Raw genomic sequence first — 251,761 nt, 5'->3', positions numbered from 1 at the left:
AAAAGCCTCTGTCCTTTCTGAAATTGTCAGCATTATAATATAATATATATATATAATATATATAGTGTTTCGTTTTGTTTGTGGTGTACAATAAAGTATATTTCATTAATTTCATAATAGTTCAATATGCGATCTATAAGACCATGGTAAGACTAGCTGTTCTATATGGATCAGAGTGTTGGGATATAAAAGGGATGACTGAAAGATTGCATGTGGCGGAGATGAGAATGCTGAGAGGAATGTGTGGTGTTACGCGAATGGATAGAGTAGGAATGAGTACATAAGAGGAAGTTTGAAAGTGGCACCGGTAACCGAGAAGCTATCTGGAAACCAGCTGTCTTGGTATGGGCATGTTATGCGGAGGAATGAGGATCATGTTGTGAGAAAGGTTTTGAGAATGGATGTGGGTGGATATAGAGGTAGGGGACGACCCAAGAAACGATGGATGGATTGTGTGAAAGACGATATGGTTAAAAAGAATGTTACTTGTGAGATGACGTCTTACAGAGAAGTATGGAAGAAGAAGACATGCTGCGCCGAACCTAAGTAAAATTGGGATAGGAGGATGATGATGATGAGTTCAATATATGTATCGAGTTAACACTTAATGTAATTTTAGAAAATACAAACAAAACCTAACTCGTGATATTTCAAATAAGTGTTCATTCTACGTAACAAAATAACAACACTAACTTCGATTGATTCAATATTTTTAAACGCAAATAAAAAGCAGGAATAAAGGGGAATAAAAACTTTTATTTCAAAATCTTTTCATGAATTTTGTATATTAGTATTCCATCCGCTGCTGCGAATTGAAATGGTGCCTAGCGAAATTCAACGTGATTTTATGTATCAAAGCTATACGAGGTATTTATTTAAGTTTTATGCTATTTCCGAACTAAAAAAATTAATACAATTATATGTTTCTGACACTCAAGAAAGAAACCACTTTGTTTTTTAAATTTCTGAATAATGACTGTCCTTCGATTTTTAAAAAAATCGTTTTCTATAGTTTATTTTTATTACGCATATGAAACTACATACATACTTACTTCCTGCCGATCGAATGCCAGAGATATGACGCATTTTTTTTTTTATATTAAGACAATCGACTTTGTTTATATTAATACAATCGATTTTATATCGATTAAGCAAAGAAATATTAAGTTCTTATTTTATAAATTGAAACTAACAAAATTGGAAAACGTTATGCAACTTTATGTTCTTAGGTAGAGGAACAAAACCTTAACTTATTGCATAAACTGAAACTAGAATGTATCAGGAATAATTGTATCACCTAACTTAAGAAGTAGCAGTGTAGTCGTTGGTTTATATTTTATTCGATTTTATTGAAATCTTCGACCATCAAATACATAAAATGACAATAAAAAATCTTATACATTACAGAATACCGCAGCATTAACGTTTAGCTAGAACTATGACTATTGGACATCTTTATGTCCAGTTGTGGGTGATACGGGTTACGTTCGTAACGGTTACTGCGTAAAAATCAGAAAAAAAAAAGATTAATTTTATTCGCAAGTTTTTCAAATTTTGATATATTCTGCTATTATATTAAATGTTATGGCAGAGCATCATAACGTTTTCATTGTATAGATTCAACGCTTGACTGCCTCTAGCCACTTGACCGAATCGTCATTTATATTACACTACAACTCTAACCAGAATCGTCAATTCGTAGAATATGTTATTTGACCCGTTTTACAAACACAATGTTATTGGATTAAGCAATTCTAAAGTACTTTAATCATCATCAGATGATGTAAAGATTAGTTAAAATATCTTATACTACCTACATATGATGACACTGTTAATAACATATACATAAACAAGTCTAAAAGATAATTTGTCCATAATATAAGGATTTTTTCACCAGGCGAACATCTAACAACTCTGCAATCAGACACATAATTTCTCAGTCATGAAGGCTTTAAATAGTCTAAACTTCGTCTAGAATTATTGATGTTGCAACCTTATTAATATTAATAGCAGCTTAAATGTAGTTCTGCCGTAGCATTCAACCCTATTTTTATTTTAAATAATATTTTGCAAATGACAATGAGTAATACTACAAGTATTTTTTTGAAAATATTGAATATATAATGTAGCTGTTTGCTCTGTTGTATAAAAATTGGATTGGAGCTATCTTTATACTACAAAATTTGATTAGGATTGAATTCTATGAACGATTTTTTTACGTTTTTAACTTAATTTTTTTTTTACGCTATAAATACGAGAGGACGTGTTTAGTATGTAGGTACTTACTAGTATCTTCACACGTCGTCAGCTAACCAGAAGCAAGAGGTATGGATGGTCACGTTTCAAGTCCTCTCGTTGGGAGAATCCTCAGTGACGCGATCCACATCTCCTTGTCGCTTTTATACACCTATATAGTAGAAGTTTTTCCTAGGAATAAATAATATCATAAACTTGACAAGAAATGTTTATATATTTCATTAACTAAGGATAAAATTATTTATACAAATTACTTTCTTTACTTTAACAATATATATAAAAGCTATATATATATATATAATGCAGGTGTATATTAAACGATTTTAACACATATAAATTGAAACCTTGGAATAATATATTATTCCTTGGTCATTCTTATATTTTTAACATAATAAGCAATATTAAGATATCACTGATTTTTTTTGCTTAAAACTAGGGTTATCTATTTATCTCAAATATCGTTTAGCAAATAAAATGACGCCCGGGACATAATTAATACTACTAACTTATTACAAGATTTTAATGTATTTTAAAAACCCCAATTGGATCTCAAATATCGTTTAGCAAATAAAATGACGACAGGGACATAATTAATACTACTAACTTATCACAAGATTTTAATGTATTTTAAAAACCCCAATTGGATGTCAATAAGACAGGATTTTAAAATTTGTATTTGTACTTACATCTGTGATATATGAAATTTAAATTTTGCGAATACATTGAAAACTGAGAAAGTTTTTCTTTTACACTTATTTGATTATTCTGGAGCCTCATAGTCTGTGTGCTGTATAGGATATTTGTAAAGTGTGAGGCGCCATGCTGAATCACTTGTTAGAGCAGCCTCTGATTAAATAATTGGCAATGTTATACTATGGTATCGGTTGGTTTTGAACCGGATCTCTTTTTGTACTTGTCGAATTATCTTTTGACAGTCTTCAGAGTATATGAGCATCAGAATAGAGAATCAACTTGTATTTGTACGGACACCATTGTGTAATAAAGTCTCCTAATTAGATAGCTAGTCCTCTAGATTGGCCACGATGGGAGAAATTCAATTAGAAAACAAACCAAACGTTCCTTTTTAATATTATACTCTTATTACTATGAACTAAAATAATATTTTAATTAATTCAGACATTATTTGTAAAATTGCACTTTCTAAAATTTGCAATATATGTACATACATATATTGAGATCGATTGAGATACAATATGAAATAACTAGGCAAGTTGTGACAAAAACAATATTTTTAATATTACACGCATTCTAATAAGCATTATTGATGTGTAAGGAAGTTGCTAGTTTTCAATAAATATGTATGTACAATGAGGTTTTATCACCAAACCACCAAAAAGTATCAAACGTACCGCAGTTGCATACTGTTTTACTTTTCTATGCTCTCAACTCAACTTCATGATTGTTTATAACTTTGAAATTATTGTTCCGTACAGTTTCATTACATAGTATAAAACAAAGTCGCTTACCGCTCTCTGTCGTTATGTATGCTTAGATCTTTAAAATTACACAATGGATTTTAATGCGTTTTTTTTAATAGATAGATTAATTCAAGAGGAAGGTTTATATATATAATACGTGCACAATATACTTAGTAGAGAAACACTGATAATTATAGAGATTTCTTAAGTGATATACAAAATAGATCAAAATAATTTACTACGGTATTGTATACCTTACAAAAGGTCTTCAAAAAAGTCCGCGAAGTCTAATGACTGAAAAACTGTGAACGTTGTAAGACATTCTGTAGTATATTTAATATCAGCATTGCACCCGTTCGAAGCAGGGGCGGGTCGCTAGTATAAGATAAACGTGCGACTTTGAATTGACGTATTGGGCATGATTGTTTGTCGAATGCTATAACCAATTGTAAAAGTATTGTCTCGGTTTCACGCGTTGCTCGAAAGACCTTACTAAAATAAGGCATTTAACAAAACACAATGTTATATGTGTCTATGGGTGGTGGTAACCACTTACCACCTGATGGCCTATTCCGACACACAGATGCCGACTTCGCAAAGTCGACACATCCTTAGTGGGGCACGGCATTCGTTTCCATAATAATTTTTTAATCTGCCTATTTATATATTTAAATATCATTAAAAAAAACTTTTGTTTATTGAAGTAGGTCCATAAAAGGACCTACTTAAATAAAGAATATTAATATGATATTGATATAGTTTTATAAGCTCTGAACTTTTGAAAATTATATTTCGCTTCAAATTCATTAATTTTTTAATTTATGTTATTGAATGCTACTCCTATGTATGTCCTTATAATAAATAATAAGTTTAGTGTACGAAAATAAAAATCTACGTTTATATATGACTATAAATAAAAATAACATTTCATAAAATCGAATTGTCTTTTCTCATGGAGAAGTTACTGAGAATAATCCGACACAGCAGTATGTCGGACTGTTCTGTACTGTTCTGTTACGGAATTAAAATTTTATTCTTATGTTATTTTAATTAACTTCAAGACATAAATACGAATAAAGATAATTAAGCTGACTTAACTATCTTTATTCAAGCTAGTTTTAATCTAAGCTTTATGAATATTGTGTACAAATTATTCAATAATTAAATTAACTTTATTTACTTAATTATAATTAATATATTATAATTATTTATCTTTAACAGTTATCATAAAATTTAATCTGTTTGCCCTAAACGAATTCGAAGCAAGAAAAGAACTGGTAAATATTCGGATAAACGACATATGAAATAAAGGCCGGATAGGGCTCGGCTAATATACTTTTGAAGGCTTCTCAGACTTTCTTATCGGCGAAAGCGTATTGTTATCTCTTTTCCTCAAGCCTTTTGGCGAAATAAAACGATATTCCGCAGACACATTTCCAGATACATTCATATGTTTCGTTAACTATTTTCACTTTCCTTTTACGATTTCGCTTGTATTCAAAATTAAAATAAAAACATAAACATAAAGCCTACTTTATTTAAGGATTAACTTTAGATGGTCCAGTGATCAGAAGACGTGATTCTTAACCGATGATTTTGAGTTTATACCTCGGACAAGAACCAATGAACTCATCTGCTTAATTTGTATTTATAATTCATCTCGTGCTCGGCGGTGAAGAAAAATATTATGAGGAAACGTGCAAGGCGGATGATTCTGCCACATGTATCCAATTCCGCATTGGCACAGCATAGTGATTGGTGAATAAGCTAAAAAACTTTTTTTTCAAAAGGAGATATATGTCCAAACGTGGGAAATTAACTTAATTTACTTTACTTTTACTTGGATCACGTCTAATAACTCATGGTACATAAATTCATCGATTATACGCACATGTAATAATAATAATATGCAGTGACATTTATATAATCTGTATCTAAATCAACGAATAACTCTAACTTTAACATCTATATAATTAAATACATAATCATATGCCACATTTATTAATACTGTTTTAAACATTTGTTCAAATTATTTGTGGGCTTTTATAAAAGAATCGAATACCTTGACCCGGGAAAGATGAGTTGACTTTGAGTCGGAAGCTGGGTTTTACAAGTCTTCTTATTTGTTTATACAATCTTTGACACTTTTACGGTCAGTATTATTGATTTTGCTGTAGATAATATTGTTGTTAATTTATTGTGACGCTAACAACAGTAACAGCCTGTAAATTTCCCACTGCTGGGCTAAGCGCTTCCCTCCCTTTGAGGGGAAAGAGCTTATTCCACCACGCTGCTCCAATGCGGGTTGGTAGGTACACAAGTGGCGGTATTGACACATGCAGGTTTCCTCGAGATGTTTTCCTTCACCACCAGATGAATTATAAAAATAAATTAAACACGTGAAAGTTCAATTGTGCTTGTCTGGGTTTAAGTTCGTAATCATCGATTAAGATGAATGCGTTTTAACTACTGGGCCGTCTCGGCTATTTTAAGATTTCAAAAAACCCGGAAAACTCATTCTTGAAGAAATTTCTGGTATACTATAGGGGTATCATACCTTGGGGTTCAAGCTTGCTTTACACCAATTTTCAGTGGTTTGGCCGTGAAGAAACAAACACACAGACAGGCAGACAGACAGAGTTACTTTCGAATTTATAATATTAGTATAGATCAATGGCTATCCGTAACGGGTCCGTTGAGTACGACCTAACTGTTTTTGGATCTCTTAATCGCTTTTTCAATATGAAAATAATAATAATATAATAATAATAACGATGGACAAAAAAAGGCACTTGTTCTAAGACCAAAAGTTTTAAATGTGAAAAAATAAAATGATGGACATTTAATTTTTGATAAAGTATTTTTATTGATAAATATCTCATGTGTGTGAAAAATGTGTATTTATTCAACACTACATAATATCATTATGTATTGTCTAATGAAAACTGTTCTATCATTTCAGAAGTTGAATTCGCAGAACGTTTTTAATGCTATAAAGTCCGGTGTTATATCGGTATTATATCATACAAAAGGAAACAATTTAGTATCTAAAAACATATGTATAAGGAAAATAAAAAAAAATAACCTAATCAAATAAAAAATATATTAAAATTATGTTATCAAATACCCATTATAATTTTTCACTGTGAAAATATAAATTTATAAAGTCATAAATTAAGAGTGATTGATATAGTCCGAACGCATTTGTAAATTATTTACAGTAGAAATTTTTAATTGCAGTTGTACTAAATATAAATGATTATATATGTATAATGTATATTAATTATTATAGATTCAATTAATAAATTCTATTGTTTGGATTCAGAAGAAGTTTTTTTTTTCAAAACTGAGATTAAGTATGTATTTGATGTCATTGTAAAAATAAATGCAAAAATAAGTACGGTCACTGAGTTTCGCAGTACGTGTCGTAACCATTCCAGCGCTTCTCAAATGACACAACAAATCTTATAAAGGAACTATTCCCGACTACGATATTTCGTTTTACGTCCAATTTCCATACGCGGTGAGCGTGAAGGATTAAATGGGGCAAAAGATTGCGTCGACTCGGCCGCCGAAAAGATTTTTAAAGTCTCGTAAACTACGTCTTCTTAGGCCTCGATTTAAAATCTTGATACCTTTTCTTTATCGCCACTATAAAGGATACGTTGAAACAGTATTTGAAACGAATTGCAAGCATACATAAATGTAGATAGATATAGTTTTTTACGAGTATATTTAAAAGGAATTTATATTCTAAGTAGTATGTACTGCAGCATAGGTTGAATAATATATTTCTTTTTCTTATTTTACTATCAAATTTTATACATATTATGCAGCAAATCTAAGTAATATCTTCATTTGCCATTGAATACTAATAAATAAGCAAAATAAGGTCCTTTTTTCCTCCTTGTAACAAAAACCTCCTCGCTAAGTCGGAATAAAACGATTTATCTCCTTGATTTCTCAAGAAAGACGATAATATATTCCTCCCGAAATCAGCGGTGCCCTTAGGATGTGGACAAATGCCCGTCGTCTAGCGTGCTGACACTTTTGCCGGGTTACAAAGCGAATAATGACCTAGTGAGTCTTTCAACTATTTTGTGTCCATTTGGGTCAATTGGACATTTCGAGCTTTATACGTGTTTCTTGTGAACATTTAAAAGCTTTTTTGTTCTTTACTTTTCTGTTCTTATTGTTAAGTAGATAGAGAAAATGACTAAAATTACGAACCTTCTATGTTTTTTTTTAAACGTGACAGTGACGGGATGACACTGAGTTTAGTCTCCGATAAAATTGAATAAGTTTATATGAATATATTAAATGTAGTAATAATTAAGTTAATCGATACAAGACATATAGTTCCGTATTTAAGTAATATAGGTAGAAGCTATAATAATTTATAAGCATAAACATGAAAGATAATGCCAAACGATATCTATTTCAATCAGCTATGTATATGTAATAACTTCATTTAAGCGATATTATTATACAATGACAATATTAAAAATGTCATTTGACTTGTTATATATTTTATTTTTGTAAAGAGAGCAAAAAATACTTTTTTAAATGAAGTTTATTCTCAAAAGACAAAATAAATGTGCACCCTGGCTCACTGAGGGCGCACTGAAATGACCCGATTATATTTGTGATGTTCCTTTAAATCCACGCTCACGTTTATTTTAATGGAGGCTTACGACAAAAGTTTGGGTAGCATTGATATAATAACATGGTTGATGTGATGTAGCTTAAACAAGACGTACTTAAGTTAAAGTTGAAATGTAACCTACACAAATCATATTATTGAATCAATTTGTAATAATAATTAACATTTAAAAATAATGACAACAGAAATTGAGCTTCAAATAATCTAACGTGACTTCCCGCGACTGTATATGACTACAAAACCCGATGTTACAAGCAAAAACGCTAACAAACCAAACCATCACGTCCTGAACTAAGGTATAATCTCATAGAACCCTCAGAATGAATTCATCCGAATTCCAAGATGGCTCAAATTTTACAACGGACGCTTTAATTACACAATCAAGAATTAAATAATATTTTTTAACCTTTTTTGGAGACGGTCAAAAGAATGAAGTAACGGGGGTCCATTTTAGGGTCAAATTATGTTTTAAACAACTATTTTTCAGCTAAATCCTTATTTGAACTACTACAGGTTTCTTCAATATAATTATCAACAATAATTTCCGCGGATTTTATGTATAGTTTGCAATGACCGATCAAAATTTGGAAGATTCGCATCACTATAGGACGGCAATGCGGACAATTCGGGACGTAGACAAATGTGACCAGCTACTCGCCGTGACACGTTCATTGAGCTTTCATTCGGGCAATTTTCGAGTAAATCCTGGCCAATCAAATGCGCCGCTGCCTGTTTGCGTTCACTACATTAAATACTCTTTTTCTACCAGACCTTGAACTTTAACTTCTATTTACAAATTTAAAAAAGCGTTTTAGTTTTATATCGTATCTAATTTATTGCATTAAGCTGCATCTCCACCAGTATAAAATTAGCTGGAACTGTGTGATGTCAACATACGTTGGAGACAATAATGTAGTGTAACTTAAAGTTGGCAACAAAAATATCCCAAAGAAGTGTAATTGATGATGACTTTTTAAAAAATTGTATACAGTTGTAAACACATTGATTTAGAACTGGTTTTGTCTGCCCACAAAATTAAAAATAAATTACAAATAAAATCTTAATCAGTAATTTAGGGAATTGCAAATGAGTTAAAATTAGTTCTGTAGTTTGAAACTTTAAATACGAACATTTTCGAGTGGACGTTAGATATAAGGACATGTACACAAAAACAAGACAAATACGTTATAACAATAAGACAACTTACGAGAAAAGATCACAAAATATTGAATTCTTCTGTGCCATAATTCCAACACATTTATGTATGTATATATTTTAAAAACCTTAAAAGTTCTTTAGGAGAGGTATTATTAAAGGGAATAAAATGTATGTAAACCTATGTATTTATTTTAAGGACTATTTTTATTGCTATATTTTTTATTGCAAAACTTTACAAATTCTTCACTGGTGATATAAAATCAGACATTACAACATTCGACATAAGTGAGCCTCACAAATTCTTTAAACTTTAAATGGAGAGATCCGAACCGGAGTAGACGGGTATAACTCAGCACGCGTAACGTCAAATATTTCCAGAAAATCACGAATTCGATATTAGTGAGTGCGATAGCAGACGTTATTTTTCGCGCAAGACACGATGCTTTATCAAACATTGGGAGACTTGAACATGATTATAAGTGTACGTGCCCTGAATGCCTTCCAAGAGCGAGATTACTGGCACATCAAAGAAACGCGTACAAATTTTCCAACAATAATAAAAAGTACTCTCGTTATCGTATAAATTTCATTCTTATATGTGTAAATTCAATCTTTGTTCGAATCTTTTAAGAGGCTTTGATTGTTTGTGAAGTTTTTTTTTTCTTTAGCATGTATCATATCGAAATTAATATATATTTCTTTGGCGAGTTTTTTAACTTGTTGATAAAATTTATATCGAATCGTATAACAATAACATTTTTTTGATTCAGGAAGATAAAAAACGATTTTGTTGATATAGAAAATTAGCCTCGGCTAAGTACTCACAGATTATCTAAACGACTTAAAACTGTGCAAAAATGTGTCTAGTTAAATACGTTCGGTTCCGTCAATCAATTGTGAATAGTGTCCAACATAGTCACACAGTTCTGAGTTTTGGGTTTGTTTTCCACTCTAACTTTTATTATATAACCCACAACGTATAGAACGCTACGCACAATTAATTTGATTTAACAAAATCTATAGAGATTGTCTATAGAGAATGGCGTGCCGAAAGTATATATACTTATTTATAACGTGATGACGTATATTTAACCTAAGTATGATTTCATTAGTAGCTACTGTACATACTATATTTAGTAGTATTAATTTATAACATTGAATTATATTTCCTTCCATTTTCATTTCTTAAGTTTGGTAGATATTATGAGAGGAGTGCAACTCAAATATTGCCGAAAAATAAATTTCATAAAACGCCCTCGGCATTATTTCCTGCTTACACGCGTCTGCGTGTCACCAAATTTTTATGTTTGCGTGTGTAGTGGTTTCTTGTTCCACTAACCCTGTTTGATCTTATGTGTATTATAGCTCGACGCTCAGCTCCTATTCCCATGTAATAAAGTATAACAAGATATAAACACCATTATTGCATATTATCACGAAATATTACAGGTGTGGAATGTTTGGTCGTATCATTTTGACGTGTGTCGATATTTCAATACCAAAAATAATTTTATTATGATTTACTTTTTTTGGAAGTAACTCTTGCCTGTTTTATTTGAAACTATTTTAGTCACCGACTTTAATATTAGCAATTATATAAGCACTAAATGAGTTTTTACTCCAACGTGTAATAGTTTTAATTTAAGACTTTTATTTTTATTTTTATTTATATTATATTAAATTTATTTTATTTAATTTATATTTATTATGTAGCATTTACATTTGTATATATTTTAATAAGATATTTACCTAGTGATCTAGTTCCAAGTATGACATTAATTCACCAGCACCAGGTGACAGTTGTTCAACCGTGACATCGCGATAACATTTTTAAAGGCCACGTTGCCCGTTTTGTTTCTACTCACTCGATATTATGTGGGGTGAATATTTGAATTTGTGTTATATTACTTACATATTTATTTTGAATTGTTATCCAATATTTCGTTAATGTTCAAAAGATATTTATACCAAAAAGTAGACAGAATTTTACTTTTATTATAATCATAATATTGGAGTCGCCTGCGTGTATTTTTGCTTGTAACCATATCCATCTATGCTTATAGAACAGCTACTGCATGTAATTCGATAATGAAAGATTATTTATTATAGTAATCATTAACAACAATACTGTTGAATTCTATTATTTTTACGTGATACGATCAAACCGGAATCGTAATCAAAGTCCTTCATTGGTCCTTCATTTTTCCTTTATAATTTTTTCCGTGATGTAATTCTGTTGTGATAAAATGTAGCAATCCATTTTACAAATTAAATAAACAAGGCATTTTTTTTTGTGCAAGGTCATATAGATTATATCATCGTTAATTTTACATGACATATACGATTGCAAAGACTAAAGTTTTATTGCAGCCACTTTTATTACAATTTCGAAACGGAATGATTAAAAGTGCTTTTGAAATAGAGATTAATTTTAATTTTCTTTATGTTAACTATGTGGCTCTTTCAACCATTGGGCCGAGCACCCGTTATTACCCAATGAGATCCACATATTTATCTTAACTGAAAACAGCGGGTTGAAATAATGCTAAACAGCACTTAAATTGGGCTGAACTACTTAATTTACCTAAATAAACTTCTGTTTATAAATGACTTCACTTGCTTGGCAATTAAGCAAATCGTCGTGAAGAAATCGGCTTGTATCGCATGCAATTCTGACATGCATTTACCGATTTAATAACGAGCAACCTGGTTGAATGAAGATCCAAAACCTTTACTTTTCAGGAGAAAAGTCCTATAAGTAACTTATGTAGCAGAGGACCTTTATTAACTTAAACTGTATGTACTGTACTCATACTGTCGAAAGAAAGTCGTCACTATTTTTTTTTGTTTATAATTAAGAATATATGCTATTCAATAAAATCAACTATTTTTAAACAATACCTATATGAATCCATCCATCCATAATTATAAAAAAACGATACCAAATGTTGGCTAACATTTCCTGGATGTCTGTTAAGTATCTACTCTCACAAATAGAAGAGCTTATTCCACGAAGCATGAGTCACTAGTCGTAATATTTGGTAGATCATATAAGCCTTTTCATAGTTAAAGAATAGAACAATGTAGCCTTTGTTAGTTCAAATTTTGCGTATTCAATTTAGTATTTAAATAAACAAATGTTTTCGGTAATTCTATAAGTACACTGTGTCTGCTTAGTGCTTACACGAAATTAGTTATAAATAACAAAAACTAACAGATAAAGAAAAATCCATAGACACGATGTTATAGACCATCTTTGTTTTTCAATACCAATATTTTTCCTCACGCGTCATTAAATAACTCTTAAGGCACCATTTTACTCCAGGAAAGAGCAGTAAAATGCCTCGACGCCCTCTGGAAAATTACACCATTCGATTAACTGATAGTCATTATTCTAAAATCAATAGTGTTTCCTGCACGAAATGGGAAACCTTATAGAAAATTGATTCGTAAAAATAAACTCTAAATTTTCTTACACACGCACTCATGTTGCATATCTCAAGTGCTGCGAAGGGGACAGTGAAAATTATTTTCCGTCGATAAATGTGATCACATAATTTTACATCGAAAACTGTATGTTTTCATTCAAGGTAACGTTGTAAATTAGGTGTCGGTATTCAAAGTGTAATCCAGTACCAAACCTATTTTAGAATGTTACCTTCAAATGAAAACATACACGTTTCTTTCGTACATTTTCTTTGCTTATCTATGTAATAAAAATATACAAAAGTAATGACTTGGCATTGCAGTAGCTATGCCATATAATTGCCATAATTTCAGTAGCTTTAGAAGAAAATATTCTCTATTAAAATATCAAATACCATTTAATTAGACAAGATATCAATACAAAAACTTTGTTTCAATTGGTTATTTAAAATAATCATAGCATAATTTACTGATAAAGATGTATATAATAATTGCAGTTATAAAATAAAAAAAAAATAACATGAGATTTATTCATGTCAGGTTGATTTTATGAAGTTGTTTTATAATGTATTCGTTGGTTCGATACGTTGCTTATAGAATAAACGAAGTAGTTGCTTATAGTAAGTTTTTTTTCAGCACGGAATCTCAAAAGCATGAAAAGAATAACAGCCATCAAACAACCGTAAAGATTGAGGACATTAGTGTTGAGAAAAATATTGGAGTCCAGGTTTTATGGAATTTTTGCCAATCAAATGCATTATCGTTTTTCGCACATGTGCCAATGATACTTACTCACTCTAGGTATAATAACGGGCATTTCACCGTAGTCGCATAAAAATGGTTTAGCAGTGCTAAGATGGACTCCACTACCACTTCAGGTGGAGTGATATGCGAGTGATATGTGAGTCATATGCCCACCCGTAATGTATAAAAAAATATGTCTTTATGCCTAGACAAATAGTATTCAAGTTTAAGATTAGAAGCTGTGGATACATTTCTCTCGTGTAAGCTCAAATGGCATTTTTTTTGGCGAAAAATATGGCTCCATCTAATAAAACGTCATTTTGATTGACATTGATTTTTGTATTCGTTAATTATCTCGTGAATAACCTTTACCATTTATCAAAATTAATTGACCGATTGTGAGCCTTTCGTGATTAATTTGAGTAACCATTATTTTTTTCCGATGACCTTGGAATTTTTAACCCTCTGAAGGTAGTATCAAAATATTGACCAATTAATAATAATCACCGACCCTTTCGTACTAGTTTTTATGAGGAATCATCATCTGAGCCGCTAGCTTCTTACTAGGCAAGTTCTCTCATTCTCTCATCAAAAAGTTTAAGCACAGTACTATAGGTTTTTCACAAAGTCATTTTAGTAACTCTTTAAATTTAAGTTGCTAATGGCTAATTACTTGACAAAAAAAACAATATATTTTTATAGGCCCAACCCGGAAGTTCAACTAACTAAGCTAACTTAACCAACAAGATAATTATTTTTGATTTTTCATGTACGTATAAGCATTTACCTACTTATTTTTACAAGAAGAATACGTAAAAGAAATGTGTCATAGTCTTAATAAAGTTAAAATTTTATAAGTCCTTAATATAATGATTTTCTAAAATACAATTTCTGTAGAACAACTACCTATCGATATTATTAAGTAACAGCGCGTCGTGTCACTCGACGGAGGGATTTTTGCATAATAACAGTTTTATATTAAAAAATGTTCTCGGATAAAATTTAAAATTTCATTAAATTCTAAGCTACTTTCTTTTAAGCAGAAAGCAAAAAAAAATACATTTAATGGTTCACTTATAGCAAATTTAACCAGCATTTTTTAACTTTTTATTCGAATTAAATTATAAAAACACATATACACTATTAAATATTAGTATAACATTTGAGTATTAATTTATATAATGTGATTAAAATAAGTTTAGAATTTGAATTAGTTTATAATGAATTGCAACATTGACGAAAACGACGTTTTATAATACACGAGAATTGTTGAAACTCGGACATTTTTATTGAAATATACCGTCCATCAGACATCTATATTTTTACATTACATTAACAGCCTGTAAATTTCCCACTGCTGGGCAAAGGCCTCCTCTCCCTTTGAGGAGAAGGTTTGGAGCCTGTTCCACCACGCTGCTCCAATGCACCCGCATTGGAGCAGCTCCAATGCGGGTTGGTGGAATACACATGTGGCAGAATTTCGTTGAAATTAGACACATGCAGGTTTCCTACGATGTTTTCCTTCACCGCCGAGCACGAGATGAATTATAAATACAAATTAAGCACATGAAAATTCAGTGGTGCTTGCCTGGGTTTGAACCCGAAATCATAGGTTGCAATAAGATGCACGCGTTCTAACCACTGGGTCATCTCGGCTCTTTATAATGAATAATTAATAATGTCATCAATATTTCACTATATTTATAATCAAAAGGTAATATAAAAAGGAATAAAATTGATTTTTTTTTATTAATAATTTAATTTAAATGATCGATAGCCGATGTTGTAGTGGTGGTGTAGAGGTAGAAATAGAAAGAAATACTTCTTTATGGAGTTACATTTATATTAGAATTATATATTTAATAAATTAATTTTGTTATTGTATGTAATATTTTGTAATCGAATTCAGAACGTCATTCGTATAGAATTAAAAATTAATACAAAATGTTTTCCCGCGTAAAATGAGAAATACAAAATTACGATCACAGATATAATGTAAATAGGAGATTTTTGACAATTTTCATTTTATCTTAACCCCAGGATTGTTAAATTGAAAAAAAAAGAAAAAAAATGTCAGTGTGGGCCACGTCTTCCAAGAAGACGACAAGCTCGAAGTCCAGCGAAGATCTGCTGATGTTCAGTAAAAATATAAAATTGCGCCAAAATTTATAAAAATAAAATGTAAAAAAAGGCACGGGCAACTGTAAGCCCGTGGAAGTTGTAAATTAAATTTAGGTTTATAAAATTAAACAAATAATAAAAAATATTCTGTGTACTGGAGTATTTGTTTATTGTAAGTTTATAATCAAAATCTTTACAACGACAATATTTTACTCAAACTATAATACATAGACTAATTCAGACATAGGGATTTTTATATAGAATTTAAAACGTGAGCTAACCATATCCTTGCTCACCTAATAAGAAACAAATGACGACCGCTTAAAATAATATTACTTTCTTAATCTTTGTATCCTAAATTTTATTCCGAAATGGGCTATTGTTTCTGATGTGTGCTTTAAAAGAACCACGATTAACAGGGGGGAGACATAAATTACTTTGTTATATACTTGTGGCAAAGTTCAGAAATGGAAATAATTTTCATAATAATCAACCGCCTCCAGCGTAAGGGACCCTCTGTGTGAAGATATTGCTGCTCACTCTTTGAAATAAAATGTTACCCCAATAATTTTGCCTGTTTAATGTACATAGGAAATTTAATCAAAAGAATAAATTAGAATGAAATTGGAACTGAAACGGGACCCTGTTGTAGAATATAGTCAACGCATCTCAAGCCATGGTATCGCACAGTATCACCGTTGTATGACTCAGATAAATGTATGCTCCCATTAATACCAGTATCAATTATTAAACCCTCAATAACCAGTATGTCTTCAACCCGGCAAGCGAACAATAATTTTTGTGGGGTTAATTTATGTTAATAATTGGTCCCGTAATCGACGAAGAAAGCAAACATTGTGAGGAAACCTACACGTGTCGGATGATACCTATTGTGCTGAGTGTGTAACCTCCAAGATCCAAAGCTTGTCCTGAAACGGAGAACAGGCCTTAGCTCAGCAATGTGACATTTACTGTTTTTTAATGGTTTTTACTTTACTTTTATAGTACGTATTTATAAATGATTCCGCAATAAATTTTTATTATGATAATTTATAGGATAACTTTCATTCTGGAGAACGGAAGAGTTCCCAAAGGAGAGTCAAAATGCAAGAACTAAATCGCAGGCATAGCTCGGGTTTAATAAATTAAAATTATAAATTCTCTTGAATAAAAACTAGGACTTTATTACGGTGCATCGCATCGTGTCACACGACGGACTATGTTCTGCATAATTAGATATTTTTTACTAGCTGTTACCCGCGGCGTTGCACGCGTATAATATGAATATATTTACAAATTAACTTTAAATATTACCTTAATGTAAGACCATTTTGTATACCAAATTGGTGTGTTCTGTTCAGCCCTTAGGGTAGAATATCCAAAAACGCTTAAATACGTATCTACTCATTTTTAATCAGTAGCCCATAAATAAAATTTCATGCTTCTAACTTCAAAATGACGGACTTCCAGACTAACCTATATACAGAATGTCAACACCTATTTCTCCCCTTAGGCGTAAAATATCCAAAAACGCTTAAATACATATACACAAAATTTTGACCGGTATCCCAAAAATAAAATTTCATGCTTCTAACTTCAAAATGAGGGACTTCCAGACTAACCTGTTTACGAAATGTCAACCCCTATTTCCCTCCTTAGTCGTAAAATATCCAGAAACGTTTAAATACGTATCAACTCACTTTTAATCAGTAGCCCATAAATAAAATTTCATGCTTCTAACTTCAAAATGACGGACTTCCAGACTAACCTGTTTACGAAATGTCAACCCCTATTTCTCCCCTTAGGCGTAAAATATCCAAAAACGCTTAAATACGTATTTACTCATTTTAATCGGTAGTCCAAAATAAAATTTGTAGCTTCTAACTTCAAAAATGACAGACTTCCAGACTAACCTGTATACGAAATGTCAACCTCTATTTCTCCCCTTAGGCGTAAAATATCAAGAAACGCTTAAATATGTATCTACTCATTTTTAATCAGTAGCCCAAAAATAAAATTTCATGATTCTAACTTCAAAATGACGGACTTCCAGACTAACCTGTTTCCAAAAGTCAACCCCTATTTTTTTCCTTCAGACGTAAAATATCAAGAAACACTTAAATACGTATCTACTCATTTTCAATCAGTATCCCAAAAAAAAGTTTCATATTTTTAGCTTAAAAAATGACGACTACCATAAAAACTTTCAACCCTTATTTAACCCCCTTAGTGGTAGATTATCTAGAAACGCTTAAATACGTATCTACTTATTTTTGATCAGTAGCCCAAAACTAAAGTTTCATGTTTCTATCTTAAAAAATGACGGACTTCTATACAAACTTTCAACCCTTATTTCACCCCCGTAGGAGTAGAATTTCTAGAATTCGCTCCTTAGTGGGTGTCATGATATGTTAGTTTATAAGTGTACAGGCTAAAGTATAACTTTTAGTTCTAAAAATGATACTTTCAACAACTTACAACCTTTCATCCCCCTTTTCAACCCTTTACAGCACTTTTTCCAAATAAAAAGTAGCCTATGTCCTTTCTCAGGCTCTAGACTATCTGTGTACTAAATTTCATTTAAATCGGTCCAGTAGTTTTGGCGTTAAAGCGAGACAGACAGACAGAGTTACTTTCGCATTTATAATATATAATATATTAGTATTAGTATATTATTATATATATATTAGTATTAGTATTAGTATGGAAGTATGGATAGTATGGATTGAAAAGTATTTGCGAATACTTATTAAGAAAAGCACTTTATTGGCAGTTTTATAAATTAATTAAAATGTTATAGACATTTCATTTATTTATTAATATTTATATATTTTAAAAATGATGTAATCCAAATCAACTTAAGACGTTGTCTGCTATATTATAAGCTAAAACTTTGTTCGAAATGGTCTCTGTCTTCTGACATTAGTTGTATGCATATTGTTTTAGATTTTAACTTAATATAACTAACAAATTTGTAGCTTAAGGTTTAAAATTATTTTAAAGTAATAAATGCAAAAGCGGTATTTATTAAAATAATTAGCCAATAAAAACTATTTACAATATACAAAAACAGTTTTATAAAATTCATATACAATTAATTACAGTTCATTGTAATATAAATTAAACCACAATTGTCTTATAAATATGAACATTTTGAGCCTTATGTAATTATTATTTTAAAAAGACCTTATGAAATAATATTATCAGAGTAACGTAGACCAGCGTGATGATATATCCAGCCATAATGGGGTCCCACATCTGTATAAACTACGTAGAGTTTTGGGTCACAGAATGTTTGACCAGTCAATAAGCCGCACTTAGATAATACCCCACGAAGAAACCAACTGATTTTGTGATCGGGCTGCATAGTGGGAACAACGAGCCCACCCCCACTGTCTCCGTTTCGAGGATTAATACCTGAAATCATTTAGTATGCTATTAAATAGATACAATTAAATTTGTTGATAGGGCTTTGTGCAAGCCTGTCTTCGTAGGTACCAACCGCTCATTACATATTCTACCGGTAACAGCTGTGATTTGTATTGTTGTGTTCTGATTTATGGATGAATAAGCCAGTGTAACCACAGAGCACAAGAAATAACATCTCGGTTTCCAAGATTGTTGGCGCAGAAGGGTGGTAATTATTTCATTCAGTACCAATGTCTGTGGGTGGTGGTGACGAGTTACCATCAGTCTTGCCAGTCCAACATCCCATTAGATACCAAAGAAGCTACGTTGTGAAATAAACTCCAAATCTTCTCCTGAAGAGGCAAGAAGGCCTTCGAATGGAACAACTGGTTTATACTTTTTTTATAAGATGAAGATAATTTATACGATCATCTATAGTTGAAACTTATGCGACATTTTTGAGGAGTTACAATCAACATATATTTTTAATAATTATTTAGATAGTCATATAGAATATGTAACAGAACATTGAGAATTTTAAAATTTCACTTCTCATAAAGGATATCCACAAAAAGGGTGCGTGTGTACGATATACATATGTATATGTATATCGTAAGTGATTATAAAACCATTACTTCTCTGCATTCAAAATGAAACACCAAAAAGTAATAATGATATTTATCTGACACGGCGACCATTTTCAACGGAGAACAGCCAAATGTGCATGAATTATTATAGTCCTTACGTGTTCCCACAAACACAGGTACGCCTCTATTCCGTAAAGATATAACAATAAACTTTTATTAAAGGTTATAATAAATATAATAATCGTAATTCAAAAATAAACATATATATGGTAATCTTCGAACTGAATTTATGATTTATTTAATAATGTTATAAACTCACCAGTGTTCGGTCCAAAGCCCGCGCAAATTGTAAATTCATTAAGCAATTTCGAATACAATTTAGGCATATATGCAATGCACGTTGTGTCGTTCTGTATTAACGTGTCCGTCGATCTAAGTGTGTCTGACAGCACGTTCTGTTCCGTTGTCCCAAATCCAGTCACCTGTGTATAATATTATTTGATATATATATTATTATATAAATTACAATATTAAATAAACAACATAAAAAATATTACAATCTCGACATTATTGTAAATAATTGTGAAGGTTTTGATATAACTTTTAATAAGAAGCTATGATGTTTTAATTATAATTTTATAAAGATTATCTAAATATATACTTTAACTTGTTTTTATTATTTGTTTCCGCCCACGCGTATAGAAAATTTCATGAGGATCAGTTGAGTATTTAGGGCGTTTAAGCGTAACAAACAGACAAAATACTTTCACGTTTATATTAGTTAGTATCTTTATAATTAATAGTATTAGATAGTAGTAGTAAGTAAGTGTGAAAACTAATTAAAGCCTGTGGTTAAAACGTCCAAAGTCCTTTAGTCCTATAATATAAATTGGGTCGAGACTTTCCACGAGATAGTTTAATTAATTTACCCATTCAAAACTTTTTATTAATTTTAGTACAGAATAATATTAACTCTTATTATAAAAATAAAGATTATTTAGCAATTTTCATAAAATGTAACTTGTATAGTTCTCATTGTATAGACTATTTATATTAATGTTTACCACAGCTGGCTTGCCAAAAAGCGCAGTTTTGTCGTACACTGGCCCCCAAATACAAATAGGTTGGACGTATTCAGTATAGCGCAGTTTATTTACAACTACAATAGCGAGATCTGAAGTAGCGTGCTCTGTACTGTAGCCCGGATGCAGAATTACTCTCTCAGCCTGGAATAAAACAGTATAAAAGATGGATTAATACAAATGTATGCTAACAATGAAACGAGTTATGTGTTAGGTACTGCGGTGTCGTTGTAAATTAAATTTTATGTTATTACCAGGATTGTAATAAACTATTTATTTTAACATCGGAATTAAACATTAAAAATTAATGATTTGAGATAAGAATGGAATGGAATACAATATAATATTTTTTTATGTAAATTTATATAATGTTATTAAAAAAGTATCTCTAAAAAACACTAAATCGTTTTAAAAATAATCGATTTAAAATAAATGTTTGCATGTAATATTAGTTTGGTATCTCAGAAACTTACTTTCAATGTTTGTCTACCAGTCTCATTCATATTTTTGAGGTTTGCAACACCGGCTTCAATGACAATTCTCTCAGTTTCTATTAAATTCCCTTCTAAGAACATACAATGTCCAGCTAAAATTAAATTTACAATCAACTAACGTAATTACAAAAAATACACATTTAAGACAATAACGAAACTAAGTACATATAAATTTATTTATTGCTTTAATAATAACATATACATTACAATCATTTATCGTAACATTTAACGCTCAACCGACCGTGCACCGTAAGTATCAAATGCCTATTACGAGTTACTAAGGCTTTTATTTTATTTTCGGTAGGCAGACTGCAAACAGGCCAGATGACGGCAAGTCGTAACCACCGTTCAATTATATTGACTCAGTAAGAAATCATTACTATCTGTCACTGAGATGTTATTTCCCTTGTGCCTATAATTATAACTGATTGTTCAATCTTGAAACCAAATCACAATAATACTAAGTATTGCTGTTTGGTGACACAATGTGTAATACTCATCAATTATACCAAGCAAAGTGGTCTTGCACGAAACCTTAACATCCCGTAAATCACAAAGGCTACATTTCATTTATTCATTTAATATAATTTATTTGAGACAGAAATGTATAATATATCGTCGTCCTCAAAATACACTTTTAAATTAAAAATCTTTTCAAAGGATTGTATAAAGGAAACGAGAAATTCAATCGATCAAGGAAATAATTGAATAGCGAAGGAAAACGTCCCCACCGGTTAGAATGGCAGTCCTGGTTATAACGTTTCCTCCACACTGGTAATTCGCTAGATTCGTATTTGGTTTTCTTATCAATATCGCCACATGCCATGGCCAGTCCCCAGACTTAGAATCGGTTCGTATAGAAGTCAATTCTCCGTGTTCTAAGGCTCTCCTACCGCAGTAGTGTCGGTAATCTCTGTCGTTTGCCTTTGTCACATTTAAAGAATTAATCGTTTGAGTGGCCTAAAACACAATTAATCTTTATTTATTTTTATTTTATGTATTGATGTTCAAATAGTTACAGATAAAACAAATATATACATTAAATTAATAATAATATTAGTATAGTTTTGAGCATAAAGCGTAATAACCAAATGCTGTAAATACAGGACGATGATAGAATTTATGTATTAATAAGAGATCCTTTTATTCGAAACCTCTTACTGAAACAATGATAATATTAATTGAATTACTTTAATCTTCATTTAATAATTAAGTTTAAATTAAATAAATATCTCACTTACCTTAACATAATCGTTACAAAGCACCATTTCATTAAGTCTAAAGGTCGACACAACAGGTATTTCGGGGGTAGTACTTCCATTAATTGATGTAAATATGTAATATTTCTTTGGAACATCACCTTTTGGTTTGAATATGAAGTCGTGTGACTTATTTTTAATAATAACAGTTGAATTATGCGAAATCTAAAAAACATTGTATTCGATTATAAAATAGTTTCGTTGTAAAATCATACGGACAATCATTTTATATCTCGTTAAATTAATAAAGCAACGACTTCAGAGAATAAAAGAGAGTTACTCATACATTATACGACTATTGTACTACTAATTATTGTTAGTGTTTGTAGTAATCATTACGATCATATTGCAATTATAATTCCAATAAAAAAATAGCTAAACAACTATTTCCCGTTTGATAGTATAGCAGTCCACTAGCAAAACTTCAACAAAAAAAACATATTCAAAATGAGTTTAACCTTAAACGGTATATTTAAGAAATAGTATAAAATATTATATAAAAATTCAAATTTGGTTACCCCGTGGAGCGACATCTGCTTCTCAAAGGTGATTTCAATCTCCACATTCACTAACTTATGGTATAATTCTAAGTCTATTTCACCGCGCCACAATAAATCCGTTATTTTGTCGAAATGTATCACACCAAGTTCGCACGGTCGGTATCTTGTTAAAACTGGTCCCGTGAGCGCCATAGAATGCACTTGCAAAACGCATAGAGATAGAACTAAATAAAGCGTTTCCATTTCGTTTGATCTATTTTCAAATAGACGAAAAATCGATCACTAAAATGCTTATGATTATACACTAAACACTATCTGCTAGCGAGTTATACGCGAGTAGTTTTATCAGGAATTGACCTTATACAGAGTGTTCTTTTAATATTACAAAATATTTTAAATATCAGTGCAACTATGAACTAGTTCAGATTGGATTTGATATGATGAGCGAACAACTGCTCCTTATAAGTGAAAGTTTTCCTTGACTCATTGGGGTCACACCTTTTTCAATGGAATTTATACATGTATTGTCAAAGTAAATATTATTATATTATTTAATTGGGTTATCGTTGCATCAATTAGTCATAACAACGTATAATTCAGTTAAACAGATGTGATCTGATTACCCACTTGCCTAAAGGAGTGTTGTGTAATTCTCTTTTGTACACCTGCGTCAAACACAATGAATCGATTATTATATATTATTCTTATATACTAAGCATAAGAAAAAAAAAATATTCAAATAGTATTTAATGCGTCTTCTACTTATATTTTTACATTGACGTATTAAAACTAACAATATTTTAAGCCAATATTTAAATATTGAATACAGACAGACAAAAGTTATAGAAATGAACTCAACGGTCCTCTTTATATCATTTAGTCCTATCCTGTTACGTTTATAAATATCTCCCTCCCTTATATACACAGAATTTACAGTTTTACTATATGTATAGATAATATATTATATTATTATTGACATAATATCTGTTACATGTAACACCCTCGGGACCCCTACCCACTCGGTGTCGTCTGGCGCGTTTAACGCAGTACTATTATATTCTTTCAAAACATCTGAAAGAACATAATAGAACTGCCTATTATAGAAATTATTAAAACGTAGAGAACCGGTAACTTTTAACGCTCCTTATAATTTAAACTCATATTTTTTTGATAAAAACCTATAAATATCAACCTTTATAATAAGAACTTAACGAGTATATAAAATTTGGTACTACACTGATTATAATTTAAACATTATATGTGGTTCTGTTGACCCCAATCTACAAGCCTATGTCATGGAAAAACACTTTTTTTGTAAAATGTTTGTAAATATATATACACCTTAAACTTTCGCGATGCACGAATAATAAGACTCGTGATCACTACAGGCGAAAATCAGTTGAACCGTCTCACAAAAGCTTTGATCGCAGTATAATTCCGAATCCATATATACAATCTTATAACGTACAACCTGCTCAAGTATCTCTGTCTGTCTGTTAGACTTTCTCGGCTAAACCTCTGAACCAATGCTGATGAAATTTGGTACAAAAGAAATTTGAACACCAAGGATGGACACAGGCTAATTTTTCTTATCCTTAAATGGGGTAAAGTTATAGATCAGGGGTTGTATGCAAATTCTTTAAAGATTTTCATTACAAACTGAATTCCTCGGTCGATTTCGCGAGTTCAGCTAGTCTTGAATAATATATGAAATTGATTATGGATTCGTGAAATAATGGCGTTTTCTATGTCAATGAAATTGCTATCGGAACTTTGGAAGTATGGATAGAAGTAGTTAAGTTAAATTATAACGTTGTATAAATAAACATATATATTAATCGAGAACTGCACTATTGAATAATGTAGCATACTTAATAAATAGTAATATGTAAATCTTTGTTTATCTTTATTGTAATAGACTATAATCTACTAAATCGCCTAAGATTTTATGGGTATGTGATTATTAAGTAATTATATTTAAAATATTTCTGCTCATAATTTTTCTGAAAACATCATAATCTTTATAAATGATGCATGTTTGTCTTCCATGCATATCTTCATGCGACTGTAATTAAAATTTTGAGAGATATTTTGCATACGCCCAAAAAACAAGATTTTTCTTTTTGTATTTTCACCTTAAATATAAACCTTCTATGTACCTACATTCTGTGCGTAGTTTGTAATACTAAGTAAAAACTAACAACGGAAAATAAATAAAATATATAATCATAAAACAACAACATTCTGTGTTTAGACTTAAAACGCCTAGTGAGTGACCTTATTGGCAACCTTTAATCTTATCTATACAGAAAAAATTGTTTTTATTATGACCATTATTGTAGGTATTTGAACGACTCGAGAACGACAAAATCAAAACAATTTATCAACGGAAAACATTTAATATTCTTCATATATTTATTAAGTCTCAGAAAAATAAAACATTATTTTTATTTGAACAAAAGTACACACATTGTATTTCCATTGAACAAAATACGTGGCCGCTATGTCAAAGCATACCATCCATGCCAATTAAGGGGGAAATATTAGAATAACATTTTTAAGAATTCCAAGTGTGTTTAACATTTTGCTTTGTCTTTCATAACGCTTCACAAACTATGTTGGTAAAAACAACGGTATTTTATTATGAATTAGCATTATCATTCAAATTCCATATATGTAGGTACGTAATATGCGAAAATAATAAACATATAAAAGCCGTATCTATTTACAAAAAAATATTTTTGTTTGATATTAATTTCGAGACAATTTACAAATAATTACGGGCAAAATGTGATGTATGATCAAACAAAAGAGTGTTATTGAATTTATCGTATAATTTTATTAATAATTCTGTTGTGATAATATCTTAAATTCGCTTATATTATTTTAATCATAAATACATTAAAATTTTAATAATAAATTAATAATAATAGCTATTATTATTATTTGTTATTGGATTTATTGCATAATTATATAAATACCAAAACTTAATGATTTAATAAAGAAACAAAAAGACAATAGAAACAATTAACCATGTAAATAAATAGATCATTCCACCCGGAAAATGGGGAGAACTAAGACAAAGTAAATACCTACTTAATGGAATATTACTACTATAAATATTTATGTTATAATAATTTTCGAATACGTATATACCTATTAACAGAAAAACCTATATTACCAGCCCTAATTCCTTTATTGTTTACGAATAATACTTAAATTATAGATAATTTGAATAAAACAACTCTTAAGTTTAAGTTGGTTCTGTTTATTTCGCATCAAAACAATACGCAAAGTGAAGTGAAGTGAAAAAAGTACCATTTTCTTATGATCAAAGCCTTATTCTTTCTTTCCTTGAAAACAAACGATCCTGTTCTTTCTTATATGACAAAGACGAAACTTTCCCAAGTCGACGTCTGGAAATATTTCTCTTGTATAACTTTAATCTCAACTCAGCTTCCGACTTCGAGCATAGTTCTAATCTTCTCTGTAATTATAGCATTCGATCAACATAATTGTTATAAATTATTTTAATACTACGTATAGTTTAAATGAACAAAAAAAAAATTCATTTTTAAGCTTATACTAACTGTGATGACGCATATAATGTTTGTTTAATTTAAATAACAACACATTTATGGAGTTTATGGCTTCGGTGTGAGTACCATTGACGGCGTGAGGTTTATTTATATAATTTTATATAATTATGTATCGTAAACACAAAACATAAGAGAACGACTTGGCTCTATATTTAATACCACTGACTGAATGAAATGAAATAAATAAAAAATTCGGTTCGGAAAAACCGTCGGCTAAAGCTGGTGCCACAGAGTGGTTGTTCTTCTCACGTCAAGGTAATTTTTTTCCAAACCGATGGTAGTATAATTTGACAATTTTCGACCACACACGTAGTTCTCGCCATCGTGTTGAAATCCTCTTATGATTCGTTTTCACTCTGTTGCCTCGTTGGATTAAATGATATCTTGTTCCCCAAGGAGAGCTCCGTCGAGCCGCGAGCAAAGCACAGCACAGGAGTAAAGAAACGATGCCGTAATGTACCCATTACGATTTTAGTGGGTGGATTATATTAAGACCCTTGTCTCGGACTAACCGAAATGAAATAAAAAAAAATCAATTCAATTTATATGCATCCATCACGTAATCATTACATACATCAAAGTACACGTATAAAACAAAATCGCTTACCGCTGTCTGCCTGTCCCTGTGTATGCTTAGGTCTTTAAAATTACACAACCGATTTTGAAGCAGTTTCTTTTAATAGATATAGTGATTCGAGAGGAAGGTTTTATTTTAGAGGTTTCTAATGTGATGTCATATATAAACACATTATTTTGCGCTTACATTGCAAACGCTGGCTGAGCCCTACAAGAAAGATGAAAATAATGTACTACAGTATTGGACACCTTAAAAAGGTCTTCAAAAAATACCGCGATGGTATATGTCTATCTCTTAGGGATAACCGACAAAATCATGTTTCTTTTACGAGAAATGATGGCTTATTATCTAAGCGATTTTAAACACATAATACAGCTTTAATCTTTATCCAACCTTAAATACATTGTGAAATTAATATAGATTAATATGGCCCTATACAGCGTGCAATTTAAAATATTACAGATTTAAAACGCAGGGACATATCGGTTTGTATTGTCTAATGACAAAAAACTTTGTATATAATTAAATTCTGTAGTATATTTAGTATCAGTATTGCTGGTCGGTAGATTATTATAAATAAATATGCCAGTTCGTATCCCACGGCGTTGTCACTTTTATCTTTTTACATAAAGAAAAATGACAAAAGTGTCTATCGGAATGACAATATGTTTGGATTCGTCTTCTTATTTACTAATAAAATGTTTTCTAAAAATAAAACAAATATTATTAAATAAAATCAATGAATAAAATGGAAGCGAACGATAGGTATCGTTTTCTCGAATGATATAATGATACGATTGGATCGTGGAACCCTCACAGCGTGTCTGATATAAACATTTTTACTTTTACTGGATAAGTCGAGTAAGTATTTTATTTCAGTATCCTTTATTAAATTCAAGTTATTTTTAAATGCTGCTTGGTACTGAAACCTGTTAAACATACCTTAGAATTCTTCTGTTATACTAAAGTTAACGGCAATTAAAATTCTGCAAAGGAAAAACAGAGAAGATTAAATTTTCGTAACGTTTCGTATGCCATCCTTTCCGAGCTGAACAACGGTCTAACTTCGATTTACTTATACAAATTAATTTATATCAGATTTTATATATCATGATTAAACAAATGCAACATGCGACAATTACAAATTTATAAATATATAATTATGTATGATAAACACTGTACATACATATGTGCACGACTTGGCTCAATTCTCTGTAAATGGCTGCTGAACTAACAAGCGTAGATTCAATTCCCACTTGTGACAAATATTTGTATAGGTCATGGGGGTTTTTTGTTTATTTGCTGGATTGTAGACTTTCGTAGTCTGGGTGGTTAGGTTTGTACTGAATATATTTTCGAACGCCAGACATGGGGTGTCCCAGTAGGGGTCTTGAAGTGTTAGGAGTCGTAATGACAAAAAAAAATACATTTTATGTTTTAAGTTTTATAGTCTTCATACACCAGCACTTCAATTACGATCATAGATGTTTTGAAATTAGCTCTAATAATGATAAAATAATTTGCTGTACATAAAATTTACCTAAGCTTATTGCATATTCAAATAACCTTTTTTATTTTTTAACCTCAAATTTTTAATGTTCTTAATTTTGTTAGAATTTTGTCAAAGAATAGACTTTAAATTTACAAACAGAAAGAATACCATAAAAAATAGTATCGAAATGATAACGTCCTTTATTTTAAAGTCAGTTTAAAAGCTATTCCATAATACATATATTTAAAACAATCATCTACTTTAGAGTGAATTTATTGACACTAGAACTATTGTCTTTGGATTTAATTAACTTTATCTCTTTTTAGAGAGGCTTATTCTGATTACCTAACGCTAACATATATTTTTTTTATATATTTCCTTACTACAAAGAGTTAGTAATTACGAGACGTTACATAACAGCTTGACACCTGTGCTTATTTGCTTCTCTTGATTATTTGTTTGCATAGAGAGTAGATAAATACAGAATCTGGGACATTTCTAGTTAATTTATGGGAGAGATTACTCCAATTAAGTCGGGGCGCTGAGAATGTCCTTAATAGATGTTTTATGTCTTACACACTTCAACAGATGGCAAACAAGCGCGATACGTTTAACGAGTTTTAATTGGTATTATTACTGACACTTTATCCGAAGCAACTATGACCTGTCATTCATTTCAATAAAGTTTTTTTTACATTTAACATCTCTCCTTACTTTCAGCTAAATATGATATGACCGATGTAATTTATTTTTGAAAAATACAAATGTTTGCATCGTGTTAATTTTGTGAATACAATTGTTATTCCTGTTCATTCAATTAATATAGCATAATTATTTGTTAACAGATTATATAACATTATTATTAATATTAATTAATAATATAATTATATACACATCTATTATTAATTATTATATTTAAATTAATTAATGTAAAAAAATGAATATAAATTATACATAAATGAAGCAATATTGTATAAAAATATAGAAACTGTAAGTTGAAATCAATAATATTAATACTTACCTGAAATGAAATATTATATTTTAATAAAAGGAAGTACAAGAAATTAAGTAAGTTATTATTCTGCGTCAGTATTTGAGTACCAATAGTTGCAGAAAAATCCTAAGTAACAACCGACTTGTATTTAATTTATTTAGTATTAGGAAAGCAATGTGAGATCCCAAACAATAGACACGTTTAAGCTCAACTAAAGGAAATAAATTATATGATTACTATGGAATCATTTTAAGCATGTCTTTGATAAAGGTTTTTTTTTTTTTAGAAATAATAAGTATGTTATCTGCTGAGTTGTTAAGATTATTCTGGATTATTACTATTATAGCTTGCCTTATTCGGATTTATAATCAAAATCGAATGTGATACATTTTAGATAAATTTAAAGGTTGGTGGTCGTAATACTAATAGCTTCGATTATACTATGGTATAATCTAATTCTATGTGAAAAAAATAAACCTTACATAATTTCGAAAGACATTTAATGAATTGATTGTGTTTACATACCACCATTAACCTATACAGATCTTCCATTCTATCCATACAAATATTTTTTAAATAAAAATCAATAATATTTATGATATAACTTTTCTTCATTCTACATATTATCTATAAATAATCGTAGCCTATAGAAAATCCACTATCCCATGTGTCAATATTCTAAGAAATACTCATTGAGTTTGATCTGAATAGCTATTTTTATCTATTACAGACTGGTAAAAAAATAATACCGATTTCAAATTACTTCTAACCAAGGAAGCGGTTCGCTACATATGGGTGGTCGGATAACTGAGAGTAACAATATTTTTTTAAGCAGTTAAAATTACTCAAAATTGAATCTTTAAGCCGAGGACATATTTTGACTTATGTTTAACAATAAAATTACGATTCAAATCATTTTTTTAAACATATTTATTCTCATTTGAGATACTTATATAAACTAATAAATAAATAATGGTTATCTCATGATATACTTATATAAACTAATAAATAAATAATGGTTATAATATATATATGTACACACTATATACCTACTTAATATTTTATTGCTAGGCGGATTCTTAATCTTCTTTAAATTAATAATAAATCCTAGTCCAGTAGATACCTTTAAGGGGACAACGCTCAAGGTTCTGAATTAAAATCCTGACACCGACAAATAAAAATTTAATAAGATTTTTCTGTCTAGAAATTTTTAGTAGTAGCTTGAAGTTTGGATGTTCTCAGTGTATTTAACTCCGTGCCTCGGAAAGCACGTAAGGCCGTTTTTCTTAGACCTGAATCTTCTCAAGTCCTGTCAACAGCTGCCGTCCTATCATATTCATAAAGAAAAGAGTGCACTTATGTTTGAACGTACTCTTACATAAGTTATTGCGTTCCAATTTCACAAATCACGACGCTTCGAGCGTGAGTAAATCACTAATTATATATAATGCCATATCACGGTACATCTGCAGTAATAGATACTAGTATGGTATCTAATTCGCAATCGCATTATCAATTCATTTAGTATACTAAGTATAATGACATTTTAATTAGCAAAATGATTCATTTTGGATTAATTTCACAAAATATTCCATTATCGCAAAGGACGCTGCCGGGTATCCAATTGCAATCTGCCTAATGAACAGACATGGAGATAAATCACTAACGCCATAATTACAAAGGCAAAAGTAGATGTATAAACAAAGGGTGGCTTCGTGTGGCCATTTGTTATTTATTGTCAATTTGTGTTCGACTCTGCGACCGTTCGTTAGCGGCACGGTAATAAACTTATTAAAAATGCCTTCGCTCACACCGTTATGCAACGCAAGCTATCGTTGGAGTGAGAAAGAATTTCATGTTTAATATCTACGTTCTAATTTCAAATTAATTTTAATGTTATTATTTTAATCGAAGTGCACCTTTTAATATTTCGATAAATTCACTAAGAATTCAAGCTATTGTACCACTAAACATGCCAGGTTTTATTCAAGCTAAGTACAAACATACACACAAACAAATATTTTCATTGTATATGTTATTTTTGGTGTATGAAACGTTAAATTTTTGTTTACATGCATTATCAGTATTCAAAAATATTTATTTTTGTGTAAAACATACTAAATGAAAGGGCGACGGTGTAATTTTATTAAAAGCCTTCGTTCATTTAGTTGGAATACTTTCACGACTAGCAATTAAACGTTTAACTATAAGACTAACTATAAAGTTAAATTTCTTGGTTATTCTTCTTATATATATATAATAAGCTATATAATATGTATATTTATTTAAATGTATTTCTATTTTCACAGCAATATTTTTTTGAAAACTTATTATGATTTTAAAATCAAAATATAATATCAAATTCTAAACAAGGTTTTACTTATCCATGAAACAAAGCGATTAATGATTAAAATTATTTTTTTTAATTTGTTGGGTGAAAATCCTGCTCACATGGTTGCGATAACTGGTTGGTTTTAAAATTCAGTTGCACGATTTGAACCAACGCCCATAACATCTAGATTAAAAGAAACTTTAAAAAAAAAAAAAACATTCTCGTCGTTTCAACCAAAACATGTTTTTGTAACTGTACCTACATTATTTTACTAAAAAAATTTAATTCTTTATAAATTGGTGAATTTTTTTTATTGTCTGTAAATAAAAGTAATAATGGAAGAAACGTACCTCTCAAATGGTTTTTACTATTCCGATAACTCTATCCGTAAACATTGTCGTTGTTAAAGCGTACAATTCTATTTACAAATGCTTCCTACGGCGCGTTTTCAAGAGATTAAACTTAAGATGGGTAATATTTTTCAGTCGCTGAAGTTGGAAAGTTTCCTTTGTTGTGTACGGAGTAAGCAAAGGGTGCCGTTTATCTAACGAGAGGCAGTTGAAGAAGTTTGTTAATGTCAATGTCTACGTATGTACTGGGGAGTTTTGAATTGTACTTTATGTATATGTTTAAAATTGAAATTATATTTTTAAACTATCAATTTATATAAGTAGAATGATAGTCCCGCTTTTTATACATCATTTAACTTCATATGTTATGTGTGAGTCAAAACTAGCGACATTTTTTAGTTTCACGAAACGGATTCAGCTGGTATTTGCACTTTTGATTAAACAATCTTGTATGCTAAAATTTCTTTTATTTTTACGTTCATTATTAATTTAATTTAAAATAAACTTAAGAAGAAGTCTAATTTACTGACTCATTATTATATTACTCACAATTATATCGAATAAGATTTTTTAAATAATTCTACTATATTTTAATTGTAATTTTTCATATAAATCCTTTTAAGTGTGGTCAAATCTGGCACATTAATCAGGCGTATCGGACGATTCCGCAATACCGAGTAGATTCGTGATTTATTGGCTCGAAGTCGGAAAGGCACCGTCTACCACCTGTCTGGTTCTGTGACTTGTAGCTATTGACTAAATAGAATGGAAACTAAAATCAAGCTGTTTGATGTTCTTCCAGTGAACGTTTGCATTTACAATCTTGTTTAAATATAAAGTTGCGACGCATAAATTTAATAAAATTATTAATGTGCTTTGTAAATAAGTGTAAGTATAATTCTGTTCTTAATGTTTGCGAGTGAATAAAGCGCGTTGCAGTATTTCTACTTCGATAAAACTAAATGAAAAAAATAAATACAGTTTTTGTAAGATTCATCAGCAAGCCATTACGTTTCGTTCGCTATGCAGCAGAATGGAAGTAAAACAATAATGCAATGTCTTAAAGCATTGGGCTGTAACTATCTCTCCCTGTAATAAAGGAAATGTATTTTTAAGTCGTCGCCGTCGCGTCTTCGCCCGAGTTCGCTCAATTAAGTGCGAATCTGATGACGCACTACAAAAACTAATTAATAAGTTAAGTGTTTATAAGAATAGAACGTTTTCATAGGAAAACCTTATCCATTTCAACTTTTCTCATTTATTTAATGAGGACGACTGCGACTAAAATCAATTACTTTTATTGATATAATTTCAAAATGGGATATCGTTGACACGGCAGTTTCGATTCCTAGAATATATAATTTTTGTAGGGTGTATCAGTATTGTTTATTCAGTGGAAAGTGTTACAAGTTTTATTCAAAATTAATACATTTTCATCGCAAAAATAACACGATCAAAATAATTTACGCAGATACTTGAAAATTGACTCGCCTGATGGACACCTTGGGTATGTTTTTTCTACTGAAAAATAGCAAATAAAATTAGTGGTAGAGAAATTAGTGGAAGGGCTTTACACAATAATTACATTGTCATTTCTTAGATTATTTTCTTGTTTTGCCTGGAATCGCAAGGCTGATTTAAAATATTTAACAAATTTAATAAATCTTACATCACATAAAAAATATTAAATATTACGTAGACTCACATACGTCTAGCTAGCGAGAATGTTAATTAAGTTGGAGGCAAATACAGACTGTGAAAGAGCAAATAGATTTAATTAATAGAGCACGGCCGTGTCTTAGAATCAACGGGATCTTGTCATTCGCAAACAGAGAAATGCTCTAGGGCTATTTAACAGGAAGCCCATAATGCGAACGGCCAAATGTCTTCTTACTTTGAAAGCTGTTGCGTATTTTAAAGTATACGACTGCTATAATGAAACCTAATAAAAATTCTAATAACAATTTTGTTTTATTTAAAAACATCACATTGTAAATATTAATTTCATGAACTTCTACTACTATTAATAACTATTTTATAAATATATAATATTAAAAGGAATAATTTATATCGTAATCGTATTTTACAACATCATTTTATTGTACTGACTAGCTCCTTGACAACATAGCCTGATACTTTATGTCTAGATATAAGATAGCAGATCCCAAGGTCCTGAATTCAAACCCAAGGTCGAAATGTTAAAATTTTCTGTTTTTTTGTCGAAAAATTCTCAGTAGCCGCTCGGAGTCTGGAAGTTCAAAATGACACCACGTGCCCCGGAAAACCTCTGGTCCCGTGCCTGTAACTCTTTAATCGACAATAATAATATTATGTTTCTAAATATAATTCAAAATATATACTAACTTTTAACGCCTATCTCGATAAAATAAACACAAATAAATATTTAAAAGTAAAAATATCTTAACTTCATAAACGAAATGACTACAGATAGTTTAAAAGGTCTCCTAAAGTATCCTTTTCATCTACAAGTAAAATAAAAGAAAACTATTCAATTTATTCCATCTTCAGCGACATCTATCACTAAATACGGGAACGTGAAAAGAAATAGCTTTTAATGTGAAAGGATTCTAAGCGAAGGATGTCCTTTGGCCTTGCGAAAATACACCCAATGCAATTACCGTTTCCCAGTGCCAAGGGCATTTCACGAGTCATTTTCACACTTCACTCACCTGCTATGAATAGGCAAATTAATTGGTAGCAACAAGGCGACTTTATTCGTTCATTCATAGCATTGTGCGTATTGTACTTACAGATCCCGCGGTGACTCTGACATCTATTGTTGGCAGATCATTGTGAAAAGCAGAGCCTCCGGCACAAACACTAGACTAGACACCGAGAATAGACATGGGCACTCAATATAATATACAATGTTCATTTCTATTTTAACTTATACATTTTAATTACGAATGTTTGTATGTTGAATTTTGTTACTTAGACACGATCGAACATATGGACGGATTCTTTGCGATGAAACCTGTCACGTACGTTTCGTGCAGCCTGGTGTATAAATTGAAAAGTGGGACGTTTGATGGATGATACTTTTCTATAAAATAATATAATTGTACACTTAGATTCCTTCGTTAGTTTAAATATTAACTAAATATGCTTAATTTTATGCACCAAATCCTTCACAAACCTAAGAAACAAACCAATATTTTACTAATTTTTTTAGTGAAACTTCTACATGAAATGAAAACAAACACCATGATAAAAAAATGCCGAATTAAATTACATATTACTATGAAAAATAAAAAAAAGAGTTTTAGTTTAGTAGAGACTTTGTTTTACAATATATCATAGTTTAGGAGTTTTTCTTTACAAATTTAACGATAAATAGCTTTTGCTAAAGTTTTAACGTTAGTTATGACTTACACAGAAATATAACCATTATTAATGTTGTACAATGAAAAATTGTACTAAACTAGTTGCTACAGGGTTTACTGTAACCGTTTACTTTCTAACTTTATGAAGTACTCAGAACCTATTACTTTTTAACAACTTCAAATGACCAAGAAAGTGTTTCCTAGGAAGCGGAGTCGTAATGATAATCCTTCGAACTGTTACTGACAAAGTTTCACTTCTTTTTAGAGATTAAAAAGTTACTTTATTAATAGATAAAGTTGATAAAAGTTACTGAATTTATGTATCATTTAAGAAAAACATAACGATATTCAAATCATTTATTCTAGGTTGTTTTATAATTTAAACCAGCTCATTATTGTGTTGCTAATTTCTAAAATGACTACTGCAACATCAACGATCGAATTATGAAGCTGTAATTGTTCATACCAACGTCGAACCAACAAGTGTCTGTCGGTTTAATTCTAATAAGCTTTCGAGCCTGAATTTCCAACTCAAGTTGGTATTTTAGAATACATTCAAAATAACGCTACTTTCATATTTAAAGATTAACATTGAATTTGGTTAAATGCACCATTAACGCCCAAATGTAACGTATATTTATGACTCTTACGTTAATAATTATCACTAGGCCGATTCTGAAAATAATATATCCTCCCACAATATATACATAATTCCATAACTCCTCTACCTCGACTCAGTATCAATATATCTTGTTCTATATCAATTAACATCATTATTATTTATACTAATACAACTCACTCATCAGATATTCTATCGCCAAACAGGAATACTTAAATCAAATCAAATCCAATCCAATGTATTTTCTTCAAGTAAGCTTCACGTTTTTGAATTGTCAATATTTAAACACTACCACGGAAAGCAGCCTCCAGCGAGAAGAAACGGCAAGAAACTCGCATAGATACTGTTTAAATAAACCACACCCAACCACAATTAGTGTTCAATCAGTCCCGTGATGGACTTTTTTGTGTTTCAGTTTGAAGGGTAAGTGAGCCAGTGTAAATGCAGACACAAGGAATTTAAAATCTCCGCTCCCAAGTTTGCGCATTGGTGTTATTTAAAGAATGGTCAATATTTCTTACAGCGCCAATATCTGTGGGCGGTGGTGACCACTTACCATCAGATGGCCCATTTGCCAGCCATAATCACTAGTTCATAAATATTTCTTTATTATAAATCTCATGCGCCGGATTCTTCTATATAAAGTTTGTTTCGGAATGCAGTATTCGCGAACAAATTATAATATATTATTTAAATGTCTTTGTTCAGTTAGGTATATTAAGCGGTTTTAATGCTGAATGGAGGAGTAATTCTCGTAATAGTCTTTAGGTAGAGTTAATTATTATTATGGAACATTAAAACAACATATAAGAAGAATGAAAGCATATGGATCGGTGATCAAGTATTATTGCCGTCGGCCGATTATTGGCCAGCAATAAATTTTCTTTTTATTCAGGCAAAAAAGTTCCCCTAAAGGAAATTTTGAAATGGATGCGGAAATCGTCTGTCTTTATACATGTCCACTGTCCATTTGCAGGTTGATTTGTTATTTCTCGTTATTGTTATTGGACTTTTATGTTTTTTTGCATAAAACGCACGAAAAGAGCTTATTCGCAAATAGAATCCTGGATTTATTTAAAAAGTTTTTCAAATAAAAGGTATTTACTCTTTCTTCGAAGATATACCCAGTGCTACAAAAGCGCTACAATTATTCTAGCTCCTAAAAGCAATACTTAGTTGGATATTTTTTAATTTCGGCTTTTAGGGTGAGATATTAAATTGTAGCCTGTAAGTGCCACACTGCTGGACGAAAGTCTTCTTTCTTTTTATAAGAGAAGTGGTTATGGTCTTTGTTACACCACACTGCTCTAATACAAGTTAGTGGATATACGTGTGGTAGGTATCATCTACTATCCAGTTGCACCTTATAAACTCTAGGGGACGCCATATTGAATGTATCCTTTAACCAGCGGACGATTGAAACGCTTCTAATGATATTGAAACTATAACAATACATTAATTACATTCATTTTTTACATTATAATAGACAGTTTATAAGATATATGAGAACAGATGTACATACAAACATAGCTGGTCGACACTATGTTATTCCGTACAGAGTCCATAGTCTTTTCAAAATACAATTAAGTTGATGATGATTCTAGTTTATTTATAGCAGTCGAACCTTTATAATATCAGTAATATCATTAATGAGACCAGTGGAAATTGCTTATACCCATTCAACGAATAGAAAAGTTCGGATTATCTTCAAATAGCTGATCAAATTTTCTTTATAATTTCTCCCTCTTGAAATAAAAAAAAACTTAATCAAAATCGGCTTAACCGCTTAGGAGCTACAATGCCCCAGACATACGAAAAATTCGTAACACCCCACACGTACTCTTTTTTTAATTTAAATAATGCAATACGAACCTTTTTTGCTTTTAACAAAACCATAAGTTCAAAATAATAAAAAAAGTTTACGACACATTGTATCAAAACACCAGACATTCTTATTTTACAGTTTCTTTTTATTCAGATCTTACACATATCCATTACAACCGATGACAAAATGCATTACCTCCACGAAATCAAACCGGAAAATATTCCTGTCGATGGCAATAAAAACACTTGGCTATATGCAACCGAAATGCAGCGATTCGAAAAATATTGGAATCCGTCCAATAAGTTCGAGTAATGAAAACAAGTTTACAGTAGAGGTATCTAAGAAGTTGGTCGTTTTCGTACGAAATCTCAGTACGTTTTACGATCGAGACAATGGATGGTTGCTGGTGTTCGTGTTGGCAGAGGGCCGGGGCGGCGATGCGTATAACTCATTTTACGCTTCATGTCATCAACCCGATCAGGATCCGTATTCTGAATCAATCGACTCGAAACTTAAGTCGACGGTCGCACTCGTGCGGTGAGTATTGATGAGACTTGGAGGGTATAATAATTGTTGTGCTTATTGCAAGAAATTAATTTATAATTTAATTATATTAATCTGCCAGAAGCAACCGAATTGTATTAAAATATGTGTGGTTAAATTCAGGTGAGCGAAATTTTATTTGATTAATGAATGAATGAATTAAACAAATTTATATACATATTAAACCACCATTTAAAATGAAATATTTCATACATTCAAATATTGCTATTTATGATATGACGAAATTGAAATTTGGTTGGTCGAAAAATTAAAAAACCACAAATAATCTTTGCCGAAAATGCAATAGGAAGTTTCAAGGGAGATAATTTATTGCACACACGTAAAGCTTTCGGAACTTTCGGAAAAAGTTAAACAACGTTAAACTTTTCGAAGTCATAAGTGCGGAAAATATTGTTGGAGACTCGTTTTGAAACATTGATAACAAGGGAAATTATCCGGTCTGTTCTAGTACATTTTTTTGTTCATTTTATGATTTTAACCTTTTAATAATATGATATTCATTTTAAATGAAACATAAAAAAATGTACATTAGAAATTTTCCTGCTTGGATATTATCCAATCAGTTACGAGTACATCGTTAGTTTAGTTACTTTTGGAGTTTTAGTGGAGATGTTTGTTTTTTCTTAAAAAAATATTTTATTATTCACTTTTATAGTTAAATAAGTGTTAGTACTCTTATATTAAATATTGGTACGCCCTTCTAAACACGAAACATAGTTTTTCTTGCTAAGTAGATTTTTATCGTGTAACTTACTTAAGACTACCCTCATAGATATAGTGTAATTTACACAGCGTAACGATTTAGTTTTTGAGAAACAACCTTGGAAGACTTCGAATGTATATATTTATTTTTTATTTTATTTATTTATTTTTTATTTTTTATGGCGTTGGTTGGCGGACGAGCATATGGGCCACCTGATGGTAAGTGGTCACCACCGCCCATAGACAAAGGCACTGTAAGAAATATTAACCATTCCTTACATCACCTATGCGACACCAACCTTGGGAACTAAGATGTTATGTCCCTTGTGCCTGTGATTACACTGGCTCACTCACCCTTCTAACCGGAACACAATAATACAGTGTACTGTTATTTGGCGGTAGAATATCTGATGAGTGGGTGGTACCTACCCAGACGGGCTTGCACAAAGCCCTACCACCAAGTAAATATAATATATCCTTTATCGAAACCGATTGTAACCGACCAAAAATTAAAAAAAAAATAATAATTTATTCACAATCGGCAAAACTATCGTAGGTCATACAAAAATACAAGCAATTTTTACAAGTCAGCTAAAAACCGTGCTGTAATTTATTGAGATGTATTAGAATTAGTGAGAAAAGATTTTTTTAAAGTTGGGACGTATTTATAAAATTGAATCGCACAAATAATTTCGATTCGTTACTTCGTTGCTGTATGAAATACGGAATCTTAGATATGGCAAGAGGCACTAAAAACAAGAAAAACACTAACTTGGGCGAGTAATTTATTCACTTTGATATAAAAACTAGTGTAAAGTAATTTGTAAGTTTGCCTATTAAAGTTACTTAGTGCACTTTTATTTTCGTGATAGTGTGATAATAACTTTTACATTGTAATTAGAATGTTTCAAGCTAATAAAATACAACGTAGACTTGATCTGAATTGGACGTTTAATATTAAAGATTGATTTGGGAAAATTTGTTTTTAAATATTAATTAGTATATTTTGTAAATCACAATGAAAATGAATGCAACGATTTTTAAATAAATATAAATATAAATATTCGACAACATCACATACATTACTCTGATCCCAATGTAAGTAGCTAAAGCACTTGTGTTATGGAAATCAGAAGTAACGACGGTACCACAAACACCCAGACCCAAGACAACATAGGAAATTAATGAACTTTTTCTATATCGACTCGACCGGGAATCGAACCTGGGACCTCGGAGTGGCGATCCCATGAAAACCGGTGTACACACTACTCGACCACGGGGGTCGTCGAAATTTTTGGTTGATATGATACTATTTGATGTCCTAGGCTTATCTGAACGATATATCTCATTGGGTATCATGTGATAACACCAAGTTTTATGCTTCTTTCTCCACTTGAGTTTTACTAAAATAGAAGATTTTCATTTATTTTATTCCCTAAAATTTCCCATAATATTAAAAAAAAAAAAATTCATTGTCCAAAGTAACTTTTTCTTCCAGTAAAATAAAGGCGTAAATCACAACATAAAAATATTGTATTCATCTAATAAAGAGGTCTTAGAGATCAGAGAATATGTGAAATGTGTGAATATGGGTTAAGAGGTCCAAGATGGCGCGGGACAAAAAAAGAAAGGGACAGGACGTACAAAGGCGAACCTTATTAAGGATAAAGCAGGAATGATGAATGGTTTTGGGTTCATATTCAGATGAATATATTATAAGCTCCTGAAAAAAAGAAACCATTTCGAAGACCGATAAAGACAGTATTAAATATGACGAAGTCATAGAAATGTACATTATTGCTATAAGTATAAAATTAAATATTAATTCATTTGCATTTAATTATTATCACTATTTCTATAGAAAAATGATATCATATATATATATTTGTAAATAAATTAAGTAAATATTTTCACTTATAACATAATAATATACTTTAACGAAATATTAATTTTTAAATTTTCAATTTAAACTGAAAGTACCTACTTTTCTAATGTATTTCTTATTGTGCATAGTTTCAGCTCGAAAAATTTAAAATAAAAATAAATTGAAAATATATCAAAATAAATAGCTCCGCAATTTTTAGCACATTTTTATTATAATGAAACGAAATCAACAAAAATAACCATTTTAATATCCGTTGAAAACTTTTAACAAAAGGCTTCTTTGGCGAGAAAATGTAAAGAAAACCAATGTATGCGGGCGGCGATGGAAAGTGACGCTGGGATCTGATACGATTCATTAGTATAATGAGGTGTTAATGTTTAATGGCGTTTTGATTGACCCATGCAAGTATCACATAGCCTTGAGCGCACCTTTGACAAGGCCTTTGACTCGCGTAAGCCATCAGCTTATGACACTTTCGTATATACAAGCTCAAGCAACATCTAAAAAGTGTTCGGTTGTGTATTTAGAACCATGTAAATATTTAAATTAATTTAATTTTCACTTTTTTATGTCATTTATTGCTTACTATCGTTCGCGTGTGAGGGAGTCGGAGAGGAGCAGGTCTTAGGTACATTTTTCGGGGATAAAAGAAAAGTATCTGCTATTCCAGACTATGATCTACCTCTGTGCAAAATTTCATTAAAATCTGTTTAGTTGTTGATTGAGTAACACATCCATCCATCCAAACTTTTGTATTTATAATATTAGTTACACGAGTCAAAATTAAATTCAGATCAACATTTTTTTATAATCAATCAAGCATATTCTAATATCTCGTATTGTTAAAATTAAGGAATGCCTTAATTTATCTAAAATATTTTAAGGTTGTTGTAAGAAATATATTATGTAATCAATAATAAAAATGATAAATATATTTCTGTTCATGTTTCTTACAAAGTTTTGGTATATAAATTGTCTACGGTTCTCTTATAAAAGGCTCCGCTCGATTTATTTCTTTTATTTCCAACAAATTAAACAACGTAGTATATACACTAGTAATATTTATATAAATGTATCAACAAATTTAACAATTTAGCTTGAATTTAAATTTAAAATAAAAAGATTTTCTTTTCAAAATATTAAAATTTTAGCTATAAATAAAATTTCTTACAGCGCTATTTTTGTATGATATAAGGCCGGTATCAAGAAATTTTAACTATTCCTTATAACAATATCCTTAGCCAACCAATCTTAAAAACCACGACAATGTGTCCTTGGGCCGGTAGTTACACTGGCTCACTCACCCTTCAAGCCGAAACACAATAATATTAAGTATTGTTGTTTGTCAGTGGAATATCTAACAAGTGGGTGATACCCAGACGGTCTTAGTCAAAGCCCTACCAAGTAATATAAACATTTATAATCGATGAATAATCCTAAAAGATCAATTGAATATAAAAAAAATCACAAATCCATTTAGAGTTTCATTTCGTTTCTCATTTTATAGTTGAGCGTTTACAAAAGGAAAAATCCATTATTCCAGCTGTCTGAACAAAGGCAATTAAGTATGGTAGCTGCGGCTGTAACATATCCAATACACATTCATACACACACGAATACGGAGAAAATACTAACAATTAAATACACTTATCAGTGTAAGAATCTTACAGTTACACTGTCCATAAAGAAATGAGAATACGACCCATTACTTTAGCTGTAAAGCTTTATATACTCTCGTATTACGTTTTGTTTTACTAAGATTTTATTTCTGAGGACAATTAATAAACATTTAAATAAAACGAATCGTCTTAAGCTCAATTGAATTACTTCGAAAAGAACACACCATTATGCTGAATTGGGCAAATGTTTCTGGTATTTGTATTGACTTTCACTAAGCTCAGCTGCAGATATATACTTATAAAATTAATATCTCCTTTCAAATATTTTTTTTTATATTAATCGCCAAATACTATCGTTCTTTAAACGACAATTTTCATTTAATATGCGACCACGTTTTCTTTAAGTACAGTTTGCATAATTATTTATCAATTCAATTTACATTATGTTTATCTGATCAAATTAATTATATTATTTAATCGTTGTAATCATGTGCCCTTATGAGTTAAGTTAAATTGAATTGTTCATTAAATTTCTATAACGCTTTTGATTGTAAATGACGGGATAATATTGAAATTCATTACATAAATTCCATTCGTAGACATAAATACAATTTGCTGCTAGATGATAACGTTGACGTAGAAATATATTGGATATTAATAAATATTTTCGAGTCAACTATATATCGGAATATATCGGAACGGCCTTATTCTCATAGGATTAAGAATATTTCAATAAATTAGCTTTTGAATTTTGCTCCAAATACCGATATAGACAGCTAAAAATTATTCAGTACGAAACCCCTCCGAGGGGGCTGAAAGGGTTTAAACCTCAAGGGAGGTGTCGAATCATTCAAACGAACTTACTAACACGCTCCCCAGAGTTTTATGCACTTGTTAATAGTAGGCACAAGCTACAACTTTTGGCGTATTGATAGACATACTATTAATATAACATTTCAAAATTTATTTACTTGAATGTTTATTTATATATTACTTGAATATTAATAAAAATAAAAGTATAACTATTCATTTACTTTATTTATTACGTTCGATTAGTTGATTTATGTATTAAAAACTATTTATAATTTTAAACTTCTTCGATGTATATAAACACGCAAAGAAAAATAATTTAGTACCTTTTTCTCCTCCTTTTTTTTAAATTCTTTACTTATTTATTATTAGTGTGGATGCTATTTTGTTATCAATTAAAAATCTAGAAGAAGCAAATTTATTGTTACTTATAATTAGAAATGTTCGAAACAGACAAAATTCATATAGGTTGTTCTTCCTCAAATTATAAAAATGAATTAATTTATTTTGTTCGAAAATCGAACTGTGCGAACACCTAGTTTTATATAACACAGAATGATCGTGAAAACAATGAACTGTTTCAATATAATTCATATAATAACGAAGTCCAGAATCATGAATAAATTCATAATAACTCTGATATTCATGCATATAATCTACATCTGACCCTTCTTCAGAATTTCAACGCTAATCTCTTTTAAATTAAAACAATATATTATCCGTTATACCTCGTGAATATTACAAAACTGCAATTTCCGTATCAACGCGTTGTAAATACGTAATGCATCCCATTCTGTGTTTACATTAACTTCAGGTGAGGATGTGTATGAAAATACTCGTACGATGAAGAAACAATTGTCAGTTGGAAATGAGAAGATCGCGTGTCCCGTATGTACTCGTATATTTTCGTAGGTAAAATTTTATTCATACATGAATTAATACTACTTTGAGCGTGTATCGCTTAGCGGCTCTAATCGGCTGTAGATATGTACATAGACCATTGAGCTATTATTATTTACTTTTCATGTATATGCTTACAAGTTTATTTGTTTATATGCGTTTATTTACAGATTAGTAGAATTCGGGTTAAGTGTTTATTGATTGTCGTAATATTCTAATTACCTTATATAATATTAATACGTGTACTTTAAGGAGGGATCAAACATACATCGATCGAAGGTAGGTAAGTACTATATATATATATGGTGTTCATTGTCAATAACAGTTATTCCCATCAGAGACTAGCCAACTAAGCAGGAAATATTATAGGGCCCAAGTTTGTGCGCATGTGAACTCTGTAGGGACCGACGGCTTTACGGCCGTTCCGAGGAACGGAAGTGTTAACAATATCGACGTCCAAACTTCAAGTTGCTACTAAGAAGTCTTGACAGAAAAATCCATAAACTTGTTTTTGAATACCTTGTTTACTATTGCTCTAAAATATTGTAGAATAAGGTAATAGACAAGCAGAGGTACCGTTTATACGTTGTTATAATTATAATTAAATTTTGCATCAACCTTGTCTATCTTTGTTATCTCATGAAATATATGAGTTATCTAAATATAACACCGTTTTTTTCTAATAAGTTTGGCGGACGGAACAATGTGTCACTTGATGGTATGTAGTCACTACCATAGACATTGACGCTGTAAATAATAACCATTCCTTACATCACACCAATGCGCTAACCCTGGGAGCTAAAATGTTATGTCCATTGTATCTGTAATTACACTTGCTCACCCTTCAAACCGAAATACAAAATTACTAATATAATTATATCTGTTCGGCGGTAGATTATCTGATGAGTTGGTAGTACCCAGATATGCTTACACAATGCCCCACCATCAACTACCTATGAAAACTTACGAATACTTTATAACTTTACTAAAAAAAAGTTAGTATACTTAATGCATAATTTAATACTAGATAGGTACTTTATTAAAGCTAAAGTAAACATTTTATAACCCTCAATCGGAAGATCGGTTTTCCATTCAGATGTATAGAACTCGATATCGGTAGAAACATAATTCTCCTCTCTGAAATATTTATATCATGGTCTGTAGTGGTGCTAGGGAGCTACGTCGTAAACCCTTCTGAAATAATACGATACGATATAACCAAATATAGGCATACATATTAATATAAGTTACATGATTCGTTATAAAAAATACATAAACACGATATTTTGTTATAAAATACTATCATTAAAGGGATAAATATTACAAGCTTTATTAATATTTGCGTTTTCATTCAGTAAACTTATGTAAAGAATACAAAAACATTTATTATTATTTAATTTGTAAGTTTATTTTAAAATAATCGTATGTCCCATAGTAGTCGTCGCGTAGGAATAAACGAATAGCGGTTATACCGAAATCTACGATGTTAAGACCAGCTCTCGAGTTATGGAAATAGCTTTGGCAAGCGTTGAACACCAATTGTTATAGCTCCAACCGTATATTAAAGCTATTGCTTAATAATATGCTTTAGTTAATTGCCCATTCGACTTTCTTTATGTCTACTCCAAATTGACAAAAACCCTCTATTGAAGCAATTTTTAATACCACGAAACGATTTAATGGTATTCGATTTATTTTTATTTATTATCTATAGATATAACAATAAAATATACGGCTCAAAATTATGTATATACAGGCGTTGGAATATTAAACGTGCTTAAAACAACAACTGTGGAAATAGAACTGCACGAGAATATTCTAGAAACCACAGAGCACCTCCCTCTACGTGACAACAAGAGACTTTGCGGTCTTCAAAAGGATTTGTGCTTAGCTGTCTGAAAACAAGAAAATGAATATGCTGGTTTATTAGCATAGAATTGGAGCATTATTTTAGTTGATAATTTTTAAAAGTATGAATCATTTGACAAAGGGGAATTAAATTCATGACCATTCTCAGACAATTTACAGTTTTCTTTAATAGCTATGATATAACTTTCATTAAATTATACACACGAAAGACTGTTTATAAAGTGTAATTCAAAAATAGTTTTGAAACAGTATATATATACCAATACATTGATACATTGTTAAATTAACAACATGTATGAATTATTATATTCAAATTTATCGCAATGAAAACTAATTGACATTTAAAAAAGTAAAACGTCCTTTGTTACATAAGCAAAACATTTTGATTATTCTCATATTTATTTTATTACAATATATTTTATTGTATGGATATCATTTCAATAGTAATTCATTTATATTTCGTTATTGCTCATAGTTCTTTCAACTTTACAAATAATATTTTAAAAATAAGTCAAATACACTGTTAGAATTTTTTTACACCTCTGATATAAAAGCAACAAAATAGGAATGACTTGGCTTGTTTGAGTGAAATTATCATATTGACAAATAACCTCAAATTGTATAATATTTTCTAACCTTTGTAACATAACGGCCTATAGTATTTTATATTTAAAATATATCTGATAAACATAATATGTTCCTATTTTCTGTTGCTAATTATTCACAACAAATATAGATTGTCTATCTATATAAATAGAGATCTCTATTTAAACATGGTCAATATTTTTGATTTGTTATTATTTTAAAAAAGCAATGTTAAAAAAAAGTAAATATACTTCTTTTAAATAAGCTCCAAAGTAATTAATACTATTTAAATTTAAATCTAAGGCGAGGACAAAACAATTCACGAGATGAGTCTTAGTGTTTTTTTTTTAATTCTATTAATTTTTTAAATGACATTTTTTTTAAAATATTCAACGCATATTTAACTATACATTCTTCATATTTTTAATAATGATCTTTTAATTATAAACGATTTTCGGCTCTACATAGGGTTACCATTGAAAATCAGCGTTGGGTTTTTGTAACCCAACTTAGAAGCTAAAAGCACACCTATTTAAGACAGACATTAAGACAGACTACCATTGCTTACCAAATCTCTTTTTGTATATTTTCTTTTCTTTTTTGGTGTATTTTTTTTTTTTTGTAAATTAAGTAGTATAATCTTTTTTTTGTTGTTTATACTTTTTATGATTGTGCCGTGTCCTAAATTAACATTTCTTTCTTATTTTACAAAATATAAAAATAAAGATATACTTTATTCAAGCAGACACCTACAAGAACATTTAAATTGTCATTTTACAATGATTCATAGTGCTTGGCTGAACCAAAGTTTCGCAGTAAGTAACGGAGCGCTTCTGTTAAAGGAAGCCTTAAAACTAATGCCTACTTGAAGGTATCTTTTCCGTCTGTGAACGTCAAAAAATCAATACTTTGTTTAACAGTGTATTTGCATAAATTTCGCGTTCCATATTGCAGATAAAACGCAGTTTGTCAACCTTAGCAGCGTTTACCCTGCTTATATAATGAAGCATGTCATAACATTTTTATAGTAAGAGACGAACCATGAAGTAGGTTTAGTATAATAACATTACCTCAAAGCCCCTGAAGTATCGTAGCTCTTATTCTGTTGCGATTAAGCATATTTGAAGCTTAATATACCCTTGAATTATACGCAATTATTGTATTTAATATCTTCGCTTTTTATTGATATCAAAGTTTTGTGCGTGTCTTATCTGGAAAATCGATATTTTTTAACAATACCACGGTTTACGATGCTTTTTATGTTTTATTTATATCAGACAATTAAATACCTTATTATAAAAAAAATTAAAAAGCTGAATAGTGACTGTAGGTAGTATATTTGATCGACGGTTATGCCAGAAATCATCCGCCATATTCTATTTCTAGTGACGTCATATCGTGAATGTTACGATAAATGGTCATGTTGATCCTAAGTTGTCATAAATAACTAACAATTTAAGCAAACTGCGTAATCCGTACTTCGTAGTCCGGAAAAATAGAGTTATATAAATGAATGAAGACCTTATGCATCCTACTTAGCATACTCGACATTTTTCTCATCATCAGCCTCGTTGTATGTAATTATAGTTTACAATATTCTGAAGTAAATCCCCCACTATGTAGAGGATCGGGAGCGAACAGTATACTAAATTACTATAATGGATCCATTTGGCAAGCCGCTAAGTAGGCCGCTGAGTTAATGTATGAAAACCGATCGAAAGCTTCGTGAAACTTTGTCGAGGATCAAGAGTATCGAGAAATAAACGTCAACTATCCTTTAGATAATGTTCGACCAAAAAATTACATATAAAATAATTACATAAAAACATTACTTACATTATTGATTGATAGATTAAAGAACATCGACAAATAAATAAGTATATATTATTGTTTATTATTAGAAAATACAAAACAATTAAGACTCTGTGAAAAAAGCAATACGAATTATAAAACCTTGTATTTATCATCTGAAATACGTTAAAATGAAACCAGTGTCCTGGTGGTGTGAACGTCAGTTTCCGAAAATAATTAAAAGAGGTATGAATGAAAAGCTTTAATAATCAAAAAAAAAATAAACGAACACAAATTGTTCTGGCTGGTAACGAATAGGAACTAACAAAGTCTATGCCTGTTGCTCGACCTGAATAATTTCTTTAACACGATACAAGAGTTCAAAGCGAACAGCGGTGTATACAATTTTTGTACAGGTAAAGGAATTGTTCCCCCTATTCATTATAAAAAGTCTTTACAGTGATACTTTGTTATTTATCTTTCCATTGGTCGGCCTGTCTGTCGCGTTGTAAATTTTAAACATTTTCAGTATTTTGAGACTCATTTATTGTAACGAAATTTTTTCTCGTATAATATATCAGTATTGACGTCATTATTAATACCTTGATATATTTAACAAGTTTGTTTATTTTGGCATATACATAGTTGATACAAAACTATCTAACACTTGAACTTTGAACTGTGTGGGCCTTTCTGATGGTTTCCATTGGGTAAAAAAGTGACCTTAGGTTAATAAAACAACAATTTATTTATTAAACAAAATTATTTTTCCATACTAGCAATACCGAATGACGATGAGACTTACTTATTGATATTTATTAACTCAAATTCTTGAGAAATTGCATTCGCTTTTGTTGTTTTACCGTAACGTGCCAAGCGCTCTATTTGTTTTCTTTTTTATAATCTGAGTTTATTAATTTTAGTTTTAAAAGTAGAAAAAAGCAATAAAATTTATCTACAGCACCGCACATGTTCCATACTCTCGTATGCCCTAGGGCCCTTGAATGTGTTAAAGCGGAAGGGGCCCGCCCTTACAATAGATTTATAACATAAAAAACATTCCAATTGCGAAAAATAATTACATTTAATACAGTATATATTAGGTAGATATAGTATATTACGAGTGTCCAAAATGCCTCCCTATGTATCCATATTTTTATTAAACACCCGACTGAAAATTATTTGGAAAATAAGCCTTCACTTCTTTACCTCAGGACTTCTAGGTTTCTTGTTCTGATCCGGCAAAAGAGAGTAGAGGTCGGTGGCGAAGAACGGTACAAGAGAACGCCTTGGAGTATGCCGTCATTTCAATATATAGATATCATACGTTAAAAATATATACCTGTAATAAAAATATAGCAATATCGCAGTTTACAATAATTGCTATTATATAATTCATATAAGGTTTATTATACACGTCTTTGTATCGCGTGTTCGCGGCATCAATGATTCCACATATCTATTATATAAGACAATAACTGTAACACAATTCCAATATAATCAACTCAACTAATCCACTTTCCTGAATGACTATTGGCGGCTGATAGCACCTATCACATGCTATTTGGTAAATTACTATGAACGTATGAAATATTTTTACTCGTACAACTTTGTTTTTGGTGATTAAATTACCGTGTGCTTATATCTACTAATATGTGTATAATAATAATTTATGAGTGTATAATACACGATTTTAGCTTGGTATAATTGTATACCTACTATTACTACTATTTATTAATATCATCAAAATAAATTATACAGAATATTTCGAGGTAATTTTATGCGTGAACCTTTGTGTTTTGAACTTTACTTAAATGTTAATGATGTTATTACCCATGTCAAGATATACACATGAATAAAATCAACAGTAAAATTCCCAGTGCAGCCAACCAGAAAATATTAATTTAAATTCGTTATACCTTATGTCGTTCCAACTATTTGTCACTACATCCGAAAGATGTTTTTTCTTTTAATAAAAAATAAAATGATTGCATAGTACTTTGAGGATAATTTGAATTATTTTGCATAAACGCGCTGAGATACACTGAGCGACATGGGACCAATATTAAACAAACAGCTGTTTTGCGTCTCCGTCGATAGTTGAAAAATAAAATGAATTTCTTCAGACAAAAGAAGGTGCCATTTGGTTTTCGAAATTAAAACAATGTAGATCGCCTTCTCAACTCATGAATATTTCAAGATTCAATTTTTTTCAAGATTAATTGAAGATATTTCAAGATTTTTTTTAAGCGGTTTCATTAATTCCGTCACCATTTAATACCTTAATAACACAGGAAGTATGGCAGAATAGAACGTTTGGCAAGCCACCAATTCACCAGGAAAAGTATCCCCAAAGACAATTGTCATCAGTTCTTTTTTTTATGGCATTGGTTGGCGGACGCGCTTATGGGCCACCTGATAGTAAGCGGTCACCACCGCCCATAGACAAAGGCGCTGTAAGAAATATTAACCATTCCTTACATCACCTATGCGCCACCAACCTTGGGAACTAAGATGTTATGTCCCTTGTGCCTGTGATTACTTTTCTCCTACCTAGACATAAAAGTCTTCTAAATACTTGTCCTTGCAGAGTTACACAACCTACTGCGTTGAGCCAATAAATGAAATATGCAGGGCCGTATTATGCATTAGGTCGGGTAGGAAGTTAGAAAAGTGTAAAGAGGCCTCGAGAAATGCATTCCCTAGGGTGGCCCCCACATAGTTCATCCAGCCCGGAAATAAGGAGAAGAATGAGGATGATGATTATAAATAATAATATATTTATTAATGATATTTAAAATATAGCACATATTGTTACGTTACTCTAACTTAGCATTAATTTTAAAAATATTCTGACTTCAGTTAGCTACGTTATTAAAATTGCTAATAAAAATTAAAAAACCGTCTCGACCATTGGCAGAGTATGGTACAAATATCTTTACATAATACATAATCTTTTTTGTACCTCACGTTATCAATGCACTGCAGTCTGTGACGTTACATCGCTTGTCATTGTAATTACATTAGCTCACTAAACATTCAAAATGGAAGTGGAACTGAAAGTAGCATCAATTCATGTTTGGTACCAATCCAAGCGCAGTGATGAAAAATTTGCCTTTTGTTCCAGTAAAATTTTCCAATTTTATCACGAACTAGCTACCGGACCCGACGTCACCCGATTAAAATAAGGGTTTACCCAAATATACTTTTTAATCACCTATAAATATGTATTATAATTCTATCAGTGTCGGTTTGCATTAACTGCTTCTACTGAAGGCATCGCGTCTATTTATATTTCTAATACTATTAGTATATATGACAATATTGATTTGTACGGGTATTCCCAATAAAAATGTGTTTTTTAATAAGGCGGTTTTTTGTTACCTTTAATTGTTCTAAAGTAGTATTCTTTTTCGGAATTGATTGTAGTGACATCTATAAGGGATAAATAATTAAATATAGAAAACAATTTAGAGATCTTCAAATTGAACATATAAAGTTGTTTGTTTGATTTTGTCAGCGTTCGCTTGGAATGCGCCCGGACCGTCAATTTTAGTTCGACTACGTTGTCATACTAAGGAATCTCTCAAATACATGCAATATATAAATTTACTTTGTAACTTTTTTCGTTATAAATTCATATCTCCTATCATAATTTGAAAATTCCAAACCATTTGGATTAATATTCCACCGTAAATTTCCCACATAACAAACAAAACTTGTTACGAATGTTATAAACCGATTATGCTGGTGTGCACCCATTTCAGTCTCGATGACTTGACAACTGCGCTGGAAATATTATAGAGCACAAAATTCTTAATTCTCAATTCAATGGAATGTTTGGTTCGATGAAAGTAAGTTTTCGCGTTCATTAACAACTTAATTTTACGCGTTTTCCGAAATACGAGTGTGAAAACATTGTAAACTAATATTAAGAGCGCGAGAAATTTCTACTGCTTCAACTGGGAAAAGCTGTTGGCGATATGCGCTCCTTTTCCCACTGCCATAAGCATCGCTGGATTAGAGAGGTTGAGCTCTTCATAGCTGTTAGAGGCCCTCATAAACTGATTATCCGTCGGGACAACACGTAAGGACGCGCAAGAGATCCCGTGTCGCACCGCGCAGAGACGAAGTGACTCAAATCCTACTAAAAGCCTTGGAAATCGCAGTCTAATAAGTTAGCCACAAGCCCAACGAGGCAGTTAGATTACCTCTAACTCCTTCGCTCTTAAACTGATGCTATCGTCCTGACTGAATTATCAAAGGAAGTCTCAGTGCGATGGAACTTATTATAGTGCACTCTTATAATCCGATATCGGACGGATAGTCCGATTAGCAGAAAGAGTTCAAAAGCTTAACCACCTTACTATACTTTAAGAGGCAAGGGAGTAGAATCACTGCCATTTTCCAGACTTCAAAATGCTATTGAATATATTTCAACAGCAAAACCCTCAACAAAAACTGAATCTGCGTTAGTATTATATATTCACAAGACCAACAAGACATTACTATATAATATAAACAGGATAAATATATAAGATAAGCTGGAGAGCCGAGATGACCCAGTGGTTAGAACGCGTGCATCTTAACCGATGATTTCGGGGTTGTGTTTATAATTCATCTCGTGTTCGGCGGTGAAGGAAACCATCGTGAGGAAACCTGCATGTGTCTAATTTCAATGAAATTCTGCCACATGTGTATTCCACCAAATCGCATTGGAGCAGCGTGGTGGAATACTCCAAACCTTCTCCTCAACGGGAGAGGAGGCCTTAGCCCAGCAGTGGGAAATTTACAGGCTGTTAATGTAATGTAAAAATGTTAATAAGCAGGATAACGTAAAATATTTTCGTGTAATAGTCGTCATTATTACCCAAGTGATTGTAAGCTACAGAAGCTTAACATCCGAATAGTGCATGGCCTTGCATTAACAAGCGTGTAACAAGCGTTCCGTCTGTCCAACTGCCACCTTCAGAAGTAATATGCGACGATCAATTGAATGATTGAACCTAAACTTTGTCCTATGTAACACTCTAATGAACTGTCTATTTATACTCTTGTATGATTTAATTTGATTTTCAAATGTAAGCATATAAATATTGCGTAAACGAATAAGTGATACCAGCATAAAAAATTAGTATTATTTTATACGTAATTATCATGTTCAAATAGCTTTATTTTTACAATGAAAATGAAAATCAACAGAATCAAGAACAATTAGTGAAAAATCATGCATGTACAATTACGTTATAAACCCGATTTTTGTTTCGATAATTTGCCGTTTAATTTTATCGTAACAAAATAATCCGCCTGGGAGGCGCTGAACAGTAAGCTGAGGCTATTTATTTATTCAATGAATCGTAAACGCCGTCGGAGTGGGAACACTGACGTCTGCATTGTGATGCGTTCAATTAGCAAACGTTAAGAGTCGGATAATTGGTTACCGTGGCGTTTTTTGTGACGATTCAATTGTTTTCCAATTAACACTTTCCTTAATGAATGTCCTCTCGAATTGTATTCTGATTTGAGTGTTGCAATAGAATTTTATATACGTGGTCATTCTTTGTACTGTGTGTCGTATCTGAATATTACTGGTATTCAACATACCAATATAATTTTGCAATGATTCAAAACAAGTTATACATTATTAGAGAACGATATTCCATAAAAAAAAAAACACTATCTTACTGTAGTTCACTACAGGCAGTGAAAAACTTTTAAACTATTTAAGTTAGTTGGTGTTTTTTTAACAATAATAACAAAAAAAAATAACATAATATTATTCAATAATAATGCAATGTTAATAAATTAACGCAAGACTTCAAAATACGTCATTCAACTGGAACAATTGTTACAAAAATTTAACAATGTGTATATCTCACCCTCGAATCATAAATGTTATTTCAAGTGTTGAATAGGATTTTTCTAAGAAAATGGGAAAATTATATTCCTTTTGAAGTCACTGTTCCTCCGCTGCACCCCGCATCGTGCTAATTCTATCCCTCCGTCCTTTGAACCGCTCAAGTCAATCGAAAAGTCGATCCCTTGGTTAAACATCACAAATGAAAAGCGTCTATTGGGGAATGTTTTAAGTAATTGAAGAAACTGAAAGTGTTTTCGTGATTCGTAAATGAACAAAGAACAAAATTCGAGTTTTATCGCTGTTATTACATTTATTTAATTTCGCCTCATCCGTCGCCGAATAAATTAATTGATTGTTTCTCTCGTTTTTGTTTTATTTTCATTACTTCCAATTTGTTTTTACTTTGATAATAATTTGGCTGAAATTGAATAATGGATATTCAAATTGGTTTCAATTTATATCTTAACGCACTTAATCTCGTTATTTGTACAATATAATAACAACCTTATTATTGAAAACTGATATGATTTATTAACATAATACGATATTTTCTTAAAAAAATACTTGATAAAAAATAAATACTGCTTATTTATTACTTATAGTTGCAATATTATAAATGGAATATATTACCGAACGAAAACGAAAACATATTACAATCATCATAATTAAACGTATGTCCATTATTTTCAACTTCCAAATATGCGTTTTGAAATACATGTATTTGTCAATGTAAATTGTCATAATCATTGAAAAACGTGAACAATCAAGAAATAAATCTCTATATGAAGGCAAAGGCAAAAAGTTCGTTAACGTTTTATCTTGTGTGTTTTTTTAAATAATATATTCTTAACATGCAATTTAATATAAAGGTTCGACTACTGAGCGAACGCTAGTTATTATTATGGAACATCAAATTGCTATAATGATAATCTTCAGTGCCAACTATTACATTGACAATTGAAATAAAATAAACGTGTCTCCTTATATTTAAAATGCACTGAACTTTTCGTAACAACAAAGAAGCGCATACCAATCTCCCCAAGCAGGGTTGAATATTGACAAGTCAGTTGGAATAATATCTTTTGTTAACATCAAGATAAGAATATTATTTTTTCACTTCAGTTGTTCGGAAGATTGGTAGTACATCTGCTTTCGAAGTTAACTTCTTTGGTATCATTATTCCATCCATATGATAATTTATATTTCAATATTAATACAATATTCGTATCAAATTTAAATATAAATTTATTAATAAAAATATATTCTCCATTGGAATGATCATAGGTTTTTTTTTATTTATAATAGGTAGGTGGACTAACAATGAACCACCTTATGGTTAGTATAACCACATTGGCGCTGTAAGAAATATTAACCATTACTGAAATCGATGAAAAGCCACCGACTTTGGGAACTAAGAAATTATGCTAAGAAATTATATCCCTTATGATATAAACTCTTCAATTCGAACCACAACAACACTAATTGACGCGGTACCTACCACTGAGTGAAAAGTAATTTCAAACATATTTAAGTAAAATTATGACAGCGATGGCTGTAGAATTTGTACTTAATCGGAAACAAAGAGCGAAAAGATGTTAATTTCTAAAAGTAAACAGGAAATAATGAACATTACGCTGGAATAAAAACACTTTGAGTAATATAACCTTAATCATATAATATTATAACAGTAAGATGCTATAAGCGTAACTCCAGAATACCGCAAAGTCAATTTCCGTAAAATTATATTCATCCTTAAGCCACTTCTGTATATAGCTACCAACATAATAACAGTAAAACGCTGACGAGATGGCAGAGAATCTAAACCGACGAACTTATCTTAAACAGAACAATCAGATAGACAAAATTGAACCTTATAATCTACATACTGAAGGATTTATAATGGAATTTTTGGATTATACTAACGATATTTATTACTTTGACGCAACTGACATGTTACATTTGCGCGGATAAACTTTTTACAACTTTGAAAATTGTCAGAAAGTCGATAAAGCCTATACGCACTGTGAAGGCGAGTTTGTAGAGTAATCAAAATTTCAAAGTTTTGATGCGTTTCTGTTATGGTTGCGACGAACTATTCGCCGTTTTATTATTAACTTACTTAAAAACTTCGAAAATGTTGATAAACGACGACTTGTACATTCAGTAGTATATTTTGGAAGATACCATCTTTATTTGTAAGGTTTATTTGTAAGTCAGTCATACCTAATTTGTGGCTGTCATCTAGTTGTAGACTGTATTTCATATATCTTATATTATTATCGTTTTGCATTTTATATTTATATAATTATCATAAACATATTATAGAAATATGAGGAAATAGTTCTAGAGAACAATTACTCAAAATAATTTATAATTAGATAACAATCGTATCTATGATATCTGTGATAGATATGATTGTTATTGGTTGGTTATCTTGATGTGATTGATATCTTGCGTTACCAGACTATATTATTATAAAATTGCAAGACAGTGACAAGTGATCACGTGATACAATGTATTGATTCTTTGGCGGTATAATGTTGGCGATAAGGGTTGGGGTAATTCTCTGTGTAATTTCACACACAAACTACTTACATAACATTCAACGGTGTAAGGCTAACACTTTTAACCTTGCTTTTGTGGAGGTGACCTCTTATCGTAGCCAATTTAATACACCACCAAGTTAAATGTTTATTTATTAATAATATAAATTTGTATTATTAAGTACATACTAATCATTAACTAACATTCGTTTCTACAGTCTCACAAGGAAAAGTATGGAAGTAGTAGGTCAAAAACTTTACCTAGCGATATTCTCTCAGGACTTAAAGCAAACTATAAGTCGATATTATTAATACTTATAGGGCTTTTGTGGCTCCATCTGAGTTACCATTTACACAATTTATTTAATTTATTTCAATTGTTTTTCATTACGTGCACAAGAGTGATTTAGAGTACGCAGATAACTTATCATATTAATCACAGATAACATATTTTCTCGTCTGTATTTTACTATGATTGATGATAACAACAGCCCTGGCTGGTTCCTGACCGACCTGAAAGAAAATATATGTCACATATGTGCGATACCTAAAAACATCTGGTATTTTCACTGTGGGAAGTCACTCTACTCTAATTAAAAAAAAAAGTAATGTCATTTAATAAAAAGTAAAGTAATTTAATTCAAATTCACCGTCATCATCATCGTTTTCCTCTGCAAGAAAAGTAAAGTAAATTCCATAAATGTCCCACGTATAACCAAAGACTGCTCTTCTCATAAGAAAAAAAATCACATACATATTTTCGCCACAGTTCTTCAGATAGCGGATGACACAAATCTCAGAACTTTTCCGACACAGATAAGTATTATCACGATGTCCTTGAAGCTTCTTAACACGAATTCAACTCTTAAAAACATCGCTTGCTTAGACTTGGACCTAATTTCGAGCTTCCGATTCCGATATCCGAATCAGAGATTCTGAATGTATGTATATTTTTTTAAATACACATAATTCTGTTGTGTAAACGGTAGATTTTGAAAGACTGGGAAAACATACAAGACAATAGCTATATAGAGGACTATAAAGTTTAGTAAGCCGCGTTGTCTTACCGTCTTTAGGGACTATGTACAGAATGCGGAAACGAACGGACAGTGCTTGGGGACTTCTAAATAAAACGTTAGCAGCATATAGACGCTATGGGACAAAACTAATGGCCGTACGAACTATACATTTTTCGTTAGAAACAAAGTTTAAAGCTTCGTAATTTAACGATGCGTTCGAAGTATTGCTAGAAATCACACATACCTCTCTGACTAGATTTATATCTTACTACGGCTCATTAAAATATATATATTCAACAAAGTTAACAAACAATAATGAATATTATTATTCAGAATTACCTTCCTTTACTGAATTATTTATTTGCTGTGTCGTACCTATTTAAAAAAAAACTGGCCAAGTGCGAGTAGAACTCAAACTTATAAAATTAACTATTTACAAAAACGGGGAAAAAATCATGTCTGTTCTATTGGAGCCACCTTAAATGTTTATTTTATTCTGTTTTTTAGTATTTGTTGTTATAACAGCAACAGAAATACATCATCACGGTTCATGAGATACAGCCTGGTGACAGACGGACAGACAGCGGAGTCTCAGTAATAGGGTCCGTTTTACCTTTTGGATAAGAAACCCTAAATTTATTTTTTGGACTTGAGGTGACATTTTTATGATGTCATAATTTCTTCTGACATCAGAGAACTTCAAATACGTTGCTAGACTGTAGTTTTCACAGCAAGGCTGAACTTGATATGGTAGAAAGAAGCTGAACACCAAGAAATAATAATAATCTTTATTTTAATAATAAAGGTGACGACTAATATTTATAAAAATAACCTCATAAAAAGGTTAAACCCATAAGAAATCGTCGGTAAAAACAGCTTAAATAAAAATGAAAATAATATAAAGAAAATCGTATAATGTTTTCCAAATATTATTACGGATGATAAAAAAACATTTACATTGAGCGTATATTTCAAGATCGACAGACGAGAAAACACAAAAGAGTCATTTACTTGCGATACGCATTGTGAAGCATACTAATGTCGCTGTAAGGGTTACCCTGCAACAAGTTTAAGCCCTCCTGGGACAACTAAGTTACGTCTAATTTGCGCTGGTCTCTTCCCAAAAACCTATTTAATTTGAACAAAAGAGCCCCTTCAAATTCCACTGCTCATTTAAACAAGGATAGTTGGTCACGCGTTCAAAACCAAGAAACGTTAATTCTGGAATCGACTTGGAATGTAAGGAAAATCTACATTTGTAATTAATGAGCTATAAACTTCTGTTCAAATGAAATATGTTCTCTTTATGTAAATTAAGTAGCTTGGGTAGTATTTGTTTATGATATACCTGTAGAAATTATATTCAAGTACTGTTTCTTACCTATTGTAAATATAATCAATATTGCACGTCGATAGAAAATTCACGTATGATATTTTTTGATATGTCTATGTCTCGTAGTTCCTGAGATTAGCACCGAAACAATTTTAATATCAAGACTGTCACATTTGGTTTTAATTCATGATGTTTTCGAAATAGCATGTAAGAAAGATCTTTATATACTTACTCCTTGTCTTAGAAAACGAAATATAGAACCTCACGTAAGAAGCTAATGCAGGAATAAAAGTTGGGAACTTTATTGCTGGTGTGTCTTATCTAGTAAACTATCAGGTTGTTATCTTTTATACTCGTGCGGTCAAGTCCCGAGTAATTGCTCGCTGACCCAAGGAACTTATAAATTACAAATTACATGAGTAATAATGGACGCAATGAACTGTTTTTCTATATTCTATTTTAGTTATTAATCGTAAATTAATAAGTTATGAGTATAGATTTTTTAAGCTAATTTGATTTGTTATTTAATTTTACAATAAATTAAAATAAGCAAAGTATTTTATAATAATATAATATATATTGCTAAAGAAATTACTTAATAAAAATTTTTCATTTTACTTTTAAGGCTGACGACCACATGAATTTTCTTGGTATGTCTAACTATATGCACTAACGCTAGGAAATATGAACCACTTCTTACACATGAAATGGCTATGATTAGCGTCAGAAGAACTGGCTGGTGGGTACCACCCACTTTATTCAACAAGTTATTTAACCCGACTGGCACCCAAAAATCTATGAAAACATGCTTTAAGTTTCAAAACATAAAACCTTTACAAATATCAAACTGATTATATTAAGTTAGGTGATATAGTCTATAGACAAACCAAAGGATAAATAAATCGGATATTTTTGTTAAATAAAGGTATATTATTATTACGTGGAAAAACAAGAACTCAAATAACAAAATGAAATTATAATAAATGTTGGAGCTTATGTTTGATGATCAACGCTGAATAAACAAATAAACCGAACAATATGAAACATTGTAGAGCTTGCTGTAATCTATATATCAAGGGGTCCGTCGATGATGAAATATTATTCTAGAGAGATTACTTAAACAATGTGACTTATTTTACGAATGTCAAATCAAAGGTTGAAGGAAAAAAAACTAGCGTTTATCTAAACTTTTAAGTATAGCCGTATTTCTACACAAATCATATTATTTTATTTTTTTTATTTGTTTTGGATTGCTAATATGAGAAACTATAACAATTAGAATGAAACAGATCTAAGGGCTATCATATATTATATGCTACCACCATTTGCAAAAAGAACATTAACCTTCAGAAATGAAATAATATGCAACAAAAATATAATGAACAAAAAAAAATTAAGAATTATATTATATAGTACTAATATATAATATGGCTGTATTATAACAAAGGCTTATTACAATTCAGTTGACATAATAAAAAAAACAATACAATTAATGCCACTCTAGGGTGTAACATTAAATGTACTTTTTTATTGTTTTTCCGGTTTTCATACTAAATTTGAATATCCTTTTTGCGCAACATCTTATTCATATAGCTTATATCTTTTAATTTAATTCATAGGTATCTTATAAGCCAAGTATTTTTCGCATAACAATAGCGAATAGCAGTCTCTTACTAAGTTTTTCTTGTTAAAGAAGATCAGACGGCAAAATACCCGATGGATGGCACTGGTTGGCTGGGAACGGGGAAGGGTCCTATTGTGAGACGCTACATATGCGATGACACATTGACCTCGTTTCATGTCAGAAAACAATGTTAGGCGCGGAAAGGAAAGTGAACGAGCAGCGCAAATATTCGTCTTTAATTCCAATTTAAATCTTTGTGCCGTTGCAGCTGAAACACTTTACGAGTGCAAAAAAATCTAAAACATATAACACCCCGTCTTATTGCCTGCAATGGTGACAGGACGGCTGTTACATTTTCTGTCCAGAGATTCGGAATTGCGATTCTACGGCGAAATGCTGCTGGCATTCCATGCGGTCATGATTTTTACAGTAACTATTTTTAATTTTGATTTGGGTATAAGTCCGCAATGTACTTTACATAAATATCATTTATGTAAAGTACATGCTTAAACGGTATGTTTTTTACATTTTTCCTTTGGATATCAGGTTTCAGAAAATCGATAGTCATTTTTATCAGTACCAGTCACGTGACCATTTATATTGTTAATTTAATCTATGTTATAAAGATTTAAGCATTTTTTTAATCGTATTCTGATTTTTTGCTTTCTAAATAATATAGTAACGTAGCTTACACTCTCAGTTGCTTCTATATAAATATAGTTCAAATTATTTGACAAACGTTAATATTTAAATATATTTTCGGAAAACAAAATTGCGTCTTAACTTTCTTATTTGGACCAGGACTTTCGAAATAAAACATTTTTAATTTTTTTTGATTAAACGTATCTCCTACGGTTGAGTTACGATCGTTTCTTTGGTTTACGATTATAGTTTTAGAACATACTATTATATTGTAGGTACCCATATAGTTGTATATAGACTAGTACTTTAGTACCAATATTCAAATGTTTTCCTCTGAGACATTTACTGATCGTTTGATGGTTTGAACTGTGCTCACTCGCCTCAATGATATTTAATGCTAAATATGTTTCCTAATTATGATAATGAAATGAATTGAAGATCACAGTATCTTTTTTCTATTTAATTGAAGGTTATGTGAAGTTGATTTTCATACAAATACATTTTGACACAGGATATATCAATTAAATTGTATCTTGACATTTTCACACCAAGTCAATGGCATTCTTAAATAAGGTACATATACTTTGATTTTGTCAATATGTATATATATATTCATAAATGAAAATATAATTAAACATGTTGTCGTTAAATATTCACACATACACGCCTTACGCATTTACATACATTTACCAGTTGTTTTGTTTGTGTGTGTTGATCACGCGCGACGGTGTGGCAAGGAATAATGGGCCTATTCAATTTAGCCGCGTAATAACTTCCAAATTATTTTGTCCTCAAATTGTTTCGTCGGCGAAATCAATTAAAATAACAATGACACAAAATTTATAATGTATGCGAAATTAGTATTAAAAGACTTTTTTTCAACATTTATAATATTGCTTTTGAAATTATTTTTCTTTTATTTATGAAATATTTTATAATCACTTAGCTTATATAACTGAGACAGAAAAGGCAAATGGAGCACGCAGAACATTATAGTGTAGTAAGAAAAGCGATTACCTACATTTTCGTTATGCGAAACGACGTTTTTTTTAATACGCAAATTAATAAAGAAATATACTTGAATTCGCTTTTGATTCTGTATTCGCTTTTTTTGCTTCACTTTAATGCTCCGAGCACTCCATTCGGATTTTGTTTTATAATCCTGAGGCTTATAATATTTCCTTATAATATCAGAAGTTTCTTTAGAAGCCCCATAGCGAATGTAAGTTCCACTATGTAAAGGAATTAATTAAGTTACTCTGTCTTATACGTACTTTGAAACGAAAATAAGAACAGAACTTGATACAGTTAACAAAAAAAATTACTGCTTATGATGTTATGAATATATTTTTTCTTTGTATAATTTATATACCTAAATGTATAAAAACAGATTTCCCATGAAAACGCACGCGGCTCCCATCGCATTTTAGCGAGGGAGCGTGGGTTTTATATATAAAAAGTCCTTTCTTGGAACTCAAGCTTGCTTCATACCAAAATTCATCAAATTCGGTTCAGTGGCTTAGCCATAAAAGCATAACAGATTGACAGACTGACAGAAAAAGTTACTTTCACATTGATAAAATATTCGTATAGATTATGTCACAGTTTACTTTCCTCTTGTTAAATATTGTTCGGAATCGCTAACAAAATGCAAAGTCTCGTATTCGTACGGGTGAAATTAAACGTGTAGACATTTAGATTATTATTAGATATGCATGTACATTGTACATACATATAATGTTATCTAGGTTCTGCTAGAAATTTGGACACATTCGCTTGAAGTATCTGGACCAAGGATTTTCTCTCTCAATTTTTTCTGTACAAAACAATTATTATGAATATTTAAAACATAGCAAAGGTACGCGATGTTATTTTATATTTCCAGGCGATACGATAAATGTAATATTCATATATTCAAAGTTTATACTTGTCACGGTAACCATAAAATGGCCATTATTTCGTTCGATGATCCAATAAATTACTCTATATATTTGTTTAGTCTGACCAATGTAACATAACCCTTTTGTTTTATAGGATAACATGCGGATTATATGTTTCTATTTATGATATAGAACATCGTTTATTTTATAAAATCATAAAAACATTATTATTATTTGTTGAGCGGCTAGTGCATCGTAAATAGTCTGACACTCCAAAATCAAAATCAAAATATACTTTTTTTTTTTTTTGTAGGCTTTTACAAGCACTTTTGAATCGTCATTTAACAAACTATTTAAAGCAAAGCTAACACCGGTTCGGAATGTAGATTCTACCGAAAAGAACCGGCAAGAAACTCAGTAGTTACTCTTTTTCTACATCTACGAATACAGTCATGTTAGTAAATAAGGAGTGGTGTTTACACGCGTCAGGTAAGTTAAGGAATATGTGACTATGACTATGAGCAAGGATGAGAAGTTATACAGCATACATTAAGAAAAAAATATTATAAGAAATTTCTTTCATTTGTTCCGAATGCATACCATACCGGACTAATCACTAGATTGAGTTGAAACTTTGGCGCTCAGGTAGTTTCAGAAAGTGCTTACAAAACAATCACTAAAGAGACTAGGAAGCGCGACCGGCATCAGATACATGAACATAAAAGATGGGGATAGCGTGACTTAAGATGTTTCGTATTGTAAGCTGTAAGCCTATAAATTATTTTATATAAAATATTTATAAATAATCATTTAAGATTGTATAGCTTTTAGGTATTGAGTTATATTCAATCACAGAATTATATAAATGTGATGAATACTTTTTGGTTTGACATTTTTATAATAAAAGTAGAGGAAGAATATTTTTGAATTTGACATGGGAATTGTTAATCTGGGTTGAAAAGCGGAAGATAATGGATGATTGTAACAAAAACTGGAAAAATAAATATTGTAAACTATATTAAATATTGTTAATTATTTGACGTTCCTATTTACTTGAACCTGGGTCTTCAATACATATTTGGCGACAAATATATTATGAGAATTTATTAGAATTTATTAGTCAAAGTGTCTGCTTGCTTTTCGGGGCTCCGTTCTCACATGGCCGCCGAACTGTAATATAGCTGAGACAGCCCTGTAAATCTTAACCAAATGTCGAGAGTTCAAATCCGACCTTATTTAATGCCTACCTTGTATTTATAATTCATCCCACGCCCGGTGATGAAGAAAAAAATCTTAAGGAAGCCTACACGTGTCGTATGAAAATCTGCCACGTGTGTACACCGTAATGGAACATAGTGATGGAACAACCCAATGCTTTTCCTTCGGATGAGAGGATACTATTTAATTACACACAGTATAATTATTTATTTAAAGTATTCCTTATTCGAAATACTAGAAAAAATGTTTACCAATTAAATATAAACGATAAATCGTGAACAAGATTAATTAAGTTGCTAAAGCCTAGACAAAGCGCAGCTTGGCTACAGCCTACTAAGACATAAAAGACAATTTCAACGAACGATAGCCGTAAGGCGGGTACGTGGCGGTCTTTTGTTGCTACACAAATAAGCCTTGTTGTGTTCGAGGGGTCCCCTCATTACGGCTCGCTTCATTACTTGCTTGCGAACGTGTCAATCTCACAGTAGACGCTCGTGTCGTCTCCATCGACATCATCGTCTCTAGAGACATTAGATCGTAAATTTTGATGATAGAAGGTCCCTGTGCAACATCGTTTCGGGACCGACCGCTCATCCACATATTCCAGCGTTAAACCTTAGATAATGTATTGTCTCGTGTGTGAGTTTATGTAATTCCAGGTGAATGACGGGACATAAACGATGTAATATTGACGGAATATTGGGCGGGAAATTTAATAATATTACATAATTAATTTTCGATGTTTTTTTTTTTATTTTATGCACACTCGGTGACTTGACTTGGAAATTGATATATATGTATAACCTTTGTGTTAACGGATTTGGCTTGTTGATATTTCTATAATTTAATTATATATATTTTTAGTTGTTTTATTAATGAATTACAATTTTGTCGCACATAATTATGTATCGTAATGGAATACTACGTTTTTTGTTGAGTTCCTACTCCTTTCGACTATTAAATATAAATTTTATGCTCAATCTTCATAGTATTTTTTTACGATTACGAGTATAAATGCTATATATAAACAAATTAAATCTTAAATTTGGGAGTTATTTAAAACTTTAATTACAACTTACAAAGTCGTCGATCAGAATAACACACAAATGAATTCATACGGATCACCAGAAATACCTACACGATATTACATAAACATACTTGTCGTGCGCGAAAATTGAACCCGTGTCACAACCGCAATAATAATCAGTCGTTTACGAGTTTTCCAGCCACCTTAAGAAACGATATATTGTGAACTGCCAGTAAAAATGTTGCCGTCACGGGTCACTCTGTTTCCATTGATAAGTTAAATAAAATTTTATGCACTCACATTCAGCTCAGCCAATCTACAGCCATAAGAATTAGGCTTACTAAACAATTATGATTCAAATTACATACATAATAAAGGAGTAAACTCGTTATTAATTAGTAATATTGAAATCATGTGTGTGAATCGCTTATTCAATTACAGAGATTATTGTTCCTTACACATAAACAATCATTAGATTAATTAACCTTCGCTATTACGAAGCAAATGTCAATTTACCTTTGGACTAATAAACAAAGATAACAATTTTGTATAAAGGTTATCAAAAAATTAATTAATTTAAGACTTTGTTTTTACAGCTGATTAAGAGAAGCTTTCTGTAATTCATAAAATAATGATGAAACAAAGCTTTAGCCCTTGTGGCCCCCGTGAGCAACCAGTACTCTGGCGTCCTCTAGTAGGAGCGGGGTCATAATGGAATACTTACATATTTTCGAACGGAAATTCGGCTGCAAATAGTGCAATTTTAAATGATGTCTGGAAGCAAAAAGTGTTTTTTAGGTAAGAAGGGGCTTGAGATGATCTAATTAAATTCCTAAGGGCTGAATTGTATTTTTCGTTATACTTGTGTGAAAAATGTAACTTATTCCAAACGGGAGTGGGCGGTAAAGTGAACATATCGAGTATGACAAAAAAGTTATTGTGTAGAGTTGGTAAAGACGCGGCTTGTGGTGGCGGTCCTTGCTTTGCTACCGCACGCCGGTACCGCGAGCCGCGCAAACCCCGCACTATCGGTAAAGCCACCTATGTGATGAAAGATAATATCAATGTTATTATCATTTTTTTATGGCATTGGTTGGCGGACGACAAAGACAGAAAGGTGCTGTAAGAAATATTAACCATTCCTTACATCACCTATGCGCCTCCAACCTTGGGAACTAAGATGTCATGTCCCTTGTGCCCGTGATTACACTGGGTCACCCTCGCTTATTCAAGCACGAATAATAAAGTCTTTTAGAGAATAATTAGTTCATTTTACAGGTGTAGTAATGTATATGTTACTCGTCGGAACATATAACAAATGTGTCGCTAAGACTTGAGCTTGAGAATAATCAAAATAAGTTGATTGTACTACATCGCAATTATCTATCGGTTTACGAAAAAATTATAAGGAGCATGGCTGTAGCCCGGGGACTTGTTACAGTAGTGTAGTACTATACATATTTTATCGATAATGTCGTCGGTTCGTGTTTAATTTGTAAACTGCGGCAGCGCTTTATTCTGACTTATGAGTTTGTAACTTTATTTGATGGAATGTATCCAGAATACCTCAAGGCTTTATTAAATCCCAATATTAAAACCACGGTCGCTGAGAAGTCTGGTTAGAACTTGTATAGATACCAATCTTTAAGCATTCGGAGTAACAGATATGGTCAGCGCCGGCCCTTGATCAGGGTTATCGAGATTATCTTTCTGGTCCCTTTGGTCGATGCTTTTACTTGACATAAATTACATTTCGGTTAATGATAAATCTATAGGTAATTATTATCTAATATGGAAAATCAAACAATGCGCCTTAACACCTGATTCGACACCCGCACTTTTCAAAAGGCACCATCAACATTCGGTGGAAATTGTTTCTCACGTTTTCACCTTTCGGTCTTCTAGATCCAGCGCTGAATATGGTCTTGATTCTAAATCCGCTCCCGTTATTACAGCATGTTTAGCAATTTTATAAGCCTTGTCTCCTTTAGTCCAATATGAAATTCAAATCCACTGTTACCATAAAATCCACATTACTGAACTTTCTTTAGAAAATAATAAATGTAATCTTACATAGAAGTATGTTATGGTATTTTTCATGTGCCCATTACCTAAGTTGAAGTCCACTTTTAATGTAAAAAAAAAAAACACAACATTACTTTGTGTGTTTGTACTTATTTAACGCATAGAGTAATGGATCTTTTTAGATCGTGCAATAAGATTATTTCCATCACATTTGTTGTAATGGAAGTACGACTCAAAACTGCGTAGAAAATGAACTTCTATTTCTATCATAATTAAATAATATTATATATAGCGCCTTAGGTATATGTTCTATAAATCTTCATAGGTGGTAATATTTTCTACATTAAATCAATATAGTTTGCTTTGTGTCGTTTTCATCAGTATTTAGAATTGGTTCAAAAACTCAAAGCGTTATATTGAGTTCTTTTTTTCATTTTTTATCCTCCACACATATTTTTCAGTCCGTGTCTTTAGTGTACCTTACTATTATCGATTGAGTAGTTATATGTGCCTGCCTATTTTTAAATAGAGGCTGCAATCTTACAATAGATTTTTTCAATTAAGCAGTTTTAGTTCCGAAAAGGTCATAATTGTTGTTTACTTGTATACAATTAGAAAATATTTTAATTTATTATTATATCGGTGAGTTATATTGTGTTAGCTATATAGTCTTGAGTATAATATGTGTAATATATCGTAAATTCTCGAAAAGAGAATTTATGAGAATGTAAACTTTTTATTAATTCACGATACTAATCTAATAAGACTAATCATTAGTTTAAGGAACTGTAATTTTGTCAATTTTATCTCAGAAATATCCCCAAAAATGCCTCTGCAATTGTGACTATGTATGAACGAATGTTCGAGAATATTTCTTTTGCGTCGTTACGATATCACAGATCATTTGCATTTTTCAAATGACAACCAATGATGATAATGATATAAAATACGACTGACGTAAGACGGTATTCTTTATTACCATACCTATATATATTTTATCAACATATTGTGCTGAGGGCAGGGTTAAGGTTTTTAAAAGGCTTAAAAATAGTATTAAACACTGTCAATGTATGACAAATAGAAAGATTTGAGGGCAAACCCTGATTGTATATTCAGATACCACTATAGAAGCAATTGATGAGGTACTTATGTAAATAGTTTAATTTAAACACAATGTTTTTATTATTGTGCAGTAAACTTTTCTGGAACTAAAATTAAAATTATATTTTAATGTATAGTTTAAATATTTAGGTACTAATTTATTTATATGATATACCTAACTGCATATACGACGGCGACTGCGATAGATCAGCGGCACGCTCGTCATCGGTAGGACCTTCTGGTACAGGGCTTATGGCGTAGGTCTCAGGCAATTAACACGATGATACAGTATGACAATTCTTGTATTTTATGTAGGTAATCAGCAATCACAAATTATTATATCAGTATATATCAGAGTTGCTTGAACCAACGGTCCCGTCTGGAAGATCCGAACTGTATCGCTCTTTATAATAAAATTTAACTAAAGAATTAAACATGTAACAGTTATCCCGTCTAACGATTCCGATCACGTGACTCATTACGTCACGGCGTTCACACCTCACAGATACAAAAAACTGAATTACTAATTATTCGTAGTCAACGACATAATATATTATTACAAATAGAAAATGAAATGATATTTTTAAAAAAATATTGTAATGGCGGCCAATAGACATTTTTCTTCTATGACAGGCCATCGCTAGATATTCGGACAACTAAGCGGACGCACGAGTACCGCCAACCGTCGTCCTTATATATCCGGTCGCAGTGTTGCTATTTGTGATTTTAATTTTCTTTTAATAATATATTTGAGTTATATTGCAATGAACCTTAAATAAAGAAAAATAACGATCTGTATAATATTACGTCTGTGTGTACATTGAGACATGTCTGAAGGGTGACTACAAATCTTTCAAAGGATAGCGGTTTCTGCGGTCGCGCGACATGCGGGTATTATCCGATCTCTTTGAATATTAACTATTTCGCTCAACACAATGCTTCTGTTTGTTCATTGTAATAAGTATTAATTAAAGTTTAATAATCATTTTCGCTAATTCACAAACGAATTCGACATAAGCCTTTCAGTACAAATACGAATGGGAGCTTAATATATATTCATTTTCGTACTTAGTATATTATTTTAATAATATAAGTATAGTAAAAGCATTGATTTTCAGAACTTAATTTGGTAGGTAAGTTTGTATTTAAATATAATCACTAATCTCCCACTGACTGTAGGGCTTTGTGCGAACTCGTCTGGGTATCTACCACCCCCTTATTAATCATTAATAATTGCACTAGTTGGTGGCGCATTGACAACGTAAGGAATAATTAATATTTCTACGGATGGCGGTAACTACTTATGATTAGATGACGCATTTGGTAACCAAAAACTATTGAGAATTTATATTATGAATAAAAATTTTCTACAAATAAATTTTATATATTTTGGCTACCTTATTATTACTAGAATAATATTGTTAGGTATCGTTGTATAATAGGTAAGTACAATTCTAATATATTCTACCGTCGTCGCGTAGATTACTTAGGTTAAGTAACGAAAACACATTTAATTTTAATATAACCGTAACGACATTATAGTTATTTTTCGAGTCAATCTATATACAAAAGTATGTATAATGTTTAATTACTTTAGAACAGAAACAAAATTCAAAGTTTATATACAAATTACCTCTCTGTAAGTACCCACCTGTTAAGCATCACCTTTCTTAAATATATAATATAATTATATTATATTATTTGCACAACCATTATAAATGTAATATTTATTAAAGCGCCATCTATATAAATGACTACAAACCTCGTAGCTTAAAGTCACTCAATTGTCGTAAAAGTCGTTATACGGTTAATTAAAAGAGGGCAGCACATAGTTTAACTTTTATTCTACTAAAAAGTTTGAAACTAATCTGGTAGATGGCGCTTTTAAAAGTTTATTATAATAATGATTTTATTATTTTGTGCTACTTTGTAGAATTAACATTAATTTTTTTAGTTTCAGTCGAAAAAAAAACCTTCTGAAAATCAATTGTTTACTGAGTATGTTTAATTTTTGTGTATATCTTAAGTAAAACTTCAAATTCGACTATAATAAAGTTAATCTGATTAACTGGCGCTCTTAGAATTAATCAGAATAATTATGATATTAGGCTGTTTTATAGGAATAAGTTACACTTTTTTATTTAATTCCTTTTTTTAAATCGAAGGTTTGTATATATTTAAATAATAGGAAGATCCTTAATCATTTTGTAGGTACCTAAAATATTTCGATTAATATTTAATCATATTTTTCTATAGTTAAATAGTATTTGTAGTGTATTTATTATATATATATAAAAGAAAACAAAATTGTAACATTATCATGATGGAATTTATTTTTCTCTATGTCAATGATAGATTACAGTTTCTAAAAGTAACCGCATACTGTTAAAATACATTAAATATAATATTGTATCATTTGCAACAGATAGATTTAACGAAAAATATATTTACCATGGCTGATTTTATTGTACCTATTAGCTACAAACTTAATTCATCAGAATATCAGGCTCAATATGAGCTATCACAATTCTCGACCGTCGGTCCATCCTACTGATAATTGACAAGGTCAAGGCGAATTTAAAACTCAACATTTCATCATCAATAACTTTTATTCATTCATTTTTAACTTTATATCACAGTAGGAAAAGACCGGGCGAAAACCTGAAAATTACACTACCAAAGCGTGCAAGTAACGTAACAGTAAAACTAGGTCGTTTGTAATTCTCAGTGGAGAAATCATTTTCAAATACCGGATACATGGAATCGATGTCTGTTACAATTTTAACGTTACGTTACATAGATTAATTTGAACAATATTTCAGTCTCGCTCGCAACTCAAATGCTTGATATAAAATACTGTATCCAACAATGAGGTTTTACAATCACTTTCACAAGTTATCAAGTTAACATACGCGTGTATGGATAGAATATATTTCATGACACTATTTGATCGATATTCAACTATAGAAACGACCACGTCTATAATAAGTTAATGACCTACGAAATGCCCTAATTAATTAAAATTACATTCAAGGCATCTGCTTCTTTTATCATAATTATTGGATTTTCGTCACTAGTATGCGCGACCGCATCTTCCTAATTTCATTCGTAACTTTAAATTAAAAATTAAACTAATTCATTTGACTATCACTCATAATTCAACATTCAAATATCAAAATAACAGAACAACACTCAAACTTCAATGTTCTAATACTTATTAATACATCTAGGCTTAAAATCACAATGAAGTGTTGAATGAAATAGGGTTATCATTGGTCTTTAGAAAAAATTGGTCGAATAGATATGTTCAAAGATATAGCGGGCTAAAGCCCATGATAAGATGCTTTCAACTTATGTTCGAGTACAGATATGGTTTGAAGTTACTAAGATATGAATTGATAAATTACAACCATAGAACGTTTGGTTGAAGTCTATTTTATAGCAGCATTGAAGGTCCCGCTTCTTCGCCTTTGTTTCCGATGGGAAGTAATTAGTACACGTATATTTGCTTGAGTTGAGGTTTTAGCTCAGGCGGGATCGTGTACACTTCCTGTTCGGGCTTCTTTTTCACGAGTCGCTTCCAACGACCGCCGATGTTCTTGCGTAAACTGCGAAAACTCGCCCGCTCGTTACCAATAGGCTGCATCAAGTTGTCCTGCAAATAAAAATAATAACAAATTAGGTTTCGGTATCAGCAGATACAAATAAACAGTTTCAAACGCGTATTATTTCCTCAAAGTACGTAACTTTCGTGTCCATTTAATACCGTTTATGTATGATGTGTTGACCCAAAACAAACATTTCTTTCCGTTAGCGACCCCGGTGCACGAGTGCATTTGCACTAACTTAAACCATTGTGTAACTGGAAGTCTGTTTAAGTTATTTTAAGCCCGTTGCTATCCAAACGTTTAAAGAAGGTCGTCCCGTCGAACGTTAAATATTATTATTATCAAGTAGGTACGCGGAAATTTGTAACTGTCGCTTTACAGAACGTTCCAGCCAGGCTATTCAAACCGCGGTTTTGATATTAGGATATAAATATGTTTATTTAGATGTTCTAATCAGAAAAAAAACTTCTCTATCGTGATCGGTCCTAGTTGTGTTCTATCAAATTTATTTTAAAAGTTTTGTCATCCACTCTGACTTGAATAAAAAAAATTGCAAATTGAACGTTAATGTTATACGCATAAGGCAAGCCTTGAATTCAAAGTCACGTTAGCATTTAACGCTTCCTGGTATATTTACAATATGGGTGGTCATGCTATACCGTTCAATGTTTGCTAATAAATCTCAATGTACAACCTAGCTTTATAACAAGTACTTGGGACAACAATTAGACCGTGATATTAAGGTTAAAGCATTTACGAGACTGCAATTTTAAGAGCACAGCTCTTTGCATTAGCCTCCTTTGTTCGTTTAAGAAAGAAGGTCGAACGGTTACAACATGTTCGCCTTGCACAGCTTTCTACTCGGTAAGCGTGTCCCGACATTTAAATTTATTTTGCACTCAGATCGTCATGCAACGACCAACTCTCTCTTACTTGGTGGGGACGCAGGTTGGACCAGTCACGTTTTCTTTACATTGTACCTAACTTTTCGAAACTCCAGTATTATGATACTTAAGAACTAGAAAGTTGATAATTCTTACGCATTTTATACCGCAGTGGGATTTAGGTCAAGAATAACAAACAGATGTGATTTGTACGCTCTATTCTAATTAAACTTTAACGAGTTTAGTGTCTTGAAAGATAAATGTTACTCAATCAAGAAGTAGTAAGTTGTTTTTGTTTTTAACATTACTAACCTGATCATGAGGATAGACGTAAGGCGGAGGCAGCGGTGGTGGGAACTGCCACAAGGGCTGCTGACGAAAGGCAAGAGGCTCAGGCGGTGGTTGCGGCGCGGTTTGGAGCACAGCTTCGGCTGGGTGCACCGAAGCCGAGTGCTCCTCACGCTTACGCAGCTTGCTGTGGACGATACGTATCGCCATCATAGTTCCATTATTCCCAACCATGGTAACGAAAGGTCCTTCGACACAAGTACAAGTAAACACACTGGGTTGGATCACAGGTAACAAGTTCCAGTCGGGCAGTCACAACATATTCAATTCACAATTTCACTCACAGCCGTATTGCGGTCTAATCGACGCGTGTAACTAATAACTAATTTAAATAAATTATCACAATTATTTTGTAAGTAGAGCTATTGCACATATCACTGCTCGTAGGAACGCGCGGTAGACCGCGTTATGCGAGCTTCTGCTGCTCGGTGACTAGAATGTTATCGTGAAGATTGGCCGGCAGGTGCCTAGCAAAGCGCTCGCTCGTGCCAAACGACCTCTACGGAGTACTCCATGCGTCTGAGTTGAAGTGGAGGGGCGCGTATGGCTTTTATATATTCGCATCTGACGCGGCGCCAGGGCGGAAGGGAGAGGGAGGGGGCAGAGTTTTGACGATGTGGCCGTTTTCCGTGAAAAACTACGAAGTACGAACAGTTGCGATACCATCGCTCGCTCTCATATTATCGTCATGGTAATGACGCATCCAATGGCCTAACCGTTGGTTTGTCCCGCTTGCTCAAGCCACAAGATTAATTTATCCGTAATTTAATGATATAGCGCTCAAAACCCAAATGGCTTCGTGACGACGGCTGTGAGTTGAAATTGGAATATTTTGAACCTTAATAATTAGGAAACATGTTATGAGCTTACATCATTTATATAATCATTAAACATACATAAGAATAACCCAGAATATTTTGTCAATTCCATTCAGACCGAAGTCATGGCAACGCAAGTAAAGCACAATGAACACGCCCTCGTTATGTTGCTTCAGTTATTGCAATAGATAAGAGTAGGCCTGTATTGATTTCATCGATAGCAACAAATCTGAGGGATACGACATTTCACCATCAACTGGGTTCAAAGTCCATAAAATACAAATGCACAGTCGCGTATACATTTAACGCACAGCTGGGTCTATGGATAAAGTAAACGCAATAACTACAAACGTTGCATCTCACTCTAACAAATATGTATTTACGTTAATAAAAGAGGAGGTCTGTATATATATTACTTCAACTTAAAAAGGCAAAGTAGGGCTACAGGGCAAGGGAGATCGGGGAAGGTGCATTGCCCTTAGTCCGTTCCCAACACAAGTAAGCCTTCGGGCTTTGACTCGAATGTGGGATAAAAAACACAGGTAGTAAGCCATTAATAGCTGTTACCCTTGAGATGCGTCTAGAGGATATCGTCAGTCAGTAGCGTTGCCATTGATTCAAGAATATGTGACATTTTAATTAGAATACTAAAAGTAAAGTTAATATTTTGCGTTTAATCTTGTGAGTAATGTGAGAAAAATATAGTGAATGGATTAAATGTACCTAGTAGCGCTTAGAGAATAATAACAATCTAACGGAATAATACACTTCAGATAAGATTTGTATCGCGTTTTAAATGTATGTCTGATTTTTAAATGAAATCAATTTGACATTTAAGATCGAGGTGAATAATATATATAATTAAAATTACTATCTAGTTTTTTAATTTGTAATCACACCTTGAAACATACACGGAAATATTTTTTTTATACTCAAATTGTAAATATTAGTAACAGTTAAGTTTATTTTGGTTATTTCAATGTTTTACGTTTAGAAAGTAGTTACTTGTGTATAAAATACTACGGATTGTTTAGCGTTAAGGATATATCATTGGAACCATTGACGTCAATTCATGATGGGAGTTAATAGGTGTACATTTTTAATATGATCTAGAGAGTTTGAAGAGCTTGTTAAACAGAATAATGTATCCGATGATTGCGATCAATGGACATTTAATAGAACAATAATTTTCTCGACGTATCCATACAATTTAATGTATTATTATGCCGTTTGTTAAACAAACAAGTCTATGCCTTATGGCTGTAGTGACGGTTCAAATAAATACACCATGACTATGTTACTATCGGAATTTCGCTCGCGAAGGATTCGTTTAAAAATAACAGTTTTGTCTCGGATTGCCTCTTGCCGACTGTCGACCTCGTCGTCTTACTTAAATGATCATTGTGTAGATTTTATGTATTATACAATACCCTTGTATTATTGTATGTGATATTACTATTCTTCGTGGTCAAAGTTTTGAATCGAACTTTAATAATATTCGAGTATTTTTTTTTTTTAAATAAACAAAGATGTGACCGTTACAACGGTTTTCCTACCTACTAAAGTGTCTTGTATCGAAACCTCAATTAGAGGTTAAATATATAATTAAATTTAATCACTGTCAAAATTATTGTAACAAATATCATACAAAAGTGAATTTTGTGATTGAAATAAAACGTTATAAATTAAACTTGGCAAATCTTTTATCTCTTGGCTTCCGTCGTTTCTCAGACGTTGCAAGTCGTCTCTGCGAGGTTTGTTTACAGACAACCTCTCTTGTATTTACGAACGTATAGCTCAGCAGTTATATAAACGTTGGAAGAAAGTCATCAACTCCTCATACATGTACAACACATAAGTAAGTATAATTTATATATATATATCTGATATGCTTGTTCGAGCTACACAAGCATTACAGAAATAAATTCTAAAGATGCGAAACACCATTAGCGATGTACAAGTAGAATTATTTGAGATGACGTTGTTAGTATACTATATATTTTATAAAGCACAACGGAGTTTTTATTGTAATTATCTGCTAGGATTTTTAATCTGTTTCATGTGATCCAACGAATTCCCGGTGGACTCCTTTGTTAAAGCTTATTGATGCGTTTGAATTCTCGATGTGGCCGTGAGGTCGAAATCAGAGTAAGGCAGAAATGGCAGGTGCGCGGACCGTACGTCTTGCTCTTACTTTATAATAAAATTGTTATTCATTAATACTGTTGTTATATTTATAACTCGATGTTTCTTTAAAATTTCATACTGTAAATCCTCATACTCAAGTAGGTACTAAGCTCTAGAAATTAATACTACGCTTGTCAAGATTTTTAAAATCTAGACAAATTTCAGATTCTCTTAAATTATTGATAGAAATAAACGATATGCTGTAGTGAGGGTTGTATATCCAGTAATACCTTTATTATTTACCATCATCCACCACCATCATCGTTATACAATTAATAAACGTAATAATAAGTACTTAGTTAAGAATTTGTTTTGGTAACTCATTTCAAATAAATGTTCAAAATCACGTGTTCTATTTTCACGTTATATCATACTTTACTGACAGGAAATTGTAAGTTACTTTCCTATAAATATAATACATTTCGTGAAAGTTAAAGTAAACAATAACATAAAAATACAACAACACGAATTTGTAAGCATTTTTACAATTTGTCTAGGTTTATTATGTATGATATCATATAATCTAGTTTCTGTTCCGTGGCTATTATTGAAACACGTTTAAATATATTATAGCTAATGTATTATAAGGCAACAATATTTTTTATTCATCACGCATTACGTTAATTAATTATATCTTAAGTATATTCTCTACATTCAAGGTTGAATAAGACATTAAAAGATAATCGTGTACTTACTGTTGAAAAACCCTAATTCAAATATTCTTACTCCGAAATCTTGTAGCATTTCAAATGACGTTTTTCCACAATCATGATAGTAATTTAAAGTATATTTCTTCTTGATGAAGGTAACTAATGAAGATACGTTTCTATTCTTATTTTTCTAAGTTTAGAAGGCATTGTACGAATGGTCACGACCTTGGTCTTTCTTACGGTCAACGATCAGTTCCTGCTGTACTCATAAATAGGTATAAACTTTTTTGTTCGTATTTGATTGATTCATGCTACGGTATTGTTAGGTTTTAACAGAATCGCATGTTGTATAAAATAACCAGTCACGTTTGAGGTAGCAGCAGTCTTGGCATTATATTAAAATAAACTGTCTAAATTACTTTAAATTATTTGTTATTAGTTCAATGCGAACATTCACAAGCTGTATGTATGCTGCGAAGAATTTACCTTGACCAGATAGGTGTCAACCTTGATGGCAGTTAGTATGACAGAAAACGAGTTTCTCTGCATATACTGACTTATTCATTACAGATGAAATACCCAATTCAATTTAACATTTACGTATTACTGGATCAAAATCATCATATATTTAATGCAAAGAAATAAACCATAAGATAATAGTAATCTGTAAATTGAATTACCCGCGTTCAAAAGGGTTGTGTTTGTTTCTCCCGCAAAGGCAGATTATGGTCTTGTCGACAGACAGAACGATCAGAGAGTTGTGCTCCAGCACCACACCGACTTCGCAGTTTTCCTCTTTACACTTCATCGCCTCGAAGGCGATCGGAGCGAAGAGCATCGAATGGCAGGCACAGAGCACAGGCACTTGACACAGCTCAGTTGGGCGGAAAGGCGCCAACGTTTGGCGCTCGTCACGTTTTGGCGCAGACTGCCGGCCAGCCGACAGTTTTCCTACTGCCCGCGCCGATTCTACGGTGACTATTTGTCAGGCGTCGGCACCAGCACCACGCCTCGCTCACCGCACCGGTGGGTGGCGACTGAAGCACGCACCTCTCCCGTTACCTTATTGCTATGTTATGGGGGCTCGACCTCGCACCGCGAAAGCCCTCCGATAACATTTAGCATAGTCATATTTAAACCACTTAATTCAACTTGACAAGTTTGTAATGCTGGCACGTATCGCGTTACTGATTATATTATTAGAATGTCTTTAAAACCTGTCCCAACACATTTACCTTTTCTTAATTACGATTACTTAAAAGCAAAACAAATTAAAGTATGTTTTTTACTAATTAAGTCGAATTTTGTTGTGGTATCGTTAAAGCAGAACTTTCTTATCAGTTTATAAGAAAAAAAAAATTACTAAGCTATTGTCATCGTCTTCACTGTCTATTTTACATTCAACCATAAAACGATCTACTTTCGATTTGAATAAATCCAAACAATAATTGAAGGGCTTTCTTTTAAATGTTACCATTATCATTTAACAAAAGGAACATAATTATTATAATCATAAATCAATAGCAACACTTTAACAAAACGTGTTTCTTGAAACTAGTTAAATCAGAAATGTTTTATTATTTGGAAATTTTGCAAAACAATATAAAATTCAAGTTCGTAATATATTATTGTCTTTCAACTTTGAGATAACATAAACCCAATAAGTACCCATTTTGAAAAAAAATTAAACGATATATGTTTGGACATTTTTTATCGGCGCCTATCATCATTTCTTACTATGCATAATTTGTAATACGAGAATAATAGTTTTTACATTTGGACAAATCACATTGTTGGATTAATTCCAATTTTCTTACATTCTAGCCACATAAGCAATTATAATATAATATATAGTTCCGTCACAGCGTAAATTATTTCCTTCATAAAGAAACAATGACGAACAACGTCATTTAAAAATTCCATAGTAATCTTTGCCATTAGTAGAACACATTTAAATATATATACATATACGTAAACCGTCAGCTGACAAAGGGTTAGTAACAGGGGTCGATTGCCCCTCATTTAATTATAAAGTGGCACAAGTATGGCGTACTGTTTCATTTTTTTCTTTCAAATAATTAAATTAAATAGCAAGTACGTATCATAAAACATTTACTCTACAAAAACATCTAATTTTTAATTAGTAGAAAAACTGAGTTAAGGCGTATAATCGACATTTGCTTCAAATTCTTTTTATCTAGGTACGTTGGTACTTAGTTTACATAACAGAGGACATTGAATAAGACAAAGAGTATATACCTATCAATGACTACGAAGAGGGCAAAGTTTGTAAGTACTGAGTTACAGCCTACTCAGTTACTGATATAATTATTAAAAAACAAGCTGATTTACAATTTAAATAAAGAATCCTTTGAAAATAATGATCGTAAAACAATTACATGCGAATATATAGAACGTTAAATGTAATTTAAAAAAAAAATTAAACAATCCGTGGCAGAAATTGTGCAGAAACTAACGGAACTCTGTTTAGACATCATTTTAAACATCCGTTTTTCCAAAATGTTCTTATTTGAAATGAAAAGTTTCCAGCCCTCCAGGTGATATATGAAAGTGTATCACCATGTCAAAGTCAAAAGCATTATATTCGTAATCCGTCACGAGATAGATACAATTTTAACGTTACCTATCGTAAACCAGTTTGTACACTGCCACCGAAATGAAATAAGCTATTTTAATTTATCCGCACTATTCCAGAATACCGTTGGGCGGTGATTTGCGATTTAAAACAGCTAACAAAAACGTTAAGAGATAAAATTCACAGCTATTACCGCTAAACTACGATGGCCAGGCGGGTAAAAATTGGCTCTTATCCAAATATACCCGGTAGACCTTGGTGGCGCATTGTTGTATAATATGCTTTAATTACTCGTAATCTAGTAGCGTCGAGTAAACTATGCACAATTTTTTAATGGATATATAATAGCCATGAGAACGCTACGTCCTTGATGACAATAAAAACTATTGCGTACCTACTTAAATTAACATCCTAATTCTGCCCTAATGATTATTTAATTATAAATAACACTTAACAAACGACCTGGAATTTATGATACTTTATCAAGAATAAAGCACGTATTTTTATACAATTGCAACTGCTGTGTTTACAATTTCAAGAAATCTTCGCACCTGTTCACCTTCCTCATGTCGTCTCCATTCTACTTGGGATTAAAATCGATTTAAAATGTCTAACTCGCACGTCCCTATTGCGTTTCTCAAATGGGAAAGAAAATACAAATTGTATTTAATATAAGAGGTTTATTATCGTATCAGGTTGTTAGTACCTAAAAAAAACAATTCAATTTTATGATCCAATTCCTACATCTTACGATATGCAATATCCATGTGATTCAAATCAGATTTTATTTATCGACGAATACACTCTACTTATTCATTTAAAACTGTACATTAAAAATGGTACGAAACTTGAAAAATGCCCAGTGTAAAGTAATATTTAAATAATATTCATTCGTTCTCATTATTAGTTATTTTGTATTATGCGTAAAATAAATCGGCTTAAATTTGATAACACTTATGCACGGCTTCACCAAACCAGTGTGCTAATTAAAGTACCTACTGGACGCCATCTTTGGCCAACTTGGTTGTTTAACACGCATTTATTTAAAAGTTGATAATTATTACCTTTTCTATAACAAGTTTATTGAAAGTACAAATACACACTAAATAAATATAAAAAATAAGATATGTATTACTAAAAATGTTTATAGATTTTCGTAGTTTTGATTTAGATTCATAGATAAAAATGTTTACGCAATTAAAAAGACTACTTACATTTTTTTTAACACTCGTCGAAAAGAACGCTTTATAATTGTGATTAGCATCTTCACTTTATAACACTTATTTGTAATCATCAAAGAAGATTAAAGTGAAAACTGGTCAGTTAATAAATCGCGAAATAATATTGTGGCGATTACGTCAATTAAAACAAATGAGGTGGACGAGCGACGATTCTTTAATAATCAAAAGTAATCGCTGCGAAATGACGATAAATTATTTAATCTACCTTCAACAAAAATAATATAATCAAAACATTCAACTATCGCTTAGTCTACTTAATAAAAATTTAGAAAGCTGACTGACATAAAACGCTTCGCATAAACCGCTGAGTCTAAAGGGATGAAATTTTGCCGACGAATTCCTCGTGGAATGCGGATGAGCACTAAGAGAGGAATTTTTAAAACTCATCACCTAAAAGGGTGAAATTAAGGCGAGAGTTTGTTAAAGAGTTCGTAATTTTTGAAATTTATAAATATAGATATCGGTATTTAAGGTTCCGCTTATCAGTAAAAGACCACCGTTATGGGATATAACGTTGATCTTTTACTCATTTGGTAGACGGATAGTATTGTTATAATATTCTTATATCTTTCTCTTCATGTAAATATTTTTCCTTATCCTCACCTTTACAAATTGAATACGTCGCAATTGTCGAAGATATTCCGAACTTCGTTTTCGTCCAAATTATTCTGTCTGTCAATTTGTCGAAGGACAATGTCAAAGCGATTGATGGCTTTATATAAACGATTGTCGACGTCATTTTCCAATCTTCATTTATTAATTGGTCACGTGATAAATCGAATACATAATATCATTTCCATTCATATAGGTCTTGTCTCTAAACGAAATCAATTGCTATGAGATTTCCTCTAAACCCACGGCTATACGATAAACAATTGCCAGTATTGTTACGAAATTATCTCTTTTATCGTCATATCTGTTGTTTTATCAATCGGGAACTTGCTCTGTTCGTTTAAAATAAATAATTCATTAGTTTTTGTTTTGTTTCGTTGAAAATTTTTATCAATAACATTTGCTATCATGTTATTTAAAAAAAAATTAAAAATTATTAAGAATAGAATCTAAGCACAGAATACTTTTTGAACATATACCTATTATAAAAACGAACAATAATCCCAGATAAAAAACAGAAACAGAAGATAAGCTTAGTATAGAAAGGACTTAAGCAATAATCGTTTACAAATCCTTGGATACAAGCATCTGACTCGGCCGCTCTATTGCCTTGAGCTCATGATTAGTAGAATTGTCTGAAATGCGAGGCGGTTTCTGCCACAGCAATTACATCATCGAACAGATGTTAGGTAATTGTTAAACGGACACGTAACATTTGACACGGAACTATTTAATCTGAAGTTACACGAGGTTACCGCATTTACACGATGTCCTGAAGTTAATCCGAGGAGTAGACGAAATGTCACATTAAATTATTCAATACGATATGTTTATGACGCAGACTGACCAGACAAGTGTGAAATTACACTAGCGACTGAGAATGCAACAAGTCTTGGTAAAATGCCAAAAGTATCAAAATTATCATTTCAATATTATATGTAGTTATGATGCTAAAGAAAAAACATTCATATAATAAAATATTTATTATTTTTTTTATAACTCAAACTATCGTCCGTGACTAAGGACTTAAATGTTCTGTAATTAACCTTTGATAATTATGCACGGTTGATTGAACATTTGTTGAGATCGGTATAGGTATTTATTTTAAAAATCCAGACAATAGTTAGCAGACATGTCCATATAGATAATGTAGTACTTACAATAAAGATACACCAAAGGAAAACGGATACGGAAAACATGTTTCCCCACACAGATACAAATTAACAAAAAAAAAACGCATTGATATTTAAGATTTAATTTTACATGAAAAATAATATATGTTAGACTTTTTAAATAGCAACCACTAATACAATCTTTTTGAAGTTGGATGAAGAGTCTAGTACTTTAGCGCTTGGTTTATGGTAAAATGCTATCCACCTACTTACCCAAAGGGTAGTTAATACTTACATAAATATAAAGAAATTTATATTTATATATTATATGGTAATAGTGTACTATGTATTCTATTTGTATCACGTATTCTATTTGTGGTTACGACCTCGAGAAAATTGTTCCAAATATGATTGCCAAATGTTATAAAGTCATAACGGTTGATGAATATGGAATCTCACTTTGCTTTTACTCTGATTGAATCTAATGCAAATGCTTTTTGGTTTATTGATTCATGATATTCATCTTAGCTCTAGAAGACAACATTCTAGTTATCTATTTCCAATTTTCTGATCAATATATCCAACAATTATATATTAAACGTTATTACGAGTAAATATTACAATACTCGTTGAATGTTTCAACGTGTAAGAACTCATAAAACTAAAGTGATGCTTGGTGTTAAATTTTTATAACATTTTTACGACGACGATTTATATTCTTCAAATCGATATTATGTCCGATTACCACATTTATTTTTATCGATATTATAATAATATATATTTCTTGCAACTATGTTAAAACTACTTCAATTGGATTTTTGATTTGCCAACGTTATATGAGGACTAAATATTCTGGGTTTCTCATGACTGCTTGCGACTGAACTTTTCTTTCACAAAAAATATGATGATTTAAAGAGAAATATATTTTTTGTACTCACTTGATTGTGAGAGCCAGCAGCACAATTATGAGCCCAACGAGGGCCATGGCAATCACTACACCTCCGATCATGTAATTCGCATCATTCGGGGCATCTGAAACAAAAGAATTGCAGTCTTATTAATTTAGATATAGGGCAGAAAACTCAATAAACTTAAACAATAAATAAGGATGTTTGTGGTAAAGGAATATGAAATAAATAATAAACAACAAATACTGTGGTTTATATCAGATGTACCTATCTGATATAATGTTACCGCAAAAAAAAACTGGTTTAAGAATGATTATTACCGTGATTCAGATCGCATCACCGATAAAATTTAAACCTACAACAATATAATGTATGTATTTATAATTATCATTATATATATTTTATCAATGCACTGATTTTAACACGTACATACATGTTCTAGAGATGCTTGTACTGAACGTTATTTTAAATAATACTTATTACGTAAAACATACACTTAATTAAGTCAAAACATTTCAATTTATTCTAACATCATTGTGCAATAAATTATGGAAATATTTACTTCCTTTTGTTTTTGTAAACGAAAAATGTAAGTTTTTCTCAGACGTGGCTTTATTTTTCACGTTTTCTATGTATTATTGTACAATGTACTCAAACCGCTTCATACCAGTTTTTATTAACCGTACCACTTTGCACCAATTGTACCGCTTTGTATCCTCAGGCCGCGGACGAATCGATAATGAGGGAAAACACTAGAATTACAAAGATCGATGCCGTGCGGGACACGATACAATAACAACTGCAATTTGTTACACATTAAGCAATATCTTTGTTCTTTGAATCTCTGCTTGCACTAATGATATACCACAGATTATATTTATTGTATTACCTACCATAAAGGCTAACATTAACGGTAGTTTAACTTTGTAAAGGAAAATATTTTTTTATAATTGTATCAACTTCAAAGTACTTGGGAGCAAAAAGTTTCCTTGTGATTAAAAATAATCCTCCTTATCAAAATTCTAATTTGAATTTCCAAATTATTATTTTTTATTTGTTCTCGAATTAAATATTTTATATGAATGGTGATAAGGCTGAAAGTTATTCGAATAAAAAACGAATATTAATCAAGGCTAACAGACGAACTTGTACATACATAAAGGATTACAGGTCTAAGAACTTACAGGTCATTGATCTTTGGCATTATTGTCAATGTTTTTTTTTATTTTTATACAGGAAAAGGAAAATACTTAAATTCTTAGAAGGCTGTAATGTAAAAATAAGGCCAAAGTACATAAAATACGACACAGCCGTTGTTTTTGTCATCACATATTGAGTCCATTTTATTTATTAATATTTTTCTGATAAATTCAAAATTATTATAATTATTAAAATATGAACTTCTGTATTACCAGTCTTAAGGTGCAAGTAATGTTCTGGGGATAATCCGAAAAAATATTTTTAGGAGAACTTCTGGGGCGCTTCACCGGTGCTCCCAGACTTGACCATTAACGAAGTCAACCTAATTTCTAACATTCAAACAAAATCTCCTCAAACAGACTTATTACCGTCTTATTTCCTTATTCCTTCAAAATAATGCTGTTCAAAGTACCAACAGTTATCAACAATGTTAGATAATTGGTAAGGAAATTAAAAAGTTACTAAAGTTAAAACAATAATTTCAAAGAGTTTGTATTATAAAAACTAATTACTCCTACTTACAAAATGATAAAAGTTTATTATGACACCTTCAGATAATAGCGTTTTATTTCTTAGAGCGTTGTGGTTTCCTCAATATATTACAGTTATAATAAAATAGCTTATGTAATAAAACGAGTCGTATTTGAAGGTTTATACAGAAGACATCCGTAATTATTAAGATTTATTTTTACCCTAATGAAGACAGTGCCTAAATCAAAAGATTTGATTTGTTAATATAATTAATCATTTAAAGTCAAAATTATGATTAAGATTCTTCTTTCAGGCGGACTGGCCACGGCAGTTAATAAGGGAGACTGCGTTGAAGATTTTATAATGCTCGAAATAAGTGTGTGCTTTTAAGCCTACCTCACTGTCACAGAGCGATGGGACAGCAAACCCGACAATCTATTTTTACGGGATTTCAACCCAGGAACTTGTGATCAGTAGTTTTATGAACCAGACATAAGACCAACGAGACAGTTATCAAGTTTGTTAATCCAAATAATTTTTATTTAAATTGGTCGTTATAAGCGCGTGCATTAAAATCGACCTCGACGCTTTTTAGTATGTATAATATATAGAAAAATAATATTCTAAGTATGTGATTTTAACTCATGTTGATATAAAATTTTAGCTAAGTTGTTAGTAAATAGAAAAAAAATAACGGTATTTTATAATAAACGAGAATACCTTGTCCCAGAAAGTATGTATTGACTTAACCGAGACGGAAATTGTAATTATTTTTAGAATACTTGAGTAAATGAAACAAATTAAATCACTCCACTCAATAAGTATAGAAGTTGACCTTGATATCTAGTTCTATTTACTTTTTAAAGTGATACAAAAAATATTGAAATAAAAGAGCAATGTGAGCTTACAAAGCGAGTCTTCCCAAGAGTATATTTATAGTTTCACAAATAAAATAATAAATTATAGATAATAGATAATAACATATTTAATATTAAATAGGCCTTAATGATCAGATAAGATCAAGGATTAGACATAAACAAATTATAATCAGATACTTTTATTAAACAGAATAGGTATGTAATTGATTACGTAATTGGAAATTCCAATAAAATCAATTCAAGATAAATGGTAATAAATAAAAACAGTAAATATTATAAAAATATATAATATATTACTCAATAATAATATATAATAACATATAAAATTTAGAATATATTTGAAAACATTTACTTAACAAAAAAAATTGTCACACTAATATGATTGTTATCGGTTAATTATGTGTGTTACAATTTTGAATTTAGTTTTAGTTATATCAATTAAATAAAACATGACTCAGTTAACGTGTATAATGACCACGGTACTGCGAAGTCAGGTGTGCCAGTGCATCGTCCTCGCGATCAGGGGTTAATGCTCCTATCCTATCATCTAGGGATACTTACCCAGATATATTTTTACAATTTTAAAACAATTTAATCAATGTAAAGATGTTAAAAATGATAAGTAAGTTAAATTAACATTGTTTTTAAGCATAACATATTGAACAAGAAAAGTGTACAGACTAAGTTAGTCTATTCCTGAATATTTTGTATCGCTTTGTTGTGATTGGAGGCACATACACATTAGACAGCTTAGAATCTACTTTTGACAGCTCACTGACATTGTAAGGAATGACTTATATTTCTTAAGCTGGCTTCCCACGGCATGTGATTTCACGGGCCGCGGTGCGTTAGCTCGCGCTGTAGCACCGTGGGAAGCGTGTCGCCCGTGCTAGCAAACTCATTAGTAACGGCCCTTAGGATCCATCTGAATTCGGTAACATAAAAAGTGATATGAGAAACAGATGCGGGGAAAGATATCTTCAGAGCATGTGTCCATGAAGGAAAGCGACCAATACTTATCATGTTGCATATTTACTCGCCTGACTTCAACTATGGAATTGTGATATTCTGTAAATGAGCTATTGTATAAATCTACAGTCCTGTGAAAATCAGACCGAGAAAATATTCAATGACGATCCACTAGTTGTGGATCATGAAGATGGTATTCTTCATCGTTTTTGTGCGTACTTGCCAGATTTATTACGCGTGTTGGTTAAGAAGCGTTTTTTTCTGCAGGATCGTATTGGATGGAAACCTATGCCATCCGTTGCCTTTGAAATAGTTTTAGAAAAGTATTTATATATAATTGGTAATCAATTATTAGTATGCTCTTTTTATAAAAATATTCAATCTAATCGAAATAATCTCACCTATCACGTGTTTCTACCATTAAATAATATTCGAGACGTTCATTTTTTTTTTAAATTCATATTTGACTATTTACATGATTGTTTGAATGTTGAATATATACACATACATACATACACATCGGTGAATGTGACATATCTATCTATATTTTAATACGTGAAGCAAAAACTTTTTACCTTTTTTATTTTAAACATTAGACACACTACCATTTGTTAGACACATACTTTTTTTTTATCTGCGTCACCGACCTTTACAGCGTCACCGAACGTTGGGGTGAGTGCTAAGTTTGCCTTAAGGTGAACCCTTTTGGGCTCGAGAGTGACGTTCGTCCTGAGGGTGTCTCCTATGAGATCGCACCTCGGCTCAGAACGCAGTCGGTGGGGGGTTAGACACATACAAATATATGTTATATTTATATTAATATGAAACATTTATAGTGTACGTTCGTACTGCCACTGACAACACATATCATGTCAAAGTAAAAAAAACGATGTCGCTCTTTTTGACATTTTTTTTTTTTAATGTAATAGTGCCAAGGTATCGCCGAGATAAGCCTTATATATTATACTATAGTTCGAATGTGACTTATATTTTTAATAGCAACGCATAACGGTCTAATTTCAACTAATTCACTTCCCCTATCTTTTAATGTAGGCATGTGTTTTATATGTATATTGTAAGTGTGCTAATTAATTAAACGAATTTATTTGAATTTTTTTTTTATTTCTCTCACAACAGAACATAGATTAAGAAGAATAATGTTGATACTTATCGGCTGTTTATTTATGAAATCGTAATACAGAATTCGTTACACTTTACATTCGTTTAATTATTAATCGTATACGTAGCTTTATTGATTTCCGTAACTGAACACGTAAAACCTTATACATTAAAATGACCGCGAATGGCACCTTGATACATAATATGCTTTTGTCAGCAATATTCAAGTAAATATTTTTACACTAGTGTTAATCCTTAGAAATGATTAAGTTATATAGCCCGTCTTATACTACATGGTAAAAATAATTAATTACAAAAACCCGACGTAATTGCCGAACAACGATCCTTTTCTATTCAAAACTTTGATGTCAATAAACTTGTTCACCTATAATATCCTCTAATACGAAAAAATGGAATTATACAATGAATTTTACAAAAAAGTTTATCTATGTAATATGTTTATAAAAAAAAGATGGGGAGTTTGTATGTTTAAAGGTATTATTTCAGAACCAAGGTATACCTTACCTTATTGTTCGATTCCGAATAAGTCTAAATTATTCTTGTCGTCACCACCTCCCATAGAAATTAATACTTTAAGTAATATTTACCATTTCCTACGTCGTCTTACCTTGGAAACCAAGATGTTATGTACATGGGAACACAAAGTAATTACTCCAGTTTAGCGGTAAAATACGTGAGGTGTAGGTACCTATTGGGTACCTATCTAAACGGGCTCGCATAAAGCTCTACCGCCAAGGAAATATATCATTATATATTCGTTTCTATTTAAAGTTGGTACGTGTCATATGTAATTATTTTATTGTTACAGTTGTTTAGCTGATGCAATATTATTACTTCGAATTGCGTAGCCATATATAATTGTATTATTGATTTTTATCAAGCATACACACACATAAACGAGTTCCTCATAAGGTTTTTTTATTGTTAATTTAATCATTTAATTTCACGTGTGTGTTTTTAACACGGTATTGTGTAATAGTGGTTTGTGCAATATATTAATTTATCGTTGAAATTAAAATAAAAGTATAGTATATCTTGCATTGATTAGTATACCTACATTATTACAGGTATCGTGTGTCACAGCTTTATAATTGGCGCCGTCTAGCCTTTAAATATGCTAGATTAACGTTTTTATCATTCCACGTGTAACCTTTTTCCACAAAAGGCTCAATAGTCTCTACGCGACTACCGACAATGCGGATTCTGCATAAAAGAACTCTAAAAGTAAATAAAGCGTTTTATTTAAGTGAAGAAGTTAAACGTAAATAAATTGAACTGCCATTACCTGACATCACACTATAAAGAGACAAGGGAATTATTAGAATTTAATAAATTATTACAACAATCTGTCTTATTTCAGGAAGTATAGTTGGTTATGATCGTATATTATGATAAATTAGTTTAGAATTAATTACGAATTTAATTTAAAAGATTAAAAAATCTAGATATAGAAATACATAATATGTTTCCGCTCAATACCGAATACGTGTTAGGTGATCATTGAAAAATCACTTATTATTTTCTACAGATTTATTGTTTTATAAAAAAAAAAGTCACATTAACATCTTACAAGGAGTATTAATACAATAATGTCAAATAAAACAATATCAGAGTATGTCACACGGTGGCTATCTCTCTTTAGAGCCGCGCGTGACATTTTTTAGTGCTTTCATACAATTAAGCGGCGAAATCCGGTTCGAAGCACGTTTATATCACGAAACTCGACGGCTCTGTATTGGATGCTATTGCGTCAATGTTACAGATTCCTCATAATCACAAAACAGTCGAGAAATTTCAACAACATCTTGTATTTGTAACGGTAATTAACCGTGATTTAAATATTTCCATAGATATCAACTATTCTTCATCTGAACCAGTTTCCTTCTTATGTCACTGAATTAATATATTTCTCCTAATACAGAATTTTATAATTAAATTGCAGTCTCATTTGTTGTCAAAGGTATGGCATGAAGTATTTACTTTTAATTTACAAACTTTTAATAATATAAGTCATAATAAAATAATTACTATTTTAGTTCAATCCTATTATTCATTTCTGGTTTCATTCCGGTCCCTGCTATTATTGATCGTGTAGACTAGCCTAAAATGTATTAATAATACAGAAAACAGACGTAAGTATATAATTATTTTATCATCACGTATTGTAGTAGATACGTAAATTATATAAACGCTAATCGTACCTATTCAATCGTAACGTCATTTTTACATACAATTTTAATGGTGGTGATACTTCTTAAAAAAACATTTAAAAATACGAAATAGAGTAGGCACCTAAATGCACACTGTACAGTTTTAATATGAAATATATTTTTAGATAAAAATATATGTTCAATGGAATCTCACATCGCTAAGGAATCTATAAAACTAATATTTGTGTGTACAACGTGTTATAGCTTAGAACTAAATGTTAGCAAACAGTAGAAGAAGCATATCAGACACACTTCAGTTAAAATACGTACGTTTAACAAATATTGTATCACTCATTCAATATTTGTTAAACGTACAGTAGTCATCGATACAAAAATAAATTACGTACGGTTAAATAAAACCGTTACTGTAATCGATTTGAACGGTAGTGAAAGTGACTTACTTTCAATCGAAAATTCGTATCAAAACGGTGTACAATTTATGTTCTGTGAATGATAATATGAATCAAAATCTTAACTAATATTATTTAATATCGATTTGTGAAATAGTGAATAGCTGATATTTTCTTTTTAATAAAAAAAAGTTTGTCAATAATTGTATGTAACTTATGCTAGTTAGTATATTCATTAAAATATTGATTGAAAACAATATAATAAAACCGACACTTTATACTATTTCAATTTGTGTTAAATCAACAATTATACAGGTTTTCATGAAGTAGACAAAAATATAACGTGTCAACGTGATCGTTTACGTTTCATATTCCTATTTATAAAAGATCAATCGTCAAAGTCGGCCATATTAAATTTCGCTTACAGACTACAGCTAATAAAAAGTACTTTTTGGTTTCATCAGTGAAGATAGAGGTTTGCAAAATAATTTAACAAAATATTAAAATGAGAATGTAAGTATTTAATTACTGACAATTCAACGAGCCTTTCTTAAATCATTGATTTTATTGTTCATTTATTTTGGGAATAAAACGAATCAGATCTAAACAAAAGTACTTAGTATTGTTTTGTTCCGGTTTGAAGGGTGAGTGAGCCAGTGTAACAAAATATTTATAATCTACTATTTGAAAGAGAATCTTCGTGTGTGTTCGGGGCACACGACGAAAGCATGATTATAATTATAACTTTTTTTTTCTGTCGAATATCTTTGCTATATTTACATAAACGTAGAAAATAAATCGCGAATTTAAATCAATTCTTTAAAAGAATTAAATGGATTCTATTTTTAAATTCACTTCGTAAATAAACACACGAATATTTTCTATATGAAACATCATAAACATAGTTGTCGTGTCCTGTTGTGGACTCGTTTTATGAATTACTTAACTTTTAAAGCAGTTGATCGTTTTATTTCCATGTGTTAAAGATGTTAACTATATTTAATAAATTATTTCATAATAAGCCACGGTTTCTTCGGTGATAATATCAATCTATATAGGAATTTAAAAACAAAACAAATTATGTACCATCTTTTTTTTTTAGTTCGCTAAACATTGAATATAAACTATTTAAATATCGCCCTGTGATACTCAACTTGTACTTTAACGCATATTTCAACACTTTAGTATCGGCGAGAAATTTATATCGACAGCTGTAATTTATTGAGACCAGGGGTCAGACAGGCCGGATATAACTTATTATATATTGTAAACTGTTATACATATTGTTTCCTTAATTAGTCATATTAGTCATTTGAACATATAGGACTTATAATTGAAATATTACCAATTTTAAATCGACATGAACAACACAATACCCACACGGACTATTTTTGTGGGATCTACATATGCTCATTTTTGTTTCAACATTCAAAAATTCGTTCCATCTTAATGCGACTAAATTTGCTTTTAATTGGTATTTAAATGTATTCTTATAGTGACCCCTTGTGAATCTTACATAAAATGTGTCCGTCATTGTTTTTTTTTTTTTTATTTATTTGAAACACTACTGGCATATTCAGAAAAACAATGCAATCAAAAGTACACGGACTGATAAAGCGTGATGCACCATTACGGATATTTACAACACTATGGGTAAAATAATCAAAAATATGTAGTTACGCTGATAAAATAAGTATATTTTTCTCATTAAATAATCATATATAACAACGAAGTATATATGATACACGGCATACATACAAAAGCTAGTGGCCAAGCTGACAACATAAGAGACCGTCATGCCGTTTGCCGTCACGACACACAAGTCCGTCCTGCCCAGGGCGCGCCAATAGTTCTTTCAAATCGAAAACCATTCTCGCACATAACTGATGTCAACATCGATACGATTATTTAATGAATTAAATAAAGAACGACTTTCACTATTATCCTATGACACATGATTTCTTTTGACGGAAGAGTGGTCCCATTAAAAAGAGAAAGCAACGATAATTACTGAGAATCAGGCTGGAATAAGACATGTCAAAGTTGCTTGGGAAATATTAAGTTAGTTTATTTATTCTGTTATCAGTTCTTACCCGATGTACATATGTATTAACGTATTATATGCATTTCCTTTATGAACTTATTTCAAATTTTAATTTAGTAAAATGCGCGGTTGAATGGCCTTATTCGAGACTTTCCTCGTGAAGATTGACAAGAAGATACCTACCCAGAACTTTATATCACATTATTGGTCATAAAAATTCAAAGATAACTGCGTTGAACCAGCGGCTGACTAAAACAAATGGTGACAATTTCTCTAGCGTAACCATGTTGGAAAGAAATCCACTGCTGTATCACGAAAATACAAACCTGTATTAATAATTAGGATAACTCATGAATATTAAATTAGTTATGTAATTAATTCGATGTGAAATTTCTTTTATATTAAACAGAGTTATGAAAATTCGAATATACAATTTGAAAAAGTTAATTCATGGCAGTAGCGCCAATATTGCAGAAACAAAAATATCAATAACTAAAACAATTTAGTAGTAGTGATTACCATCAAACCTAAACAATGTTTAACTGAAATCGGTAATCGTTTTCAGAAACCCAGAACTTATATTGACCTGAGTCGGCCTTTGAACCCATTGTATTTTGATCTGCAACTTTATAAAATAACCACTACACCAAGGCAGCAGCGAAATAATTATATTCTACAGGAAGAGCCATCTAAACCAGAATAAACACTGAACTACTATAACTGATTCCAAAAAAAAATATTTGTTTAATCTTACCCAATTTGAAGATGGGGCTTCGACCTTAAATAATCTTTGTATTACCAACCTAAATTGATGATCTAGATTTAAAGAGAAACAAACAAATATCTAGCACATTCTAAATCAAAAGACATGCATTACCACAATTTTATTCAGGTTAAAATTTCCTTCAGATTTCTCTTACTAAATGTACGAATGTAGTGTCGTACAGATCTATATCTTCGTTTATATTCTATATGAAGACCGAAGTAAAATAAGGGAGAGGAACGAACGGCAAGGAACGCTTACCCTTTATGATTAAAATAGATCGTACATTAAACTTGATGACTATACCGTATATTTAAATAGGTACTATTGAAGAGTACACTCTAAGATTCCGAACTGATGCATCAGCGCTTACTGATTAGTTAATATTCTGATACTAAAGAATAAGTTGAGTTATTTATTCGACTATAACTCTTATATTATACGGAAATTATTAAGTAAGTATCATAAGTTAGAAAATCTGATATAATTTTTTTTTTTTAATTTTGGACAACATCACATACATTACTTTGATGCCAATGTAAGTAGCTAAAGCACTTGTGTTATGGAAAATCAGAAGTAACGACGGTACCACATCCATCCAGACCCAAGACAATATAGAAAATTAATGAACTTTTTCTACATCGACTCGGCCGAGAATCGAACCCGGGACCTCGGAGTGGCGTACCCATGAAAACCTGTGTACACCCTACTCAACTACGGAGGTCATCAAAATATTTTTATGTGGTCACGTATTATATGAGTACGAAATTATTTTAATTTAAAAAGAAATACTTATTATATATGATGTTATAACAGTTTTTCCGTTTATACTTTACGAAGTATTCATACCCAATGTTATTGTTTTCTTTCGATTACATAATATAATTGTAAAATAGTTGACTGTTACGTCATAAATATTATTATGTAAAAATACAGCGTAATCGCTTGGCATTAGGATTATCAATATAGTAATTAATGAACCCTCTATATACAGTAATAAGCATGATAAATTTCTTTTGATCGTAACCTGAAGTGTGTTGTATAATAAAGTGTTGATAATAATTACGTTACTTTTATCATTTAAATTAATTGCATGCAACGCGTTCAAGTAATTATATATTTTGCTAAGTCATATATTGTAACTTTTTTATTGTATATATTAAATTAAATATTAAGTATATTATATAATAATATAATATGCCAATGTGGTAAAGATAGCTATAAATTTTTTATTGTATGTTAATAACGTAATACTTTACCGATCTGAGGCTGAATCAAAGATGGCTGATTCGTAGTGAAAAATTAAATATGTGCTTGGATGAGAATATCTGTCTAAGACTAAAAGACTAGAATGAGCGCAACGTAGATCAATTTTCATACAACTACTTATTCATATAATGTAAACGAATACTTGTGAGTAATTAAAATTACAAATGAATATAGCATGATTTATTTATTTTACTCTAACTAGTAATGATAAACAAATCCATAATGGTTACGTTTTTGGCGGAAATAAGTACGTTTATATATTCAGAAACTCAGAACCAACAGTAAGCCTACTCCATCGATATGGGTTCACTAATCAAAAGTGTGACCGACCTTTATTTATTTATTTTGAACTTTAGATTGCGAGATGTTCATCCTTTACTAAACATAACTTTCAAGTACGAGTGATAATTTTTTAACAATTTTAATACGACTTGACAGCAATTTGAACAGAAATACTTTTTTTAATGAAACATAATGATTGCATGTCTCAAACAATCAAGTAGTAGGCTGTCAGTCCATTGAATAGTTAAAATAAAAATTATACCGGAGCGCTTTGAATAGAAGTCAACGGTCAAGGCTTGCATTTAAAACTAATTCCAGTCTGACCTTAAGCTAGGATACAAATAATATTGATTTGGATTCCAATACAATATTAATCACATTTATAGTTTCAAATGTTATTTGATTGACATATCGGCTAGCTGTTCAGTCAAAGTTCGATCAGTAAATGAATGCATCATAAATATTCTATATAATCTTTTCTACATAATTGGTGTATAATTTTTCCACGCTTTACCACAAACTTAAACATTTCCGGTTAAAATCGACGAACACCTTTACCTTCTCAGAATTCAGAGGTTCTTCTGCAAGGTTTCAAACATTCCTTTCCCATTTTTAACTATCAGTAAGCAAGTATATACAAGCAATAGCAAGTATTCACCCCAAAAATGAATAAAGATTTTATTTGTCGTTTGACTTTTGGTGTTTCGTATAATAATAAGACCATAATATCATATTTTAAGAAAGTTTTAGTCGAAATATAAATCCTTGCCACTCGAATATACGCTATAATATATTAACTAAATTATAAAAGTTACCAATAGAGCTATTCTGTAACAAGGAACTCGAATCTCACCGCAGAATGCGAGTTCGGAATGGCAGAATGTGATATGTGACAGTGTCTATAATAGTTATAAAATTTATATGGCACACGTATCAAAATTTCACGAGTGAGATACGAAGTGAATTCTTACAGTTACGCACTACAGGACTTTACGTCTTCTAACGTCTCATTGTAAGCATTGTGATATTTACGTTTCGATTTAGAATTAAGAGTACAAAACGGAATGTGACGGGTTGGTTGAATATAATATGATCAAATGGTATTGAATATATGTTGGTTGGTCTGTTTAAAGAGCAAGGAGGTACGTATGATCTAAATATACATACTGTATAAATATATTTATATGATGAAAAACACGTAACTAAGTGCACTGAACTAAATCACTATCTCTATTCAGGTCACATCCATGAAGTCTTCATAGCGTTAGTTTCCGAGTAAAAACTCTGACTATCTTGTGTAATATTATGTGCGAAGTCTCACTTACGTTTATGAATCATAAAGTACGACGAGCCCATACCTATCTAAAATATTTACATCATTATATTCAACATCTGGCGGAAAGAAGTCTGCTTGTGTATTTATAAAGTGTCCATGTTGTATCCGTTTCCTCTAAACTTAATTTGTGTTACCTGTATACGTGTGTTTGTTGTTTAAACATAACCATTATGTACACGTTTTTATTACGTATAGGCTTAAATATTAGCCACATAGAGATCGCTTATTAGTGTTTGTACAGTATTCGAAGGTTGTCTGAAAAAAATACTTCATATTCGACGATCAAATCTTCTAAATATATTTTTTTTGATACTCACACGATTTATCTAAATCAAACACAATTAATATTCAAGCAAATATTTCATAGGAACTACTTAACAGCATACATTATTACGTACGAGCAATATAAAAAAAAATACACAATTACTACACATACGAGTCAGTACATATTTTATTAATTAATTTTTAATTACAAAAATAAAATGATAAAATATATGTATATTTATTATTATCTTGACATTTAATAGCAGCTTGTATATATTCCGTTATGAGGTTGTATCTGGTTCTCCAATATACTTGATTTCCGTTACCGTCAAGGGCTCGCCTGGCGCCGTCCTGACGCGTTCGAACGGTAATGAGGACAACTACAGCGGATGTGAAAACTACACCATGCGTGAAACTAGTGTATCGAAAAATCGACCAAACATCACTAATGTATTCATACACCCTAAACATGACATATTTAAAATGCAGTTTTTATATTTTATATACTTTATATCGGTGAACATATCACGTACCCAGTCACCGGGTGGAGTTTGTCATGACAGATCCTACATTAATATTTTAATATAATTCTTTGTATCCGTAATGATATTCTTTTCCATTAAATTGTGATGATATACTTGGATAGTTTTTTCTAAAGCTTGTAATCTCGAATATATATTTTTTTAATTATTACATAGTTTTTATTTATGTTTATGGAAATATCGAGAATATCAATAAACTTTTTTTATAAACAACGTTTTATTTATGAACACTAAGTATGTTTAGACGTTAGCGGAAATCATTAAGATGTTGTTGCATTAAATCAACATTCGTTAATTTTTAATGTTTATATACAAAAAAAAACTATCTATCTAAGAAAACATAGTAATATCCATATCCACCATTGTCTGAATAGATGTATTTATTCAATTTGTTTAATGAATGTTCCCATTTTCATCTCATATTGTGTTTATTAGATTTGTTTAAATAATGAAGAGCTGATTTATTTTATGAGACCGTATGCTATATATATACATCGTAAATTTTTATATTATTATTTTAATTAATATTTAACTATACATTGTATTCCTTGCCACATATTATACAATCGGTCATCTGTCCAAAGGTTGTCTGGATGGGGTCGCTGCTTTAGCGTAAAGGCCACATATTGCAGCTAATACAATTTAGAACATTTAGAATAATTTATTGTGTACCTTTGTCACGTTTTTAACATGTTAAAGTGCAATATAAATACATATATAACTGAATTTTTAGTAACAAAATAATAAATTTTATGAATTAAAGGTTTAATATTATTATTGTATATATTTCTATCATAGGTAATATCGATGCCGATATTTTAACTTGAAATAATTAAATGTAAAGAATCTGATGTCATTTTTTGTGGTATTATTGATTGCTTGTGTACTATGAGTCATATAGTATAGTATTTTACCCAGGAAATGAGATGTTCCTAAAGCAGATTTCTTAAGTTTTAGGGACACAGACAGGACAAGTACACTAAACACACAATAGCTAAGTAATTGTTATGACATGTTACGGCTTCTAGATACGTAATAAATTAATAATAATAAACTTACGGAATAAATTATATTGTGTTAAATTTTTTTGGTTAATTCAATATTGACATATTAAACGTTTGACGGCTTCTCCGAATTTGTTATCATAAAACCATATTAGTTAAACCAGTGAATTAATTTATTTATAATAATATCAATAACAAATTAAAATATTTATAATAATATGTTATTTTCAATAGAAAAACCGTAAATAATTAATATGTTTTATATGTTAGATTGTATTTAAAGAAAATGTGGGTGTCTAGTAAACATTTTTTTTTTTCGATAGCGAGCAAACGGAACAAAATATTTACTCTACAATTCTCAAAACATTGCATTTTTACAAGGAAAATAACAATTACACGAGGGAATTTTTCATGCGTAAACTGTAATTAAAGCATCGTTTACCAATTTAGTAAAACAAAGGCAATGTTCAAATCCATCGGGTTCAATAGGCAAGTCATTGTTGTAACTATACCTATAGACCGCTTATTCAAGTCTGATAAATAAACAAAAAAATACATTTTAGGACTCTGTATAAATCGTTACCAAGTAACCGACGCGACATTTATATTTCATGCATAGTAACACGGACTTATGTCATTTTATTACACGTGTAGTTGTTTGTTGTTGTAGTTTAACTGACAACGTGTTCCTGGGCATTTTGCAATATGACCTTGTGAGTCGAATGAACTTTTCGATCTAATTAATGATTGGAAGAAAGAGTTAGGTAAATTTATATAACTTTAATTAGTTAATATGACTTTAATATGGAATATTTTTGTTTGAAATTTTTATTCATATAAAAAAGGTATGTACAAAAAATAATGCAATTACATTGACGAAACAATCATAATTATTTTAGTGATGAATCACGATTCGAATCATATGTTTTTGTGTCTGATTCGAGACGTCTACGGAAAACCCGAATTAAAGTTGTATTAGACGTCACACGATTGAGATTTTATACGTAAAAAATAACAAATTCAACATTGGTAAGATTTTTGTTTTGGATTGTGTGTCAAATAAAACAATCTCATTACCTCAATTTTATACTTAAAAATGCCTTCATAGTTTTCCTATATGATTCTTATTCGTCTTATAATTAATAAAAATATTTTTATTACACGTATGTATATATTAAGTATTTTTGTATTTTATAATAGAGAAAATTGCAAAGAATGGCTTGTAACAGACCATGCCAAGAGAATCAGTGCATGACTTATCCTTCCAGAGACGAATACAGCAAGGCGTGATTACGATACACGCTTACGACAAAGTTAAGTCTAGATTTCTCAATACATACACGTTGTTAGTAAATAAACTCTTTTAGGAAACATAAACCAGTATGTAAGCACGTTGCTAATACACTACACGTAAAATATGGTAACAGTATATTGTATCGATAAATATTTGTAGTTTAACTTATTTATGGAAGATTTTTTTTTAAAACAAACACTGTTTTTTTATCGAAATATACATATTACATTTGTCGTAATACGGACAAAAACATATTTATGTTTTGATAACATTTTTCAATCATCAATTTCTAGGGGAATTACCTATACGTATAAATCCTACGTCTAAATATATTTAAAATAAATCAACTGTATCTACCAATGTAATAAGGAACTAGTGAGAATTAAATGGCTTTAATTGCGCTATTCGGTGGAATATAGCGCTAAAAAGCTTTACTGTAATATTTATAACTAAAATCGTTAATAATTATAGCGCTGTTTCAATGCTGGAGTTACTAAATCAAGTATGCCAAGGTAGGGCCGCGTCACTCAATCATACTGTGGCCCACATAAATAGATAACTCATTTATTATAAGCCTTATTACAACGTGTTAAGGACTAAGGTAACTGGTTGCATATTCGCTCATCATTGGGTAGAGAGCGGTTCAAATCAAATATGAATAATACGAAACTCATGTTCTAACTTTGTTTGAATCTATTATCTGCCGTTAAAACAGGTCTTGTCGAATCGTAAGTAATGCTATTTTGTAAACCCAATAAAATTTTCCCAAGTTTAAGAAATAAGGAAATGTTAAATTTTATTATCGTTATATGTTAAGTTCATTGACGTATTTATATAGAACCTGTTAGTTTATTATTATTGTTTATTTATGTAGCAACTTTTATGGTTCATAGTGATGGTAGAATATATGAGTGGTACTTACTCAGAGGGGCTTGAACAAAGCCATAGTAAATATAGCTAATTTTGTACATTACAAAATCACAGAACCATTACAGTTGATATATTGTCGACACAAACTATTTAAAAGGGTCAAGTTAAATACTCTTTAAAGGTGTCAAGTTCATTTTACCATTACGGCATTAAAGTGGCACTGAAACGCATAATATAACTTAAATATTCATAAATAACACAAACATGTCGGAACAAAGTACACTTTTGAGAATATCAAGGGTTAATTTTAATTAATCTCTGGTTTAATTCTCATAGAGTTTCATCTGGAAAAAATAAGTTATATAATGTCAAACAACTTTTCATCTTTCGATATATTAAGATAACCTATTTACCGTTAAAAATTGTCCCGACGTAGTACGTGCAATGTAATATTTTACTCATATAAAATATTCTCCCTCTTTTATGACAACATTTAAAATTTCTACAGTACATATATCCAACTCTGCCGTATCTTATTTAACATTATGATTAATTTTCAAGTCAAAACATAATTGAATTGAGATTTTTTTTTTATATGATTATAGGTAGACTGACGAGCAAATGGGCCACCTAATGGTAAATGGCCACGACTGCCTATAGAAATATTAACCATTCCTTACGCCGCCAATGCGCCAAAAACCTTGGGAAAAAAGATGTTACGTCCCTTGTGCCTGTAGTTACACTGCCTCAGTCACCCTTTAAACTAGAGCACAATAATACTGAGTACTACTTTTTGGTGGTAGAATACGCTACGAAGACGGGCTTGCACAAAAGCCTACCAGCAAGAGAATAAAAAATGACATTCTATATACATATTTTTAAAAACTCAGTGTATGTGCTTTAGCATAGTTTTTAAGTAAATTATATTTTTTTAACTGAGGTCGTAAACATCGTGACCAATGTGTTAATATTGCTGCAATTTCATTTATCACCACGACCACTAAAAGTCATGAAGTTATAGCATTTCATATGAATGTACAACGTATATAGGTTAAATGTTTGTCTAGAAATTGAATATTTGCCGAAGTATAGTTTAGGTTATACTACATTCGAAGTACTATAATGAACCACTATCTACGTAGTATTACTAATATTCCTACATTAAATGATAATAGTTATCTTTACAGCGAAGAGTCTACTGCGTAAAAAAACTTAATAAAACGGAGACCGATTAGCGCCAGATTCTATCGATTATTTCGTATTTATCGAGAAATTTACACATATAGGCATAATTAAAAAGAATATTCAAGGAAAATATTCCTTGGATTAGCGGAATAAAACCTAATATCCTACACCACTAACAGGAATGGATATTTCTGTCTATAATATAATATTTTAGTATAAAGGTATCATAATTATGAATTTATCTCGCTGAACGATTACCATATAATTTATCTCCGCAAGATATTTCTCCGCCTTGGTCCCTAGACAGCGAGCAGAAGTTAATTAAGTATATCTGAAAAAATCCTAATGGCGACCCTGCTCAGGTTTAACATTAAAAATTAAATAAAATTTTAGTTTTTTTACTTACTTATATTTTGTTTTTTTTTTTAGAAAGCAGCTCTGTCGACTATGATGAAATTAATTATTGTCTACATGATAATCAAGCTATATTTTTCTATCTTATTTTTAGGACTTTATGCAACAAGGAAAAGAGAATAGAGTTTCATTCGTTCGTTAGGTCCATAAAGCGAAAGTAGATAATTTATTTCAAGCTAATGTACTGGCGCTAACTGAGTGAAACAATTGAAAGATTTCACGAAAAGATAAACGATACTCAAGAAATATCCTTCAGTTTTCAAGTGCAAAGATTGTATTTGAGAATTCTCATAAAGATTCTATTTATAAACTATTATAACTATTGATATCGTTTTAATGAAGTACTACTTAGTAGATCATTTATAATTAGTGATTGTGTCGATTAACTGCATTTATTGCTACAGATATCAAAAAATCCCCTACAATTTTCAAATATAGGGAAATACATCGTTTTGGATCTATCGTTGTAGCGAGCTGATATTATATAGAAATTCACTAATCTGTAGCGTGTTATAAACACTTTTAGCAACAAGCAATAGATATATTGTAACTGAAGATGTTTAAGAAATTCATTCAGAATAAATCAGAAACGTATGAGATCTTTTATCATTCAGTTGGAAACAAAAAGTGTGACTGAAAAACGTCACAGCCTGTGAATAATTACTAAGAAAACACTATAACTTGCACGCAGCTGTAGTGTGATCGTTCACCCGACACGTGACAGTAGCCATAGAGCAAACAGCAGATACGCCATCGTAGAACCAGACCATGCCAACGTCCCATGAGGTTGACCTTAATTATGAAATGAAATGTGAACTTAGGTCCGATGGTATCATGTCTCGGAGATTATCTATAAGTGGCCTCCACGTGCCTCGTTTATGATATAATTGTTGGTATCCGGTTTCATATAATAAAAAAATACAGTAACTTTCTAGCTGTAAGTAATTTTAAAAAAGGAATATAACCAAATAGTTGATAATTAAAAAAAATGTAATTTAAAAAGTATAAACATGCGTTTTCCTTGGTTTGATGGTTTGTCCTTCTGTTACACTGCAACCGCCGCGTTAGAAGGTTAGTTGTTTTTATAAAATTGAAACTACTTTACTTGAATAATAAATAGACGAAGTCATCTTAATAATTCAATCATCAATTAGCATTTAAATTGTTTTAAAATTGTATCTCTGTTTATGTAGATAAACTGCTATTTGAACATGACACAATTTATTCGTTTTTTTTCCTCTTTTCTCGAGAACATTATGTTGACCAATATCTTAAATAGTTACTACTGTTATATAAAACAAATTTATCTACCTATTTGACGAAAAATAATAAAATTTTAACCATAAACGAACTTCCCATTTGACGGGTAAATGTTAGCAAAATTTTTTTTTTTTTCAAGAATACTTTTATATTTCTTCAAAACTTAAAATCAAGCGGCTCGTTAGCGGCTGATTTCTTTGTACATGTAGCAACTCTTTAAGGACTTATCTGGACTGAACCCGTCACCCGGCATTATACGATTATTATAATACTATAACGACTGATTTCGAAACGTTACTGTGATGCTATTAATGTGCTTCGGGTTTCTATAGACCGGTTTCAACAAATTTTGCAACGTTTTAAATTAAAATATAATGAATCATTCGTATCCATGTTTTGTCTCTTTCTCGCTTGTTAATCACTCTGTATGTCTGAAGGTGGCATTTAATTTAGTTATATTGTTCTCGTTTCACCATTAAAGTTACGGTTCAAATCGTTTTACCTACTCTTATACTTGGACTACCTGTTATATGACTCATAGCTAGTTACTGTAAAATTTAAATGACTTGATAATACATAATATATTATTACTATATGTTTTGTTTAATTTGGATCTTCTCATTCGGAAGGAATAATTGAAATCAATCCGATATTATATGCAAATCGAAATTTTGACTATTGGTATAATTTCAAAGTCTCCAGAGTAAAACTGTGTGTTTTTTAAGGGTTATCACATGTAACATTGTTTTTTTTATTTTTCACTCATGAGTTTATATGCGTGTTTGCGTACGTTTACGTACTTACAGAAAATATTTTCATCGACATGATAATTTTTTTTCTTTTGTTCTGCGTAGCTTGAGTGTAAAACATTACCTACTTTATATATACACACATATATATTTAAACAATCGGTAAATATTTTAAAACTAATAAAGTAGCGTGGATAGATCAAATAACACCGTTTAAGAAAATTAGCTTACGTTGTTAGAAGAAAACGAGGTTATTATCCCGAAGGTTGAAAGATTTTTAACTTCCTTACAATGATAAAATTAATTAGCGAGATAATAGATATTTATATAACTTCAAACTATACTTTATCTGTTCTCAGTTGATGTGCGCGTGATTACTAATTAAACGTGATATCCCGTGACACTCGGTTCTCAAGTAACTCTAATCAATACAAAAAACTGTATCTTAAATGCCAGCGTTAGTGATAAAAAAGATTTAAGTAAATTTATCAATACAAATCTGTTTTTTTTTATCGGACAAAATATTCCAATGTTATGGGTAATTTCCATGATTATATAAGCACGAAATAAAAACAGTTATACTCTATTTTTACACAAGTTAACATTTGATAAAAATGTTAGGGCGTTTAATAGTTATGACTCATTGATTGAATACAGGTAACTGACGGGTACTTTTGCTAGTTTCCAAGAAACACGTTACGTGTTTGTAAACAGTCAATAAGTTACGCAACCATTTCTTATTTAATCTTGTCACTACTTGGTAAGAGACATAAACAGCCTCTTAAGATCTATATTGTATATTGTACATAATGATTTATTCAACTTAATCCAACTCACATCGCTCAAGTGATATATATACGAAAATTATTTAGTATTATGGAAGAGTTCGTTCAATAATCATTTTTAGTACCGTCGTAGTATTATTAGCTCCGTCCCTCTGAATTTTTTTGTATTAGACTTTGTTTTAGTTTCAATAATTTCGTACCAACCATTCATCGAATAAAGGAATAGGTACCTACTTTAAATAATTATATCCTTGATTATATGATGTGATGATTATATTGTATCCTCAAATGTATAGGTAAATGATTTTATTATAAAGATAAAATGAAATCTAACGAAAGTTTTTATAGTAAAAAAAAAAGTATACAATATATATATACAAATATAAAAAACTGTTTTTTTATAGAAATTCTAACTGAAAGACACACCTTCCTGCTATTTACAAATATAAACTTATCAGTCGATACATTGTTAATTGCTATAATAAAAAGATAAAACAATATTCACCTAATAACCTTGTTTGATTCTCAATATGGGTCACTTTAACGACCTGAATTAAGTTGAAGAAAATTATCACGATGGAAATTTATATAATGTGTTTATTTGAAGTTGATTAATATACAAAAGTTCGACTGTTGACGGTAATATTCCACTACGTTCCCGTACCCGTGTTCTTGTCGTAACAATCCGCAGAAGCCATAAGAGTTTCAACATTTTAATTTTTAAATGACAGCACTTTTTTATATCTAATAATAACATTTCCGTTATGTAATGTATGTAAATGAATAGTATTTTATTATATGTGAAGTCGTAGCTACAGAATATATAACTACTATTACTTTTTAATCTAAATAATATGCTCTAAAAATATGTTAATACACTTAGTATTTAAAAAAAAAAAAGTTGGATTTATAATGAAATAAATTGACTCTATATCTCTGTAATAACTCGGTTTATTTAAAAAACTAAAATGTTACAACATTTTATACAGTTTCAAATTATTAATAATTGCTTGTAGTATGGACCACTATTTTAGGATTTAATAATCATTTCATAAAAACGGATAGGAATGAACGGAAAAATGAAGATAAGTAACAATGTAGTAAGATGTAAAAAAATCCATTGTTATCCTTTTTGATACATATTCTATTAAATAAATAATAGTCATGATAAATGCTTAAATTTTCTATTGATGGGTGTACATAAATTGGACAAGCCGTTTTATATAATTTTAAATGTACCTTAGATATATTATTTATGCTAGTAATTTCAACGATTCATTAAGTTTATTTAAAATAATATCCTATACGGTATTACCCAATGCATTTTCCCTCTAAAACCATAAATTAATTACAAGGAATATGAGTACGGATATTATGTGATAATGTAAATTTATTAGTTTTTAAATATTTCATATATGATTTGAACAATATTTTATTTTTATATAAGCAAAAAAATACTTCGGCCTATACGTTGAAAAAATCTTCATACGACATGTTTTTGAACAATCTATAAACTATAAAAAATTAATCATTAAAAAGAAAACGTATTCAAAATATTTTTATCTTGTTTTTGTTTGTGCATATTTAACATTCGTAATGCGTATAAAGCGCACTGATAAGGTTCAATTGTTTTTTTGCCATAATACTTATTATTGATTATTTTTACGTCACACTTTTATTTACTGATAACCTTTTAATAATTTGTTGAAAATATTAATCAATGCAAGTTTAACTTGATACCTATTACGGACATTATTTTGCATACGTTAAGTTTATAAGACCTAAAATCTTCCTCAATCATCGGACTATCTACAATAATCATTTAGGCTATTTTTTTATTTACCATAATTATTATAAGTACATAGACATTCACTCTAATAGTTATATCATCACATCACTATGTAGATAGACTTGTTTGCAATAATGCTTTTTTTTCTATAGTTAAGTCGAGATGGGTCAGTGGTTAAATCACGTGAATATTAACTGATGATTGCCGGTTGAAACCCATGCAAGCAAACACTCAAGTTAGTACTTACCGACATTCTTTTAAAGTTCATAAATTTGAATCCGCTATATAAATTCAACAGAATGACCACATGAACGAATTGATCTCAATATAAAATGTTATTTCGTATTATTATTTATACAATCTATTGTATAATATCGGCCAGGCGATCGAGACGTTGACGTACAAAAAAAGTCAAGGGCAACAGTCGGGTCCCGAGTCTTGACCCCGTAACAAACCTCGCTGTTGCTACCCGTTCTGAGCGTTTATTTATCTATTTTATTTCTTTTAATTCTAGAATATATTTATCATATTAAAAAAATTCATGCAAATTTTATTAGCAATTTGGTACTCTGTATAATTGATCTCGTATCGTTTATATTTGTCTACAGGATATAGTCATTGATTGACATAATAAACCCATCAAAATATATATTATAATTATGACGTCAATATGTTTTTCAATATATAATCTGTTTAAAATACTAGCTATGAAATTGCAAAAAACTTTTCATCGAATTAAAATAAATTATTAAAAAATCCTTAGTAGTTTAATTATATTATAATTATATTACTATACATACCATATAGTTAGCTATGATAAGTTAAGCTTTCACTAACAGTAAGCTTGTTACACTAGTTTGTAAGCTTGTCTCTGTGGGTATTACGCACTCTACAGCTGCCAAACAGAAACACTTTCAGTTGTATGTATAATTCAATACACTCAGTGAGCCAGACATTATGGACGTCTTTGAACATAACATCTTTGATTCCAACGTAAGCAACGTATAAATATTACAAGCAATATTTCTTAAAGTGAGTTAATTGAGGAATTAATCTATAAAATCTAAATTAAAATATAAAGTATTCGAGTAAGATTTTACAAACACTTTTGAAACGTCATTTTACAGAACTAATAAAAGCTTCCACCGGTTCGGAATGTAGATTGTACCGATAAATATTAGATGGCCCATTTGCCTTCTGTTATAAATAGCAATCTTTAAATATTACTTTACAAGCTTAAATTTATAGGCGTATATTACACAATACAGCACTTCCCTACTAACCCTTCCCCTCTCCTGACCATCACATCTGATTCATGCTTGTCGTTTAAGTATTGTGTCGGTTATTTGGACAGGGACCTTGTTAAGCAACAAAAGCGAATACGAAATCGTAATAGAATACAGATTTGCGGTAGTACGAAACGAAACGTATTTTTCTTAATACGACAAGAATTTATTAATTAAAGTGACAGTACTTTTGTTGCTGCAGTATAATGTTCCTCGAGTTCCATCCGTCTTTTGTTTTATAATTATAATAGCTGCCTTATTACTTATTTATTAACATTTCTTAATTTGGGTAAGGTTCAGTGTTACCTTTAATTTCGTCATATAATCGGTAAAAAGCCTATATGCCTATAAGGAAGTGATATAGCCTATGAGATAATATAGAAAGTTCTATAACAAAACAACTATTTGTATTTAATAAAATAAAAATAAGTTCAAGGTCAAAGAATACATACACTTACTTAAAAGAGGTAGAGATTTTTTATTTTGTATTTGTAAATAATTTAGACAAGCGATCACCTTCGTTATGTTTTCAGTATCTGAGAAATAACGTGTTGTTTACTATTTGGCTCTGATGTGATAGAATACGGTTGAACCGAAGCCAAATGCATATTTTGCAAAACGGTGTAATAATAACCCAGACATCGCTATACATTCCCACCAATGCGACTTACTTTGTGTCGCAGTCTGGCTTTTAGTCACATGACAAAAACATGTACATGATGAAAGGAAATGCCTTTCCTGGCACTGAATACAGACTAAAATAATATTCCTAAAAACGTAAAAATAAATTCAAATAACATGAAATCTATATAAACAACAACGCATTTTTTTATAATTTTTATTTTACTCCGTTACATATGTACGTCGTACGCATGTAGTCGACGGTTCAATCATATCGTACGCAGTAAATCGTTCAGAGCACACCCTCGAGAGTACCATTTATCATTATAAGTTGTAATTCATGTCATACATTATTTTTATTGCGCAATATTACTGCAGTGGGAAACACATCTATATTCAAACAGAATTGACGTCAGACGACGGAACTCTCAACCTAAAAAGAAATGGGGCACTATGTCAATTTCTTCAAACTACTTTAAATGTCAATAAAATATAATTTTTCTTTTTCAATGCAGACCATCGAAACCCAAAAAGGAAAATTAAACTTTATTTTAAGCGTGAAATATTGTTCATATGATAATTCTAAACAGTTCAACTACTAATAAACTCATAATCAACTAATAAAATAATTGTATAAATAAATTAGGTGAACTTATTAAATGAAAAGTGAGCTAAATGTGATTTAAAATTAGAGACTAAAATTCGATTTTTGTAAAGCAAAACTAATTCTTTGGTGACCCCATTTGAGAGAATTATTATTAAAGATATGTAACTGGATACGGCAGACGTGTTCCCAAACTAAAGTTCTCAGAAGAAATGAATGAGAACGAACGAACAGAAAGCGCATAATTTATTTTTATTTTTTTATTTAACGTCGTGTCGCAACGAATCTGTGTGGTCTTCAAAATTAAGTGCGATTTTTGTTGAAATCTTAAGTACCGATAAAGATATATAAATAAATTGATAAGCATTTTTTCAGTGTTCATAAGTGTTAATGTGCATATTATGAACTTGAGTTTGTTTTATAGATAAAATTTACCCTACGACAATGAATTTGCGATAAAATTTGGCCCAACTACGTTTTCGTAAAATATTAGAAATATTATTTTATTTTCATTTTAAATATATTATGAGCTAAAGAAATCAACTAGGTACTTCACTCCAGTTAGATAGCCTCACGACACAGAAGATTGTATCTACGTAACGTTAAAAGATAATTGAAAAAACTGTCAGTATAATACGTTTTACGCATGTAACAGTGCCATAGCAACATGCTACATTTAATAAATTCGCTTTATTTTATCAGAACCTACTGAATAAAGTGTGGCAGCACCGAAATTCCCATTATCATGAGCTATTTAAATACATCGTTACAGACACAACATAAATTATACTCAGCTTTATCATTATAACACTAAATGCAAAAGTAGTAAATACTCCTTTGAAAAGTATTGAAATAATTTTTGGCACTTTGTAATTCTATATTGATATGTCTGTAGACGACTATGCGTAAATATAATAACCGTAAATATTAGGTAACAGCCTCGTTGTATAGAAGATATTTCGGATCGTATAAGTTGTGGTTACAGAAGTTTTCTTTGTTACTAGTCGACCTCGTGCTATCAAATGAACGAGTAACGCCTAGAAATATTTTATCATGTATCCAACTGGTGCTTTCTTTTTATAAGTATTTTAATATTGATCTGACTGTATTCATTCTCAACTACAGGTCATACGTAATTTTACACTATTGAATTAAACTTTTATCACACTAATAAATACATGTATCTATGCAAATAAATAAATACATACACCTATAAAAAATCAAACAAGACTAGATTTTAAATGAACTAAAGTTTACCAACGTCTTTGGAATTTCGTTCATTTGGAATAGGTTAAAGTTTCGGCAAAATAGAGTATGTAAATCGTATATAATAAAAGTTCCAAACCGTTATGAGCGAATGAGAAAACTGATGTCACACGAGCAGGTAATTGATCAAACGAGTTCAAAGAAAACATTTCCTAGAGTACTTTCTACACCCGTAGAATGTCGTATTTATCTTTATTTTAGGTGGATAATGTGATCATTATTTTTGTAATATTTACATATAAAACCTTCAATTTAAAAAGGCAATGGAAACAAATGGTTACCGCTTAAATTAAGAATGAGCTATTTTATACAAGACTACGAGGTATAATTTAAAAATCGTCTTTATATGTATTTCAGACTCGCGTGTTTCAGGGCTGGAGAAGTCTGAGCATGTTCAACTAAATAAAGAGCTGTCAGAATAGGAAGCATGTTGCTTTATACAAACAAAAATGGAAATAAAAATAGTCGGTTACGTCCTTTGAAATGTTTACGTTTCATTTTCTTTGTAAGGTAAACCTTAGCCTTATCTAATTTATAATAAAATCGTCTAAAGATTATTGTAATGTTTCTTTACGAATTGGATAAATTTTGGTCGCCAAGACGTAACGATATTGTCTTGAAACGTTTAAACAGCCGGTTTAAAATAAATGGAAGGCCATACGGAGCGACTAAAACAATCATCGCAATATTAAAGTGCGGTATATCAATCTTTTTTGACGTCAATTATACTTTTACGTCAAATATCAAACAGACAAGAGAAAATGTACAATATTGCAATTTAGTTAAATTTAAACAAAAGACGTCATTAATTGTTCAAATTAATAACAATTCCACATCACAAGACTAGTCACGAATGTTTTTATAACTAGTAAAACTTTCACGGTGACAACGATTATGAAGTTTATTATTAAGGAAAGTCGTGACTACTGACATACTGTGAGTCTCTTTGCGTCATAAGCGAAAATAGTCTTTGTGATGAGAGGAATACATTCTATAAGCCCATGAAATGAATAGACGAGAGCACATTTACACGTGATGATCATTACAATAGTAATATAAACATGAATAGAAATCCTTGCTGTAAGACTTGAAGAATTAATTATTTCCATAGTGCCAAGAAAGGCTAACCTCGTTAACTACAAATAATACGAAACTTATGAACAAGAACATGAAACGTATTTTTTATAATATATCTGATGCTGATTGGTTACCCCATAGACAATGGCGCTGTAAGAAATATTAACCATTTCTTGCATCGCTAATTCGCCATCAACCTTGGAAACTAAGATGTTGTGTCCCTTGTGTCTGTAGTTACACTGGCTCATTCAACCCTACAAACCGGTAAACAACAATACACCCATTATTACGGTATACAGTATACAGTACTACGGTAGAATATCTGTTGAGTGGATGGTACGTACTCAGACGGGCTTGCACAAAACCCTACCACCAAGTGACACGTCGTTGTCACGTCAAAAGTCTAAATTTGAACCAGGTGAAACTGCGAGGCGCAGTTTCTTATATATAATAATGTTTTATACTCAAGCTTGTGACGAGCGCTGCATATTCTGTTATAATTATTTTTGGTTTAATAGGCATTAAAATGTCTCTATTTAGTCTGTTTTTAGTATAGGTAAATATGATATTATACCGAATCAAATTAACGATATATATAAGACCTATAAAAACAACATATCGTTGAAAATAATGTAGAAAAACATCATAAAAAGTGAAAATACCTCACTTGGATTTCCTCTGAAAAGTTGTACCTGCTTGTCCGAATTGTAAAGCATTAACGGTAATTTTTATTTGCAGGTAACCTTTAAAACTAATTTGGTATTAATTTTGATAAGGATTTATTCTGTGTCAAATATCTTGACCTATAGTCACCGGGATTGGGTGAACGTCAGTAGGTAAGTGAGCGTTAAGGCAAGCTGGATTATTATATAACAAAGAAACTAGAGAACTGATTTCAATGTAAAATACGTGATTTTGCATAAACTTCATGTTTACGGTTGTCACGATATTAACAAAGAAAATAAACCCTTTGAAAGGCTAACATTGATGACAGCTTGTAAACACGGTTTATATATAGAGTATTTGTATGTAATTTTTTTTTGATTTTCATGGGTACCCACGCGGTACCCAAATGGGAGTCAAGAGACTAAAGTATAAATCGATTTTTTCGTATTTAAATATACATATACATTAAAACGTGCGCGTAATTTTAGCTCCTCTTTTTTTATGTTGCCTCATAAGACGGTGCTATGGAGAGACCTATCACCTTTAGAGATAACTTTAGAATAAACAATCAGATGATTTAATAAGTATTCTCAGGTCATGTCAATCTAGGCTATTGGGCATCCCAGAGTTAGGAAAATGACGGTGTTACACTTTTGCAAGTGCTCTTCTTCGTGTGGTCCTGCCCTAATGACTCTCTGTTCGCGTCCGATCTTAGATTGTCATCCCAATGGAATAATGAGTGTTTAGAATAGTAAGCACACCTGTGTTTGTATAAACACCTGCACACTATCATTTCTCTTGCGCTGGCTCATCGTTAGGATTGTCTGTCGTAATCGAAACTAAACTAAGGGATTATTAATGAATAATTATTTTATTTTTGCCTAAATATTAATGATATTGCAAAATAAAACACCAAAAATAATTCCGCTTTCCCATACATTCATTTTTAGTATTACGATATGGCAAGTGTTTGAGTTGAGTCTACTTTCACTTCATAGAAGTTATTTTCTAATAGCTCGTGATTTAACTAAACATTTCCGGAAGTATCCATTATTTTCCAATAAATCCTGTAAATACATTATTTATTTCATAATGATATTAAATGAATAATATATTTTTTTAAATCATTTTTAAATTGTCTACCTTAGTCAAGAAATTGTAAGAGCTTTATACTAATTTTATTGATTAAAATATTTTTTTAGAATCAATTTATTTATAGTTTATACAAATTTATAGATTTTTAGTATCGTTGATTTGCTTGGGTAAAATATTTGAAATGAATGGCTTGAAAAAGAGTTCCGAAATACAATATATACTTCTTTAAAAAGCGTGTAATTTTAATTCGACGATTTTCATGTAGGGAACTTTTGGAAATAATTAATTAATGTATACGTTTTAAATCGCGAGATATTTTATGTCGGTTTGGTTGACGGTTATCTCCATTTCGAACCGGTACTGGCGGTACCCTGTACGATGGTTCAACTAATTCGTGTAAATGAAGATGAAATTCTCATCTCACACCTTTGCATCGCCAACGCCTGCTCGAGTATATATAAAACATATAAGTTGATTTAAAACTCTAAATTTAAATTGCTTTATTTAACTTTTAGAATTAACTTGCTCTTAACATACATTACTTTAATATCAACTACTTGAAACGTGGAGACACCATTGGATATTTAAGTCTCAAACAGCACTTGAATTAGTATCAAAATAGAAAGTGTCTCTCATTTATAATCTACTTAACATATGACGTCAATGTGACATGTTACAATTTAAACATTTTTTTTCTCGTTTCTTCCATACAATTATAATAAGGATAGGCATATCACTCAGAGCTTTTATTCAGAACTGTTTTCAAAATGAAAAATGAATTAAATATCACCGATCGTATTTTATTTTTACGTATCGCATCAGACTGTCTGGCAACATGACTGCCGTCTGAGATATAATTCTATATAATCGTATAAAACCGTCTTCATATTTTTATAACTATTGACCGCGATCAAAGAAATTTCCAGATTATTAATAAGGTGACGTTGTTTTAACGTATTTATTTAAAGACATTTATAAATGACGGAACTCGTATTTTTATTACGGCTAAATAAATATCTACATTTATGTTTGGATGATTTTATTATTTCAATTTAAGACTGACTTGCGAAATAATCTCTTTTTTATACTATCTTGTATTTTGGTACAACTCAAATCCACTATGCAAAGTAAATTTTAATTCTCTGCCTCGCAGACAGCAATACATAGATGTAACAATATTAAATTGAACTCTAAAGAATTGGCGTCTTTAATCAATGAGTGAGCGAACGCAATTTAAAACTATCTTTTTATAGAATCAAGTCGCTATTGTTATTTAAAGAATCGAATCAAGCCAAATTTATGTCTATAATATTATTTGCTTTATAAATAGTAAAAGATCAACGCAAATACTATGGCTCATAATATAAATATTTGTTTATATGATGTAAGGTTTTAATTTCATAGATTATGGATGTACGTATGTAAATAAATGTATTTGTTATATATCGTGTATGCTAGGCAATCAAGTTAACAGAGTTCGTAATTTAATTAATTTATTAATTTGTATTGTTTTGTTTAAAACTCATTAGTCTCAACTATTGATTACGGATCCAAACCCGGGCGAATTCCACAGTATTTTCAAGTCCTTATGTTTTAATCTCGTACCCAGTAGGGGGAATTTAATTTAATACTTTCCTTATATTTTTCTATTAGTTTATTATTTTATATGCACTCATACAGGCAGTATTTATTATCATTAAACAGAAACCGCTAGCTACGTTCCTGATAACTGTATCTTGGATATATGTTTGTCGTTGTACTTTTCCTATGTACGTACTACGAGAAGGTTGTTTTAAGCTTCTTAACATAAGCTACAAGTGCAACTTTCTCCTTTGAAATTAAGTAATATTTATAAATAACGGTTTTAGAATCGAATGCCATTTATAGCGAAGCTTACTGGTCTATCGCAATACTTGGCAGTAATGTAGTTAACGGACAGACGTGAACTCTAGCAGATCAGGTTTGCGGAAGCCGGTTGAGGATTAGAAAATACGTTGTTGATATTGTTGTGAAATCATAAAAGTAAATACTTATAACACTTAAACTTAAATGATAAATTGTCTCCATTTAGTAATTAATTATTCATTTAGTTGGGGGCCAATGTGAACATATGGTGAAAACGGTCTTCGCTTTTTACCAACTGCTTTCTTTAAGCCAATCCTCTCAGAGACTACTAATATAGGTAACAACAAAAACCTCAGTGTAAGTTAACGCGTTCGTATGTTTGATCGACAGAAGCGTAGCATACTTAAGTCCTTTTTTACCCCCTGAAATTTTTGGGACTCACCAGTCTCTTAAGGCGCCTAGTGCGCCGTCGAATACTGGAATACCCACATAAATAACTAGAGAGGGTACCGCACCCTCTGCATCTTTTCGGGGGCGTCTCTGGATCGCTTCTTATTCTTATTAATCAGTGTTTTTGTTCTCTTACAAGTACATAAATTCGATACTATACGATTTGTCTCCAAACTATTTATACACTTCCGCGGCATTTCGTAGATTAGATTTAGATATTGGCAGTGAGCTTTATATTGTCATCTAGAATATTCTAACGCTTGCATTTGAAATATTTATACATAACTAAAATCATTCAGTATGTGTCATATATTGGAAGTATTGTAAATGTGTTAAGCCAAATTTCATGTCTAGGTATATAGTCTGTTTCTTATACTCCTAAATATTGGAATTATAATGGGATATAAACACCTACTGCTAAAACTAATAATGGAAAATATACATATATATATATATAAATATTGGACACAAAAAGAAATTGAAACATTGATATTATTTAATTAAAAGCTCTATATAAAATATTAAAGATGTCGCTGAAAAAATAACTTTATAAATAAAATGAACTATACAAACAAAGAGGTAATTTTTTTGTGAAATTCTTGGACACTTAAGTAAGTCCTAATGTACGTAAGTTTTCCATTTAAGAGTATTTTTGATAATAAGTCAAGTGGGTTTGTTCACCTGCGTGTTTGTATGTTTCCGTTGGGTTCAATGACTTACAATAAAACGGTCTTCTCGTTTATACGGTCGCAGCGACTGACGCATTTGGGGCGTCTGGGACACGTCTAAATTTGTTTCCTATCTTATTATTCATTGCACATTTAATTTGTGCTAAATGATAATGCATATAAGTGTTGATTGTATTAAGTATAATGGATAAAAACGCTGAACGACGAATACATAAGCGACAAGGGCATCTATAGTTTACTGCTCAAGTAAGCTGCTTTAGTGTTAACATACGAACGGAAATCCATAAAAATTTTTGGTACTAAGTCTATTTATGTAAATAATAAATACTGACATAACATTGTCATGATTTGGTATTCTAGATAGAGTGAATGAATTTGTATTTATTTTTGGTTGATGTTTATTGGTTAATTAACATAGTTAATGTTGCCTGAATTCGATTTTCGTTTACTGTTATAGTTATTTTATATCGCGATCGTGTTCTTAGAAAGGCACAGTACGAATCTTTTCTGATTAAACATTATATACCTACGTGAGCTCATTTCATTGTCGTGGCCACTTAATTCGTTTTGACCTTGACAATTAAATATATTTCACATTGATAAAAAGTGCCCATACAACATTTGGACCTAGGTATTACCGTATCGATATTGAATTATATCCCATCTGCGATTTACAGCGTCGTACTGGCCGTCGTATCGATTACGATGTCTCCCACGATTAGTATGTTTAAAATATTAACTCGTATTAATAAATAACCTTGTAACAGTTTAATTATTTTTTAAAATGTTTGATAATGTTTTTATAAGACAGTTATGAGGTCGAACAAATGGGCCACCTTATGGTAAGTGGTCCCCACTATCTATAGACGTGTCTATTGGCGTTGTTAGAAACATTAATTGTTATTTATTTACGCCAACGTGGCGCCAACCTTCGACACTAAGATGTTATGTCCCTTGTGCCTGTATTTACAATGGGTCCCTCATCCTTCAAACCGGAACGCAAATATAATTGCTGGAAGGTAGATACGTAACCACCGGTGGTACCGGCTTGCACAAAGTCCTGTCACCTAGTAATGTCACATTTGCAAATAATTCTAATTCCGAATATATTACGTGTTACATAACCAAAAATATATCAAATATTCTATCATTGATTTCTTTTTTTATAAAGGTTTTAATTAATTAATTTAATTAACGATGCCGCATATAACCCAGCGTGCCGTTACACAATCAGTCGTAATATTTCATATAAACGGTTAGGCGCAGCCCAAATGTCAGTATTGACGTCATATGGGCGGCTCCGGCACTATATATAATCCTTTACTACGAGCAAGGGCTAAGTGACTGATGATGCGTTACAATAGCTAATGCATACATAAAGGCCGACCTTACGGCTAATCGAGTTTTCATACCTAGGTTTATATAGTCATTCTAATATATGTAGAGAGTATTATTATTTTGTATACATTATAAATCTTATTCATATAACAATATATGATTATGAGTACAATTTGTTTGTAAATATGTTTAATTTTAAAGGCTATTTTGCGTTGTTATAAGTTTAAAAGTTACTCAATCAATGTCCTAGTGTTATATAAATGATGCTTCTGGAATAACTTTGTTATGATGGTAATTATCTAAATGGTTAATGTCTGTAAATAAGTTTGCTGGAAATATAATTGATTTCTAGTTCCAAACTCGATTTACGCAACACTTCAAAGACTAACTAAAACGTATATACGATATCGTACCTGACCTTAATTAGAGTAGTGATCCACATAATGTCGCACTACGATTATAATATGCACTTCTATGCGTTCTAAAAGAAATCAGATGGAAATAACCATTGGCAGAGTTTAGACTCATTTGACGTCACTCAATCCTTAACTGCAGAGGGGCCCTTCGATGCACGTGCGACCTATTTACAAATGTATTAACTCTAAATTCGAATACTGATTGATGCCAGTAGTTTCGGTACGATTTAATTTAGATATATACAAATATATGACATAATTTGGACTATTGATTTATACATAAGAAAGATATAATGCTGATAATTCACTTATTAATTTGTGTTGATATGTTCAATATTATGCGCCTTTTGTTTATTATGATTTACAATATTCTTATTGGCCATATTTTTAATGATTATATCGGTGATTTTAGGAATAACATGTTTAGATCCAGTAATTAACATTTATAAAACTCTAGACACGAACAAAATGAGTATTCTTGATTTTGGTTATAAGCCCACATTTAAAGGCAAGTAATAGGCCTTTGATCTGCTCGGTTTATTTGTATATAAATATATTTTTCTTTGTTAATTATATTTAATAACCATAATAAAAAATATTTGAGTTTTTCTTGTTCTCTTATTTTGTCATTTTAGTATTTATTTTGTCAATTTTGATCTGATTTTACGTGTCGTAAATATTATTACGCAGATTATTGTAAGAGATGAAGTGTCGAATCAAATGTATGTTACCAAAAAATCACACCTTTGGCAATGAGCTTTTACAATTAAATATATGGGACGATAAAATCTACCTTCAAAACGTGTGCGTATTTTGGAATCAAGCCACGGTTTTCCGCAATGTACGTTCGAATGATCGTTTGTTTTTGATTGCAGTATATTAACAAATAATGTTTATTTCAAAAACTTAACTAAAATACCGTGGAATAAGGTCTAAGTTCGAATACAGCAAATTTTGTGATCCAAGATCATAGTTGTGTTTAATGATTTTGGAGGATAACGCTCGTATCTGTCTTCGCAAATCAAGCGCAACGTTTCAAAGAAACTGCGTCTGCGTAGTGTCTATTCCGTCAGTGTAAGAATATTGCGCATTTCAATTAGTCATTGTTGAGATTTACCTTCGTGGTATGTTTTAATTGAAGCAGATGTGTACAAATTCTTCAGTAATTCCACGAATCACAGGGCAGTTATATTTCATTTCTGTTTATAACTGTCCAAACAAATCCATCTATTACTGAAAAAAAAAATTTGCGTAATTGTGTTGTAATTTTCTATAAGACTGGGAAACATTTAGAGGGAAAGGAAAATAACTTTATCGATAAAGTGCTAATCGAAGCTGTTATCGTTATAAACAAATGACCGATCAAATAGCAAAAAATATTTCATAATTTATTTTTAATATAAAAAAATGTTTTTGATGTTTATATCAAGTTTAATATTTCTTAAAAAATATTTATGAATTTTTATGTCAACGTCTCTTGTTAAACCTACTTATCTCGTGTGGACATAGTTATTAGTGACTTTTATTTTTTGCTACTAATTGTATAATTATGACGGTTATTTTCCTTGTGAAAAGAATAGAGTATAGTCATTATAAATATAATTACAAGACGGCTAACAGAAACTACACGGTTTCGATAAATTTTAAAAATTATATATAATACATGATTTTTCATAAATAAAAACCAATAGCGAATTTCCTTTTCGTAAATATCGGATAAGTTTTAAGTAGAGTGAAATTTGAAAATAATGAAAAATAATTTCCACTAATGCGAAGTCATTTTGTTAATATTTTTATTCTAATTACTTATTTTGCAATTCAATAGAATCTATAACTTGTTCTATACGTGTATCGTAAAGCAATTGATAAAAGCAAGGCAAGAAATCTAAGCAAACATCATGTCATTGGTATTGACAATCAACAGTTTAAACATTGTTTAATCTGCTTTATTAATTAAAGTATATTTATATTTTATAATAATAACAAAAGCTCGATTAGCGTAACATTATAATTTTGTTTTGCTTGTAGTAATAATATTCATAAAATGACGTAGGATACGACATATTGGATTGCGTCAGAACACAAACACCGACTAACAAAATAAAAACGTAGTAGCTACGGTATCGAAGTAAGGTGACCAGTGACGTATTATGACGTCAGAGCCTCGTATTGATCGCCCTAAAAATATCCCTTCACGGTCAACCCCTGCCGTTAATATATTGCAGCTAGAACTTTCAATAGTTAATTATGCCTCCAAAAACTTGGTATTATTATGCAAATAACCCAAATTATAATTATATTATATGTAATTATATTACTGATTACTCTACGTTATTCTATAGTCTATAGTAAAATATTAATATAGAGTATATCATATAGTTTGGCAAGAAATACGTTAGAAAGCTTATCCTTGTTGTTTTTTTTTTTTCTCACAAGTATTACACATTTTATTTTGACGTGAGGCCCAATTTCGACTACTGTTTCATTTTATCAGTAAAATGTAATTATATGAAGTCGAAGTCAAATTAACATTAAATGTGATGGTAAGGTGCTTTGTATTTTCAAACATATTCGTTACTTTGTAAGAAGGTATAACAAAGGTTTTTTGACCATTAATTAGTTTTTTTTAATTACATTATCTTTTATAAAAAAAATATATAATATTAGACAACATCACATACATTACGCTGATCCCAATGTAAGTAGCTAAAGCACTTGTGTTATGGAAAATCAGAAGTAACGACGGTACCACAAACACCCAGACCCGAGACAACATAGAAAACTAATGAACTTTTTCTACATCGACTCGGCCGGGAATCGAACCCGCGACCTCGGAGTGGCGTACCCATGAAAACCGGTTTATACACTACTCGACCACGGAGGTCGTCAAAGTATATATAGTAAGGTACTTACGAAACGTATACGTATCTATATATTTTTTAAGGGAACCCATATAAAAATACCTTTCTAATAATCACATCCTACATCTAGAAAACTATATATTTATAATACTTTAATCTGATCATTGAAGATAAATAAATATTTTTGTTTTGAGTAACTTAATTAATTTTCTATTAATTTATGGCTTTCTTATTGGAAAACGCAGACGAGAACCACCCGAGGATGAGCGACCAGATTCGTTTTCAACCTCAATATTATAACTCCTATACAAAACGAAATTAAAAAGACGTCAATAAAATGTCGTATTATATTGTAGCACATGCACCTAACTCGACTCTTTCGTGACTCTTAACCCAATGAAATAAAACCTACTTTCCCTTGATACAATTTCTAAAGAATGTCACAATTGCGTATCAACTCATGTCAGTCTATGACATTGGCGGTAGAAAAACATCCCACGCTTGTTACGTATTTAGCGTCACCGTATATACTATTACAACTGGTTTCATAACTACCCAATTCTAACCGACCTACTGACCATGGCTTAAAATAAAATATATTAGAAAATCACAAATTCGTGTTTTTGTACTAAAAATTCGCAATTAAAACCAATCGTAAATAAAAAAAGTTAAAATTATCACTGAATTATTCTAAAATCTAGATCATAGTCATCTATTGATACATCTACTATACGTCACGTTAGCCACATATGTATAGATATTGTTATTAAAATACTTATACATATTTGAAAAACTTCAAGTGCTTGCGTAATTCATCTCCTTCACAAAATATTAGTTACAAATTACTTTACAATTGTGTGTCTTTTCATTGAGGTGATATTTAGCATGCAAATAGTATTCAATTGTTTCTGAACGAACTCGCTAATCAATACCTCATTTTCACGGAAAATCCGTCAATAATGCGATTTGTTCCTCTTCACTTATTATTATATTATAGCTTTACATTCACGAGTTTTTTTTAAATGTACAAACCAAAAACACACATACAGTATTGTGGTATGGAAGACCGAAGTCACCTGACAAAAGTGCTTTAAATTACTAGGCTTTGGTGGTATATTGTTGCAAATTATGTACTATATCTGCAAAATAATAAACATTTATTTATTTATATATTCATACCGATTTAAATCTCAAATATGCTAATATAAATATATCACTTTGATGTTTGTTGTAATAAATTACCTACACGAAACAAATTATTTGTGATTAATGAAGTATGAAATGTGTCTAACGGAAAACGATATATTATTAGTAATTAACTTATTTTTAATCTATAAAAACAGAAACGAGATTGAAATGCATCCATTAAAATTAGGTTTATGGCGCGAACTAATGTAAATATACAATGTTTAGCAATTCTGTAATAAATAACTTTCCAATTTATTTTTATATAATCGATTTTCTGATTTTCTTAACTTTTCTTGTGTGTTTTATAGTTAGACTATTTGATTATTTATGTTAGTAATTATACAAAAACTAATACTGCGATTTTTATTTACACTACAAAATAACGTAATTCGACGTCATTATTTTAATAGTTGCGCAAATCTACAAACATCACTATTCATTGCGAGTTTTCTTCCTGTACAGCTAAGATGTCCTTGATTGACATATACGTTAACTGAATATACAATATGTGCGTATTTTATTATATTTTTTCTCTTATTTTTTATCTACCTGTAACTATAACCAGATTGTGTTTTTTTCAAACGTTGCCGTGAGATCAGTATGTTTTCGTTCAACGTTCACTGTGCCTCTGTTTATTCGGAAAACTGAAATGTTTTACGGAATAACGTGTACTAACCGCACTCTCTTTTCACACATGGCTTTTAAACTAAATACGTTTATTTTTAATATTATTCTTGCTGGAATATATTCCAGGTATCGGTTAATTGTAATTGGTAAATAAAACACTCTTCGTTTCGAAGTAAAATTATAGAATAAGCGAATCGACGATTAAAATTGCATGTGTTAGTTTCTTTGAATTTATGATTCAATTTTATATTCCATTGGAATAATAAGCACAACGTAAAATGTTATTCATATGTCAATTCCAAATACAAATATTTCTTGAAAAAATCATTAAACATTATAAATGTCTGCTACTGTTAAAGTTTTTTGCGAATTAAATTAAATTCTTTCTAAAAATAATAATCTGGTTGTGAAATAGATATTTTTTGTAGTAGTTCGAAATAACTTTTATCATCACGAATACCAGAGAGATAGTTATCACAGCTTCACGTAATTAATAGCTCAATAAATACCATAAAACTAACATTCGCAAAAGCACGTCTGTACGTACGCGGTGCTCATGCGTAGACCATCCGTTCTTTTTTCGTCTTGTACAAATAATCAAGACGATTTTAATTGTTAAATCGTGCCTGTCCGTGTGTTCTAAATATTTCTTGAATTAAAGCTTTTGTTTAAAGAAAAAACAGCTGATTGCATTCGTGAAAAGGCTAATGAGCTTATTAAGGATTATTTATAATTAAGTAGGTATAAAAAGAAAAAAGAAGCCGAGATGGCCCAGTGGTTAGAACGCGTACATCTTAACCGATTATTTCGGGTTCAAACCCAGGCAAGCACTAATGAATTTTCATGTTCTTAATTTGTGTTTATAATTCATCTCGTGCTCACCAACCCGCATTGGAGTAGCATGGTGGAATATGCTCCAAACCTTCCCCTCAAAGGGAGAGGAGGCCTTAGCCCAGCAGTGGGAAATTTACAGGCTGTTAATGTAAGTATAAACGTACACTAAGTTAACTGCTGTTTATTTTTTACACATACGATCGTACAGCTCGTCATCTTTTAATCTGCTGATAAAATAAATTAATATCATAGTTGTTCTTTGAAATGAAAATCATTAAGTATACTTATATCAAAACGATGGCAATATTTGCTAAAAAACGTATTTAAAGAACAAGTTTGTTGATTTGAAGAACTTTGATATATTATATAAATATTTATATATATAAACGAGATAAGATAATTAAATATTCATAATTCAATATAAAATAGTGACGAATACAACAGTCCCATTGAATGTACTTTATTGACTCAGTTGAAGATTCTGATGAATCAAAATAAACTATAAATTATAAAAATAATTCATCTCTTTCTGTCATCATTGACTTGACATTAGAATGAAGAAAAAACAATATTGTGAATTAATCAACATCTAAACAACACCGATTGGTAAATCCGTAAATCATAAATAAGACATATGTGCTGGTTTTTCTGAAATAAACAAATACTTGTTTGTTTATATAACGAGAAAAACTGTTACACAGAAAACAAAGGCAATTAATTTTTTTTTTTAACAAGTGATCAGTTTAATTAGTTGTGGCATCCAAACAGGAAAACAAATTGCGTCGTAGCAAAAACGAAAATAACCTGTAAACAAAACGTTGTACAGGAGAGCTGCAGTAGTGGAAACCAGTCTAGGTTTTAATTCGGTAAACATAAAGTTTAAAATACGGAAACAATTTATAATACTAACGTTTGATGTACGTAAATCATTCGCAGAATTAATTGCGACCATCAATTTATCGCAGGAACTATTAAATTAAGGACGTTTAACGCATGAATTTTATACCATTGTTTCATTTTTTTTTTCTAGTTCTTTCTCTAACGATGCTTTATAGTAAACAATGTAGACATACATATATATTATATAACAAAAACAATGGAAATAGGTACGTAATAATAAATATAAAAACTGAAACAAAACATTTTTTTTAAAGGTTTAATACTTATATCTCTATTTGCCCGTTAGTTTTCCCTCGGAAATTAAATTACAATTTCTTGTGTTAACTACACATACATTTTTTCTCCTGTATAACGTTTATTCGAATAACAACTCGTTTTATCTTCTATCTCTTTTATTCTTTATTGACCACAAACAATACTTTTGTAGGATGTAGATACAAAAGACGGATTTAACGCCTATTAGGCATACTCTGTTAGTCAACCTTTAGATCGAACAGATATTAACATTGACGTCATATGTTATAAAAACGTTTAGAAATACATATATATAATATTTCAGGTTTGAAATATACCTACACAGTATAATTAAAGCAAAAAGCAGTATATTATGGTACAGGCTATTTGAAAGTATATGTATATATTTATTTACTTTCTAAAACTGCTATAGAAAACGGCATGAACTTATATAGTTTTTAAACGATATTGTAGATCGACGTGAATTTAGTTTGAAGAATTTTTTTCATTGTAATGACAGTACATTTAACATTGGACAGAAAATCGATGTCGATTAAATATTCATAAAGAAAAATGAACTTGACTAGAAATCGACTTTTCATTGCAGTTTTGCTTGGAAACAATTTAAATTCAAGACGTAATTTATTCTTAAAAACCTTTATTCTCTATCACACGAAGTTACGATTCGAAATTGAATTTTTTACGTCTTTTTATATGAAGTTTATCATCGAATTTTCATTTCAAAAATTTAATATAAATCTAATACTAATTTAATAATGTGTAGATATAATATTACTTTAACTAAAACTCCTGACCGAAGTTCGACCATGTTGTGGCTAATCACAGCGCAGGATATATTTTAAGTGCACAAGCGCGTGCACAAACACGTATGCACTCTCTGCTGCCACTCTCATAATCGGATGGGATCACAATAGCACCACTAAAAGTTTTATGTAACATTGCTAACTCCGTAATGGAACTGCAACTGAGAATTTCTTGTCATAATACAAATACTTTACTTGGGCTTTGTGCAAGCCCGTCTGGGTAGGTACCACCCACTCATCAGATATTCTACCGCCAAACAGCAGTACTCAGTATTGTTGTGTTCCGTTTTGAAGGGTGAGTGAGCCAGTGTAACAAGGGACGTAGCATCTTATTTTCTAGGGTTGGTGGCGCATTGGTGATGTAAGGAATGGTTAATACTTCTTACAGCACCTTTGTCTATGGGCGTTGGTGACCACTTACCATCAAGTGGCACATTTGCTCGTTCGCCTATCGATATCACAAAAAAAAAATAGATTTTTTTCCGCCCTGGGATGTGCACCCGGCAATTATACATATAGCTTAATATGCATTTTTTAAGCTGACAATTTGACTATCGAGGCAATACTTTTAAATATAAATATTTTTTGAATAACATCAAACAACGTTTATTTTACTAATAACATCAGACAACGTTTATACAATAATTCAAGTTAAGTTTGCTTGACAACAAAGGAGTTGTAGTATTGAATATTATAAATAAATCATTTGATATTTATTAAAAACAGTGATACCGATTTTAACTTATCATATATACGTATATATAAAAGCTACCAAACTTCCCGAACATACCGCTACATATTTGAAATGATTTAGTCTAAGCGATGTTATTATTGGTCGATCCTAGCTTTTCGGAGTATTGTCGCAACTTTACCTGAAACGAGCGTTTAGATGAAGTCAATAGAAATATAAGTAACAACGTAATCTTTTTTAGCACAAAGGTGTAAATAACACGTATTTATGATTTATCACGTTTGTTGACTAAACACGTAGAAATAACAAGTCATTCGGCTTCATGTCTGTACCTCTGTATTCAAAGGATTCGTTCGAGTTGAACGAACGTAATATATGAACCCTTTGTTTACACTACAATAATATAATTATTTCTCTTTGTATCCAGGATATTTTATACAGGACTTATTGGAACCGAGCCAAGAACTTACGTTTAATTCGATAGTTGGCATTGTTATCTTTATTTATAAATATATAAACAAGTACCCCTAGAAGAAGTAATGAGTGGTGGCTCAGAGCTAGAACATTTATTTTCGTTTAGGAATAATAAGTTGTTTTTCTTTTTTTAATTACGTTTGTCTTTCAATGTTATTTCAGGTACAACATCTTGAATAATTGAGATTTCTCTTTTTATTATTATCAATTTAAATTTATTCTTAACCGAAACAAAGACCAGTCCAGACCAGCATCCAACAATCACAAGCACGTGTCCAATAAAATTTCTTGCGCCAAAAATATTTAAAAAAGATACGGACATAGATTATCACATAATTCTGGTCTGGTCTTAAATTAAAGTAAGCAAAAAGTATTTTTAATTAATGTAATACGACAAAAAATAGTTGATGGATAAAGTATTTCATTGCATTGTTTTCTGAGGTATTGGTACGTAGCGGGCATAGATAATTTAACTAATTAGAACGTAAAAAAAAAGAAAAGAAGCATTACATTAAATGATTATGTATATAAATCTTTGTAAATCATATATACGATAAATGATGTTAAAATGTTAAACATTCTATTTTCCTTTTGTTCTAGCAAATTCAATAGCTTTTGTGCGATATCGGAACAAAAACTAGTGTAAAAATCTTCAGCATCAAAAATTTTTCATTGATATGGGAAAAAGTCCTTCATACAAACTACAACTACAAGTATATAAGTTTATAAAATCTTGGCTATAGAATACAAAGTAAATTTAAGATACTTAAATAACCAGAAGCACTCATAATGCCAAATAAAATAATAATATTCATTTTATTGCACCAAATTAGCTAGATGGCGATCAAAAGACAGTTAAACTAATTTCTGGTTCAATGCCAAGTGCAACACGAATATGAACTAACGGTTTATTCTTATCATATACGAATAGATTCGAAGTTTCGAGAGCGAAGTATATAATATTTATATATAATAAATACTGTAATACATATCTATCATTCAATAGGATATATATGTTTATTGGAAAATGCACAATATTTAAAACAGAAAATAAAGCAATAATAAGACTAGTTGAAAAGTGTAAAAAATCTTGAATAGGTTGTGTCGAAAAGGGATTCCTCATTTCCTGTTTCATGTTATAACATGGTGCTTGATCTCGAATAAGTGTATGTCCGAGTGATACGTGTTATTATTTGGCACATGCCAATTAAATGCCTGAAAATTAGAAGTGAGCAAAGGGAGTATGTGTAGCTAATATAAGCTAACATGTACAGCCATGGTACTGGATGCATGTTCACTTAGCAGCAAGAATTACTGACAAGTTCAGTGTGGCAGACGATAACTCCACTGCGATTAGCTAGACGTAGAATTCTTCTAGTACAAAAGGTTCTTTTTCTGATGGTTACGTGTAACATTTATAAACGTATCTGTATTTGTCTTACCAATAATTCAACATTATCTAATAACAAAGTTTTGTCTACTGGCATACTAAGAAGTATTTGTTTATCTTTAGTCCGAAGCAAATTAATTCACAGACAATGGAAATATTAAGCATTAATTATTCCTTACGTTACAAACTACAACGTCTGAGTTTTTATGTACCTCGTAACACTGGCAGACACACGCTTAGCACCGGAAGAGAACTGTACAAAGGTTTCTTTGTAATTTGATGTTTAAATAAAAACATATTAAGCGATATACAAAAAAAATAGTGGTATTTAACGAAAACTTTTGTATGAATATATACGTACCGCGGATGTGTATTTTTGTTTGTTACTTGAAGGACTATCATTCCGAGGTCACCGTCACCAATTACCCTTACGAACCTTAATTGAAACGCATGCTAGTAATAATAAGCTGTGTCATGCAATAATGCTAATCATAAAGTAACGTAACAGACAGACGATGTTATTTAATGTTTTTGCGTATCGATAAACTTAGGAGTCGTTTGTATTCATAGGCCAACTATTTTTAATTTGCAAAACTTGCTACCGCGTTCTTTAATATCAAGGATTCGTTTGCACTTCATAGAAACCATTAATTTTGAAAGTATGCTTATTTTTCCTTATACCTATTTTGATAAAAATAGTTAATAACTGCAAGTGACTTCAAATGTTTTAATTATAAACGAATAAAATTTATGCTTTTATGAATAAATTATTATTAATAAATGAGATTATTAATACACTATAATTATTACACCAAATAAAGACATAATTATACGCACAAAATATTTGCCTTCTAGTAGTGTAACATTCTAATTTTACTTTAAGCCGAAGAACTTCTTAGCCTTATATAAGTCATCTTCCTTCTTTTAATTTAGCTCTTAATAATATTTAGGTACTAATAATCGTAATAATAACACTTTAATGAGAAACAAATTCATAACAGGTACACTATTAAAATATGTAAAATATTTTAATGAAATGTTTTTGAGTGAAGCTGTCTAAATTTCAGTAATTAGATTTGATACAACACTAACACATAAATATATTGTTAAATATCAGCTCAAGTTAAAAAGAGATTATCATGTAATAATCCTGCAAGTATTTTAAATGGTTTTTATGTCAACATGAGGTGCATTTTTATTTCACGTCTTATATTTAAGATGTAAATATTTTCGTTTAACAGCGGCGATTTTAGTGAAATTATATCATAATTGCGCATTTAGCGATTTTTTTTTCGGATGGTTTAATTTCAACGTTAATTGAAGAAGATCCCAGAATTGTGGTTCAATAAATATTTCACATTAAGTAATATTTATTTTATAAATACGAAACAGGAAATTTAATTCGAATGAGGAATGATTGGCACGTTTAAAAATACGATCGCGGAAGATGTTTTTGTGTCCATTATATTTCTGTTCAATGACATTGATTATTTATTACATTCGAAACATAATGCCTAACAATTGTCTAAATAACGAAATTAATTCTCATACATAAAAAAAAAATTAGATATTTATTTAGCATTAAATAATTTTGAAAACGTCCATTTATTTATTATGTAATATATCGTAGTTACTCCTACAAAAGTCGCTATGTATGTAAGTATGTAACGATTAAAATGGCATACATAAAATAAAAAAAAAAAACACATAGCGACTTTTGCAGGCGGAACGACGATATTTTTTTTTATTCAAGTACCCAAATTATTTCTAAAAGTAACAATAGGCAATAAAAAAACGACATCAGACTATTCGATATAAAATTGAATTCGAAATGAGTTCAAACTCGTTACAAAACAATTTTCAAACTGTACTATATTCGATTGATTGGCAGGTTATCTAACGGCTTCATGTTATGCAAACAACCGCTAAAATAGTCCATCAAAATCATCACGTCTCGTACCAATTTCATTACTCTCAAATAAATTGCGACGAAAAGCGGCCAAAGACCGTTGCTCCCATAAGAGTTCGTTGTTTTATTTAAAAAGTATAAATTTACTGATGCTAAATGATAGCATTTATCGGAATTGCGACCATATCACCCATGCAAAAAAAAATCTTATCTTTAATATCTGTTTATCGTTCCGCTTGTGGCCATATCAATTCTATTCTCAGTAAAATATAATGTACAGGATTTTTTTAAGATTACGCGGTAAGGGTTAGTAGGTCAGGTTTTTGGTGTGAGGTATAAAAAAGTTAAGTCGTTCAAGCTTGTTTCATATAAATTTTCGTCAAGTATTTTAGCTGTAAAAGCGTAACAAACAGACGGACAGAGTCACTTTTGCATTTATAATATTAGTTTGTATCAGTATACCTATTAGTTTCGAGTATTGACTACAGACGATTTATTTGCTCGCGTGAAAATTAACGAATATTAATTCCACCTTTAAATCTTATGTTAATAATAAGCCTGTGTCTGTTAGTAATGTTTTTATTATAAGGAAGTTTTATAATAATTAGATAATGTTTTTTTTTTAAATTTATTTTGACTTCTATTTCTGCCAAGAGGACACAGATTATTTTGCCAATGTCACGTGCGAAATGTATTAATTATGTAGAAATTTATAGAAATGTCAGTGTCATAGAAAACCAGACAAAATCAAGAATTCAAAATATATACTAATTTTCAAGTAGGCATTTTGAAACAATTTTGAACAGTATAGTGAATTTTACAAGACTATACTTAATGTAACTTTACATAAAGATTTCATAAATTAGTTTCTACTAAATAGTTAAAAAAAAAAAAAAAATTGTACGCAAAGTATTGCGCTACTCTATACCTATTGTTTATTTTTTAAAAGGCTCAGTTGTAACGTTTGGCCGGTGAATGTTTTTATTCGTTTATCAGACAATCCTTCAAAAAAACGATAACAAGTATTTGTTTATATGCGATCACAACAACGTAGTAAAATATTACATACAGTCATACACAATAATAGTTGCTTATTATCGAAATTATCAAAACATCCGATACGTAATAAATTTAAAGAGCGTATTTGATTTATCTTTTATCTATCTATATTATGAGTAATGTAACGGAATGATTATAAGTAGTTGTGTTATAATAAAGATATGCTTATCTTTTAATGGGAACAAATTATCATCTTGAATAATATCTAAAATTAACATATAACTCACCTAAGTAAAGTGGGATACGTCATATAGTGATTTCATATTCAAAAGAAAATACATTATCAATACTGTATTCATTATCATTAGGAGTTAAATGCAATGTAGCGACTTGCTGTTCGAAGTTCGATGGTACGTCTTGGTGGTAGGAACAACCACTACCAAGACGCACCATCCACTAGTCTCATATTCTACCGCCAAATGAACGAATAGATTATAATCTTACGCTTCTAAATCTTAGTTGTAACTAAAATTGAATTTTTTGTTAGAACAATTAAAGTATTTGAATTAATTTAAATTCAACTGATTATTACAAATTATATATTAAAATGTAAATATAACCATAAACGTAATAATAATAACGCAATAATCTCAGAAACTACTTTCTGCGTGATTTTCATAAAAAAACTGTTTTTAACCGACTTCAAAAAGGAGGAGGTTATCAATTCGTCTGTATTTTTTTTTTATCAATGTGCAGACTAATTCACTACGGAAGCGGTACCGCTATCCATCGCAAAGTATGTATACGCATAATATACACTTATTAAATTAACCGTCACCATAAACAGTGATTCACTATAAATAATTATGAAATGAAATGATTTCCACTTACCAACATGTGATAGTCCGGTGAGATCAGATTCTGTAATAAAAAAAAAATGCGTGAAAATAATGGTCATGAATGCGTGCCCACAATTAAATAGAACAGCATTAATAATGAAGAATGGTATTTTTTTTTTTATTTTAATAAATTTTATGGAATGTGAAAAACATTACAATGCCAGTTACATATTAAAATATTAAAAATTATATTCCTAATGGTAACTTAATAGTACATTCATTTCGTATTTATTTATATATTTTAAATTATAAATACTGTATTTATTGTACAATACTATATGTAATGTGTAAATTAATTTTAATTTACAAAAGAGAACTTCACAAAACTATTAAAATTAAGTAATTCCATATTAATTTAGATGAATATGAATATTTACAAAGTCATAAATTACTCGTCGTTAACTGTACAAAATAATATGAAGCACTCTACTCACTCTAGCTCGGAAAAAGTAACAAAACACCTATTTACAAAAAAAAGTATCAATCAAAATATTATAGGTATATACGTACGTAATGTAGTAACGAGTAATATTTACACCATTTCTGAGAAAGTAAGAATTATAGTTGTAACGATTCAATGAATTTAACATCACATATGTAATAATAATAATTATATTTTATGACGAAACCCACAACAAAATGTATGATATAAAATAAAAAACAATTCATTACATAAAAGAAAGCATTGTCTTTGACGTTCGAATTTCAAATTATGGCGGAACATTCGTACGATATCCTAAAAATGAACGTTTTTTTTTTCTATGCATTAAAGTCAAACATTTCTACAGTCAAACCGGATGTGATTCAAATGTAATTAATCGTTAAAGGAAATATCAATGTCGATAGGAAATGAAGAATACATGGTATTTATATACGACATTGTCTTCAGATCTTCCGGAATTCTTGTCTGTATTGTATAAATTTAACGTCAACCCGTCCTCGGGTTAATGACCGTAAAATTTAAAAACGAATTATTTACAAAACTTCTTATATGGTAAATAGTCTTGATAGTTTTGAGGAAAAATTAAATAATCTGTGTAAGTTTATCAATAACAATATCATAATGTTAACCGATAATTGTCTTAAATTAATGTTATCGGGGAGAACACAGATTCAGGAAGACATATTATAACACTAAAAAGTAAATAAATTATTATTTATATTTACGAATGAATTTACTATTGTCAATTCAATTATTTTGACCCCTAACATACTAACAAGTGATATGTACAGATAGTAGGGTAACCTGGCTGCCTGTGGTTGTCCAACAGGACTAAGACCTCGTCTCGTTTTCGAGGCAAAGGTTATTTTTTTAGTTTAGGCCTAGTTTTGATACCTCGCATATTTTATCCGTTTGTAATAAATACATATATTTTATTTTAAAATTATTTGTCATTGAAAAAAAACTAGAGCAGGTAATTGATATATTTTGTAATAAATTAGATAATAATAGTTGTACAATTCAATTCAATGTAATTTTCACATTCAATATTAGTGTTTTTATTCTGTTTGTGTAAATTAGAAAAAACGCAAGACAAATTAAAAAAAAATAAAATGAGTTTCGTATAAGACAGGACATTTTATTTCAATAAATTGATACAAAAACAATATCGTGGACACTAATTATCTTTCTCAAATCGTAAAAAAGCTTACTATACGCTACAATGGTAACCACAAATGACGTAAAGAGTCGTGTCAACAAAAGATATGATTGCAAAACATCACCCCATATTGTTATTAAAAACATTGCGTTTTATGTACCCAAAAACATCTGACACGTACTGCGATAACTAACATTAATAGATTTAAATGAGTCGTTCTTGTTCCTTATATAGATTCATGGATCCATCCGTATTACCATTTTAACATTGATAAGTATATAACTGACGTCAAAGACCAAATATATGTGGTTAATGAAACACCTACGAAAATATACAGGAGAATTTTCGTGAGTATTTATTTATTTATGTATGAATATATCATACGAATATTATAAAGAGAGTAGTATTATGTTTATAATACAAAATCTAAAATAAGTTATTATTATATATATGTCGATAACATACATTTAATAATAACTACTTTCTTAAGTTTCAAAATAAGAAAAATTAACGCTTGATTTATATTTAGAAAAAAAAATAACCATATAACTGAATTTAAAACGTAGGTGGATTGAGGTGTATTTCTAATGTCGCTTACAAAAGTAAATACTCGCTACAAATATAATTTACCAACAAGCACAATTTACTGAAATGGATTACAAAGGTTTTTGTCGTTTAAAAATATAATTAGGAACTTCCTTTTTTGTTACCTTTTTGCCATCTCCGTTTATGTGATGTTATTTTTTTTTTTGCTCATGGTAAAATCGAACATCCGTCGCTAAACAGATTTATTCCATAATATTGTAACTTTAGCGTAAAGTAACACGTTCTTAATGACCTTATAATTAATCTAACGCAATCCATCACGAAATTTCCCGTCCCCAATGCCGTTTAGATAACACATCGGAAGGAGGTTTATATTTCTTATCGTATTTATATTTACTTAAGTGTCAAGGGTCTTGCAAATCTGCCGCTGAAAATAGCGCGACAGTTATTATCATGCCCCCTGTGGATTGTAAAATGTAAAAACAAATATATTTTGCTAAATAATAAGATATATTCATGAACAGAATACTATGTTGTTATTAGCAATATAAAATAATGACGATACTCTGGACATAATAACAAATTAATTACGAGTTGATTTATTTTCATATTTTATGTAAAATTAAAAATATAACTTTTTTATATGAGCTATTATTGTAAATTAATTTAGTCTTTATTGTTAATCGATCTTTCAATATTTTTAAATTATTCCACAAATCCTAATTTCATTCAATGTACGAATATAAAATTTTCGCCGGACTGAAAAGTAGGAGACATGTAAATCAATGTAAAATATTTTAAATCTGAGAAAATTAATTTCGCACCGAACGGTATAAATAAAAAATAAGCATTATAAAAATATTATCTTACGTTTAATTAATACCTAGTTACTTTAGTAACTATTCCATCGGTACCAGTGGGTCAAAATAAATAAAAAAAAAATAAATAAAATAAAAAAAAAAAAAAAAAATTAAAATAGTCCTTTAATCCGTCATTCTATGTTGCTCAATTTGTTTGCTTGTTGTTGAACAACTTGACATCATAAAATCTTGTCATCGATTTATTATTAGTAGAATTATATAAGATTATCGAAAGGTTAATTCCATTGGCCACGAAGTAGTTTATTTAATAGACGGAACATTGGACTTTACAATAACAATAATAATAATGGGAAATTGAGTATTGTTTCTAAAACATTGTCTACACGTGTTTCAATATTCAGTTACCTACGTAAGACTAGGCACACGTTTTGTACGATTAAATTAATAATTTCTAGTGAACGAGGTTTTAATGATATTATATTGATGCCTCAGAATAACCATTCGAATTATTTTTGTAAATTGCATGATACAATTAGTAAATGTATCAATGATCATTCTATTGAGGATAAGATTAATTTAGTTATATTTTTTTTAATTACAAAAGACGGCACGACGAATATTAAATGACTTGCACAATTTATTATTTTCAAAGTTAAGACTTAGGTGTTATTACAATCCTTTTAAAAACTCGCCCGAATTTTATTTCTGTTGAGCTATTGTTTTATTACACACGAATTCTAAGGATTCTTAGAATTTATACGACTTTATATTTGTTTGTTGTTGGTCCAGTGGCTTGATATAAGATCACATATTCAGATGTTTTGAGTTCAAACCGCAGGCCAGGCCGATAAAAGGTTATTAAGTTTTTCTGTCGAAATATTCTTGAGCTATTCTAACAGCCCGAAGTCCAAAGTAGTTGGATCTGCCTCAAGTTTGGCCGCTGTGACCAAAATCGGTCAAGATCACCCCATCATCAGCAATATCAATGAGTAGGTATACGTAGCTTGTAAAAAGTTGTGAGTACGTTACTTACATTATACGTAATAATTACCAAAACATGATTTTCCTAATTGAATCGTACTTGAATCAATCTGTTTGCAGAAAATTCCGCTGACCGATTTGTAATGTGTTGCAACGTTTCTATGGGTTTTCAGACATACATTAACCTGGTATTACAAAACATTGAACAATACGTACGCTGGCTATATGTACATTGTACGTATAGCTTTATCTGAGTGAGTTGTGTTTACTAGAGCGATAAACCAGAAACCCTCCAAGAGTAATGTATCAATTTTCGTATAATGATCGATGAAAATAAATTAAATACAAATGTCATCGCTTACGGAACTACGTCAATATGTCCATTAATAAATATTCTCATCTACTAATGTTTACGAGTAAAAATAAATAAGAAATAGCGATCATAAAATAAGATTAATGTCAACTGAGATGGTGTCATAGTACGATACGAAACTGACGTCGTTATTTTGTTAGCATTAATTAATTTTCCATTAATTTATCATTATATTTATCAAATGAGTTTTACTCGTCAGTCATGAGGTTTTAATGAAATTATACATAGTGATAAAGTTAACAATTAAGTACTTACCTACCAACTACTTTATGTAGGTAATCTGGACTACATTCTTACTTAGGTAGTGTCCAATATGATATGAATGGTAACGGAAATGTTACGGTACCTCGGTACCTAGGTGCTTATTATATTGTGTACTCACGTATAGTACTTATTGGGACTGTTACCAAAAATAGGAAAAAGGACTTAGCGGTTCATTATTTGTCATATTATAATATGAATATATATGTTACTAGTTGTTAGCTGCGGCTTCTCTCGCGTTTCATTGGTTGGTCTTCAGGTGAAAGTCATAAAAATATAAACAATGTCTATTTCCTTGGAATTCAGGTCGGTGAAATTTGGTTCAGTGAATTTTAGTATAGAAGTATATATATATGTTTAAAGAAGTGTATAGAGGCTTATACACTGCATACAAAAAAGATTTTCGTTCAAAATTTATTTATTGGGGGCAATTGAGTTGGCATTGTTTATAAAATTTTACATCATCATAATAGAATTGTTTTCCAGTAATTTTCACAAACCTCCTTAAAGGGGTTTTGTCAAGTATACGGCCCTCATATATTCAGTATACGTATATTAGGAGCTTAGAGATTTGTCTGTCTTTTTTAGAGATATATACAAATCCTCTACTTGAAACTTGAACCGATTTCGATTACATTTTTCGTATGCATTTTGAGTTAGCACTGCGATCGAAAAGTAAATACATTTATTATTTAAAACCCGGACGAATTCGAGACAGGCAGTTGGTACTATATATATGTATATATATAAATAACCAAATTTGGTTGTATGTGTAAATAAAATAAAGCATCAAAGCCATAACGTATTGAATTGCAATTATTTCGATATTCAGAGTCAAATGTAGCAAACCCCCTGTTGAGCTATCAAATTGCTTAAATGTTTTTACTTGTATATTTTTTATAATAATTTAATGTATTTCAATTATTTTATCAAATCCTTCAAAAATATTATTTAAGCATGATGGGTAATGCCATCTATTGAGAGAATCAATACAACTGTAAATAGTTGATACTTTGTAAAACGCCATCTATAGTAAGTTATCTGAATAAGTATTAACACAGCGACATCTAGTGAATTTCTATAGTACTTCATAGTAAGACGGTATTTGTACGAAGTACGTACTTTTTAGACAAGATGTCGTTAGTAGTCTTTCAATATTGGATTGCTTACGACATCTAGTTAAATTTTTTGTAACTAGCTCACGGCGCAATATATTAAAAATTTAATAACAGATGTCACTGTCATTCCAAACCCGATCCTCGTAGAAACAAAGATAAATTATTACGTACTTGAAATAAAAAACTAATAATAAACAAACGAAGCAGGTTAAATGATACATACCAGTATCGTTGAGTAAGCCATGAATATCTGTCGTCGACCTGTCGGCCGACATTGCTGTAACAAACAAGAAAATAGCATTGTAAAACATTGTTTTTTATTTACCTATTCATAATTTTTTATTATATTCATAATTTTAGGAAGTCTTAAACCTTACAATAAGTTATCACTTGCAAAAAGAAGCTTCTTAACAAAATAAACCTAATAAATGAATAATATAAAATATAGTTCGGTTGCTTATATTGTTTATGGGGTCGACGCATTGAGCTTAGAAAAAAGCAAGAAAAACGTTTTGATATAGTTTTTTGGACACTTTCTGATGCCAAGCGTTCGACTCGCGTTAAATTTTGAATGTTTTTTTCTGGTTCTACCACCATAAGGATTGGATTATTGAGGCAATGTTTCTGGCAATTCAATGTTTTCAGCGGATTTCAGCTGTTCTGGCGGAAATAACAAAGCTTAAATGAACATTACACTTTTTTTTTCATAATTTCTGAATTGATTATACTTTTGAGGAACAATGCCGTGTTTTGGCGGGTAAGCTAACAATTTTTACAGTCTTATTACGAACGAAGTCGTTATCTCTATCTGTCATTCAAATTGCAATGTAAAGTAGTCTTACTTTACTTACAAAGATGTCGTCTTAGTAATTATAGCCAAGTAAAAAATGTATTTCAATGAAAAATTTGTACTATAAAACCATTTATGCAGTAAGTACCTTACCTATTCTTAATTTTACAAATATTATTTAAAATTCTTAAAGACCACCAGAATTTATTTAAGCTTAATGTAAAAAATTGTGTTGTTTTTACCATATTGCTTACATATTGCTTACATATAACATAAATGACGAGACATTTAATTATCTCTGCAAATAACGAATAAAAGAATATATATGAAGAACAATTTTAACCAACATGAAAATAAAAACAGCAATATATTTCCACCTTTGATTTAGTATTTATATTTCGATTCATGGTCGTTTAACTTGATTGCGACCCAAGGCGTTAAACCGCTAAGCCATTTCGTTTTCGTAGGTATGTTGGTAACATAGAGCTAGTCTAAACACTAGTCACTGACGTCACTAATAAAAGTAAAAGCTAAAACATGTCCACCTGTCCGTAGACTTTTTAATAATTATTTGAAATTTGTTAATTTTTTTTAATAGAGTATTTTTACATTTTAGCATATCGTCACGAGTTATATGTAAAACGAAAGACTGCTTGGTACCTTTGAAAAAGTATAATATTGGTAGGTAGACGGGCAAATGTTCCACTTGATGGTAAGTGGTGACCACGGCCCATAGACAGAGGCGCTGTAAGAAATTTTATGCGATTTTCCTTATGCGCCAACGACATTGGGATCTAAGATGTTACCTATATCTCTTTTGCCTGTAGTTACACTGGTTCACCCACAGTTCAAACCGGATTACAATAATATTAAGTATTGCTGGTTTGGAGGTAGAATACATGACGAGTGGCTTGACAAAAGCCCTACCACCAAGTAATTAGCAGGTGCATAGGAGGTGTACATTTTCAAAACGTTCAATATTGTAATTATATCGGACTTGTTTGCTTGTTTTTTTAAATCAACCAAAATATTTCTCACAGAGAAGATATCACCGGCTTAAATAATATTTTTTTGAATAATTTTTTTTTCAAATTAATAAAATGTGTAGCACCGAAATCGAGTTCAATATTTCAGCTCAATCAGTTGCTAGAAATCGGCTTTGAATTCAGTTTTGTTTCAATATTATATACATATATAATGATGTCCTATTACTGATCATAGTGAAACAAACAGAATGGATATGATGCAAGTGAAGAATATGTCTCATATCTTAGACGATTATGAGTAAATTATACAATTTCTAGATTCAATTACGCGTGAGTATCTGTTTATCCGTTATATAATCAATTCCGTCATAACCGCGGTCTGCGGACAGCGAAGGCCGGAGCAAACTAAGCGTGACCGCTAGTGACAGGGCTGTTCTGACAATTTGATGTGTGCTGTGTTCTGAGTCTACGAGACTATGAATTTACTACTGCTAATCTTTTGCACGAAGTTTCCAGTTCAAAAATATCTTATAATTCTTAATTAGAACAATCTACATAACAGGTACATACTTAAAGTTTCATAAAACTTAGTCAGTTCTGTATATAAAAAACAATAAATTCTTTTTTTTCTGGGTTCGAATCTGGCCATAAATTTTGTTTTTTTTTTTAATGGAAGACATTAAAAAATTCTCAGCAGCAGTCTGTTAGGAAGTTATTAATTCGTCTCGAAAGGCACGTTGACTCAGTGCCTGATCTCTTGCCGGTCGTGACAGATTAGCTTCCCCTCGGACGGATGTGAGTGAGGGAAGAGAGGGTTTGAAGCACTCGTGTTTATGTTCACATTTATCTTTTATACTTATAAAATAACATGACCTGACTGACTGATTCATCATCGCCGAGCGTAAACTATTAATTATATATTAGGGCCATGAGATTTCGTGAGTGATCGTTTTATTGGGTAAACACTCACTCACATACTCATTTCATTAAAGTTAATCTGTTAATATATTCAACTGCCACACGAGCAAAGCCGCGAGCTACGAGATCTTATATTCTGTGTTTCTGTGTTTAGCCGCTGTGGCCATGTCGATCGTGATACTATTGTTATAAAAAATAATTTTAACTTGAATTTACTCAATTGTAAATTGAAAAATATAGTTTTTATTTTCAACGGTCGTATAATCATGTAAATTTTGTGCTACTTACAATTAATAGAAGCTTAGATACGTCTATAATAAATTACTTTTAGTGCACTTAAATCTAGGTATAACATTTTAATTTTCGATAATCTGAATCTAGATTCGTCGGCAATGGTCGCCTTAGTATTTCGTATCACTCGACTAGTTTTAGTACGCCTAGTTAGTATTTCGTAATGGACTCAGAGTGCAATTATGCTGGAGTCTGACTGTTCGAAACTATCAAACGTAATTACTATAAATTAATCCAGCGACCAAAGGTATTTAGCGTAGACATATATACATAATTTGTCAAAGAAAAGACAGCTATTCTTCTCTTTTGTTTGTCAAACGACGTATTTTTTTTTTGGGTAGATTTTGATGACTATTGATATCAATAAAAAAATTGTGCGAAACGAGCAAAATTTACTTAACAAAATAGACTCTCCTTATAATATCAATAACGATTGAGTCGAACCATTAGGAGAATACAAAAAAAAGTATATTAATATGCCACTTTTCGGCCCATCAACTCATATTAATAAAGTGATTCAAATTAAAACCAGATAAAATATTCCATTTAGTTTCTTAAAAAGCAATTTTTATTTTTTATTCATATGAATCTTATTTAAGGATAATTTAATTTTTGCGTAACTCTAATCTAAATACAAAATTATATATATAATCAACCAGGTTTTTTGATTATCGTCCATAATATCGTCGTGACTGAATGTTACGACAGACATTATCGATTACTTGCACATAAGGTTTGTCAGGTGAAAGACCAGATGAAAGATTACGTCCAGCATCATCGTCACGGCGATCTTTTAACCCCACAGGTTAAAAACGGGAACTTATACTAGGAACATATATTATAGTCCTTCTGCTTCTGATTACATAATTTTATTAGACATTTCCGTAAATAAAATAATTATATTGTTGAAAAGTACGATAGACAGCTATGATTGCAGTAAATTGGTCTTTTGTGGTATTTCTTTTTTATACCAGGTAGTCACTAATTGACCACTTTGACCGTTTGATGGTAAGCGCTGACGGTTGTTCAGCCACATTGCTATTGTGAGTATAAATAAATTGTTCTCTAATCAATAGGACTCCTTTAACGTCGTTATATATTAATGTACTTCTTAATTTCCTGGCTTACTTTACACTTGCATAGCCGAGAATAAAAAAAATATAGCATTTCTTATATCGAACACGTGTATTTTTCACGTTTTAGTAGTTGTCACCCGGGGCGACGCGTCGCTCGAGTTTTAGAAGTTAAACGTCACGTCAGGTTATAGGCATAAAAGGTAACCTATGTCCTTCCTTCATCGAATACGGATCAGTGACTTTGGCCGTGAAACACCAATAGACAGACAGACAGAATTACTTTCGCATTTATGATATTAGAACACATGTCATACAAACTGTTGTAAAAAACTTTGAGCTGTATTTAATGAAATAAAACTTATTCCGTTTGATTTCTTCGAATTACGCGAAATATTTATTCAATTCAATTTGCAAAGATTAAGATCATACCTCGTTTAAAAAGATTCCTTAAAGAGTTACTGACCTCATAATTGTATTTATAAAATATTTAATTCAATAATGTTAGAAAACAAAATAACATAAGGAATTGGCATGCATTGCTTGGCATGCATTGCGTAAATATTATATGAACGCAATGTATGCCATATGTATTTAAATGCTTCTTGTTAGTAATGTTCTATGTAGTCATTGCATATGTGATTAAGTTTTTTAAAAATAAATCCTTGATACACACATACGGCTTATTTACACAATATGATTAAATGACTTTAATAACTGGTACAAGTTTTAGCTTCTACGATAAGTAAGCTCCTCGAACTCCTCATTGTCTCCGTTTTTATATTAACTTTCATATTATAAAAATGTAATCTTTTATATTTTTGTTTGTAGTTTTCCAGATGAAGATTTTCCAGGTGGTTACATTCTGCATGGTAAATGCTTCGCGAATGTTAACAGACTGGCTTCGAAGACTGCAGTACTACATTGGAACAATGATAAGTGAACTCGATTTCCTTACACGCCTCATGGAAGTTCTGGAGGTGCTATCGTATATAGAGCTGCTACTACTGTGCAGAACTTCTCTAAGCTGTCATCTATACTACATAATGTAAGTCTAGAGCTAACCATTTCTCCCGATGTAATAATTAAGTATTCTTTGATATCATATTGAATCCTATTTTCCTATATTTGTGAGGTTTACGACGTATGGGCATATTCGGAGTACATGTGTAATATTGTAAGTTGTTCAGTTGCAATATTGTATTGAAACTTAATACTTAACTAAGTATTGGCACTCGCATAAATTTTAGAATCATAATAGAAATTAAAACATCATACCTACGCGTACTGAGCAAATTTGATGTCAGATAAACACAGATTATATCGAACACTTTACTGTTGACATAATTTAAACCATTAAAATCTCATGTTATTCATTAATTAAAATACTAAAATATAAAACTTGTCTTTTATTGTTTCCGCTACAGTAGCAAAATTCTTTTATTTAATCCATTGTTGTGGGTAATTTATCATTCATACAAAGGAAAACGGTTATTTATATTACGAATAAAGATGTTCGCACGTTAAGAGGAAGCAATTAAATAACGTCGTTTCTTGCTTTACACAAATCTGAAATATATTATCTTAATTTTTGTAAATAAATATTTACTTTATATATATATTTTTTTAATAATATTTTGCATCTAATACTTACATAATATCTAAGAATTATCAAGTTGAGGATATGTCAGTAATCAACAAACATTAAGTTTTCTTTGAAGTACATAATTATCATGATAATTTTAACGTACGTTAAGGGAAAAACCCGATAGTCGTAACATATATAAAATAATACAAATACCTTCGCATACGAATCAAGTTTGCAGTTTGTACCTTAAACTATAAAACGAAGCAAAAATATATTTAACTAAAAAAATATCAACGGTACATTTTGTCATATAATGATTATAATATATACATATTATATACTTATTTATAAAACATTAACCACAATACGACCGCAATGATCATTTATTACAAGTCATATAAATATATCATTTTTTATGACATTTATCAGACAAAAGTAAATCAGTATTTACATTTATATACAAGTAGATTCGTTATACTTAGGTATAGACAAGAAGGTTTAATTATGAAATATTAATTGTCGCCTTCGCGGATTCAGATGTTAAGCATAACAAGTAGCGTATGTTCTTCTTTGGAGTCAAGCTTGCTTCGTACCAAATGTATCAAATTCGAGTCAGTGTTATTTTTTCTGAAAAAAGGTCGTATGTAATTTATAAAATAATGAACCTATCTTGATTACATTGTATTTAACTAAACTTTCAACTAAAATGAAATTGTTTTTTTTTTACCTATTAATGTGAGTTATTTTATTTGCGATATGAAGAGTCAATGAGCGACAATCGTGCAGTTATTATAAACGTCAAGTAATATTACCGGAAAAAAAACATTTTTCATCGGTTATATCAAGATCAAAGAGACCATGGTTTTAGTATGTTATGGTGAGGCGGATATTACCTTGTATAAATGCGTGAAATAAATAATAAACCAATTTTTCCATAGATTTATATAACAAAATCACAACATTTTCATAAAATCACTCTTAAAACGTCATATGACAATATGTTTTTAAATGTAAACCTACAACCGGTTCGGGATGTAGATTCTATAAAGAAGACCCAGGAAGAAACATAGTAGTTATCCTTTTCCAATCATTTATATTATTAATTGTTTTTGTAGTTATGTTAATAAATATAATGAAATTATGATTGTAATTTATTGTGCATGAAAATCAACGAATACTATTTCTACACTTTTATGATCTATTATCGACCCGCCCTGGCTTCTCACGGGTGCAATGCTGATGCTAAATATACTACAGAATGTCTTACAACGTACACAGTTTTTCAGTCATTAGACAATACAAACCTCGTTTGCAATGTAAGCTAAAAAAAGGGTTTATTTATGACATCACTTCAGAAACCTCTAAAATTATTAGTGTTTCTCTACTATATTGTGCATGTATTATACATACAAACCTTCCTCTTAAATCAATCTATTATAAAAAATCTCATCAAAATCCGTTGTGAAATTTTAAAGATCTAAGCATACATAGGGACAGACAGCGGTAAGCTACTTTGTTTTATACTATGTAATGATTTAGTCTTTTGTCGGGTAATACGCCTTATTAATTAATGACTAGCTGAACCTGTGTCTTAACTCGCGTGGAACTTATAAAACTTTACTTATAGCACAAACCGTCATGCCTCAGTTTCTCCTTTTTTTTTGACTTTGATCATAGTTAGTAGAGGTTTCGCTACCAACAATTACCTCCTTGATATAATATTCTATATTCCAAAGTTTAGATGGATTGCCGTCCGTTGGCTCAACGGATCTGAATGATCTGGCATAGAGATAGATTAGGTCGCTTTTTATCCGAAGCCGCGGGCGGAAGCAAGTAGTCAATACACTTTAGATCTGTTTTTTCCCCCCTTTAATCATATTCTAAACTAAGAATCGTCTCGTTTTTCCTGTCCACTTCTAGTCTGGAAAGTTATAGAATCGAAGGCGTTATTTATTCGCGATTGAAATAACTTGTGTAACAGATAATCATTACCGTCATCACGATTAACCTTGAACTTGATGGCATAAAAAATCTCCGCCAACATTTCCATGTGGTCATTGTTTGCCGACACAATACACGATGCGTTATAGTCGTAGTGTGGCTTCGGCACCATTATCTTGTCACGCATTGTTGAATTGAACGACTGTTTTATATTTGACTTTTCCAGTTTTTTGTACCAAAGAATGAAGGTTCATAGTAGTATTTTAAAAAGACTTCAGCGCCTTGACTTTATATCATTTGTTTAATATTCAATTGTAACTATTACGCTTCCGTGTACTTTTGATAACATTCTAATTATACAAATCCATTCAATGACTTATTATATAAATAAATCAGTATGCCGTATCGCACTAAAAGATTCTATTTTTGCATTAAAATATACATTGTTTATATTATTTGTTATTTATTAAACTGACTCCCACATCCAACAGTATAACATTAGCATTCTTTGACACCATTTCTGCGCATGCGCCGTGTGTCAAACAAAAAATGTATTCGCCTCGGCACCATTTTACAAACTATAAACTTTAATAATAACATGTATGCGTATTATTTAGCGCAAATAAGTGCAATGTTTTTTTTTTATTTATTTACTTGAATTAAGTATATTTTTATTATATAAGTAGATACACGTAGATTAATTTTATAAGAGATTAGTTGACGTCCTCGGTTTCGCTAGCGTTTTAGGGGTTGGTTGTCATGTGTCAGGTAAAAAAGTTAGCCTATGTCCTTCCTTGGAGTTCAAGTTTGCTTCACACCAAATTTCATCAAATCCGGTTAATTGGTTTGGCAGTGAAAGAGCGACAGACAGACAGAGTTACTATCACATTTATAATATTAGTGTAGATAAGTCTGATAATTTTCAATAAACTTATCACACTAAAAAACAACGAGGAAGGAATTCGGATAAAATATAAATCGGAAGTACTTCAAAACAAACAATTCAAAGGTCAATTAAGACAATTTGTATTCATACCGGTGTCACGGGCCGTGTTGCCAAATAGAGATATATCACTGGCAATAACGCCCTGTGAGGTCAGTACCATTGTATTCCATGTTTACGTATTCAATCACGCATTGAGTTGTTATTTAACAACTTAATGACATTTAATGCACACTTAATAAATATCGAATTAAAAGGGAGATATAAGTCTTTCGCAACGATAGAGAAGGACAAGGATGTTCAAATATTAGAATGTTTAAATACATAGATGTATTTTTAAACAATAATATGCTTTCGAAATGTGTTAATTATATATTTATATCTCTATTTAAAACTAATAAGTATAAATATTACTCATTGCTACCAGATTATAATTAAAAGCCCTTTTCCTAAAATAATTTTCTATCATTAATATTATAAAAGATAGTCTAATAATAGTTCAGAGTAATTAGTTTGTAGAATAAATTAGATAATTTTGTATGTATCTTAATCTATGAATCTGTATTCGTTTAATTATCTTGAGCAATAACATTACAGAATAGGATTTGAGTTGTATTGCGGTATGGTACATGAGGTCTGTTTAGGAATAGACGAATAGATCAGTACGATATATTTGTCTATTCCTAAACTGACTTCGGCTTTATCATTGGCATTATATTTACATATATAGGGCATACTCTTTTTTTTTAATTTTGCGGTAAATTTGCGATTATCGCCTAATAAGTTTACGTTACTTCAATGGACATCAGTCCCTAAACTGGGAAAAGTTTAAGACGTTCTTAATTAAGTATTATTACCTTAAAGAGTTAAAATAATTAAATTACTGTGATAAGGATGCTTCAAAGAGAAGGTTATTTGTAGGAAAAAGAAGAGCCCTCACAGGTCTCGTCGTGATAGTAAAGGTCACTGACGACATTAATTTAAACGGAAATCAGTTCAGGATATTGAGTGAAACCCTTTCTTAGCACGCTAATAGTTTATTATAATGATCCTATTCGAAAAATATGACCTGTTGTAGTGTTGTATGTGATATTTTTACAGATATAATTTATTCTGCGGATTAATTTAGTAGTGAGGGGCGTAAGTGAGTAGATCTTTTTTGCAAATTACAAAAAAGAGCTAGACCAGATGGTCTATGTATAATATTGAAGCTTGAGATTACCGTCGGGATGTTTTTAATAAAGTGGTTATACTTACAGTTGGTTGCACAATATGTTTACAACAATATAGATCTTTTTGAAAGAAACGGTGACAATCATTGTATAGACTCGAGGAGGAAAGGTAAACTAAAAACTCTTAGATAAAAAAGCGTGGACTCAGTATTTATCTACTGACATACTTTGTAATTAAAATGGTGGAAAAGAGTAACTACTAAGTTTCTTGCCGATTCGTCTCGGTAGAATCTACTTTTCGAACCGGTAGTAGATTTAAATATAATTCAAAACTGTAACATGACGATTCAGAAGTGGTTAAGAATATTTTGATTATGATTTTAATATAAGTGGTCAGTGACACGCACTTTGTGCTCGCTCCGTGCGAATCCTCCGTAAACCTACCAAATACAAATCAGTATTATAATAATATAAAAATTCTAAAAATGGTGTTTATTAAAATTTGGGTTATGTTTTTCTATTAAGTTTCTTTTTTGTGTAGCAATTTCATAGTAAACCATAACATTATTTGAATATTTAAATAAATACAGAAGTAATGTGAATTGTTCAAATTTATATAAAATTACTATATATTTTTTATTGTTATGAACAAAAATATAATATTCTTATAAACAAATAGCCTTTCATTATGAATGCATAAATATTTCCTGAATTTTGAGGAACAAGACAATTACAGTTTACATTAATTTCACTTTATTAACAAATCCTTTTTTAATAACCTTCACGTTTTCCTTTTATATATCAATGAAAATGTATTTCACAAGATACGCATCTCGACTTCATAGTTTGAAGTTAAAATTAAGGTTGACCTCAAATTACATATTTTATTTAAACAAATCAGAATCGTTTTAAGCGATCTCACAGTTTGTGCCAACACATCTATTTTCCAGTCCGTTTTTATACGACTGCTCAAGAAGCGTAACGTTTTCAGGGTATGGATGTGAGTTACTTTAACTTTTAAATGCCTGAACAGATCTGGCGGATGTATGGATTATCGTTAGAATCCTTACAACTTCCTGAGTGACACTACACTGACTATAAATTGATTCGTTCATTTGTTAATTTCGATAATCGTGTTGTACTCGAATAACTGCATGAAAATCAACGAATTAATATTCGTTAATTCATGCGTTAATTCAAATATCCTTGTCCAAATTGTAAAGTGTGAATCGCAGTTTTAAAATACAGAAATCCTCTAATATTCATTAAAGTGTAATTTATCTTAATCAGATTTAGTGTCTGTGCGGTATAGAAATTGAACGAAAGCTTTTTTCTCATTTTTTAAAATAATTTCATGCATATTTTTTTCTTGAATTTTCTATAAAAAGTAAAGGAAATTGGCGGGAATTCTGCAGGCGATTCTATACTCGATTCGTTAGTTAGGTCGTTTTTTTTCGTGAATCGAATAATTAATTTGTATTCATAGGTTTTACATCGATACTAATATTATAAATGTGAAAGTAACTCTGTCTGTTACCTCTTCACCCTTGAACCGATTTAAATAACATTTATTATGTAGATAGTTTGAGTACTGGAGAATGACATAGGTACGCTATATTTTTTTAATTAACCCCTCGAGGGAGTTAAATTGTGGGAGACGGTTTACGTGCTATAGGTAAAGTTTTATAAATTTCGCGAGGGTAAAGCCGCAGCTTCAGCTGGTACTAAATGTTTTTATATGAAACAAATATTATAAATTCATGGGCGACACACTGGTTTATCCAGATTAAAAAAAAAATCAATACGAGGAATATATTATATAAAACAGTTGGAAGAATTATTTTATAAGCTATAAATTAAGATAACTCATCAACAACACGCAAGATCAGCTAAACTAATAACATAATGATAGCTTCCAAACTTTTATTACGTACTCACGACTAAGAGACCTATATACGATGGCTGTCTTATGTATTATAAAAATACTATCTACTCGCCCCGTCTTCACACGAGTTAGAAATAAAGGAAATGAGAAATGTGTTTCCCAAGAGAATGACAATTGTTAGTTAGCATTAATAATTAATATGACATAAATGTAAAATATGAATAATATCGAAATTGTTTTTTTATTGTGAAATGTTGATCAAAGCTTTTGCTGCCAATGCTGTGTGTTCTTATTTCGTAAGAGAAAAATCAGAATGGGATTATAGTTAGGTATGTAGGTTCAATTTGTATTGTTATAGCCAGTTATCTATCCAAATCGGTGATAAAGTATTATTTTAAATATAGTGTAAAAGATAATTTTAATCTATATTTAATACCCACTTAACCATATGCACCTGAATAAGGATTCATAATGAATTGGAGAATATGGCTTCGCAAATAACTTATAGTTTTTTTTTCTGTAATAAAATTATTTATCATGAGTTAACCTTAAAAGATAGACCTATAATATCGCGCATCAAAATCCGTTGATTGGTTTAGAAGTTAGCAAAAATACAGACAGTGACAGAAGCGACTTTTTATACTAATCATTGATACAGTTGTAGATAATAGATTGATTTAAAAATATATGTAAATTCAAGTTATTTTAAACATATGTTTTAAAAAGGAAAGAATTGCTGACAGAGATTGACATTCCCAGTAGCAGTGGAAACGATATAGTGGTAGAACAGGTTTTGTTTTTAATTAAAGACGAATGTGACTGAAAGAATATTACCGACAATGTTTATAATTGCTTATAAAATTTCTTTTTTTTTACATGTCACAGATTAAAAATAAATAAATGTGTTTTTTGTTTAACTGGGCTTTTGTTTGATTTCTATCTATATCCATATTTTATTCTGCAGTTTTCACTCTACATGATAAGCAGTAGCTTTGGTGCTTAAGTTGATGATGGAGTACCGTGATTGCAAATAGATCTTTCGAGAACATCCATTGCTGAACACAGTAAAATACACATAGTAGCATGTGCAATGTTTAGAGGCCATTCTTTATATATATAACTCATTGTTTTACTTGTGTATCGTGAATGTCACTGAACGTTTGCTTCAAGACTGTAAACATTTTGATGTTTTTATTTGTGTGTGTTGAGTAAAATAAGAACCTTGGATAGATAGGAAGTGGACCCAGTAGATGGCATCCAAAATATATATTTTTAAGTGTAGTAAAATTCTCATTCCGTACGAAGTCCTATCTGCCGTAGCAAGATATTATAGCTGATACTTTGCAAATGCAAATTGAAGCCATTTTCGTAATTAAAAAAAAACTAAGTTCAACTAGAAATAAATAAATCGAGGTATCTGCATCTTGCGTGTATATGCAAATGACATGCAACATCTTATCAACACGAGACAGATATACTCTGCATGTAACCAGTTCTGTAGCAATGGCAATAATTACAATATTTTCTCAATAAAGTAGGCATACTTCGAGTATGAATATCGAATTACCTTTTCATTTAAGCGTCTCTAACATAATCAAAGTATATCCTCAAGGTTTAACACCTAGTAAGCCAGTACGATGGTAGTATTATTAAATATATTTTCTCTGTAATATAATTTTAATATAGTCTTCGTTACGAAAGAAAAAAATCCATAAAAAAAATCTAATCAAATAGATTATATAAATATTATATTAAATATTGTAGTATATTTATATACATATAGCGTACTTGTATATTTAATTATTTATAGTAACTTGGTAGCAATCAAAAAAACGAAATTAAGTTAATAAATTATTAAAAAATTTAGTAAGGCCTTAAGTATGTTACTAAAAAGTATTAAAGTAAAAAGCTACAAAAATATCTCCTGTCTTGAAAAAAATGGAATGTGTAACGTGTATTCAAATACAGAATATCAGCATGTTTATATCTCAATGTAAATACGGAATCCGCATGACCACCTAAACCGAGAATATTTAGCAATTATTTACCTACGTACTTTATGAATTTTCCTGTTCGTCAATGCAAGGTGGATACCTAATTTTTTATATTAATAAAAAAAACATTACCCACTTAACGGCCCCCTCTGAACGAATCTGTGTCGGGGCTGAGAAATTCACACAACAAATATATAAGGACGAGCACGTAGACCACAACCGATCCTTACTAACATTGTATTATATAAATACTACTTTTAAGAAGGCTGTCGTAGGTTTTAGGTATAAAAAAGTAGCCTATGTCCGTCCTTGTGGTTCAACCATGCTTCTTATCAAATGTCATCTATTCAAGTCAACGATATAGCCGTGATAGCGTAATAGACAAACAGAAAGAGTTACTTTTTTATGGTATCGGTAGGCGTACGAGCAAATGGGTCACCTGACGGTAAGTGGTCACCACTAAGAGATATTAACCGTTCCTCACATCAACCTTGTGAACTAAGATGTTATGTCCCTGGTGCCTGTACTTACACTGGCTCACTCACCGTTCAAACCGGAACACAACAATACTGCTGTTTGGCAGTAGAATAACTGATGAGTGAGTGGTACTTACCCACAATAATATCAGTATAGATACTGATATATTTTTTATAAAGTAAACATGGTAAAGCGCGTTAACAAACTATAACGCAAACGCTCAAGCAAGTTACTGCCTAGCGCTAAATACGCAAACTATTTTTTACAAATAAGGTACAGATCGTTGAAATGGCGCATTTATCTAGGTTATCAGTATCTAGGCCCCGTAAATCTAAATAAGACGATAACAAGTACATATTCTAAATCGTAAAATATATTTTAAGGCCATATACTTATATACTAACCTTTTTGTATGTTCAGAGAAATAACTAAATTATTCGTACTTTGCTTGAGTTAAAGGACAAAAATAAGTCTCCTGTTTAAAATAAAAAATGTCCTGGTACGAAAATTGTTGGTACGACTCAACATTATTAAATAATAGTACATACGTATTCAAATAAAACTTTACCTTTTAAACATGTAAACTGTTTTTATTAAATTTTTTTTTTGTAAATTGAAAAATAAAATTTTTAAAAGTTGTAGTTACACTAAAATCATATTAGATACAGAGGACGTTAAATCATGAGGTTACGCATTTTTATATGTTAAGAGTGCTTACGACAGAAAATACATATTATGTTGTATATTACAATACTGACATTAGAAAAATATATAAACCTTGATTCAATGTTGACTAAAGATTTCCTAATAATAATACTAATATTAGTTGTGTATGTATATAAGAGCCGTAGCTACGCGTTGGTTCGCTATTTCATAACAAAATTTAAATTACCATAAAAAAACTTAATAGCAAGATGATTATAAGATCAAAATAAAATAGATCTTCAAACACAAATTTATTTCTCCGGTCAGTAAGGTCTTTTAAGGAGCAATGTATTATATAGAACAGGTTCCCGGAAGCACACAAACCTCTGTTGCTAAATTAAAAAATATTAAAAGATATATCTGTCTGCAAAAGTATATAATTACATAATTAAGTTAAATTATTATTTTTGTTAATTAAGTTGTTAGGTATTAAATATTATAAAATATTAAAAAAAAAAACTGATTTTCTTGCGCCGGTAATTTTGTGATTTTTTTTCTGTTCCGAATTGCTTGTAGTTTTTACTTTAAAATAAAAAATACAATCATTTTTTAATTTAATAATATTTATTAGAAATAAATGGTAATATACATATGTTATATAAGGATAAGCTTAGAACGCCAAGTTTTCGACTGCGCAAAGTCAATAAATCATTATTGGGGCAAGGTATCCGTTTCTATAAAAAAAATCCGCAGACATTTTTAACTTTGCCGTTTCATAGATTCAAGTCATTTGTAAAAAATACATTTAAATTGGTAAAGTAGGCATATTATTCGATACAAGATTATATTCATGATAAAAAAGCGTGGAGTTAATGCTTGTTGGCTTCCAGGCAGGAGACATAACATACATATATAATTGTATTTAAGTAACCTGACTGTATTTTTAGATGTTGAAAAAGAGTAACTACTGAGTTTCTTGACGGTTCTTCTCTCTAGAATCTACATTCCGAACCGGTGGTAGCTTCACTTTAAATAGTTTGTTAAATGACGATCCAAAAGTGCTTTTAAACGCCTAAGTAGGCGTTTACAAACACTTTTAAAAGTATACTTTATTCAAGTGAATAAAGTATATTTTGATTTGATTTGATTTGATTTATTACTGAACCATAATGTAATTGTTTACGTCATTCAGTTAATGTTGTGCTAAAATTTTAAACTTTGTATAGTTGCTTATCATCATCGCTTACATAGTTTTTAATATAAGACTATTTTAGACTCTTCTCTTTTTATGCTATCCGGTTAGGCATATGACTCCAAGCCACCTGATGGTAAATGGTAGTGAAGTCCAAACGCGAAGATGGCCATTACAGTCAGGAGAATGAACTGCACAAGTCGCCCTCGACATGGTGGCGAGATTAGCATTAGCAGCCTGTAAATTTCCCACTGCTGGGCTAAGGCCTCCTTTCCCATTGAAGAGAAGGTTTGAAGTATATTCCACCACGCTGCTCAAACGCGGGTTGGTGGAATACACATGTGTTTAAATTAGACACATGCAGGTTTCCTCACGATGTTTTCCTTCACCGCCGAGCACGAGATGAATTATAAACACAAATTAAGCACATGAAAATTCAGCGGTGCTTGCCTGGGTTTGAACCCGATATCATCGGTTAAGAGGTACGCGTTCTAACCACTGGGCCACCTCGGCTCTACGGCAAGATTAATTATTAGAAATTGAAAAGCTTAAAACCAACAAATGAATTTGCTTTTTTTCTGATAAATGGCAATCATAAATTATCATAGCTAATAATGTTTAAAGCCGTGTATATCTCGAACCTGAGCTATAAAATTATTATCTGTATAATAATTTTAAAAATACGAAGATTAAAAAGAACAGATTACAATACGAAACGTATTCATTTTATTTGGCAACGTCTGATTTTTTGTTGCTTGTCCAATTTAACTAGTTTGCTGCATACCTGAAGTCATGCTGTCGATTCTAGAGCTATGAGCTTTAACTCTACATATAAGAAAGAGATGTCGACATTTTGTAGTCCTGTTTAATTAGCTTAGGTTATATATAGCTAGCAACAGAGTCAGTATCAATGTAAATTTTTCATACATTTTGTTGACATAGAATTATAAGATTGTCTACTATTTTTAACTCGTGTGTGCCGTCAGAGCTTTAATTTTTAAGCGTATACATTAAGGCTATATTGCATACGTCAGCCACACGGGTGTATGATTACGTAGAAGCAATTGGTCAAAACATTTCCGAGGAGGGTTGGCAACTGTAAAAATCTGCACAATTATAAAATGCTTTACTCCGCACACCGCACGGCCATATAAATAAATTAATAATGACAACCCAATTATGATTTTTATGATTATTGTAAAGGTAGTGTTGATATTTTAACACTTAAAAAAGTATTTGCTTCATAAAAATCTATATATTCAAATTAAAACATTTTATTTATACCTATAGTTATAAAATGTTATTTCCTTATTATTAATAAATATTATTTTATTTTTAACCGACGCTTTGAATGAAAAATACTTTTCTGATGCTAAAAAGATTCGCGCATTTATATTGTTACAACTGGTTCCATTCTTGACCGTGATAATCGTTTATTTGAAAGATAATATATTCACTTTAAACTTTAAAGCATAAAAACCTTAATCGGTACCCAAATGATATATTAGAAAATTAATTATTTATTATTGGCAATGTTATACACTTAGAAAAAAATATATATAAGTACACAATTAAAAGGTATCTAAAATATTTATCGTCTTCAAACATTTCAATTAAATTAGTAATGTAAATAAAATCATAACAGACTCAAAAATCTATAAAATAACTGATCACAATTACAAAACGAAATTGTGTAAGTTAACAGTTAACTGTTTTATTTAATATGCGGATACGTTAGATCCAATTCTTTTTTTTTCTTGTGCTTTATATTGCAAGTCACCTCTTAATAATTCAAGGTGGTAAGTAGAGTAGCATCTGTGATGATGTTCATATCTCTTCTCCTGTAATTTCTTTGAATCGTGACTTGAAACCTACTATTACGTGTATCAATTTAATTGACATGACAATATACACTTTGGACGGTAAATTAACAGATAATTATAGGTAGCTGGCTTTACATAATAAAGATTATATTATTGCATACACAAAATATAAAAACTCCTTATTTATAAAAACTTAAGACGTCATAGATACTTATAATAACGTCATGTTATCTACATGACATACGAAATAACTACGTTAACATACTATTTAAAATGAGTAAAAAAAAATTATTAATTTTTAATATTTTTAATTTAACGTTTTGGCCAACTATGTTCGATTAGTATTTTTGGTGTGTAACATCTTTCCTTTCGTTTTCCTATAATCCGTGATTTCCTACAAAGTGACGGAAGTGTGTAACAGGGAGCCAGGGAAACGCGCGCTATTTGATTCGACCAATGAACGCACGCGGTACTATATAATCTTAACATGGTATCAAAACATTCTTCGAAATAATATTAAAGTTACTTATTACTAAGGTGACATTTCTGATGTAACCCACTGTACGATTACTATAAGACTGGTTTTGTTCCTATTTTATAACAAAGCAATAACTAGTTATTAAATAATCAGAGACAGATATTTATTCTTCGTATTATAGTTGATATTTATTTTATGTTCATACTTTTTAATCCTTCAACGAGCAATTGAATGGCAATGGCCTTGTATAAGTGGCTTGGATTGTCAGTGCGTTGTTGATAAGGTAACAAAGATACCGGCGATTGATAAGAAAACAATAGTCGGAAAATTATTTAGTAAGTTATTTCTACAAGTGCTGGGTATTTGAAATCAACGAAGGGTTTTTGCTTTTAATATCAAATATGTAAGCATTTATTTACGTCATAACGGTTACCCGGTGGTAGGGCTTAGTTCAATTCCGTCTGGGTAGGGACCACCCATTCATTAGATATTCTACCAAAAAGTAATATTCATTAATTTAGTGTTTTGGTTTGAATGGTAAGTGAGTCAGTTTAACACAGGCCCAAGGGACTTAAGATCTTAGTTCCCAAAGATGGTGGCACATTGTAAGGATTGTTTAATATTCCTTATGAGCCAATGTCTACGGTCGATTGCGACCACGTACCATCAACTGGCCAATTTGCCAGCCTAACTATAGTACAAAAAAATAACGGGTAAATGTTCATTGGAAATGTTGCTATGTAATCGCGTAGATTTGAAAATCTAATATCAATAATTTGTGATTTCACTGCTTTACTGTTTAAATATTCCATCTGAGATCTAACAATAACATATTACTTAAATATGTTTAGTTATATGCACACATGTTGTGTTTATCTGGGGCTTAATAAGAATATATTACTCTCCAATCTGCAGAAGAAAAGCATGTCATATATATTGTATGTTTTATTCAAGTTTAACTGTGATTATACTTTTTATTTCGGCAGATCAGATTATCTCGAAAGAGTTATAATTTTCATGGACATAAGCTGACACTCGTTACAAAAATATACGAAACTTTTAACAATACAGCGTTGACATTTTCTAAAGCCAATACGTATGTCTATATTATATAAATAGACAAAAACAAAGCATTTCAATAGCATTTTCTTTTGTGTTTGTGATTTTTTGTCGCATTTTCGACCAATGGGTGAACTCTTGACAATATTATTATACATTTTCAATTGGATGATTTTCAATTGATTATTCAGAGTCATATTGTCAAGTCATCGTTGGGCTTTTGCACTAAATATTATTTTGGATTCATTATATTTAATGGGATGTTCGATGAGTAAATTATTTTCGTTTCTTCCTTAATATGACCAGCGTATTTGGGTGACCCAATGAAGACCTCATGAAGTTTATTTGCTTGGGTTTATTTAATTGAGTCATAATGTACAAATCATCATCATCAAATATGAACCAGACTACTAATATATTTATGTACGTTTCAAAAAATATAATAGTCAGTTGATAACAACACGCAAACAAACATGCCATTTAAATAAAACGTGCAAGTATTAAACACAATAGTTTATTCAATGTCAACGGCAGATTCTTAAGAAAGCATAAAATAGATTTTCACCGGCGTCATAGCGGGGTTTGAATAATTGAAGGGTTGTTCCCTCCAGACGGAGGGGAAATGTCAATAGAAAATGAAATAGCTACGTCCGCGTATGTGCTTTATGTAAATTCGTATAAAAATATTTCACTCATATCATACATACATTGTTGTTTTTTGTTAAATTATATTTTTCATGACATCACTATCATTATTAACAGATTACAAAACAAGAATTTGAAAGTCACTTAAAGCCAATCCTATCTTTAATTTAGAGTTTGTGTATTATAGAAATTTATACGTACATCCAAGTGGGTGTGTGTGCATATAAGTGTGTATTTATGTATATATGTATTATGTACGTTTGTAAATGTTCTTTTTATCTGTTACATCTAAAATTCGATACGATTTCATAATCGAATGAAGTTAAAACTGAATAAAAATGTTTTGATAATAGAATATTATAATTGGGAAGTTAGAGTTGGTCTGAGTAGATCTATAGAGTATAGATAACCTAATGACATATGGTACATTCCTATTGTTATCTTAAGAAGTTTTATTGATATCATATTAAACATGCTACCAGAAGCATAACGCCTTAACTTTTAAGATATTTAAGTGCACTTATGTATTTATATTTCTACACAACATTGGAGCTAGGCTTAAAGTAATAATAGATAATAATAATAATGACAATACCAAAAAGCAACCTGTAAGTTATTACACTTTCTTATAAAGGATTTAGATTCAATTGTCTGATGTAGAAATTACGCAATAAATTATTCAACAATGTATTCTTACATTTGAAAACATGTATTAAATTTAAAAAATATATTTTGTATTGCAGCATTTAGTAGAATTGAACGAGACGTGGAAATAAAATAATTCGACGAAGTTTGAAATGCAATCCTTACATGATATTAGGTATATAAATTATGTAGGTACTTTAAATTTGTCATTCTATCTTTAAGTATGTATATACTATATATTATAAGATCTGGTACCGACCTTAAATTTATATATTATTCCTATTTTAAATTTTGTTTCGATGACTCTTATTATTACAAGCTTATAACACGAACAACATCAGAAAGTAGTGGTATTGGCGTTAAAAATACAACCCATAAATAGTTTTAAAATAATCATGAATAATTAATTCTTTAGATTAAGGTTAAATATAGCTAAGGAACTTGTTCGTGTGATTTTATGAAATTAACCAAAAGTCAAAAGAATTAAACTTATAGATACATATAAAAAACAACGACAAATATACCTTTCCTTTCAATTGTTTTTGTTTTATTTTATTTGTCAGAAATGCAATGAAATGAACCGATTGAATTAAATTTGTCTTTCAACCAATTTAATTCAATCTCAGAGATCAATAATAATTTCCTTCCACTATTTAAATGAATAATTAACATTTGCAGTTGGTTGACTTTAAAGTATTTTATGACAATAAGTTATTGTTTATTTGTTAAAATATTGTTTTATGCGCTTTGCGGCAGATATCACTAGTATTAATTTTATCATACATCGCATTTATTTGCAATTATAAACGTTGAATCTGAAACCGAGATAAAGCTATCAATCATTACCTACGGAATAAACTACTTAAATGATATAATAAAGATTTATAAAGTATACAACGGAACACGTTTTAAATTGCTTTTGCTCATGAAATACGCCATTCGTTGAATTTCAACGGTCAAAAGTTTCAATGACGTGACCTTTGTCCTTCGTGTGCTTTTTGGCAAATTGGCTATTTGTTAGAGTAATGGTAGCTCCACCTAAATCCCTAAATGTAAATAATATTTCTAATCTGACCTCTAAAGCTTTTTATGGAATTATACATATTTTAGTAATCTGATCTACTCGCATATTTATAAAACAAGTGAGTGTCAAACTCGTTCACTAAGGGTTCTTTGGATTGTTTTATATAATGTTATAATTAAATTATTCTATAAGGATTCACATATGTGCCGTGTAGGCTTAGTTCCATCGTTCCAAGTAGTCTTTCTTCTTTTGAGTAGGGAACCCTAAAAGCATACTATAACCTTGAAGACTGTACTTAAGTGGTATCATATTAATACTAAAAATATAAGTATTACATTATTACTTACTTTACGAATGAGGTATATTTTAAACTATTAAGATAGGAACCATTCTTAGAATTTTATTATAATTGTTATTACTTTTAACATTACAAAATGTAAAATGTAGGTATTTAGTAAGTACGCGAATTATTATATTCTGTTTTTATTGATGTATATTACAAACTTGTATATGATTGTAACATTAAGTACCGCCGCATACATCTCAACCGCCCACACCACGCTAAGTATTTTAAGTAAAAAAAACTGAATTTACTTTTCTTTTTAAAGATTCGATTTAAAGTCAGTAAAGGTAAACTCGTATTAAACGATTATTGTCGCTTATAAATATCTGAAATATAAGAGAAATAGCGCTGCCGGCCTCAAAGGATATCCCAACACTTAAAACCTGATGAAAATAAAGAAAATGATTTAATATAAAAATAATTTATACCCTGTTACACTCAGGAAAAATGTCACTTGCAATTTATTTTTTGAATTGGATCGTTAGTTCTGGCATAGTTTAAAAGTAAACTCTATCGAGTTTCTTCTGAATGATTTGTCAATTTAAGCCAGCTTGACAACAACTGGTCTCCCTCGAAATAGCTGATCCCTCATTAGTTCCGGAAATAACCCATTATATACAAGCACACAAAATTTTACCTCTTTGTAATATTAGTATACTTAGATTAATTAAATTACATAGATTGTATATTTTCATGTTAAGAACTAATAATGAAAATTCTATATTTATTGTTTCATTTTGAATTTAATTTAATGTTCTGGTCATACAGGACTTCAGAACGATGGTATGGTACTTCTACTTTACACATTGACACTTTGTGTAATTATAATACCTGCTTACTCCGTGATGTGCCGCTAACGATGTGATCTAAAATTTTTATCCCTTGTGGTTGTAATTACGCAGACAACCACAAGGGATAGAAATTACTTTAATTATCTTAAAACTTGAAGAATATTTTAAGTTGTGAACACAATATAAATAATTTAAAATAAAAAAAAAAATACATATTTTGGCGAGAAAATTATTCTTGAAAGGTGAAAATCGTTTTAATTTCATCATTAATACGCGAAAAGATTTTATATATTTTATTACCAATTTTGTTCCCGTATCAAATAATGCTATTTGATGTACGAAAATCTTCGAAATTACTCTATTTTTAGTAGTTTTCTACGTCGCCTGGCTATGATGAAAAACAATTATGTTTGATTCAGAATCTTCAATTATGGAATGCTGTAGCGTGTTATCGTACACATTGTTATGATCAAACGTCGTTAAAGTAGAGATATCTCTTTAATGCCTCAGATAATAATATAACGTGTTTACAGACACGATGCTATCGTGCTTGTGGCTTTAAACTATTTGTTTAGTTGTTGTGTAGTTCTTCCCTATATTTTGTAGTGTATATTCTAGTTGCTTTGTTCACTTTATATTGTAGTGCAATTATGTATATACGTCATTTTACCTCTAGAATAATATTAGGGTTCTAATTATATTAAATATAAATGGCCGTGGCGCAACTAGCCTTATACAAGCTCAATCTACATATGTCGAGATTATACTTGATCATTATTAGTAAAAAAAAAATAGTAAAATTTACGTGGCGGTAGAACTGTGTGCAAGGATACTGGATACCACCCACTCATCAAATATTCTGCCGCCAAATAGCAATGGATACTTAGTATTGAAGAGCCGAGATGGCCCAGTGGTGTTAGAACGCGTGCATCTTATTTTGCCACATGTGTATTCCACCAACCCGCATTGGAGCAGCGTGGAGGAATATGCTCCAAAACTTCTCCTCAAAGGGAGAGAAGGCCTTAACCCAGCAGTGGGAAATTTACAGGCTATTAATGTAATGTAATGTAACTTAGTATTGTCGTGAACCAGTTTGAAGGTTCTTGTGAGCCATTGTAAGTATAGGCGCAAGGGACATAAAATCTTCAACATCATCCCAAGGTTGGTTGCCCATCTGCCCAAAAGCGTGAAATTCAAGTCTGTTAAATCAATAGCGTAAATTTTTTTTTTATGTTAGAGGTGGCAAACGAGCAGGAGGCTCACCTGATGGAAAGTGACTACCACCGCCCATGGACATCTGCAACACCGGGGGGCTTGCAGGTGCGTTGCCGGCCTTTCAGGAAAGAGTACGCTCTTTTCTTGAAGGTTCCCAAGTCGTATCGGTTCGGAAAAACCGCCGGCGAAAGCTGGTTCCACAGAGTGGTTGTGCGAGGCAGAAAATGTCTTAAAAATCGCGCTGTTGTGGATTTTCGGACATCTAGGTGGTGTGGGTGATATTTTGAATTTTGGCGAGATGTCCGAAGGTGAAATTCAGTAGCCGGAATTAATCCGAACAATTCATCGGAACATTTCCTGTGATAAATTCTGTAGAAGATGCAGAGCGATCCAACATCTCTACGCAAAGCCAAAGGATCAAGCAGATCGGAAAGGGCTTGATCGTCGATAATTCGAGCCGCTCTACATTGGATACGGTCGAATGGAAGGAGCTGGTACTGGGGAGCACCCGCCCAGAGGTGAGAGCAGTATTCCATGTGTGGCCGAATTTGTGCCTTGTAGAGTCTTAAACGATGGGCCGACGTGAAATACTGTCTTGCCTTGCTGAGCACACCGAGCTTTTTTGATGCCAATTTGGCGTTGCCTTCCAATTGACCGCGGAACTGAACGAAGCTCGAAATATGGACGCCAAGTATTCCTATACTAGCTGTGGCGGCTAATGGAATGTTTTCAAATAGTGGAGATACGACAAATGGTGTTTTTTTAGCAGTTCACGCGCAAACTTGCGTCTTTTTGGGGTTGAAATGGACTAGGCTTAGCCGGCCCCAGTTCTAGACTTTGTTTAACGAAGACTCGATTTCAGACACAAGTTTGTTCCGGTTTTCTTCGACGTTTTCCCGAGAAATATTAGCACGGCCGGTGTATGAGGTGTCTACGGTGCTATCCTCTAGATAGCAGTGAATGTTACTGATTTGCAACAAGTCATTGATATGCAGAAGAAACAGAGTGGGTGATAGAACGCTGCTCTGTGGAACACTAGCATTATGGACGGATAACATCGGGTCCACTCGACTTATGAATATCCAAGGAAAGAAGTGCTTTACGAACTGCACTTTGCCGGAATGTGACCTCCGGCATCGTGGTGTCACACCGCGGGATTGTTGGTGGTGACTTTCCTCGGTCATCTAGAGTCGAGTTCGCCGCGAAGAAAGAGCCTAAAAGATCAGCTTTCTCCTTCGCGGTATGGGCCAATGACTCACCGTCTCTGTGCAAAGATGGAAAAGAGGGCTGACAGAAATTCCCTAAGACAGCCTTAGCGAGAGACCAGAACGCACGTGTTCCTGAAGGGAGGCGCACCGGTCTCTCGCCAATTCTGCCAATGTAATCCGTCTTCGCCTTAGCAATCACGTTTTTGAAGGACCTAGAGGCAGAGTTATATTCCTTTCTGAATGCGCTGGTATTTACATCACGAGACGCCGATGCGTTAGCCCAGTCTTGGCAAGTGAAAGGTTGGCGGCGCATTGCTGATGTAAGGAATGGTTATTTTTCTTACAGCGCCAATGTCTATAGACAGTGGTAACCACTTACTATCAGTTGGCTCGAAAGTGAAGTACTCATGTTATTGACACTTATGTTTTATTTTATATTCGTAAGCTTTGGCATAATTATTCGAAAAGCGAAATAGCTCTATTATTATTATAAAATAACTCTTAAGCCTTGTCACAACTCTTTTTTATAAAATATAACAGTAAATATATTTCTTTAGATAACGATTCTGATATATACTTGTCATCAATTTGGTGGCCCAAATGTGGCGGTGATAATTCCCAACGGACAATAGTGTATTTCGAAGGTATTCCAACTTTATCGTCTGGTTTTGATGAGACGGTAATGGGAGAGGAGGCAGGACTGACAGACACATTTTACACAACTCGATTGAAAAATGGCATGGTAAGGCTCTTTAATCGCCAGAAAATAAAAATCTCAATCCACCCATTTTTAATTTATAATTGTTTTCAATGCAATATTCTCAGGGTCATCATCTTTAACGAGTCATAAACGTATTAAGGCATGATACTTTTTCAAAGATAACATTAAAAATTTGAACGTATTTATAAATAACGTTAAGTAATTATAAGAGATATTCAGTTTTAAAATATACTGTTTAAATACAAAGAATATATAATCATTTTCAGCCTGCAAGCTTGTGCAAATTGATAAGAAGTGCCAATTCACTTTTAAATAAAGACACATTTTTATCGTTATAAAGATCGTTTTTATAGAAATTAGTTTTTATATTAGTCCTCATTTAACGATTTTTACGTGATGGTAGGGCTTTGTGCAAGCTTGTCTGGGTAGGTACCACCCACTCATCAGATAATCTATCGCCAAACAGCAGTACTCAGTATTATTGTATTCCGGGTTCAAGGGCGAGTGAGTCAGTGTACAAGGGATATAACATCTTAGTTCCCAAGGTTGTTGGTACACTGGCGATGCAAGGAATGGGCAATATTTCTTACAGTGCCATTTGCTATGGGCGGTGGTGACCACTAACTACCAGGCCGACAACTTAAATGATAAAAAAAAATTCAAGATTTTAATATCGAAATGAAACAGCTGAAACAACAGTTTAAATACAATGTCATTGCTAATACACTTGAGATTATTTGTTTTACGAATATTGTAAGGTTATAGTGATACGAGTATATTATAGGTACAAAGTTTATATTTATTTAAACAGGAAATTCTTTTTGAGTATTTGTATAATAGACTTTTTTTAAAAGTGAGATATTTACAATTCAATTTTAATGGAGAAATAATTAAATTTAAAATTCAATTATATTTTATGTAGTAAATAGAAATTTTGAAAAAAAAACCTTCATAAAATAACCTTTAATTACTCGTTTTCTCAATAGTCCAATACATCAAATATTGTTTCAAATATTGTCTTTATTTGAACTTAAATACAGGGCTAGTTTAAGATTAAATCTTTTATACACATATATAGCCGAATTACAATTGTAGCCGAGGGAAAAGCTAGTATTCGTAATCGTAATGATGGCCTGCTGCTTGATAAATGCCTCGTTACAAAGAAGACATATTTATTCTTAGTTTTTTTGAGTAACGGGCGGGTCAATGTCCTTAATTTTTTCACATGAAAATATCATTACTCTAATTGTAACGAGTCACACGTAAACATGTTTTTGTTGAATATTTCGAAATGAGAAACTGACAAAAGAAAAATGTGCAAAAAATACTGCAAAATGTTTTTAGGAACTGTTTAGAAGAAAAATTACAAAGTGTTTTTTATAGTTCAATTTATTTTTAATATTAATAAACATAACAATGTGTGTTGACTTAAAAAAACATCGAATACATAGTGTATGTAAACACTAGTTTCTGCGTGCGACTTCATCCGTGTGAGTAGTTGTAGCGTACCAACCACCCCAGGTGTAGCTGCTTGGTACATTTTTCCGGGATAAAAAGTAACATATGTACTTTTCCAGATTATAGTCTGTGGCAAATTTCATTCAGATCCGTTGAGCCGCAAACGTATATAGATAAAAATAGTAAGATCATTAAAATAGTAATATTATTGTAATTTGCCGCTATATTTAAAATCACACAATTATTATAATTGTTGAAAATGTTAAAAACATATAATGGCGCAAAAAATATATATTATTTTTCTTAACCACACAAACCATTGCAAGGCTTACTTCGGAAAGTCTTGAAGTCAGCTAAAATTAACTCAAACCTGTACACACCTTTTTTTAGAATTCTCTATGTACTTTAATCTTTATTTCAATTCGATTAAAAAGTATTAGGGTTGATTCCGCGAGGAATTAAATATGCAACATACTCGTACGTTTAATTTTTTGGTCCGAGTTATATTTCATTGTCTTAAATACGAAATACATAAATACTAGCTGTTATCAAGGTTAACAGCATGTTATAAAAGTATTAATAAGCTGAGTTGCAAAGAGGATCCAAGCTATTTTTAACATATAATAATTTTATAAACCATTATACCAGTAATACTTGATAAATTTAAACGTTTTTATTGTTTATCACTGGGCCATCTCAGCTCGAGATGGCCCAGTGGTTAGAACGCGTGCGTCTTAACCGATGATTTCGGGTTCAAGCCCAGGCAAGCACCACTGAATTTTCATGTGCTTAATTTGTGTTTACAATTTATCTCGTGCTCGGCGGTGAAGGAAAACATCGTGAGGAAACCTGCATGTCTCTAATTTCAACGTAATTCTGCTACATGTGTATTCCACCAACCCGCATTGGAGCCGCGTGGTGGAATATGCTCCAAAACCATCTCCTCAAAGGGAGAGGAGGCCTTAGCCCAGCAGTGGGAAATTTACAGGCTGTTAATGTAAAAATGTAATGTAATTTATCAAGCATTACTAAGTATATTTGAATTTTTTTTATCTCATATGTGTGTTTAAAAATTAATATAACAAAAAGTATGTATGTGTGCAATTCACATACGGTAGAAGAGAAACTTAATAATTAAATTATTTTTATTTTCGTTTGTCGACGCATTTTCGTTTCACCGAATTTGAAATATAAACTTAAAAAAATTAACTTAAAAAAATATCTCACGGACATTTAACCGAATAGTTGATAACGATAAATTCGTTTCGTGATTAATAACGCAGTAGTAACGGCGCTCGCCACATGCTAGAAAGGTCAATGTTAACAGCTTTTGAACTAAGTATGTAACTACGTATTAAGTCAATACACTCTACTAGAGAGCATGCAGAATTTTTAGTATTAATACTATAATAAACCACTAAAGAGAGAATTGATTTGTATCTTTGATCATAATTAAATGCATATACAATTTCAGGGGTGTTTTCTGTAGAAAATCACATAGGATACCTAAACCTCTTATGCAGACAATGCGGCGGGCAGGAACTAGTTATTAAATAAATAATTTATAGTTTTTGTATCGAATGACAGAGGTTAAAACAATTATATATAAGATAAACTAAACTTAAATTGATACTGCCTGGTAACAAAATCATACACACACAATAATTTAAAACATACAACCTGAAGATAAGATACATCAAACTTACGTTAATTAATTATAAATGAAGTAACAATATTCTTAATTCATTTAAATATAATGTATCAGAAATGTCTTTAATAGATTAGCTTCTAAATATCGAGAAGTGTTCGAACGAGTTCAGACGAAGTAAATAAAGTAGATACGATGTAGCTTGTTTTAATATTATACAAGCCTTTTAATCTTTTCATGTTCAGATTATTTAATTTATTTATAAGACAAAAAAGGTATGTGTCTATCTGTTAGTGATAACCCACAATAACATTTTTTTGTCTTTTATTTTTTACCCCAAAAATTTGGCTAATTTTCGAAGCGATTTTAAGAAATATAGCATAAATCCTTATCCAATGAAACACCTTAAACACATTGTTATATATTTTCGAAGATATTACAGATTTAAAAATTGCGGAAAGTAGCGTTTGCGGTGATACCGGCCGGCCGGGGCGGCGAGAGCGTGCTATAGGCGCGTCGGAGGCCGCGGTTCTCCCTGTAGCAGTTTGAATTTAGCAGCGATCGGACGCGGTTATTGTCGGAGCTCTCTAGCGAGGGAAATAACAATCCATACTTCCATCACAGTCTAAAAAACCATACAGTCGTCCAACGAAGACGTTTAGACAGGGCAATCGTGCGGGGTGTGAGGGGCGAGAGGCGGGAATGCCGAGCCCGAACTGCAAACAAAACAATGTTAGTAGTTCGGGACACATCATTCAGGGCTATCGCGTGTCTGTTTTTTTATTTTTTCACTTTGTATCAAAAATGTAGGGTGTATTCCGTAATATACATGCTGATTTATATTACTATATTATATCAGTATATTGGCCAGTGATAATTACGTCATAAACCAGACGCCATATTGTACCGGTGAGATGATATAAATGATATCGATTTTTTGACATTACCACTGGCCAGTATACTGATGTAAGTAAAGAATTCAAAATTGTTTTCATTGTTATATTAAGTTATAATATTGTTTTAATTATAATATTGCTGACGATGTTGATTTGCAATAAAAAATAATTTTATAAATATTGTTTACTTGTAACAACCCTGGCATCCTAACGGCGTCTAGAAGTTGTCGGCATTTTCCACGAGATCAAAGGCGTCGTTCTACTATATTATTTTTTATATTGTGCTTCCATACTAATATTATAAATGCGAAAGTAACTCAGTCTGTCTCTCTCGCTTTCACGCCAACACTACTGGACCGATTTAAATGAATTTTTTGACATTTCGTATACAAGTTAACCTGGAAGCCTGTCATTTTGAAGTTAGAAGCATGAAATTTTATTTTTGGGGTACTGATTAAAAATGATTTGAATTGAATTTAAGCGTTTTAGGATATTTTACGCCTAAGGAGAGAAATTGGGTTGACATTTCGTATATAGGATAGCTTGGAAGTCCGTCATTTTTGAAGTTAGAAGCATGAAATTTTATTTTTGGGATACCGATTAAAAATGAGCTGATTCGCATTTAAGCGTTTCTGGATATTCTACCCTGAGGGCTGAAATACACACCAATGTGGTATACAAAGAGGTATTCCATTAACGTAACATTTTAAGTTAATTTGTAAATATATTCATATTCTAAGCGGGCAAAGCCGCGGGTAACAGCTAGTAATTAATAAACTAAATAATAATAACTTTTTCGAGCATGTTTACTATGCTTTTATTGCTTCAGACTTTAATATATTATCTTTAATATATGTTTAAATACTTGTTATGTAAATTTTACATTTTTAATATTCAATCTAAGTGAATTAATAAATCTACAAACCGCCTGTTTTTGTTTATTAAAGAAATAATGTTTTGTTTTTCCGAACTATTCCACTTCAATCGCTATATCTAGAGACAACAATAACTAATCGTTTCATGTCAAATACGACAGATGTGAGTTCTATCTATCATGTATTGAACATTGATTGAACCATTTAGCTATAATGTATAATATAAGTACTGTTAATTGCTTTGTATGTTTCAAAATCCGTTTGTTCCTATTCCTTATAATGCATTGATCGATTTAACGCAGCCGCGATGTTTCGTTTCAATTTAAAATTCATGGTTTTACTTATTTATTGCTTACGTAGTAAATTCGGTTTCAGTTGACTATAATAAGAATCTTATATCGTGATTCTTGCAACAGGCAAGTTAAACAATGATTATTCCATGTAATTGAGCGCATAAACAACTCAACAACCACTTGGAGGCTTGGTATTATATAACTAAAATAAAAATATTTCCAATAAGGGTTCGTGTTGGGCAGACAACCAGTTCGGAGCGTCACGGTAGCATGCGCAAGCTTCATGACGTCCCCTGAAAAGAAGAAGTGGATACCGCTGGTTTTATATATTGCCATACTTCATGTGGGGGAAACTTGTAAAATAGCCCACAATTCTGCCTAATCCTTTATATGCAGTTTTTATATTACGTCATCCCCAATAAATGGAATAAAGGCAAGCGATGAAAAAAATCATGTAATATTTTCTTATGAGAGAAATTAAAAATGCATAGCTCTCAATATTAAGAACTCTACAAATAATATGTAAATTATATCCTCTTAACAAAATCAGATGTCAGTTACGCTTTGAGTTAAAACTTTTACATGATGTTTCGGTAATTACCAAAGCGGACTAAAAATGTTTGCATGATTTTTGAATAATAAAAAATATTATGGAAATTTTGTATGGCTAATAAATATTACATGACTGAAAACATTTAAAAAAAAAATCAAATCATTACTTTGAAAGAAAATTACTTCTAGGTATGAAAAATTTTAAAGCGGACAAAATCATTTATGACGGCTTAGAAAAATTGTATATTTTATCTGTATACATTTCAAGACCCTCTCCCTTAAAACTATCAGACGTTTAAGCTTCATGGTTAATATGACACCCCACGTAGGGCCTTTATAAGTGTATATCAGCAGTAGGTACTCAAATTATTATTATTTGTCCTAGTCGATTCTAATTCATGCTACCGTGTACCTTCATCTACTTGTAAAATGAATTTGACATAAATAAAAAAATTGTATTAGTTATTTTTATATTTATAATTATAAGTATTCTATATTGTATTTGAAATTAATAAAAATAAATACTTTATTCTTCCATTGTGACTTTTTTGTAAAAAAATTTTTGTATGGATTTCAAAACGAAATGCAACTAAGCATATAAAAAATCATCATCATACTTCCTAATTATTCAACTTAACAATTTACTTTTTAATTCAGAGGCGACTTGCCAAAACGCATGATATTAAATTAATATTTTAAAAACGTTTTACTTTCATTGTTTAGTGATGACGTCAAAGCCAACAATGTCAAGAGACCATTTCTGTTAACCGAATACAATGTCTGGATGCTCGTCCAAATTTCGTAGTTCAATAATAAAGTTTACAAGTGAATAGGTCGTATACGCATTCCATCCGGTATAATCAAAGATGGTCCGGTGGCTAGAACACGTGAATCTTGAACGAAAATTGTTGATTCAAGTAAAATACTGAGATACAAAAAAAAAACATTGGAAAGAACAAAAGAATCTGTCTAATCGCATTTCAAGAAGCTCATGGAAGACGCTCTAAGCCCTGTCCTCAGAAGGCCTCAGTCCAGCAGTAGGAAATTTTACAGGCTTATGTTTTGTTGTAAGACATGTATATCTTACAAAGTTGCATAACATTATCTTATATTCATTAAAAACGTATTAAATAGATCTCACACAAGATTTAAAAAAAACCGAACATTATTCTGAGTAGGAATTTTTTATAATGATTTCTTATAGAAAAGATTTTTTATAATGATTTCTCTAGAAATAACTTTTTATTAAGTTATTTCTATATCAAATTAGCATTAAATTTTAATTAAACAGCAGTCCCAGATTAAAATATTATCTAATTATGTTCGAAAATTAAGAGAAACAATTAAACAAGATACGTAAATAAACCGAGCCGAGATGGCCCAATGGTTAGAACGCGCGCACTTTAACGTATTATTGCGGGTTCAAACTTTCGTGCTCGGCGGTGAAGGAAAACATCTCGAGGAAACCTGCATGTTTCTAAATAAAATTCTGCCTTAAAAATAAATATATACCCCCAACCCGCACTGAAACAGCGTGGCGGAATTCGTTCTAAGCCTTCTCAAAGGGAGAGGAAGCTTTAACCTAACAGTGGGGCGTTAATAGGCTGTTAATTTACGTTACTATGAAATAAAATATCTATAAATGTCGTTAAAAGTACGATATATAGAAACTGACTAAAAAGTTTCCACATAAAAAAGTTCCTATACTGGATTTTTTGATTCATTTTCTTTTTATTCTCATGGTTATAACGAATCAATGTAATTACGAATAGCGTTAATTTACTGTTACAAATGTTTCAATTTCGCTTCTATTAGCTTTTAACACAGAATTTTGCTATCACTTAAATAATAACAGCGATTATCTCATACAACATACAGTATTGCTAAACTGTTTTATATTGAAGTCCTTTAAGAATTTAATCTGAATAAATATGTTCGCGACATTTTACTAAATAACATACAAAATACATAATATACCAATTACATCTTTAACACGTATTTACTGATTTCTCAACCGACATTTTTAATTACTACCTTATCATTACATATGAATCACTGAAAAACAACTACGTTACAGCAAACATTGTTATCTATGTAAACACTGTGAATGATTTTAAGAGTGGTTTTTGATGTATTGCTTCGAACCAAGGTTGAGGTGTTCGTTGTATTAACAAAACAATTTGAATCTGGACTTTAAAAATGATAATACCGATCATATGGAGTATTCGCAATAATTTCGTATGTAACATAATCCTTAATGCATAATTTGCTCATTGGAATACAATAATACCCCTATGTGCACACAGTATTACTTTTTTGTATATTAATTACTAAATTTTTTGATAAGATAGTTTTGCGTTTTAAGAGAATCATTAGAAGATACTTTTGCGTCGTAAGTTTCTAAAAACGTTTATTTATGAAATTCATCGTTAGTTTGTTATTTCATTCAACTCCCTTATATGTTATTAACGTATAAAATAATGAGAAGCATACGAGATATATTTTTAATTCCATCATTTTAGCAAGGAACTGTACTGAAATGTACGTATATGAAAAAAGTTATTTAGAATTCATAAATTTTACTGTGTATAACATATTAATCATACTAAGTCATGTTTTTAAATATGGTGTTTCATATGTTAGAAAGATAAACGAGTAAACAATTGAAAGGGAACGATGTGTATACATTGTTGTACCGTTTTCAAATTGACGTAAACAAATTCGATTCAATTTCAAAATTTCGTTTGCATGATTTTGAATTTTATAAAAATGATGATAAATCATATTTAATAACAACAAACTCAGCTGGGCATTGGCCTTCTAATTAGTTCCATGCGACCGGATGTTTAGCCGCTTCATGAGCAAATCACATCACAATGAAAAACATATTTGACTTTACAACTGTTAGCGCAGGTTTTAATGGAGGACGACGAAATATTGCTACCCAGATTTTAGTCAAAATTTTAGTGATCTATTTATAGTTTATTTATTATACAGAACATTTTAACAAAGTATTAATTTGATAGGGGTTCATATTATGTACCAAAATTCCACTTCCATATCGTAGATTTTTAAAATAAATGCTATATAACCTACGCTATACTTTATATAAATATTAAATTAGTAGAACAACATTTTTGACAACAAATAAATAGAATATTGTGTAATAGATTTTTTTGTACAATGAAAGCCTTGTTATACGAACTGGCTAGCGAAATACGTTAGTTCGATCGTTATAAATTATATTATCATCGCTAAGTAGGAGGAAAGAAACGAATGTTATGTGTGAAAGATAATGCCTAGATTATGTTTAGTTGATCTTCAAACGTGGCCCTATAATGACACAAATATCACGTTCGGAAACGTAGTTTCAATTCTAAATAATTTTATTATAACTATGATTAAATATAACAATGCATACAAATAGTTATATGTAAAAATTTAATAATATTTTATAAAAAAAAAATTGTTTAAAATCTTAAGCATATTAGAAAAACATAACAGGTCTTAAATGCCTAGTGTCCTCTTCAGAAAATTATTTATTATACATTCTGTACGCGAGTTGCCTAAAACATTTGCAAATCGGTCGCATGACACAATAATAAATATTGTTAAATGTCGAGACTGATTATAATAAATGTACATTGTATGTCTGAAAATAATTTATCTATATAGCATACTAAATATAAAACTAAAAAAAATATATTGTAATGTATTATATAACTACTCCACAGCGCCAAATAATGGATTCAGATTTTGTGATTTCCTTTTAAAGTAGTTTCAAACTACACTAATAAATATTGTGAATATAATAAAGTAACTAAAAAGTTCCAACATAAAAAGGTTTCTGTTCTGGATTTTCTGTTTCATTTGGACTTTGATCCATACAGAGACAATTTAGCGCCACCTATCAGATCTTAACATAGCTATGAATCATCATCCCAACATATAAATCTTTTGTGTGAATATGACTTCAATCGGTGTCGGAAGTTACACGATTTATAACAAATGCACGAGCGCTACTTTATTTCTATAGATATTTTGTATATGATTGTTGTGCTGTTTGTTATATAATCTATCTTTACCATTAAAAAACAAATTGACGTTTTTGCACTGCGATACAATACACTGCGGACTCAACTACTATTATCTGTATTTGGCTTAAATTGAGTTTTTTAATCTTTGGCAAAAATAAATAATGTTTAATAATTATAATTAAAAAAATTATTAAAGCATATTTAAAGACTATTGTAGAAAACATCATAATCGTCTGAATATAAATTTATAATAACACTTGTTAAGCATTTCAGCTTACTAAATTATTGAATCGAATATATGTTTACAATAGATATGTAAAAAACATTGAATGTAATCTGTCATGTACTAGAGACGTATGACCTTTACACCTGCCGCGTGATTCATAACTGCTGGTTCAAGTTCAACAAATAAATGGTTCGTTCAATAGAAACCTTCCTGTTTATCCTCCCAGGCATGGGCCGTAACTGGCGTGACAAATAAACACACGATTATATTGCTTGTTAACGATGATATTAAAGGTAGAAATCGAACAAAACGGACCACAATCACGATATGGGACCTTGTCGTGTGCTTCTCATGCTAGTCACGTATCGAATTATAACAATCATCGAATTATTTTTTACTACACACATAAAATAACTGATTCATGAGAAAACAATATTTTTAGAATAATTCTGTAACTATAAAAGTAAATATAAATATCTTTTAAATTTGATAAATGACGCACAGAAATTTGATTGGTTGACAATTTTAATGCAATATAACATAAAAATAAACATGAATTTTATAAAACTATTAAGTGTTAAATTACTGATAAAACAGTTTGATTGAGGAAGTAATTGCTTGGTTAGCTTAGTCGAGACAAAGTCTAGGAAGGAAAGCCGAAATTATTTTAACAAGACCGAAATAACGCGGAAGACAGTACATAAGCGATAACACTAAGTGGAAATTTCCTTAGTGTCAGTTCTGAGATTACAAACAGTTTGTAATCCATCACGACTGGTTGACTTGAGTAAATTCGCAAACGTTAATATCACAAATAGGGTGTGTGTACACTATAAACTCAAGATATGAAAAAAGTAATAAACGGGCGAAGAGCACAAATACAGCCTACTTAGTTGATTTGAATTGAGACATGAATGTATTTGCGATGACGTATTTGTAAATGACCGATATTTAGATTAAGTCCGATCCCTCGTTGATGTAAAATATTTTTTAGAGGTGGTTTGTTACTTTCTTAATTTTTTTGACAAACATACAAACTTTTGGTTTCGTTGATTTTAGTCATTCGAATAAAACAATAGGGTGATATTCAAATAATTGGTAAAAATATACATTTAATTACAACTTTGTGTACATATGAGCAAAGTCAATAGGAAATTTATTTAATTTAGACTTTAGAGTCGACACAATGATGCTAACGAACACTCGAATTTAAATAATTTAAAAATATTTACAATTTTTGACAAACCGGTCGAGAAAAAAAAAGTAAATAAATATTCAGTCGATCTAATACAAGAAATTGACGAGGTTGTTAAGGTACAATATACATAAAAAAGGCGGATATATAAATGAAAACCGCCTTCGTTTTAAATCGACTGAAAAGCTGTAAGACTGGTTTCGTGATTGCAAATATTATTAAAAAAAAAAAGTACGTTTTTTGTGTAATGCACTAAGTAAACTTCTGAAATATATATTAATATAATGATAAAAACCTTCGATACAAAGAATAAAAAAAACACTTGATATTCGTGTGACATATCACATATATAAAGTAGCAGTTTCTTAAATCATTTTAATGATAAAATAGATTGCAAGCCTTTATTCTAATTTAAGCAATCGATCAATCGGCGTGCAAAAAATACGCACAAGCAAATTATTTCCGTATGAAGCAATGATTAATAAATTTTATTCGTCTTCATATATTAACGTCGACCAATTCAATTAAATTTAAATAATCACTTTAATAAGAATGACGTTTAAATATGTTATAAAATTTAATATAAAAATTTAATATTACACTATATGGTAAAAACTTCACGAGTATTTATAATTCTAAATCGTGTAACGGAAGTCAAAGTTCAATATTTCTAATGAACCTTTATTCTTAATATTCTTAAATAAGTTATTCGCAATCTTTAAGGTTTTTGGTGAAATGGGATAGGCTATGACGCATAAAGTCAAGGCTGTGCGTTAAATGGGACTGCGGGTAGTGCCATCACTTAACCTATTGTTTTTAGGACGTGAAAATAGAACAAGGTGATAACAACTATTTTTCTATCTTAATAAACTACCCAATGATGAAAATATAATTTCGGTTGCAGCTTTACATAACCCAAATAAAAGTTAGTAGACCTAATACAATTAACAAATTCCTAAATTGTAAAATATCACCGAGATGACACAGTTGTTCGAACGCGTGCATCGTAACCGATGATTTCGGGTTCAAACCCAGGCAAGCACCACTGAATTTTCATGTGCTTAATTTGTGCTTATAATTCATCTCGTGCTCGGCGGTGAAGGAAAATAGTGAGGAAACCTGCATGTGTCTAATTTCAACGAAATTCTGCCACATGTGTATTCCACCAAACCGCATTGGAGTAGCGTGGTGGAATATGCTCCAAATCTTCTTCCCAAAGGGAAAGGAGGCCTTAGCCCAGCAGTGGGAAATTTACAGGCTGTTAATGTAATGTAATGTAAAATATCACCGTATAAATAATGAAAGTAGAAAGAGGGAAGCGTTTTAATCGATTTATTTTACGATTCGCATATCATTATCCGATAAAAAATACACGTAAATAAAATTTAATATATTAAAAATCGTAAACTCGGATATAAATCGCAAAAATTGGGATTGCATTTGATACAATATACCATGTTTCAGGTCAAACTCTTCTCAAATCGCTCAACCGCTTCCACTGTGACGAGTGATAACGTACTCTCCGTATTATTTAATCCGGCATTATCTTCTCTCGGTTGTATTGACAAGGTCACTGCGTCGCTCTCGATTGCGATCGTAAACATTTAATTCGTACAAGGCTAGAGAAGTCAAGCGCTGTTTATAGCTAAAGCCTCTTTCATCTGTAACGAATTAGCTAAATCTAAGATAGTCATTGTAGTTTTACAATTAAGGTAGAAATATGTTGAATATGTGAAAAATTGCGTTATCGCATAGTTCAATACACACGTTAACTAATTCTTATTGATTAGGTAAATGCCGTTTACTTTACGATTATAAATACCTACGTACGTGTATATGCTATTAAAAATAATTTGTTTACGTAAGGAATATTTTTTTAAAGAATACGTAATACACAAAAAAAAAAAAATCTACATATTGCGTTGGTGAACGAGAGGTTTCTTAGTAGACATTTGTTTTTTATTATCTAATTAATAATTTTACTTAAATAAAGACTAATAAACAGTGGATTTAAAAATGTTTTTGCAATCTTTGCCTTTCTAAGTAGTAGACTCATTTTAATTCATTTTTAGAAATATTTATTTGAAAACAATGTGTGCAATGTTTACGATATTAATAAAAAATAAATAATGAATATGTTGAACGAATGAATTTTGCCTATGAATGGTATTCAAGGTCTAAAATTACAGTAATGCACGAGAGAAAGAAGCATGTATTCACAGAATGTGAAGGTAGGCAACGACCTCCCTCCCAATGGCATAATTAGTGCAAGTTGATACACGAGTTGATACATGCGACAATACTTTTGTTGGACCAGTGTTTAAAGCTCTCTAGCTTTAACTGGGTATCTCTCATCATATTTTCTACCGCCATACATCAATACTTAGTAATTGTTATGAAGCGTAAGTGAACGTTCACATGGGACATAACATCTTAGGTCCTTGGTTGGTGACACATTGGTTATATGATAAATTATTAATCTTTCATAAAGTACAGTCTATGGGCAATGTTGATCATCTTTGAAATTTGATTAAATTTGATATGAAGCAAGCCCGAATCGAATGGAAGGATACAATGCATGGGGTTTTCATACCTCAAATCTACGACCGCCCTCTATAACAAACGAGCGCAGCCGCAGGCGAAAACCGGTATGTCATAAAAAAACGCGAAAATTGTGCTTCGCGGGCATAATCATAAAATACATTATTTAATAAATTTTGTATTTGTGCGTATTTCATTAAAGGTTTTAATATTCAGTTAAAAATAATTTAAGATATTTGTTATTATATTCGACTCAATTATAAGGACTTGATAGCGAACACAAGACAATAAAACACGGAGTATAAACATGTTCTATCACGTACGCACTCATATGAAGATGCAATTGACTACTTTCCTTTGTACTTGGTGTTGAGAGCCTCTTTATAAAACAATCTTTTTTTTTATATGTATTTGGTTCACTGTTCAAATAAAATAAAATTTATTTACTAGGATGGGGATAGTGGAATGTTTTATAGCAATGGATCTTATCTAAAGGATGTAACAATAAATGTCTCTTATTGACTATTTTTATATCAGATAAATACGCAAAATATTGTATTGAAAATAACGCTATTCACGCATCGTTCATACGAGTGAGTTGATTTTTTTTTAAACTGCTTAATTTCAAAAAAAATATTTTAAAATGTATGTATCTAAAATGTATATCTAAAATTAGCAACAGTGAAGTAAAATAGGCCCTAAACTTTTCTCACGAGAAAACAGATTAATTCTTAATTTTTAAAATTTTATTATTTTTTATAATTACATATATTTAACAGCAAATATTTAATAAATTTCATTGATTATATCAAATATATATTTAATAAAAACTGCCAAGAAATGCATTCGTATTCTAACGGTAGCTTCATAATACTATCATCAGAGCTTGAATGGATTCGTTATTTCAGTTATGTTCAACCTCGCAATACTTGATGGTAACAAGGATGCGTGGCGCTTGTAATCATGGGCACGTTCATAACCAATACATTATTGAAGTGAAAAAGATTTTATAAAGGAAATGACCAACTAAGATAAGTCTCACTATTTAGTTGGTTGACGTTTATGATTATTGCTCCCAATAGATCATGGAAGTGAAAGAACAGAGCATACATCTGTCTTTGTCTGTTTCGTTAGTTCATTTCAGGGGTACGTCGTAAACGTTTTTAAAGTCACAGTCGGTTTTAATAAACATTATTCAAAATATAATCTTTAGAGAAACAGACCATTAAGATATTGAACGTGTGACTTATTTTCCGCATACCTGTCTTCGTTACCAAGTAATTAACAAAGTATGATGACTGAACTATATCTATTATTAGGCTACAACCTGACGATTTGTTTAAATATGCTAGTTGTACATACAATATTATTCTATTACAGTAAATGCTTGCGACAATCCTATAATGAGTTTCATTATAATTTAAATGAGGACTAATCCGAATCACACAATTTCTATATGGATTGTTAATTCTACTATCTTAAGATCTATTGTACGATTTTCTTTGCAAAGTTTCCTTGCAATAGCTAAGAAATGAGTACGATAAAAGACTTAAAATAAATGTTTCATTCATTTTATGCTGTAATTTAAATGATCTTAAGATATCACGATTTTTACGAGTGCTTTAATTAATAGCCTTAAATAATAGGTTTGAATTTAGAACGCAAATTGAAAAAGTTATTTTTTTTTAATTATGATTTTAATAAAAGGTCATTTCGTAGAGGATCAATAAACTAATTTTATTATATAATTACTTTCGTTAAGTCATATCGTCGAATGTATGAGAACAGTATCCTGAAACATGTCGAGTATTCATCAATAAATAATATAAGAGTAATCGAATAAACAAAAATTTATAGCTTATTTATATGTGACAGAAATTTACCGCCAGACAAGTGCCTCCAACTCTCTTTAGAAATGCTTTCTAGTAAGCTATCCGCAACCACTAATGGTTTTGGCATCGATATCGATAACAGTGCTTAACACAGAAAAAATTCTTAGTAGCTCTTACGATACTTACGGGTGGAATAGTTCTATTCAACTCTGTTTACATCACGACTAAAACGGGAGTAGTTATGAACTTACCGGTGTCAACAGGAATAACATCTGTTGTCAGCTGAACGGCAACTGACGCCTCATACGTGTCGACCTCCAGTTTTCTTTACCACTAATTGAACTATCACAGAACTCACAGGCGCACTGTCATCACAACCACTTTGTTTACAATTCGTTGTTCGCTTTTTTTTTTATTTACACTTTTTTAATCGGCAACGATCCCAACAGTTTTTACGTCGGAACTTAATTTTCCTCTTCCGACAATTTAGCTGCTGTTAAGAATATTCGTACGTCAGAGATTGAATACTAGCTGCTAGATTGAAAACTAGCTATTTATATCCTAAAAAAATTGATAATAAACACATTAACTTTAAAATATATTTCTTAATTAAACTTTTTTGTATTTCTTATTTTATTTCACGGGTCGGTTCTTACTGCAACGATATGACACTCAAATTATTAAGTTTTGAAAATTTGTAATTAAAATATTAAATAAAACCGGAAGATTTGTCTTATATTAAATTGTTATATATTAAAAAAAAAAGTAATAAATTTAAACGTCAAGGAGTGTTGATTAGTTTAGTTACAGTGAGTGATCGATTTTAATCGCTATCATTTACTTTTGCAACCGCGTGATTTGATGTCACATGATTGCTCTTAATACCGCACAACTTTTTACCATGTCAAACGACAAATTAACTTAATTAGAAATATTTTTTGATTGATTCATTGAAATGAATTCGAACGAATGACACGTCGATTATGGAACAGTTTAAAAATTAATATTTCTGTGCTAATTAGATATTTATTGTATAGAATCGATTCTGAGAATGTGGCATATAATCTACGAATGCCTTTGAATATTTATACCTCGTAAAAACGTTATGACTTAACGGCTTATTATTTTCAAGTTCACATCATCAATAACTAATGCAGCGAGCCGCGAACGCACCGACAGCACGTGACCGGCAGAAAATCATTGTCGTCCTCTCCTTGATGTGATAGAAAATGTATAAAATGGACTTCTACTCGAGTTGTATGAATCATGGAATATTATCCTTAATAAGCGGAGCAAGGATAAGTCCGTTTTGCTTCAAGCCGACATTAGTTTCACATACTTAAACCAGCTCGAATATACTGTATGCGACGGACTAATTGAATCGTAATTTTGTCGCGTTTTACACTATTTATGTCTTACTCGCCACTTCACTAGCATATCCATAATAATGATCTTAGAAAAATATTTTAAAGTAACGTGGTTTCCGCATTTATTAAAATTTCTATGAATATTTATGAAGTCGAACAAGCTACAGCCACCGGCACGGAAATCTCAAATACGAAAAACTGAAACGCACGACATATGGCTACGTTTTTCGCGGGAACGAGCGAGGCAATGTCAAGAGCATCCGATACTGAGAGCGCGATAAGGGCTTTGTTTTATCACTTTCTTCGCTATTGCATAGATTTTACGTCTCATTCTAGAGCGATGTAAAAAGTTAAGCAAACGATAAGACACAAAACGTATACGATTGCCGATAAATTAGTACCTGAGTACGACCGCGCGTGCGGTTTGCGCGGTGTTCGTCACACGAATGCCGCCTTGCGTCTCGACCATTGTTTACAACACTAATTACATTTTCGTTTCGATCAAGTTTACCGGTCTAAGGCTGTGACGGAAAATCTGGCTGGTGTCCAATAAACGTCACATGTCATAGGGGGACTACTGAGAAGCGATATTGGCATCGAACTGAACGATTCTATATAATTATGTTATTAACATAACATTTTGATTTTGGGGGTCAAATTATTCTGGTTATGGCTTAACTACCTTTTTTACTCATTTGTTCAATTAAAACGTTAATGAATTCGTATAAAAAAATAAAACGTTGAGCCAAGTAAGCACAACGAAAAGCACTTTAATCAAACCGAAAGGTCGCGGTTACAGATCAGGGCGTGTATTATTGAAGTTTTGCACGAGAAAAATATTTTGTGTTTTATATTCATCTCGTGTTCATTGATTAAGGAAAAAATGACATACGTTCATTCGTCACAGCCTAGTATTGCTTTTTCCTTAACGAGTAAAGAGGTTTTTGTCTAGGTTATTACTTATTTTACTTGAAAAAAAAAAACATATATTTTGTGAACGTGATCAAATACAACGTTAAGTAAGAAAAATTATATTTACATTAAAAAGTAATCTGAATACAATAGAATAAGTTGTTTTAGACAGAATTAACGAAGTAAAATGACTGAGAGGTACTATATGGCAGAACGGTGTAATAAAGACACAACATTTATTTAATTGACTCCAATTACGTAAGTTTTTAAAGATATTTGTTGAATTGCTTTCTGTTTACAGTTTTAGTTTATTTCAGGTGTGATTTTACGTGGTATATCGTTTAGAGTTTGAAGGAATATCCTGCGAGATATTCAAACTTTTGCTAAAATAAAATCGTATCTATATTTTTTTATCATATATATTTTTTATTACAAATTTATTTCCTTGATAATCTTAATATCTATCTTATATTATTAAAAAAAAAAAACAAGGCTACATAAATTTAAATGCTACGTAGAATGCGAAGCATGAACTATTTGATTATTTACTTGTCATCAATTTATTTTAAATAACCTGAGTCGTGATACGTTAATCTTAAAATTTTATTGAATGTTTGAAGTTTAAATAAAACTAAACCTTATTAACAGGTTTGCACGTCTTTAAGATCTAACCACTGAACAAATATAGGAACTATAACACTAACTTGCTCACTTTACTCTGTCATGTATAAAAACAATTCATTGTCACATGACATTAACTTCACTTAGTCTTTAAAAGAAGTTGGTCCCCTGTTACTCCACTCCCGTAGTGTGTAATCAATTATTTTTTCCACGATACACAAAAACAGTAGACACTTTGACTGTATAAAAATATAGTACAATACTTTTAATAAGATTTTTTAAGAGGATGTTGAAAATAAAATCTTCAGTGGCGTCTTCTTTTCCAAATTGATGTAGTTTTGTTTGAGTATCAACCAATAAATTAAATTCAGCATTGTATTTAGAAAATATTATCAGTATGACATCCAACGTATATTCATTACATTTTATACAAATTACAATAACCTTTAATAGCGATTAAGAAAATTCTTATAATATTATTATTATTAAATAATATAACATGAAAAATAAGTAAATTATTTTGCTGATTGATTTTATATTTTATTATACTTCGTGTTTAATGTAAATAAGTCTAGATCAACACTAACTAGTATTAGTTAAGTGTATATTTGGAAGTATTGCTTCTGACTAATGGTGAACAACTGAGTCACAGACATCAATGCTCGTTCGCTTTTAATAGGACGAGAGTAATTTAGTCGACGGACGTAAAGAGAAATGCAGACGTTACATTATTTATAAATCATGCAAAGGGCTGAGTCACTAACGTGATTTTGTTTAATTATAAAAAAGACACTACTCCAACACTAAATTGCAACTTCAAATTATGACGGATATATTTATATTCCTATCTTTTATCAGCAAAGTTTCGAAAATAGTGCAAATGTTAAAAGTTACTTATGAGTATATAAAATTATTTGTATTACAAATTTAGAATTAAATAAGTGATACTTAAAAATAGCTTCAAAATATATTATTGATTTTTAATAGCTATTGAAGGTTTCCGAGTTCGAGCTCCAATGTAAGATGTGCTCATAAGTCTAAATTATGTTAATATCTTAAGAATTACATATATTTCATTGCAAAGTTTTCAATCAATACGACTGTAATAAGTTAGTTGGTTGGAATACAGCTACACTTGTAGCAATTTTTTCTTTAATAGAGCAATATTATATGTTTATTTACTGAATAGTGATAATAGAAATAAAACGAATAGATGTTATTAACTCCTTGCTAATAAACATTGTATTGACGTCATATAGTAGGTAGCTGGAATGCTTTGTCTTCTTCGTTCAAATGTTAACTTACTGATTACAAAAAGAGAAAAACCAATGCGTATATTTTCACCCGACTATCGATGCTTATTAGTAAGGACTAACAATAGAAGTGAATGATGAATAGATAAGTTATAAGACTTTAGTTAAAATTAGGGTGAAGTAAATATAAATAGTACGTTCTAATGTCTAGAATTGTCTCATAGTAACGAAGCGGAAATACCAGGTGTTCGAAATCAATATGCATTAGGTTTTTCAAGCAAAATTCATTCGTGATTTTAATGTTTGCACGATATACATTACGACTTTTCCTTAAAATTTATGTCAATAAAATTAATATTCCTCACGAGTAATGAAACTTCGAAATGTTTGTTATGAATATTTATATTCATGTAAAATATAGTACGTTTATATACACGAGATAAAATAATTATTAAAAACTCATTAAATCCGTTGTATCCTTGGTAAATATTACAGAATAAAATAAATCTATTTTTATACAAGATATAATGAAAAAAATATTTAGATGGCTTACTAGATAAAACTCTGAAGGTCTCTAACAAAAAAAGCTAAGAAAAACATTGTAAGGACGGTGACGGAAATAGTTTTATGACCTCCTTAAAAAGAAGAAGTCACAGTACGACATTATTTTTATACCTTATTTATATTATTTAAAAGGGCCTGCATGTTTTTCTTGGATTGGCAATCTTCTTTTTATCGGATTGCAAATTGTTGATAAAAAGCTTGCATTGAACTCTATAACGACGACTTCTTTATTGACTCAGAGTTTATCTTTGTTGAGTAATTGTCTTAGTAATAGTAGTGAGCACCCATTTGTGCTTTCTTCAAGAAAGTCCCTCTCGTCTTCACCTTATGTTATTATACTAATTAATTAATAAAATATTACTTTTCTTTGCTGAACGTTTGGAAGTTTTCCATTATTGTGTTGTAATACTGTGATATTTACTTCTAAATTATTATGAATCCTAGCAGTTTGATTTTTCCTACAAATTCACATTACTTATTTACTTTCTAAAACATTCAAATATGTTTGAGCTTAAGTATGATTTTCTTGGAACAAAAGGGTTATCAATTCTAAACTGGATCATGCATTTTTATAACAAACATAATTCATTCTTTTTTCAAAGAGATTCAGCTATTCATTAATAAAAATGAACTAGCTATTTATAATAAAAGTCTACTATTTGCCTGTAGGGGTAAATTATGAAGTTTTTTAATTTTTAATTAAAAAGAAAATTTATCCATCGACAATTTGTATAACGCCTTAATAATAATCATATCTATAATAATAAAATTAGGTAGAATCTATGTCTCACGACACAATAGAAAGTTCTTGGTATTGGCATTTACAAGAAATGCATCGGTATTTTCATTCTTTATTCAATAAATTATATTTTGATATAAATTTAACTCAAACATTTTTTATAGTGAATTCATAATTGAGTAGAAAAATGATATAGATTGATTTAAATGACGTCATCAATTTCAGTGCCGTAGTAATACGAATTGGGACTAATTACATATTCCCACAAAATGTGAAAATGACACCGAACACTGGTAGTTTAGTACTGATTCATTTACTATTAATAGTTTATTTAACTAACAAGTTTTAATTCATCATAATAATAAACCAGAATATTGTCTTTTAACAGCAATAATTTTGGCTTTTTTAAATATTATTAAATAAATATTTATTCTACATAAAGCATACTTCAAGCACGTGATGACATACATAGGATTGACTTTGATGGATGTACTCTGAGGTCGTACACCTGAATATACTTGATTGTCTCCAAATGCCAACGCTTTTATAATCAAATAAATGTGAAGTAATTATTATGTAACACCTGACATTTGCAATAATGAATAATTCGTTATTATGTTTTATGTAACTAACAAAGTTTTGATCTACGATGTTAAGATAACTCATCGCATATTACTTTTAAGATACTCTTGACAACATATTTTAATCTGTCCAAAGGCTACCTACAAGAGGCTTCCTAAAACAGACTATCATTTGTCAAATTAATGTAGTAGCTTGTAATTGCTGACTGCTAGATTATGGCCTCCGCATCTTTTGCCGAGGCGAGAAGGTAGGTAAACATTCTCACAAATGAATCAGAATCTTACATGCTGGTTTCTACGCGATATTTTCATTTACTACGGAGCATGAGCTAATTTTTTAAAAATACTCGGTGGCAGGGCTTTATGCGAGCCGTCTGGGTAGGTACCACCCACTCATCCCATCCCACTGTGTCGGAACACAACAATACTTAGCCTTAGGGATATTTTGTGATTTATCTAAGGCTTTTGATTGTGTGCAATACGAAACTTTGGTCAGGAAGCTACGTCATTATGGAATTAGGGATACTGCACTCAGTCTTCTGATTTCGTATCTGAGCAATCGGATTCAGAGGGTTGATGTAAATGGAAAGTTCCTCAAGCCGAAGCTTGAAGGGTGAGTGAGCCAGTGTAACTACAGTCACAAGAGACATAACATCTTAGTTCCCGAGGTTGATGGCGCGTTGGTGATGTAAGGAATGGTTAATATTTCTTACAGAGCCATTGTATATGGACGGTGGTGACCACTTACCACCGATGACCCATTTTCTAGTCCGCCTACCGATATCATAAAAAAAATACAAATTGAACCCGTGATAACACAGAATTTCTTATCCGAACTTTCCAGACCCACTGGGTTTTATCCACTGGGCCAACTGGGTTTTACAGTGGCCTTTTTACAATTCATTATTTTGTATTACTTTGCAATCAATTGTAAGTATAATCGTTTATTTAGTGAATTGAAGTGGTATATATGTAACTTCAAGAGTTACGTAGAAGATTATGTGAAGCATGAGTAAATGTAATATAGATAGATTTCGATTCGAATGCCTCGGTGGTTTAGGTAAACCGGATTCTGCAGCTGTATACTATCCTTTATGTAATGTTACGGACCCTGAGGTCCTGATTACAAATCCCAGATCGTGCTAAGAAATTCTTATCATCGTTGATTTCAAGGGTTGCTCAAGTGTATCATCATTAACCAATAGATCTAGCAATACAAAACAAAGAAATGATAAGATCTGCATTCAATATATTAAGACATTTGAGGAAAATGTTTAAATAACTTGTAAGTTCATTATTAGGCATTATGAATAACAATGAAGATAAACACGCTAAGTACGTGTTTATCTTATTTTATTATATGTATAGTACGTCAGGAAATAATATGAGTGAGTCCCCTTTAAGAAAAAGAACAAAATATTCATAACAAGCGTTGTACTGGCAAAAATATGTTTAAATTATACTAAATTAGACATACAATTTTAGTAATTTTAACTTGATGCTAGCGTTTTGTTCAAGCCCATCTAGGAAAGTATTACCCAATCATCAGATATTTTGTTCCAGGTTGAAGTGAGCCAGTGTAACTAAAAACGCAAGGAATCTTAGCTATCAAAGTTGGTGGCGCATAAGCTAATAAAGAAAGGTTAATATTTCTTACAGCGTAATGTCAATTGCAATTATGGTTCACCACTAACATCAAGTGGCGCATTTGATCGTACGCTTCTCTATATTATATTTAAAAAAAACTTAAAGTGTAATCAGGAATCGTGTTTATATTTTTTTCCGAAACGTCAGGACTGATATATATTTCGCAAAACTGCGACTTGACTAATAAAAACTGTGAACTCCGAGAAAATTGTGACGATTCGAAATCGACAAATTTGTATACTTAAATTTCATTTGAATTGTAAGCATAATATTAAACCTATGTTCATTTTTATTATATATTTTATATTCTGGTTTTAACCGCACTAAGTTTCCTACAGTCATTCGGTTTTTTTATCAAAGCGCAAGGCAGTATACAAACCAAATAAAATATATACGAATTATAGAACTACATTATTCATTGCGGAGCCAAGATGACAGTATACAGAAATCGGGAGATATAATCGAAAGTCAACAATTCAAATCCTTACGCTCGGTCCCGTTTTATACTCGGTGATGATGGAAAATTTCGTGGGAAGTCCTACATGACTCAAATGAAATTTGGTCAAATGTGTGTGCAAGCTGCCTTGTGGAAGGAGCTGCAAGACTTCTCTTTTAAAATAGAAGCAGTACTTATAGTATTTAATTTTTCTTAAAGGATAAATATACTTCGTAATCAGATTAAAGTTAAATGATACGCAAAATACATTAAACAATTGTGATTACTTATTCAAGAGAATTTATTCTTAGTATGTCCATTGCGTTTGTTTATTTTCGAGAAACGTAAGTCGAATATTTTTACATAAATTAAATAATAATATCTACGAGGGCCGCATATTCAGTAATTTGGACAAACATCAATAAACCCATTCCTAAAAATACTGAATATAAACAAAAGATTAAAAAGACTTAGTTTTTTTTGTATCATCTTTTACTGTTACAAGTAGTTGAAATACAAATTAACAAATAAAGAGGAAATATTAGGGTCTGTAGTGTTGTAAAGATGTAATTTTTTTTATTGAAAAAGTAGCAATCATAATGTACGACTGCAATTATTATTATACGTTTATGTTATATAAGAAAATGACGACTATAAGAATATAAGATTTACTCTGTAATAAATTCGATATATATTTTCTATGTAATATGGGCAAATGGACCACCTGACGGTAAGTGGTCACCATCGCTCATAGACATTGACGCTGTAACAAATAATAACCATTCCTTACATCGCCAATGCACCACCAATCTTGGGAACTAAAATGTTTTGTTTCTTGTGCCTGTAGTTACACTGGCTTACTCAAACTTCAAGCCGGAACACAATAATAGCAGGTATTGCTGTTTGGCAGTAAAATATCTGATGAGTGAGTGGAACCTACCCAGGCATGCTAGCACAAAACTCTAACACCAAGTAGACAAGATTGATATTACACTATTAAACAAGCAATTCAGAAGTAGTTGACAAAATAAAACTAATCAATATCAAGCCACTTTAGTTCAAAGACATGAAATCCTAAGTAGTAAATCACGATTTTTCCTTAACGCATGACGTAAATTGCTCAGGTTGAGATTGAGTATTTACGAACAATTCAAGTCACGCTTTACATTGTGTGATAATAAATGGATAATAAAGATTAGTTGCCAGTAAACAAAATTGAAAATAGTTTGGCTCTTTTGAACGAGATTTACATAAATGTATATGAAAAAAATATACTTAAACGGATTGAACTTAATACACTAATTTTTGTATTGTCAAATGCTGTCTCATAGGACTAGTGTCGTGCAAACAGACGTTAGGACTTTGGTTGGAGTTATACTCCCATGTCTCAAATATCACGCAAAGTCGTTGTTCCGGTTCGTCATCGCTCTCTAGTCGTGTCAGATTTCCGCCACATTAGGCCAGAGCCGGATTAAGGGGGTATCCGAGGCTAGCCCTAGGGCCTCCACAAGAGATACTTATCCTACTTTATAAATTATAATAATTTGTACAAAATTGCTTGTGACTTTAATTACACATTAATTAATTTAAAAAATATTATTTAAATAAATTTAAAAAATAGTCCCATAATTTTGGAATAACAATACATTTGTTTATTATTAATACCTCAGACGCCAGATATTAAATTCAATCTTTTTTTTAATGTGATAAATGACGAACAACAATCCCAACTTTCATATCTTATTTTACACTCTCAGTTTATTTATTTTAAACGTAATCATACCACTTTTTATTCCATGTTCAATATTATTTAAATTTGGAAAATCTTTTGTCACTACAAGTCTGCGTTTCTTATGGTATTCCTTTACTAATTTTCATCCTTTTAGAATGGTTTAAGCAGTGTTTTGTATGTACGTTAGTAAAATATATTACATTTCTATCGAATCCGATTGAATTTTGTAATAAGTAGAGATGAAAAACGGAAAAAGTAAAAAGTTATAAATCAAGGCAATCCAAAGCCACTCCTATTCGCAAGTGAAGTACATCATCCATCAAACCAACACAACAATATTATATCTAAGCGATTAATCAGTAGGCAACTACTTACATAAAATAAATTCATGGCTATTTCATATGCTGTATGTACCTGAAAAGAATATTACAAGGTTAATTTATATTATCGGTAACAGTTAGATATTAAAACAATATAACATAAAGTACAATTTCACAGAAATAATTTTATTGTTATCTCTATTTCAAAGCCTTAATCTTACAATAAATAATTATTTTATTATAGATGAACAAATTACCTATTCTTTTTATTTGTTAATTGTAATTCATTGCATTTATTTATAGATAAATATGGATAAGTTGGAATTGACGGCCGGTCGGTATAGAACGAGTCAACAAGTAAAGCCCATAAGATGTTAACCTCTCCTTCTAATTATAAGTCAAAAAGCTTTCATGAACATGTTTTGTAACTTTGATACAGTATGTGTACAAAAATATATTTTTGAAATCACTCATACCTATATTTATTTTGTTCAACAATTTAATGGGAATGTTAAGTTTTTTATTTGTTACAGTAGCAGCCCTTAATTAGAAGGGGTCAATGTCGAGGTCTTCTCCGGTTATTATTATTCGGTTAGTCGGATTGATAGGATAAAATTCCCTTTGTTTATTCACGAGTTGAGTTATGAAGGCAGATTAAGGCAGTGAAAGTCCAGTGTTGCCTGACTGACTGACTGATTTGAAGTGATCTTCGATTAAAATACGCGTATTCTCCCTACTGAGGCAATATAAATATTGCGGTGCATAAGCGAATGAGCAAGTAATATTTCGGTAAAAATATTTACACAATATATTAACACTATTTGCATACAAAATCGTGATTCACATTACTTTTTATGTGTGAATATAATGTACATTAGCAATCACCTGCTAGGTACCTTAATTAGGTATATAAAACTTACGTCGTAAAACCGATGTATATATGTATATATCACATAAGCACATACAAAGTATGCGATGTGAAAATTTTATATTTAAATACTAAAAATATATTTGAAATATTTTTCACTAAAAAGTGAAGCATTTTCTGTCTGTAATTTTTCCACTGTGCGTGGTTTGGTTACATGTATATTTATTAAGCGGATATTTCTCTTGAAATGCTCACAAGTAGCAGGACAGTAATAAAAGTAAAATATATTTATATTTACAATTTGCTTTTAAATATATTTTTCACAGGTACATTTAATACGTAATAGATTATCAGTGTCCTTGTCACTGCATAATATACAATATTGTTGGCAATAAATGAATCGCAGTAAATAGCCTTTAATTATTTGATTTTACTGTTTCCATACATAAATATACCTAATAGTCTTAAATATGTTTTATTAGTATTCATTATTTATGCAGCGCTGTGCAGTAAATAAAACATAAAAAAAACACTGAAGCCGTGTACATATCTTGTCTCCTTGTGCTCCTTTTTTCAAGATGTAAACTAGAAGGATTACTTAACTTAACTTTTCGATTTTCTTATATTAGTCATAGTAATTCTGTTTATTTGTAGTACCCCGGAACAGCGACCCGGTGTATAAGGTTACTTCTTACGCCCATTTATTTCTATAACGTTTTAAATGATAATTTGTTTACATAAATATTGTTCAAAGAGCATTAGTTGTAGCAAAAGTCAAAGTCAAAATCATAATTATGTAAATTATGTAAATAAGAATTTGAATAGTGTAACTAATAGTTATTGTTAGTTTAACTCATTTATTAAAATTAAATTTTAGTTACAAATATTGCTTTTTGAATTATTATTGTTATATGCTTAGTTTTAGGAAACACATTGAACGGGTCTTTGAATTTGTATAACTTATCATAATTATAGTTTACCAATTAACATCCATACTTTGTGTTTCCCTGTTCCATGATTTGCTTGAACATGGTGAGTGAGTCAGTGTAACAGCAACACAGTATACAACATGGTTAGTGGCCCATAACCGGTGTACTATCTCCTACGTACGAAAAAAAAATCGATCGAGCTGTATATTTTGATATATCTAGACATATTCCAGAAGTAAGTCGGTCCAGGTACGACACGCCTGTTGATCCCGACCATGATCTTGGCGTAGTTCACACCGAGACGGACACGCCGCGAACACTCGCTTTTTTACATTTCGGCAAGTTATTGTACAATAAGTACCAGTTTGTAATTTATTTAAAATGATTTCCTCACTCTTCTGAAAAACAGAACCACCTTATTTTGCTTCAATTTTCCAGAGCATACGAATTAAAGGACCGGAGTCCCACTTGCCTTTAACGACTTTGTTATGATTACATCATCACTAGGTGGTTGGTTGCTTTAAGCTGCCTTAGAGTCGCCTTAATCGCCTTGATCAACGGGAACTCTTAGGAGTAATAGAGAACACTCTTTACTAACATTGATTTTAACTAGTTACTTTAATCTAAAATAATAAAACTACTCATTAATTAGCTCTATTTCCCTCGGTTACTAGTATCAATCTGAGATAGCAAGATTAGTACTAGGAAATGAGGGAATTATTATTATTAGAGATGATACAATGCAATTTTTTTGTAAATGACATTGCAATAAAGTTTTGTGAATATATTCTATAAAACGTTATCTTAATACCTAAAAATACATAATGCTTAAAACTGTTTTCTTATTTTAAAGTATACATATAAATAATATTCGATTAGTTAGTAGTAAGTTATACTTTTATCTTCATTAGAGTACAAATGTAATATAGTTAATTACTTGAATTTCGTTAACTTGGTTGCGCAACCTCATTAACCGTTAACTAGTACATGAACACTCAACTGTGGTCACAGTTCAATTGTTACAAGACTATACACGTTTTTTAATTCACGTACATAACAGCAATTATGATAATATTCCCGTGACACTATTAAAACGTTGAATATACAATTATATGAAAAATAGGAGAAAATAACATTGACATTTATCCCATATTGAATATTTATGTCAGTTTTTTTTTAATTACACGGTATTTAATTAATTACACAGGTTACATAAAATATCGTGAAAGGAATCATAATTTGTAATCTATGTTTTAATATTAAATGAAATATAAATACATTCTAAATTAAATAAATTCTGGCAAAATTAAGACAAGTCATATTTTTGTAGAATTACTATCAATAATATGAAAACAATCGTGTTTGACCTTGTTGACTTGCATTAAGCGATTTAAAAGTTAGACAGGGCACCTTTCATATACATAAGTATACGAGTTCACACAATGTTCCGTGTACGCGCAAACGTCTTAACGAGATTGACCTAGGATAACTGTTCGGAAGTGGTCGATTGTATGTCATTTTCCTCTTGACTCGTAGAAGGCACGAAACAGTGATGTTAATCAACTAGACGAGTCTCACCTCATAAAAACAAATAAAAAACGAAAACATTTTGTATTACTCACGATTGTTTTGTTTACATAAATATGATTTCTGATGATTCGGAATAAATTATTATTTTACAGATGGTGACGATAATATTTAAATTTTATTATTATGTAAAAATGAAATAGTTTTTTGTAGAAATCAATTTGATTTAAGACTACGATGTGTCTTAAGAACACATGCGTAAGAAATATTACTGATAATAACCCGCATATATGTATGTCAAGTGTAGCTCTTAATTAAACTAACAAACGGAACAACCTTGCAACGTTACCGGATATGTATCTTTTCTTCTTATTAACATAACTAGTTTATATAAACTATCAATTCGATTAGCAATTTAATGGAATGCAGAACAGGTGTGATTTGACAAGTTCTTTATTTAAAACAAAATTGCATCCACAATTAAGGGGTATATTCTATTTGTTCTAATTTAAAAACTAAGTATCTATTGAAAAATAAATAATCGGTAATAAAAGTTAAAACTTGTTCTTCCGTCCGAATTGGTCTGAGTGATCATGTGACACTTCTAACTACTTTATTCCTTGAACCTTTCGAACGTTCGAGGCAGTGCGTCGTCGGCCGCGCCCAAGGCAAGTACAACGAACGAATATAAAGTCGTTCAGTGCTTACAGAAAAACAAATGTTAAAGGTTATAATATAACAATGTAAAATGGAAATGAACTAATCTTTAATCAGGTTTTAATTATAAGAGGCACTTTATAATATATCAAATTCATATTTTTTCAAGTATTTTCCATGAACATTTTCTCGTCTATAAAAATCTTTACAATGACTAATTTGTTCTTTACTATGATTCCCGAAAAAATATTATAATCGTGATTATTTTAATAGCATTTCGTTAAGATCCTAATAGTGTAACTAACTTTACATCTTACTCGCTGAATATCCAATCAAGGCCATACAAGATGGAAATTGAACACTACATTGCGTAGGTGAATCGTCTATCCGTCGCGAATACTTTTTGCTGAACTTGCATAGTCCACTTTAATTCATATTTATTTAATTAGATCAATGTTCAATAGCGTCGCTAATAAGTCTATAAGGACGATATAGATTTTATTCCCTGTTTAGTACTAGTATTTTTTTTAAATAATACACGTGAACAATTTCTAGCATTCCAAATAAAAAAAAAATACCATAAATACATTTTATGTATTAGTCGGTGTCACTCGAGGTGTTGTAAGAATTGTACAATACCCTTATATATACACTTCCAAATCAATTGAGGCATTTAAAAGTTACGACCGACTGAAGAAACTCTTGTATAGTCTATTCTAACCAAAACAGGACAAAAGCCAAATAAACGACATTTGACATCTAATTGACACGATGTCATTAGTTGAGAGCTTGAATAATCTAAGATTTTCATTATCGATTCGCAAAAATAATTGCGTTTTGAGCGTCGACGAAACTGTTCTCGGAATTTTGGAAGTAAAATTAAAGTAGTTCAGTTGAATAGCGTGGTATTATTAATAAAGATATATTAGTCAAGAACGATCAGTGCACAATATAGCCGAGCTATTACCAAATCGTGTGGCGTAAATCTAAGTTTTTTTTTATCTTAAATTACTATACATAAATTCATATGTAAATCTTGATCACACTCCTCTCCAGGCAGTACTGTAATAATTAACATAATAAGATACACAAGTTTCTGTATGCTTTTAAAAGTGGTGTAAAATGTGTACGGAAAAGTACAAATGGGTTTTGTAAAATTTTATTCCAAGACGAGCAAATATTTTTTATTACTAAAAAAATAATACTTTGAAAGTTAAAAAAGATACTTCGTTTTTGCCGACTTCGTCAAAGGATGTCCTGAATTGGGGTACGAATCGAAATGGCCTTTGTATTAGCATCCGCAGATTTCTCTAATACATAGTGTCCGGTTACCGCGACTTATCGTCAGTGAATTTGTGATTGTAAGTATTAAATATAATCAAATGTACTTAATTTGAATTCGGAATAAATTAATAATTAAATCTCACATGTGAAAACTTTTTGTTACATAATATTCTTTATAATACGTCACATTCGACAGTTTTAACACATAAAAAAAAAATTACTGCCTTTCTTCTGTCTAATTAAAATGCTATACGAGAAAATGTCTTTAAAATAAAGTAATTATTTACACATATTTAATTTGCACTTATAAACATCACGTAACTCAGCGTTTTATACGCATTTGTACACGATCTTTTTTTAACTTTCTTTTATCGCAACTGTACTAATAAAGATAATTAAGACTGTAGTAATACCAGTGTAGTTGCCTTTTACATTTAAAATTTTTAATACCAATGAATATTTAACTATGAATTACTTACAGTAGAACATACTTAAATGTATGTACATATATATAATTAATATCTCCTTGCCGAGATCGCCCAGCGGTTACAACATTTGAAATTTAACCAAAAATTTCATATTTGAACCCAGACGAGCATCCACTGAATTTTCATGTATCAAATTCGTATCTTTAATTCATCTCGTGCTCAAGGAAAACATCTAAACCTGCTTGTGTAAAATTAGTCTAGCGCATGACAATATCACATAACACTGTCGAACCGTTGACTAGTCCTTGAGTTTTATTTACGAATTTATTATATTATTCATTTGAACATATTTTAATCATACAATATAATCCATCAATCCATTGTTCGCAGCATTTGTTATTCAACTATGCAGGTATCTCGAAGTATAATCATAAAGGGTGCAATCAACACAAAACATATATTACGGAATCACCGTTAATCTGATTATCATTCGGTATACGCGCGTAGGCATAACATAGTGTCTATCTACTGCGTTGACATCGAAACAACAGCTTGAGTATACGATGGTATCACAACTCGATTACGTCTCGACTATACAAAATTAAATCTCGAATAAACATATTAAATTGTGGATATTTCGCTATAAAGATTTACAACTTATGGTACATAACACATAGTGTACGTGATGTTGTATTTACATTAACAGCCTGTAAATTTCCCACTGCTGGGCTAAGGCCTCCTCTCCCTTTGAGGATAAGGTTTGGAGCATATTCCACCACGCTGCTCCAATGCGGGTTGGTGGAATACACATGTGGCAGAATTTCCTTGAAATTAGACACATGCAGGTTTCCTCACGATGTTTTCCTTCACCGCCGAGCACGAGATTAATTATAAACACAAATTAAGAACATGAAAATTCAGTGGTGCTTGCCTGAGTTTGAACCCGAAATCATCAGTTAAGATGCGCGCGTTCTAACCAGTGGACCATCTCGGCTTATGAGGTGTAATATTACCTAAAAATTTGTTTTTATTTTCTTGTGAATCCGATAGAGATCCGAAGATCGAGTTATTGAAGTACTTTTATTGACATCTGTTCCCGATATCGATAAGTTTGAATGTAGTATAACTCGGGAACTTTTCCGATTCAATTCATTGACATGATTATTTTCAGAATTTCTTGTCTTTTATGATAATAATATTAATTTATAACAAGTAAAAAAGGATCCTAAATAGGCTTAAATAATTGGTCAACTTGGTCACGATATGGTCAATATAGTAGAAGACAACTATCATTCGTAGTATTAGCATTGGAAATGAGAGAGCGTGCTTCGTTTACATTGAGCAATAGGGTAGGTCAGACATGAGTGTTGGTTTAATAGGGAATAAGTATTCACACAATGCAACAAATATGCCGTAACTTTATTTAAGTTTATTTAAGTATCAAATGAATGACATTTCCAAAATGCAATGGTATATTTAAAATCTTCGAAAGTTTTCATCTTCGTCGTATGAAGGACTACGCACTCAAGATATAAACATCGTTATTATGAAAAAGATGATCTCTTTTCTCTAACCAGTTTAATAAGAGTAGCAATCAGACGCTTCATAAATTATCTTACACATTTGACGAGCGGTACAGGCTACAGTAAATACGATGGCGAGGCGAGCGTGTAATTTACGAGATCCAATCTCCACATTCGCCATTACGTATTTCGAAATTCAGACTTTTTAAGAACTAAAGAAATATATTTTATAAACTATAGCCGATTACATACTAGTATATTTATTTATTCAAAATATTTATATATTATTAAAATCAATCGAAAAAAATGCAAGTATAACAATATAAATGTGAATTTAAAGTCTGTAAAGACTTGATTTATTCATTCATATATGGTATTGAATTAACAAAAATTGTTGTAATAAAAGATATTATACAACTTGATGCTAGGATGTCAAAATGATATTATAATCGTGTTGCTATTTTATTATTTCAGGCGCTTTCTCGTTTTATATATTTTTTAAAATGTCAATCTTTGCCTTTAAATAAATCATAAAATTAAAAAGATAACTTGCATTTACTATGTTTCAATTACATATTAAATAGATTACGAACGATATGAAAGTCTTATTTTTTTATTTAGAATCGAACTAGCAAATAATAATTTCGCAGAATTCAAATAGAGAACATTGGAGATATTCCAAATTTGAATACATAAACACATATGTCGGTCAGTGGTCAGCCAGTTTCAACTAACGACCCAGTGCGTCCAAGTAAGAACATGTGGATTATGAGGACTCGGCAAATTTCACTGCGACATGACCAACATACGCTCGTTGGATGAAACAAGTTCGCAACGTTAAAACCTAAGACAAAATAATTCGCAAGACTCTGAGACAGAGAAAGTGATTACATAAGCCTTGATGACTGCGACAAGATTCAATAAGTGACTATTGAACTTAATTTAAAAATATCTTACAAGTAACAAAATTTATACATACATAATTCGTTAATTATTATGTTGATATCAATAAAATTATTAAACAGTTGTGCCAAATAAATAAAATTAATGTTTCTGTTTTACTGTATTTAAATTGTATTGAACTTGTCTTCAATTATTTTGTGTATAATTATGTGTTTATCAGCGATATATTTTTAATTTTTTAAATTGGTAATAATTTCTACAATTTACTATGCATGATCTATGAACAATATTAGTTTTGATATTATCTTCTTTTCTAGAACGTTGGACGTTTACCTCGCAATGGCGACCTTTAAATATGATGCACGTTCAAATAAAATGCAATAATAAATATATAACATAATAATTGCTTTGTTTGGCGGAAACATTTTCAGCTTCGATAACTCAAGGTTGAAATAGCTGTTTACAGGGTCGAGGGTGTGATTCTGACCCGAATTTATAACATTAAATTTGACTAGAAACTGACTAGAAATATTTTTATGTTTTAATTTTATTTTCATTTTAATAGGCAGACAACAAAATCGCCTTATAATGGGGTAGGGCACCCGCTTATCTCCTTCTAAAGATAACTAAAGCTAAGTTGTTGTGTCCCTTGTTGTAATCACACTGACTTACTAGTCCTGAATCGTAAATCAGCATCAAAATCTTAACTGTAACTATAATGTAGAGGTAGAATAACTTTACTTATTTTAACCTACCCAGACTAGGTTGGAAATACACACCCCTACCATTAATGAAATGTTCTGTATTATTAATAACATTTTCCTTTATTTTGTCTATTACATATATCAATTTCATTTTGTTTTTAATTTAACTGGAAACAACAATACCACGCACATACATAATTACGTTATTGACTTTTATATGTCCTTGGATAGAGTCAAAATTGTTATAATAAAATAACACGAAGAATAACTATAGATATGAATTTAATAAACATATACATAATTAAAACAATTCTACATTCCATTATAATTTTAGACTTATTTTTTAAAAATTGTATTCAATGATTTGTATCGAATAACATTAGACTTAACGTTCGTTTTTTATTTGAATGTTTTGAATAGAGATACATAGTAGGAACATATTGACTGCATAAAGTAACCTAACACGATATTATTGACTATTGTAGTAGCAAAAAATCCTAAAATAATATCATGTAGTATGGTAAAAAGGTCTTCGAAAACAGCATGTTAAAAAAAGTATTTACGCTTATGTATGTGCATTATTTTTTATTATTTAATATATTTGATTCAAGATTGATATATAATAACCATAAGTATATGTACAAATTTAAATGAAAATCAATTTTGCTATATTATATCGACATATGTATGTAATTAATGTAATCGGTTAAAAGACGGAAGGAGTCGTTATTGTTGCACAAAAACCGTAATTTTGGCATCACTGATATAATTTGCGAAAACGAGTTAGCCAATATAAAGGAAACCTGTTTAATATTGGATGTGGAAGTAGTTCCAAGTCGTTAGTGTTGCCATGATTTTGAAGTTTGTTTGTTTGTAACCATATTTGGTTTGAATTGAATTACGCAATCGAAAGGTTAATTGAAATAATTAATGTTTAATCTTTAGTTATTTTTATTTACTTGATTGTAAGATTTTGTGCAAGCCGGTCTACTTAGTAGGTCCGATAGTCATATATTTTAGCGCCAAGCGGTGATGCTTAGGATTGATCTATTTGGATTGAAGGATTAATGGATCAGTGTTACAACATGCACAAGGGTCATCACATCTCACTTCCCAAGGTTGGTGGTGCATAGGCGATGTAAGGAAATCCTTTAAATTTCTTCCGGCGCCAATGTTACCTACTATAAAAAATATTTATTTAAAGTACAGAAATAGCTAAGAAAAATATTTATTCCTTTTTTTATTGTTAATTACAGGGTTAATTCTGGGCGAAACAATTGAGCTTTCGTGTACATAACTGTTTTCGTGTACAAATCTGTGTCACTTGTTTTTATAAAAATTCTTCCCTAATAGAACTTAAAGCTTAGAAAAGAAAAGAGCTCTGTCGTTCAGTAGGATATTCAATACTGACTTAAAAAGCAATAAAATTATTGGATTTTGATCAGTACTTAAGGAGATTTAAGAATTATAGAGCCATGGAGGTAAGATAAAAAAGCATTGGGCAGACTTAGCTGGAAACCAACTGAAGTTCCGCGTTACATAGTTATAACTTAATAAAATTAATAATATATTAAATATTATAACAATAATTTAAAAAAAATATGATTCATCTTTGTTATTGTACTTAAGTAAATTTCAGTTGGATAGACATAGGGGATAAAAGCTCTTGAAATTAATTACTTAAAATGTGTTCTTCCATACGTACAGAACGAATCTTATATATTTATATATTTCATATAAATTTTAATTTAGTCATTATTAAAAATAAAATTATTTTATGTTGAGAAAATATTTTTATGCAAATTTATTGTGCAAATATAACTGATGTTAGTTATGTTTGAGCGACGCCCCTGCTCAAGTTCTTAAAAGGTTAAGAAGGTTTAATTGTACAAGAGTACATTATTACGTAAGAAAAGAATAAATAAATATTATTATTACTAATAAAATATATCTCGATACAAAAAAAAAATTCGTTGACGTTAGTAGATTGTTGGAAATGTTTACGTAACCACAACCACAAAAAAGCAATACAACGTGGAATGTCAATTGTTTATTTTGTATGTAAATGATTAAATTAATGTCTTAATTTCAGTTAACAAGGGCAAAAGAACAAAAGCTCATGGTCCCTTCATACGATTGCGTAAAGTAATAAGGTACCGTGATTTGAGAACTTGTTTGTCCTTAGTGTATTTTGAAAATGATTACTTCAAATTCAATTAGCTTTTTTATTTACCAATAAATAGCAGTTTTGACGATAAAAAGAGAATTACATAATTTGCATTGATGTATAATATGAGTGTTTATTATTTTATTATTGGTTAGCTACTGATCTATATAAAATTATTGTACTGTTTAAAAAAAACATTTCGAATGTATTCTTTTGTGAGTGTGCATTAAAGGTTTTATTTTCCAGAAGTTTTATCAATGTGATTAGTTATTTACCAAACCATTATTAAACAATAGTGTATAGAAATTGAGCATTATGCTTGTTTTCTAAAATCAAGCTGATATGAAATTCAGTAGTTTCAGTATTTTCCCAAATTAATGACATTATTAGGTATTTTCATTAAATACAGTCAAATTCACTAGTACTAATTGTAATGTTTTCAAATATCGGTAAAATTTATATGGATACCGTGCAAAATTGATTGATTAATAAATTCACGATATAATAGCATGAAAATAACCTAAAACTCTGGTGGATAACATATTCATAGTCGACAGTATTCGAGCAATTTCTATTCATATTAAATGTGTTATTTATTTTTAGTGTGTTTCAAACAACATTATTCACTTTTAACCTATTGTTCATAACACTTATAGTGTAACACTTTAAGAAGCATGTTCAACATTTTTTGGAAACAACTCCGTTTTCAACATTACCGCAATACCGCAATACAATTGCGGTAGTGACCACTTACCATCAGGTAGCCGTCCGTCCACCGATATGATAAAAAAATAATAATAATAGAATCTCACAAATGCCCAAAAGATAGAAACAAATTTACCCATTTTTACTAAAGGTCCAGAATACATTAGTGGAAACTTGTTAAACGTTAATACATATAAGTAAGTACCTACCTTTAAAACATAAGAAATCTAACTAATTTATGTATTTGATACCTTTTTAATAATTAACTTTTTAAACGTGTCTGAAGTTATCTTATCGTAGTTTATCTTAGTTAGTTAATTCAATTATTAATTATTATGTCATCAACGGAATTATTTGGACAAAGCGGTCAGAGGTTAGTTTGTTTATAATTGACATATCATACGTTTCACAATAAAGAGATTGTCAAAATGCGTAGAAGTCCGGTTGGTTGTTTGGGTCGATTTACAATATTTTTATATTAATTGAAATGTTTTAAACAAGTTAACTAATAACACACATAACATCGTTTCTTTTATCAAATCTATTTTGAAATCGGCACAGTGAACACATACATTACTTTTACTAATATTTTTAAAAAGAAGCTAAAATCTTCTTGAAGTGAGAGGTTAGGTGTGTCTGTCTACGTAGTTTGCGTGTTACGTGTATTTTATATTTTAATAAATTGTTAAATTTCGGTACAATGTCGAATCTCAAAATGGATTTAATTTTACTCACTTTAAGACAAACACTGCGTGATACCGCGCACAAGACTAATCCCTGGCCCGGCTTATCAGATACTATTACATTTTTTTTATTTTGTGTGAGAGTCCCTTGTTAAGTAAGTGCCAATTAAATCTGCTCGAGTAACCTTGTGGTATTACAGCATAACTTTTTTTGAAAACAAACCAACTGATCTTGTTCAGCTTGCATTGAGTGTTTGGATACAGTGACTCGAACCTCTCCGTTCGTGTTGCATATCTTAACGACACTATTAGCCACATGTGTTTCTCTATCGTTCCTACATTGTTTTTAGCAAATCTTTATGTAAGAATTACAAAGAATAAACCAAATAAGATATAACTAACGTCAACATAATATAAATGAAAATGTTTACAAACCAAACATATTAATATAACTTTGTCGATTAATACGTCAAAACAGTCACGTATTTTAAAATCGTAAAGCGACAAAAATGTCATTAAACAGTCAAGTTTAGATATTTTGAATTGGAACAATGAACGTTTCGTCGCGTTTGCTGTTATCAGTATATACGAAACGTACCTAGAACCATTCCAAATGAATATTAAATTAGGTGTTTTAAATTCCATTTATACTATGTTTATTGATTAGGAGAGAAATTAATATACGTATTAATATAATAAAATACGTAATACTATAAATCTCGTCGCGGTCTCAGACGATTTAATGTATTTTTTCTCAAATTGTAACGTGAGAAGGGTAATTGGTGATAAAATTAAAATTGTAAATCAACTGGGTGGTCTTGGATCTGTCCATTCAAAATTCGACTGTTCAGATTTTGTGGTGTGGATGTCGATTGTCTATTTTTTGTCGCACAGCAGGTTGCGTTTTTTTTTTTTTAATTTAAAGTTTATAGTTATACTTTGCACGCGTTAGGTTTGCATGTACTAGGATTTAAGCCCATCGCTTTTTATTAAATAATTAGATGTAATAGTTTTATAGGTTTTATAATACACTCAGTATGTAACAAAACAATCTTTACGAAAACTTACTGAAATGTGCTAGCTCTCGCTTCTTTTCTTTATGTACAAAACTGGTTAGCTACTATGACTTTTCTTTTATATGTCTGTGATATATGTCCTTGTATTCCAACATAGTTATTACCATATAAATGGACGGAAACCTTAAATATGACGATACGACTATGAGCTTGATAGAAGTCTCTGCCCTCTTCAATAGTGTGTACAGTCAATTTGATAATACACAATTTACACAGATTTCAATTGCTAATAAAATTGTGTTGTGTGGAATAGATTATTTTATAAATCTTAATAATACGATGACATATGTATTTTTAATAGTATAGCTTTTATTGGTGTAAGTCTGTGACTGTCAAAGTCATGTAGAAGATATACGAGTAGATGAAGGAGATCGATCAGTGAGTTGGAATAAATAGATTATTAACATAAATAAATAAAAAAATGGAATTTTTATAAATAACACATTAAAGAGATAATAAAAATAACTACGCTAGCAACCGACTACTACGTGCACATACAATATAAGACTATACAATTATCTCGGTGTACTAACGATTAGTTATAATAAAATATGAGTAATATTTGTTTTAGTAGAGCAATAAATAAATCAAATATAAAATGTTTTGTAAACATTAATCGTATATAATTGCACACAAAAAATGAAACTGTTTGTTAATATTTATAAAACTCGATAAAATTATTGATTATTTATAGTATAACGAGAAAATTAACTTCACTTCAATAGTCTATATTTAAAACGGTTGGAACTGCGATGCGCAGCAACTTCTATAATAATATTTTATTGTACAACTTACTACTGTTAGTGTATTATTTATTGGTTAAGTATTTATTTCAGTTAGACGTTTAAAAAAAATTCTCACCGTTGTTTAATATAGATATTCCAATGGTTTCTAAGGAATAATTGAAAGGCTGCAATGAAAAACATTACACAGGAAGTAATGGGACAGCCGTATTAAGATAAAAATATATAATGATGACATACAATCAACTCATTCAAATGTATAATGGTCGACTTAAATTGTCTAAACTACATTGTTTGCAGTTACTACTTTCAAGCACATCAGCTTGCCTTGACCCAAAATAACCACTAACTTGATATGAGCACCTTGAACTAAAGATTTATAAATAATAAACTTATCAAACATGGTCCCTGTAAACAAATTGATTATTGCTATTGCATTTTTTATTTATACATTATATTAATTTAATAAATAATATGTAAATAATATTGGCTTAATGTGAAAGTCCAAAAAAATTTTGGTATATCAAAGCCAAATCAAATATCGGTAACACAGATAAAAAAATCCTATTTTTTTTTTAAATTCTTATCTGTATTATGCAATTAATTCGAATTTCAAACTCGAAATAGAATAAAAAATATCTTCATACAAGTCGGTTTTAAAAGTAGATAATTTCAGACGTAAAGAAATTAATGTTATACAGCTTACCCGCTTAATAGTTATAAATACTAAAACCGATACTGTATCGGTTTTTTTTTTCAGGTAACACTAGAGTCGGTTAGGTTAGCTGGCTTTTAAAAAGAATGAACCGCTCTTGATATCATAATTACATCGCTAAGAACGGGATCTAAGCTACTATAGCCCTTAGCGAGAGATTACACTTTATTACAACCAGAACACCGTAATATAAAGTATTACAGTTCATCGGTAAAATGAATCGACTCCCTTGTCATTCTAGTGACTTGATATACGACCGTAGATCTTAAGGTCCTGGATTCAAACCCACAGGTTTTTCTGTCAGTAAATTCTCAGTAGCAGCCCGGAGACTGGCAGTTGTAACTCCCGTGTCTCGAAATGCACGTAAGACGTTTCTGCGTTTGAACTCATTCCGGTCGTATGTGTGGGTGAGTACACCTGTGTTTGCGCTCACACGTGTGCACTATGATATGCTCTGCGTTGTTAGCTAGTCTCCCTTGAGATTATCCGCCATGCACGAAATCGATTTCATTAACTAGGCTTAATGAGTGGGTTATACCCACCCAGGCGGGCTTACACAAAACGTAATGCCAATGTATAAAAACCACATGCCATTTAAATGTCTTCGCTCATATCCCTTGTTACTGTCAATAAACACTCAACTAATTTGCCTGCCATTAATATTCGTAATACAACATATCATAAAAGTGAAATATATAAATGAAGGTTTTAAATATCCGTATAACTTAACACCGGATTATAGAATGTTTCTTAGAATTGCTTTAACGTATTTAAAATTACAATTTTTTTTTATTAAATTAAATGATTGTTTTGAACTTCAATACACATTTTACATACGATAAAATAATTCTAGAAGTTTCTGTGTGAATGTGACTGTGTGCTAAGGCATAACAAACAAGTTTAACGAAAGAGTTAGTTTAAAATCATATGTAAATATGCTTATTGTTTTGCCATGCCATGATGATTTCGTAAATTGTTAATATGAACGCAAACAACTGCGGCCCGTTACTAACGAGATTTATTAAAAATATGTATTTATTCACTTTCAACTTCTTGACATTTAGCATATTTAGGAAACGTTCTCTTGGTATTTTTTATGTAATATTTGTACACGCCGATCTATTCACTCACGAAGGTCCTTCGCGTTAAATATAATTATTTTTTAATAAAATAAACTTAAGAAATATAATTTAATTTGTATATTTTGCTGTGATTACTCTTAGTCGTCTCAGGCGCACTAAGATATCTTCTAATCACGAGCGCCACTCACTACATTGCTTGCATATTATAATTCGAGGTGGAGGGGCGCGCCTTCATGAATGAATAGATAAAAAATATGTTGTAACCACGATAAGATTTAATGTCGCTAAATATTGCATAATTATTCTTTAAAAATTAGGCAATATTTTGCTATGTAACCTTGATTCATGATTTTTTTTATTAATAGTCATGGGTTTAATAGTATGATACATAATGTAGTTATGATTTAACCTGAACTTGTAAGCACAGCCAATATATACGGAACGTTAAGACATTTGACTTCTTTTTTTGTATACTTTGTTTTTTTTTTTTATAACATGGGCGGAAAGATAAACGGGCCAAATAAACTGATGGTGAGTGTTCATCATCGATAGTCAATGACGCTGTAAAAAACATTAAGCATTCACAACGCCAAAGCGCCACCAACCTTGGGAACTAAGATGTTGTGTCCCTTGTGTCTGTAGTTACTATGGTTCGCTCACCCTTCAGACCGGAACACAACAATACTGACTGCTGTTTGGATGTAGAATATCTTGTGAGTCGGTGGTACCTACCCAGACGGTTGTTATAGTTTTAATACCTTTGTATTTCTATCATATACTATTACTATAAAATTATATTTATTTTATATTAATAATGTAGATGTAGATAAACATTAATTACTAATACCTATAAATGGGTTTTTATAATACAACCACGAAAGATGATTAAACAAGGGATTGATCAATTAAGGTTCTCGCCTTAAATCCTATTTTTACCAAGGTATAAAATAAAAAAATTAAAATTATAAAACAAAATGACAGCTAAGGCCCGCGTGATGTAGAGTCATCTTTACCCGAGTCACTTTCAATAGGGCCTCTACTTATAATTTGGTTGTTTAATAGTCGGTTCATATTGTGTGAAATATTTATTGATTTTTAAAAAAATATCTTATTAACTTCTTTGGAGTTAATAAACACTAAAAAACTAACGATGAACTAGTTAGAACTTAGAACATTTTATATATTGCAATCAAAAAAGTATCGTAACGAAAACTTAATAAAGCAATTTTATTTAGATTAATTAAATAAGGTATTTATAGAAATCGTTTTTTTTTTTTTTAAATAAATAGAATCGGCGTTTTTGCATTAATTTAGAACAGCACTTTTTTAACGATTTCAGTAGATAAGGTTTTTATTACGATACACATTAAGTACTTGATACAGTAGGTGCCGTAACACAAGTAAACTTGAAAAAAAGAAAAGGTTTTTAAATAACCTTGTATGAAACCGAACGCGTCTGTGCTCGCTTCTGAGTACGAGTAGTTCTTTAAATAGCTACATTTAATACTTATATTTGTTGATCTTTTTATCCAAATGTGCACTAATCTGATACATGAAAAAGAATGCATTATATTTAAGCATTTAAAATGTCAAAATTATTCTTGACCTTAAAATTCTGGTGTCGTTCTCAAGATTAGATCTTACTTAAATAATAATTATAACTTGCGAATTTAAATTAGGTAACTTTATATTTTAAATGATATACTTAATATATTATATTAATTAATCATTCGATATTTAAATGTATTTCACACAAAAAACTTAGATATTATTTGCATCAGAATGTGATGACCTAAAATTGAATTTTATAGAATAAAAATATTGAATTAAAAATTAGTGGGCCTTATGTACGAATCGATTACTTAAACGGATGTTATCTTAATATTAACCTAGCTTGTAGACACGAATAACTAATTCATTCATCGTAAGCTAAAGATTATGATCAGTTTCCTACTCTAATAAAATTAAACACGGGATAACTGAATTCAACACCTGATAAATTGCAACAAAGGAAATATTTAATGTATTGAATTGACGTAACTAGTATCATGTGACTTAGTTACGTCAACTGCACTTTTAGTTTTAGTACGCAAAGCCAAGATATAAACTATACGTAATCATTGCGACTTTAATCACATTCATTTCATTACTGATTAGTGACTTAGAATCAGATTGAGTCATTATTACCTTGTCCCGAAAAGCAAAGATATAAAAACATAAAAAAATATTGTAAAGAAAAATAAATAGTAATTATTATATATATCGTACTGCGTTGTTAATATTAGAACAACTGTTTGAACGCTTGTGTGTGAAAGGTTATTATACAATTAGTGAGTTTATGACTGATACCTTACACCTTGAGACTGAAACGATCGCCTCCTAGCTATTTCTATTCATATTCAATTTATGTATTTAATAAATTTGACAAAAAAGGAGACCCGCTGAGTTCCTTTGACCGGTTCTTCTCAGGTCAGGGTATTTTCTTTTTCGAACCGGTGGTAGTGTTTAATTTAACTATAAGTAAGTGTAATGCTTCCATAGAGTTTAAAAAATATAAATATATTTTTGTAAATATACGTTAGAATATTTAAAAAATAATCTTACATAATATGACAAAAACACGTAACCACTCGGCTTTTGTTCATTCAGATATGCACTCCAAATCACAGCTTCTACTGGAAAATTTGCCTTTGAGAACTTCGTGACCGTCAGTCGAAGTGGAAGTGTATTATTTCATATTGCTATCTTAATTATTAAATTAATATGAAATAGAGACGGTAAGACGTCATAAAGAATACACCTTTATTCGAAATTAAACTAAAATCCGACTTTAAAACCTGTGACCTTCATCGTGGGTATAAATCAGTACCATAACAACGCTCTGATTACCCAGAAAAGTAATTGTTACGTAAACCCTGTCTGATATAACTTGTACGTGAGACTGACCTACCGACTTGCGCTTTCTAATATACTTTCACAGCTATTGTGAACATCGCCGGTGTCTTGACGTAACTGCCGAATGGGTTCCAAGTTGATTCTGATTTTGCATATCCAAAAATCTTAAATTCGTTTCATATCATAAATTATGAGTCGATTTGTAACAGACACGGTCCACTGACCGAATTCACTAGGAAAGTGTTATCAGACTTATAAAATGTTATTTATGTTTTTTTTTTTTAATATTTTAAACAAACACTATTCGGTCATTTATAACCACGGTCACGGATATTAATATATATATTTTTAATGTTATATAATTTTTATATTATAATTTCACTTTCATGAAATGACTTTTTAAAAAAGTATAGTTTTTTTAGATAGAGCATTTTCCTCTATTTATTTTTTTGTAGTTTTGTTTAACCGTTTTACACTCAATCAAAAACTAGGAAAACTTCCTTTTTTGTTCTCTTTTTCAATATTCCACAAACTTAATCTTTGTATCACGTTAGCAAAAACATAAATTGAACTCTGTAATCGACAAGCTTGAATGACTTTAACCAAAACATTATTTAACAGATATGTTATTACTCAACGATTAATAATGATTGCGCGAAAATTTTAAGTACTATGCGAGTAAAGTTAGCGAATGAAATAAATATTTTAAATACCAAAACATTGAGCAAAATAAATTGATATTAAAAGCATGCATTTAACGGAAATAGAATGTATTATTTTATTCTTTTTTTTAAATCAAATCACGACCTCTAATATAAATTATGTAATCAATAATAATTGTTAATCAATTGTTCTTTTGTTTTAACAATTTGGAATTCAATAAGTACAATATTTTACGTATCGGTTTAATATTGCAGTGATATAATTATATAAACCAGGAACTCATACCAGTCCTGTGAAATCAAACCAGTATTTTGCTCTATAACTTGCATCTGTTTCCTTTCCATTTCCCGATATTATTAGCTCATGTTATGGCGTATAGATTATTTATTAAATATTAATATAATTTTTAATCCATAATTGTGTAGTTATAAGAACTAAGAACGAAACTCGTTTGTCGTGTTCATCGGAAGTACGAGAAACACCGCTATAGTTTATTTGAGCGGAATGATGTCACTGTCTGATCAATGTTTACGTTTTTTGCTGTCAAACTTTTCTTGCTTAGTTGTTTGACTAATTTTAGATGACAGAAAAGACATGAAACTTAACCAAGTCGACGATGTGAGTTATTTTGTTGTTACTTTAATTTACCATATAATTTAATATGTATTTGTTCCTATTACATTATAATGACAAGTTACTATTCGTTAGAACGATAAGTTTGGTATAAGTAATACGCAGTAAAATTACATAAAAAAAATATTTTATATCTTCATTGATCAAGAACAAAAGAAAATAAATGTGTTGAGCTACATTACATAAATCTAATTAATAATGTAATATTTTATAATAAATATCTTGTTCATGAGAGGTACCCGGGGATTAACCGGTAAATATACGTTTGAAATTCACTAAATTAATTTAAATATAACCTTGGTCTATTCCCTGCAGGCTTAATACGATGCTGCGTTGCCAATAAACTGACAGGGATAATAAATAATATATGTGAAGTGGTAAGAGCCGAGATGGCCTAGTAATTAAAATACGTAAATCTCAATTGAATATTTCGCAATAAAGGCTGACCAAGTATCACTGATCACTGACTTTTCATATGATTAATTTGTGTTTGTAATTCATCTCGTGTTCGGTGAAGGATAACCTAATGAAAATCTTCCACGTATGTTTATCAACCCGCAATGGAGTTCAGAGTGCAGGCATGTTTGAGTTCCAAACATTCTCAAAATCATAATAGGTCTTGGGTCAGCGCTGTTGTTACTTTAGTTTACTGTGGTAAGTAACAAATACCTACTACTTAATATTAATAATCTTTCATATAAAAATAAATGTTTTCTTTTTATAAGTGATTTATGCTTTCGTATTTGCATTACGTTTATACATAGGTTTTTGACATAATATTTTCAACAAACAAACGGTGACAAATGTTTAAAAAAAAAGAAAAAGCCAATAAAACGCCACTGGCTATCAGTCAATAATAAAATGAAATATAGATGTAGGAAGTTTAATCTGATTTCTGATACCAAAAAATTAGAGAGAAATCATTACGAGAGTCAGATTTTTAGAGACCAAGTAGTTATTATTGCATAACGCAAACGAAATAAGAATGTAAATCAACAAATATAATTTAAATAGTTATTATTAACAGAAATACATTTTACGTCTTCTTTGAAAAGATTTGTGAAAATGTATCGCCTGTCCATTTTTGTATTATTGCGTTGTTACACATACGTCTCTACACATAGTTATATACAATAACAGTTAACATTCTACTACCAAATAAGCTGTAATTGGTCAGAATATAATCTTTATAAATACATACGTTCACTTAGGTAATTTATCGAGGAATGCTCGACAGGTTTCGGGAAAACAATTCTCCTTCAACAGGTTTAAATCAAGTCGCCGACTCGATAAGATCTGTCGTCATTTTATTTTAATAATAGTAATTATATTTACATAACGTTAGCTATATAATAATGATTACGATTAAAAGTAAACTGAGAGAATCTTAAATATGTAAACGCTGTATACCATTTACGCGGGTAATGATTACAATGAGGAAGACTAGGGCGACGGCTTTGTCTATTAACAGTTTTCCCACGTCAACTCTATAAACATAACGCTCTTATAAGGAAGCTATATACAAACATTGTGCAGTAAATGATACTACGGGACGGGACTTGTGTTAACTTATTTCTATTACCTTTGAATGTGTATTCATCTTTATCCTGTATGGTTTTTTTTTGCTTTTACGTCCGTAGGCGCGTTATGAAACAGTGATGAGAGTGAATATTTATGATGCGCGCGCACCAGGTTATATGAGAACTGCATGATGAAGTTGCTCACTAAACCGCCAAATTAAATGTCAAGTTGTTCGAAATAGAAAACTTCACATCTTATCTCATTTTACAATTTGTTTATTTTATTTAAATTTGTCGATGCGTGTTATAGTAATCGTGAAAAAAGATGAAATTATATTTATAATTCTTCTATTATTATTAGTAAGAAAATTATAATTATTTTATTGTTAATAATTATTTGCATGCGATTAAACACTATTTTTAATTACTCCCAAGAAGTAGAACTTCTCACGCGCATACATAAATACACGTACCTATCTTATTTAAAAAAGGACTGCATTAAAGCAAGTTAATTACATGGATGGAAAGTATTTATAGATTTTGGCGATGATAGAATATAGTTACTTACTTACTAATATAGTTTACTTGGTGGTAGGGCTTTGTGCAAGCCCGTCTGGTTAGGTACCATCCACCCATCAGAGATTCCATCGCCAAATAACAGTACTCTGTATTGTTGTGTTTCAGCTAGAAGGGTGAGTGAGCCAGTGTAAGCACAGGCACAAAGGACATAACATCTTAGTTCCCAAGGTTGGTGGCGCATAGGTGATGTAAGAAATGGTTAATATTTCTTACAGCGCCTTTGACTATGGGTGGTGGTGACCGCTTACCATCAGGTGGCTCATATGCTACCAACAAATGCCATAAAAAAAGAAAAAGATATACTGACACCTGACAATGTATTGTCGACCTCGGTTAAGATGTATGCCTCTTGTGCCTGTAAAACACTCGCTCAATCACCTATTCAAAGGTTGGTAGCAGCAGAATATTAAATAATAAAGCGGGTGACTTTATTGAACATTATAGAAATATACCTTATTTATAATTAATTAAATCATGTCATTTCACGTGACTGATTATGTATTAATAAACTAAGTACAACAATATTAAATCGTATAAGGATAATCAGATGTATGTCAATGCCTTCTAAGAAATCAAGTGCCTAAGTATTTTTATTTATCGCGAAAAACTCAACGCAGATTAAAATGATAAACGTTCTAACGTGACTAAGTTATTGTATCATCAATGTTTTTATAAAGTTCAATGACCTCTTGCTAACCTAATTTATGCCAAATTACATAATCAAAAGCCTCACGATCAGGTGGGTTAAATCCTTTTCATTATATGGAGGATTTTATGCTATAAATCATGACATGGTACATTTCATGGGACTAGCATTCTTGAGCGCTTAGTTTTTACGTGTCTGATGACTAGAAATCAACTGAATCCTTACTTTTCTCATGGGAACATAACAACGCACAACATTGTTGCTTGGTGGCTTTGCTAAACAATCGAATGCAGTGCGACCAGCAATAAAATTGTTTTACAAGGAACTGACGTAACGTTGAAGATGCTAGGATTGGCAAACTCACGATAAATCTTAATACAATAATTCAGTGTAACGGTACCGTGTTTGTGTAAGAAATGTATAAGGTGAAACAAATTTACTTACTACTCTCGTGTTGAAGAATATTTTGTACGCGTATAGAGCAAGTTTATATCAACATTAACAAAAAAATGCCAATCGGTCTGATATTTTCTTACGGGTCTCTCGACACATAAGGGATATGAAATAAATTCAGAATGTTATTATTTTGTAATTAAGTAATTCATTGTGTTATAAGTTTCTCTTTACATAATATATTGAAATTCAGATTTATAATTGCACTTCTAAGTCTTTGCATAGTCATATTAAATGCACCGGAGGCAGATGTTAAAGAGCCTGTTGCATTGGGCAATATAATCATTGATGAGATTTATCTGCACAAAGCCCTACTTGGCTACATCCATATTTTTACGACTTTCATGAATATAATATACTAGCTTACGTCCCGACTTCGTACATGAAAAAAATATGCTAAGTTACTCCCTTGCCACATGAAGAAAATTTCCAAAAATATTTTCTTAGTGAGCGTCTGCGACTATGAAACTAGTGACTATGTTAAATTTCAATCGGACTTTTATTTTCGGAGATCTCATGACGAGTCCGTAAGTGGTATTTCATTTATGTATACACATATATAAATACGTAATAGCAGTATCGTTCATTATAATTTTTTATTATATAATTTTTCCGTGAGTTACTCATTTGCGTAAGTACCGCTTAGCACGTTCATACATTTCAAATAAAATTATATTAATAAATTTTAACATAGAAGAGACGATGACACTATGCAATAAATTAATTTAGAATAGCATTGACTACGTATTTATTGACTTGCAAATACTCACACGTGCAACAGACCAATAACCAACAATATTACGAGTCAAGTTATCATAAAAACAAACAATGATTGTTTTTTATGTCTTAAAATATTAAAGGTAATTTTTTCCACTATACTTGTAAATCAAGGATAACCGTTAAATGGTAACTTAGTTTAGATTTAGTGGCGTGAACCTTCTAATTATATTACATTAAATTATTAAAATAAAACAAAAAACTTTTACAACATATTGCTGATAAAAAGCAAATAAATACCAACTCGCAGTAAACCAAAAATGCCTAATCATTTGCTACTAAAAACAAATTTCATTTTGGTTCTTACAATACCAACAATATGTCTAACAAAATCTTCATATTTCGTAACAAACTATTGTACATACTTTTGTGAACTTATATAATATGCATAATAATTTATTAACGTAAATAATGTACGCCTGTAATGTGCCCTTACGATGAAATCTATGACAGGAATCTTCGAACGTACCTCTGTGCTAAAGCCGCTACCTTTACTATTGAGCGTACCTTTACAGATCATTTGTTTTGCTACTCTTTCAAAGCCTTTCAAACCGTTTTATGCAATATAACAATTACTTGAAAATAATCCCTTGTTAAAAATATAAGCTTGTCTATAAAAATATCAGAATTCTATAATATTTTTATTCAAACCGTTTTATGCAATATAACAATTACTTGAAAATAATCCCTTGTTAAAAATATAATCTTGTCTATAAAAATATCAGAGATCTATAATATTTTAGGTCCGTAAGGTCTACACAATATAATTACATGGACTACCTACAAGTCTCAATAACAACCGCTCAGACTTATACATAGATTCCATTTATTTAGAACGCCACTTACTTTTATCGACTTCTGTCGAGTCAAGGCTCCTTAGATCATTGGCATTAATGAGTCGTAATCTCACACGTAGATGCTATTTACAAAACAATGACGATTTTAGAATTAGATGATCCTTATCCTATTATTACTATTCAAACTGGAACATACTATGTGTTCTCTTCTGTATAGTTGGCAAACTACTAAAAGGTCCACCACAGTAGTCAATGGACCTGCGACATTTGAAGAGTTGCATCATATTGGGAAAGCATCTGTCATCACCGGCCATGAAGGAACCGGTATTTGGAAACTCTCATATTATAGCACTCTAGGAAAATTTTGAAGGAAAATCATTCCACAACCAACACGGCCGTGGAAAGAACTATCTTGACGGTCTTCCATTCGTAGAATGCCAAGAACACACACAGGAAGCCGAATTCTCTCCGAAGGCTTAAATAATGTAAATATTTTGTTTAGTATTGGGTAGTCGATAAGTCTTATTTGCCCGGTGCTGGGCGGAGTCAATGGGGCAGAGATCAGAGCACGGCTCTATATGGGGCTCTATATATTATATTGTAATTCGTACGAGTATGCTTGACTTAACTTAGACATTTGACTTAACCTTTGTAGAGCGAAAGCCAGTATGAAGCGCCATCTCGCATATTTACAATTACAATATCTACACCTACAATAAAAATAGATAAAATAGATAAAGTTTGTTTACCCTTATGTATTTACAGCGTTAGTAGTCAATCATCCATACTATCCATACTAATATTATAAATGCGAAAGTAACTCTGTCTGTCTGTCTGTCTCGCTTTCACGTCAAAACTACTGGACCGATTTAAATGAAATTTGGTACACAAATAGTCTAGAGCCTGAGAAAGAGCATAGGCTACTTTTTATTTGGAAAAGTGCTGTCAGAGGTTGAAAAGGGGGATGAAAGGTTGTAAGTTGTTGAAAGTATTCTTATTTTTAGGACTAGAAGTATAAAACTGATATTTTAGTCTGTTACTTATAAACTGACATATCATGACACCCACTAAGGAGCGAATTTTGGAAATTCTACCCCTAAAGGGGTGAAATAGGAGTTGAACGTTTGTATGGAAGTCCGTAATTTTTTTAAGTTAGAAACATGAAACTTTGTTTTTGGGATAATGATTAAAAAGGAGTAGATACTTATTTAAGTGCTTCTGCATATTCTACCCCTACGGGGGTGAGATAAGGGTAAAAATTTGTATAGAAGTCCGTCATTTTTTAAGATAGAAACATGAAACTTTATTTTTGGGATACTGATAAAAAATAAGTAGATATATATTTAAGCCTTATTAGATATTCTATCACTAAGAGGGTGAAATAAGGGTTGAAAGTTTTTATGGAAGTCGTCATTTTTTAAGCTAAAAATATGAAACTCTATATTTGGGATACTGATTAAAAATGAGTAGATAGGTATATAAGCGTTTCTGGATATTTTACGGGGTTGACATTTCGTATACAGGTTAGTCTAGAAGTCCGACATTTTGAAGTTAGAAGCATGAATTATTTTTTTATGGCTACCGATTAAAAATGAGTTGATACGTATTTTTAACGTTTCTGTATATTTTACGCCTAAGGAGGGAAATAGTGGTGACATTTCGTATATAGGATAGTCTGGAAGACCGTCATTTTTGAAGTTAGAAGTAGGAATCTTTATTTTTGGGCTACTGATTAAAAATGAGTAGATACGTATTTAATCGTTTCTTGATATTGTACGCCTAAAGAGAAATAGTAGAAGTTGACATTTTGTATACAGTTTAGTCAGGAAGTCCGACATTTTGAAGTTAGAAGCATGAAATTTTATTTTTGGGGTACCGATTAAAAATGAGTTGATTTGCATTTAAGCGTTTCTGGATATTCTACCCTAAGGGCTGAAATACACTCCAATGTGGTATACAAAGAGGTCTTAAATTTACGTAATATTTTAAGTTAATTTGTAAATATATTCATATTCTACGCGAGCGAAGCCGCGGGTAACAGCTAGTATAGTCATATTTTTTAAATACTTTAATAGCTGACTTATTAACTGCGTATTATATTATTATGTTATGTTACAAGATATTATTAACATAATATTGTTTATTTTATTCGAGTTCCTTTACATTGATATGTATTGAGTTCTAGCACTTAACGTATTTTTTATTGATAACCCTTAAATGTCCTTCAGCGCGACTCTCTTGTTAAGGAAAACTAATTGGAACTTAATCCAATGTGCTGTTCCGCTGCATGTAAGCGATAATACAAATCACTGAACTTCTAATGCGGGTTTCCTGTTAGTTTTTTTATTCACAATTTAAAAATCTAATTAACTGTCCCATGTATTAAATAAGTATGATCTCTTGTTTATGAATTTTGTCAGCTATACGAAATCACTGTTTGATATTGAAAAACATTCAATTACTGCAATTTATTTATTACGAGAACTACTCTTGGATATTGTTTAATATGGTGACTTGTTTGGTTGATATTTCCATTGACTTCATAATAAAAACTATCATAATAGATATCTTATATAAATAAGAGATATCGTTTCATATTTACCAGTAAAGTAATGTCTTTAAATATATAAAACCGAAAATTAGTTTGATATAAAACTCTTAATTAGGCAAGTTATAAATTTATTAGTTTATAATATAATTCGGTTCTAGATGGTTGGTTGGCATCGTGAGAACCAAAGATACACGATGGCGTTTTTGTGAAATATCAAAATTTCTATCTATCAATCCGCTTACATTCAACAATCCATATGGTGGCGGGATAACTTTTTTCAGCAAAACTTTCCCGAAGACGATAAGGCATCAGGTCCAAATCCTGCAGTTAATTCGTTTCGTGCAGTTAATAATACTAAACCGACCCGAGTAAACGGAATGAAGTCAAAGCAAAGCAAAAAAGATGATGTAGTTATAAGAAAGATAAAGATAGTTTGTCTGAGAGCAGAAATCTTAATAATTATCATACCCGTTTGTATGAGATTCTCATTATTGATGACGTAGATCTCGAGGAAGGTTTATGTTTTTGTCTTTAATTAAATACAGACAATTATATAACGATGTCGCAGTATTCATAATTGCAAAGCATTGTTGTTATAATAATTATAATTAATTCAAGCCTCTTAGTCAAATAAAATCATTCAAATATTTATAATTTATTTAGAAATATTAAATTTTTTTAAAACCTTTTACGACATTGATTATTATTTTTAAATGTTCATTATAAAAATAAAAATACGACTTGGAGTCCGTAGATTGTTTCGGCGCTATTATCAATTCAGAATATTTATCATCAAACATATTCAAAGCCTTAAATAACTACGCAAAACTGTGTGAGTTTCATATTAACACTATAAACATAAAGCTATAACTAAAATGTATTCGTGTATTGTACCAAATAAATTTACATACAAATGCCTTCAGTCGCGTTTCGTTTTCACATAAAATGTCTTTTCTGTATAAAGAAATAAATTTAAAACTTACAATAATCAACATACATAGCCGACCGGCTGATCGAGGTCACGTTGGCGAATATAAACTATAAATAAATTTATTATCCTTCCACTCGCATAGTTTGACTGCAAAGAACACTTAATTTTTTTATAAGTCAAATAATTAGCTGAACAATAGTCCACAAATTCAACTCCATAGAACGATCAAATTTTTTGAAAAATTTTAAACAGATTTTCGAATTATGACGTTGGTTTGTCGTTTCACACGGAAACAAAATAGACAATAATTAAAGAGCGGATTACTATTGATTTTGATGATGTGCAAGTGATCAGTTATATGTATGTCACAGAAAAACAATTTTTATAGGTACATATTTTAGTATCGTAATTTTTTTTTCAATCATTGAACTATTATAGCAAAGTACAAAATATAGCATAATTAATACAATAACTTAAGAAATACATATGTGTATAAATATATATAAAAATGGCATTGGTTTTGTTTACTGACTGTTTGGATGACTGGCGATTGGACCACCTTTTTGTAAGTGTCACCATCGCCGATATATATTTACACCGTGATAAATATTAGAATCTATAGTCAATACGAGTATACGCTTACCCTTTATTTGCAATGGTAAGGTGGTACCTATTTCATTAGAAAAGTTTATACGTAGAATTATGTTATAAGAACTATCTCGAAGTTCATTTGCAGAGCTCTATCGTGATATGTGACATTGACTGTTATCATTATTATACACGAATCGAAAAAGCGTATCGCCGTAAGTCGGTTTTGAATATTTTACGAATCATAAGTTTTTCAGATGCGAAGGATATGTTTTTTTTCAACTGGATATATTTTGTAGATTCTCTGTAAATAGTGCTATTATTAAAGATTCGACATGAGCTATAACAAAAAGCATATACTCATTCAATTGATGTCTTAATTACTATTATTAACTTTGCTATAGTAAAGTACAGACAATATTCTTTATTTTCAAGTAAAAAGTATACGAATCATAGGAATGTGCATTATTTTGCATAAACATTTATCAATTTATTATTGTTTCACTATAAATGTATTTAAATAAACATAATATTTTACAATTTTGATAATTACGTATTATTTAATATTTAAATTTTAAACACATATAACGCACATGAAATCTCATGGCATCAGTTGAATATCAAGTAATATTAAATATTACAATCCTTTATAATTACAATTATGATCAACTTGATTGACTAAAGTAATTTATTTTTTATCGAAAAGGTGAATTGAAGCCGATTATGCTGTCATAATATCTTTCACAGATGTGAGTTTAATAACTAATTTTGTAGTTCTGTAAATTATTTTAGCTCAAAGATTACTGTCAATATAACCTCGACATATAAAATATATAATTAAAAGTAGATGACGTCAATTTGTGTGCTCGTTTCGACAACTAGTTAATTTCAAAGTCAAAACAAATCGACAATAAATATTAAACGATAAAGTTACTTCTTATCTCCACTTACATCACAATAATTGAACTGAAAATTTAATTTTATGACATAATTAATTCGTATTAAAATATTTGACATTATCTTTTTTATGACATTTGCATATTATATTTGAGACGTTTAAAAAAAATAAAAACCGTAGGAGAAATTGTGATTAAGTAAGTAGCTTAACAATTCTTGGTAATGAAAATATATAATAGGCTATTTGACAATGCGAAAAATAGTGTCAACTATTGTAATCAGTATATATTATAGTTTAAAAATGGTTATTTATTAACGAAAGTTGAGAATAATAATTAATTTAAAAAATCCATAAATAAAAACGCATTTTTTTAAACGTTTGTCACGTGACACAAAATGCTCCTGATTGGTCGGGCTTGGGATGACGTAACTTGCTTATTAACCTCGTTTGCCTACTGTATGCGGGATGGCCCAGTGGTTAGAACGCGGGCATCTTAACCGATGATTTCGGGTTCAAACCCAGGCAGGCACCACTGAATTTTCATGTGCTTAATTTGTGTTTATAATTCATCTCGTGCTCGGCGGTGAAGGAAAACATCGTGAGGAAACCTGCATGTGTCTAATTTCAACGAAATTCTGCCACTTGTGTATTCCGCCAACCCGCATTGGAGCAGCGTGGTGGAATATGCTCCAAACCTTCTCCTCAAAGGGAGAGGAGGCCTTTAGTCCAGCAGTGGGAAATTTACAGGCTGCTAATGCTAAAAAAATGTGGATTATATGTGCCACAGATTACAATACAGGCAAGTGACGTCACCGACCCCATTGCAGCGCCATATTGTCAAAGTAGCGTTTTCGCGCGCTATTTAAATATGGAATTTTTAATTTGATATTTTTCAGCAAATATGTATTAGAATTAAAAAAAAACAACTTTTACTGAGTTCCTCAACCTCTACTAAATGATATAAAATGGTTTTTAAAACCAGTCAAATAGCCTTTTCAATTATATGTAACGCATTAGTTCGCACTAAGGTCAGTCATAGGTAAGAAGAAACAGTTTACTTTAATATAATACACGAAACAAGACCACGCTTATAAGTTGTACAAAGAACTTGAAGTTGCCGAGTGTTAAATATTACTTCGGTGAGCGGATTTATAGTAAGTATAAAAATTCTGACGCAAATGTCATTTAAAACTCGTTTATTTTAATTATAAAACTTTTATTTAATTTATCGTCTAATTATATATGTAAAAAATTCAACATAAATTTTATGCAAGTATTTGATACATTTTTACAATCATTATTTAAAATTAAGCGAATAAACGAGTTTAAACGCTCAGTCTTATACAACAAGTGCCATTTGCACCAAACTGGGCCTTCGATTGACTTACGAAATTGTGCATAAATAAACGTATACCTAAATTCGCGACATTACCCAATCATTCGCGTCTTGTTCTGTGACTTGTGGATTATATAACGAACATCCAAATTCCTTGCATTTCTTTTATTATTTGTGGGTGGTACCTACCCATTATACTCAGCCTCCAAGCAGCAATAGATAGTACTCTTGTATTACGGTTTGAACGGTGAGTGAGTCAACTGAGGTGTAATTGCAGGTAAAAGAGACATAACATCTCAGTTCTCAGGGTTGGTGGCGCACTGGCGATGTAAGGTAACAAAATTACGGCACCAATATCTATGGCCAATGGTGATCACTTACCATCAGATAGGCCACTCTTTCGTCCTACCTATTCTATAAAATATAAAAGAGATAAACAAAAAAAAGTTTTCATTGTCATTATCATAGTTCGATTCATTCATGTACCATTGGCGCTTTGTATATTTAAAAAACTCTGTCTCTAGTTAGTCTAGTTAGTGTACGTCTGATAGTCATATTCTCTCTTGTCCTACGGCATAATTTTTAGCTCGCTGATATAATAATATTAATACATAACACTCTTACACACTAGGAACTGAACTGTTTATCATCTTGTAATATCTAAAATTATGAAAGAATTATTATTAAATTGTCATCATATTACATTACCAAAAATATATAAAAATAATTAAAATATATTAAATAATTAAGGAAAATAATTGTATTATAGGGCTTTGACTTATAGCTCAGAGAAAACTATAAAAGAAAGCACTAAGTTTTTAAATTCCTATGTGAAGCGGAAAGTTCCTTTATACTATGATACGGAATGTAGACGTTAAATACGCTAGCAAAAGTACCCACGACCTCTGCTTACTATAATGAATCATTATAATGTCAACAATGAATGTTTTTCTTTTAGTGTATATATTATTCAAAAGCCATTTTATCACAAGATAAGAATAGTTACGAGCAGGTGTTGATGATAAATATTTAAAGAACATGCATGTGAAATGGTCACAATATTCATGAATAAATCCGAGCCAATAAAATTACCATATCGGGTCTGTGAACCATACATACCGAGGTCCTTAAAATTAACAAGCAACTAATTTCTTATTTTAAAGTCAATCGAAATATGTTTCCATGACCTACAATAGATATCACTTGTTATAAAATTCATACACAGCGATGTCTGATTATATTATTTTTTGTCGTATCGAACATAATATCAACATTCTATAGCTGAGAAAATTAGTTAACGATAGGTCGTTGATCTTTTATCTGTACATAGAATAATAAAAATAAGAGAGGTGTCCGTATATGAAATATTATTGTCACTTGAATTTTGAGATAGCTACATATATTTACTTTTATAAAACAACTAGAAGTAACGTCGTAGAACAATTTGATGGTGCTCTAATCGTAATAAGCATGTTTCCGTTAAAAAACTCTGTTGTATAATAAAATCACGCATCTGGAAACTATTAAAAATTTAATACTACAAATTTCTTGCATATTATTACTTACTTTTGACTTTTAAACAAATCAAATGCCACGTTTCGACCTAGCTTCAAACGTATTTTTTTTTTGAAAATCCATCCATTCATCTTTATAATAGGCTCAGCAAAACGGTAATAGAATTTCACAATCAATTAATATTTTAATATTAATTTAATACAAAATAATACGAATAAAGTACATTTAAAGCAGTCATTTATCTAATTTATTAGTATTCATGAATTTATGAATGCGAAATATTTAAATAAACACATTAGCTAAAGTTGCGATACACTATTAAGTATTCTGATGAAACACCTAAACGGAACGTAGCCCACGTCATGTCGACGTCTTTTTTCAACTTTTGAATATACCTATATAAAATTTTATCTCAAAATATGACCGTAACTTTTAATTTGAAAAATCTTTTTATTATACATTTTCATTCTGTTCAATTTTGTTGAGTAAAATCATTAGCTAATTAGGAATTTTAGAAAGAATAGTAACTAATATTTATTCGTATAATCTATAAAAATTACTCATATTGGTTTGATTACAGAGTCATACACTAAAATCTTTATAATACCTTAGGTTTATGAATTGTATTAGAAACATTTTTTGTGCTTAATAATCTCATTTCACGACGGTGTATCAACGGAATACAAACCTTGCAATTTATTTAAACAATGAAATTGACTTCGTGCTAAGCGGTGAAAGAAAATATAACTAAGAAAATTGCACGTTCAAAGGAAATCATAGTGATCGAAGTGGTATGGAATAAGGTAGGAATTGTTTATTTTATAAGTAACAACTCATAATTTAATTTATTATGAAGTATACTGTACAATACATTTTGTTTTTTAATTATGTCTGCGGCTTATTTCATGTTATTTTTTGACTCCGTCAACTGACGCATCGTTGAAACTGTTATAGCTTGAATCATTGCAAGCTTTTCACTCCATCTAACAACAAACTGTATTTTTAAAAGTCATATATAAATCGTTAAGCAAATGTTAGCTTTTCACGTTAAAGAACTACAGTTGTCCGACAATAAATAAAATAGGAAAACGGTAAACCAGGTTCAACGGTATTTTAAACATTTAGCTATAAATTAACATCCTCCGGTGAATACCAAATCGCTTGAAATGTAACAGAATGAACATTATTGCATCTAGTGGTACAATGTTTTGTCACACTGCAGTTATTCAATTTAAACTAAATTCTAAGAAAAAAAAAATGTTCCCAATACTTATGTTGAAATGCTTACAATTGTAATTTTATGAAAAATGTAATCGATGCATTCAAAATCAATGACCTGATTGGTCATAATTGGTTTTAATTGTAAACATATAGCAGCTTTTTAAGCTAATTAGTGTATGTAAGTCAAAATAAAAAAGTTATTGTACAAATTATGACCGCGTGGAGTGGTGGCAAGAATGCTAGCAGCATTTTCCCGTTGAATCGGAATTGCTGTTCTCTGGGCAAAAAATTAACCAACTGTCCCGCCAGTAATGGATGATCCCGGGATTTGTAACATTTATACAATATTCCATGTCGTATATCCCGCAAGAGACGAGATGTTATGTTTATGTTTTAGAAATCTTTTTTTCACAATTACTCAACATGTGTTTCAATTGCAAATTATAATCATTTGAAAGAAATAAAATATATAAGATCAATTGAATATATACATTTCTTTAAGAATCTTGAGCATATCGTTTTCGCTGATTTCAGTCACGTTTTCCATCCTCAATGGCCAGTAACGAACTACGCAACGGATTCAATATTTATATTCGATATTAATTTTCAAAGGCCGCATTAATACAGTGATTGATCCATTCGTTTTGAAGTCTATTAATCCTAAACCATCATATATAACTAGATGGGTTTTTATATATGAGGTTTAGAATATCTAATATCAAACGAATTTCTGTTAACCCAAGACCGCTCAGAGCCATATTTAGTAGCCATATTTATATCACTGTTTAAGACACTTGAGAGTTAAGTTTAGAATTATTGGGGCATTGGATGGGTAAAATGCCCCAAAATTCTAAATTTGCTAGAAATAATACAACGTAGCATAAATAAATTTTCTAGCTTACCAACGTCAGAAGTGGATTATTGTTTCTTAAATTAAAACGAGATAACCATAAATATATCCCTATTCAATAAGAAAATTAATCACGTATTGCACATGAGTTTACAAAACCTTAATGTAATTTAAAACTTTAGCGGTAAGTTTTAATTTACTTTAAAAGTTAAATATAGAAGACACAAGAATTTAAAGAGTTAATAATAGTTTAATATGTATGGCATATATAACACGAGTGGAATTTAAACGAATACCTAATCCGAGATCTGTAAGTTAGGATACTCTGCGCTCCACCTACGCTGATTGTTAACAATGACTAGATAAATTCATAGACAGGGTCAAGTGCGCGTGAACTGTAATGTAATTTGACGCTTACAATTGAATAGTTCACTTGTTCAAATCTTTTGTATAATACTTCCTTGCAAATAATACACGATTATATAATAAAGATGTTGCTAAATTTGCCTAAATAATAATAATAATAATGTCTTAGATATGTAACTTAATTAAATATTATAAATATGATAAAAAGCATGATGCCACGTTTATTTTTAAATTGGGCTATTAAAAAAATTAAATTAAATTAATGTCACTAAAGTATTGATAAATAAGGCATATTAGTCAATACAAGATTATATTAATAATAAATGAGCGTGGATTTTTTTTTTTTTTTACTTTTATTTACAACATCCACGGGCTCACAGTTGCCCGTGCCTTTTTTTACATTTTACTTTTATACATTTTGGCGTTTTATATTTTACCAAACATCAGCAGATCTTCGCTGGACTTCAAGCTTGTCGTCTTCGTGGCCCACACTGACTTTTTTTTCATTTTAAAATAATATATACCTAATCTATAATGAATAATATATATTAATATTAAATAAGAGTGGACTTACTATTGGTTGATTTCCAGATGTTCCAGAACTATATAACTTAATTGTGCTTTATTGACATACATTGTAATTAAAATAATGGAAAAGAGCTACTACTGGTATTCTTACTCCTTTTCTCGCTTATATTTTAAGAACCAGATGTTGCTTTACCTTTAATTCAACACTGACACGACGATGTATAAAGATTATTCATCAGATGACGACCACTGTGGTTGAGTAGTGTGTACACCGGTTTTCATGGGTACGCTACTCCGAGGTCCCGGGTTCGATTTCCGGCCGAGTCGATGTAGAAAAAGTTCATTAGTTTTCTGTTTGTCTTGGGTATGGGTGTTTGTGGTACCGTCGTTACTTCTGATTTTCCATAACACAAGTGCTTTATTATTCTTTAGAGTTTTATTTATTTTTGTTATTGTTATTTGAGAGCCGAGATGGCCCAGTGGTTAGAACGCGTGCATCTTAACCGATGATTTCGGGTTCAAACCCAGGCAGGCACCACTGAATTTTCATGTGCTTAATTTGTGTTTATAATTCATCTCGTGCTCGGCGGTGAAGGAAAACATCGTGAGGAAACCTGCATGTGTCTAATTTCAACGAAATTCTGCCACATGTGTATTCTACCAACCCGCATTGGAGCAGCGTGGTGGAATATGCTCCATACCTTCTCCTCAACGGGAGAGGAGGCCTTAGCCCAGCAGTGGGAAATTTACAGGCTGATTATGTTATGTTTATGTTATTGTTATTTAATTTACAGACTCGTGTAATTTAATTGATGAGAATGATTTTCCTCTTTGGAATCTAAATTACGAACGGCGATAACTTTAATGTAATGTTATATTATAAAATAAAGATTGATTTGATTTTTTATACTACAATCCTGTATTGATTGACTATTGATATAAGTTCTTTATAACGAATGTGTTTTTATAAATATCTCTTTGTGTACAAATACAAATGTTTTAATAAAACGATATACATCACCATTGCTGACAAAAAATATATATTAATTTATGTTTTAGCGCTTGAGCGAATTTGTTTTATAGGATTTGTGTTGACTTATCACGATGACTAGCATTTAATGTAACTATAACTTACATTCATTAAACAATCAATTTCAACTACCTATACGCTATAAATTTACATACTTTATTCGTTACTAGCTGTGCCCTGCGGTTTCAACCGCGTTAATTTGTATTATGCATGTATTACTGAGATAACGTGTACAATTTATTTTTTATTTTATTTTAGGGAAACAAACAATGACATGACACTTATGATATAAATATACAATATTACATACATCAGCTAAGTTTCCATTGATACTAATTACACAGTGATTAAAATTAAAAAAAAAAAAGACTAACATACATAAAATCAAGTGGGTAATATTATACAATTAATGAGATCAATAAACATATACTAAGGGAAATCTTAAACAATTATGAATAAAGTTAAACAAACGAAATAAAATTAATACATATTCAAATTCATGATATATGGAGTCGTTGAGACATTTATTACATACAAGCCTAGCAATATATATATATATATTTAACAGCAAATGAGCTCAATGATATTTTTTTTACTTCGGACTAGTCGTTCCTAAGATAAATGTCTATAGCGATAGAGATTATTATGAATGTTCGTGAATAAAACATGATTATAACTCGTTTGACTATAGTCAAGATACAGTTAGTTAAATAATTAAGTTTTAAAGTTACTTGCATATGTAAAATATTTGCTCTATTAAGCAAGCCGTATCGAACAGTTTATTGTTAAAAAATGTTAAAACGAATTGATCCACTCACCTAACAGGTTAAAAACTGAGGCATGGCGCAAAACTAATTTATTGAACCGCAACAAAAGGCGTATAAACCGCAGAATGATTTGACAGGCATTAAAGTAATCGTGTCAAAGTAATTATCAATTTTTTTGCTTATTAATTGAATCCATCTTTAACATCTTCCTAATAGTGTAATCTATGCAGCTTATACGATCATACCTATACTAGTAATTAGGCAAATATAAGCTCAATGTAAACCTTTAATTGAACATCGAAATAGATGCATGTATATGCAGACTATATTTTTATTTACTTTACAAAGCAATTCTTATACGTACATAGGATAAGTCGAAAATCTAAGTTTATTTCTTCATCCCACAACATACAAACATTTTGACAAGGTTGACAAGACCAAATATCTGAACACAACGATACTAAGAGATCATAGCCTCGAATCACTGTGATGAACTAGAGCTAACCTTTTCGGTAGTGATAGAAGTAATTTGTGTTCTCTCTGAACACGCAGAGCGCGGTGCAGATACATAGATACACATCTATTAACAAAACAAATTAGAATATTTTTGACACACAACGCGTAACAGCAAATTTTAACCAATTAATATTAACCGTGCGAGGCTTGGACGGGTAGCTAGTACTTAAAATAACTAATAGAACTTTCAAATTATTTGCACTTCCAACTCGGATCTCACGAACTCACTCGTATAAGATTAATGTTACTGAGAATAGCTAATTAACTTTTTTTTTAAATTGTACATTGTGAATTTTTTTCTCATAACCGGATTTCACTACTAACATACAATATATATACAAGAGTTAAGAAATTATTATTTCACCAGTAGCATGTGCTGTATGATAGTGGGTAATGGAACACATAAATCTTCAATAGGGTCGCAAGTTCAAATCCGGCCTGTAAGTTTGCTACGAAGTAATGTTGTTTCAACAATATAGACTCTATGTGTAATAAAAATATTTATGATTAGAAATTATAAAAAAAAAACGTAAACAAATAAATAATTATAAAAAAACACTATGAACTCTATTGGCTTCAAATAAAATTGTTATACAATACATTTTATTTTAAGATTGCCGACGATTACATCTCTCAACAATTTACATTTAACATTGGCAAACACGAACTAACTCTTAATAGAATAATAATATCGTACAATTTTCAATGGCAGCTTGGAAACAATTCGAATTATTTAAGTATGCGTTCCTTCACAATATCCGTAATTGAACATTAAAACTTTAGCCGTAAATGTACCTACTTATACTTTTTCTATATTAATAATGAGGAAATAAACGATTGTAAAAGGTGTATCATTAAAACAGGTTGCTTGGAGTTAATTATCGACAAGGTAATTTAAATTAAAACATAGAGTTTCATTATTTATCATGTCTTTTTTTATATATATATATTTAAACGGTAATTGCGAATTATGATTTCTAAGTAAATACATATTTACAGAAATAATTACTGTTACTAAAAACTAATTCTTTTGAGATATCTACTCGGTCTTAAAAAAAACTGTTGGCCATATCTAATATCGATTTAAAAAAAACGTAAAACTTTATAAATAATAAAGTTTTAAAAGCATAAAAATAAAGTTTTATAAAACTATACAAAGTAAATGAAAGTTTAAATAAATAATTAAAGTGAATTGTTATATTAAAATAATGTGATGTAATTTTTAAAAGTAAATATTATTCAATTAAATAATAGTAACCTTATAACTAGCCTTTCTCCTGCTTGTTATAGATCAACTTAGATAACAGGAAAAACCTAATTCTGAGCACCCAATTCTGAACGAGACCTCAGAAATTTATTGCCAATGTGAGTCCTTTTTCTTCGGCTAAGCCTGGAGTAAAACACGTTAAATAATCAGTAGCAAACACATAACCGAGGTTTCCATTTTCCCTACGACTGCAATACAGTGTAATCATCAAAACAAAGTTCTATCAAAGTGATTATATATCTTATTTTTTTCTGATTTTGTAAAAAAGTAACAAAAGAATACCAACTCAAACTCAACGTCGCAAGAAAGTATTCGATTGTTCTTTCTCATTTATATAACTTTCAATTTAATCTGAGTATAATCTAGTTAATGAAGCTATTTATATACTCAGCTAATTAAAAAGTACATTTTATTAAAGAATTTTATTATTATAATACCGTAGATATTAACATATGCTATAAAATAAGTATTCAGGTAAATTAATAGAATATTAATGATAAAATCATGTATCCATTCATTGCTCAACGTTCTACTGTTATTATTAAAAACCTTTATGATATTCGATGCAACAAAATAAAAGAATAATTCTCGCACGATTTTATTCAGTCACCGTGAACTTAACATAATCATATTTCTGAACGTATAATCATTGAATCTTGTATTGAATAAACTGTCTATATCGACCAGTTCTCGTCCGACGGTCAAAATTCGGCGTTAATTATCATTATTATTATTGAAAATTTGGTAAAACTTATAAAGGGTTCAAAAAAAATATTTTACTACTCTATCGGCTTATTTTTTACTGACAACATTCAAGCGCGTCAATAGCTAACAAATAAAGAAGAAGGATGAAAAGAGGAAAAAGAACTGAAGTGTTTTGTTTTATTTACATCTTTGAATAAATTTAGAAAAAAACAGTGGCCAACGGTTGATCACTAAGTAGGCGCATACTAGCAAAGTAGTATGATGTTTGACGTATCAAACGTAACTGTTATTTATACCAATATACCAATAAGGTTGATTCCTTTGTAGTACGATATAATAATTATAGCACGGCTTGAAATTTTTTTTTGTATTTATTTGACTGGGTGACTTTATTTTGTGGAACTATCAAATCAACTAAGTTTAAATTAGATATGCGTTAAGCATCTAAAAAAGTTAGTGAAAATAGTGGGGTAAATGGTGAGAAAAGTACTAAAAAACTCGAATTTCTAACTCAATGAGAACTATAAGGCTTACAAATTAAAATAAAATGTCATCCAATAACAGTGATTAGCTACTAAATAGATCAAAGAATAAATAGGATAGAAGAAATAATTGTGTTAGATCAAACAAACATTTTCCAAATAATTAACTTTATATTATATTACATAAAAATATGTAAAGAAAAATTAAGCAATGTGCAAAGGCGCATTAGGAGTTCATATTATTGTTAAAACATTTTTAGTTTTAAGATATATAATGATATAAATTTAAACTTAATTTATAATATGACACATCAATTAATTATTTAACCATATTGTACTAATTTTAAACAAGATATTACTTATTTATTTGCGCATACTTTCCAGTATTATATTTAATGTTAACATCTGTTTGAATCACTAATTAAATAATGACATTAATATCACTCTATGCTGACTGACACTGAAATAAGTAAACATTTAACACGTCACTTATAGATCTTATGCTGTGTATTGATGAATTTAGAATTTATTTATTGGAATACTGTAAACATTTTTTCCTATTAGAATGATGTTCCTATATGTCTTGTCAAATCAAACCAAACGAGCCTAAGCTCGTGACGGATACTACTTGTCATTGAGCACTTCCACTATCCAACTTCTAGTCTCTTACAGGTCAGATCACCTCGATAGTATAAGTTATCATTTGAACTAAATACACGTGCAGAGCTTAAATTCTGGCCACAATTGGATTTAATTAAATTCGGCCTTCTAGATCTTCTTATTACCTGGGTGCCTTCAAACGAGGCGTGAAGAGGCATCTTGCGGGCCTCATGGCGAGGACCAACAGTGCAGTTCATTCTCGTCGTCATCATAAGTACTGACTTTGTTAAATATGTATACTAGTGAATGAGTGCTTAATTTTTACTTAGCTTCATTTTTTAAAGTGTTTGAAAATGAACAGAACGAAGGTACAAAATATGAACTTACAAAATGCCTTCCTAATTGTTCGTTTATTGTTCACATAAATTTCACAATTCGGAGTCGATGCGAAAATATTTATCAAAAACTAATAAATTAGGAAAACAATATTACGTGGTTCGTTTTAATATTAATATTAGGTACTAAAGTCATAAGGTTTTATTTCCTTTAATGTATTAGTATGATCAAAACGCGGAGCAAATACGGATTCATTAATTGTATATGGAATAACGGCAGCAGAACTTTAATACAGGTTCCTTTTATTTTAAATAAAAAAAAAAGACAATGATTTCTCAAGATGGAAAAGGACAGAACAAAATCAACATTCTCTAGTTCAATAAAAAATTAGCCGAATGAAACTCTGTCTCTGTCTAATACGATAATAACCTTTCAAGTTGGAAAAGGACAAAGCCAATAAACAAAGCTACAAACAACATTATCTCATAGTAGAAAATTAGCTAAATCCTGTTACATCTCCGTTGACAGCTGATTAGTTCAGTCTGTGTAAATAGGGTAAGCCACGCATTAGTTGCATATTACTTCATTTAAGTTTATTGACTTTAATGGGACGATAGTAGGGTGACGTCACAGTTAGACATTATCAGTTTTAAATAAACAAACATTAATTATATTTTATAACACACATGCATGAAGAATTCGATTCTGGTGAAGTATATTTTACTACTACAATTTTTTGTGTCCGTTATTATTATTGTATCCGACAAGATCCCGTTACGCGTGTGGTTTCGTCATTATAGACACATTAAATATTAAACTAATTTCAATTTCATTTCGGTCTTAATGTAGTGTACTTAAAATAATTAGAATTTCAAGTTTACATAAGAAAAAAAAATGTTATTAGCAATACTTGTCTGTTGCCTTTCAATGATCAGAGAGCTATATTCATTAAATATTAATTGGTCTGTTCGTCATTATATTTGTTTTACAGCTTAGTACAGACAATACATTCGATTCGATCATGATCCGTACATATAAATAATAACATCAATCTGAGTATACATTGAGCGAGTTTCAAACAATAATATAAAAACTCATTGGTTAATAAAATGTAAAATGAAAAAAAAAAAAATCCTTGTATCATTAGAGAGACCAAATGACATTGGATCGTTACGTCTAATTACACGCAGAGCAATGTAAAAATTTAAATACAAAAGATAATATTCTATGTCCAAATGTCTTGTTTACTCAATTGGCTAAAAATCGGCGCGTATGTGGAAACTCACGCAAGTTTGATTCTTGGCAATAAAATATTATAAAGTTGCTTGCGATAAAGTACTGACAATTAATTTTACTGTTGCAAAATCTGTGGCTGAGTTACGATAAACAAATTCAGCAGTTACTTTCGTATAATTTAAATAATAAAGGAGCACCGTATTTGTCACCGTATTTGATAGTTAATAACTGCTATTTAAATATTTCACGGCTAAGCTTTGAAAAGATATGTTATAAAAATATTTGAAAGTCATACGATCAACAGGCACTAAAAAGAGAAAATAAACTAAAAAATTTGCTTAAGCAAATATAACATGCGTTTCGTATTACCGGGCCGGTTCTTTGGAACAACATCGATCTTGATAGAGAAACCGATAGGTGTCTGCTGGTATCTTTCGAGATAACCACTTCGAATATCTGTCTGTCAACAATAAATTTTTTCTATTTTTGAAATAAGATTAGCTTATTACTTTATTATTAAAATGATATTATCATTAGCCTTATTTTTAAATAATTACCATTTCTTCAAACGCATTATTTTCCTAATCAAATATTGGAAAAAGGACACACAAATGGACATTTATACTTTTCGAAGTGATATAAATATTTAAAGTAGAATGTAAAAAAATACGTGCTTCGTTTTGTTATCAATAGCACTCACTGTTCGATTTTAAACAAACAGTCATTGTTTTATGCCACCATTGTTTATCAAGGATGGTCGTAGAAACCTGTATAATTTAAGTATTTAATGATTACGTTCACGCATTATCTTACCTGATTCCTGCGCATTTTGCAGATGATGTATGTGGTGTAGATGGGCATAATAATGGTGGTGGTGCAGGATGCATTCCAAATCGGTGCAATTCAACATTGTGACGGGGCGCCGGCCGCGCCGGCAGCCGTCTGTTCACTCACGCTCGCTGCACACTTTCACAAAACTATTCCACTGCCACTTTAATACGTATCGTTGTCACATCACGTTATCTCCTTGGACACCAATACCGGACTGACGCACATGGATCAAGTCTGTTAAAGACAGTGCCGTTCAGTCTGTCACTGCGACGATTGTCGCCCACAACACTATAGACGCATCGTTTTTTCTTTTAATATTATTTACGTTAAATAGTGAGAGATCACATCACTTAAGAACTCCGTATGACGTTTGGAGGACAGAAAGTATCGATAAGACGATATAAGTGCGCGAGTTCCGTCGGCTGCAGAGAGCGAAGCGTGCGCGCAACACTTGTGGCGCGCGACTGTACACTGAATGCGGCATGCGAACGGCTACCACCACTCCCGGTCTCCCGACCTCGACCGCGGTCCACACTTGATGGAAGCCTGGCTTCCATATCACGCCACCTAAACCCCGAGCACAGGTATAACAACGTTCAACGTCCGACATTCATTATTATCATCTTAACATGGCACTGGGTTTCGTTTTACGAACGCGGTCTAATCAGCATGACCTACAATCTTATAACAATAAAGTCAGTTGGAACAATCCAAACACTTGTATATTTATCACTTAATGATAACAAATGATAAATGACATAAACAATATCCTCTTAACAAATCATCCAACGTTTTAGAAAGAGATTGTCAAAAATGATTACCTAAAGTCAAATCCATTCGATGCTAAATAGTGGAGAAGTAGTTTGCGGAAAAATGGAAAAATAACAAATATCCGCAATGCAGTCCCAAGGTCAAGGTACCTGCTTACCCTGAATGCTGTACCTGTAGACGAACTTTCGAGCGAGCGGTGCGTGTCAACAATTGCATATGCTTTGTACTCGTACTTGCCAAGAAGAACAGTACATACACGCTTTACCGTGTATCTTGACAAATAATTATGTTTTTTATGAACTTTTCTCTTTCATTATAATTTATAGTTTTTTTTTTTTTACTTTCAAATAATTCATATTTTCGTTTATATTTATTTTTATATTCTATATTTGTAACGAAGTCAGGAAATTAAAGTTCAATTATTTGCCTTAAGGTTGGCGTCGGAAATTTTAACTTATGACCTTATGAATTTCACACGACTGTGTTATAAGGCAAGATACATCCAATATTTTCGTAGTCTCATAAAAACCTTTGATATAAATCCGTTTAACACAGGTGTTGACGGAAATGTATCTAACGCCATAACGTTAATAGGATTCGATACCTTTGTGCGCGCCGCATATTGTCCTCGTGAACACGATCGCATACAATTACTATCCATAAAGCACGGAGGCATCTTACGTGGAATGCATTGGCTTAAGAAAATGTTGTTGTCTAATACATGGGTTATATACTAATACATTTACCTTAACTCTTTTAATATGAGTGCAATCATTTATATAACTTAAAACATCAGTCGGAATATTTCAATATACATAAATACTTGTTTTTTTTTTTAATTGATGTTTTTTATTTTTATTTTTACTAAGATAAGAATTGATTTTGTTTGTTTAATTAAACAAAAACAATTATTTAAATTTCTTGATATGTAATGTTTTAATGTGATCGCAGATACCAGCTTATCAAGAAACTTTATAACTGGAGTTCATCAATATTAAGTTTGAATACTACTTTAAATTCAACTCGTGTGCATTGGTACCAAAAGTGGAGTTGAAAAATGTTTATGTGATAAATAAAACGCATATGAGAAGAAACAAAGTTAAATACAGTACTTCTACAGTTAACTTCGAATGAAAAAAGTACAAAAAAAAAAAAATTGTAAATAATAATTACTAGGAACTGAATCGTATTTTTTCGAAACTTATATATACTTATAATATAACTTATATATTTCATTACTGAATTTGTAATTTGTAACTTAGCATAAAATGTTCGACTGTTTCTGTTGTTTATTTTAAGATATTGACTTTTTATTTATTGTTGTGCTGTTCTTGTGTTACACCAACCTAATTATTTACTTAACTCTATTGGTATTCCAAAATATATTTCACGGCCACTTGATTTTTGTTTTAAACAAATGTAGAAAACTCTGGAATGGATAGAGATCGCACACATCGCCCGTTATTTGTACCAGTACTCTCGCATCAACTATATTAAAATTTAATATTGAAACCTTGAACGAAAATCGTCCTTCACCAAATCCAGTAATTATGCTTTCAAATTCCTATTTTAAAAAAAAGTAAAATATGAGGATACTATCGAATAGAATTATACCTCTATTATGACATCCTCAAACTCAAATATCTTTGAGCAATATTAAGCAAACCCAATTGGGCGTTGTAAAATAATTTTAGTTTTTACTATTTTAAACTTTTGTTAGGACATTAGCATATATTCTTAGCGCGAGCCTAATGTAAAACAATCAATGCAATCCTACAAGATTTTTAGTGAAGATTCAAAATCTCTTGGCGAGTATTTCTGGCCCGAAGCTAATCTTTCCATTCCTTTAATTTTCTGACCAATTTTGTTTTTGAATTACGAGACTCAATTTTTTATTCATTCCAAACCACACTAGCAACATACAACACTGGAGAGATAAGTATGCGAGTTGATATCATTAGCTTCGGAATGAGACAAAATATAGTTAGTGAAAATATCCGTGCCCGGCATCTAGCTTTATTGATTAAAGAATCAAGCCAGGTTGCATACGTTAACCTTTTAAAAAAAATGATAAACTTTTAAACAATGAATGTTTTCGCATAACAATACTAGAACCCTTGGGAAATAGTGCGAAATCTTTTTTAAGCATACATATAACATCCCGTGTTATTGCCGAAATATTTTCCGTCCATGGAATCGGATAGGCGATTAAACGCTCTTGCGTTTATGCTTCTAGGATAAATATATCCAGAAATACATCAAACTCACCACCAATTTACCACAGATAATGATATCTGGAAAAGAAACTATACTTATTTTGTTGGATATATTTTTACAGACGAGTTAGCACACTGCCCACCTCTTAGCTTCCTGTATAATATATGCTGATTTGTATTTATTTATGAATTATTTTAATATGAAGGCTATATTTAAATACAATTCAGTGATAAAGGAAATGATATGTAGCTTTCTGAAACAAATGAAAACATATTTAATATTGGGTCATTAGTTCCGAAGTAATCTACGGAATTGTCTGTGTCCATCTCAAATTTTCCTCCTTATATTACTAGTATTGATAGATTAGATCATATATGGGATTTAAGAAAAAGGTCAATTTGCCTTTACGACCTTTTTAAACAACTAATTTAATATTCTACTCTTTATCAGGATATGCTACAAGAATATCCCGATTTTCAGTAAAAAATAATTGCCCTAAAACTTATGTATTCAGTATTAATGTCCTTACGATTAATATCAAAAATCATTAGCGACAGATCAACGAATTTCATAGTGTAATCTCTATAGACAGTCACTGTAATGCTATTGTAAAATCTATATTTTCATAACAAATGACTGAGTATTTTAAACAAAACTGTCCACTAATACAACTGCAATTCGATTGCTAGAAGAGCTGGTGCTTAGGAGCTCCGTTTGATATTGAAAGTGGAAACATAGTGTGTAAACTATCCTCTAGGAGCCATTTAATTTTTGGAATAAACAAGATTTTATATTAACTTGAATTAGCACTGTGCTAAACTTAGTTGAAATCACCGAGACTGGATCAGACAAGTGGATTTTAATTAAAGATTGCGGCTTTACATCTGCGCAGATACCTATGACTTTTGAGGTGATTGTTATATGTTGGATCATTATGAGTAAATCAGAAAGATTAGATATTTGATGTAATTCTAGTAAATCCCCAACCTAAGGTGGTATAATAATAAGACTTAAAAACTATGTAGTGGTTTTTTTTTACTGATATATCATATTAAGAACTTGAGGGTCTTTTAAATAAACAAACCTTACACAAAATAAAAAAATAGAATACCTTTTAAACGACTAAAAACGATATAGAAAATCTTGAAATTAAATGTGTATTTTTGTGTACAATTCTGTTTGTACAATATATGGGTTGATTGCATTATATCTTTACCACAGATTTAAATATAATAGGTATATTTCATTGAAGACAGCAGTTTTTATTTAATAGGATAATAATAATAAATAAGATAAATAAGTAATATCTAAAAAAATGTGTAAGTATTCGATCATTAAAAAAAAAAGTCCTTAACAATAATCGAATGAATTCCAGAAAGATATTTTTTTCAACAAAAGATGTGTGCGGGCACAACTTCCAGTTTTGAGAGAGTAGATTCGAGTAATTACCTGATTGTTTCTGTAGTCATTAAATGCCTTGTGGAAATCCTCACGCATCAACACGCAGGTGCGGCTTGCCTCCATTTATGGTGTTTCAATTAAATCGCTTTTGACCGAAGTAGGCGGTCGTTAAACTCGAACACGGCCATAGTTGAGACTAGAAAGGGTTGCAATCAGCACTTACATTTGTATTGAAGAAAATGTATATTGCGTGTCTCCATTACAATCGTTTAATATATATTTATGTAAAGTTATATTTCTGCTATCGCATGCAAAATAATAGTATGAGAGTTAATTAAAAAAAGCAAACCGCATACAACTAAAAACGTTTCAAATACGAACATAACAGTGTTTTTACCTCAATTAATTAGCCATATATTTAGTTTTAGCTGATATTTTGATTCAGTTTTTTAACTTTAGAAAACACAAGCATTTAATATCGTGTAACATTATAAGCATAACTTGGAACACATATTTTTATTATAGCTTAAGTTACAGTTTCAATAAACAGCGCCTTTAACAATATTGTCTACTAACAAGACTGAATCTAAGGGAGATTGCTAACAGCCAACGAGAGCCACAGCTAATTTTTTTTTAACTCGCTTTACATTTTATATTAAAATCATTTACTTTTTTAAACATCGATGGCTTCTACTTCTATTTAACAATTCAATGATTATTTATATTTAAAAAATGTAACTCTTAATAAATAATCAAAGTCAAATTTGTGTTTGGTGGAAAAAAATACTTTTGACGGCGGTTTTTCCGAATCAATACGATTTGGGAACCTGCAAGAAAAGTGCCTACAGATATCTTAGAGTCCGACAATGCAAGGTGCGTTCCAAGCGTCCCGGGTTCGAAAATGGCCGTTGGTGGTCCTAGTCATTTTCCATCAGGAAGCCTTCTGTCCATTTTAACTTTAAAAACACAAATATTGTACTTATTTACTTTTATTGGTGGTAGGGCTTTGTGCAAGACCGACTGTGTAAATCAGTTATTCTACCGATAATTGACAATACTGTTGTGTGAGTGCAAATGTCTTTAAGAAGTCATGACCACCAACTATCAGGTAGCTCATTTGCCCGTGCGCCTACCTAAATATTAATATAATGATTATTACAACGTATTACTGCAACTCCAAAATACCTATGGGAAATGAGTAGGTTATTTTTTAAATAACTATTTTTTAAAAAAAAAAAGGTTTTTTGGTAATTTTAGTTGCAAGGTGAGCGCACAAACATAAGTTGTGTTTTAATTCAATATATTTTTTAAGCTATGAGATCTGATTGAAAAAGTTTAAGAAAAATTTGAATAAGAACAGTCTATAAACTTGAGAAACATAAAACATTTTTTTAATAATTATTAATAATATGTTGACTACTAATTTAATTATTAATATTATTTATTGCTTGAATTATATTATTTTAGCACAAATGTTGTATTTTTTGTGGCTTAATTTAAGGGTAATGTCTAATATACTAATTTTGCAAGTATGCAAATCGGATAGCTCTACCCGAATAATTAATACAAAGGCATTATTCTAATAAAAATATTTTTTATTTATTTTCTTGTTATTAAAGGACTCAATTGAAGTATTTTATAAGCAAATTTCTTTAACGTCGACACAAAAACAAGTTTGCAGAACAGAACAGGTCCGTTGACTATAAAATTAAGTCGATAAAACAACACTTTAAATCAAAGTAATTTTGCGTTACGGTAAAATAAAAAAGTAGGCTATCGTATCAGATGATTTAATAGCGGTGAACAGCATAAATTGCATGGTGTCCATACCTGTCTCTCACTACGTCACTTGATACTTAATTTAGTTTTTAAACTTAAAACATACGTTAAATGTATGTTGTAGTACCCATATCCAAAACCTTCATTTGGCACATTTGCAATTTTAAAGCGGTTTCCATAAGCCCGCCTCAGTAGTTAGACATGGCAACTGACTCTTCAAGTTTTTACTACCCTTTGTGAACGCCGACTCGAAATACCTTCAAATTGACCGACGATACTCGCTGGATTCTTCTTGTTAAAAGATACGAGAGGCTCTCAAAATGCATGAGTTTTTTAGTCTTTGAGCACAACTGCAAAATAAGTACACCAAGATTACATTGAAATTGTATTAAAAATTCAGTTTGAGGAATATATGCGTGAACTGGTTATTATAATATTCAAGTGTTGATTACTAAAATTTAAATAAACGAATTTCAAGGTTTATTCAAATCGTTGTCTAGTACATATCGATTTAAAATAACTAGAAACCAAATGATTTATGCAAATTCGTAAATAAATGATCATAAATAAATCACACCGTTGTAGACATTTGACCACGTTTCTCTTAAAATCGCGCTAACTTGTGTTGCGCATGCGCAGAATTCTAAAGCCAAAAGCAAATAGAAAGTGCGAATACATGTGAAAGATTTTTAAACCATACTTTAATAAATATATTTTTTTAAATCTTAACATTATTCGTAATATTATTGCTATAATTTAATGCAATAGCTACTGTTGAAAATTTTTGAGATTTACTATACATTACTTTTTTATAGAATAAATAATAACATCAGACTAACAAGTGATTAAACATTAAAAGAGTATTATATTAACAAAACAAAGAAATGTTTTTTTAATTATGAAAAAGGGTGTGAGGCATGATGCTGGGTTCATCCAAGGCAGTCTCGGGATACGTGATTAACTCCAAGAGTCTAAGGTGGTATGGCCATGACGCGTTTCGATTTGATGACTATATTGAAATAAGCATCCGTGACATATTTATCCCTGAGACTTTGTGGGCTCCCAAGTAAGCGATAGCTGGATGTCGTGGAGCAGGACCTGAGAGTTAATTGACGAGTTTTGGACGATCGAGTGACGTTTTAGGGCTTATATTACCCGATACGTCTCTCACACTCCGCCTACCACTGCCCTGATATTACGTACACCTAATACCAACGTAATATTTTGTCACCTAAAAATCGTATTTCTAATTACTTCGTCTTGCATATCTAGCAATAAAATATATTTTAACTTCACTATACACATATTATGTCTCGTAGTGTAAATGCTAGTCGAATCTAATATATCTTGAGTTAGTAATATGTCTTGAGAAAATATATATTAGGTAAAACCAATATTGAAAATCTATGATTTCAGTCTAATAGAAATTTAAAATTGTCTACATATAATTTCATTGATATAATAGATTATATTAAAATTTTGATTAAAATAAGCATTTAATACCATTTCAATCAATTTTATATTAAATGGGTGCTCCCATTTCACTTAAATTCTTAAGTGCTTATTTTCTGATTATCGCTAGAAACCTGCATATTTCTAATTTAGGAGACATGAATATCCACTTAACCGCATTGACGTGAATTGAGAGTTCAAGACTTCAAACTTTCCAAATCAAAGTATATTTTATTCAAGTAGGCTTTTATATTGGAATCGTCATTTTACAGATTAGTACTAAATCTAAAGCTACCACGGGCTTGCAATCTTTATGATTATGAAAGTCAATTTTTTCTTTTTATATTTGAGTTGATTGAATGAAGGGTAAATTGGGAATTACGATTTATGACGTATTAAAAAAAAACTGCTTACTAGATTTCGTTCAAAGTTACTGTTCGAAGTTACAGGGGGGGGAGGGGGGACATTTTACCACTTTGGAAGTGTCTCTCGCGCAAACTATTCAGGTAAGAAAAAAATGATTTTGGAAATCTCTACACAATTTCTACAGGTATGGGTTTGACGAAAAAAAAAATTTTAAGTTTTCAGTTCTAAGTATAGAGAACCCCCAAAATTTTTTTTTTTTTCTGTTTTTGTGTGAAAATCTTAATGCGGATCACAGCTATATACATACCAATATACATCTACTTACCAAGTTTCAACACTATAGTTCTTATAGTTTCCGAAAAAAGTGGCTGTGACATACGGACGGACAAACAGACAGAACCCTAAAAAGTAAGCAAATGAAAAATTCGAGCCAAGCTTTCCAGGTGAAATGGTATCAATACCTATGCTTGTTTGTTGCTTATATTAAATACTATTTTTTTATTCTGTTTATATTGTAAACTAGTTATTTTCATTATTTTTTGAAAAAAATTATCATAATAAATATATCTGATTTTTTTTTCTGTAATAATGATTGCTATGATTATATAAAACAAAAAATTAAAAAAATCAACGCATATTAAGCAAATAACAACATAATAGAAGTTAGTGTATTACTGAAATTGTTTTTTTATTTTTTTATATATATAGTAGTAGTCATAAAATATATCGTAATAGATGAGTAATTTGCGATTAAGATTAATTGTAGGCCTTGTTCTAGATCAACACTCCTATTTGTTGAAGTTCGTGATGGTTGTCCGAAGCAATATGTTACTAAGCTTGTCTATTAAGCTCTGATTTACCCTTGACATCAAAACATCGATGATATGTTACACTTAGTGCAAATAAAGTAATAAATTACTTTATATAATTTAGCTGTCTGTAAAATTTCAAACGAGTTTTAGTGACCGATAGTGAAATACGTAATTTTCAATGGAACGATAGTAATTATATCCAGTTGGTAACTAAACGATAAATATGCTAATTGCGTAATAAGTATCTATTAAAAAAAAAACTGACGAATATTTGTAACGGGTTTTATTATAACATGACTCGTCCGCCATGTTGGACTTTTAATGATATGATAATAATTTCAGTCTAAAAACGAATATAATTTTCTTTACAATAAATTTTATTTATAAAACAAAAATAATTTATTAAAAAATTAAACCGACTTCAAATTTAGAAACACCTAGTAAACTAAAAATTAAAAAAATATATATTTTTAGGACTTACGGAAAGGCAAACAAAATTCAAAAACGGATTTGCCTAATTTACCTCTTAAATAAATATATTATATATATATTATTTATACTTACTCTGTTCCCTAAGTTGAAGTGTAACTAACTTAAATTACTATATTAAATTATGATACGACTTTTAGTTTTCGAAAAATTCGTCGACAAACATACAAACATAAACTTACGAAATTAAGTATACGTACTTGGAAGCCTAAATTGATCATGATACTCAAATATAATTCAATTCTAACAATGTTACATACATACATTTCGAACTGATAACCTCCTTTTTTTAAGTCGGTTAATGATAGCTACACATTGCATAAAGGCTATAACTATCTTGACTATACCATTAATTAACCATAAGCTTTTGATAAGTATTTATTTAATTAAATACAAAAAAAATCTATAAAAATACTGAATTAGCTTATGAAAAAATCGTATAAATTACCGGTGTAAGGACTATGTGCACGCCGATCTTTGAAGATACCATCAAACAATTATTCACCACAATGTGTAATTTTATGGAATGCTTTGTTCCATTTAGAATAGTGAGTGAGCCAGTGTAACACACGCACAAAGGACAATTTTGTTATGTGGGATTTATTTCAGTATAAATATATATAATATATAATATCACTTAGTTTTCGTTATCACATCGAAGCCCTAGTTCTCGGTCGGAAGATGAATGTTTTCAGCGTAAATGCACCGCTGTCTGCACTTTACCGCCAGTGTAGGATATAAATTGCAATGAGATAACTAATTGATTCACGCAAGCATTTTAGAACACAGCTGTGCGGGCATTTACTTTCTAGAGAAAGTCGAATAGAATTGCTGTCAAGTGACTAGAACGTACTGTCTGAAGTCAAAATTAAAATTTATTAAATAAATTTATTTCACAATATGCTCTAAATATTACGAATAGATTATGAATACAAGATTTTCGAATATTGTTTTTTTTATAATATTATTTATTCAAATTTATTAACATAAGAATTGATAACATTAAGTGCTTAAATATATATACAAATATGAATTAAAAATAATTACTGTATAAATCATGACTGCGTGGAATGGTGGCAAGAATGCTAGCAGCATTTCCCCGTTGAATCGCAATTCCGATCCTCTGGGCTAAAAACGAACCAGCCCTCCTGTCACCAGTGGAGACAATAAGGCGAGATATTACACTTTTGATGAAGGTTTTTGCACTATTACTCCAAGGGCCAAGTGTTTCGACAGCAAATGGGACAAAAAAGTAATTTGACAAAGAATGGGACAAAATTTTCATTTTTATTTAAAGAAATAACATTTTTTAAAAATTTAGTACTTAATCCTAAACGTGTTGCTATCCATGAAACAGGCAACAGTGATAAAACTAATAATATTAATGAGGAGTCGGAATTAAATTCAATTATTGCAATATAATAATTATTAAGTATAAGGATCTGTCTTTCACTTATAGCATGCAATCAAAAATTAATAATAGAAAAAAAAATGACATATATATATTAAAGACATTATATTACGTAGAGAAAATAAAATCGCAGAGTCCAGATATATTAAAAATTCGTCATTATATTAAATAGTTACGCGTACTGTTCTTGTAATGCATTAAGGAATTTAAAGAGATATTTCTGATATACCATATGTTCTTTGCATCGAATCAAACAAAAGCATATTTCCATCTGATGATGACGTGTAATTTTTATTATTTGATATTAATAATAAAAATTAAATTAAGCGATTAATACTTGGTATGCCAGATCACATACGGTATTATTGACTAAATATAATACAAATAACTTAAACAGCTTTAAATTTGTAATCTAGAATTGTAATACTCAGTGTTCACTGTTAATGGAAATAGCCAATTACGAACAAAACGAATACAACCTTCGTAGTTCTAGGCTCCGGGTTGCTACTAAGGCCCGACCTAAGGTTTTATTCCAAAAAGCACGAGATATGCGACACACAGATTCTGCCTTGATCTTTAAAATTTACGATTAAATCCCGAGTTAAAAAAATATCTAGTCACGTGTTTCAAAACCCACAAACTATTTTTATTGCAGCTGTTTATTCGATGTGCTGTTCTTTGCAAACATTAAAGCGAATCAATAAACTTGAATGTGAATATTCTATTTAATAAATATTTTAATCGATATGACGTAATAGTAACGACTACACCAACACCTTTCATTATGTCTAAAGTTTCATGTTTGACGCTGTTTCCAATATGTTAGGACCGTGACTGCTTTGAGACGAATTACATATGCATTTGTTCTCTTGCAAAACGACCGCTATCCGCGAGCCTTATGTCTGTCATTTGGAAATACGAACTCGTTAATCGCTTTACATCTTCGTAAAGGCGTTACGAAAGCGGATTACGAAAGTTTATAGATTTTGATATGACTAAAATAATTTAATTTGTCTTTGATAATGAAGTCGCAGTCTGAGCTAGTCCAAGTTAGTTGTCAACATGTCGTATCGGTTTATTGTTATCGCTCCAATAAAGACCAGTGTTACCAGAGTATTAAATAAAATAAATTTATATTTTAATAACATATTTTGTTGACATAGTCTGAATTTAAAGTGCGGAATTTTAATAGGTTTTTGTTTATTTACATACTATAAAAGACTAGTTTATTTACATACTATATAAGAATACTGAATACTAAACTAGAAATTGTATATCGCTGTAATAAAAGGGGGGTAAGGCAGTGCGCTTCCACCTCAGCACTTCAAGTCAACCTCACCTGCTCGTGTTACCCCCTGCTAAATAACAAACAAGAAAATGGCAACCGTCTGGTGGCGGTATATCCACTAACCTAAGCTGTCTCATGGCTCAAGAATATGGATATTCTAATGAGGCTGAGACAGAACAGTCGGCATCAGTGTGGGACGTTGACTTAGGGCGCCGGCGACTATGTATCAAGTATACTCACAGAGCTTAACCTTCTAGTTAGGTTCACTACGCACTCACGTGACTTGGACAGGCACGATGAGTTTTAAAGTCCGATTTAAATTTAAATGAAGATTTTCAGATTTTGAGTTTGATAAAGCGACAACCTTCTCGAAATCCATTATTCTTTCGATTTTAAGTCGCGATCCGTCCGGAGCAATAACTTGTATAACTCCATCACGCGGCCAGCACTTGTCCACTCCAAAATGCCGTCTCGTCGCTAAAAATAAGTCATGTTGGGCTTTGGTCAAGAACTCGGACAGGGTAACACCGGTACCCTTGAACTATGTTTTTGCGAACCAGACCTTACTTCGCACAGAAACATCCGAAAACTTAACCACAATAGGACGAGGTTTTTTCTCCGTTTTACGACCCAGTCGATAGGATCTTTTGATGCAGGTCGTAGAAAACTGGTCGATATCAAGATGTTCAGCGACAAGACTGGTCACCCGCGCCGAGGTGTCTTCCGACCTCTCTTCAGGCACACCGTGAAACAGCAATATCTTCCTACGGGAACGCATTTCAAGTCGGTCAAACTCACATGTAAATAATTCCACCTGACGTTGGAGAGAATTCAAAGCCGTGATGACGAAGGTTTTAAAAGCGGCAAATTCCGTAGCGAAAAAAGTGACTGGAGAATTAGTTTTTTGGAGATCTTGCTGGAAGTCCTTCATCGTCGTATTGAATTGTTCAGCCATTGAGGCCAATATATCTTTAATCGACTCCATTGCGGTTAATTCATTTGTAATCAAAATATTGGACACTCTTCAATGGCTTTTGCAACGCAAATTAGCACAGGATAATATTTGCTGGATGGTATTGTGAACTATCAGTACATATTTTTTACTTTTTGCGTATTATATCGTATTTAATTAAATAAAAACTATAATTTCAAAACAGAGGTGATGTTATTATTTTCAACGCCTACCCGCGTTTTTTGCTGTATTGTTGGAGCGCCTTAGAGCCGAAACAACAGTATAAGGAATTTCGTCTGGTTTTTTACCCACACGTGACAAAAACTAAATGGAATAAGGTCAAAAGAACAAAAATATTAACATATACAGAGTAGAGTTAATTTATGTTTTCGTATATAAAGTTTTTATTGCTTTAGAAACTCAAGATGTAAATATAAAAAAATCCAATTAAAACACGGACTAGTCCCAATGTAACATGAGTTGAAGTAACAATTACCGTAAAGGCAATTTAGCGTATGAGACTGAAACGAATTATGCATCATTCAATTTTGCAAAATCTTTTTCTAAACAAAACATATGTACCTACTTTCTAGTCCAATGGAAAGTCTCAGTTACGTTGATATTGAAATTAATGTAATTCGTACAGATTATTTAATAAAATTTAACTTATAAAAAATATAATATATTTAACGGTGACAGGGCTTAATGTAAGTCCATCTGGGTGGTTACGACCCAATTATTAGATATTATACCATCTTCACATTGTATAAAACAAAGTCGCTTTCCCTGTCCCTATGTCCCTTTGTATGCTTAAATCTTTAAAACTACGCAACGGATTTTGATGTGGTTTTTTTTTAATAGATAGAGTGATTCGAGAGGAAGGTTTTTGTATATAATACATAGACAATATAGCTAATTAACACTGATAATTTTAAAAGTTTCTAACATGATGTCGTAAAGAGACACATTTTTTGCGCATATATTGCAAACGCTGGTTGAACACTATGAAATAGATCAAAATAATGTACTACAGAATTGTACACCTCAAAAATGTCTACAAAAAAGTCCGTGATGGTATGTGTCTATCTGTTAGTGATAACTCATAATAAAATTTTTTGGTCATTCATTTTTTACCACAAAAATTTGGCTAATTTTCGAGTCAGTCATTTTTTAAATAACAAACATGAAACTTTATTTTTGGGCTACTGATTAAAAATTAATAGATACGTATTTAAGCGTTTCTAGATATGTTACGCCTAAGGGGAGAAATAGAGTTTGACTTTTCGTATTCAGGTTAGTCGGGAAGTCTGTCATTGTGAAGTTAGAAACTCGAAATTTTATTTTTGGCCTACCAATTAAAAATGTCTTGATTCGCATTTAAGCGTTTTTGGATATTTTACGCCTAAGGAGAGAAATTGAGTTGACATTTCGTATATAGGATAGTCTAGAAGACCGTAATTTTTGATGTTAGAAGTAGGAAACTTTATTTTTGGACTACTGATTAAAAATTAGTAGATACGTATTTAAGCGTTTCTAGATATTTTACGCCTAAGGGGAGAAATAGAGTTTGACATTTCGTATTCAGGTTAGTCTGGAAGTCTGTCATTTTGAAGTTAGAAGCTCGAAATTTTATTTTTGGGCTACCGATTAATAATGAGTTGATTCGCATTTAAGCGTTTCTGGATATTCTACCCTAAGGGCTGAAATACACACCAATGTGGTATACAAAGACATATTACATTAATGTAACATTTTAAGTTAATTTGTAATTATATTCATATTCTACGCGGGCAAGGCCGCGGGTAACAGCTGGTAAAATAATAATACTTTGTATTTTCGTTTTTAGGTGTAAAGGACGATTGAGCCAGTGTGAGAGTGGGTTGGTGGGCCAAGCAGGAGGTGCTTGGCCCACTCGTCAAGCCTCGAGGTCTTCCTCCTTGCCCGGGTTTTTCCTCAATGGTCATTAAGTGTTGACCCAGTGGTCAGGGTCTAATTGACCCAGTGGTGTAATTAGGCCTTTATTAGGTTGCCATGTCCGTGTGGGTGTCAAATCCGAGTGGGTATAAAATCCGGTGGTTGCGTCGTCATATCGTTCCTCCAAATAGTCGTCGTCAAACATCTTAATTCCTATAGCTTTCGATGCAGTGCATATGTATAGTATTTACCATCTGGGTGCCTATTTTCCTGTCTGCCTTTATATATTTTCAAAATTTCTACATTACTTTGAAACCGTTACTGATAATTACTTAATAATAAAAGGCCTAAATTAAGATATAAAACATTATATATATAACAATAATTTTGTTCTATTGGGGAGACTATGTTTTATTTTTAGTACTTATATTAATCAATTACTTTAGTTCTCCACGACTGAGTTCCCCCATTTTGTCAATTGATAAATTACCGTAAATAGACTTAGTACATCGGTCTAGATTAGGACAACGACCTTTTGACATTTGCTCAACAAATAGGAACTATTATCTTAAACGCTATTATATATGCTTCGCAAATATTAATATTCAGCTATTCATATTAGTATTAAGTACAGGTTGGATCTTATAGTGCTTGTGTTCAAGTGAATGACCTCTGTGTTTACAATAAAAGCGTCACTTGTTGTAACAGCATCATATAAAAAATTGCATATATCCGTATCTGAATTTATTTGTTGGATTCTATACTATCAGAATACGGGAAATATCTTAAAGTATTGTATGTCTTATAAAGAAATAGTTTAACACTCATAATATATGTATTACCTACCTCTTTGTATTGTTTTAAATTTTATCTCGTAAAATATTGGATATTTTGAAGCCCTATACTATTTCCATATAAATATGTGTATATAACATCGTAACATAAATAATATTAATTTATATGAGGTAAATATCAAATAATTTTGTCTTGTAACTCGTAACTAAGGAGTTTTAATAGACAATTAAGGCAGATTAAGGCAGTGACGATCAGGCCTAGGTCAAGAGTGGATCGCCTCGAATACGATAGCTGCCAATCTTATTATCTTGTTTACACTTAACAAAGCTATTCTTTTATCATTCATTGCTACTACTGATTGTTCAAACAGTGGCTTTTATAAGGACAGTCTCACAATAAGCCTGCTTATACGATAACCACAATAACACAACCAGCCAATTTATGGATTTTTAAATAAAAAGTGGGTATGTGTTTGTAAAGGACCCATCTGTGTAAAAACACCAAATAAAAAGCAATTGCGAACGCTTGTATATGAATGACTTAATGCAATAATGGACGGAACTTAACGACCCAAATTAAAAACATAAATATCAAAACATATATTTTGTTCAAGTTGGTACTAGTAAATCTTTATATTACAGGATTTATTTGAATGTTACGCAACCCTCGGTTTTGAATATAGATTAAATGATTGGTATCCTTTATGTAAATCAACGCATACAAACTCCACGACTGATCTTAAGCCAATTTTTTTTCGAACATAAGTACTAATAATTTAAATCGGTAAAGGTAAAACACTGTACTAACATAAAAAGGAATTTCATTCTATAAACTATAAGCGATGGAAATTTTATCATTATATTAATGTGATATAATCATGATAATGCACGACGCGACTATCCACGTCGTTGAACAGGTGCTTAGAAAACATAGAACCCTTGACATGCTAATTATACTCTCACTTAATTAGTTATTTGTTAAACGTATTGTGACTCTGTACACAATTTGCAACTTTTCTCGCGATTCTGTTTTCATTAAAGTTACTTTAAACGAATATGTTATATTTACCAGTTGAGTGAATGAAATAAACACGGATAAAGATTTTATACTTTATATTATACTAGCTGTTACCCGCGGCCTTGCCCGCGTAGAATATGAATCTATTTACAAATTAACTTAAAATGTTACGTTAATACCTCTTTGTATACCATTAGAATATCCAGAAACGCTTAAATGTGAATCAACTCATTTTTAATCGGTTGGCCAAAAATAAAATTTCGAGCTTCTAACTACAAAATAAAATGACAGACTTCCAGACTAACCTGAATACGAAATGTCAAACTCTATTTCTCTCCTTAGGCGTAAAATATCCAGAAACGCTTAAATACGTATTTACTAATTTTTAATCAGTAGCCCAAAAATAAAGTTTCCTACTTCTAACTTCAAAAATGACGATCTTCTAGACTATCCTATATACGAAATGTCAACTCAATTTCTCTCCTTAGGCGTAAAATATCCAAAAACGCTTAAATGCGGATCAAGTCATTTTTAATCGGTAGCCCGAAAATAAAATTTCATGCTTCTAACTTAAAAATGACGGACTTCCAGATTAACCTGTATACGATTTCGTATACAGATTGACATTTGTCAACTCCTACTTTTTCCCTATAGGCGTAAAATATCAAGAAACACTTAAATACGTATCTACTCATTTTTAATCGGTATCCCAAAAATAAAATTTCTAGCTTTTAACTTCAAAAGTTACAAACATCCAGACTAACCTGTATACGGAATGTTAACCCTATTTCTCCCCTTAGGCGTAAAATATCCAGAAACGCTTAAATACGTATCTAGTCATTTTTAATCAGTATCCCAAAAATAAAGTTTCATATTTTTAGCTTAAAAAATGACGACTGCCATAAAAACTTTCAACCCTTATCTCAACCCCTTAGTGGTAGAATATCAAAAAACACTTAAATACGTATTTACTCATTTTTAATCAGTATCCCAAAAATAAAGTTTCATGTTTGTTACTTAAAAAATGACTGACTCGAAAATTAGCCAAATTTTTGTGGTAAAAAATAAATGACCAAAAAATGTTATTGTGGGTTATTACTAACAGATAGACACATACCATCTCGGACTTTTTTGTAGACATTTTTGAGGTGTATAATTCTGTAGTACATTATTTTGATCTAGCTAGTAGGGTTTAGCCAGCGTTTACAATGTAAGCGCAAAAAATGTATAAATTTACGACATCATGTTAGAAACTTTTAAAATTATCAGTGTTAATTAGCTATATTGTCTATGTATTATATACAAAAACCTTCCTCTCGAATCACTCTATCTATTTAAAAAAACCTGCATCAAAATCCGTGCGTAGTTTTAAAGATTTAAGCATACAAAGGGACATAGGGACAGAGAAAGCGACTTTGTTTTATACTATGTAAAGATGTAATATAAAAGTTAAGGTACCGCGCTCGTTTATCTCTGGCTGATAGGGAAAGGTTTTAAGAACATTTACTTTGTAACTCCAGGCAAAAGGGGCAAAACATATTAGTTCCCAAGGTTGGTGGCGCATTGGCGATGTAAGGAATCGTTAATATTTCTTACAACGGCATTGTCTATAGAGGATGACCTACTTATATGATAAAAAAATAATCAATAAACTGCATTTATCAACGTTAATCACAATTTAGTTACAATTGTAAACATGTTTACCAACATTCAGAAAATAGAAAATCGAGGTTTATTTTTAGCGAATATTGACGTCAGCGTTGTCAATTGTATGAATTATCTTGGATGATTTGCGTACGGCAAGATAATCTATAATTGTTCAACTGTTCGTA

The 251,761-nt window shown here is 30.8% G+C and overlaps 2 protein-coding genes across 5 annotated transcripts; both read right to left on the bottom strand.

The window, feature by feature from the left end:
* Positions 1 to 18,934: 18,934 nt before the first annotated feature.
* LOC113401288 (serine protease gd-like) lies at positions 18,935 to 23,451 on the bottom strand. The gene is made up of 7 exons (XM_026641133.2): positions 23,156 to 23,451; positions 22,620 to 22,802; positions 22,110 to 22,338; positions 21,358 to 21,470; positions 20,867 to 21,028; positions 20,122 to 20,284; positions 18,935 to 19,224 (listed from the first exon to the last, which is right to left on the bottom strand). Exons 1-7 carry the CDS (start codon positions 23,378 to 23,380, stop codon positions 18,995 to 18,997), a joined length of 1,305 nt encoding a protein of 434 aa, XP_026496918.2. The 5' UTR covers positions 23,381 to 23,451; the 3' UTR covers positions 18,935 to 18,994.
* A 48,122-nt stretch (positions 23,452 to 71,573) lies between these two features.
* On the bottom strand, positions 71,574 to 233,738 carry LOC113401348 (uncharacterized). Of its 4 annotated transcripts, none has more exons than XM_026641222.2 (6): positions 233,248 to 233,738; positions 138,406 to 138,459; positions 132,474 to 132,503; positions 84,261 to 84,354; positions 74,071 to 74,233; positions 71,574 to 72,921 (listed from the first exon to the last, which is right to left on the bottom strand). In XM_026641222.2, the coding sequence occupies exons 1-6, from the start codon at positions 233,342 to 233,344 to the stop codon at positions 72,757 to 72,759; spliced, it is 603 nt and encodes a 200-aa protein (XP_026497007.1). In that variant the 5' UTR covers positions 233,345 to 233,738; the 3' UTR covers positions 71,574 to 72,756. The 4 variants fall into 4 exon arrangements, with proteins under 4 accessions (XP_026497007.1, XP_026497009.1, XP_026497008.1 ...); XM_026641224.2 differs by lacking the exon at positions 233,248 to 233,738 and adding an exon at positions 179,834 to 180,130; XM_026641223.2 differs by lacking the exon at positions 132,474 to 132,503.
* Between the last annotated feature and the right edge of the window lie 18,023 nt (positions 233,739 to 251,761).

The sequence above is a fragment of the Vanessa tameamea genome, chromosome 7 (genome assembly GCF_037043105.1).
Source record: "Vanessa tameamea isolate UH-Manoa-2023 chromosome 7, ilVanTame1 primary haplotype, whole genome shotgun sequence".
NCBI lineage: Eukaryota > Metazoa > Arthropoda > Insecta > Lepidoptera > Nymphalidae > Vanessa > Vanessa tameamea.
The sequence above is the reverse complement of the archived record's forward strand: the minus strand, read 5'-3'. Positions and strand labels throughout refer to the sequence as shown.

Coding starts and splice junctions, on each gene's coding strand:
- LOC113401288 (XM_026641133.2), bottom strand. CDS start 23,380: ATGGAAACGCTTTATTTAGTTCTATCTCTATGCGTTTTGCAAGTGCAT. Junction 22,803..23,155: donor AGCAGATGTCGCTCCACGGG/GTAACCAAATTT, acceptor AATGTTTTTTAG/ATTTCGCATAATTCAACTGT. Junction 22,339..22,619: donor TTTGTAACGATTATGTTAAG/GTAAGTGAGATA, acceptor ATTGTGTTTTAG/GCCACTCAAACGATTAATTC.
- LOC113401348 (XM_026641222.2), bottom strand. CDS start 233,344: ATGTTGAATTGCACCGATTTGGAATGCATCCTGCACCACCACCATTAT. Junction 84,355..132,473: donor CACCGGACTATCACATGTTG/GTAAGTGGAAAT, acceptor CTTTTGTTTCAG/ATGCCCCGAATGATGCGAAT. Junction 72,922..74,070: donor ACGTCTATCCTCATGATCAG/GTTAGTAATGTT, acceptor TTTTATTTGCAG/GACAACTTGATGCAGCCTAT.